The following is a 277,849-nucleotide window of genomic DNA, read 5'->3' as shown; positions in this document are numbered from 1 at the left end:
TATCATCAACGGCAATGGTCATTCTGCAATAAATCCATAAGAGTTCGTAGTGATTTTCTCTAATAAAAATACGATAATTGATGATAGCTGCTATGTTCAGGATGAGATCACCAGGAAAAAAAAACGAAGAGGAAGATGTGCATCGCTAGGAACAATCTTATCAGCAGAAAAAGAAGATGCAAATAATGCGCTGATAGTGACTATCGAACGGACACCAGGTCATGAACTCTGTACGTGCGGAGTAAATATTGTTCCGGTCGGTCCGAAATCCTCGATAGAAATGATCATAGGGAGTACGTGGAAATACGTACGAGTTAGAAGTTACAGGGGTCAGCAGAGCGCTGTAAAATATTGAGGGAGCGCTGCAGTTTTTTGTGTGAAGCTCTGTGAAACTTTAGTAATTTGATGGACATAAATCAAAGAGAAGTACCGAGAAAGTCCATAGAACTGTTGGAACACATTGATAAGGTAGCAATAGAAGGATGTTATCGATCAAAACAATAACGTGACCTTTTCGTGACCTGATAGCCGCGCAATTTGAACGACGGTACGCGTGTTCGGATCACATTTATTCATTTTGCTTTGCGCTCCACTTGAACTAAGCGAACTAGTTTGAAAACTTGGATTATTTATGATTATATGGTTGATGGAAAGGCAACAGTCAGCTGACACGTAAAAAAATACAAAAGAAGTAAGTAATAACTTCATTTCAGAAGTATTCTGATATCCTCTCGCACAAGTTCAGCTCTCGATGATCCCTTTTGAAAACAAGATGGCCGATCATCTTTATGTTTTAGATGCATGGGACAGAGCAATCAATACTAATCCAGAAAGAAATGTTTAGGACTCAGCATAGTCTATTTAGAAAGAGGGGTTAATTCTCTGCTATGAATAAGGTTAAGGTGTTTTTTTTTTCTTCAAAGAATCGAGATAAGATAAGATATTGAATCCTTAGATCCTAAGATATTGAATCCTTAGTCGTCAATCAAACGATGCTCAGGGTGCGTGGGTGGCTCACATTCGTCAGCGGAGGCAGGAATTGAATATTGGAATAATCATTTCCGAATGAAGGCACAAGATTTACGTAGTGAACATCTGTGAATAATAATCAGCTTTAAAGGAAGACAAATGTTTTTGATTATGCCAGAAAAATAATTAATAGAAAGAAAAAACATGAGAAAATATATTACTGAACTACATTTATTGAATTATTAAAAGGTCGAATATTCGAAGAAATGGCGAATGAAATCCATGATTTACTCCAGAATAATAAAGCGAGTTGATATACACAATCGATTTTGTAGAAAACCACAGTAAGGGGATGTTTCATGAAATTTGCAGAAGATTTCACAAATCAGAGGAATAGATTGCTGAAAATATTGAAGTAAAATGAAAACAGCGATACGAATAATAGAAAAAAAAATCCGTACAATGAGAAAATGTAGTAATTCATACTGCCAAAAAATAAAATAATGAATATGATATTATAGATGAGACTACTATCGAAAAAAATAGAATAAAATGTTCCGAACGATTTGAAATTATTCGAATTAAAAATAAGCTAGTAATTTTTGAATATAGAACCTTATTTCATAGTGATATAGGCTGGAAAGTCTATCAAAACCGCATATAAGAATACATCAAGATGTGGAGTGCTCGAACACTCAAACAAGTATTTCCTGACATTCGTTATTTTCTCAGGCAGTCATCATAAAATACCGGTTTTTAGGAGGACTAGTACAATGATTGTATGTGAAATTTGCTTCCTATCAGAATGATGTTAAGGGAACTGCTTTGCGAGTCTCGTAGTCGACGTTTAACGTTTTTCAAATCCTTAAATGTAAGCAAATTTGATTGTGAAGTGAAGTTTGATCATGTGAGGGCAAATGGAATACAATTCAGGAAGAGAGGAGACGAGCAACATTACATCAATGTGACACTATGTTGCTCGATTCGAAGACGTCAACCGACGTCCGAATTTTGATGTGCTGAAGTTCTCATCGTCCTCAACGTCGACACACACTCGACAAATCTCGTCCGAAACTCTAATTATTGACATAGGAACTCTAATGTGATTCGAGAAAAAAAAAAGAGGAAAGAGGAACGAACGCCAATGAATGTTAGTATGCTAAGAGAGGTGGAAGGGAGGGAGAGGGAGAGTGAGAGAGCAGAGCATGTTATACGTAATGTTTGCAATTGAACAGATCGCAAACCAGTAGAGAGGGTCGAATGGCAGTGAAAGCGATTAGGCTGGAACATACTGGTTACGCGTTAGCAAGCACTAGACTTCAGGTTTTCGATTATATAAACTTAAGGATTAGTCGTTGAACGTAAGAACAGCCATGTACTACGTAACGAGGAAGTCAACACCACTCCATCCAGTTGCTTACGATGAACTTTGTTTTCGTGCCAGGGAAATTGTAATCACGGATTAAGTTCCACCCACTTTATATCGACAAGTCAATGAACATCTGAAGAACTTTAACAAAATTTGTAACGAAATTCCTTCTAAAATAGGTAGTGAAATCAGAAGAGAAAATAGTTAGTTAGTTAGAGAGTTAGACGTTTTATTACTCTCGAGTAAATCATGGATTTCATTCGCCATTTCTTCGAATATTCGACCTTTTAGTGTAATTCACCAATAGATTTTCTCATGTTTTTTCTTTCTATTAATTATTTTTCTGTTTTTTTTAAATTTTATTCATTTGTTTTTTATTTTATTTTATTTTATTTCATTTTTTAGTTAGAAAATAGTTCAATATCAATGAAAAGAAGCGTTTATAACAATATCCCTACATCTTAACGACATTAAAAATGTAGAAATACAGATTTATTGAATAAGTATGTGAGGAAGCTTGAATCAAAGATTTATTTAAAAAAGGAAAGCTAAAACTGATAAATAAATAGATAAGAGTTATTGATTTCGTCCTACAATTTTTATATTTTAAAAAATCTTTACGAGTTAACTCAAAGAACGAGCCTTTTCTGGATCAATACGAAGTACGCTTCGAATACGTACAATAATCTATTCCAGGAATTGTTTTTTTTTTGTGGTTTATTGATGTTCCACTATGTAAGTACGCTATACACTTCATACATATAAAGAAAAGGAATGAAAAAAAATGAAGAAAAAAATGAACAATTTGAAATTTAGTTAATTTCTTAAGAGCTACTGTTTCTAAAACGTTCCAAATCTTAATATTTGTTTCATTTGAATATCTTTGTCAAATCTGAACGTCCACTAGCGGTGCTTTGAAAAAAATAAAAAAGTTGAAAAACTTTAAAACATACTTTAAAAAACTACTTAGTAACTTTCTGGAGTGTTCAGTAAGTCACATGAAAAGTAGGGAACCGACTTTTTTTCTATCGCAAGAACTACATATTGGGACTTCGTTATGTTTGTCGTCAATAGTGCGGCGGACCACTTTCACAAAAACATTTTCTTATTTTATGGGACCGTAGGTGTCTTGACGGATGAGAAAATCGCTTATTCTGTAGCCTCATTCTGTAATCATATCTATGGAATTCGATTTGGTTAAATGATTCCACGAAAGCACTTCTCTCTGTCTCTGACTCCGCGCGACGGATGGCAAACAGTGGAATTTGTTAGAGCATGAAATATTTGGATACGGAAAATCCTAGAAAAATTATATGATTTTTGAGAATGGAATGGATGGGAGGAGGTGAGAAGAATCACATTTTATGAACTTGCAATGAATTTCATGAATTAAATTAAAGATCATCACATCTAATTATATTGATTTACATGAGTGAAAAAAAAACAGTGAATTTTTTTTTGATTTTTTTCTAACAAAAAAAAACATCTTTTGAAGGAGAAATACCAACATGATGACTGGATGATTGAAAACATCTTCTAAAATAATAAGAATGATTTATTAAACCTGAAATACATATGTAGCACCAAATATTTAGTAACTTTTATGGGAAACAGAAAAAAGTCTGAATTTTAATGGTGAAATGTTCAGAATTACTTCAAACAAGAGTTTCATACACGCATATTCGCATATTCAGTCACCTAAAAGCTAAAGGTAGCTATCCGATGCGCATATTGAATGAAAATCGAATATTCAACGCGAAGAGTGAAGCGAAGATCGTGACGTCATTAACGGCTAAACATTTGCTGTGCCGTGCTATTAGGATTAATGTCCTCAAACATACACGATTAGGCCTCGACTCGAAATCATTGAGTTACACGAGATGCTAAGCGATGATCTATGGTGTTCATTACGGATGGTGATTACGATGTTTACATTTCGAATCGTTTCGTATCGTTTGAAATCGAATCCTGGCTCCTGGTTTCGTTTCAAATCGCATCCTGGCACCTGGTTTCGAACATTTTCTTTGTCGATCTTTGCGATGACGCTGTCAAATGTAATGTATAAACATATATGAGCAAGAATCGCATCGGAGAAAACGAAGCGACTAATGTTTTGCCAATCGCGCCGCGCCGCGCCACCATCGTCACCATCACCATTCTCGTTTTTTTTTTTCTGTCCTGCTTTGAACGAAGTGAAGTGAATCGAGAGATCGAGAAGTGAAGTGAATCGAGAGATCGAGACTGAAGACTTGCATGTGGAAAGAACCGGATCACGTTCATCACACATTTATTTGTGTGCAAATGTACAGGTGGTCGCGATTATCTGGTTGTCTATTTGTACTGGAAAGTACACAAATGTATACTAGTATAGTTACTCTATTAATTCTAGGTACGTACTAGTAGTATATGTACATATAATTGTATGTTCGGAGACATAAAAACAGAACCAATTCAATTAATGTGCGCTTTTTTTTCGTTGTTTTTATGTACGGTGTACATATGTATGTCAAAAAGGACCTCAACACTAATTCAATGTATGAATTCTTGAAATCCCTGCTAACTGGTTCCACTTTTCCTGAGAAAAGAACAAAATTCTAATCCGCTAAACAGAAAATATTCAAATATATGGGAAAAAATACCTATTGAACTTTCCTAAAACATCACACTCACCTTTGACGGTGGTAGTAGCAAGGAGGGTAATGAACTAAAAAATCTTACAATTTACAAAAAAAAAGAGAGCTACGAACGCCACATCCGTAAAAAAAAAACCCAAAATCTATCTTAGTAAAAATACTCTATTACAAGTAAGCCGCTCAAGTTCATTTTTACTCCAAGTAAAATTCCGTTAAAGAAGAAAATGAAAGCGTCAAAGAAGGTCCCGTGACTTCACAGGGAGGAACAAATGTTTGTGAAAACAATTCCGTTTCCAAGTATCGGAAAAATCTAGGAAAAGCTAAGGCTATTAAAGCTTATCTGACTATGGGGATAGAGGTGAAAGAAAAGCTGCTTCGTACTTTGCCAAATTGAAATTCGAGACAATCTACCCTCGTGATTGTAAGCAGCTCAACGCTTTTTCCCATTATTTTTTTTCCATCGCTCTTTGAAAGATCCGCTTATAATCCGGATTCCTTTCCCTGCCACATGCTTCTCATCAACTCGCACTTCTCTTTTCAAATGTTCACCTGGGGGATCTCTCCCTATTTTATCGCATTTAATTCTTTCGAAGTATCCAGAACAGTTATCGTTCCTCAATTCCAGACAGACAGCGTATCGTTTTCCTAGCGAGACCTAATCCAGATTATTCACTGTATGAAGATAAGTTGAGCAGAACCGTAGAACATGGTCAACACGAAAACTCGTCCTAAGTGTCATAGAACCGAACTGTTCTTTGAGCTCTGGTTACATTTGTATGTACTTTTTTGAAGTGACTCCAGAATCTTTCTGTACATTTTCTCGTATTGAAACGTGAACCAGTTGTCTCCACAGGACAATCACTTGTGCGAAGTTTACATGGACACAGGTTCACTCTTGTAGATCTATTGCCTTCAGACTAGTTTTAGGGAAGGAACTGGATCGAACAGCAACACATTGCAATGAGGTATCAAAGAAGAAGGATATGGACTGTAACCAGGAACAAAACGGGAGGTAAATCCGACCTTACTGGTTGTTTAGCGAAACATCGAAAACGATGAGCGTCCCCAAAGGAATTTTAGGAACAGAATACATGGAGATTCATACATGTTGAAAAATACAGTCTTCATGATTAATTCACATTGGCATTATCTCCATTTGAACTGACTAACATACTTCACAAAAACAATTGTCCTAAAACACAAAAAAGAGAATTCTTGAATAACAATAATAAGAAAAAATCCAAAAACATTATTTTTTAGCATCCAAATTCTTTTTCTTGTGCTCTTTTAATCAGGAAAAATTGAAGATGCCCTATTCGTTTTCAAGGGATTTGCTGTGTTGAAAATAAATAAATAAAAAAATAATTCAATCAAATGAATACTGTTACCGTTGCAACTTCGTTGAACACTCTTTTTTTTCCAGGAGAATGCTGATAATCAATAATCGTATACATCTACTGAGCTGTGGAACTATCAGGATTTGCCGCGCTTTTAATCCTAGCGTATACAAACACTATGGAAGTGTGAATTTCCAACATTGTTCGTATTCACCATAAATGGCAACTGAGCCTAGTATCAATTTCTCAGGATTTATTCGTTCGATGCACAAAAATCGAGTTACGGTAATCCAATATTTCGACATTTGTGAGTTGCATTCCTGAACTTTGAGCACCCAGACGCATATGAACATATCATAGAAGATTTAACTAACTATATTTCCAGAAAAATTTTATTTCATAAATTTTCTAGATATCAGATAACTTTTTTAACGTTAATTTTTGAGAATCAGAAAGAAGCAACATTTATAGGATCGCCTCGCAGTCTCCAAATGAGAATTTTAAAATCAGAATTCATCTTCTAAAAAAATGCTGCAGATATTAATTTCGGATTCGTATGTACTTACAATTAATCCAATAACAATGGTAATGAAAATAAATAACTGGAGGAGTTCACGTACACAATTGATTTTCTTCAATATCATTGAAATATGAGAAAATAGCGTAAGTAATTAGATCCATACGCATACCAAATCAACAATCGCAAAATACGCCAAGATTGAGTGCCGGCTGTTGTTGTTTTGTGTTAAAGCAGCGACGACGATTCCAAGATTAGAAACCATAGTCCAGTAAAGGATCTGTTTTTGATAAGGAAGTGAATTCTAGTGGATTTGATTCGTAAATATATCTAGTAGTGAAAGTCCTATAGGATATATATATATATATATATATATAAAATTTTATAGAGTAATTGCACTTTTTAAATTAGTAAAATCAAATTATGCTAATTTAAATCTAGTGTAAAGCGGAAATGTGATATTCAAAACATTGGCATTGATGTTTAGATTAAGGAAAATAAATGTTATTTAAGTGATTAATAACTGAAGGTGCTCAAAATATGTTTTCCTACGAATACGAATTAAATAACAACGAAAAAAGCGGATGAGAAAGTCGGAAATTGGATATTACGAGATATTATCACATTATATTATATTATATTATGTATACAATTATTATATTACTAACAATAATATTGCTGATGTTCAAAATTAAAAACAGGACCAGGGTCAAGTTTTCTACTATAAATTAAACTTAGAAGAATTGAATGAACATGAATATTAAATGAAAATGAATTCAAGCTAGATTGGAGGGAACGTATGTGGATATAATCCAGCAATAATCTGCTCGAACCAAAAAAAAACTCTCCATGTAAAATATCTCCTTTATAAGTGCAGAAAAGAAGTAAAGATATGGAATATTGATAGGAATGAGTATGCTGCTTTCACATGTTCGCATTGCTCACGTCGATTCCTGCATGTTTTTACTGGATTATACTCAAAGAACGATTATATCCGTAAAAATTTCAATGTGTTATCATATCTTTGCAAACTGTGTTATAGCGTTACATAAAAGGGTTTTTTTTTAAAGAAATAAACAACAGAAAATAATAAGATAATTCCATAATAATCTCTAATATTTTCGACAGATATCTCTATATCGAGAAAAGAATTGTAGAATTTGGAAATTTTTCCTTAACATAGAGTTAGAAAGTGTTCGCCACTTAAATATAACAAAATATCAATTTTCTAACGAACCTATGACTTATTCTAATATTCAGTAAATAACTAAGCCTAAATAAACAATTTGAATAAATTAAGTGCACAGAGGATAAAGGGAACCCCAAACAGCAGATGAACAAACAGTTTTTTTTCCTGCAAATCATATATGGTAGGAAACGATTCTATACTGTCAACATTTGGAAAAAGAAAGTGTGGAAAGAACTATCAATCAAGTCAAATGTAGCACTCATCTACCTCACTCATGTAGATTTTTAGTAAATGGAAGAGACTGAATGGATAGAACGTAAGCAAAATATGAACGTCTACATCCTTAAGCGTCATAGAACAACATGTATCAGGAACGTAAACAATACATAAAGTTATGTGGATCAAAACACATTCCACACACGTTCTCTCTCACTCCTTCTTTGTTCCTATTCAATTCGACATTCTCTATTCTTCGTATAGGATCAATGTTCATGAGATAGGAATTAGTAATTTGAAATGTGGCAAAGGAAATCTTCTGAGAATATCCGGAATAATTGGAAATCCGAACAAATAGAGAGACTGCCACGTTCAATGGGCGGGCGTTTTCGAATTTCACGCACGGGAGGAACGCGAACATCGCGGATCGAGGGGGAAAAGGCGCCAATTCATCCAGGGACGATGAACTTTGACGCGAGTAGAGTTTAGCACCATAATTCACGGATGAGTGATTGAAATAAGGTTACGAGTAATTGTAAGTAATTGTAGTGATTGTAATTTGAGGACATCACTTCTTATTCTTTTTTCTTCTTCTTATAATATGTTAGGCGTACTGAATTGGGAGAGTAGATGAGTAGACGTCATGAGAGGATTCTTCACTTTCTGAAGTGGGACGTGTTGTCCGCCACGAAAAGGACTGCGCCAGGCTCCATTGACAATGACTTTGCCGATTTTTTCTCGACTTGGACAAAAAAAAAAGACAAAAAAATGTGTTGGTTTTTTTTCTCTTTTGGTGCGTCATTCGTCTATGTGAATAAATAAATCAATAAGTAAATATAAGCTGCCTAGTGATCGTAGTGTACACAAATTCCTAAGAAGTAGAAGTTTTGGATGGCTAATGGAGGGAAAAGAGGTATAATAGTGGGCGGTACTATCGAAGAACTCAAAAAGTGCAAGCAAAACAACCATGTGACTAAGGGAATTAATCGATGGATAAGTTCAAAAATACATAAAGAACATCGTAAAATACTCGTCTCTTTGAACTATTCAGGAGAAAATCCATAATATTTGCATGTTGCTAGCACGAAAAAGTTCACACGAAAACGTGAACGAATGAATACGGACGTCCAAGGACACAATGATAATATTGTGTCAACAAACGTTTTTTTGGCTTTTATTGGAATCAAATGTGCGTAGAGAAATGAAGTAGGTGAAGTTAATTTGATGAAGTTTATGGAAGATTATGAGAAGGAAGACGAAGTATCATTGACGTCAATACAACGGATTATCGGATGAAACACTCATGGCGTCCTTAACCACGTAATTCGGGATTAACAACAGATTTAATCACACCGCCTTCAGTGTAATTACGTTTACGAACCTATAGATATGTTCACATAAGAATGTAATTGATAACTTCACAAGAAAAACATCGTCAAAATTTGTGGAAATCTCAGGTACATGGAAAGGTTTTATGGAAATCAGATCAGTTTATCGACGATCGATCTGGTTTTCTACGTGGATGATAGGTACCCCGGCCTGGTCCGATAGATCAGAACATTTACATCGGTAGTAAATTTATTTAAAGGCATCATTCCACGAATCTGGAGTGGTACGTATTTCAGGTGGAATATTTTTATACGGTATCGTAGATTATGGAAAGAAATGTGATTCCTTCCATTTCTTCCTAATTCCCGTAAAAAAGCGGTCCGGAAGATGCGGCGCGTGCACAAGGCTGTCACGCTCCAATCGAACTCGTTGTAGAAAATAGCGGGCCGGATCGGTCGAAGCCGTATCATCGGGACCGTTTTTTACGGCAATTAGGAAGAAATGGAAGGAATCACATTTCTTTCCATAATCTACGATACCGTATACGGATACTCCACCTGAAATCCGTACCACCTCAGATGTCTTTAAGGTATTTGACAATGGGAAATAAGGATATGAAGGAGCCTTGATCACCGCATACCTAAAGTAGCCTTAAAGAATCCAGGAAGAAAGTCATAAGATCCGAAACCGCGGCAATTATTATCAGACCCTGTCTTCTATAAACAATTATATAAGAAAAGCTAAAAATTGAAAATTGTAACGCTAAAAACGATAGTAAATGACAAAAGAAAAACTCGTAGTCAAACTGGTACGAAACAGAAAAAAACAATTACAATAAAAAATGGAGAGATGGAAAAGAAAAAAAACAACAATAGAAAACAAATTGGAAGAGTGATCAATTTCGGACCGATCCTCAATTAACATTGTTTACGCATCTTAGCGAGAATTTTACGAATACCTAGAAATCCTAAGTTTGTAGATTTTTTATTGAATCCAGATAAGAAAACAAGTTATAGGAAAGGGTGATAAAACTTAAAAAGAAACAAATAAAGTGTTTGTGCGTAGTTCTTTTCTGTACGGAACAGCCAGCGAGAAAAAAACGGTGTGAAGAACAATACAGAGAACTCCGTAACATCTCTCAGAAAGTCTTTGTAAGGAATTTTAAACTAATAAGCAAAAATTCATAATTTTTTAAACTAATGAAACCCTGAATAATGTAATCGAGAATGATCCATAGCAATGAGAACATCTGTTAGGAGAGCAATCGTCATATGACGATGCGATTGGCGTAACCTGTTTTGAACCGTTCCGATGTTGTTTTCAGTTTCATTTAATGTTTTGCAAAACAATTGTATCGTTCACTTTACAAAATAATCGTTATATTGTAAAGTTAGGAAAGAACAAGATTTTTAACATTGCCTATAACATACATTTTAGTGAAATCTCAAGTTTCAGTTGAAGGCATCACCCCACAAATCTGAGGTGGAACGGATTTCAGGTTGAGTATTCGTATACGGGATCGTAGATAATGGAGAAGGGGGTGATTCCGTCCATTTCTTCCTAATTGCCGTAAAAAACGGGCCGGAAGATACGGCTTCGAGCGTTCTGGCGCGCTATTTTCTACAATGAGTTCGATTGGAGCACGCCAGCCTTGTGCACGCGCCGCATCTGCCTGGCCGTTTTTTACGGCAATTAGGAAATCACCCCCTCCCATAATCTACTATCTCGTATACGAATACTCCACCTGAAATCCGTGCCACTTCAGATTCGTGGGGTGATACCTTTGACAAGGATTATTTTCTTTTGCGTTGAGATTCTTTGCCACTCGAACAATTGAAGATTATTTTTTTAGAAACAAATGAACACGTTTCTGTTGAAGAGAAGCATTGTCGCCTCATAAAATATGCTTATCGATTTTGCCCCATAAAAATAGTTATTTTTTTTTCGTGTCGCTGCTTCATCAGTTCGTGTATGACACATGATCAAATATGTATTTACTTCAATACAATAAACCAGAGAAATAAAATAAATGTGTTGTCGATGCGGAGTTTCAGGATTAACTTTGGAATCTGAGAATGTTCAGTAAGAAAAAAGAACACTGAACATTCGTATGTATCCGTGAATGACCGCTTTCACTGCAAATTAAGTTCCGAACGAGTTGAACTGGAACAACTCGTTCTTTCGAATGATTTTCATGCTCTACGCAAGCTATTTACCAGTAAATGTTCATTACTTGTTTCGCGATACTTGTAAGAGTAATTAAAAGTGAGACGGATTTAAGATGACCGGTCAGGGATAACATTAAAAGTAGCGGACTTTCTGGAAACAGGGGAAAAATTCCTGTTCAGCGAAGAAGAATAAAAGAAAGAAGTTAATATGTTAGAGGTTTTTGTATTTCTTCCCGATTTAGAGTCGATGACTCAGTTACTGGTTTTGAATGAGACCTTGATGAACCATGTTCATAACAACAGCTAAACGGATAGGCTACGTTTCTTGTGTAGATCAAAATTTTATTACTTAAAATTTTGTAAAGTAAAAAGAAAGTAGTATTTCTGCTATTTTTTCAAGGCTCATTTTATCAGCACGTTGCCGGTGAAGCCTTCCACAACATTTTTTTTATTTTCCACAAAACTCTTTATTGTTGTAATGATTTCCTATGTTTATGCTGTTTTTTTTTATAGTTAATCATTTTTATATTTAATGTAGATTCTATTGTTTTCTGCATCATTTTCTTTACTTATTTAGAAATCTCCTGCAAATATATGTGCCTTTCCTGATTGTCGGGAATAATCCATGTAGAAAGTAACTGTAGCGTAAGCCTCAGATGTCTCATGGAAAAAGTCTAGTAAGATGCACTATTTTGGTTTTATTGTCCTCTAAATTTGTTTTGATCATGCGGGGCCAAAAAAAACGCACTTTCCTGCTACAAACATAAAAAAGTGCATACTTACTGAATTTGTTTCTTGTGCCCAAAAGTGCACACACTTTGTTCCAGAGCGTCATCCTAAATACACATGCAGTGAATAGTGAATCGCTTTCCTAAAGAATTCCAAGCGAGCGTTCACTATTTCACCGAAGGGGCACACCGGCGGCTTTGTAGGGCCGCTTACATTGCGGATATTTAACGATTTTGTGAATTCCAAAGTGTAACCCTGGATTTAGAAAATTTTAACTCCTGTCCCAGCCAAGTAAAAAAAGAGAATGTAACATGATTCTTGTTTGGAAAAGTCTATTTAACTCATTAATGACAATGTCCAATGATGCCGTCGGACATTTTTTAGGTGCACCTGAAGATGTGAGTGGAAACTATCGCAAAAATACTTTTTTTTTGAGAAATTACTAATTATTTAATCATATAATCATCCTTTTTAGAACACCGCCCAAGGAAGAGTTGACTTAAAAAATATTCAAAAAATGTACGTAACAATAATATGTGAAAATGTAGCGCGTAAAAAATTTATTGGAAATTCTGTTCCGGGATATGTAAAAAAAATAACAACGGACATAAATAATAAAAACCGCCTGTTTGTTATCAATTTAAGAAATCTTGAGATTCATAGTTCTAAGAAGATAAATGGAAAATTTTCAATTTGAAAATAAAAATAAAAATAATTCTATAGTTCTATCAAGATAAATGGCCGTGTCGGTGACAGAGAATTTCCAGAAAATTAGAAATATTTAGAACAAATTTGTTCTGTGGTGTTATTGTGTCGATTTTAAAACAGATTAAACTTGCTCGATCCAGTATAGAAGTAGTAGAACATGCCCAGTTCCTGTGATGGTTTAATGCACGCGATTTTTTCTCTGTAACATAAAAGTGCAATTTACTTTAGGCAGTGATCAAATCTTGAAAGTACACCTTTTTTTATTAAATGCAATATTTGCGACAGACAAAATTGAATTTTGTCCTGTGTTTTCTGGTTTAATATGAAAAAAAAATAGTTGACAAATTCGGCTATTTATTTTCAATCAGCTGGAAATTAGCTGTAAACTTGTTCAACCTCTTTTTGGTAATGTTGAATTTTTTATCTGCTCTTTACAACATCTTCTTTACATAAATTCGCTGGGTCCACATCTATGCTTTGACAAAATTCCGGAAAAGAAGAAAAAATCAAAAAAGATTTTCTGTTATTTACGACCGGTATATACTACTTTAAATACTAAATATAATGTTACTTCCGTAGTCTGAGTCTCGTACAGATTTTTTGTAAGAAGAAATGTAACGCAAGGGTAACAGAAGCTTCCAGGTTACTGCTTTCGCTCCTTGTTCTTCTCTTATCCTTATTTTTATTGTGTCCAATTAGTCAGATAAAGTCATTGGCGTCTCAATCCACTTCGGATGCCCCAACGCGTTTTACTGGAATTCGTAATCGTTGAGGTTTTGGAACGCGTGTTGGCCTCTATAATGACTTGCGGGGGCTAGCCGATGATCAAGCCAGTGTTTTTATCCTCCCAGACAAGTCTGGTACCAATTTATCGACTCCGGAGGGATGAAAGGCTTGGTTTGCACTAGGGGGGTTTCGAGCCCTCGGCCGTGTGGCTACAACGGACCTCTAACCGACTGCGCCACACCCGCCTTGATCCTTAATAAATATAAATCAATAAAATTCAGTTATTTGCAATGTTACTAGTTGCCGAGGATATATATTGACAATTACTATTTTATTTCTATTTTACTAGTGTTTACAGTTACTATTTCTTGCCACTTAATTACTGCTTAGAATTACTATTTTATTTCTTTAATTTATTCATGGAGATGTAATTAATTACCAAGGAAATAAATGTGTAGCTTAGTGAATAAAAATTGTTTGCAACTGTAATAAAATTTCGAATAGGTTTCGAATCCTCGACCTTGTGGCTACAACGGACCTCTAACCGACTGCGCCACACCCGCCCTAATTACCAACGATTAATTGGCAGATCTGTTCAGGACAGTTGTGACACAATAGAAATATTGAAGGTTTTATTCATCTTGACAGAAAATTTCTGGATTATAACTTAATCTAACTTTATAGCACCTTATTCCGGAATCAAATATGCTGTTAAAACTGGATCACTTTGGGAACAATTTATCTGAATGATACAATTTTTTGTTAACATTCATTTAAAGTTACCGTAACACAGTTGAAAATTAGCAGAAAATTAACATTTGTTCAGATAAATTTCTATTCTTTTATCTTATCAAGGGCGCACTTCTCGTATACAAGTTAGGAAACTATTCCTAGAGGGTTGGCAGAGAATTCGATCATGGACAAGGAATGGTCCATTTCTCCGATATTCGAGGATTTCAATCCTTGTAAGCGACCATATGTGGCTCCTGCAGTTCCATTTGCATCTGACGCACGGAATTTTTTGAATAAAGATATAACGAGTGTTGTAAAGTTGCTATTTAAAAAAGAACTGCTTAATTACTACATGAACCTGAATATATAGATTACCCACCTCTCTCTAACGACAGAACGGTGTTATCTTCTCCTCATCTCCTCTGGATTGAATCCATGTATTCCAGAAAGTGTTGTGATTGTCAATAACACCACCAGACTAAGCTAATCTAAAAACTGAAGATAATTTAAATATGTTAAACAGAATTGAAAAATTATAATTTGACTTCATAATTTGAAATTTAAAATTTAGATAAGCTGAAGATAATTTAAAACGTCCTGAGATATAAATGTAAGGAAAAGAAAAGGGAAACTAAATCGAAATTTATGAAAGGATCCAGAAATTCGTTGGTCAGCTAATGAATAGCTGCAGAAAATAAAACAATCGTTGAGCAGCTCCTATTTTTGAAAATTTTCCGTCCCGTTTTTCTTCGTCCCACAATTAATGTCAACTTAACGAAACCTGAATGTGACCGAAAAAAGAAGTGGAACGTCAAGGATTCGAGTATCAACCGTACGAACAAGATTATCCGTTTTGTTGCAAGTGGTATTAGCTATGATACGTTGCTACAATGTAAATATTTGCTCTGGATTCGTTTGACAATCCTACCTGCTTTTGTTTTGAGCGAATAGGCTCGGAATGCATAACCGCATTGACTTTCGGCTCGTAATAGAAGGCGAAGATTTGAAAATTGTGGAGAAGAATATGGATTCTATGTTTTCAACGATAAAATTCAAATTATAAACAACAAAGAAAAACACCACGGAATCGAATAGAATAAATACAGAATTTAAATATAGAAAATAGAATAAATAAATAGAAATAAAACGATTTCCGTCTACAAGCTATGTTTGAGAAAAATCAACGTAAAAAGGAACATAGCCAAGAAAAATAATGAAGCTACAAATGTCCAAGCCTTATCCATAAATGCAATTTTTTTTCATTTGGATAAGTTAAAATTCTAACTGACATCATTAAAGGTATTGTGGAAACGGCTGACAAAAATGGTAACAGTTTTATACTAAATATTTTTTTTTGAAGAAACTCTAGCAAGAAAAAAAATTTTGAATGCTTTCTTTGAGTAGTAATTTTATAAGAGTGTGTATTTGCAATAACTGGTTTATCTATAAATTTATAATATTTCTAGTAATTATTTTATATTATATTTTATATTATTTTATATTTATTTTATGCAGTATCCACATATTCGTGAATTGTACCATCTATTATTGTATCTATGTATAATTGCATAACCGATATGTTTACCTGGGTGTTTATTTATGTGATTTGCTAATTATTTTATTCAAAAATTTGTTTCTAAGAGATTTTTTGGAGAGGAAAAATATGAAAAATAAAAATGTTAAATTACTGTAAGTATAAAAGTACTAATATACTGTCCAAAGCTAATTTTACTCTAGAAGTTCTTTTTTTTCTTATTAATATACTCGCCTTTTAATTTGTTCATTTATTTTCCAACTGAAACTTTGTTGTCAACTCTGAAACGCATTTTAAAAAGCTTAAGTTTTAGTTTTTTTAAGTTTTAAGAGTAGTTCGAAGGTAGTAGCTCTGAGAGAGGAAGTTGACCTTGTGCGTATCCAAAATATGTATTCGCGATTTTTTTCTTTATAAAAGCTATGATATTTATATATATGATTTGGAATTTCATTTAGAAATTCATTTACATGTTCAGGTTATAAATAAGTAAGTAAATAAATATATTTATATCTTTGAGGATGGAAACCAGGAGTTATATAATCGAGTAAGTTTACAAAAAAAACAGTTTTGGGCTTGCAAGTAATCATGTAAACGAGTGTGATGTTACTGCAGAAATAAGATCGTTACGCCTCTTTTGAGTACTATGGCTGGATATCTCTGAGTTCTCTACAATATTTACGTACGAACATCTTTTAGCGTTTTTTTCATTCATCGTGAAACATCCTACAAACATCGCGGATAAACGGTTTGACGTAGAACACTGGATTAACAGCAGAAAATCGTAGAGTACGTGATGTAACATGTTTCGTGGTTTGAGTACGTTTATTAGCGAACACAGCAAAGCTGAAGACAGTTGGAAAAAAAATCGAATGCAAATTGATTCTCATTGATTGCTGTCTGTGAGACAATATAAAAGCCTGGAACTAACAGCATGGACATCACATCACATTCGCAGCAATGCACTCATCGTTCCTCATTGAGCTGCTACTCTTAGCTGCATTGTCAGATCAAGTAAGAGTTTAGCGCAGTAGTATTACATCAGATAAAATTTTATTACAGTTGCAAACAATTTTTGTTCACTAAGCTACACATTTATTTCCTTGGTAATTAATTACATCTCCATGAATAAATTAAAGAATTAAAATAGTAATTCTAAGCAGTAATTACCTCGTGGTAGAAAGAATTTGCCTCTCTACAAGTAAAGGATTTTAGTAGACGGAGAACGGAGACGTCAAAAAAAAAAACTTTTGCGAAAAATCTATTCAAGGGAAAATTTTGTTCAGAATGATTCCATATTTGACTGGAAGTTTAACTGGTGATTTTTGTTTTGGAATAGCTGGTCTCTGGAAACATTCTAGTTTCAGGAAAAGTTTCGTATCAGAGTAAGGCACACGTGTCAATGTTCTACATTTGCACAGAATTGTTTTTCCTAACTATTCAAAAATTTAAAAAAAATTCAACGTTAGCCAATGAATTTATTTAACAAGCTTATGCACTACGTGTACAGCTTATCAAACTGGATACTGTATTCAAAAATTAAAAAAATGAAACAAAAAATAAAATAAAAAATAGTAAAGAAGCAAAAATAAAGTGATTTTTAAGGAAAAGAAGATTTTAATTTCAGACCTCACTCGCTCGCGATAAACGTCAATGTCCTTGTGCAGCACCGTTCGCCCCTTCCTGCAGCTGCTCACCATCTCCTGCACCTCAATGCGCCTGTAACGCGATCGTTCCTACTCCGTCTTGCGCTTGTGGAGCTGAGACTCAAATCACGGAATGTCGTTCATCATGCCAGCAAATCTGTCAACCAATGTGTTCACAGGTTATGCTTTCATCCGCATGCCCTTCATTCTGTACCGGTACGTGCACAAGAGCGTGCTATCCTCAACCGTACATTCAACCGTTGCGTGTGGTTATCCCAAGATTTACCCCGATCGGACAATGTCCAGTGGTTTGCCAACAATCTTGTCAAAAAGCATGCTCATCCTATACTATTTATCCCTCATGTATGCCGATGTGTGAGGAGACATGCGAGGAAAAATGTGTGCTAGCTTCTCCCATTCAAAAACAAGTCGTTCTGGCTCAATCCGTACCTCTATGCGGACCTCCTTGTGCTCCAACATGTGCTCCTCAATGTCTCCGAACACAACTTGCGTGCACGGATGCTTGCATGCCGAGTTGCGAACCAGGATGTGTTGCCGGACAACAGCTACGTGCCGACGATTCAGTTACAATGCCAGTTCTGAGTCCCGTACCAGAAAATCCAGGAACTACAGTCAACGTAAATGGTGGAGGACTATTGTCTGGTAATGATCAATCATGTCCCGAAGCATGTATGCCAAATTGTGATCCACAATGTCTTATAGATCTGTACATGGCTAGTCCACTACCGCCAAGAACTAAAGCATAGAAGAAAATCTTTCAGTTCTTTGAGTTCTGTTGCTTGTCTGCTCATATACGAACGTGAACGAAGCAAATAAATTTTTTATTTCACAAAAATTGTTTCGTACAAAAATAAACACCACATTCACACGTGTGTTTGTTATTGAAAACTCGATCAAAGCAAATGTTGATGGTAAACGAATCTCTGTCGCAGATTTTATTCAATAAACATCAAAACACTTTACACTTTTATAGTTATCGGTCGAAGTGATGAAAAAAAATCAGGAAGAGGCTCAGGCTGAAAATACGTAGCCTGCAAAAAAGTGATTTATCATGCTTGTACCTTTATTTTGGAAAGAAAAAACATTTTCTGGGATCTCGAGCCAATCCTATCTTCTGCTTCTGAAAAGGAGATGACCGTTACTACTAGCGCAACAGAATAGAATTCGAATTGATTACTTACTTAGATACTTAGATGGCCCGTCTTCACTCGACGTGCGGGCCCCAGCATCTCTTCCACTCGTTTCGTTCCCTCGCCATTGTCATCCAAGATGTTCTCAAGCTTCGTGAGTGACGTTGACGAGGTCCTTGAGCCGTATCCAGCTGAGCTCTCAGCTGGTCCATCCGTGCAGCGAACACGTCACCCCATCTCGTTGGCGGTCTCCTTCGGGGGCGTTTAGCGTCCCTTGGGATCCACTTTAGCGCTCTTTTAGTCCATCTATCGTCGATTCTTCTCATGATGTGACCGGCCCATCTATGTTTTGCTTTCGATACATATTCCGCTGGGTCGCGAAGACGGGACATTCCTCTTAAGTCGGAGCTACGAAGACCGGCAAGGTGTTGTGTGCGCCGGTTAAACTTCAGGAGACATCTCTCGCGGGCTCTGTGGGTAGTAAGTAGCTTCCAAGACGTGGCCGCGGTGTCTGCCCACGTCTCCGCTGCGTAACAGAGCGATGAAAGGACTGTCGAGTCGAACAAATGGGCACGAAGATCTTGGTCCGTCAGTTGGTCCGTAGCTTCCCTGACGGCTGCGAATGCTGCCCATGCTTCTCTCATTCTTCTATTCAGTTCTTCCTTCAAGTCGTTTTCCATGTTCATAGAACGTCCGAGGTATACGTATGACGGAGTTTCCACGATTTGGGAGCCTTCAAGTTGTACTCCTCTGTCCTCGCAGTGCGCGTTCTTCATGAACTGTGTCTTCTTTCTGTTTATTCGTAGTCCTATTCTCTTCCCTGCTTCGTTCAATTCGTTGAGCATCGTTTCTGCTTCATTGGTACTGCTCGAAAAGAGAACGATGTCGTCCGCTAAACGAAGGTTGGAAAGAAATCTTCCATCAACACGTATGCCCCTTTCTTCCCAAGATAGTGATTTCATTATCCATTGCAATGCAGCCGTGAACAGCTTCGGCGATATAGTATCGCCTCGTCGTACCTCCTTTCCAATGGGTATGGCGAGAGGGTGGTAGAAAAGCTGTATCCTAGTCGTGCATCGTTCGTAGCAATTGGCTAATGTCCTCACATACGACGCGTCCACACCTTGATCGACCAGCGCTGACAGTATTGCATTCGTTTCTACGCTGTCAAAGGCTTTCTCATAGTCGACGAAGGTTAGAACAAGAGGCAGACGGTATTCCCGGCAAACCTCTATGACCCTCGACACGGTCTGGATGTGGTCCAAGCAGCTGAACCCTTGACGGAATCCGGCTTGTTCTTGAGGCTGGGCTTCATCCAGCGTGTGAGGATGATCTTGGTGAATACTTTGTATAACACGCTCAGCAAGCATATCGGACGGTAGTTCCGAAGGTCCTCTCGGTCACCTTTCTTATGGATAAGAACGGTTCGCGAGGTCTTCCACTGGTCTGGGATCCTTTCTTTCTGAAGATAGGATGTCATGTGCGCTGCTAAGATTACATGAAGCGGATGGCCACCAGCCCGAAGAAAGTCTGCTGATATAAAATCAGGTCCGGGGGCTGTGCCAGGTTTCATGCTCTTGATAGCGACTCGTACTTCCGAAGGGAGAATCCGTGGTGGAGCCAGTGGGGATGATTGGGCTTGACACAGGAGTTGATGAACGGAAAAGGTTCGAGTAAAACCTCTCCGTAATGATTTCCATCTCACGACGAGAAGACGTGCGAGTCCCGTCTTCGCTCAGCAAGGTTGCTAGCGGAATATTATATTCGCGGAGATCCCTGCGGCACTTCTTTAGACTCGTTCTTCTTTGTGCTGCTTCTAGAATCTTCTTCTGCCTGTACTTCAAAAGATCCTCCTGCAACGCTTTTCTGCAGCTAGTGTTTGCTACTAACCGCTCAATGTGCGATGCATTCGGATCAAGCCTCAAAGCCCTTCTTCTTCCTAACAATTCCTTGGTCGTCTTCGAAATTCGATCCAAGTTTGTCGTGCGCGACTTCGAGGCACGTTCAGCACAGGCTCGTAATCCTCTGAGTAGCATCTCGTAGTCCACGTTTGGGTCCTCCTCGATGTGCCAGTCACTTTGGGACAGGGAGTCCTCGAGTACGCAATCGTCGTAGACGACTTCTTTTCTCCTTCGTTGCCGATAGCAGATGTTCTTTTCCATCGAGTGGCTAAGCCGTATTTTCGCACGAAGGAGACGGTGATCAGAATCACTACAAAAGGATGGTACTACTGAGACGTCAAGTAGACACCACCTCCGGTTGGTGAGTATGTGGTCGATCTCCGCACGAGTCGCGCTATTGGGCGATTCCCATGTCCACCGACGATGATCTTTTTTCATGAAAAGAGAGTTCCCATGAAAGAGGCGAGCGGCGGACAACAGCCCTGCGAGACGATTGCCATTTTCATTCCGGTCCCCTAGTCCAAATCTTCCAGTCCTGTATTCCTCTTCTGTGGCCTTTCCTAGTTTTGCGTTGAAGTCTCCGACAACGAATTTGTAAAAGGACTTCTCGTTGTGGACTACTTCCTCCAGCTCCTCGTAAAACGCGTCCAATTCGGAATCATCAGCTGGTGATGTTGGTGAATAGCAGTTGATGATACTGATGGATTTTTGCGCAGAGGGGAGGCGGAGGCGAAGAATGGCCAGACGAGGTGACAGGATCTCGTGAGAATCGACGAGATGGACGACAGATGGGTGCACAACGAAACCAACACCGCATACATTTCGCGACGGAACCTTCTCTCCACGAATGACGAGTGTACCGTCATGCATCTGTCGTACGTCGCTCCTTCTGCACTTGGTCTCCTGCAGAGCAATCACGTGAAATTTGATACGCTCTGCAGCTCCGAGAAGGGCATGCAGGTCGGCGTCTGTGGAAACTGTTCTCGCGTTGTAAGTACACAGTCTGAGACAGTCTCCATGGCGAGTCGTGCGTGTGTCGCCTTGGTCCAGAATCAATGACGTCCTGAGCAACCTGAGATTTGATCGCCTCTCACCGGTCGCCATACCGTCCGACGTCTGAGACGGCAGGGCCCAGTGTGCAGGGTACTGAGGCAGTGAATATGCTGGAGTGGCAAAAAGACTTTTCCCCAAACTAAGCAGCCATGCCACGGCGAGCTTAGCGTTCACCACAGGTCGTCGCCCAACCTATATGGATCAGGGAACCACCTTGCGGTATTTTGCCAAGACGGAGGTGAATCTTAGCAGTGGTTTACTCTTAGCTAGGCTTCCGATTCCGAGAAGTCGGAATGTCGGATGTGTCGAACTCCTTCTCAGCTTGGGAGACCCTGCCGGAGGACGAACCTCCGCTGTGCATCGCAGTTCGACGCCCAGTGTCACCTCCACGCCACTATGAGGCGATAAACCGTTGTGGAGGATTCGAATTGATTAGAAAAGTCAAATCAATAGCATAATATTTTTAAAAATAGACAAGAATGTATACAAATAATTTGAAGAAAATTTGAATGCAAAAAATTGTTTCTCAAGTAGTCGAATGGAAAAATGAAACGTAAGAGTTGAACAAACACCCGAAATCGGAGCAAGTCTACGGAAAAAGTCACGAAAACCTCAAATGGCAAGCTAGAATATTGATTTGATCTGGATATATGGACATATGAACTGTTCGATATATGGATATATGATATACGAGTGGCTGTATTCGATCAAAAAGAGGAAAGAAAAAGGAATCAAATCTAGAAATTTTACTCAATAGGAAACTCAAACACGAGTCTCATCCAATTCTAAAAATTCCAGGCTAGATGATACTGTAAGATTCAGAATAAAGGAGAAAGGAGAAAATCTGTGCCGTATCAATCCACTCGGGATGCGCCAACGCATTTTACTGGAATTCGTAATCGTTGGGATTTTGGAACGCGTGTTGGCCTATACAATGAATTGCAGGGACCAGTCGATGATCAAGTCAGTGTTTTGATCCTCCCAGACAGGTCTGGTATCAATTTATCGACTTCGGATAGATGAATGGATTAGTTGGCTCTAGTTCGGTTTCGAACCATCGACCGTATGGCTACAACGGACCTTTGACCGACTGCGCCATACTCCCCCTAGGTTAACGCGTTTTACTGGAATTCGTAATCGTTAGGATTTTGGAACACGTGTTGGCCTATACAATGACTCGTGGGGCCCAGCCCTCGTGGGTACTTATTTATCGGCTCGGCCTCGAAGGGATGAAAGGCCTAGTTGGCTTTAGGGTACCTTCGAACCATCGACAGCAAGACTACAACGGACTCTAACAGACTGCGCCATATTCGCTCTAGATTCAGAATAATATAAACTAAATAGTTTATATAATTTATTTATAGTTTATATTTATATTATTCGTTTATCCGGTAATTTGTATAATTTAAGATTCCAATAGCAAAGTAGGTGCATATTTAAAAATATGAATGGAATGAATGAAAGAAGCTGAGCTTCATGGGAAACTCTTAAATGCATACAATAGAAAAATGTTTATCAGATTTTACTTTAAGTAATAACTATTCGGAGCAAATTCGACTTCTGGTCGCATAATGGGGACTCAGAATTCCAAAAAAATATTCAGGATTTGTTATTTCTGGCATAATATCGTCTCAAAATGTATTGTTGTTGTTTCTGAATAAATTCTGAGAAAATGTTTCTGAATAAATAAATGAATGTTTCTAAATAATAGTGCAAATAACGAAATAGAGAGCAAAGCTGTAAGTTTGACAGTGAAAAAAGTAGGCATTTTCAAAGATAGAAACTTACAATTTGAACTATAGTAAACAACAAATTTTGATTTTTTTTGAGCAAACAATTTTTGAGCGGATTCTTTACAACTAGGAAAAAAATTTTAATTGATCTTCAATGGAACACTTTTGTATATTTCTGAAGAGAATGGGAATTTCGAACTCATGTATGATGTGGGGTACTAAAATACTCTAAATAATCTCCTGATTACAAATATAATGAATATTTCGTCTAATTTTGAGAAATTAGCGCAAACCCTACAAACATCTCTTCCTTCCACTGAGATGTAGCCGCGGGATATGCCAATGGCAGGATTGGGGAGTTGTGAAAAATTAAAAAGTTGTAGAATTTACGAAGTTTGCGAAAACTTTGCTTGTTTTCAGGACACGTGTTTGTCAAAACTAAATTATTGGAGTATATCTGAAATCAGCAGCTCATTTGCTTTCGAATAGGATTTTCAAATCTTAATTTTGCCTACTCCCAAGGATTCTGATGGTTTGCGACCGGATTCAGAAGAAAAATAAGGATAATTGGAAAATTTGGGTAGAAAATGTAAATTTTACCGATGCGAGTGCTTCAATTTGTTGTTGGATAAGTGTGAGAACAGTAGAAACAAGCGATAATCCAATAAGTAGAAGAAATCCAACAATTACTAAGTAACAATTTTTTACCAAGTAACACATCTCCAAATCCAATAGTTGTGAAAGAAATAAGTGTGAAATACAGTTAAGTACTTAAAATTGGAAATAACACTCATTATTATTATTTATTTATTTATTCATTATTTGTTTTACTTATTATTTCTCGTTCCTATTTTGTTATCCGTAATTTTATTATTTGGTTATTACCTATGCAGTATTAAAGAAACACTGACCATAGCTCTAATCATGCTATATAATAACGCGCTTAGTCCGTGTGTGTGTGTGTGTGTGTGTTTCTCTGTGTCACGAAAATACTCCATAATGATGCAAAACTCTGCACCGATGAGGTGCCGAACCATCGCCATTTAACTTATAGGCGAGCACGCTACCTTTTCACCATTTTCCCAAATCGTACAGATGTGTATGTTGGCTTTGATAATGCAAGTTAGTTTCTCTCATATTTTAGAGAAGGTAAATAAACTTTTATGTCAAAGTATACTTCCAAATTTGCTAGCTATTATGCTGTATAATAACGGGCTTATTCTGTCACGTGTTTGCATCTCTACATGTGTGTGTCTTAGTCAAGCAATTACAAAAAGAGGGGGAGACGAATACTATGAATACGAATATGCGCCGGTGCCAGGAAGCTATAGAGTGGGGAGGAACGGGTTCCACTGCGTCGTTTTGGTGCGCGAGAGCCCCAACGCGGTAGAATGTGTTTTTATGATCCTTTCGCATATCTGTTTCCCAGCATGTCTACTGATGCTGCTAGCACCCTTCAAAAAAAGGAAACACACATGCGAATGGCTGATCAAATGCAATCCATAGTAGCCGGTAGTAGCGATCCGACGTAGGACGTTATTTTTATCACTACGATAGTGATATTCACGTCATTCCATGTTAGCACATCATTCTATGCTAACAGTGGAGAAGAGGAGACTCATACTTCGAATGATGTCTTCAAATTGTGGAGGTTTGAGAGAAACATAGATGTAAAATTAAGCTGGATTGCTCCTCAAATATAGAACTAAGCGAGCGTTTAAGGAAAGACCATAAAATCTTTCATCTAGGTTTAAATTTTCGGGTAAGAAAGATTTAAGAAAGCGTTGATAGAAAAAAGCAATTATAATTCTCTAAAAAATATAAAAATACTGTTATTTCTGCTATTTCTTATTGATCGGTGAAGGCGAGCGAAGCGAACACCAAAATGAAGCACCAAAATAAGCCTGAAGTCCGGCTTTAGCCGGATGTTCAGGCTGGTGATATATAATAACGAGCTTGTCCGTGTGTGTGTGTGTGTGTGTGTGTGCGTGTGCGTGTGCGTGTGTGTGTGTGTGTGTGTGTGTGTGTGTGTGTGTGTGTGTGTGTGTGTGTGTGTGTGTGTTCGTGTGTGTGTGTGTGTGTTCGTGTGTGTGTGTGTGTGTGTCACGAAATTCGAAAAAGGGGGTGCGACGGGCCCACCCGGCGTCGGATTGGTGCGCTGGGGTCAGACTCCTATCGAAGGGGGTGCGACGGGTTCACCGGCGCCAGATACCTATAGAAACGTGTGCGACGGGTCCACCGGCGCCAGATACCTACAAAAGCGGGTGCGACGGGTCCACCGGCGCCAGATACCTACAGAAGCGGATGCGCCGGCGCCAGAGAGCTATGAAATGGGCTGCAACGGGTCCCACGGTGTCGAAATGGTGCGTAATAACTTCGTGTGCATGTCGCAAAAGATAAATGGTTAAAGCCGTGGTCACTGGGAGCGTTGCTTTTCACCTTCATGACTCCTCCGCATATCTATTTCCTTCTTCGTTCGCCTCAAGTTGGTATCATGCCGTTCTCAGAAAGTGGAAACGCGCATGAAAACAGCTGCTTAAATAGTAGCAGGATGTTTATGTGATCTAACGTGGAACGTTATCTTTATCAGCAGGATGATGTCTTTCACGTCATTTCATGCCAAAACGCCATTCTTTGATAACCGTATATAGGAAACATGAGAAAAACCCATATTTCACGTGATACTTTTAAATATTGTCTATAATATATTGATAAGGAGTGTTTGGAGCTGAAGCTCGAATGTTTTGCAAATGTAGAACTGACGCGTTTAAAAAGAAGACTATGAAATCTTCAATTATAATGTAAAAAAGGAAGGATTGCTGGAGATACACAAGTCCAATTTCATACAACTAATAACACTAATATTAATTTTCGTTTATCAGTGAAGGTGACAAAGCAAACACCACAGAAAGTCTGAAGTCCGGCTTTAGCCGGACGCTCAGGCTGGTCTTCAAATAATGTAAAAATCCATGCGCATACAAATACCCAAAGAATTGTAAGAAATATGAGGAATGAAATAGGAAACGATAAAAGATCCTCATCACCGAGGTTTGAGGATGATTGATCCATTTGTGGTTTTGCTTCATCACCAAAACCGACAGCTGCGCTTACCTGAAAGCGTAATTACCAGAATATTATGTTCAATATATGAAATTTAATTCGTCTCACCTTCTGTTCCAAATCTTTGCTAACAACTTTCGTGGATTTTATTAAAGTTTTCCAGACCACCTTACATAATCTAGCAAACATAGCACCAAGAGCAAAAAGTGTAAGAACAGCGATTGGGATCCCAATAAAAGCGTAGAGAATTGTTAGCACTCGACCGGCTGTTGTTACAGGTACAATATTACCGTAACCTCAAAAAAAACTCTTTTGTTTGTATTTCTCCAAATATTTTGATGACATTGGTATAAAGTGTAAACGCACCGATTGTTGTATAAACTGTCATACAGTAGAAAATTGCTCCCCAAAAATTCCATCGAGTCTCTTCTGGATTTACCTGCATTATATACGGTTTTCCTCATTTGTTTCGAAAAACAAATGAGGAAAACCAAATTGGCTCTATTCCAAGTTTTTCCTGGAACTTTAACAAATTCCTCCTTGTATGGTTGAGGGCTGCTAAAGGTTGCATAGCTCGGACATTGTTTAGTCGGATCACTGTATTCTGGAGAAAAAAAAATTGGATTTATTCAGAGTCTCAGTAATTAAATTTTAAAAAGTAATTGTTGATAACTTAGCTAAACACTTACCTCAAACAGTTCTTCCCTCTGTTTTTTGAGGAGTTCCAATTCGTATTGCTCGTTAGGACCCTCTAACTCGCTAAACAATAAGGCACCGAGCACAGTGTAAACAATAAGTCCGAGTAAAGGTAGAAGAGCTGGAAAAAACAATGCTCTCATATACTAGTAATTGACGCAACACTCAGTTCCCTCATTTTCCTCATTTTGTTACGCATAATTCTAAATTAAGCGATAACTAAAGGAATGGATAGACCACAAGTTTAGTGGAAAAGATATTCCGCTATTGATTTCAATTGAAAACAAAAATATAGCCCCCGTTAAACAAAAAGATTTAAAAACCAGGATTACAATCAGTTAGGATTGATGAAATTGATATGAACGATATGTTTAATGCTAGAAAAAGAGCTGATTTTGCTTAAAACATAGAACGAAGCAAAAAGGAAAATGAGCAATTTTTTCCTTTTCGATGAGTTACAATTCTAACTGACGTCATTAAATGTATTGTTGAAATAGCTGACGGATATAGTGACGGTTTTATTCTAAATAGTTTTTTTTTTTTTGAAGAAACTCTAGCAAGAAAAAATTTTTTTGAATACTTTCTTTGAGTAGTAGTTTTACAAGGAGGTGAATTTGCAATAGTTTTTTTTTTGGTTTATCTATAAATTTATAATACTTCTTATAATTATTTTATTTACGCAGTATCCATATATTCGTGAATTGTACCATCTATTATTGTATCTATGTATAATTGCATAACCGATATGTTTATCTGGGTATTTATTTATGTGCTTTGCTAATTATTTTATTCAAAAATTTGTTTCTAAGAGATTTTTTTGGGGAGGAAAAATATGAAAAATAAAAATGTTAAAGTACTGTGAGTATAAAAGTACTAATATACTGTCCAAAACTAATTTTACTCTAGAAGTTCTTTTTTTTCTTTCTATTATACTCGCCTTTTAATTTGTTCATTTATTTTCCAACTGGAACTTTGTTGTCAACTCTGAAACGCATTTAAAAAAGCTTAAGATTTAGTTTTTTTAAGTTTTAAGAGTAGCTCGAAGGTAGTCGCTCTATTCTCTCTGAGAGAGGAAGTTGACCTTGTGCGTATCCAAAATATGTATTCGCGATTTTTTTCTTTATAAAAGCTATGATATTTATATATATGATTTGGAATTTCATTTAGAAATTCATTTACATGTTCAGGTTATAAATAAGTAAGTAAATAAATATATTTATATCTTTGAGGATGGAAACCAGGAGTTATATAATCGAGTAAGTTTACAAAAAAAACAGTTTTGGGCTTGCAAGTAATCATGTAAACGAGTGTGATGTTACTGCAGAAATAAGATCGTTACGCCTCTTTTGAGTACTATGGCTGGATATCTCTGAGTTCTCTACAATATTTACGTACGAACATCTTTTAGCGTTTTTTTCATTCATCGTGAAACATCCTACAAACATCGCGGATAAACGGTTTGACGTAGAACACTGGATTAACAGCAGAAAATCGTAGAGTACGTGATGTAACATGTTTCGTGGTTTGAGTACGTTTATTAGCGAACACAGCAAAGCTGAAGACAGTTGGAAAAAAAATCGAATGCAAATTGATTCTCATTGATTGCTGTCTGTGAGACAATATAAAAGCCTGGAACTAACAGCATGGACATCACATCACATTCGCAGCAATGCACTCATCGTTCCTCATTGAGCTGCTACTCTTAGCTGCATTGTCAGATCAAGTAAGAGTTTAGCGCAGTAGTATTACATCAGATAAAATTTTATTACAGTTGCAAACAATTTTTATTCACTAAGCTACACATTTATTTCCTTGGTAATTAATTACATCTCCATGAATAAATTAAAGAAATAAAATAGCAATTCTAAGCAGTAATTAAGTGGCAAGAAATAGTAACTGTAAACACTGGTAAAATAGAAATAAAATGGTAATTGTCAATATATATCCTCGGCAACTAGTAAAATTGCAAATAACTGAATTTTATTGATTTATATTTATTAAGGATCAAGGCGGGTGTGGCGCAGTCGGTTAGAGGTCCGTTGTAGCCACACGGCCGAGGGCTCGAAACCACCCTAGTGCAAACCAAGCCTTTCATCCCTCCGGGGTCGATAAATTGGTACCAGACCTGTCAGGGAGGATAAAAACACTGACTTGATCACCGGCTGGTCCTTGCAATTCATTATGTAGGTCAACACGAGTTCCAGAACCACAACGATTACGAATTCCAGTAAAATGCGTTGGCGCATCCCAAGTGGATTGATACGCCAGTGACTTTATCCTTTATCCTTTTATTAAGGATCTAATTAGAGACTTAATTTCGAGACTACACGGACTTAAAAAATATGTTAGTAATTGTCTGAAGTTTTTAATTTAAAAAATATGAGACATATTTCTGCCACTACTTTGTTTTGCTGCAATATTACACTTGAGAAATTATTTTAAAAATTATTTTCTCGGAGTTCTAAAATTTAGAGAGCATAACGTTTCACCTATTGGTTGAGAGAATTTACTTCTCAACAAGTAAAGGATTTTGGTAGACGGAGAACTGGAGACGTCAAAGAAAACTTTTGCCAAAAATCCCGCGGAAAATCTATTTATTGGAAGATTTTGTTCAAGATGATTCCATATTTTGCCGGAAGTTTAACTGTTTATTTCTGCTTTGGCATATATGGTCTCTGGAGACCTTTTAGTTTCAGGAAAAGCTTAGTATCAGAGTGAGGCACACGTGTCAATGTTCTACATTTGCACAGAATTGTTTTTCCTAACTATTCAAAAATTTAAAAAAAATTCAACGTTAGCCAATGAATTTATTTAACAAGCTTATACACTACGTGTACAGCTTATCAAACTCGATACTGTATTCAAAAATTAAAAAAATGAAACAAAAAATAAAATAAAAAACAGTAAAGAAGCAAAAATAAAGTGATTTTTAAGGAAAAGAAGATTTTAATTTCAGACCTCACTCGCTCGCGATAAACGTCAATGTCCTTGTGCAGCACCGTTCGCCCCTTCCTGCAGCTGCTCACCATCTCCTGCACCTCAATGCGCCTGTAACGCGATCGTTCCTACTCCGTCTTGCGCTTGTGGAGCTGAGACTCAAATCACGGAATGTCGTTCATCATGCCAGCAAATCTGTCAACCAATGTGTTCACAGGTTATGCTTTCATCCGCATGCCCTTCATTCTGTACCGGTACGTGCACAAGAGCGTGCTATCCTCAACCGTACATTCAACCGTTGCGTGTGGTTATCCCAAGATTTACCCCGATCGGACAATGTCCAGTGGTTTGCCAACAATCTTGTCAAAAAGCATGCTCATCCTATACTATTTATCCCTCATGTATGCCGATGTGTGAGGAGACATGCGAGGAAAAATGTGTGCTAGCCTCTCCCATTCAAAAACAAGTCGTTCTGGCTCAATCCGTACCTCTATGCGGACCTCCTTGTGCTCCAACATGTGCTCCTCAATGTCTCCGAACACAACTTGCGTGCACGGATGCTTGCATGCCGAGTTGCGAACCAGGATGTGTTGCCGGACAACAGCTACGTGCCGACGATTCAGTTACAATGCCAGTTCTGAGTCCCGTACCAGAAAATCCAGCAACTACAGTCAACGTAAATGGTGGAGGACTATTGTCTGGTAATGATCAATCATGTCCCGAAGCATGTATGCCAAATTGTGATCCACAATGTCTTATAGATCTGTACATGGCTAGTCCACTACCGCCAAGAACTAAAGCATAGAAGAAAATCTTTCAGTTCTTTGAGTTCTGTTGCTTGTCTGCTCATATACGAACGTGAACGAAGCAAATAAATTTTTTATTTCACAAAAATTGTTTCGTACAAAAATAAACACCACATTCACATGTGTGTTTGTTATTGAAAACTCGATCAAAGCAAATGTTGATGGTAAACGAATCTCTGTCGCAGATTTTATTCAATAAACATCAAAACACTTTACACTTTTATAGTTATCGATCGAAGTGATGAAAAAAAAATCAGGAAGAGGCTCATGCTGAAAATACGTAGCCTGCAAAGAAGTGATTTATCATGCTTGTACCTTTATTTTGGAAAGAAAAAACATTTTCTGGGATCTCGAGCCAATCCTATTTTCTGATTCTGAAGAGGAGATGACCGTTAGTACTAGCGCAACAGAATAGAATTCGAATTGATTAGAAAAGTCAAATCAATAGCATAATATTTTTAAAAATAGACAAGAATGTATACAAATAATGGGAAGAAAAATTGAATGCAAAAAATTGTTTCACAAGTAAGAGTTGAACAGACACTCGAAATCGGTGCAGGTCAACGGAAAATGTCACGAAAACCTCAAAATTAATGACAAACTAGAGCATTGATTAGATCTGGATATATGGACATATGAACTGTTGGATATATGGATATATGATATATGAATTTATGGAATGTTTAGTCGCTATACTTCATCTTCACGAATTGTCGTCGTTCTTACGGTTGGTTGGTGTGGTGGCTCTTCAACAGATACTGGAACCACGTTACCAATACGAAATCCTGTAGCCGGTTTGCGAGTAGGAGATTCATTTCGTGACGGCAATTCGTTGTTTAATTCCATTTTAAGAATTTCTTCATGTATTAAAGCCTGAAAATGTGGTTGTATTCGATCAAAAAGAGGAAAGAAAAAGGAATCAAATCTAGAAATTTTACTCAATAAGAAACTCAAACACGAGTCTCCTCCAACTCTAAAAATTCCAGGCTAGATGTTACTGTAAGATTTAGAATAAAGGAGAAAGGATAAAATCTGTGCCGTATCAATCCACTCGGGATGCGCCAACGCATTTTACTGGAAATCGTAATGGTTATGGTTCTGGAACTCGTGTTGACCTACACAATGAATTGCAGGGACCAGCCGATGATCAAGTCAGTGTTTTTATCCTCCCAGACAGGTCTGGTACCAATTTATCGACCTCGGATAGATGAAAGGATTAGTTGGCTCTAGTTTGGTTTCGAACCATCGACCGTATGGCTACAACGGACCTCTAACCGACTGCGCCACACTCACCCTAGGTTCGCAATAATATAAGCTAAATAGTTTATATTTATGTTTATTTATAGTTTATTTTTATACTATTCGTTTATCCGGTAATTTGTATAATTTAAGATTCCAAGGGCAGAGTAGGTGCATATTTAAATATATCAATGAAAAGCTGAGCTTCATTGGAAACTCTTAAATGCATTCAAAAAAAATGTTTATCAGATTTTACTTTAAGTAATAGTTATTCGGCACAACTTCGAGTTTTGGTCGTAGAGTGTCCTGAATTCCGGATCTTATTAGAGATGAGGCTCACAAAACCTTCGAATTTCTAGTGAACAACTCCCCGTTGTTGAAATTTTTCCGCACTCTGAAACTTTTGCTTCAAATACAAGAATTCGTTCTATTTTTTCCTCTTCCTCGTTTCCCCCGTTCCCATTGGATTCCAACAATTGCTCGCATAACCATAGGTTAGGCGAAAATTTGGCGGGGACTAGTTCTCGCGCAATTATTGAATCACATTAGCTAGTTAGTTCCATTAATCTACCTGTAGTAGGGATTGATCCGTTTGCACTCCACGATTTTGTCGATGCATTTTCTGTTCAGATTGTTCGATAAGTCTTTTCTTTGAAGATGTAGGCATTACTTTATATAGTAACCTTTCTTTAAAAGGCATTCTCGAGATCACTGCATCCATGGATCGTGGATCAACTTCTGAAAACTGCACAAGATGTGAATAAGAATTTTATGAGGACGATTTGAAGAAAAATGAATGACCATGTTTCTGCGTGGATTCACTTCCTCCTTCTGTAAGTGCATTATCAATACTCATCTTCTTCAGATCCTTCTCGGATATCTCTCCCTCATTTGCAGCTTCAGCAAGTGCATTCATGTACTCCCGATCAATATTTGCTTGCATTCCCTGAAAATATTCTTTTTTTATGCGTTTTTTTATTAAACTGATTATACAGGGCTCAGAATTTCAAAAGAATACTCAGGATTTGCCATATCTAGCATAAAGTCGCATCAAAATGTATTATTAATGTTAGAATTCTGGAGGTGTAGTTTATTTCTCAAGAAAAAAGAAACTTTTGAAATCAGAAACAGAGTCGAAGCCGGATTCAGAAGAAAAATAAGGATAATTGGAAAATTTGGGTAGAAAATGTAAATTTTACCGATGCGAGTGCTTCAATTTGTTGTTGGATAAGTGTGAGAACAGTTGAAACAAGCGATAATCCGATAAGTAGAAGAAATCCAACAATTACTATGTAATCGTATTCAGATGGTAACACATCTCCGAATCCAATAGTTGTGAAAGAAATAAGCGTAAAATACAGTGATGTACCTAAAATTTGAAACAATATTTGCTTTATTTATTAAATCTTAGTCTTATTTTTTATTCATGATTTTACTATTTATTCTCTATAAAGTTATTACTTGTGTAGTACTAAAGTAACACTGACCATAACTCCAATCTTCAAATAATGTAAAAATCCATGCGCATACAAATACCCAAAGAATTGTAAGAAATATGAGGAATGAAATAGGGAACGATAAAAGATCCTCATCACCGAGGCTTGAGGATGACTGATCCATTTGTGGTTTTGTTTCATCACCAAAACCGACAGCTGCGCTTACCTGAAAGCGTTAAGGTGTAATTTCCAGAATATTATGTTCAATTTATGAAATTTAATATCTCGTACCTTCTGTTCCAGATCTTTGCTAACCACTTTCGTGGATTTTATTATAGTTTTCCAGACCACCTTACATAATCTAGCAAACATAGCACCAAGAGCAAAAAGTGTAAGAACAGCGATTGGGATCCCAATAAAAGCGTAGAGAATTGTTAGCACTCGACCGGCTGTTGTTACAGGTACAATATTACCGTATCCTCAAAAAAAACTCTTTTGTTTGTATTTCTCCAAATATTTTGATGACATTGGTATAAAGTGTAAACGCACCGATTGTTGTATAAACTGTCATACAGTAGAAAATTGCTCCCCAAAAATTCCATCGAGTCTCTTCTGGATTTACCTGCATTATATACGGTCTTACACTGTATTGTTTCGAAAAACAAATGAGGAAAACTAACTGGCTCTATTCCAAGTTTTTCCTGGAACTTTAACAAATTCCTCCTTGTATGGTTGAGGGCTGCTAAAGGTTGCATAGCTCGGACATTGTTTAGTCGGATCACTGTATTCTGGAGAAAAAAAAATTGGATTTATTCAGAGTCTCAGTGATTAGATGGTAAAAAGTAATTGTTGATAACTTAGCTAAACACTTACCTCAAACAGTTCTTCCCTCTGTTTTTTGAGGAGTTCCAATTCGTATTGCTCGTTAGGACCCTCTAACTCGCTAAACAATAAGGCACCGAGCACAGTGTAAACAATAAGTCCGAGTAAAGGTAGAAGAGCTGGAAAAAACAATGCTGTCATATACTAGTAATTGACGCAACACTCAGTTCCCTCATTTTTCTCATTTTGTTACGCATAATTCTAAGTTAAGCGATAACTAAAGGAATGGATAGACCACAAGTTTACAGGAAAAGATATTCCGCTATTGATTTCAATTGAAAATAAAAATATAGCCCCCGTTAAAAAAAGATTCAAAAACCAGGATTACAATCAATTAGGATTGATGAAAGTGATATAAACGATATGTTTAATGCTAGATGAAGAGCTGATTTTGCTTAAAACATAGAACAAAGCAAAAAGGAAAACTGAAATAAAGGAAAAATTGATAATCTTTTCTTTTTTTCTAGGATTTAAGTCTCGGATTTATTCTACTTTGATTTAGATAGCAAAAATCATTCACCGACTGCGGTCACGTTTAGAAACACACGGCTAGGATTGAGCACATGAAAAAAAAAACGTGATAAATGTGATGGAGGCATGTCGTTTGCATGTGTATAACAAAATTTTCTGAATTTTCTTACGTCTACAAAAATATGTAACAGTTACAAAAATATTGATGATTTAGTATTATCTAGTAGTTGGCGCGACTCTCCATCAACCTCAGTTCATTAGGTTCGGATATCTTGGAGTTGGCTAGGATTTTTTTCCCTACGTGGCCCTGTTGCTTTAGTATTATCGATCTCATAGGAAGGTCAAGCGCGAAGCGAATGAGTGATCGCGAATTTATTAGTAAGTTTACAATTTATTAATTCCAATACCGGAACATCAAATGGAAAATAAATCCAAAAAAGTCAAATATTCATTAAATGATAGGATATTGTGCGAGTGATAATTTCGAAACCATCATAAAATTTCGGGAACTTATTTCCGTATTAACCTCTGGAACAAAGTACTGTACAGTGAACAACGTGAATCAATAGAAATAGGAATTTATGCATATGTACAAATAAGTATGACCACATCTCTTCCAGAATATTAAGTAAAGTGTTAGAAAAAAAATGAGTTCGCTTTGAAATTAGAAAAAAAAAGTTTTGCTAAAAGAATGCACTCACCTTTGGCCTGATCTCGTAAATTACTGAGTACTCGTGCAGCGGTACGTGCAATCGGAGCTGACATGTTCAGCACGTGAAAAATATGATCCAAGCACGAATCGACGAAGTAAAGGCAGTCTCGTGCGGGAATTCTGGCGGATTCGTTGTTCTATATTTCGACGAACAAGAAAAAAAATCTTAATTAAAATTTTTGCAGTTACAATAGTATAGATGAGAGTGAAACAGAACAGCAGAGACGGATAATGAACAATATTCGGATATTTATGAGTAAATGACCCGTTCATCTTTCACTCTTATTGGAAAGGAATTTTAATTCCCTTTGACTGCTATTTTTTTCCAGGAATATGTTCCTTTTATATATGAATAATATTGTAATTGAGCAAGAACACGACAAGGATATAAATTTTTAAAAGGACCAATAACGGTCATTTGTGCTACGGTGAGGTTGTGCTGAGCATTCCCGCTACAAAGAATTAAAAAAAAAAACGATTTTGTAAAGATCTCTACAAAAATGAAGATTCCGGATTTTATACTGATAGTAGAAGGATGAAAACAGGACAACTATTAAGGTGATTTAACTTGTACAAAAAGAAAATTTACTGGTAATCAACGAACAAAAATCAACAGAACACCATTCCATCAAGAAAAATTACAATACTGTCAACACAACTCTATGCAATCCAGAAATCCACGTCTGCGACTTTAAAAAAAACCGTTAGCTGTAATTATTATGTTGATTTTCAGTAAATGAGAGAAAAAAATGAGCACTTCAGATCACTTTGTATTCCTAATCCGAACTATCCAGAATTTAGTACTGACTTATCTTCTTTTCTTGTTTTCTGGAATTATGGAATGAAAAATATTGATTTTTTAAATGTTGTACTTGTTTCATATTAAGCAGCTATAAAAAAAATGCTTTGGATTAGTCCTAAACAGTTGTTCCCCTCTCATAGAAAAAAATCCTTGAACCTTATGGATAGGTAACTTTTCATTGCTTACTTAGAAACATATACAGAAAGTGTTTAGTGTAAAATTTTTGAAGAACTGATTATTTGATTAGAATCAATGAATTGCTGGTGCGATTGAGATGTATAGGTCCGCATATTGCGACAGTTGGCACATAATCCAGAACAACCCGCATTCCACGAACGAAAGGCAACATTTGCTTTCGAGAAAAGTGAGAGAAAGTTATTAAATTCTGATGAACATGGACAAAAGATCGTTTCTTTTCCAAAAAAAAAAAAATCAGAAAGGAAAAGTTACAAGTTGATCAACTGAATCCGCAAATTTAATAAGAATTTTTTTTAGCAAAAAAGAATTCTAGGAGAAAGAAAGAGGAGAAAATTAAAACTGCTGAAGATCTTGTGCTACTATGTATCAATTTGCTAGTGGAATGGGTCCGGAGGACTATCGGATCCGTTCCTTCTGTTTAATCTCTTTTTGATCTAATTAAATTTTTGTTTCTAAGATTTGAATATGAGAAAAATGGGTACTTTGGGGAAAAAATTAAGAAAAATATAGTGCAGTGTCCGGGGACGGGTATACAAATCCGATTGTTAACTAAACGTGGTGGCTCCGCTTTCACTAAACACAATCAGGCATCTGAGTATTCGCGCTGGGAGCGCACGAGCTAAATAACCCACGCTGTTATATTTCAAAAGTTTTCTATATACCTCAAAAAGGTTCGGTCCTCTATAACTTTGCCTGAGCCCGTACCGTGGTGGATGAAATCCCTGAGGGAAATGTGGAATCTTTGAAAAGGAAACAAAAAAGTAGAAAAAATTATGGTGCAGTACCTAAACAACACTTCCAATCCGCTAAAATAGTCCCTTGAGGGCCTTATGAAATTTCCATGATAGAATTTCCATCTTATATCAAAGTGCATGGCATTTTGGATGATATTTCACAGTAAGAAATGATTGGAGCGGAATTCATTTACTGCTTTGTATTTAGATCTTTACTATTGAACTGAAAACAGTAAATACTGCTCTCGTTAAAGTTGTACTTCTCAGGATTTGCTTGTTTTTACGTGAGATTTCTCGTTGTACAGTAAAATTATTGAAAAAAAGTTTTTTTTTTTCAGAATAAAAAGGTTAGTCTGCGAAAATTTATTGTCAAAGATTTGAAAATCATTCATCAGAATAAAAAAATCGAAGGCTATTGGTAAAATCGGCGGGAGACTGAGTAAACAACATTAATCACTGTTGGAGGTTATCGCAATAATGTTTTTTTTTTCTTGGATGTCGAAATTTTTAAGTTTCTTCCTGAAACAATCATTTTCTCTTGAGAACTCTTCAACTAATGAGTAGTAACAAGTAGGAAGAGAACACTGACAACAAGGGGGATTCCGGAAGGGAAAAATTTAGGTGGAACGGAATGTGAAGTTACGGTAGTTGGGATATTTTATGTCATTCTACTTTCTCTTTAGTATTTGCTTAGAGTTTATTTACTAAGTAAATAATGAATAGTATATAAAAACAAAATAAGGTGTTTAGTTATAGTAGGAGACTATGAGATACAACCACGATGAAATCCACGGGACTAGGTAGCGATTCTTTTTTCCGATCCTAAAAAAAAAACTATTCGTAGGGAGAAATTGTGGAAATTATAACCGTATGGAATAAAAATAATTTTAAAATGAATGGAAAAGTGTGATTTAGCCCGTATGAGACCGATTGTAGCGCGCGATGTGCGTCCGTCGTTTGAGAAAATCGCGTCAGTTGTTACGACATGTCGACGATATAGTGATGTCAGGAAAAGATATAAATGAGAAATTGGAGGTCAGGCTTTAGTCATGTGCACATCACAAAAAAAAACTACCTAAATATCTGTAATTACACGAAGAACATTTTTTTCGCTCTGTAAAAATAGTTGGAAATAATTCGATTTGGAAATAACTGATGCTTACCGTACAAATGTAAGACTTGTATTATTGATCTCTCTAGGAGTCTAACTGCTTCGTGTGTCCAATAAAAACCATTCATTGAACAATTGGTGGTATCCAGAAAAAAAAAGGAAAATTGAATAGTGCTCCACATGTGCTCTTAGGAATAACATTTCTTCACCCAATTTCTATACTAAATAGTAAAATCCAAAGAAAACAGAACACAGCATGATTGTATTTTTTTTCATGGACACACCAGCTTCTGGACTAATTTCACAATTGTGAATTCGATGGAAATATTTGAAATTTGTGAAATGAAGACGTTCTGTGTGCCGCAAGAAAAGAAACGTAGTTTCTTATATCCCGAAAGAAAATTGTAATACATTAGCACAAAGAAAGAACAAAAATTTCCAATTCAACTAACACATGTAGAAGATTAAAAATAATTCGTATAAAAATTTTATTTAAAAAAAAATTGAAATATATTGATGTATGATATGCACTAGTCATTTTATATAATTTCCAAATTGCAGAATTCTCATACATCCTTAACAATTTTCATCTCCGTTTAGAATGAATTGGTCCCTGTGACGTTGGCTGGTTTCATCCAGAAATCATAGATTTACAGTAATATGATTTGGTAAATGTAGTTTATGAGCGTGTTTATCGTTTTCCCCAACGATCCTTGGAACTTCATTGGATTTAGTAGTAATCCAAAGACATTCGACAGGAAAAAAACATTCGTCTGCTTTAGGCCACAAAGAAGGATGTATTTTTCCAGAATACCATTAAGATATCTTCTTATTTTTTTGTAATTGTTAAAGTAAGACGACTTTTTCATAAATTCATTTCAGAATAAAAAATTTTATTGACTTTTTTTTAACATTACGAAGCTAATCTCAATTTTAAATTTAATAATAAAATGAAACATTTATATGCTTCTCTCCCTGTTCTGTGATTTAAATAATCCGAAAATTCTCCGTATTCTTCTCTTTATTTCAGGAAAAGAGAGAAGCTAACTACCCAAACCAGCTTAGATCGTACAGAGTTCCAACTTACTTTCTTCACCTTATCTCAAATCCATATTAATTTATTCTACCAAATCCACAAGACGCATTACATAGTTGTAGCACAACGCATTCCGTCTTTATCGCAAACGGTAAATTCCATAAATCAATCCATAAGTAATGTTCATGGAAAAGAATATGGTAGACAGTGTTTTGAGTTTTCAGAGAATTCTACATTTTTAGGATTTAGATGCGCCCAGCTGTTTTTTTCTGCATTTTTAAAATTCTTTTCCTTTGCAATGTATAAGGATGAGGATACGTACACATCATGTTTGATGAAATTTTATAAAACGGTTAATTTAGATTTATTATCGAAGACCTTCTTCCATAACGACATCCCGTTGTTTTTGGATAACGAATTCCGCTTTATTCATACTCCTTCACACATAACATTTTGTTTTTCTCTTTCTTATTCATTGTGGCCGTCTTTTAGAGGATTCCATACAGCCAATATATAATCGTGGAATTGTTTATTTTTCAGTGTTTACTCGATTTCAATACGCTTGGTGAAAATGAATTTCAAATAAATACACCGTTATGTGATTTCACAAAACATGGCTGGGATACGAATCCTTGGTTTTTTCTTTCATATCATATTCTCATGTTATTTCCTTATTATCGTTCTTTTGGTTTACCTCTAAAATTATTTTTCACAGTGGGGTGCAATTTTTGTCAAATTGAATTTTCACCAATCTAGCCGGTCTTATTGTTCGTATGAGTTGCCGAGAGTGGAATGAAATGCATCTGAGCAATTTCATAGAGGTATCCGATAAATTTATTTTATAAAATTTGTCCAATAAAAACGCGAAAAAAACTACAACAATTGTGAGATACCTTTACAGTGAATCCTACTTATTTATAAACAGGAATCTTTGATCGATCAAGTGCTCAACACTAAAACAACAAAAATCAAAGCAATTTCAGGATTAGAACACGCTTCAGCTAGCTAGCTATAACGATTTTGAACACGTATAATCTTTGAACAAATCTGAGTACCTGAACAATGTTTATTTTTGGATTATGCAACGTGTTTTGTGATCCTTAACTTGTAACGGATCCTGATAATCGAGTATTAACCTAGTCATTTATTTATTAACTTAGAACGTACTTTTCTCTGTTTCTTTAGGAATATAAGTTCTTAAAGAAGTTCTGCCCTACGTATGTTGGAGAGAGGAATTTTTTGCTGCAGCGTCCGGCTACTTGTTTCGTTTCCGTTAAATCGGTTACTTAACTCGTAAAAAGTGCAAAGGAAGGAAGATAGGAAGAAATATGAGTAAAGATGTCCTCATTAGTTCACGTCACATCTGCTTCCACCATCGAAATAAAATCGCTTGGAAACATTTTCCATACAAAATGTTTTTTTTAGTACAACAACGAATGAATGTACTCTTATAAGTCATTTCGCTGCACCCAGAACTCTTTTTCAGGAAGTTCCTCAAAAACCGTTTGCAAAGTCTTCACTCACTCACCCATCCTTGGATATGTTTGTGTAGAGAGTTTTTGTAATCCTTCGGAAGCGGATTAGAAAGAGCGCAGTTTTTTTGCAGTCTTCTAAAGATTCTTTTGGAAACTTTCAGAAGATCGAAAGTTTCCATGAAGAATCTCTGGAACTCAAGGATTACTATATGGTCACTACCAAATTGTTGTATTTAATTTCCAAAGCACATGCTGTTGCTTTTGCAATTTTCATGCTACTAGGTAGGATTTCCTTGTTTTTAATCCCTTCCGCAAAATTCACTTCCCACCTCCACATTTCTGGATGCATCAGCGCAAGTTAGACATTTTAGTTAATTTCCCAATTGCTGTAAACATTTGAAGTATTTTGACCTTACTCGAAATTTTTTGACTAATTTTCAGATTCTTTCGGAGAAAAAGCAAAGACAATAAAAATCTGAGCGTTCTGAAAACCTTTCGGAAATCTTCCAGACTTTGATGCTGTAGTGACGGGATATAACAAAGTTGAGAAGCTTTTCCATTAGTAAATAACTTAGTTACTAACAGCAATAACAGAAAAAGTAACAATAACAAAATAGTAATAAAGAGTAATAGTAGAATGTAAGTTAGATTATGTTTTTCTAAGTAGTTTTCGTATATAATCTCATTTTCTGCTTACTCTTTCCGAGATTTTGTCAAAATTCCATAAATTTAACGATATCTCATTCCATATGCAGTTAATGGAATGTGGGAATAGGTTCCTTTAAAAGAATTTTTTCTGAAGTTATCTTCCTTGTATTTATGTCGCTCTTCTCAAATATTTCAACTATAGTAGGAATCTGCTTAGGAATCCTTTGTAAATTGAAAAAAATCAAAATTAAAAAAAATAATAATTAATTGACTCTGTTGAATCTTTTCTTGTTTCTTTTGTCTGTTCGTGTCTGTTTCCAACAATAATCCGTTACTTGTTGTCAATTGCATTAGTCGAAAACAAGGAGTGCACCTAAGCATAAAATCCAGTCTATCTTCAATATAGTGGTAATGGTGAGTGTAGTGTAGCGGTTAGAGGTTTCGCTTGCTGCACGATCGATCGGAGGTTCGAGTCTGCCCTGGTGCTCACCAAGCTTTTCATCCCTCCGGGGTCGACAAATTTGTGCCAGACTTGTATGGGAGGATAAAAACACTGACTTGACACATCGGCTGGATCCCACAAGTCATTGTATAGGCCAGTTACACGTTCGTAAACCGCAAACGATTCTGAATTGAAGTGAACGTGGGGGCGCATCCCAAGCGGATTGATCAACGCCAGAAACTTTATCCCAATTTTATCTTCAATATATATATATATATATATATGTATAACAAACAACAACCTTCTAATATTCGACGACAAAATCTATTCGGTGCATTATTATAAGCCTATGTACATGAATTCATTAATAAATCCAGAAAAACGATGCCCACATCCGAACCTTTGCTTCTATCGTAGCATATAAACCAGATGAAGAGGACTTGTCTTTTGTTTTTAATATCGATTCACTAATTTTGTTCTGCTTCAACTACTACTACTAACTAACAACTACTTCTTCAAGTAGCACAAGGCCACATCATCAACATCATCATTGTGAGAATCCCCTGAAGACATTTTTCGAGAATTTTTGGGCATTATTGATGTGGATTTAAAACTGAAAAAAAAACCACTCCACCTTTCACTACTTATCAATTCTATATGGTGTTGTTATTTCAAACAAAAATTGTAGTTTCTTATAAACAAAGGCTCTTAGGTGTGCTTTATGATTAAAATTGAGATTATATTTTAAGATTAAGATTTGGATAAAGTGTTTATACTGTATTATGTTGGAACTTGTCTTCTACGCTTATACTAATGTTCATATACGTTGGCGCATACCATTTTTGTTCCTTTTTTCCTCTAGAAAAAGGGACAAGAATAGTATGTTGATTTCTGCTTTTTTTCCTGGTTTTTCGGTTACTTTGCTTCTCTTATCCAGAAAAGTGTCAAATTGCAATGATTTTTTCGATAGCAGATAACTAAATGTTCGTTTTCCCCAATTATATGCATGAATTGTTTCGGGATTGAGATGCCCATGTGCGAAACAACTAAAAAAAACTATTTTAGCTTGATGGAATTTTGGCAAAAAATTAATTAACAGTTTGTTAGAAAAATTGATGTAATTATTAAAGTCCGATTCGCCTAGTTCTATGTATTGTGATAGCTTAGTCTCTTAGTTTTAAAGAGAAAAAAACGAGTATTCAAATTTATTCGCTCATTTTAGTCTAACACTTTACTTCTACTATTGTTACTGTTTCAAAAATTCCTCAAGGTTCTGTGTGTTAGTCATTTTATCCATTTACAAATCTTCAATGAGTTATAATAAACGAGAAATGACAATAATTTTAACAATAAACAAAACTAGGAAGATAGCAGGAAAAACATGTCAGAAATTTTACTTCTGCTTTATTTTAAATATATTTTATTTTATATTATATATTGACATACATTTATATCCGTATTAAACAAACTTTTGTTATGGGTACATCTTTATTTTTTGAAATTCTTTGTAAAATTCAATGATATTTTTTGTATGTTTGTGAGAATTTCTGTGATTAATGAGTTAGTTGTTATCCGTTCATCCGCGAACATGTGAAAACAATAATTTTGAAGGGGTGCAAGTGTGGAGCGGCTATAGTGCAGTTGGTAGGAGATTCCGCTGCGATTAGACGGTCAGTGGATCAAAACCGCGCCAATCCCACCCAGACCTTTCATTGCTTTGGGGTGTTTGGGAGTCTAGGAGGATAAAAGCACTGGCTTGACTTTCATAAACCTCAAACGGTTCTGAATTGAAGTTGTTAACGGATCTTCATAGAAACTAATTGATCCCGTGCAGTTGATCCCTAATAATGCAGGATAACTGAAAAGTTTTGCGAGTTGTTAGACGTATAACAGCTGAAACGTACTTAGACGAAATATTGGCTAACAGTGTGTCCCGGCCGGAAACAAAATAAAGGTAATGATATTTTCCAGTAGGATTCCGCATGGTGCAAAACACACACACATTAGCCTTCGCGAACGTTCCACCGTTAATTTTGTAGTCCTTCGTTTTAAAAGTTGTGAAAAAAAAAAACTAACGCTGAACATTCTGCACAATTTTTCTTTGTCGAAAATATTAATTGTTATATTTGTTTCTTGAAATGAGAGATGTCAACAGGTAGCATATGTGTATTTATAAGAAAATAATGTTTCTGTTTACACGTCCATACTTCTTACACACTCTGTTTATCCCCTCATCGAACCGTTTAGCAATTTTATGGGTAATTTTATGAAATATGTATACGTTTTTCCCGTTACATTAGGTCATCCTACTCATAAAGTGGTTTTTTCAATGTTACTGAAGCAGTATTGCCATTTTCCAATTTTTACATTTATACATACTATTAAAGTTAAAGGATAAAGTTTCTGGCGTTAATCAATTCGCTTGGGATTCGTCCCCCACGTTCGCTTCAATTCAGAATCGTTTGAGGTTCACGAATGTGTAACTGGCCTATACAATGACTTGCGGGGGTTAGCAGATGGGTGAAGTCAGTGTTTTTATCCTCCCAGACAAGTCTGGAACCAATTTATCGACCACGGAGGTCGATGAAAGGCTTGGTGAGCACTAGGGCGGATTCGAACCTCCGATCGATCGTGCAGGAAATGGAACCTCTAACCGCTACACTACACCCACCCCTATACGTGACTATTACACCCGATAAATTTGTATCTATGATTTATTTAAATTTTTTTCCATGTTAACGAATTTTGGAAGGAGAGCATTGACATACTAATTTATGAATAAAAACGAGTAATGTTTAAAAATTCTCCCTCATATTCTGTTTTTTCGGGAACTTTCAAAATAAGATTTTTTTTTGTTTTTTTTTGGAAATTTAGTAATGTGAATTTGTAATAAAATTTTAACACCTCATCTATTGCTCAGAAGTATCCGTTGCTAGTAATCCATATGTCCGATAATATGTGTCCGAATTAATCATGAGGCCAAAGAGAGCTCATGTACCCCCTATCGTGCGTAGAATCGTGGATCTACACTTAGAAAACCGCTTCATCTACGCGATCATCTCTGTTTTCAGTTATATAAAAGTTTTTAGAGTTATAATTATTATTTATGCATCACATTTCTACAAATAAAAAAAACTATTCAAGCTATGTAATCGAATATTTTTTGGTTTTTGTAATTACATGAGAAATAAATAGTGAGTGATGTATTTTGAAATGTCTCCCTTCCAATTCTGCATACTTCTGAGCTTTACCCTTTGTTTTTTTTAATCATAAAATTGTAATGAAACAAAGTTACGCGAGAATATCTAGAAATACTGTAAAGTCAGGTTTCAAGTAAAACTATTCATATTCTTTTCTTTTCAAGAATCCTCATCCGGAGTTATACACTCACCCCTTGAGTACGAATTTACATCACCTTATTTGAGTCTTAGTGTATCCTCATGAGACTCACGAGCAAATGCAAACAGCAACGACATTTTGAAAAATTCCCTTGCACTTGTGAAATTAGTTAATTCAGTATTCCTTGGCGAACGTTACTCTTACAATACGTAAAGGAATTATTTTGACTTTTTCTTTAAAATATGTTATTAAAGCTTAACGTTCCAGAAGAAGTCACTTTTTTCGTTTAGAATATGAGAAAAATTTTGACGTCAACGTCTTTGAAAAAATCTAATCAGCTGATGGAATAAAACATTCGTAAGTTGTTTAGGACTGTTTTTAAAATTGATAAATTCCAAGAACACAGCGTCGTAACAATCTTTGACTCATTCATATCGTGTCACAATCCAAAAAAAATCAGTTAGGAGAATTTGTAAAATCCTTCGCATTTTCTATGGATCCCAACAATCCGTAACTATTGTTCCTTGCCAGCGTTCGCTCCTGGAAATTTGTTCATATTCCAGATTTGTCGCGTCACCTAAAATGGTTCATTGTAAGGCGTATTAAACTATTCCTTGAAGTTCTCACTTTGTTGCTCTCCAAAAATATTACTAAAAAAATTTTGCGCGCTAAATTGGCAAATTTTTGTTCGTTATTATCTTTACTTTATTTATTTCCTTATTTTCATAATCATATTTCACATTTATGTTTTCATAAATTTTCTGCCATCACTCTGTAGCCGTTACATTTTCATTACATTTTTCGTTGCCTTTATTAAAAATCTTCTGATGTTCAACAACATTTTCTTTTCCATGGGTGATGTGATTACGGTGTATATTAATTATGTTATTATATTTATATTTTGATACACATTTACATTTAAATGCAAGATATTTAGCTGTTAAATGCTCCACCTTTTCCTATTCCAAGTAACTAATAATGTTTCATTGGAATTTTTCGATGAATTTCACAATTCCTCTATATATGCTAGCAAAATTGTTTGTTTTCGAGCAATCTCTCTCGTCTCATAATGTTTTTGTCGCTTCAAATATCACAATTGCACCTCATGTGAAAATTCCCTGTTGCTTTTCCCGAAATTTTATCTTCAGTCGGCACAAATTGCAACTTTTAGACCGGAACTTTTCACATTCGCTACCACGTAACGTCAACAATTTGTCTATAGCATAAATGCAAAATTAAAAATGTTGAACAGAATTTCAAAATAAATTAAATACTTTTTTGCTCATTTCGGTATATTTTGTGGTGTTTTTTGTCCTTTAAATTTCAGAGATCAGTTCAATTCCTCGATAACATGATGAGGAAGTTTAATTATTAATGTGGATTACGTCTACATACGTCCATATTTCGGGATCTTTGGATATACACAGATTGTGCTTGAGTTGTTTTTCAGCAGCTCTGTTGCTCACGTTTGCGCTTCCAGTGCTAATCTGATAAAAGATATCCTATTGATTCTCCTTCTACTTCACGTACTGAAACGTGAATTTTTCCTCTACAGTAACAAATCGAGATCCTTTCGCCATCCTCTCTTTGAAATTTCTGGAAGTCCGGGTTCAAATGAGTTCGGAAGTTCGCTCATACTACGTTGATTTCTCACCTCTACCAATGTGTTACTACTACTTCGCATAGGAGTTATCATGGAATACATAGAAAACCGGAGTAATCTAGGGTTTCTTCGTAATTCCTGAAATTTTCTGGATTCTCCTAATTTAAATGAGATTCCCCTGAACACAAATGTTTCCTTCGCAACATTTTTCGTTTTCTTTTTCCTTCTTCACTCCAACGCTTTTCTCTGTTAGAATTTATTCTTTGAAATTAATTTTTTTATATTCATTGAACAAAGATTAGTAGATTAGCGAACGCTAGTGAAATTTGACCCAATTTTAAATCGCAAGAAAAAAAAATTGGATCAACACAGAGAAACAATCCTACCGTACATAAAAAGAAGATTATTGGCAGGATTCGGGAAGAAACTTCCTAGAAAGTGCCAAGCAATCAACAAATATTCGTATCCCCTCAATTTTAATTTTCATTCCAGAAAACATCACTTTTAATTTCGTTTATAAGTAAATACTTTGGTAACCTAGGAGTTTTTTTTCAAACAAATTATTCCAACATTTCGAGAACTCTCTAAAAATTTCCGTATAACAAAACGTTTTTCTTTTAAGTATTCGTTAAACTAATTTATTACTGTTACTTGATAAGAACTTCTCAACTACTCTCAAATACCACAAAAACGGCTTTAGAATTGGAATTAATTCTTATTGATATTATGTAGTAAGTGAAAAAATCTAATTCCAGTGATGGGAATTTCATTTTTTAGGCGCAAACCCTCATTTCGTTTTTGAACATTCTTTCAAAAAAAAAGAGTCACAAAGAAGTACATAGCTCAAGAGATGTTGCCGAAAACGCTTTTCGTAAGAATCCATCGAAGAACTAGCCAGATCCATATGCTATGGCTTCGCAGAATTTCCGATTTCTTCTTCTGGAAAAAAAGTGAACTTCTATTAAAGGATTCATGTAATCCTAATCATCCATACTTTTTGTTGCAGTTCATTTTTTGTGTAGTACTGACTTGTTATTAAAAACCAACCGCCACCGACGATGTCGAGATCTCACCACGAAAAGATATTGTACGATACGATATACAGCGTCAGCGATCTATTAGTTGTTCGCTCACTCAAAAAATTAACACGTTGTTAGGTGTCTCGTGGGAAAATTCGGTCGGTAAGGCCATTTCCATTTCACGTCATTTTCCAGGATAACTAAGGAGAATTGAGTGTGATCGCACTCATACCTCTAATCTGAACTTCTTCTATTTTTCGAGGATATCTCCTAACCTCGTCAATTACGAGGTAACTCTTTAATTTACTGCTTTTAATTTCAATCGTCGTAATCTCTAGTTAGATAGAATTCGCTAGGACTTTTCAACAATCAGGCTCATTAGGGTCTAATTTCACTCGCCTAGGAATGGGTTCCGGATGAGTTTCGCTGCGCAGCTCATTCTCACACACTCGCTAGTACTTTATGAGAAGATTGGATATAGCGATATTAGTATTAATGTTCAAACATCTATGACACATATTTTCCTTCATTGGGTTCTTTGAGATGTTATTTGAGTCTTTCTCTATTTGTTTATACTTCACGTGACGCGTTGTTTCTGTATTTTATATATGTTACTATTTAATGTTTAGTAATTTTACTATCATGATCAATTGTGAAAAAGAAGATGACAGATGTATGTGTCTTGCCATTGAATGTCCACGTGTCTATAACTATTCCGTGACTCTAAAGGAAGAATGCTGGATGGAAGAATGTTTCATCAGTAAAAGAGCCTTGAATCATTCTACACTTCTACAGGTGATTTTTTTTCCCTCATTTCTTCATGATTCACTTGTTATTGGCACTCATAGCTTTTTACTCATTTCGTAGTCTTTTTTTTAAACGTTTTAAAAATTTCTTGCCCGTGTTTTTTTTTTGAAATCTTTTCAACAAATTTTATCCTGAAATGTAAAGATGCGTTTGAAAAGTTGATTAAAATTGTTTCATTGGCAAGTGTGCGTCACTGGATTCATCCATGGTTAGCTAGACAGTTACAAAAAACTTTAAAAAAAACTAAAGGCATCACGAACCTGATGTAATATGGATTTCCGATGGTTAAAGACTATACGGGATCGTAGATTGCCGAAACAGCTGCGATCCTACTCATTTCTTCCTGATTTCGGTAAAAAACTCCCGGGAAGATGCGGCTTCGATCGTTCCGGGGGCGCTATTTTCCACAACGAGTTTGATTGGAGCGCGCCAACTTTGTGCACGTCCCGTATCTTCCAGGCTATTTCTTACGGCAATTAGGAAGAAATGAACGGAATCACCTTCTACCACCCAATATACGACCCCGTATAGGCACGACCCACCTGAAATCCGTACCACTCCAGATTTATGGGGTGATTCCTTTAACTTACGCATCATATAATTGATGCAGTTTTTTTCAGGTAGTTGAGTTCGTAGCAGAAAAGATGTCAATAAATAGTATGTTGGTTGTAATTTACGGCTGCAAACAATGTCATACTGATCAATAATGTAGATGATAAAATCGATAGTGCAGGATTCAATGCGATATGACCTAAATTGTACCACAGTTTAGTTATTTAGGACTTCTTATAGTTCTGAGTCACTTTTTTGACAAGATTTCATTTACGGCTTACATCCGTCTTTGGTTGTGCATTCATAAATTATTTTCGCAGTAACAGATAGGGAAGGAGACAACGATCCTCCTTTAGTGTGCGCAGATTTCCATTAAGTTTTTTACTAGTATTAATCAGTAATTGACTTGCAAAAATTGATCAAACCGAGTTCATGAATTTTTTCTCAGAAACTGTGTGTGACAAATCAGAAATACAGAGTTTGGAAGAAGAATGATAATCATTACGGTACATAATGATAACGTAGGACCCGTAGGGTACATCCTAATTTTCAAATTATGCTCGAAAAATGGAAAAAAAGTGAATTTGTCCATAGGTTTACTTAAAATACCAGTATAAACATCAGTATTTGTAAAAAGTTCAAACTAACAAACATATTCTTTGAAAAAAAAAACCATTACGGCCTCAGTTTCTGGACTTATCTCAGTTTGCTTCCAAATATTCGCTTCGCCTTACATCCAGTCACATCTAAATCTCTGGATCCATCTCATCAATTCTATTAATGTACTCTTTGAGGATATTTCTTTTATGATTTTTTTCTTCAGGTCACAGTTGGATATATTACAATTTTGATAGTTGGTTTGCTTGGAAATATTCTAGCAATTTCCGTACTTCGACGTCATCCTCTTATGAAAACTCATAGCAGGTGAATGTGATTCCTAGAAAACAATGGACAACTTTATTTTGTAGTAATTCGTATGGCGTAGTAATTCGCTTTTTTTTTATTATGTGGTGGGCGATGATTCTCTTTTCTTTTAGTGTGTACATTATAAATCTTGCCATAGCCGATCTAATCACGCTATGTGTCGGTCTTCCATTTGAGTTGATTATGAACTGGAGTCAGTATCCATGGCCATTCCCGGATATCTTCTGCAATCTGAAAGCATTAATTGCTGAGGCTACAAAGTGAATTTCATAGTTTTTTCTCCCTTTCATCAACTTTCGTGCTAATAAATTTAAACGTTTATTTTCAGTTATGCGTCCATAATGATAATTTTGTTGTTTTCTATTGAACGATATATTGCAGTGTGTCATCCTTTTTTATTTGTAAAAATCAAATCGATACGACAGAATGTAAGTTCACTGTGCAAAAAATAGGAGGATTTTAGACGTTAAAACACTTTTATTGATTAGATGGTTAAAAAGTGCATTTTAACGTACCAGTGACACGTGCTGGTGGCACGTGTGCTAATCACGTATGCAGCACGGAACACGTAGTTTTTTATGGTAGCTTTTATGGCAGATTAAAATATTTTGAATGAAGACAAACCAGAAACAGCGAAACAGTATAATCCTGAACTTTTATGGTAGATCAATTTATGATTTGACATTGAAGCCTTGCATATATGTAACAGTTTCTACTCAATAATTCCAAGTTTTTCATGCTAGTTCAAATTCGAACAGTAAGAGGACCGAAACTTGATCCGTATTTCAGAAAGATTGGCTAACTCTAAGCATTTTATACCATATCCTATAACGCAAATTTAGGTGAACATAGCTATATGCCTTGTATGGATCATCGCAGCATTATTTGCCTCACCATTCGGTTTTTATCATAGAGCCGATTATATCCTGAAAGATTGGCCAGGAACAGATAACAAAGTCCCGGTTAGCCATCGAATTCTTTTAGATCCTAGAATTCACGGAATAGTCAGCAAAAAAAGCTGTAATATTGCAGGTCTACTCTTCTAAGATGTGTATGGTTGCAGTTATATTTGATCGTACTTCTTTGCCGATGTACAGGGTAAGATATATTTACCATCAAATTATGGTTGAAATCCACAAAATTGTAACGATATTCCAGGTGATATTCCATTTTTCTGCGCTTATGTTCTTTGCCATTCCTATTTCAATTATTCTTGTGCTTCATATTTTGATTGCCATCCGCGTGAGTAGAATATTTTGTAGTACCGTATGTAAACGATGCATATCGAACGATCTCACATTTTTTTTTCTTTGAAATTTAGGTGAGATCATCTCGAAAAGACATCAACAGATCAGATAGTGCTGACGAAGGGAAATTGAGGTTAACAATAATTTTAAGTGAGTTTTATGAATTTTTTTTTGAACGTGGAAGCATCCATAAAATATTACGGATAATTGCTAATTTTTCAGCAAGTATCGTCTGTGCTTTGTTCGTATGTCATTTACCATTCCAATTTCAACGTTTGTTATTTTTTTATTTGGAAAATGAGGAAGCAGTTTCATCGCTGAATCAATACCTATTTTTCATATCAGGTACTTTAATTATCTTCAGCTTAAATTAATTAGGCTTTAATTGCATAGGAAATTCAACAACACGTCTTTACAAGTAATGTTATGCTAATTGACTCAAAAGCCATATATAGTAAAATTACCACAAGTATTTCTTCCTGTATAAATACGAAAATTCTCAGATATTTGAAAATATGGAATAATTCTAGGTTTTCTCTTTTATTTGGCACCTATAATTAATCCAATACTGTACAATGTGGTATCGTCACGATTCCGTAAAGCTTCTAAGGATATGCTTGTGGGAATATTTAGCCCGTCTAATTTACCTCAAAATTCAACAATGTACCGATATTCTTCAGCTAATAACGTCGCGTGGGTTCTATTTCGTTAAAAAAAAATCCTTTTTTTTGCAAATAGAACAATTTGACTTCAGATCAAATCGTGTTGATCTTCATCAATGTGTTGGTGTGACACGAAGTAATCAATTTGTGTAATCGACGGGGATACTCGACATCCAGGAAATGATCATGATCCACAGAAAATTTTGAATATTCTGCAGGCAACATCACGGGTTCGCTTCATTTTACACTGTTTTCGTCTAATTTTAGAGTTGATCACACTTAGAATCAACTTTTTTTCCTGTTTCACAAATTGCCGCGTATGTGTAATCGATTTTTGTCATATATGTACAATTGTTTAGTAGCTACTTATTTCCCGGATATCATACTAACATATTCTCATATTCTCAAACCTTGTCCTACTCATTTCACCATACCTTTATATCATTTTTTCCACTTCGCTCATCAAGAAATTGTACTTTAACCTTTTCTGGAATAAACTTCGGCGGATCGGATTATCCGCACATTCTCATCTGTTGCGTTAGACGATATTGAACATGTTCATTATTTCTAATGAATATTCTCTTAATAATGCCGTCACACGCAAAACTATACAGTCGAGATAGATCACTGATTGTGATAGAATTATATGGTACTGTTAGCGGATTTATGAAAGAATCCGCTAACTTGGATGCTTACTTAGATGCTTAGATGGACCGTCTTCACTAGACGTGCAGGTCGCAACACCTTTTCTAGTCATTTCGTCGTCATTCTCTCATCGTCAGCCAAGATGTTCTCAGGTTTCGTGAATGACGTTGACGAGATTCATGAACTGCATCCAGCTCAGCTCTCTCCTGGTTCATCAGTGTAGTGTAAACCCATCTTGCTGTTGGCTTCCGTCGAGGATTTAGGATTTATTGGGTATCCATGCTAGCCTTCTTTTAGTCCATCTATCGTTGACTCTTCTCACAATGTGGTCGGCCTTTCCATGCTTTTCTTTCGATATATATTCCGCTGGGTCCCGAAAACCGGACATCGCTCTCAAGTCGGAGCTGTGAAGACCGGGTAGGTGTTGTGTGCGCCGGTTAAACTTCAGAGGACATCTCTCAAGGGCTCTGTGGGTAGTAGGTAGCTTCCTAGACGTGGCAGCGTTGTCTGCCCACCGCTGCGTAACAGAGCACTGGAAGAACTGTCGAGTCAAACAGATGGGCACGGAAATCTTGGTCGGTCAGTTGGTTCGTATCTTCGCTGACGAGTGCAGCCCACGCTGCACTCATTCTTCTTCAGTTCTTCTTTCAAGTCGTTTTTCATATTCATGGAACGTCCGAAATATACGTTTGGCGAAGTTTCCACGATTTGGGAGCTTTCAAGTTGTACTCCTCCGTCCTGGCAGTAGACTTCATGAACTCTTCTTCATGAACTGTGTCTTCTTTCTGTTTATTTGCAGTCCTATTCTCTTCCCTGCTTCTTCTAGTTCCTTGAGTATCGTTTCTGCTTTATTGCTACTTCTTGAAAAGAGAACGATGCCGTCCGCAAAACGAAGGCTGGAGAGGAATCTTCTATCAACACGTGTGCCTTTTTCTTTCCACGTGTTGATGGAAGAAGAATATTGATTTCATTATTGATTGCAATGCAGCCGTGAACAGCTTCGGCGATATGGCATCGCCCTTATCGCTTCCCTTTCCAATGGGTATAGTGAGGGAGCGGTGGAAAAGCTGTATCTTAGTGGTGCATCGATCGTAGCAATTGGCTAATGTCCTCACATATGACACGTCCACACCTTGAGGCGTTGACAATATCGCATATTGCTACGCACAACATTGCTACGCTGTCGAAGGTTTTCTAATAGTCGACGAAGGTTAGGACAGGGGCAGACGGGGACAGCAATGGTCACTGAACAGGTGCCGAGGTAGTATGTATGCTGGATTGGCAAGAACTTTTCCACACACTATGAACCCGTGGCATGGATACCTTGACTTCGTCACAAGTTGTCGTCAACCTATGTAGATCACGGAGCTCAAATCTTAGCTATCAAGACTGCGGTATTTTGCTAGGACGGTGGTGAATCCTATGAACGATTTACTCTAATCTAGGCTTGCGACTCCCAGTAACTGGAATGCAGGAGAACTCCGCAACTTCAAAGACACTCTCAGAAGGCATACCTCCGGTGTGTATCGCTGTTTAACCAGAGTCACCTTCACGTCACTATGAGACGGTAAACTGTTGTGGAGGGAATCCGCTAACAGGATCAAAAAATTCTTCAACAGAAAAAGAAATGAATGAAAGGCAAATATTAACAATCAGAATTCTTCTGTTTAATAAAGATGATCTACGGATTAGAGATATTTTAACCCTTTGACGACATAGCGGCCCAAAAGTGAGGCTTATTTTTTTTTGCTCGCGGGAGGTAATGCACCTCATCGGTGAAACGCACATTTTTCAACGGTTATTTATCATTTTTCCTAAATTGTTTGAACGTTTTTTTTTGTGTTTAATGGGTTTAATGTCTTTTATTAGTATTACTTCCTTTTCCAATTACAGGTTGTAAAAGTTGGAAGGATTTGGCATCAAATATGCAAAACAGCGCGCTTTCGCTAATGGGATAAAGCAATAACCTTGTTAACTAAGCGGTAAACTTTAAAAAACTAGTAGGAACTATCCATTTAGAAGTTTATTGCATATTTGATCCCCATCCCCACTGCTTGCAGAATTGTTAACAGTACCATTGAGTAGTAAAGAAATTCACTTTTCAGAGCATACAGTTTACAATTTATAAATATACATAATTAAGGTGCACAGAAAAGAAGAAGAAGGAAGAAATGAAATTTCATACTTAAATTCTGCAATTTCTTTTGGATGATTCCAATTAATACAAGAAGACCATCTTTAACTTTAGATCAAAAATATGCTATTTACGTATTGAGATAATTTTCTAATAACATATATACAGTAAACAAGATAACAGAAAGTTAGGATTTCAGATCTAAAAAGAACCCCCAAGTGATCCACAATTAACGTTGTTTTAGTTTCAAAATGTTTGTGTTTCTAGTCTTTGTAGCAAATTTTCTGTGGTGAACAGTTTTTGACTTTTCTTTCGTGCAAATAATCCTGAGCTATTTTCGTTTCTTTTGTGTCAATACGAGAACCATGTCTATTTTTCAACAGGGTGTTCATTTCTTTTCGGTGATCTCGAAAAAAGGCAACCTAGGTATCAATAAGGTTTTTTAAAGTAATCCATGATATTAAACAGTGCGAAATTTACTATTAGTTAAAGTGCGTTTCCGTTCTGGTCAACTGTTCCTTCGTTAATTCTCAACAATCCCTGTTTGATCCTTGAATGCGATTTTTACGTTTTTTTTTTAGCATAAGGACTAAATTTCCCTACTTAACTGTTCAAAAGTGCTTTCTTATAATGAAATTAGAAAAAAGAAATCTAGCTGCTTGTCAAATTTCTTATGTCCTGCAATGGCCAACATTCAGGAAGAATTCACACTTTACTCCAAACATACGTTACGTTTGAGGAAAAAAACAATAGAAATAAAATGATGACACAATCTAAAATCTCTAAAACGTTTTTGACAGATCACATGAAGAATAAATTTTTCGATCACGCAAAGGTTGAACATCACGACAATTCTCTTTGACGCCAATGCGACGAAATTGACGCATCTGAAAGTTCGTCACAATCACATTGAAAGGGAAAATGGTCAAAATCTAAACTCAATTCGTAATCAACTTACATTTGTGTGAAATACTGGTTATACTTAGAACTGTGAGGATCAGGGAAAATCAGAGTACATGGTAATAAATAACCACATTTTAAAGCAGATGTTTAAAAACTGAATAAATAAAAATCTCAGAGATTATCCCAACTGATTTGGCTATACATAGCGTGGTTGTCGTGTCTCTATAGTTATTCAAAAAAAAATTCTTTATTTTAATGGCCGGGCACAGCGCAATTAACACGTTGTGACCGCACGATCAACCGATGGCTCGAAACCATCCTAGCGCCAACCAAGCGTTCAGAAATGATTAAACAAGTAAATTTTAGTTCTTAACGTGTTACATTCTCAAGTGGTCAACTTTTGTTCAAATTTTGTATGTGTAAAAATTAAGGCTAAGATTCAGTTCCAGAGTCTTCCATAGTGATTGGAAATTTAACTCAATGGACAAAATACAACCCATTTAAAAAGTTTTCTGTCCACAAAAGTTGTTTTAGTCATTTTAGTTGCTACTTATGGATAGCGATCAGATGTCAACCTTAAGCTGATCTCCTTATTTTACGGCATCCACCTTTTTCTGCAATATCTGGACCATTTTATTCAATTGAGGCGGTTGCAGCACCGTCGGTAAGAGGTCCACTGTGGCAGCACGGTCGATGGTTCAAATCCACCCAAGAGCGACGAAGCCTTTCATCGCTCCGGAGTCGATTAAATTGGTACCAGACTTGTCTGGGATCATAAAACCCTGACTAGACACATCGGCTGACCCCAGCAAGCCACTGTTTAGGACAGTTACACGTTTTTAAACCTCACAAAAGTTCTAAATTGAAGTGAAAGTGGCGGGGGATCCGAAGCGAATTGAATAAATAATAAGAATAAAATGAATAATTTAATAATAAAAACACTCTTAATCACTGTTATCACTGTTCGAGTAACTGTTATTAAGTTCCTTAATAGTGAGTTTATCATTTTTAAAGTTCACATTTGCAAGCATTAAACTCATTAAAGTGTTATAATTTTAAGTGATGTTAATAATAAGGCTTTGTTTAAGTGGAGCTAAATCCTCAGAAGCTCAAAATCCATTATTCCTGGAGGTTATTCTTCGATATGTTCGGTTACGTAAATCATAACTAACTCATACCAATTTCATCGCTCTGAATTTCAGCTTAAAAATTTTTGAATTTAAATAAAAAATTTTAAATCTGAGAAAAAAAGAAAAATTAATGTTATAAGAGTCCTTATATGTTCCTCATTGAGGGTATCATGAAGCCTAAGACATGAAATATTACTCATCTAAAGTCGTTGTTTCCATGATAGTTGTCAAATCATCAAACAGTTAATCATAGATCAAATATGTACTTTCACGAAATGCTCGCATAAACAATTAAGCCAAATAATTCTTTTGAAAAAAAAGCATCCAGAAATCCACCTGATTCACAGAAACCTCCACTGGCTTCAGCATAATCGTCCATAATACACATTCTGTGTATGGAGAAGTTGTAAGGGATCCTTCATAGAACAGATAATCCGATCCTAGAACAATGAACAAAATATTTGAAAAGTCATATTCTATAACAGATCTGAAGGGTTCTGAGGAATTTGTAACTCGAAAGAAAAAAAAACCCATCCCTAACGTGACGTAAAAGGAAAGATACAATTTTTCCCAGCACAAGATTAAAGTTACAGTATACAACTTCTTATTAGCGGTCGTCATTAAGAAATAAACTTTTTCCTTGATTGCCAAGAGTTACAATGTGAATTTCTTTTTCTTATTGATCATTTCCTGTACGTAGATGTAATAACACTAAACTACAGTAGGATATCGTGGATTTTGACCTTAAAGACTAGGATTGAGGAACGTTACCACCATAGTTTGCTATTAAAAAAAATCATAAAATCAGGATTTTCTCTCTTTTTTGTAGGAGACCTGAAATGTCGTTCTATGTGAAATATTTTGCTACTTTAACAATTTTACGATATAAGAATTCAAAAAATTATAGAGAACCAGAATATGGGCGTAATTAGGTGAAATTCCAAAGTTAAAAGTTTTTTTCTTTTTTTTAATTATGAAAAGTGCATTTTCTAAGTTATTTGCTTGATATTAATAGTTCAGTAGAAAAGTCAAAATTATTCCTATTTCATAGTGGACTTATTAAATCGCTATTCCATATTATTTCTGTAGCAATATGTAGGCGATCCACGATGTTATTCTTAAAGACTTTTTATAATTCAACACCGACAGTTTTTTTTTCATCTTCCTGAATGAATGTTTTAAATTCTTCAGAAAATCCAATAATAATAGCGAAATATATCTCTCATTCTACTTACAGGCATATTATACACATATATTATTTATATGCAATATTCACGTGAAAATCAGTTATATTCAGGCTCCTATACGCAATTTTTGGAGAAGCAGACATTCCAAGAATTCAATGAAGTGGTTTTGTTAAAAGAATAGTGATGAGGTAATATATGGAGTAAAGGAAGTTATTGCTTTATGTTTCATTTTTTTCCTGCTCTTCTGGTTTTTATATTCATCATCACATCGCTATTTAAAAATGAAATTATAAAAAAGCAAATGAATTTAGCTTATTTAGTTTTTTTTCATGTTTTTTCTTGTTTTTTGTTTTTTTTTGTTTTCAAACTACAATAGAGATGTGACGACAACTAAATTAAAAGTGGCTTCAGCGCTAATGAGCGAGGATACGCGGCAAATTTTTTTTAAATATGCAAAATTTCTACGAATTTTTTCTCAGCTCACCTAACTCTAGAGTTTTTTTAGTAATTTCATGCGAATGTTTTCTTACTGCTGCTGTCGTATTGATTTTTACCTTTAGGAATGAGTTTTGTCATGTCAAACTGCTTCGATATCGATACTGGGACATTAGTGTTTATCGCTTCCGAAATTACTCCAGTAATATGTCCATATTCTTGATTGTATTTGCTTTCCTGAAATTTACGTTTCAACTTTTGAATAATGACATCGAAAAAATCTCTTATAACACAACTATGAATACCGTGAGGAACACAGCTAGGACGGCCATCCCATCCGGATAATTGGAAGCATTTTCAACGTCATAGTTTGTATTCCAGAAAACGAAATGAACCTATAATCGAGTAAAAAGTTGAGGCACCCTTCAAAATTTTCGTCGTAATCTGAATAACGTTGCAAATTATACCTCGGCAGCGAATCGCTTATCGTCAATGCTATGCTCTGACCCACAATCCGAACTTGTTCCCCAATGTCCATGAATTTGCAGAAGACGAAACTCGGCTGGTAAATGTGAAGCAGAGAATGCTGAAGTTGAATCAGAATAATATTTTAGGACTTCCAGAAAATTCCTTTCTCTTACTTGTTTTACAGTCGCTGATTGTTTTTAGCATCCATGTTGTGGGCAAAGCAACCAACTCATGACAATCTCCTTCGTTGTAATGGAATTTAATGGAAGATCTCTAGGAAAGAATAGATCATATTTACATCTACTAAAAATTTTGTAGAGCAACATTATCGTACTTTACATTTTTCAGGATCATAAATTGTTTCCTTAGTGGAAATATTTATAGGTGACTGACGATTTTGTGGTTTTGTGGAAGCAAAGAGAGAACGATACATTCCTGAAATGTTGTCGTAGACATAAGAAATAAAATAGGGGATTGAAGCGAATTTTTGTTGGAAATTAAAATCCATAGTACATATTATACGACTCAAAACCAAATTCTTTTCACAATCGAAATGTTTCTGACGAAAGGTGATCGCTAAGCAAAGGAGGCAAAAGAAAGATGACGATATCTTGATAATAGAAAAAATAAGATAAGAAAATTTGCAAACAAAAGGAAAAGAATATGTCATGTGTGCATTATTTTAAATTGTACATTGAACCTACGACAAAATTACGTAAATCCGGCTAAAAAATAAACTGAGCTTTATAATTAAACCAATAATTTATTAGTGCAATAGGCTGTACTCATTTTTGAGGAACACGAAAAACTCCTTCAAGAATAAGTGCAATGGGTAAAAATTAATGCACCTAGCATGAAAGTGTTCGATGTCGGGACCCTGAAATTTTGTGATTTAGGAAAAAGCATCGTCTTCGATCGGTTAACCAAACTAGCTTTGAAAGGGATGGGCGGAGTTTTAAATGAATGCAGAATTGAAACCTAATGTGACACCCATATATTGTCAACAGGAATGTATTCCTGAATAAATTGATAAATGAGTGGATAGATAGATTTTCTAAAGCTTCAACAAAGAATAGGTCTTCACTGAAGAGCAAATCCTAAATTTCAAAGATTAGGATTAACTATAACCTAACTAACTACTAACCAGAGACTTCGAGTACAAAAACAAATGGTATATCTCATTCTACTCTTCTCATTGCTAGATTTTATGTTTTTTATTTGTATTCATTCTTTGTCTCTTACTCTGGGCACCCTTTGGAGAGTAGTAAATAAATAAATATATAAATAAAATATCTGTTTTAATCTGACACATTTTTATTAAGAAACATTGTAAATTAAATGAAATAGAGGTAAAGACACGTAAGAAATTACTTTGTTAATTTTTCATTGTGTTCACTGTCAAAAGATTGAATCTATTCAAAGTTTGCCAAGCGTTTAATTTTCCAAGAAATGTCAGGATGTGTACTATTTGAGCCGTGAAGGTCAGTAAAGATCTACATTAAACTTTATTATATTTATTAACTAATATCGTTAATATTTATTAACATATTATCATTAATATTTTTTTAACAAAACTTATTCGATCTCTGACTCTCTGGACGAGAATCCTTGTCGCACGTGGTTCGCGTAGATTTAGAAGGGAAGATTTTTTAAAGTTGTTTCTTTAGACTATTTAAGTGTTATTGGACGTTTTTCAACAGTATTTTTCAGAAAATTTTTGTTTTCAAGCAACATAGAAACTCTGTCCTAGAAATTCTAAAAGTGCGAAAAAGGCGCTATTAGCAACTTAATTAAAAATTCGTGGACATTTTTAGGAATTTAGAGTTGCAATTATTTTAGAGCTGTAGTCCACATCGAGTGGCGTCACAACTGCATTTATGAGAAGAGTTGTTTGAAGTCAAAACAAGAGATGAATTTTCTTATAAAAAATACTTTTATTCATGTGGAAAAGTCATAATTAATAGGATACCTTTTAAAATAAAAGTTATCTTATTGCCTGCTGTATTTTTTCCTCGCTTTTTGTACATTTTTTGCTTTTTTCACTGCCTCTGAAATAATCCTCGCTTAATGTGGGGAGGGTAGTCCAAGTATTAAAAAAGCATGCAAATTAATATTAATTATTTTAAAAGTTAGATGAACGAGGATTGTTTGATAAAGAGTACATGGTAAACAAATAAATGAATAAATTATATAGTTCAACAATAATATAATATAATATAAAGATGCACGCAAGTGTTCGCAAAAGAACATTGAATTATCCATAGGCTTCCCATGTATGTACTTGTTAGAAATCCATGAGAGAATCGATCTTATACCTCTGCAATCTAGTTGGAATGAAAAGCGGCCTAATTTGTTAACATACGAACACTAGTGGTTTCTAAGCAACTACATAATTTTTCTACTATTTTTATTGTTTTATCTTTTGATAGAGGTGTTTTAAAGATAACATGAAGCATTGAAAAAAACTTTTTTAACGGTCGAGAAAAATAATCCACGAAGAATCACGAGTAGTGAGTCAGCTAATGAGGTCTACATTCTTCAACGAAACCTTCATGAGCTTTTGATTTTTGATTAATGAGTTACGGCCGTTGATAATCTCAAATAAAAGGGGATTTGCAGATACGAACAGTCGTTTAATGAGCATAAATATTTTCACGAACAAAAAAGAAAACGTTTATGAAGTTTTCAATAAAATCAAAAAACATCTATCTCGTTAATGTAACTCAAACCTAAATAACAACCAAGCAAAATTTTCTACTGAAACTTTTTGAAACCTACCCGAATTAGGTCATAATTGTACATTACAACTTATGTATGACTCCACCTCCTTCCCTATGAGTCCTATAAATCCTTGAATCTAGACTGTCACACGTATACATACATAATAGAAGAGAATAAAACGAACATATATGAAATTTTCAAAAAAAATACAGGATTAGTGAGAATGGATGAATTTCTTTCCATCTTTCACACTAAGATTTTTGAGAGATTTTCGCACTGAGATTTTTTTCCTTAAGGAAATTTCCCCATACATTAACTTGATCAGAGAACGTGCAAGTTAATCAAAGATTCCGCTTTGAAATATTTATTGCAACGATGTAAAATTACATTAAAATACATTTTTTTTTCGAATAACTTGCACTTGAGCGCAAGAAGACACCGCCTAGTTTGGCTTAAAATGAATACTAGAAGGAAACAATAAAGAAGTGTTTTAAAAATGTAAAGTGTAAAATTTAAATAAACGAAATTTGAAGACAGTGCAGAAAAAAAAAGCCAAAAAAAGGAAATCAAGTGAAAACATTTTCCTCCTTCTTCAAGCGGAACCATTTTATTGTAAATTAATATTTAACCCATATCTTTAGTGTCCACTCTGAAGATAGTGTGATTTTACGTTGAATGGGGGAAAAAAATTATCATGGAAAATTCTTTGAAAATAAAACTACCCATTCATGTGAATCCATACGAATAACATTTCAATCACCTAATTATCGTCATTAACCAAAAATGTCGCTTGATTCCAGGATATTCACAACTGTCACGTAAGTTTTATTCATCTGTACGAATGAATTATAAGGTCTCATGAGCAAATGTCTACTTTGCGTGAAGTTCGAAGTCAGAGCAAAATCAGAAGAAAAATGCAATCGATTTTTTCCAGTAGGTAAACGGATTTTTTTTTATTTTTGAACGATGACGATGTATTGAAACGCTTGTAAAAATAGTTGCAGAGGTTTTCTTTAGAGAATTTTGGTTTACTACTTAGAAGACTAATCAAATATCCTAAGTATTCAATCAATAGCGTGGATAGAAAGAGCAGAACACAGAAAAATGTAATGAAAGAAACATGACCTCCAATTTTCAAGACGCTTTCTATAATATATAATAATATGTTAATGAAATTAGACGTGTGTAGTGTAGCGGCTAGAGGTTCCGCTACCTGCAAGATCGTTCGGAGGTTCGAATCCGCCCTAGTGCTCACAATCTTTTCTCTCCTCCAGAGAGATTGGTACCAGACTTGTCTGGGAGGATAAAAACACTGAGTTGACACATCGGCTAGCCACCGTAAGTCATTGTATAGGCCAGTTATACGTTCGTGAACCTCAAACTATTCTGGATTGAAGTGAACGTGTAATAAAATCACTGTGGAGCAACAATAATCCACATCAGTGAATAGCAAAACACTTAACATTTTATCAAGGTATATACGTTTCTCAGTTTTTTATGAAAATATTGCAGTAACTCGTTACCACTTTAGTTATGTACGCGAATACCATAAATCCAATTTCAAAAAAAAAAAAGGCAGAAGGTTTCCTACAGATGCTTACAATTTCTTCATACAAAATATTCTGTATCCTTAAAACAGCCATCGTTCACCTTTGGGAGTGTTTTCCTTCTCCCAGCAGCTGTTAAAGCTGATAACAAATTTTAAGACATTAAAACCTATAAGTTGAACTATTCTTTTTGTCACAATATAAGAGAATTCTCTTTTCTGGAAAAATCATAGAAAATAGCCGATGGATGCATATTGAAAAGTGCAACCGAAATAGTTATACACAAAATTAATTATTGACGTGGTGAGGAATCCACAGCGAAGTCGTGGATTTTGTGTAGCAGACTGCGGAACCCACCCTGGTTTAGTACGTCTTTACCTAATCATCGTTAGAAAAAACATGCGAAAGATGCCTATCTATTTATTATTTATTATTATTTCTTTTTGATTTTATTTGCCACGTGGCACGGTTGTTCACGCGCTGCATCCAAGTGCCAGCGGTCGCGCATCACTGATTTCTTTTCACAAGTCTATTCAAGTGAAATCAATGAATAGACTGCTGAGGGGACCTGAACGTATACATAGTGGCGCGTTCTAACAGAAATCGCGAATCGTTCCCATGTTAAAAGAGCGCTGTTCCTACGTCGTTTTCAGGACGACTAGGGGGAATTGAGCGGGGCTGCACTCAGTCTACATCCCGAACTTTCCACATTCCATAACATTTCCACACTACGTCAAAATCGTGATACGCCGCCTTTAAAGGCATCACCCCACGAATCTGGAGTGGTACGGATTTCCGGTGGAGTATTCGTATACGGGATAGTAGATTATGGAGAGGAGGGTGATCCCATCCATTTCTTCCTAATTGCCGTAAAAAACGGCCCGAAAGATACGGCTTCGAGCGTTCCTGCGCACTATTTTCCAAAAGGAGTTCGATTGAAGCGCGCTAGCCCTGTGCGGCGCCGCATCTTCCGGGCCGTTTTTTACGGCAATTAGTAAGAAATTTACGGAATTTCCCCCGATCTCCTTAATCTACGATCCCGTGTACGAATACTCCACCTGAAATCCGTACCACTTCAGATTCGTGGTGTGATGCCTTTAAACTCAAATAGTTACAGCATGAAATCGTAAACTCCAATAATGCAGAGCATCGATACCATTTCTGCATGGAACTAACACTGTACAACCTTAATAAATTATTTATTATAAAATATTCTCGTTTCTTTATTCTCACAGATGAAGTTTTATTTTTATTTTCTCATATTCACCAACCTACTACACAGTTTGTTCGTATATAAATAATCAAAAAGGCAAAATTTACCAGATAAAATCTTAAAAAATCTATCTAACTGCCACTGATATTTGTTTTCAAAGAATTAAATTTAAATGAATACTTAAAAACCTTTCTTGCTTAATTTTCATAACGACGTTGTTAACGTTTTTTTATGTTGTTGTTTTTTATTAATGAACTTTTCTTAGAAGGATACTTCATTTGTACTTTATGCTTTCAATTCAAGCGAATAACAAAACGACAGTTACATATTCATACCTTATTAATCAGGTGTAATAGAATAAAAAAGAATAAAGGATAAAGTCTGCGGCGCATTTATCCGCTTGGGATGCGCCATTATGTTTTACTGGAATTCGTAATCCTTGAGGTTTTGGAACACGTATTGGCCTATTCAATGACTTGCGGAGGTCAACCGATGATCAGCTCAAGTTTTTTATCCTCCCACGTAAATCTGCTACTAATTTGTCGACCCTGGAGAGATGAAAGGCTTCATCGGCACCAGGACAGTTTCGAACCATCCACTGTGCGGCCACAGCGAACCTCTTACCGGCGCTGTACGACGCTGCATCCGCCCTAATTGAATAAAAGGTTCCAGAAATTGCTGAGACAACTGGCTGCTGTAAAAGTAATGAGTCGTCTTGAGGTTGACCTCTGGTCGCTGTCCATAAATAACAACTACGAGGACTTTCATTTGTGGAACAAATTTTATGGAAAACTTAGATGGGCTGTTTTTTGCCCGTTGACTTAAATTTCCGATCACTATGGAAGACATTGGAACTCAATCTTAGCCTAACTTTTTACAGATACACAGAAGTTGAATAAAAGTTGAACACTTGAACATGTAGCACGTTAAGAACTGACACTAACTTGTGCAATTATTTCTTATTTATTGACAATCATTTCTGGAAAAAATTAACAGCCACATACAGTTCTAATTAGTCTAAGCGTCGTTGAATAGTAATAGTTCTATTATTCTCTACAGAAAAATTCTACTCATACTGGTTTTTTTTTGAGGAAATATATAGTATAAACCCAGGAAATAGATTTTTAAAAATATTTTCCAGTGATTATATATAAAAAATAATATATCCGTGAGATATAGAACACACTAAGGTTTACCTCTAAATTTATATCGTTCAAGTACAATGCTTTTAGTGATTGCACTAATTTTCTGCTTGAAAAACTCTAAATGTGAAGAAAAAAGTGTTTATCCATGTGTAAACGCGTTCCATTCCATGAAATGAACTCAATTTTTTTACATTTGTACATTCATGTGAATCAAAGCATAATTTTTTACATTTGAGAACAACTCCCTGTCGAATAAGTGCTTTGAAAGTCTCACTAAGAGTGAAAATTCGTCGAGAATAGAAATCTGAAAGTCAATAATTAATTCTAGCGTTTGGACTATTTAGGACTAAAAATTTGCAAAATAGTGATAAAAAATTGAAATCGTTTAGAATTTTTTGGGATTATACTTTTTTCAGGAATCAATAGGATTGATATTAGCACTGCTGAAATTTCTCTATTTCTTTCCAACGAAAAATTACAAATATTTTAATAAGAGCATTTTGATGGATGAGGAAGGAGACCTATGTATGTACGTCAGAGACGTACGATTTCCCCGTTTTTTTCCCTAGTACGTTTTCAGGTCTTCAATAAAAATTCTTGAAAATAATTGGTGACTATTTGATGATTGTCTACTATTAAAAAAATTAGAAAACATCTTTCAAAAATTACTTCAAAGATATTGAAGTGCTAAAGTTTGTTAATTGATGTTGAACACATTGGTGATTTGAACACTGACACTGTCGGCGTTTCTAATTCCTAAATAAGGAAAATGGGACAATTCGAAAAGTTATATTTATAGTTTTAAAGTTAGTCATAGTTTTCTGAGAGTTATTTACAGTTAACTGATGGTTTATTAACGTAGACCACAATGGGATTATTTTTATTATAAAATTTCTAATAATAAAACTACACTTCGTACCACCCAAAGCTCAAATGGGGAATTTTTTACGAAGGCACGGACGAACTTAAATGTATCGGAAAGACAAAAACATGTGAATCTCCCTCATCCCGACGCGAGTAGCACTAGGGGATCCCGAAGGTTGATTAGGATAGTCGGAAATCTCGTCATTACGTCAGCGAAGCTGAAGCTCCGTTCTTATTTTCATTTCATTATCCTCTCCTCATCCTTATCCTTGTCCTATTTGCTTTGTACTCTGATTAGAAACTGAAACACACTAGTAACTGGAATTTCCAGTCCAGTAAACATCTGAGAAATTCTGGAATAACGTTCACTGTCCTAGATTATTTATCACGTCTTCTTTTCCCCTCAACATCCCAAATTAATCTGACTAAAACAAAAAAAAAAGAAAATGGCCTCCTCTTCACGTAGGCTTCAAGAATAAATGGGCCATCAGAAATAATTTATTTATTCACATACAACAATGGTGCGCCAAAAGAAATGAAAAAAAGGGAAATACAGCCAGAATATTTTGTAAAAAAAAATCAGCTTTCAATATATTGTCAGTGAAATCTGGCGCGGTCCTTTTCGTGGCGGGAAACGCGTCAAACATGTCGTTCTCCTGAATTCTATTCTGACTCAAACAAATGTGTTTTCTTTCTCTCTTCTTTTTTTGGTGCACCATTGGTGTACGTGAATAAATAAATAAATAAATAAATAAATAAATAAATAAGTAAACAATTTCTAACGACCCTTCGATACTTGAAGGCAACGTGTGGAGGATGCGTTTTTCTATATATATATATATATTATTATTTATATTTACATTTTCTAAAATAGACGGTCTTTGTTTTCGAGCATCTTATCTTCGCCCCCTCAAATTTAATAAATCGTCATAAATCGCTACTGAATCTTATTCATCGCAGGACCTTATTGTGCAGTGATATTCCGCGCACTTTTTTAGCAGACATATACCCATCTTCTTCCCCATCCAGAAAGCTGTCGATCCGGTGGAGGTCATCGACCAACGGAGAAATTTGCAGCAAATCCACGTGGTACGAGAAAATCGCACTCTCTTATCCTTTACAGATTATACACTCACACTGTGACTGCAAACTCCGACCTCGAAAAGTACGACAATCACTGAAAAAAGACCAAATCTCTGGGTATCCATAGCAATGATCATGGATAAAGATAACGTGAACACCAATCGCTATGGAAACTGTTCCAAATTCCAGACACGTACTACAGAATTGCGAGAGGTGTGAAAGTAATTAACGGGGCTTGAGGAAACTTTGCCCGTTTTCAGGGCACACATTTGTCAAAATTCTCGAAGTATATTTGAAATTAGTAGCTCATTTACTTTCGAATGGTATTTTCAAAATTTAGTTTTGCTCAATTCCAAGAATTCCGACGGTTTGCGACGGATTTTGGGACACAAGTTAGTGGCGGTGTTGTATATGTACGAGAACAGAAACACTTGTCGCCGATCCACAGATCCTTCCTCGAGGTACAGAATTCGTCGAATCCCGACAGATTGGTTCGTAGGAGACTAAGAACGGTAAGAACGATGTGAAGCAGTTCACAGACAGTACATGCATCATTCGTTGAAAACAGGTAACGTCACATAATTTAGGAGGTGACAGCGAAGTTACGATCTTGCCATGAGGTAAATTATAACTCGTTTATCATCATGAACAGTGGAGAAAAGTTGTTTTCGACTATTATATCCTCCTCCGGTTCTATCTCACTGTGATTCACATAAAGTGCATACCAAAGCAGATTACACCGGAGTTTTAGAGGATCACGAGTATTTCTTGAGCATATTTCAAATACTTGGCTTGATTTGCTTTCTACACACCTAGAGATTTCCGAAGTTAAAACTGTACCCGGCTACCGTAAGACAGAAGTTATCTGCGTGAGAAATTAGGAGCTCTTTTAATTCAGAAAGCGTACGTGAAAGGTTTTCGTTCATCAAACTAAAATGAGTGAAGTTGGAATCAGAAAAACCACTATTACATTAGTATACTACCACGATAATATTTTTTAGTACTACTGCAATACTGGTATAGTATTATATTACTGTAATATGTAATACGGTAATTTAATGTTCACAACATAATACAATCATATAAGTATGGATTCATACACATGTACATACATAATGCTTATAGCTATAGCCGCTATAAAATAAAACACGTATGTATTCAAGTAATTATTTACTTATTTAGTTGTTTATTTACTTACTTATATACTAAGACTACTATGCTGGCGCAAATATTTAATGCGCAAAAATTCTGATGAAATAATCAGCTGATTTCTGTATTTTATTTGTGATCTCCACTGATCTCTATTTTTTTGGACAACTCATTCTTGTCGACAGTACTTGTATTTGTGAAGTACAACAGGATTAGAGATGATTGAAGAAGTTCAAGAAAATAAAGAAAGACGTCATATCAAATAAAGGATTGGGTAGTCGGATTATTTGATCTATCGATCCATTGATGGGAATAACAGAATCGCGGTGGTCTATCCGAGACAAGCAGTTCTTTTTTTTTAAGCTTTTGAATTATTGAGGTTTTTTTTTTCGTTTTTTCTTACTTCTTCTTCTGTTCTCAGCAGTTGTTCTTATCGTGTCCTAACTATTTTTTTTTCACGAATTTTTTTTTCAAATCTTTTTTCTTCATGAGGTATTGAGGTGCTTTTATGGAGTGATGCTGCTACACTTTTTTTTTGAAGAATTTCAAATAAGGTCACAAAGATTTGACACAGTAGATCATTTCAAATTATAACCGCATTGCTTTCATACATAACTTAAGAATTTCTCTGAAAATTCGTATATTATCTGTTCTGAACCGTATCTGTTGAATTTCAGCTGTAACATTAAAGAATATCACTCAGCTTCAAACAAATTTTAAGCACATCCGTCCAGAAAATCTTTTTTTGAACGATTTTTTATCAGCTTTTCTTTACATTTTCCGTAACAATTTCTGTTTCATCAAATTGAATTTTGCCAGCCGAAAGGGACACTGTACCCTAAAATGTATTATATAAACTTATCCTGTGGATGGATTTAGTTCAATTCGTATTGTATCAGAAAAAAAGAATTTCATTATGCACATGATCTTTTACGAAAGTGTTATTGAGGTGTTCGTCGAGTGCTCCTCGATTTCCCATCAAACCTTCTGAGTCATGTCGTTTCGATAATGTTTTTTATTTTATATCAGGGAGATGTTTTTCTTTAAAAAACAATTATTGCTTCAAGAACTTCTCTAAAAAAGTTTTTCTTTCCGTTGACTTACTCTAATTATCTTAAAAATTCAGATGGACCTGAAAAATTTATACTGTTCTTCCTTTAATCACAACTCTTCATTTTTAATCGCTTATAAGCAATATAATGCTATAACGGATAATAATTAACAACAATATAATAATATAACGAATAATCCAATGTGAAATGTTATTGTGTCATTTTGTTTCAAAATATTTTCAAATCATCTCTGTAACCCAAGGGAATATGTGAACAGACCGAAAGCATTTAGTAAATATTTGAATAAAAGTGATTTTATTTGCACACATTAAAAACCAGTAACCTAAAATCAAGTAATTTACGTAGCTACAACTAATCCTAGCAAACATATAAGATATCGCAACAAATCCTAACTACGCTTCCAAAATGTGGAACTTTACAAATTAAATTAATAAACTCCATGAATTTTAAAATTTATTGTAATATTTGAGTTTTTTGCTGCTTAAAACAGCTTTTCACTCTTAAAATCAGATTCGTTCACGCACATTTGTGCACTTGAGTGGTTTTTTCCTACATATTTTCAATTTTGGTATTATTTATTTTATAGCATAAAGAAATTTCGTAGGCAAACCTAAAAAAGCTCTGAATACTATGTAGTTAAAAATGTCTATCTCCGAAGAGAAGTCTGATGCCTTAAGCTTTTCAAATACACAAATTATCTTCTTGTTAAATATTTATCTCTTGGAACTTGTTCGCTTTTCTCTTTGTGATTTCTGGAAAAAAAGGTTGTTGCTTTCTCGTCGATTAGCTACAAGGATGCAAATTATGTTATGTACGCAGTCGTTTTCTACTTGCTTAGCAACGGAACATAGGGCAAAGTCCAAACATTTCCAGGAACATATTAGAATTATTTTTCAGAACAATAAAAAAGCATTCTACTTATATGTTTTATTCTCGTTATTCTCCAGAATAGTTAATTTTTAATCTTTCAGTTAATAGAATAATTTTTATTAAAGTTACTATGATTATTAGGATATAACATATAACATAACCCTTTCAATTTGTTAGTTTGTTCCTTTTCCTTCAAGGAAAGAAGAATGAAAAAAATAAAGCAATCCATATCCTGTCAGCTATAATACATCAAACGAAAAATATATCCATACATTCATATTCGTGTTGTTTGTTAGCCATATGTACGCAGTGATGTTTTCCACTTTCAATTTGCTATTTTATTGGCAACACGCCAAAGCTCAGACATTTCCCAGAAGCATTGCATAATCAGCTTTAGAGCGTAGGCATGGATTCTTGACGTACGTAAACATACGTGGTTGAAGGTTCTGTTGGTGGTTTTCATATAGAGTTCAGACATCTATATGTTACTTTGTTTTTGAACAATGCTTATGAAAATCCTGAGAAGAAAAAAAAAACGCTTTATTATTTCGTTACTTCAATGTGTTACAATCATTACATGGAGACAAATGTCTACGAAAAAAATATCTACACCAATTGATTAAGGCTACATATGTACTAATGGGCTAAATTCCCAATATTTTTTTTGTCTATTTACAAAAGAATGGTAACCGTTATTTTGAAGCGAAAAAGAGTTAAGAACTCTGAAAATATAGTATTTTGGCACACACACACACACAGACACAAAATTAGTCATGAATCACTGAGAATTACAATGATCAAATCCTCAAACTTTCACTCCTGAAGCTCTTACGGTACGTTCGCAAAGTTGCTGACATTCACGATAATTGGCGCCAACAATCTTACGTAGAATGTTGAGCTAAAAAGAAATTTTTATACAAAAACGTTCTAATTTTATAATTATTTGTCATAATTTCTGGAGAGTTCCTAACCTGTTCCTTTGACACCTCAACTGGAGTTGTGAGAACAGTCCAAATCACAGATTCCGAATATGGTGGTGTGGTGAGAGAACCAAGATAGGTGACGTAGTCACGTTGGCCTAGAAGAATAAAAAATATTTGAACACCAAAAAAAAAATCCAGAGAGAAAACGCAATCGTATCGACGATACATAATCCATCATATATGCGCATCCAGACATTCGAATTTTCTCAGTGAATCGAATTGCAGGAAGGGGTTTTTTTTTAATTTCCATGTTGTGTCAATCAATATGTTTTCATACGTGTGTATAATACATAGGTCAGTAGTAATCCATAAAATTGTATATAAAATTGTTCCAGTAGCATTTCAAAAGTAGAAGAACTTCGTTGATGCACTCCTATTCTTAAAGCTATGCTAATTATAACAATTAGCCCCCTTTCTGAAGCAGAATAACCTTTATTTACAAGGAAGTCTGGATATTATTTTATACTCGTCAACTGAATTCCCCGCTGAGAAGCAGAATCTTCTCAGCTGCAGACATCGAAGATTACCACAACTGCTTAATATTCCCTTTTAAGGAATATTTTGCTGCATGTTGGGAAAAACAAGTCAATCTTCCTTGATTTCTTATTATTTTCAAGAGAGTTTAAGTTTTTGTGATTAATCAATAATGTTTTTATCCCTTGTATCCCATCAAAACCAAATATTAAATATCGGTAATATCCGTGAATTGTTTTTTCTCAGACTTTTTCCATTGCTTGCATTTTAGGACAAAAATAGTGCAGGATATCGATCAGCAAATATATATCGATAGTAGAAGTAATGTAAAAATGATTCAGGAATAATCAATTCAGGAAGTATGGAAATAAACGAGCAACTGGTATGCCGAGAAGAAAAAAGTATATTTCTTCTTTTCTGACATGTAATTACATTGTATTGCCGGAAATCTGATTTTAAAAAATCAATCAAATAAAAAGTGAGGAAAAAGCGAGGAAAATGGAGGTCTTTGCAAGAGGCAAATTCGAAAACTCAATGGATATCTTATAATAGTAACAAACTTTGCTTGTAATTTGATATCGGAAGGATGGATTTAGCCAGAGCTGCAAGTGAAAGAAAGGATTTTTGACTCCTTACTCTCATTCTCTTTGCCCTTCTGTATACGTTTTTATTTGTGAATAAAAATGACTCAAAGTAGCGACTGAAAGTTCTTACGTGAACGGATATATATGTGTACTTTCTGGATTAGTTGTTTCCAACATCCAAATATTCCCTTCATTTCTTCAAAATCTCAGTAGTTTACCTTTTTCCAGCTCTTATAATCCTTGATCAGTTACTTTAAGTGTGTAACTTCTTTTCAACGTTGTTTTCCATTGATACCCTCATTCCCCTCAAATCCTCACGTAAATGCAGTGATTTCATTCATGCATGCATCAGTGAAGGCACATGTAATTGGAGAAAGAAACACAAAAAGCAAAAAGTTGCTGAAAATTATTCATCGAAGCGAGACGAGGGGCTCGTTAAAGAAGTCCTTTGTCAATGACGAAGAAAGAAACTTTTTTTAGTATTGTTTCTAGGATGTTTTGTGTTTCTCTTTTTCCTCATTTAACTACTGTAGGGACTCAGGCCTCTAATCAAATAGCAGCAAAGTGAAACTATTTCCATTTTCCCATTGCATTAACTGAAATTAACTGACAAAAACGTTCAATTTTTGCATTAGCAGATTAATTAATGGAAATTTCCCAGCAATTGCACTTGGATGCGTTTGGCTGAAGAGACAGCGAATCAACAAATTTTCGTTGATTTCCTATTGCTAACCGAGAATTATAAAAATCCATCTCCAAAATATTGATCAAAAAATTCATGAAGAAGTGGGTCCTAGAGGCACATCCCAGAACCATCCTTATATCTATTTTAAGGAATCGACTCTTATCATTTAAGGAATCCAGACAAAAATTACAGAGAAAAATGCAATTTATTTCAGCGTTGGACCTAAAATGGTCTGTGTAATGGTAGGAAGTTTCGAGACTAAATACTATTATTACTATGCTATTCTATTAACTGGTAATTTTACGAAAAAGCAGAATTTTCTACTGAGAACTTCATTTGCGTCAATACACCTCCTACATAGGTGTCGTATTTTCACCTCAAAGAAATAGATTAGCTCAGAACTCATTCTTGAGGCGAATCTTTTTTCAACAAAAAACAACTCAAAAACTGATTCATGTATTTTACAAAAGAAAATTACCTGGAGGAGGAAAGAGTTGATCGAGGACGAAATCTTTGGGCATTAGAGCCGGTGAAGTAGAACCAATAGCTTTGTGGATAACGTTGAAAAGTGGTTCATAGTTAGCCGAATGTGCTCCTTCCTGAATAAATAACAGCTGGCTTAGATGACATGTGCTTCTAGGGATTCCGTGTGAAAGTTTTGCTATCCAACGTCATTATCCTAGATTTAAGAGCGTAGTTGCAGAGGTTTCTTAAAACTAGTCAGCTAATCTCTCTCTGCTCTAGGATTTGCTCGAATTTTTCGTGAGCATGGATCTGTTGGGGTAACTGTTGAGCCGTGTGTTTGCTGGTTTCACTGACGTATCGGCCACCTGCTGAGTTGGTTTCTCAAGCGGCGATTGTTGGTTTTCAGTCAGCTAAGTCAAATAATCGTTCTTTTTATTTGTCGTTGTGATAAAAAAAAGAACAGGAAGAGAAGAATTAGAAGATTACCTTGATGAAAACTCCGACAACAGCTAAGCCATCCTCTTTCTCGGCAGCATCGCTGAACGTCCCATATTTAGTGTTCCAGAACACAAAATGGACCTAAATCGATATTATTATGTGCAAATAATCATATATCAAATTTTGTCATGGATACAAATTTCCCCCGGTGTAAATTTGAGTGCACAAATCAGTCAAATCGTTTGAATATGCAGATTTTCCTATTTGAATGTAGTCATTATTACCTCGCCGCTCATTGCTTTTCCATCCAAAAGATGTTCGGAACCACACGAACCATCCTTACTCCAATGTGCATGAAATTGTGCCAATTCAAATGTGCCCGGAAGATGACTGGCAGAAAGTGCTGAAAGTCGGATTTTGATGAGGTGCACTTATAAGGCTAATAATAAAAAGAATAGGATTTTTGATGAACTCACTTGTGGTGCATTTTCTTCCTACATTCACTTTAAATCCAGTCGCACTACAAACAACATCGTAACAATCACCAACGGTGTAGTTGATATTCAACGAATCCGGCTGAATTTATTAATTCATATTTATGTAAAGACGACGACTTGAAACCCAGTAAACATGTGAAGGATTATAGTGGATTTATGTTTGTGTTTGTGTATACGGTAACTTCTTTATCTGTTCATGATCAGAGAAACTGATCTGGTCTCTACTTCCTTGTTGTTGTTGTTTTTTTTTCGTCGAATAGCTTTTCCATAAAGAAATACCCAATGACGGCTAATAAATTACTATACGCCGGACCCGTGCGAACGCCCCAATTACGGAGTAATTGGATTCTTGTTGGAAACAAGGTTGTCTCAAAGCTATAGAAAGAATGTTGATTAACCTATTAAGAATTATTTTATCCACCTACCTTACAGTGTTCTGGATCATGACAAACAACATCACTTCGGATGTCGATTGGAGACTGACGTCGTTGCGTGATAGCTGAATACACGGAGTCACTTAATGAACACCAACTGAACACACCATTTTCACTCACGAAATTTACGGCGCCGAGTTTTGATCGCTTTCGAAACTTTTAGCGCCGCTTTTTTGGCTTGCAGTTTCCCCGCTACTTTTTTAATTTTGGCATCATTCGAGCGCTTTTGAAATTTTCCAGGACAACTGCTGCTGCCGGAGCTTCTACATAATCTTCGTGGTCTCTTGCTCGACGCCGACGGCGACATAGCTCTTCGGCGCCGGTCGATTTGCTGCTCTTCAGCTCACTTCCGCATTCAAATGACTTGAATTTGTCACAAATGAGAAAAACAGAGACCAACGTGCGAGAAGTAGTAGGGAAAAAATGAACAAAAGAAGATTGGCTACTCCTCTAACAATGAGTAGTAGTTTATAGACGAAGAAACGATTTTCAGCCGAGAATAAGCAGAGCGTGTTAGGATGGGGGGTGACGATGGCGTAAAGTGTCGCTGGCGGCATTTTTTTCTCCCTCACTCTCACCTCGTGCTCTGATCTGTACATGCGCACACGGCTGTCACGTATATGTGAATGGATTACGTGGAAATATGTAGCCGGACATCCTCGTTATGGCAAATTTTCCCATTTTCTTTTATGTGAGAAGTTTCTAAGTAACCAACAAGGTCGTAAAAATCCACTTACTCATTGCTTGATGTCGGTAGTGCACACCAAGTGGATAGAATCTGAAAAATAAATGGTTTTGTTGGTGGAAGGAAAAATCGCGTTCTGGATTTTATTTTCTTAAATTCTGCACATTACCAGACGAATAACACTTACATAAACATTTTTGCTAATAGATAATGTGATGATTAGGGATGAATGAAGATGAATATGGATAGAAGGATGGAATTCATAGTAAGCGACGTAGATGTACGTTGAAAATGCGGATATTTTTGAGTGGATAGCGCCATAATGGAAACGCCTTCTTCTAGGCCAAACAACATCCCCACGTCTCTCTGGGGTTCAGCCTCCAGATTTGCATCGCAGCTTTTGCGAAAACTTCAATCGCCGCCGAACGTCTTCATTTTGTACACAAAATAGCAAAAAAAAATCCATAGATTTGTCCAGAATTCATGCAGGGAAGGACAACGAAGAAAAGAGTTGAACGAAGGGAAATTTGAGCTTTGTGAGCATAAGGCTTTTTATAACTGGAGAAAATGATTTGGTTAACAAAATTATGGGAAATTACTTGAGAGAAGTAAGGATGGAGATAGAAGACATGATAAAATCCATGAAAAAAACACACACACAAACAGACAGCTGTCTAAAGAAGAAACACGAATACGAATAATTCCTGCTTGTCATTTATGATCCAGTTTTCAACCTCTGACTAAGTTTCAGTCGAGCAGCAACATGATGGATTTGGATTCACAGCCAATTTTCGATTACTTCATGGCTCCATTGATCTTATTCAATTACTCAAATATCTCCATCTGAATATATGTGCTTTAAAATATAAACAAATTCTCACAGATTTGAAATGAGGAGATTCAGTGGAAAGAGATTCCAGAATCACATATTTATTTTTCTATAAAATTGAGTAAATTGAAAAAAAGAAAATATGAAAATAAAAGACCTCTAAATATTGTGACAGCCAAATCTCTTTATTAACGTTTTTTTTTAAATTATTTGTTCTGAAAGTTTAGAAAGTGGAAGGCAGAGTTGGGGTTTTTAAGGACACCACTTTCTAATTATCCTTGAAAGTCATTTATTAAGTACGACCCTGAGAATGAATTAGAAATGGGGAGAACTGAAACAAGAAGCGCCCAACTTCATAAAAGGACTATTTTTACAAATTTTTCTCTATTGATTTAAATGTTTTGAGATCTTTGAATGTGTTGGATTTTGTTTACCTCCATGGATGATTGACGATATTATCAACGGCGCTGTACGGTTTATATTTCTCAGAGTTCTTTTTCTTTTTCTCTCTTTTTCTTTTTTCTTTTCTTCTTCTCAGAGTGAACTCAAAACTAAAAGTGACAAAAAATGTGGGAGAATCTTGTGAAATATTGAGCGAGATCTCCATTATTATAAAAAAATGCCTTTTTGTTACAATTAATCTGCATTTACTTATTAATCACCTTTATCTATGTATTCTGCATGTTACTGCTAAAGTTCTTCTATTCCCCTTCTGTCCTTGTTACCGTATCTCTTTGCTTTGCAAAAATATTTAACCAAGACATATTTTTAAAAAAATTTGATACTCTTCTGTTAAGCTTCTTTGAATAACAAGAACATTAGTCAAGATCCTGTTTGTGGGCTTTTGCTTACCATTCCACATATGGCAATATGAAGCCCTCATAACTCAGGTTTCCAGAGAAAAACAACCAACAGCGTGCCTCATCGCGACTTCTTATCTTGACGATAGACGAGAAAACAGTGTACATAGAATGCCAATTTTTAGCCGATTGAGCCGAAAAAAAAAATACAAAAATCTTCTCTCTTCGTTTTTTTTTGTGTTTGAGAGCACAAGATGTGAAAATTTAGACCGATTTTTGCCAATTATACATCAGAAACATTGTGTATTGAGCGAAAATTCAGAGAGAATTACCACACATAAATAACTCAATAATTACAACTATAAGTTCTAAAACAGAACAGATATTCTCGGATTTTCATGATTCCTGGATTCTAAAGCGAGAAATAATACTATTTCGTTCTAAGATTATATCCTTAAGAGATTTTTTTCTTTGAAAAATTGTCCTGAAATACATTTAGAAGAGGCCAAGTGTTGTTACGTGCTACTAATGGGAGCTTCTTGAGTTATTCGAGAATTTTGAACTAAAAAAAGGAATCAAATTGTCAAAAAATTTCGAAAATCTTAACTTTTTGAGATGAAAGATAAATTTTCGAAATCATAAATATTAATTGTAACTTCACATACTTACTTGGTCTTACCGATTAATTCAATAAGTCAAGCAATAATTTTTTTTGTAGTAAAAATATAGAAAATATCGAAAATATCTATATATAAGCTACAAATATTTAGTAAATACATTATTTTGTATGCGCTCGATACGACGTATTTACATATACTACTTGTGAACTCCAGTTGCAAGACTAAATTTGATTTTTAAATTTAATTTTTAAACTTGCCCCGTTTTCAAATTTTATGAAAGCAAAACACTTGTAGTTCTTGTAAAATCAAATCTATATAAACATTTTTTAGCTTAAATTAATGCTCAAAGATGTGAGAGAAAGGAAAATTATAATTTTATTACGAAAGCTTCTCCTTAGTAAATAGCACTTTAGTTTTTAGATTTTCAGCAGTATACAATTAAAAATTGCTGCTGTTGTTCCCAAGTTGTGTTATTTTGAAGCAAAATGTATGCAAATTTCGTAAAGTATGGAAAAAAGGAAGCTGGATGTGGCTTCAATTTTGCAATCGAAGTGTATTTTGTCTCGTATTTCATGCACTTTCCCTCTCATAGTTCTTCCTATGCTCAGGAGTTTTTTTTCTATTTCTTCGACATTCAATGCATCTATGTGTTCATTGTTAACAACAATGAATTTTTAAAAAGAAAAAAAAACCTCCACAAAGGAGACTTTTCATACGTATTCAATGTACATTGAAAGGAAAATACGTATGAAAAGTGAATGGAGAGAAAATACGTATGAAAAGTGAAAAGTATGGCGGTGCTATTCTGGATTATTTATCCTTTCAAGAACTTTTTTTTTCTAGAAACTTGCTATTATTTCTGTTCGCTCATTTCACAGACTCCGTGTTAATGATTTTCCCATCCTTCTAGGATTTTCTTCGAAAAAGCAACGAAATCCTATCCGATCATAATTTCTGCAGCTTGAAAATTGTCTCTCTCTCGATCCTAGTCGTTCATAGAATGTTCTCGTCGGTTTTTCAATCTTTGCATGTTGAGCCATGAAATTATTATATTGATTTCGTGGATTTTATGAAAACAGATGTGCGGTTGCAAAAAATTCTTTGCAAATTTGCAGCGACATCTGTGTTCATGATAATAATCGAGCATTTCTTTCACGAATCTATTATTTCAGTGTTAATAGAAATCCAGAATAATAGATTCAAGATAGTAGATAATGTTTGAAAGAAGTAGAGGGATGAAAAAATGGAGTTCATTGAAAATTTCATTAATTTAGGAGAAGCTCACTTGTTTATAATTTCTTCAGGATGGAAATATAATAAGTACAACAATGACAAGGAGAAAAGATTGTTCTACAGTTCTACCTGGAAAAACATTTATTTACGAAAAATAATTGACTATTTTTATAGGAAGTAAATAATATAGAAAAAAAATAGGTAGTTAACAATATTTTTGTTTGAGTGCATACATGTATTTGTTGGAATGTTGCTGTTCATCTCAGATGGAACAAATCAGCCTTAATGGATTTGTCCTCAATCCTTAATTACTATGCATCTCTGAATAGAGCGTAAATGTGAGGAAATGATAGCGTAGAGTAGCGAAAAATAGATAGTGGAACAAAGAACGAGGCGGTATGTGAGGAATCGCTGAGGGAAGCAACTGAACTAACTTAATGATTAATTAGTATGCTGATATTGCAAACATCGCCTGATATCTCATCGCGATACAATCCAGAGATAATCGAAAAGATAAAAACTCAATAAGTGAACGTTTACTGACGAACTTTTGATTTTGCGATTATTTTCCACATATTCGAACTGGCTGGGATGTAAAACGAATTGAGTTCGTGTTTTTAAAGAGTTTCTAAGTGAGGAAAGTCATTTTAGGCACTCGCCTATTACCACATAAAATGTTCTCAAAGCAAATAGAATGTTTTTGCTAGAAAACTCTTTACTTTTCAGCAAAAAGACATGTTCACAATTAACGAATCCAAATCGTAATTATCTATCTACATACATATTTTCATGGATACACATGGTAAAAGTTCGTCTTACACAAAATAAAAGGATAAAATCCAGGAACTTTTGCTACTCTTCTCGTAGAGAAATATTATTCTATATTGTATATTTTATAATTTACAATTTGTAATTAATATTTGTTTCACCCTGCAATCTACTGAATAGATCCTAATGGATGTAAGTATTCTGGATTCGATATGTTTTTTTTTCCTTTGAAAAAAAAAGTAACGCATTGTTAAACACTAACATTAATTATTAGTGGATCGAAGAGGAACACCTGAATCGCAGTAAACACGTTTCGACTACGAATTCCTTTCAATTGTATTGATCCTTTTCTTTAATAATACGGTAGTAATCCATACAGGTGGAAATATTCCGGTTTAAAGTTTACAAAAAACTCCTATGGAATTGCAGCAATTTTCTACATTATCTATTTTCTGGGTGAATGTTACAGTATGACGATGGATTATTCGAAATATTCCATGTATGTAGGATCTACAGGAAAAAAAAGACATCCTTATTGGATGAGAGCACCTGTTCGGAAAATCGTACAATTATTGTCGACACGTCAATTAACGTAATCTTTTCGTGCTAGATGTCGTTGACATTTAATTACAGTATGCATGTAGTATTTAGCACATTAATCTCTTAGAATTAGCTCTATGGGCGTCAAAGATTTGCTCTTTTCAATGAGTTACACTCGACATTTTCGCTCTGATTGAAAAATATATTAAATATAACAATAACTATTGATTAGCGCTGTAAAAAAAAATTTGTTTCATAACAATGGTTTTGTAGAAGAATGCGATTTTTTCCGGTTTACACTGAATGTACTTTGATAGATGAAATATGGAATTCTTGCATGTTCGATGTTTTCGTTGAAATTTTTTGTAGACAAGAATTATTTTTCCTTAACAAACTTCACATCTTACAATAGTTATAAGGTTAACCAGTGAGGAACGACTTCAACACGTCTTTTTCTTCTTAAAATTCTACTAATTATTACAATTAAAATACTAGTTAAGGTACCGTAATCGAAAGCAAACAGTGATCCATTTTTCTTCTGTAGTCCCATGTCTCACCCATACTGGTGCTAGTTCCATTTTTGATTACTTTGTTCTATACAGTAATTGAAAACAAAGGGATTTTTATGGAGCCATTTCTCTACTTGCTGATTCCGCTCCATTATCCATAGTTTTAATTTTTAGGATGACAATTATGATATAATTGTCAACACACAAAATTTTAAAATTTTCTAAAGTAGTAATTCCTCGAAGAGAGGAGAAATAGACGGAAAAATTTCTCAGAAAAGTCAGAAAATGTCAGTTGTCAAAAAATGAGTTGGTAATTCCTAGGAAAAATTAAGGATGTGAGAAAAAAAAAGTTATGCACCAGTAAGAGATGTTAGAACAAAATGAAAGCGATGACCACTATCGGGTCAAACACTCCAGCACCACAGCGTCAGTCAGCATTTCTTCGTTGACACGCTCTTTTATACGTATCTGCTATTGCGCAAAGATCACTTTTAGTGAAGAGTTTATGCAAATTATAGAGACGTAGACGACGAGTGATCACAATGCCATCGAAAGGCATTATCGTTGGAGCGGAGATCATGGAGTTCTAGACGAGACTATTCCGAGACCGACACCACCACCATCCTTAACACATTCACACCCATGAGACACCGTCGACAGAAGTGTACGATCTCTGATTTCCTGATCTTTTCGTACTATTTCCATACAATACGAATATGAATTAAACATTACAGTGGAAACGTTGGTAAACACATCGGGTTTCCACGAGGTATGATGCGGAACCTCCGATACGATTCAGCCACTTTACGTGAGAACTTCGATGTGGTGGATGAATGAGGAATGGATGAATAGACGAATAAATGAAAAGAGGGATGAGTGAATGAAAGAGCGGTGACTACATATTTCCTATTCAATAAAGAAAAAAAAAAGAGATTAGTGAGAATTCTTCTCATTTGTTATGTAAACGTAATTGAAAGAAGAGAATAGTCGTTGAACGGTCGGTCGACTGCGATTGCTTCACTCATCACTCCAGCTGGGACCGCTGCAGCTATCCACGACCAATCCAGCATTTTATAGGGTCGGCCAACTAATTTCCGTCTCTCGCCTCTCGAAAATAAGCTACGCCTCCTGCTGTCCATTTCGGCATTGCTCATTCTTATTCTTCGTTAGATTACGGTCAGAGAAAAAATAGAAAGAGAACCGCCCAAAATCCCGAACAAGATAGCGGCTATTACCAGAGCTTATTCCTTATAAATAAAAAATTAACGACACAATTTTTCCAGAAATTTCACAATGTTTCGTTATATCGATATAAAGTCACCCATTGATAACTTAGAAAGGAAAAACGTTTTCTCAGAAGAAAAAGTGTTCATTGATCTCGATCTCTCCCTTTCGGAATATGAAGTCAATTTTATCTGGACATTTTTCCCGGCATAGCCTTTATGTACATATCGCTATGTCAACATTTATGTTGCACTTGTTTCATGGAGAATATGATATTGAAATGTACTGCAATGAAATAAAATGTTATCTAAAGTTAGAGTCACGCCACGGAAAAAGAAACATGTTAATGTATTTGCGTTGACCTTTCCTGGATGAACACCAAGTACATACATCAACTGAAAGAACTCTGAGAATCAAAAATTCGACAATGAGGCAAAATTTGTAAGCAAATAAAGGTAAAAAATACGCTTGCTGTATAGATACAGTAGGCTAAGGTTATTCCGTTTACTTTTTTTATCCTTAGCCTCAACTTTATTGTCGTCCAGTGTAAATAATCCGTGTAGTCGCCTCCTCATCTGACATCAAAGAGGAGAGCAGCTCTATCCTGATTACCGTATTCCGAAGACACATCGATTAGAGAGTTGAGCGAAAGTCTAGGAATGTAAACATATACTTTTTCATAATAGGACTACTGTCGGTGTTGCTGGAGTGTTTTCACCTCATCACTGAGGTCATCATGAACGAAAGGAACGTCAGTTTATTGATCAGTTACACGAAAGCAGCTTTACACAAGAAGTATAGCCGAAACCTTTAAATAAGTACCTCACAGAGGTTGGTGAGGAAAAGTCAGAAAGGAATTTGGAAATTGAACTTGATGGTTTTGTGTGGAATTTTTTAAAAATAGAACTGAATTGTTCCAATCATTTCTTTTTAGCATTTTTGCATTTCTTTCTAAATTTTTTAAATTCACAAGAGAATATTCACAATTAGAATAAAATAAGAAAAATAAGAAAAGAAAAATAATAAGAGTATAACAGAGTCGATTTCTCTTACCGGCTACTAATCTTTTGGTAGTTAATTCATGGATAATCACTCAAACAGTTTATTAATCCACACATCCATTTACGTATCCACACGAACACACGAACATTCATCTAACCAGTCAATCATTCGTGCATTCACCCACTCTTTCATTCATTAACCTCGGAAAACCCCAAAGAACATCTCTTGTTCGATTTTTATTGAAGATATTTTGCTTAGTTATTGCTACTTCCTCGACAATTTTACAGTTCTTCCCTCTGGCCTGTTTCAATACATTTTCCAGGATGCTTCCACCTTGTTAGGGCTTCTCGCATACTTATGTACTGTATTCTTTGTCTATTTTTGCTTACATTTATTGAAATAGTAATTTGCTTATTTACTTTTTGAACATTATTTGCAAACTCTAGTTTACAATGTTTACTGTTGCAGGAGCTTACTGATTTTATTTTAAAATAAGATTTTAAAATATTAAAAAGATTTTAAAATAAGAACTTTGTTGGAATTAATTTCACCTACAATTCCCAAAGCAGAAGCAGAGAAGTTGTAAAGATTCACGATACGAATTATCGTTGGTCCCATTTAAACACCATATAAATACATAAATGAGCAAAATTTGAAGTAACTTGAATAAGATCCTGTTTTAATAAGTTAAGAGCTTCTAGATTAGATTATTCTGGATACTCCATACATAGTTCTCCGTTGTTTACGTCATCGCTCTTATCTTCGGCGAAAATGCTATCTGAAAGTTCAGCACGGCAAGGGAATTCAATTCGGGGAAAATATATGCGGGTCAATAAGCGTAGAAAGCTCGACGTGTCTGAGAACGAGGAAAAAAAAATATCGATACGGATCGGATTTACTGTGAATCCACTATCAATCCAACAAAACAATCCAATTCTTCCCTTCAGGATAGCAACATTGCGTGAATCTTCGTTGCATGTTCCTTTAACACTAAACTGGTATCGTTTACAATTGCAAACCTATCAAACATTACAGCAAAGCAACCGATTTCTCACGCTCCCCGTTCATTTTTAAACCAATATTTTCATGAATTTTCGAGAACATCACCAAGTTGTTGGACAAATGTTGTTGTTCATTAAAAATTTATTACAGCATATAGATTGACGAGCGAATGCACTATAAATGTAACAATTTAGTTCAACTATCGTTTTTATGTTCCTTTTCCGCAGCGATTGAGGTCACAATAGCTGTGTAATTGAGTTGCTAAGGCGACAACTTCCACGTATGCATGTACAGTAAGACTAGAATTATTTCTAGCAAAAATGGAAAAGTAAAAGTCTCAAAAAAAATGTACATTTCTCAATCAAATCGCAAAAGAGCTGTCAGCTGTAACAATTTCGTTATTCTGTTCAACCTCAAAAAAAAAGACTCAGAATTAAGGTAGCCTTACAATATGTTCAGTTGATGCATTTGCTTCGTGGTGTTAAGGTGTGCGTTGAATTATTCCTGACATAAGGACACCAGTTGCCGCTACTGATAACCTATGAGCGATCAGAAAGCGACCAGAGAGCATAAAATTCGCCTTGATGCTATTAATACCTCTTTTTTTATCATATGAGTAAGTTCTGGTCGAATAATATCGAAAATCGAAGAAGTGAATGAATCCGGGATCAGTTCGAAAAATTGAGGAATGCAAAATATGGACGCTCTAAGTGCGCAATAGGAACGAGCATTCTTGTGATGGTAACAGGTGTCAGGAAATAGTGTAATAATCCAGATGTCATAACATGATTAAAAACCAACCATTGTTAGAGTACATCGTAAAAATATTCACTCAATCTCATGACACCAACCAGTTCCCGATTTCATCAAGGACGAGATCGTTTAGGAGCTCTCACTCTCCTCTTTGAGAGATTTTTTTAAGCCCGACGGATGAGAAAAAACAAACTGAATCAGAGAACAAGATTACTGGTACACATCTGACAATTTTCACTAGCAAAAATAACATCAAAAGATACTGAAATTTAATATATTCGTTATTATTATTATATATAAAATTTAATATAGTATTCTTAGGTTTGAGGGAACGCCGCCGTACTTCTTCCGTCAAGAACCATTTATTTGAAAAATAAAATCCAGTAAAATCCAAAAAGAAACCAATCCATCGTTTCAAGAATAAAAAGAATGAAAAATAAAATCCATGAATGCATCAACTAAGGTATATTCGAAGTCATTTCCTCAACGAACAAGCAATCTTTACTTCAATATTCAATCAATCGATCTGATTTTCAATATTTTAGCTATTATGGAAAAATCCATCGTCGAAAACGTGTTGTCTGGATCGCATTAGATACACAACAATAATACGTCTGATGTTAGCTCTATAAGATACCAGCTGAACCTCCCTGGGAGTTTTTTTTTACGGAGTCGAGTTCTCTGAGGAACGTGTAAATATCAATTTCAGTACAGTTTACTATTTTTAATGCAGCTTCTTATAGTTTTCGATTCATATTATCGGTCAGTATCATTAAAATTAAATAAGTAAAATTAGTTTAAGTAGTCAGTAAGCATTTATTTATTGTGAGTATTGTTCGGCATTTACGGCTTATTTCAAATTTAACAGCTCGTGGAGGACATCACCATCCAAATTTCTCCGATTTATCGTAAGCAATTTCAATTCAATTGCAGATATCCATGTAACGAAAAAATATTACACTCGTTATTCGATTTTCGTGAGAAATCCACACAATCTCAGATGGAATGGGAGACATTTGTCACCGTCCGTGGAGCACCACAATTCGATGTCATCCATACATGGACAACCCCGGCTTTCAAATGACTCGGTTCTTATAGTGGACCGAAGAAAACCTCTTGAAGAAATATACGAAGAAAATTATGGTCCTTTTTGAAAATCAGTTCATTTTCTTATACTGGTCAGTGTGGGAACCTCTTTAAACTGAGCATGGCACCATATACCTGCCTAAACATTTTTTCGTGCAAAAACATTGGATATTTGAGGATAATTTCTCATCTACAAATCCTCATAATATAATATAATAATATAATGATAATATAATAATATAATAATCCTAATAATAATATAATATAATGTAATATATATTCTATAATATATAATAATATAATAATATAACAATAATCCTAATAAAGCATAATATAATTATAATCACTATAATTCCGCGCAAATCTTGACCATGGTAAGATTCACGTGAATCTTTCAATATCATCATTACTTACCTAAATAAATATCCACGTATACAGAATACGAGTAATGAGAAGATAATTTTCAATTTCTCCCAAAGCAATGCTTATTTTCCAATATTCCCAGCAAGAATTTGTTCCCTATTCCGGATACCTGATGATTTTAAGTGGACAATTGTTCTGATAGAGAAAGTAGCAATTTTCTTGACTATTTTAACGAACAAAGTTTTCAATTTCAAATTTTTGGGGAAGTGCTTGGGAAATAATCGAAAGAAAAACTGATGATTTAAGAGGACTCAGTACAAGTTCGGAATTTGAACAGAGATAAAGACTATTAAGGAAAAGTAACGAATAGATATTGGAAAATGAATCCATGGAACGAGCAACGAGTGTCACGCTGTGACGAAGAACGCATTGCAAAGTGCAATTGTTGTCTTTTCACCTGCAGCGCTCTCTCCATTTTTTTCCCCATACATTCCCAATCCTAGAAATAGCTATGGACACAAATTCTTGCCGAATACATTAGCCTTTTCAGAAGAAAAATACTCTTATTTTTATGGCTAAATTTCTTCCAGAATATTCATACCTACATATTTATACACGATAATTATCACATGATTATATTTATTCAGAGCACTGAGAAATTCTCAACACAGAAAAATACTACTCTAGAAACCCTTGGAAAAAAAATCGTAGAAGAAGTGAAAAAAAGTTCCTTGGAAAAAAATGGAAAAAATGCGTAAGAGTTTTGTTTTAACTTTATTTGATTAAGGATTCCACTGAAGGGATTCTCTTCTAGGAGTGAAATAATCTGTATAAAGAAAGCTGTACAGCGTGATAAACATGAAAGATGGTCAAGATCAAATCATAAATAATTATATAAAATATTATGAAGAAGTCTTTCAATAATGAACAAATATCACAGTGAAAGAAATCATAAATCAAACTCCACCCATCAGTCATTGTTTGAATAAAGGTGTGTCGCTGTGATAACTCGGCGCTCATTGTTGTTTGGTTTTGATGGTATTTACACGAGGGAACAATTTCAGGATCAAAAAAATGATGGAATAAACAAGTCTTAATGTTAATATTGCAACTAAAAGGGATACTACTAAAAATGGAACAATTATGTCTAACATATAATACTCAATGAAGGACTGATGAGGTGCGATATTTGTTAGAGTTTCACTTATGTTGTAGCGAATCGCATAATCCACATAACGTATTAAAACTTCTTCCGGAGAAAACGGTTTGTTCCGTAATTGTTCACTGAGACGTTTTGCTGCTTGTACATATCTGAAACATATTTATCCAAAATTATATATTCATTAAACTTGCTAAATATGTAATAACGTTATAACAAATTCAATCGAAAAAATCTGAACATGAATCATCATCTCAAGTCTATTTCCAAGTGCTCAGCGATTGAGTTCGTTTCGAGGAATTTGCTTACACTTTGGGAAGAGAAAAAAAAATGAAAGCAAACGGTACGACATCGATGTGAGAAACAGAACTTTTACGAATGAAATGGCACTGGATCCGGAATCTATTGAGTGCTAGTTTAAGACTGAAGATTCATGAAAATCTTTCATTCCATTACACTAATATTTTCCATGCCATAATTTAAAAAAAAAATTCGTATAAGAAAAATATGTATGCGATATATCGCCTTACGGCAATTAATTTATTTCATTCAAATTTATTTGGATGGAACATCTCTTAGTTTCCATTATGTTCACAAGACAAATCTGACAGAAGCGACTAAAACTGAAAGTATCCCTAAATTCGTGCTTTTTCAGGTTGACAGAGACATCATTCTTTGATGCGAAAAGATCGTAGAATTCATTTCTCATCTAACTGAGGAGCATTGTGTTTTCTTGATTTGTTACTTTTTATCGAGAAAAAAAAAGGATGGGTGTAGCGCAGTCGGTAAGAGGTTCCGCTGTGTCCGCACAATCGATCGGAGGTTCGAATCCGCCCTAGTACTCACCAAGCCTTTCATCCTTCCGTGGTCGATGAATCGGTATCAGACTTGTCTAGGAGGATAAAAATACTGACTTGACCCATCGGCTAGCCCCAGGAAGTACCATTATATAGGCCAGTTAGACGTTTGTAAACCTCAAACGATTCTAAACTGAAGTGAACGCGGGGCGCATCCCGAGCGGATTGGTTAACACCAGAAACTCTGTCCTTTATCCTTTATTTCTGCTGTTATATTTCTACAAATTCCATAAAATTTAGGTTTTTTTTTGTAAAATTTCTACAAATTCCATAAAGTTTTGGATAAATTGGTATCACACTAGTCTGGGAAGATAAAAACACTGACTTAACACATCGGCTTGCCCCCGAAAGTCATTGTATAGGCCAGTTACAGGTTCGTAAACAACCTACAAAGTCGGGAACCTGCACTTTCAGGGTAATTCAGATGAGCATATCCTTTACGGATGAAAACAAGCTGTGCAATAAATCAAATGCTGATGTATTGGCGGAATAGAACGTTCCTCACGAGGATATAAAAAACACAGCAGTAAAGACTTCGATGCCCTAGTGAGTGACAATCCTCCGCTGTACCATAAAATTACGCCAGCACATCTGATGAGAACTCATCGGTTGGCGCCAGCAAGTGATTGTAGAGGCCAACAGGGATACGTAAACCTCAAGCGATTCAGAATTGAAGTGGACGAGTTGGAGCATCCCAAGCGGATTGATTTACGCAAGCGACACTTTGTCCTTAATTTATTCGTCCCTGGATTCCACAGAGTTATTTCAGAACACAATAATGCATTATTGGACCAGATGGAAGAAAATTTCAAATTTGATTACTCGATATTTCGAACAATTTAATCTTTAGTTTCTTTCCTATCGGTCAACATTTCAAAAGAGCTAGAGAATAAATAGAGAGTAAATAATTTGTAGAATAAAGTAACCAGTATTTCAAACTCTCCAAATATCGATTAATTGAAAAGTCAGCCTCTCTTCTCTCAATTAATTCCAATTTACAATACGTACAAATTTTTTTTTCACGAAAAAAAAATCTAGAAATCTTTAATGTGCTGTCGCCATAAATTTTTTATGGAATTTGTAGACATACAACGGTAAAAATAGATAGGGAAATTTGCTTCCAGTTTTTGTAGTTTTCTTGCCATTGTAAATTTTTTTTTCAGTCCAATAAAAAACCTTTTCCCTCCCCCTTTCAATTTTTGTGACTAAACATCCCATCATCCACTGATTCCAAGTTTCCTTAATATAGGATTGCAGAAAATCTAAAATGGCTTAATGTGAATCCCAAACGTCATACCTTGGTTTCAAGATCTCCTCTATAGCTGTGATCAATCGATTCTCGGTGACGTCATCCTTATCGATTACGGTTCCCATTCCACGATATTCCATCATTCGAGCATTCCGTAATTGATCGGCAAACAACGGTATAGTTATAACCTTAACAGTACTCTTAGTAATACTTTAATATAAATTATTAGTAGACAACTACAATAACATTTAGAAAATACCTGATAATTTCATGCAAATTAAAAAAGGAGACTAAGAGAGGATAGAAAAAGTATTCTGAGTTTTCGTTTTCTGAACATTTGAAAGAAGTTTTTTTTCCTCGAAAAAAATCCTTCAAAAGTGAAATAATGCGTTTTACAGTTCGTTGTTTTCTTTTAAGTTACTTGCTGAAAAAAAAACTTCTTCCAACATCAAAATACACGATTGGCGATGAGAAGTTTCGAGGAAATATTCCAGAATTGCTCAAGTAGAGGAATTTAGTAAGCGCTTTCTTGGATTGAAAATCGAACTTTGAATGTTTATGAATGACCCAATAATGGTTAGTATTTACATAGAATATTTCTCTTCCTGTGTGTCCTGTATCCTTCCGCACTATTGATTTGCTGGAAATTTCGAAATATTTCCAGAGCTATCTTCAATATGCACTTTTCCGCCAACCTTTCAACTAGTTTTTATTTTCAATCCGTCTTGTTTTCAAAAGCCCCAAGCTATGCACTTCACTGCAACTCACCGGCACACCTGCACGTGCACTTTCGAACACACCACCCATTCCGCCATGAGTTATGAATGCGAGGGTACGTTCATCATCTGAAAACGTTCATTGCTGGATTACTGAAATTCACCTTTAAAATTTTCCACGTACTTAACATATCCACTTGAGGTAGCCAGTTATATAAAATAATATTGGATGCATCGGTGAAATGGTCACTGTTGTTCTCGTATCTCCAAATAAATGTAATATCCGGAAAAGCCTAAGCAGTAAAGGTAACTTACAAAATCATCTCTATTAAAGTAATAAATCTCGTAGAAATTTTAAACGAAAGAGATCCTAAGTGGAAAAAGTCCAATTCGAAAAAAAAAAGTGAAAAAAATCCAAGTCTTCCAATGTCAAAGATTTTATATTGAAGTGTGTATCCATTTTTATATCATGTTGTTATTTATTATTTTTTATTTTTATATCATCGTGGATAAATATACCTTGTTTAATTATACTATTTATTCACTATTTTTATATAATGGCAAATAAATCTACCTTAAAAGCTCTCACAAATGCGTCTCGACGTTGAATTCCCATTTCTGTACTTCTAGCCATTGTTCCAAAGGACATAAGGATTATTCCACGTTTTGCGGACGCAAACACCCTGTCCCATTCCTATAAACAAGAAGATATGTACATTCAATAAACTCAGACATGGACACGAACGTCCTTTTTCGCATCAATTCAAATAAAAAGTATGATTGTTATGTTCGAAATGAGAAGTCACACCTGATTTCATGTTAACGGTTCTAACTGAACATTGTTCAAATTAATAAAGTAATGATTTTTTCTTACGACTATGTTAACAAATGCAAAAAAAAAATGGATTAGAATAAAAACAATAATAATCACTGATAAAAAGACAAGAAATGCTGCTGAGATAAATATCTCTATAATTTTTCTCTCTTATTCACTATTTTTCCACTTCATGCGTTGAATACTGAAACACTCACCTGACACAATGGTTTCGGTTTAGGCATCCGTAATCCACCTAAAAAATAGTTGGATTTGGATTCGATGTAAAAAAGGAGTACGATAGAATATCATAAGCAGATAGAAGAAAGTTTCCTAGATTTTACTTACCTATATATTTAAATTTACTCGTTATGACTCGTGGAAAATCGATCATTTCATCGCTATTCACAAAAATATAAGAGAGAATGTCTGCTTGTTTCTGGAACACGATAGTTTTCGCATATCAAATCGTACTATAAAGCAAGCTGGATTGAATTCTTAAATTTTTGAGCTTTTTAAAAAGCGATTGTTAGACTCAAAATATGAGGAAGAACATTGCGTCTTTCCAAATATTTCTAGGAAAACATTTTGAACTAAACAAGTTTCAAACGTAGGGTGAGCGCGCTTTGTGTTTCGTTGCCCTTTTTTTCAAGATACTTGATTTTAAAAAATCTTTCTGATATGGATATGGATAAATAAATGATATTGAGATGACCCACTACATTTTTGGATTCTTTCACTAACTGAAACTGTGACCTACTTGAACCTTACGAACGAATTGGACAAGAAAAAACAACGAATTTGCTTGATTACGGTACATATTAGTTAAAGGCATCACCCCTCGAATCTGAAGTGGTGCGGATTTGCGGTGGAGTATTCTTATACGGGATAGTAGATTGGATGAAGAGGGGCTGATTCCGTCCTTTTCTTCCTAATTGCTGTAAGAAACGGTCCAGAAAATGCGGCGGGTGCACAAGGCTGGCGCGCTCCAATCGAATTCGTTGTAGGAAATAGCGCGCCGGATCGCTCGAAGCCGTGTCGTCCGGGCCGTTTTTTACGGAAATTAGGAAGAAATGGACGGAATCACCCTCCTCTGCATAATCTAATCTCGTTTACGAATACGAATACTCCACCTGAAATCCGTACCACCTCAGATTCGTGGGGTGATGCCTTTAAGGAAAAAATTGTGTATTCAAGAGACTTCGAACTTTCTGCCAAATACCACCTTACAAAGCTAAAATTCAGAATATTTAATTGCAAAACTCAATCTCTTTCGCTTTTTCACCTTCGTTTGAAATATCCATCAAAATCTTTCTAGGAATGTCAAAGAAAGAAAAAAAGAGAGCGATAGTGCTGCTATGGAAAAAGAACTATGTAAGTGCAATCACATTCGATTTTCTTCATAAACCTTTGAAAAAACCTTGCAAAGCATGTCGTTATAACTTGTCCTGTGCACTCACATCGTATTTTCATGACATGCACAAAAAATTGCGCTCACTTGAAATCCTAGTCATTACTTTTAAGCAGTCGAAAGCATTTAAGTACAGTTTTTAGATGGTTGGACGGATTTGCTCACAGCGGGATGAACGAAAACAGAGAAGGATGCTTAGCGTTCAGATCCTCTTTTCCATAAAAGGGGACGGCTTCACAATGAACACTCTTAGTGGACATTCCCTTAAATTTTATTAAGACCCAGTTATCTTAAATATTATATGTTATATGCCGTAAATATTGAGTGCTATATATCCTGAATGCAATAAGGAAGAAAAAGAAGAAAGATACCCGTCCTTGAATAGAAAGAATCCTTGAACTTATAGTTTTTGACCCGTTTTCAGAGAAGAATGTACATACTTCAAAGCAGTGGACTCAGTTTCTACCAATTCAAAATAACAAAATACGACCTATACTCTCTACTATTTTCCATGAATACCATTCTGAAAAAAAAATGAAACTTTCCAGTTTTACAAATTAATGACGTTTCCGATAATGTGGAAACTCGTGATAAGTCAGAAAATTTGTTTGTTTAAGAAGTGTACAACCGAATGAGAAATCCATGGTGAAATCATTTTAGGTGCAATTTTTCCAAAAACGCATACAAATAGTGTTTATCATATAATACATTTGGTGGATTTAATTGTTATTATGATGGGAACTGACGCCAGAAGTTCAATTCCTCTTTGCATGGATGACTGACTGATAGTGCGGAGTCACATCAATGATTCTGATGCATATAAGATGAGAGCATCCTTGTTCTCAGGATAGATATCAAAGTTATTCTCTTATTCATAGAAGGTGTTCATACGGACGACACTTTATGGAAAAATAACTCCAGAAAAATTCAGGATATACTAAGAACGACATCGTACTAAGCAATCACCGAATCTTATAAGCAACCTGACCAATATCTTTCCAAAATCAGGTTTTTTTTAACTGCACACTTAGAGTTTTATAGACAAATATTTTTCAGAGGGACATCTTTTTGAAATTACTTCATATGGTAATTAATACGTCTTTGAAATTCCTTGGAGGATTACCGATATTCCGGAATTCACTGTTCCTTTTATTTTACAGTTTTTCGTTCTATGCAAATTCATCCATGAAAGTATGCTACTAAAAATGAAATATGCCTTCTTCCACAGTACTTTTCGTAAAGAAACTGACTCACAAAAAAAAAGAATGATCAACTTCAAAGAATCAAAGAGAAAAAAGGCAATTTTTCGTACCTGTGTTGTCCATGAATTTCCAAATTTATCCGTCAATATCTGTTCGAACTCAGGAAAAAGGCTGTATCGTAGTATTAATTTTACAAATATTAATTCAAATAAATTTTGCGCCCTTTTAAAGTATGTCATTGGAACAGAAAAGCCTTTGTTGTTCACTGAAAAAAAAATGTTTTATTTATAAAGAACTAGAATAAGTAGTGAAGAGAAAATTCACTATCGTACAATAATGTCATACTTGGAACAAAACTTGGAGTATTTGGGACGCCGATGAAATCCATTATATACTCAAATGGAAGCGTGGATGCAGTGATTACATACCTATATCCATAAAAGATAAAATATCAGGAAGGTTTTGATATGCATATAAACGTATATTGTCTCATACTTTTCGATTCCACAAATGTGAAAAATTGAATCAAGAACCATGAAACCTTCCGATATAACCAGTTCGAAATGTTGTTCTCGAATCCAGGTGTGGAACTCGTTCGAGTAAGTGAGATCTAAATGAAAGGAAAGATTTATTATGAAAAATGTACCAGTAATTAGAAATGTGCAATTCTAACTAAGGTGAAGGTAAACCGAAGAAATAATTAAATTCCTAACAAACATACGCTTTATAAGTTTTCTCATAGGTCTCATTGTAATTTTTCCGAGCTCTATATAAGATACCATGTTGTTTTCCCATACATACCGTTGAGCTGACGATAAATCCAATGACAATCCCAACTCAACATTTATAACATGTGCTTTTGTTGGCATTGTCTTCACATCCGCAATGATATTCGGAGAGTACACAGTCTGAAAATGCTATTTATGTGTTTTTCTGTTTTTTTTTTTAAATTAGGAGTTAGTGTCTATAAAAATTAACCAGGAAGGTTTGCGATATTTTATGATGCTAACAGCTAAAAATGGTGTGTTTTTAACAGGCTTCCTCATAAAGTTCTCGTTTTCCCACAAAAAAATCAATCCAGAAAGAGGGCTGGAACCGCAATTATTTGAAGGTAAAATAATGTATGTACGGAGTGGTATTTGCGGAGACCCTTCCCATTAACATTAAAAAATTCCGTTTTATGTGATAAAGGAAAATGTTTTGCAAATTTTTGTGGAATGAAATCCTGCAACCAATTCTCTTGTGTGAGCAATCTTAAGATCTTCAAATCTTATCATAAAATTTAGAAGATGCAGTGGAAAAATGTGGAATATCTTTGTGACTACATACATACCTATGGTTTCTGATATGTAAGTGGAAATAAGTTCTCAACAAGAACTATCCTTAAGGATTGCTAGGAACTGTATCCTTGTAGATTACGAATTTTATCCATGTAATTTTGTTTTTGGTCAACAAACCTTCTAAAAATATGGATTTTATTATAGTACGCAAAAGTTTCAATTCTGGAGTTTATTTCAGAAATGAGCACAGTTCAACATAGGTCTAATTTTGTCTACTAAATCATGTAAGAATTCTTCCAGAGAAATAAATTTGTTTTATTCAGTTTAGGTAGCAATATTACTGTGGCAGTAATACTGTAATGTAGCTCAAGAAAAAAGAAAAAAATTCAAAAAAAAAACATAAACACATACCACGTTATGTCCTACTTCCACTAAAGTATCCGCGACTTTGGACATGAATTTTATGTGGCTAATTCCAATTTTCGGTGCAAATATTAAAATTTTAGAAGTGTTCACAACGAAGACGATATTAATTATGAATATAGCTATACATACGAATCTATGTTCCATAACGTACACGGTGTAGTAATTTTTTAAATAAATCTGGTCTTCTTATCTTTAGTGTAGTCGTATTTAAGGGAGTTCATTCATTGTTTTCTAGGCTGTTGAATTTTATTGTCACAATTGTTATCAGAAAGATCAAGCAACAACTGCTCAGCAGACTTTCAGTGATTTCTGATGTTTTATCTTCTTAATGAGAGAATTCTGGCTACAATGTACAGTGTACTTTCATTGTGTCATGAAAAAAAAAATGTGCCGAGAAAGGTGAAGTGTTTCTTGCTAGAAAAAATGTGTTTTTTTTTCTTGCAAAAGAAAAAATTCTTAATTTAAGCGGTGTGGTAACTCCGAAGAATTACAAGGTTGCTGCATTAGTAGAAGAGATAGATTTTGATTAATGGGGAATTTTCCTCATCGACATCATTCCCCGCCAAATTCAAATCTACAATATCCGGTGTACATCAATTTTTGATACTTTTCAGGAGGAAAATAAGTCTGTGATTTATGCGATAACGTAATCACATGGAATAGTGTTTTCTCTGCATTGACAGGACAATACAATTCCGATTAAGGTAGTATTTTTCCCGTTGACATCATTCCTGGAGTTTTTTTGTGGTACTCCTCTGCCGTCGCAATTGGATTCTTCATGAATTTTGCCTTTTTTCTATTTATTCGCAGTTTTATTCTTATCTTTTTTTTCAGTTAACCTCTTGACCAACGTCTCCGGCTCAGTGATGTTCCTCAAAATGAGAACGAAGCCGTTCGTGGAAGGATTGTTTTTTTGGTTTTTGTTTTAAACCTGTATTTAGTCCTTGCCACGAACAATCGGAAAGTAGAGAAAGTAAGTGGAGTTTGCTTATTCATTGCTAAAAAATCATTCGAGTTGGAGTTAAAAAATGGAAATTCGGACAGACACAGGATGTAATGGATATATCCATTTAACCATTGGAAGAATAGTAATTCTTGCTGGATTACGCGACTTCTCATTCATTTTTCTCCACGAACGCCGAATTTTTAACTGAACAGTACAATTTTGAAATAAACGTCAACTAACAGGAAAAATAATGAGCTCACCATAACGATATTGAATGGAAATTTTGTTCTCATAAGGGGTTCTATTGAAAAAGATTATAGGTACCAAATTGTAATGTGATGTAATGTTCGGTCTGTCATCATTTGAACAAAACCTTAATAAATAATGATTCTTGGCTAAAATGTAAAAAAAAAATTGTTTTATTCTATAACTTGAATAATACTCACTTGTAGCCCGTCAACCTTTGGTCCTCATTGGCCTTAACTTCCACGCCGCCATCATTGCAGTAAAGGTCGGTTTTGTTAAAGGAATTCTTTATGGCAGCAATTCTGATTTGGATTTTTGTGTTACGCGGTGACTGAAAAACAGAACCTTCAGATGATATGAGATAATATTTTAGGACAAGAAACATAGAATATTTCGAGGGATTAAAATTTAAAAAAGATTAAATGAGTTGTCATGATGGAATTGTTACTATAAACTTGAAAGGTTTGTAGAAATCGGAAAAATAAGATTTATAGAGAGTGGTTTGCCATAACAATTTTTTCAGCTAAAACAGGTTTGTGATATGAGATATTGAAGGATATTTTTATTTAAAAAGCGATTTTTGCAAACCTCGATCCAATAGGTACATCTTTTGTATCCGTCTAAATATCTATGAGGGTTATCATTCCTCAGATCTTCGGTCAACGCTCTCCAATGTGTAGTCGCATACTTTTTACTTCCGCATCCAGAAGGCTAAAGGTTAATTGATCTACATTGTCTCAAAGGTGTACTACTTAGAAAAAATACCCTTCGGCCGCATCTCGATCCACCGTAGCCACCGGGACAGATGCATCTGTCGCAGTCACGTGGATGTTGGAATCCTCCATTTTTGCACTCAATATGTTTTTTGCATGAACCTCAAAAAAGCGTTTGATACTCTTCAGGGTGATCATTTGGTATACATAGTTGTAGCTGTCAGGATTTGTTTATACTTTGATCATTTCACAAAAATCCACTTTAGCTTATTATTATTAATTATTTTTGTGCATATCAAGTGATACCTGAACAGTTGTAGTGGATATTCACTAGATACAGATCCGCAAATGAAATCGACTCCGAACGGAGGTTCTTCATGTAATTGCGATCAATTGAAGCTATAGTAGGCTTGCCATTAGATGAGCCGCTATAATTAAACAAATCAATTTAAGGATTTCTACCATTAGTTCAACAATATATCACCTTAATGACCCAATTTCCATGATACTTCCAAAGTCATAGTCTATTCCGTAATCCTTGTTAGTTTCCTGGGTTTGCTTGAATGCCATGTAGGTTTGATTCAACTGTAAGGTTTGGTCAGATGTTTCGGATAAGAGAGCACCATCCTATGTTTTGACGAACCTCCAGGTTTTCTATCACTATCCTTACGTATTTGTCACGATCTTCTCTACCTTCCTGATGAAGAAGACCCAAGGTATGACCGAGTTCGTGAGCAGCACTTCTGAAGGTCTCACAAAACTCGTTCAAAAATATCATTTGCGGAACTCCGGCTTTCCCGAGAAATGAAGCGCAGAATGGAGCGCTCGCAACAATGACACCATTTTCTGAAAGAAAGAATAAATCTGAAAAATTTCTCAGGAACCAAAAACCAGTTTACTTAGTTGTAGTTTAGTTTAGAGATACAGTTCCTTGGCCTGAATGTGCTCAAGAATAACGGAAACACCTCGTGGCAAATGGTTCTTCGGACCAATACAGCATCTCAATTATGTAAAACGACAATGCTCACCCTTAAGACCACTTTTGTCTTCAATGATATCCACGCATGTGTCCTTGGTCCAGGCGTTTGCAGCATTTCTGAAGACTTGCATCACTTTATCACCTGCAAACAAAAACTTAGAGGGTACGATCGCATTTTTGAAGACTCATGAGACACACTGGCACTCTTATGGAAAGAATAGTGTATCATTTTCTTCGGCCATTTATAAGAAACATCAGGATAGACACCCCGCGGCTTCCGTAAAGGTGCACCTCCCTCCAAGCGTTTGACATCTTCTATTAACGCATCTCCTTGCTCCCTTAAAATTATGGAGAGCTTTTTCTAGGATGACGTGCTACTGATAAGTGCACATACCTGGTCAGCATGATATCACCTTGAAGCGTGTAGTAAAATACGTTGCGCTTCATTAATATATCCTCAAGTTCTCCGCTTAATGGTGGGTCCCTCAGTTTCTGTAAACGTGTAATGATTTTTTTTTCACAACAACACCTACTTGCAGCAGTCTGTTACCTCGATTTTTTCCTTTAGTAATATTTTCTCCTCCTCAGTTATTTCCAATGAGTTTATGACCACATTCGTAAGATTTTTCAGCTTATTGTGGATATCGGCAAGAGTTGCAAAGTCGATTTTCTGGAAGGAAAAAAGTAATTTGCTCTTCAGTATTTTATGGATAGAATTCCAAAATGTTCATGTTCATAGTTGTCCTACCTTCAAAAGGTCGATAATATCATCAAGGCTGGGCTCAGATTTTGCGTTTGCGCATGTGCATGCGATTAGAAACAAGAATGCTAATACGAGCATTCTAAATTAAGATAATAATGATAGTTTAATAGAATAATAATATAAGTGTCAAAAATAATAAAACAAGAACAAAAAGAGCATTCCGAAAGTGGTTTCTGTTACTCTTCAGGACGACTGAGGTGACAAAGGACAAAGGATAAGGACTAAGGGATAAAGGGTAACGGATAAAGTACAAAGTGTCTGGCGTTAATCAGTCCACTAGGGATGCGCCACCACGTCATTACTCAAATTCAGGATCGTTTGAGGTTTACGAACGTGTAACTGGCCTATACAATGAGTTGCAGGGGCTAGCCGATGTGTCAAGTCCCAGACAAGTCTGGTACCAACCCCGGAGGGATGAAAGGCCTGGTGAGCATTAGGGCGGATTCGAACCTTCGATCGATGCAGATACAGTGGAACCTCGTCCCGACTGCGCTACAACTACCCAGTTTTTTCGGACTAAGGTGATGCTACCAATAAATTCTAAACTCTAGAATTCATAATTCGACTACGTGGTTATTGAGAAAAATTCGTAAGCAATAAGAGAGAAAATCGAAGTTTTTATTCACAAAAATGAATTATTCTGAAGACAGGAATTGAGTGAACAGAGGCGGGCGCTCTCAAACTACTATTCGGATATTTTATACGGGATTTCTCCATTTAGAGAATACTAGTTCTAGGATTAGTTAAAAGCAGGAATATCTAGTTCATCGCTTAAGCATTACACTTTTTTACAGTAAAATGTATCAGTCGATGCGCTACATATTTGGCTCTACAATGTCCAGTTACGATTTTAGATTCACAGTTGTATTCAGAGGTGAAGAACTATTTATATTTTTTAATATCAGGTTGATTCGCACCAGACAATTCAAACAGTTGTAAATTTGTTGTCAATAGATATCAATCAACAAAATGAATACTGTCATAATCCACCTCGTATCTCCAACAACTCACAAGACTATCAGTTCAAGAAGTTCAGAACTCCGGTGGCTACGAAACGAAGAAGCACAGAAATCTCATTTTTCAGCTCTTTCTGATAATCGATTGCTTCCCTTCGAATTCTTCTCTCCAAAATGCAGCTTCAGTGCCTGAAACAAATGGAAGTGAGACAGAGCGAATTCAGAATCAGAATAATCAGGATGCAGAAGAACGTTCCAACCAAGTGCGACAGTTTTCTGGAGTGAAGTTTCATGAAATTACCCCGTGTCTTCGTGAAAAACTATAGCTGCTTGAAAAAAAGTGTGAAATTTGGTACAAAACTTTCGGAAGAGCCTAAAATTCCCTACTACATACATTGCTCTTTTTGCCACTCCTATCCCGTCGATAAACAGCAGTTACAATTAAATCTTAAAATTTCACCAAAGCTTCCGATATATACAAAAATGCGCAGTGATTACCACTATTTTCAAGAAAATAAATAAAGGGATCCAAAAAAGCAGAAGTCAGGGAAAAACAAAACGAACGTCAAGTTCATTCTCTTGAAGAAACTGGATTGAAAGCGAGTAGCAGATTTAATCACTTCAAATTTTTGAATCTGAGCATTTCTTGAGTTGAAATGTGATAAACTTAGGGTCACAAGAAGTTTTATTATGTTTTTCTGTCCGACGTTTCGACGCCCATCTTTATGTCAGAAGTCTAAGAGTGCTGATATATCTTCAATTTAGAGGACCACCAATTATATTACCTCCTTCTGGATACTCTACTGACATCATCTCCAGTTGATTAAAGATTATCTTTCTAATGGAGAAGGGGTAACTATTTCTTGATTGTACCGTTTTGTTGCTGATAAAATTCGCAGCGAAGTTGGCACTAACTGCGAATGTCTGAGTTTCTACCGCGCCCTAGATGGTCTCAGGGAACGGTGTCACAAGTGATCTACACTTTAAATGGTGATACGAACGGAAAGATGTCGATAATACTCGTCAACCACACGTTTTCGTTGTTCATACTTGGATTTCTGGAAGAGAATGTGAACGCTTCTAATATTTAACAACTTTCTATGAACAAAGCGAAGATATTGAAATTCAATAACGAATAAATCACCGGAAAAAATATTGGCTGGCTTCAACTTACTCGTAAGTTGTCTTATGAATATTCTCCTTAAAAGAAATACGGGAACTCAGCAATTTATTTTAGTCATTAAGCTTACCATTGAGTCTAACGATCGTTTTCAATTTCGATCAGCTTGAGAAAGAAAGGTAGCGAGTAAGCCACAAATCCATTCGAATCTTAGGCATTATAAGCATTTTTCTTTCGCCTTAGAGGAGGTTTTCTTACCGCATCTAAAGAAGAATACAATACACATGTATGTACTGAAAAATGTTACAAAAAGGAATAGGGCAAGTGTCAGGAACCATCATAGCGACTTCAAATGATGGACCGAACATTAGGAACACCATCACTAATTTCTCGATTAAAATTTAACTGGATAAAAAATTCCTTCTCAAAGATGTTTTGAATATTTCAGAAAGCAACCGAACCGCACACGTTTTTTTCCAACTAAATTTAAGAAAGTTTTCCAAGAAAATTCTTAAAAACCAATGTTTTCAATCTATGGTCAGGGATTTTGTTGTTTTCATAATTTTTTTTCCTTTTTTTGGACATTTTTTTGGTGCAGAAGTACGGACTGCAATGAACGTTATATGAAGCTACCAGGCGGGTGTAGTGTAGCAGTTAGATGTTCCGCTTCTTGCACGATCGATCGGAGGTTCGAATCCGTTTTAGTGCTCACCAAGCCTTTCATCCCTCCGGGGTCGATAAGTTGGCACCAGACTTGTCTGGGAGGATATAAACACTTACTTCACAGATCGGCTAGCCACCGCAAGTCATCGTATAGGCCAGTTACCCATTCGTGAACCTCAAACGATTCTGAATTGAAGTGAACGTGGGGACACATCCCAAACGGGTTGATTAACGCCAGACACCTTACCTTTTATCCTTTGTGAAGTTATCAAAAACAACAAATTTTACCCCAGTAGTAATGTGATAAAACATACTCATGTTATATTACACGTCCCGATTGTTTTTTTCCCAGTAAACACATTTATTTTCTCAGTGCATCGCATCATCCGATTACTTTGGTTGTTTATCCAAAACCTATGGAAGTTGTTATTGTTAGTTAGCCTTGTAAGAAAAGGGTCGATCTTCGGAAGAGAAGAAATTCTGGAACTATTTTAAAATTTTAAGCACAACCATTTCTCCGCAGTTTCTTTGCTTAAACCAATCAAAAGGAGAGGAAACACGTCGTGACGAGAAGGTAACTCGGAGGAATGCCACCCTAATGAGGATGTGATCTTTATACAGTAAGATTAAGGTTCTTAACTGTAATGTGAATTGTATCTTCTGTTACAAGAATCAATGGGATCCTGTGTTTAGCACTAATAGTGGGTGCTGCTGGTGGGAAACTTCGTAACGTTTCTTAAAAGAGGCAGATGTCGTTGTTTGAAGACATATTCCCTTTGTTTCTTTTTTGATGCGTGCAAGGTTCATCTGTGAGCTAAAGATTACTTTTTTCTTTACTTATTATTATTTGCTTGTTTTGTTTCTTTTACTGGCTCGTTCAAGTTCGCTTATCATCTACCATGTATAAATATTTTGTAGTTTAGTTCTTATACTCACAATTATTCACGTACTCTAATTTTTTCACTTATTCTTTTTATTCACACTTACACCCATTTGTCGTCATATAAATACATAAATCTTCACTTTTATGCATTATGCTCTTAAATCTCTCTTATTCACTAATATTCATCAATTACCCCTTAACTGATGAGTTCTGGTTACTATTTGGGTCCAGATCGTCATCCTAGTTCTGCTGTAGCCTATATGACTCCGTCCTTCCTGGCGCTACCGTACCAGGCTTTCCCCCGGAATCAGGAGACTCTTTTCTATTACTGAGACACGCAAAGAAAAATTTAACACGCATGGGCAGGTTGCAAGCCTCTAGTCTCATGAGTTTTTGGGAGAACTTCCGTTCTCCCAGAGTGGATATGTGGAGCTTATTTGTTGGAGACAACTCCAAACCGCCTCCCTTGCACCTCCCAGTCACTTGATTGCAGACTTTTGGCCGGACCGACGTGCGGGATACAAGGTTGTCATGAGTCAGTCCTGGCTCAGCAGAAACAGGGAGTCCATCCCCTGAATCCACCTGTGTCTCTGGGCAAGCACAAGGTCGCTTTTGGTCCGCGATTAGCAGCCTATCCGCCACCCGAGGACGCGCCACGTAGCCTCGCAACTAACCGGCTGTGAACCCTCTAGTGAGGGAGATCCGTGGTCTGGTCACTATTTGTTGTTTAATTCATGGCATTAAGCTTATTCGAATCTGTTAGCTCGTCATCACTTAGTTCTTATATAAAGTTTAAAGGCAGCATACTACGAATCGGACGTGGTGAGAAATTCCAAGGCAAAAGCTAGAGATGGATTTGCAGATTGCGGGATCAGGAGTGGCTCCGCTCACCTCCTCCTAGTCGTCCTGAAAAGCTGCGTGAGAACCGATTCATTTCCTAGGAGGAACGTTAGAACGCCACTCTTTGTATAAGTTCTGTTCCCCACAGCAACCTTTTCATAGGTTTCACTTGAATAGGCATTCGAGGAGAAGTCACTGTCTTTCGACCGCTGCGCACCCGGATTCGGCGCGTCTACAGGTGTAGGGCGTTGTAACTGAAATTATCATAAAAAAACAGTCTTTTGCACCGTTTTTTTTAAAGCGATTCGGAAGAGGTGGGCGGAACCATCCCTGATCCCGCAATCTATGGCCCCGTTTAGAGTTTGTTCATCGGAAATCTAGACCACGTCAAATTCGTGGGGTGATGCCTTCAATTTACCCGAGTTTGAAGACCCTCCTTGTTTTTCGAGCTCGCGTGACAAACAACTTCGTCAGTGCGAACGACCAAACGCGTAGAAGAGTTAACGTCACATCTGTCCTGTAGCCAGAAATCCGTGAGTCACTGCGGCTAGTTGTGTATTCGATCACTTATCACCGAGCTGACGGCTTCTGAAAGTCTCACATCGCTCGTTTGAAGATCTCACAAAGATTTTCAATGCCGATCATTTGAAATTCTCACATTTTACACATTGCTAGTCGAAGCAACGCTATTTGAAGTAGCAAACACATGAATTCCTGGGTGCATATTAATATTGGGTGCTAGACAGAACCTTCTGCAAGGTACCAACCGAACATTTTTAAATTGCATTTTATAAATTTGACAATATTTCCTTTATTCATCATCGGTAGACTAGAGAAAGAACAAATTTTCTTCTCCTTTTTTACGTATGTTGCATTCACCACAAACATATTGAAAGCGGCACATGGAGTTCAGCAGCTGTTATTTCCCTTTCGAGTTATTATGCATTCACGTGCTTTACTAGTTTTAAAACAACCCTGTTAATACAAAAAGTGCATGAGAGTTGATGACAAAGGTGAATGGGTTGAAGAATGAAACCTTTTCAAAAGTGGATGTGGATATAATCTTCCTCGTAGGTGTTTTGCACATTGAACGATAAAAGTGACATCAAAGATCATAAATAAACCGCGAGATTCAAGGATACGGTAGCAAATGTAATTAGAATGTAAGTACGCAACAATAATTCCCCGAACTGTTCAAATATGTAGGCGGGGAATATTGGAGCAATGAACACTCAGTTGGAATTATCATACCCTTCATCTCTCCATTAAACCGCCATCACCCGTTTTTCCTGCTATCGGGATTTTCCATTAAAAAAAACTAAAACCGTACGCCAACACAGGTGCTGAGATATAATCGGGTCAAAACGACGTGAAGCACGGAGCAGCTGCGTAAGCGGCTGCGCTTGAAACGACAGGGTGGAGGGAGTGTTTGGAATCTAGGTGGGACCATCGCGAATCGCAACGATGAACGGTGGTGGCAAGGGTCCTCATTCAATCCTAACCGCAACGCTTCAAGCGCAACTGCTCACGTAACTGCAGCGTGCCTCATGTCGTTTTGACTCTACCATATGCTGCAAAGTTATGGGAAAAGAATTGTCTCCGCGAATATCACTGGAGACAAATTCAATGTCAGGGAAGAGCAGAATAGTGTAACATCATAAGGGTACTGTATTCCTCCAAATTACATTTTCATAACGATCTGCTTCTGGTTATGTCCAGACAAAGAAAATGCGGAGCAAAAGCTGTGTTCACAATTCGTAGAGAATTCCCAATTTTGTTCTTTTAGAATTCATTTCTGTAGCTGACGAGGTGCTTGAGAGGATGAATTACTGATAGTTTTGATAGATCTTCCTAAAGCTCTGACGAAGACGATAACACGTTGAAAACGTTAGCTGTTAATTAAAATCAGTGCAAATCCCTATAAAAGCAACGAATGTGAACTTGCCGTGGTTGAAAAGGCTCCATTCTGCGCTTTATTTCTTAAGGAAGTTAGAGTACCACAAATAATATAATCCTTGTGAGATCCTTCTGAGACCCTAAGAAGCGCTCAACTCGGTGATACCTTGGGTCTTTTTCGTCAGGGAAGCGGAGAAGTTTGTGACGATTACGGGAAATGGTGACCCGAAAATCTTGAGGTTTCTCAAGACGAATAATAATGATGTGAGTAGTGAGATCTAACAGAAACACACGGTTGAAGCAGACCAAAATGTCCTTCAAGCTAATAAAAAACACAAACAGGATCTGCGGAATAGGCTTTGAATTTTAAAGGCATCACCCCAAGAAGTGGGGTGAGATATGATTATGGTCGTAGATTACGGGGAAGAGGGTGAATCCTTCTAACTCTTCCTAATTGCCGTAAAAAACGGCCCGGAAGATGCGGCTTCGAGCGTTCCGGGGCGCTGTTTTTCACAACGAGTTCTATTGGAGCGAGCCAGCCTTGTACACGTGCCGCATCTTCCGTGCCGTTTTTTTTACGGCAATTGGGAAAAAATGGACGGAATCACCCTCTTCCCCATATTCTACGACCCCGTATAGGAACTCTCCACCTGAAATCCGCACCACCCCAGATTCTTGGGGTGATGCTTTTAAAGTAGCAATGAGGTGAACAAGATGATATATTGTTGCAATAATGTAGAAAATCCTAAATTTATTTTGCTTCATTCCCACGGCAAGTCTAATTGTCCCATAGCCTCCGTTGATTGACAGTGCATTAAAAAAAACCCTGTCTGGAGTCGACGTCATCTGCAGATTTATTTGCATTTGTTCAACAGGCAGTGCGAATGCATAGGAATCATTTGTTATACAGAATAACATAATTTTTGATTTCTACAGTTCATTTTGATGAAATAACTATGCTGTAAGCAATCATCCTTTTGAATTGTTGATCTAGTTTTTTTCACCCATCTGGATTTTTTTTTGTGAAAGGAATGCGAGTGGAACATTTAAATCACTGAACGAAAGAAATGTGCACTTACTTATTGTAATCTGAACTATGTGCAACAAAAGTTTTTTCTCTACAAAAATATTTTCGTGATTTGATTGGTAGCGAAAATAACGGTCTCATCGGAGCATGCGGAGATCCGACTGCAAAACCTCCCTTTACGTAGTTACACTACGATTCAGCTCGTTCGATCCTGAGAGTACGCTCTCACCTTGTGCAGCTGTCAGAGGTTATTTTTCTGGAAAGTATATTTTGTAAGAAAGCGTATGGAAAATGGAGAAAAGAGATAGTTTCAATACCACGATTTCCTGCCAGAACGATTTGAAACCTGATCGATGATAGCTCTATATTCACGTCCTCTTAGAACGTTCTTAATATTTCAAAACAAATAATTACTTACCACCTTGAACATACTCCAGGCTGTAGCAATGCTACAGTTGTTACCTTTTTTTGCAGACGAACATGGTTAAAGGATAAAGGATAAAGTGAACTGGAACATACAATGACTTGTCGGACTCGCCGATGTGTGAAGTCAGTGTTTCTATCAACCCAGAAAAGTCTAGTACCACTTTGTCGACCCAGGAGGGATGAAAGGCTTGGTGAGCACCAGAGCGGATTCGAACCTCCAATCGATCGTGCAGGCAGCGGAACCTCTAACCGACTGCCCTACACCCGCCCAAAGACCTTAGTTAAGAAGAAAAATTGCAACCACTTCTCCATTTTCACTTTAAAGTTATTGATAATAGTAGAAAATAAACAGTACTGAACATGAAATGAACACTCTTCGCGAAGTGCCAAATAGGAAAAAAAACAGTACACATGAACTACTGAATGTGATACATGTGTTCGTACTTGTTGCGCAGTTGAATCAGCTGCTTGCAAATATTTCATGGCACCGTTTGCGTCCTACGCCTACTTCAAATATTAAATAATCGATGCTCATGTACTGCACTTTGTTTGAACTGCGATTCTGGTACTGATTCATTTATAGGGATGTATCCGAAACTGTTTGGTAGAAATTGTAAATTTCGTAAAAATATATGCACATATCTGTTTCCATGGAGAGGTCTCAAGTTCGACAATTTCCTAAGTGCCCTAAATCCTTGATGTCCACAACAATTGACTTCAATGATCGATGAAGAACGGTTATGTGGTTGAAGGCTTCACCCCACGAATCTCGGGTGGTACCGATTTCAGGTGGAGTATTCGTATACGGGGTCGTAGATTATGGAGAGTGGGTGATGCCGTCCAGTGGAAACGGACAACCCCGGAACGCTGTTTCTTACGACGTCCTCAACTGCAGCGCGCCACCCCTGCGCCGCCCCTTGCCTGCGATTCGTCTGAATGGGTTTTCGTCGAATCGCAGGCGGGACAGGGTTGAGCGGAGCGCAAACGTTGCGCATTGCAACATAAACCGTCATAAGAAACAGCATTCCGGGGTCGTCCGTTTCCTTTGATAATGGGAGAAATGGACGGAATCACCCTTTTCCCCACCACCTACAACCCCATATATGCATAATCCACCTGAAGCCCCTACCACCCCAGATTCGTGGAGTGATGCATTTAAAAGGTTTTGCTTTTCGTAATGAGGATTCACACGAAGTTGCTTTCCGACACTGGGGAACATGGTATCATCAGAGATCTATTCGAATATTGGTTTCGGGTATCAATGGGCAAAATGATTGAACATCCTCATTCATTCTTAATAAGCAGGAAGAATTACTAACAGCAGGATAATTCGCCTCTCGCAGATCGATTACCCATTTCTTCCCCACGAAGTATCATCAGAGATCTATTCGAATATTCGAGAGGAGGAGTTATGGGTTACTGGCATTCATCAAGAACACCCTCTTACTTCATTTCCCTTATACTTCCCATTATAGGCACTGCAGCATGGTCGGACACCATCTATCTAAGGTTTCCAAATATGTGCTCTAATATAAAGCCACAAAATGTCTTAGAAGCTACCATAGCAGCATTAGAAGCAGCATAGAATATTCCTTTATAAGTCTGAAACAGTTAGATGCAATTGGAGGATTTATTTCATATTTCGATTCGTATTTCGAAATTCATAATTCATTTCTTCTCTCGTATGTGTGTAAACAATCGTTGAGCAATCGTCATACATGTAATAATCATAAAAATCACGAACTATATGAATTTAATAATCATAAATTATATGAATATTTGTATGTACCTCAAAATAGTTCGCTGTATGTGTACATTTAGTAGTTTATTCAGCAGTTCGTTTATTTCCATTACAGGTCTTCAAATACAAGCCACCTGCCAGCAACGTCTATACATTTACATTTTCAGTGAGGGTCCGTCCTTCATTCCATCGTTTACCTCTAACTTCAATTTAAGTGTAACTTCAACGCTTAGGTGACCTACTTTCCCTAATCGTCCTACCCCCAACATCGCTTCCATTCTTTTCTCTAATCATAATAAAAGAAGATCCTAAGATTGATCCCGTCACGGCCCTTGAGCCGTATCCAAGTGAACTCTCATCAGGTCCATCAGCGCCTCCAGTCGAGTTCGTTACCAGTATCCCTCGATAACGTTTCGCATCTCTAACGTCCTTTTAGCCAATCTATCGTCGATTACTCTCAGAATCTGAGCGACCCATCCACGCTCAGCCTTCGACACGTATTCGGATCAACACATTTTTCGTCAGTCGAGACTGCGAAGTCTACCTGAATAAAAAACTTTCGAGCGCTCTCTGGGTGATAACAAACTTTTTAAACGTAACAGGACCACATCCTTGCTGCGGACCATAGTGTTCGAGGGAAAAATGAGCACAAAGTGCTTCATTTGGTCCGTTGGATCCTCGATGGAGGCGAAGTTGAACAAACTCATTCTTCTGTTTAGCTCCTCCTTCAGCTAGTTCACCTTGTTCATAGAAGATCCTATGCATACATATTATGCAGTTTCGACATCTCGTTGCTCATCGCTCCCTTCATTTCCTCTTCTGAAATGAGTCTAACTGCGATTTAACAACTGCTGAAATTGGTGAACAGCGGTCGATAATGGTTGAGTGCAAAAATGAAGAAGAAGCAGATGTGGTGACAAGACATTGTGACAATCAGCGGCATGGACGATCCACAACAAAACAAGGATCCTTTAGAGTTTGTAACGGATGTTCTCCACAAGTTACGGATGAATTGTCATTCAACTGTCGAACGTTGCTCTTGGTCTTCTGAAGAGCAATCGATCACACGGAGTTTGAAGCATACTGCATTCAAACGAAGGGGATACGTCTGAAAATAGCGTTCTGACGTCTTCACACCGAGTCGTCTTAATTCAGGATTGAAAACATCCTGCACAACTTGAGATTAGATCGCTTCTCGTATAAAATAACAACGTCAAAGTCTAACATATTAGCGCACAATGTTCGGGCTATTTGGCCAGAAATCATGCTCTACGTCGAAAGTTATACTGTTTTGCTACTTAATTTTCTTTTGTTTTGATAACAATTTCTCCGCTGTAACTAAAAACCGTCGACAGCTCATTAGCGAATGCTCTTATCAGCTATGTTTCCTTCTTTCACAAACCCCTAAAGCATACAGAACCTGCCTTTTCTGCTTCCGGAGCTTTTGAATAGAGATAATTATCCACAATTTGAGTGAGGGATTTAATAAAACGAAAACGGATGCTATCTCATACTACTAGGTGCCAGCATGTGTGCAAAATTTAAATATTGTCCATATTAAATTTTATTTCATTTAAAAACTAATAAACGTTCTCTTCTAGCAATCGAATCGTCTGTAAATAAGCATACTGCACAATCTTCATACAGTACACATTTCAGATGAGAGTTTTACTCTTATCCATACTTCTCATCGCATGCATATGCGCCAAGAAGGACAATGTTAATGTTAGCAATGAGACGCTTCTGGAGGTGAAAATGCTACTTGGGAAAAACATGCCAACACAATATAGCAATATAAAAGTGTTTCAGAACCTAAATGTCGGGAGAATCGTACAAATCTACCAACAGTTCAAAGGTATGGCCAAAAAAATCATCACGACAATCGAACCAACTGTCGAGAAAAGAAAGAAATTAATAAAAACCTTCGAAGTGAGAAAGACAGCGCCTCAATCATAATGAGTGATCAAATGACCAACATGTACGTATTCGAGTACTTTCAGAATGTTACCGCCACGCTTTCCAAAAAATCTTCAAATCTAACTCTCGATCAGATAAAGGCGAACATGACTGGCCTATTCCTCTTTCAAGGAGACATCACACTCACCAAGTAAGTGCTAAATCAGAAAACATTCAACTCGAAAACATGGGATTAAATCGCAAAGGTCGCAAGCTGATGACATCCAGAAAGACATTGAAGCCCAGTACAAAAAATTGACGGAAGGGAAGAGTGGTCGCACGAAGCGCTTTGCGTACAGAGGCTCGAAATATCCTAAAAATAGGTGGAATAGAGGAGTACATTACTACTTCCACAACAGCACTAGTAAGAACAATATAGGTTGAGAAAGTGTTATTATTTTCCTAAGAGTTCGATTTGCAGCAAAACCGCAGCAGGAAGCCTTCAGAAGGGCAGTCAAAGCTTGGAGCAATAACACATGCGTCGACTTCTTCGAGGACGACAAAGGTAAGGATAGCTGTTGGATTTTTGAAACCTTCACGTGCACTGCGTAAACATAAAGAAGGATATTTCGATTGTGGTGCACCCCAGCCGTGAAAAATGTACTTCCTCCTGGATCACCAATAACAAAATGTCGAATCACCTACCTATTTCAGCAAAGAATCGAGTGGTGGTAGCACGAAGCTACTTTTGCTCCTCATTTGTCGGCAAAATAGGAGGAGAGCAAGCAATCTATCAAGCTCCTTACTGCGATCACTTCCGAGGTGCTGCTCACGCGCTCGGCCACGTTCTGGGGCTCCTTCATCCGATGAGCAGAGAGGACCGTGATAAACACATAACAGTGAAAGGAGAAAACATTTTGGTGCGTCAGAGGAAGTAGATGTCTCGATGATACAACACGGCCCATAACTTGCGTCTCAGGTCGAAAACAACACTGAAGACTTAAAGGCATCATCCCACGAATCTGAGGTGTCACGGATTTCAGGTGGAGTATTCGTATACGGGATTGTAGATTATGGAGAGAAGGGTGCTTCGTCAATTTCTTCCTAATTGGCGTAAAAAACGGCCTGCAAGATACGGCTTTGAGCGCTCCGTTGCGCTATTTTCTACAACAAGTTCGATTCGAGCGCGCCAGCCTTGTGCACGCGCCGTGGGGTGATGCCTTTAAGATGCTAGTTTAAGTATTTGTTCAAATTTCCACCTAAAATCGCTGCTCTAAAAAAGTGGTATCATGACAATGTACCACAAGACTGAAGTCGCATCAGTATTACAAGTTTGAGGCGGGTTACCCGTCAAAATCCAAATTTGCATTATTAAGAAATCAATTTCGCTTCTGCCACTAGTCATTTAAACCCGTTGCCTTTTCGACAGGTCCAAAATCGACACACAAAATCCACACGCGAAAATCCTGACAACTTCTGAGCGATTAATGCGTTGCAACATGAGACAAAAGTCAGAGGCTATGTTGTACATATCCTGAATATGGAAATTAGGAGCTATACTAAAAATGTTCAGCCGCCCATAATCTTCCAATTCCTGAAACAAACAAACAAGACGAACAACGACTATGGATTAGGTTACGATCTAGGAAGCATCATGCATAGTAGTCTTCAAAGGTACTTGTGATGTTACGCTGCAATAATACAATACAGAAAAATATGGGAGGTTTTGCAGTGGTGCCGTGAAGAACACTACAGTAACGCTTGACCCCGTGGACAAAAATTTCATGAAGACCGCACCGTCGGAGACGATATCGTTTAATGATCTACGTGCTGTCAATATTCACTACCAATGCGAAGGTTTGTCCCAGAAAAATTTTCATTTAAAAAAAATCTCCAAATTTTCCAGGAATAATTCCAACTAAATATTACTAGTCTCGTACCACGTCTAACATTTCACGAATACTGCATGTTTCTTTCAGAACGATGCAAAAATGTTACTCCTCCACCAAAGTGTCAAAACGGAGGATACCAACATCCTCGTGACTGTGGCAAATGTCTCTGTCCTAGCGGTTTTGCAGGAACACTCTGCAATGAAAGAGTACTCCATGAACCCCAAAAGAATAATTATACTTTCGAAATTATTTTTTTCTAGCCTCGTGGATGTGGGAATGAAAGGAATGCGACTGAGGAATGGCAACCGCTAATCGATGAGCTGAAAAATAATAAACCAGACCCCCTGGATGGATACTCACGCTGCAACTACTGGATTCGGGTCGGTTCGCATATAATTTAAAGATTTATTTAGCACACTAATTCTACAACTATTCTCTTGCTGAAATACGATGTTTCAAGCAAAATCTTCTACTTCACAACATTATGAAAGTTCTTGGAAAAAATCGTTAGTATTTTAATATTTACTTTTCTACTTAACATAAATTATTACATAATAGATACAGACAATTGTAATCCTTCAGTTGACATTTTCAGTCCCCTGATAAGACGAAAATCGAGATTGAAATCATTAGCTTTGACAACAAATCCAAAACCAAAGCAGTCTTTTGCAATGAAGCTGGAGTGGAAATTAAGACGAACAAGGACCCAGCACTTACTGGATACAGGTAATCCGTCTGCATTAGATAGCTGGTATGTAGCAGTGGTTACTGCGCAAATGCATGACCATTAAGGTTCTGCTCCAAAGAGGACGTACGCACCCTCAAATCCTCCTCCAATCTTGTACCTGTCATCACTTATAACAGACTCGCTGATGAAAGTAGAGTCGCCTTGAAATATCGTTACGGTTAGTTTAGTCTATTCTTTTTCCCTACAGCTGCCTGCCTTAAAAAAAATTTTCAGTGAAAGCTTAAGGCTCTGAGAAACCGTGACGAAATGGAAAAGGCGAGATGTCCTGCTCACTGAAAGAATCATTTGTGTCATCATTTGTGGTGTATGGGTGAATGAATGATTCTTGGATATCTTGATCAATACATATTCATATTCATTTCATTTCCGTGACATTGACGCATATGCGCTTTTATCTAAGAACAAAATGATCACCAAATTTCTTCAGTTGAATTATTGCATCCTATATGTTTGAGAGGATTTCAAATGAAGAACAGCTGAAACCATGTAGTCGTTGCCGACATCTAAATCTCATTTCCTTTTCATTATTTGATCGCAGTGGAGCTCCGAGGCCTTTCGGGGATATGCGCGTGCCCAAATGAAAAACATACAAAGTCACTAAACTTATCTAAGAAAAAATTGATCTTGTCGTTCAGGTTATGAGGTTAACCGCGGAGAGTAGCAATGGCCCCAAGGGCATAACATATTTGGAAAATGTCAACGTGGAGCCAGAAAGTGCTGTTAGGGACGGCTTTATCCTGCAATAGATCTGCAGTGATACGTACAGACATTGCTAACGGATGACCGCGAACTGGATTGTAATGTTAGAGGAGAAGTCAATGTTAGAAAGTGAACTGATGTATGAAAGGACAATCAGCTGGGCACACTCTGAAGGTTGTCGTCGGCGCTATGAAAATGGAAACGTTATGAAAATGTTATGGAAATTGCTACAATTTCGAGTTGTGATGTCGGGAAAAACGAGAAGAAAAACTGTAGGAAATACCCACTATCTCTTCAATTGAGTGCACCACCACGCTATTATACCAAACTAAAAAAACCCTGCACAGATGGAGTACTATGGGTGATACGTGCGTTCGTACGGGTCGTGCAGTTAAATGCAGGATACCACGAATCAGACATGGTGAAGGAATGTGCAGGAAAATCTCTAGTCAGGGTTGTAGATAGTGGGATCAAGTGGCTTTGCTCACCTCTCCCTGATCGTCGTAAGAAAGGGCGTGGAAGACGTCATCTATGCAGATGATTTCAGGTGCAAACCGCCGAATCCATGTACGATCGGTCGAACATCAGTGATGTCTTCTCATGAGCCTTTTCGAGTGAAATAAATGAGTAATTGGACCGAAACTTGTGCAGTGAGGAGCATTTTAACGTACCTCATAATACCAAAGTGGTTTCCATGCCGTTTCATACGACGATCAGGGAGAGATGAGCGGCACCAGCTCTGATCTTGTAATCTACAACCCTATCTCTAGCTCTTCCCACGGATTACCTCCATACGTCAGATTCGCGCTATGCTGCCTTTAAATCACCTGCGTGGTGTAGCTTTGTGGCACTATTTGCGTTCTGTACATTGCCGATTTCAATTATAAAAATTAATGCTCTTTTGCTGGACTTTACGTGAGCTGCGGTTCCGATGTTGCTTCGTTTTTAGGCACGTCTCCGGTACTATTCCACAGAAATTTTAAAATTTATGAGGAACAGTTTCGGAGACGTTTTTGAATATATATATATTTATTTATTTATTTATATAGTTCAGGATGAGGCCAAACGTTAGCCTTCTCGTGTTGCTCGCGTCACTGATCAGTAGCAACATAATTTTCTACCAGCGCTTTTTTCGCTTCTTTTATGAGAATTACAATAACTGGAAGTGTTAGGACTGCATCTGAAGAGTATTTAGATTTAAGTTTGCACCTTTTTTCTTCCGATACCGTCTACGACTAAGAAAAACAATTCGAAGCACTAACTGTTTTAATCGAACAGTTAACGTAGAATTATGTTCGAACATGAAAATCCGTGAACATCGTCATCAGATAGGGGAAGGCAAGGGCCCGTCGTTATGTCACGTAAACTGCTTCCTTCCATTTGAACACTTGCTTTCATGTGCATCGGCGGGTTCTGAGGAGGGGATCAGGCGAATGAATATGGGAACGCACAGAATTGCGAGCATAAAGAGATGAATATTGAGATGAAGCGCCACGCAAATAATTCTCATCCTTTAAAGGATTCTCATTTACCTTTCGTAAATATTCATCATGGAATTGTCTCAGTACGTTCTGACGCACCAACTCTGCGCCGGACCCCTTTCACCCCATTTTACCGCTTCCTTGGGGGTCGGCACCACATCAACGCTATGGGACCCGTCTTTTCCTTCGCCTTCACACCTGTCACGCCATTGGACCGGTCTCACTGCTTTCTGGAATTTTGAAATGTCTCCCTTTCCGTTGGAAACTATGTAGATTTCTCACAAAAGTTGAGAAGCGATTGTGTTTTTTTATTGTGAGTATTTTTCCGTTACATAGATATCGAAAATGGATTGGATTTGTCCACAATAAACCGGATAGATAGGGGCGGTACTGTTCTCTACGATCTATTAAATTCAAATGAACTGTCAACGCCGAATAATACCATTTATAAGAGAGCACGGCTCGATGTACGGTCATGACACTGAGATTGAAAGAACTCTTTGGAAGAAGCACCGTTCGTACTATTCATTTTCACCGATCGATACAACACGTTTTGGACGACACATAAAGGATGAAGTATAAAATGTCTGGCGTTAGTCAGTCTGCTTGGGATGCGCCCCCACGTTCACTTCAATTCAGAATTGGTTGAGGTTTACGATCGTGAAACTGGCCTATGCAATGACTTGCGGTGGTTAACCGATGTGTCAAGTCAGTGTTTTTATCCCAGACAAGTCTGATACCAATTCATCAGCCCCGGAGGGACGAAAGCGTTTTTTGAGCACTAGGGCAGATTCGAACTTCCGATCGATCGTGCAGACATAGTGGGACCTCGTCCTGACTGCGTTAAAACCACAAAAATGTTTCGGATTAAGTTGATACTGCCAATAAATTCTAAACTCTAGAATTCCGCTTCCTAGACGATCTCATCGATCGTCCAGGAAGCGGAACCTGTAACCGCTACACTACACCCGCCCCTGAGAGGGGGGAAGGGCACAGAATAGTAACGAAATATATGCCGTCCAAAGTTTTGTTTAGTTTAGACGGCACATATTTCGCTACTATTCTGTGCCCATCCCACTTTAGTTCAGTTCACTTTAGGATCACTTTAGTTCTTCAGTTTTTCTGACCTGACTATTTCTTCACGTTAAGATTGAACAAGATCAACATATGTAACTCTTAGCAAACTTAGCCCTATTGTTACTTCCTAGTTAATGGCTAGGTTCTTGATCCATATTTTACGCTGCGCTAATTATGCGCGTTTCTTAGTCCCTTCCTTTTCGTCTTTCTTTAGCTTTTGAGCATTGTTTCGGTTAGCCACTAATGCTAGTGATTTTGAGTTTTTCGTCCTTGTATTAACAAGCTTATAAATTTAAATGTACGTAGCATACCAAATTCCTCAATAATGGTAGATTTCAATGCTTGTGTAGTTTTGAGCTCATACCAAAGCCATTTCAGGCATTTCAGGCTCTCGGTTGCCTAAAAGAGAAAAAAGGCCCTCTTTTAGGTAACAGAGAGCAAGTGGAGCATGTCGAAATTAAAAATCGAGTGTAGTGCTTACCTCATCCACGGCAGATTCGGAGAGTCCGGAGAAAAGGTGTTTCCCCTTACATTTCACATATAAGTACTAATGGGGCGGGTGTAGTGTGGCAGTTAGATGTTCCGCTTCCTGCACGATCGATCAGAGGTTCGAATCCGCACTAGTGCTCACCAAGCCTTTCATTCTCCCGGGGTCGATAAATTGGTACCAGACATGTCTGGGAGGATAAAAGCACTGACTTGACACATCGGCTAGCCACCGCAAGTCATTGTTTAGGCCAGTTACACGTTCGTAAACCCCAAACGATTCTGAATTGAAGCGAACGTGGGGGCGCATCCCAAGCGGATTGAGTAACGCCAGGCACTTTATACTTCATCCTTTATGAGTACAAATGTTGTACAGAAAGTGCATTCTGAGCAAATTACTACATCGAAAATGTATCTTTTATCATTTATCCCCCCTCAGACTTTTTCGCGAGAGGAGATCAGTGCAAGTTTTCGAATCTAGCAACCTGCGTCCAATCTTTGAAAAAAATTTTAGAATACTAAAATAAAATGTTGCTTTTCATCATTCAACAAGAGCTAATTAAGCTGTGTATGGAGGAGAAATTCAACAGAGTATAAAAAGTATGGTACAGACACACATTGCGGTGGAAATGTTTATTTATGCAGTTAGAGCAATGTCTTTCCAGGTAGGTTCGACTCCTTCCCACCCACTGATTGGGGCCGAAGTGCTAAATTATGCAATTTCGATTCATGTTCTACTGCCAGGATGAGAAAAGCACTCACCAATGAGGAACTTGATGATGAATTGTGATTCTTCAATGGAAATGGTCTCCGGCAGAGGATCTCTGTTGAAAGCGATTATAGGAACGAGATTGGAGGGTGATGTAATGTTGTATCTATCACCATCTGAACAGAACCTTAACAATATGTAGTTATATTGCGCCGAAACACAGATTACTGTATCTGTGTATAAGTTGGAATGCGGTTACTTGTAGCCTGTGAGCCTTTGATCCTTGATTGCTTTAATTTCCACCCCAGCTTCATTGCAATAAAGGTCGTTGTCATCGAAGGGACTTTTGTAAGGTTCTACTTTCATCTCAATTCGGATATTATTCGGTGACTGAAACCCACTTTAAATTAAGCGTATAATTTTGTAACATGAAAATTTTGAGTTGTTAGATGTGCTAGAAATGGAGCGAAAGTGTCGGAATTCTAAAAGTGGAAATGTTTGCCGACACACTGTCTAACAGGACACAACACTGGAATGAAGCGGTTCCCCATAACAACAAACTTGATCCAGTAAGTGCATCTTTCCATCTAAATCCAATCGACCTTTATCATGCTTTAAGGGTACAAACGACACGCTCCAATACCCTGTCGCCTCGTCTTTTCTTTTCCACATCCAGGTGGCTGAAGTAATTTCATCTCCAATATAAGTGGACTGCAACTGATAAGAAATACTTTACGACCACACAGAGGTCCTGCGTATCCGCCAGGGCAAACGCAAATTTTGCAGTTACTGGGATGGCGGAATCCTCCATTTTTGCACCGATAAGATTTTGGACATAAATCTGGAACTCTCATGTGATCCTCCTCAAATGGTCTACATTGTGTTTTTGCAGAGTTTTCCGGTAATTTTTTGTCAAAATCAACTCTCTGAGTATAACAATTTTTGTGGAAAATACGAGATACCTCAGTAGTTGCAGCGCTTGTTGACCAAATTCAAATGTGCAAATGACATCGATTCCGAACGAAGATTTTTCCTGTATTTGGATCGATAGAATGTATCGTACGATCTTTATCATTGATAGAGCCGCTGAAACCAAATAAGTATGCAGATAAAAAAAAACAATTATAAGGATGTCGGCTGCATAACATCGCGTAGCCTCACCTTTTTGCGCCTGTTTGCATGATTTTCCAAAATCGTAGCCTATACCAGAAACGTTGTTCGTATATTGTGATTGATTAAAAGCCATGTGGAGTTGATTCGATTGTAAATTCACAGTTTCATCAACAACATCACAATTCTAGATTTTTTTCTTCTCAAACCTCAAGATTTTTGGACACTATTTTCACATAATTGTCACGATCATTTCTGCTCCTGGTGGAGAAACCCCAAAGTATAGCCGAGTTCGTGCGCAGCACTCCGGAAGGTCTCGCAAAAACCGCTCAGAAATATCATGTGTTTCTCTCCGCGTTTACCCAGATATGAAGCGCAGAATGGAGCACCCGCAACGACGACTCGATCTCCTGCAACAGGAAATTTCTATTATTTTGAAGCCGTCACGCTCTTTTTCTGTGTGAAAATTCTCAGAAGCTATAGAGCGCCAATCAACGAAAGGTGGATTGTAGAGAATCTAGCAGAAGTGTGCAGCGAAGCAGCGCTTACCACTCTCATTATCGTCTTCAGTGATGTTCACACATGTGTCCCTTTGCCAAGCCTCGGCTGCCCGCTTGAAGGCATCCCTCAGTTTTTTATCTGCAAATAGATTATTGGCGAACAAACAATTTCGTTTTGTTTTTTTTTTGCGAACTCTTCACACTTACTACCCTTTTGTGGAAGGAGTATTTTATTCCTTGTGACCACATAGGGGGGAGATAAGGAACTTCTTGCAAGCCTTGTATGTCCTTTTGCAATACGCCACCTTGCTCCCTAAAAAGTTTAGGAAACTTCTCTCAAGAACCCATAATTCTAACTGAAATGCTTACTTATTGAGGATGATATCTTCTTGGAGTACGCATCAGAATGCATCACATTTATTCTTTCCAATATCTTCTTGTGGTCTGTTCAGTAGCTCATCCTGCTTCTAAAAACCGACGTATGCATGATAGCACTTTTCCGTGGTGAAGATTTTTTCCTCTTCGCTTATATTAAGTGAATTAACGACTTCTCCCATTTTTCTTAGCTTAGTGTGGATTTCTGCAAGGGCTGTGAATTCAATTTCCTGAAGCAACAACAAGTGTATTACCTTGAATTATTCTGTACCTCGAAAACGCATTGCAATAACTCATATTTTCGAATCTGCTTACCTTCACAAGGTCGAAGGCGGGCAATTTTTCTAGACCTGCACGTGCACATGCAAATAAAATCAGGAACGGGAGCATAACCCACATTCTGATTTCAGATGATTAATTATTAGGTTGGTCCAAAAATAATACGTTTTTCGCTGCCTTATCTTCCTGACAAACTTTCATCGGTTCATATTTAATATTAGAAGCCGGCGTTTAGTAGCGCATTTCTTTGTGGTTATTAGTGCTGAAGTCATTTGAACGAGAATCAGTATTTTGTCATTACCAGGACTTAGAAAGTAATACGTCCAGACAAGATACTCACCAAATCTTTTTCTACGAGTTCAAGCTGGGCAGGTCTAACACTGTTTGGGGTGAGGGAATCATCACCGAATCCACGATAAAGCGTTTGTTTCAAAGGTTTCGTCCTGGCGACATGAGCCTCGAAGCTAAGGAAGGTCGCGCCCGCCCTTCTCAAGTTGACGACCACCTGCTGAAGGCAATCATCGAAGATGATCCGCTTAAAACGGCACAAGAGAGTCCCCAAAAACTAGATGTTAAACATTCAACAGTCGTTCGGCATTTGGAAAAAAAATTGAGAAGGATCTATAAGGAAGACGCTTCCAAGAAATTTCCGAGGCTGAAAGTGCACTATGGTGACTATGTGCTGGTGTGCTACAAGTGTAATCCACTACAGCTTCATGAAACTGGCGAGACCATCACCACAGAGAACTACTACAAAGAACTGGACGAAATGCACCGAAAACTCCAACTCCTTCTCCCTGCGTTAGTGAACAGAAAGGGCCTGATTCTACTACACGGCACTAGCGGCCACGCATTTCAAATGTGACGCTCTCGAAGTTGGACGAGTTAGGCTACGAGACTCTCCCTGACCCTCCATATTTGCAAGACCTTTCGCCAATCGACTATCAGTGATTCAAACATTTGGAAAGCTGCCTAAGAGGTCTTCCAAAAGCAAGGTCATACCTAAAACGACTTCCGAAAGTACGTGAACTCCAAAATCCGAGACCTTTATGCAGCGTGAACAAGCAAACTTGTGTTTCGATGGCAAAGACGCGTGGACTGCAATGGCTTTTAGTTCTGTTGATAAAGTTGATTTCGAGGAGAGTTTTAAGCGCTTCGAAGTGAATGTTTGAAGACGCTCATTATTTTTGCACCATCCTAATATGAAAGAAATCATTTCTCGGTTGTTTTTCTCACGCAAGACTACATGCAAGGTATCAGGCAGGAAAGCACCTGAGACGTGATGTAATTGAGTTGCTTTTGCGAACAAAATGGGCTAGAGGTATTTGCTTATCTCAGCAGCCCGAAAGGAGTAAGGGAGGGTCCCACCCCTAATGGATGCGCTTGCGCAGTTACACCACGCCTTAACCCATCTTGACTTGACAGCACGTACTCGTTTTATTTTATCAGAGTTAGTTCTTCTGATACTTTTTTCTTCTAAAAGAACATTCCAGGAATGGACGAGCCATATTATGCTAATGCTCTGATTTGCAAGTAAAGCGACCTGATTAGCTTTATTGGAAATTTCAGCTCATTAAATACGCTATAAGCCATACGCACAATGTAACTGTCTTTACACTTCGTGTCTTCTGATGATTAACCTTAATGTTCTTCTGGCAACACTACTTTCAGTGTATCGCACCCTATGGAGATGTCAGCGAATAAGGATCCTGGACAGGGTCAAGCGTATAGTTGAGAAAAATCCATCCTAAAAACGACCCTCCCCCTCGCCGACCCTCCCCCTCGCCGACCCTCCCAAAAACGACCCCCCTCATCTCGTTCCTACCAGTAACTGCCTACACAGCAATCAAAAGTTGGGTGAAATAAATAAATAATAAATAATAAAATAAATGAATAATAAAAAATAAATAATAATGAAAATAAATAATATAAAAGGAATTAAAAGACAAATAAACGCCTAATAAATAAATTAAATAACACATAAATTACAATAATTTAATTAATTGATGAATTTAAATTTTTATTAATAAATTAATAGTATAATAGATTATTTTAAAAATAGTAATGCTAAAAGTAAAACAAAATATATATTGTAATGCAGCGATATTAATAGAACAAATAACTAGAAAGTATATGTTAATGTTAATTGTATGTTTCAGATGCCGCGTGACGTGTGCCAGGTGGAAGAAGATCAACAATAATAATCGAGGTAGAAAAGCATTTAACAACTCGATGGACTGATCTAGACACGGTTAGAATATTGTGTTTGATTTTCTGTAGAATTTCTAAAATAATGTGTGTTCCAGGTAGCACGCATGAAGATGTGGAACAGTGCAGTGAGAAGACAACAGAAGAAGATGTTTATTGATTTTTACACATGCAAAAAAATTTAATAAATGATTTTAATCTTCTATTTCGAGCAGCAAAGTCCTCGAGCGGAGAGCTTGCTCGAGTAGCTCTTGGTGTTCCAGAAGTTCGCGTTCCCGGTTCCTTTGCCGTTTCACAGTGCTTCGTTTTACGACCCAAGTCTGAGCAGAAATAATGATAATAGCAGAAAACATTTTGAAACGAATTCCAAAAAAAATCACAGATAGACTGGAAAAAAAATGTTTGCAAAAAAAAACTCTTACCAGTAGCGCGATGATCGTGGCGAAAGCAAAAATTCCGAGTACAGCGAAGATAAATATGGAGGAGTGGTCAGTCGGTGTAGCTGTTGTCGTCGTAGTCTCAGGCTGAGAAGTGAGCCACGCTTTTCTCAACGCTTTCTTCTTTGCCAGCCACTCGGCTGAAGGCTTCGATCCGGAATTACCTTCTCTAAGACGCTTAAAAGCCTCTTCAGGAGAAAGGCTGACAATATCTTGGTACATCTGTAAATACTGGAATTAGTGTATAAATAGATCCAATAAATGATTATAATTGGGCGAGAAGATTTGAAGAAGTGCCAATATAATAAAGGAGGACTCAAGATAATAAAGGAAGGCTAACTAGAAGGCAGTCAGATTGCCAAATGATGCTACCGGTAGGCCGCGACCCATTCCACATTGGCTATCCACCAAAATAGATATATTTGCTCGGATTAGCACGAAGTAGACGTTGCTGCAAGAATTAGAAGTGAGTCAGTATGTATGTAGACATACAATTTAAAAAGATAAGTGAGCTCTAAATGTGTATTCGGTAACACTATTGTAGTGTTTGGCACTGATGAAGAAATGGTCGAAAGTTCGATCCCCGCTGGAGCCAATATTTTTGCAAAACAAAAAAACAGCTGGAAAAGAAGGAGAACACCTTTCAAAACAATTTTTACACTTTTTCCAATTATTAACAAACGATTTTACTCATCGACAATGGAACTGAACGGATGAGAGTTCGATCCCCGCCGGAATCTAGATTTTTGCAAAACCGAAAAAAATCACTGAGAAGAACACTTCACTGCCAGTTTTTTGAAACTGTATTCAGAACACGGCTTGCCACATATAAGTGTTATAAAGAGGTTATTTTAGCGATTAGAACGAGGCCTTAATTGGAAATTACCGCTGGACTGGTCGGATTTTGTTACCTTGAAATAAACATGAATAACTCACTAACAAAAAGGCGCAGGAGGACAGAGCTGGCAGCTTTGTGTAGAGGAAGATTTGCGCTACAAAACGGTTAAAAAATCTTTTTTAGGGACCCTCTGGTCTTTTTGAAACCTAGTTGAGAAAAAGTTGAGAAATTTGCCGTTTTTCTCAACTTTTTCTCAACTAGCTTTTTTAGAGATAAGAACAATTTGCAAAAAACCAAAAACGGATTGTAGTGGCAAAAATCTTCCTCTATAACATACTTTAAACCGATTTTGTTTTTATAAACTATGTGCTGAGTTATGGAAGTTTGTTTGAAATCACACAGATTTTGACGCATTGCCGAAAATCTGAGATTTCGCTCTTTTCCTCGTTGCGAGGATGCTGTAGCGCCGTTCAAAAATTCGATTCCATATTTGGATACAGCATCAGGGAAAACCCCCAAATGCAAATTTTGGCCTTTGTAGGTCTTCTGGTTCTCTCAAAAGCTAGTTGAGAAAAACTCAAAAATTTGAGGCAAAAATTGGGATTTTTCTCAACTAGGTTTCAAAAAGACTAGGAAGGCTAGAGGCACCAAACTTTGTAGAAATATAGAATAAATCTCCCTCTACACAAAGCTGCCAGCTTTATTGCACGAGAGTCACTTTGAGCCTAGATATTGAGAATCTAGTGGAGCCTACTTTGTACTAATTTTAACCCTAATTGCGTCTGTAGATGTCTTTTTTCCGTTTAGTAGGAGCATCAGAATTGCTTTTTCGACTGAAAGTAAGAAAGCCGTCGCTGTCAGAAGAGAAATCTGCTCTTTAAATTCTTTTACGTTAAGTGCAAAAATAGGACCTCTGGCAGGGATTGATCCCTGACCGTCACAATAAAAACAACGCGGCATCGCGCTGATCCTTCGAACCACGATAAGCTAATGCTGCATCAGCCGTTATTTCAACAGATGATGTAATGGCCAATTAACAGATATCATTATCGAAATATAATAATCGATCGATGGGGAAAGGTCACGCATAATGCACTTTATCTGCACAACACTTACCAACTTGTGTCAGCGTACATGCCTTTCATTGTAGCTATGCTTCTACATTTACTTAGTGCTCTTACACTTCTGTTAGCTTCTGAAGATCTCGTTTTTCATCCTTCCTAGGCGAATTTTCAATGCTACGTTTCCGTACAACTGCGGATCTTCAATATATCGAATTGGATGAAACGAAGAGTGCCAAAGCACTGTGCAAGCTATGTAGATTGACTCCTATGGTCTCTTAGTACTCAATACGAAGTCACCTCTGGTTACTTTCATTTCTTTCATAAAAATTAATAATAAACAATTTTGTAGTGCTTAGACTTGATGGGTTTGACAACAAGTCGATTTTTTGAAGATATCAAAACTTTTAGGTAGTTAATTGCATTTAAAATAATTGGTTTTCTATTTTATCACCTCCACAACATTATCACGTTATTTATTATGCATCACATTTATTCAAGATTTCAATTGTTTTGGTTTGTGCCACCGAAACGACTCCGACGTCATCAAGCATCAGTTAGAGCAGCAAAAAATGCTAAGTCGTCCATTTTCAAGACTGGCTCAAAAAGCGCAGTAGTTTCATTACCAGAATTATGAAGAATAAATTTTTAAAAAATCATTTTTTGGTTTGTGTACCCTCTTTTTATCCTAACTTTTTTGCTACAGTAGTCTTCCTCAACTGCAACCGCGAGACTTCTTCAATCGTTTATTCGAATATAAAAAAAAATATTTATTCTATATCATTTATTTTTATATTAAACAGAACTCAAGGACTGAATATGCATCATTGACGTTTTTTCTTCTTTGAGACAACTCTTCCATTTTTTAGTCGCAGATATCAGGACCTGAAAAAAAGCCTTAGAATACGTTTCAGTTGTGAATATCTTCTGATATGCGATAAAAACATGCCATTCACTGCTCATCATCCTTCAAGTTTCAGCACTACGTCTGAAAAGAAGCAGTTTTCACTCCTGTTTTTCTGCTGAATGTCGCATACCCAAATTACACTTCATTTTGTATACCTTAATATGTGTTTGTTTGAAAACGACAACCCCGTCTCCATTTTCTCTTTGCTCCTTTCATTTTTTCTGATTTTCCAACCCCTACTTAAATTTTTTTCTTAATTTTCCGACCCCCTCTTACGACCCCTCCCCCTGATCCGACACCCCTCTTACGACCCACTGTTGAGAAATTCTCAACACACGCTTGACTCTGATCCTGGATCTGTTGAAATCCAACACTGTACAATGAAAAAGATGTTGTCTAAAGGCAAGAAAGTCCGTCTATTCATTTTGAATCGCCCGCAGAAACCGAAGACTCTTTCTTATCCTTGAACGAGGTTTTGATGAGAAACACAGCTAAGAAGAGATTATGTAGATAGGGTTCCACTTTAGGTGGAGAGCTACTGTCGAAACTAGAAAGTGAAAATTATTGAGGATGAAAAGAACGCTCGATAAGAGGTTTATAAAGGGTTTGAAACCAGACACCTTTCCTTCTATGTTTGAATTTTTTTCGGAATGAATCTCCCACTGTTTAGTAGTCATTGGTAATTTAGACGTACAAGTTGTGCTGAACAAAGACAACTTATGCTACTAAATGGTTCATCATTGCACAAAATAGTTTCGACGTAAATAAGTGAGAATAAAATTTTGAAAACAAGTAACCATCCGACTACCCATTTGCTCTAATTTTGTAAAATTTATACTTTATTCCTCCATTCAGGAAGATCACAGATTCGTGTCTGTGCAGAATCCTTGACTTATTCCATGAAGCTGTATGGTTTGTGCTGGTTTTCAATCTATTTTCTCTGCCCGTCTTAAAATCAGTTTACCTCGTTTTTCCCAAAGCGTATAAAATCACACTACGAGACAACGGTCGACATTCTGCACACCTCATATTAATTAAAACCTGAAGAAGACATAAGTAACGAATCGCAACGTCAAGACCACTATAAAACATAGCAGAACTTCCTTCGAAGCATAGTATATTCCAGCTGAACACAAGAAATCCTCAGACTCGAAACGACAAAGGTCATAGAACATGCTACTCATTTACTTTGATTTCTTTTAAAGACTGAATAAAAATGAGATCAACGATTGCATTTTGTAAAATTTATCTATCAGAGGTAAGTAAGTAGAAAAGGAAAAATTATATCCTTTTCTACTTACCTACCTCTGATATTTTGTTCATTTCATTTATGAGAATGGTGGAAATTACTGATACTCTTTAGATATACTGGAATTTAATATAAATTTCCACGATTCAATTCTAACTGCTAGTTGTTGAAGGCCAGGGATAGAACCAGTCTGCGCTTAAAAATATGGCGACTTCTGAATAATTCCATGCGGCTGAACTCGCTACTAAAATCCAAACAGGACATAGTGGAAACAACTGATCCACTACAAATGCTTTTAGAAGAAAAAGACTAGCCTTTAGGCAATGACCTAAACATTCCTGTTTTTGATTCTGGAACTATCCCAAAACTAGAATTTGCTAAATAGAGAAATCTCGCATAAAACATCCTCACAGCAGTTTGAGAGTGATTCTGTTCTCTCAATTTCGGTCCTCAGATTAATTCATTTTTGTGAATGAAAACCTCAATTTTCTGTCTCATCGCTTACGAATTTTCCTCACTAACCACGCTGTCTTGATGGTGACTAACAACGACAGAGTTTAGGATTTACTGACAGTATCACCTTAATAGTCTTGAAAAAAAAGCAGCAATCACCATAAAAATATGAGGTTGCGGGAAACAAATTCTTTTTGTTCTATATTCAAAACCTCAACCAAAAAAAAAATCGGTCATTCTTGCAGTAGTCAAAGTTCCACGATTCAATTGTAACTGCTAGTTGTTGAAGGCTAAGAACTGGTAACATTGGTAGAACCATTCTGCGCTTAAAAATATTGCGGCTTCTGAATAATTTAATGCGGCTGAATTCGCTACTAAAATCTTAACAGGACATAGTGGAAGCAGTTGGTCCACTACAGATGCTTTTTAAAAGAAAAAGACTAAGACAGCCGGCCCCTGAATGGTGTTGTGTAAGATGCCTTCTATTGCAGCGCGCCACCTTTGCACGCGTAGCGTCCCTTTCTGCCTATTGGCGCAGTCCGCATTAATTTTCGACGAATAGCAGGGCGGAGGCGGCGCAAGGGATGGAGCGCTGCAATAGATGGCGTCGTACAAAACAGCATTCTGCAGGCTGCTGTTTGCAATCATGCAGAGAGAGATGTGCGGAACTACCCGGTCTCCAATCTCTAAGTCCTCTCTTCTTGAAACCTCGGCATTTGATAGTGTATTATGTTTTCTTGTTATGCCAACGAGGTTTAGGTGAAACTTTTTATTGGCCTGACGTTTCGACAAACTCGTCTTTCTCAAAGGCCTGAAAATGGTACGAGGTCTTTGATACTATGCATATCCCATCAAACTCCTCCTCTCTCCTCGCCAACCCTCGATATTGCTCCAAGTACACCACGCAAGACCTTAAAAGGAAAACAACTGACCAGTTTCACCGACTAGCGGGGTTGGTTAACCACCGCGTTCTTTAAGATTGTCCCCAAGGCGAATGAGATCTACGCACTGTGCAGTATCCTTAAGTACTGATGTGTGGATAACGTCAATGATCGAACGGCTAGAGTCACAGTAATTGGTGATACTCATGTTTCCGATAATGCTATGGACTTCCTAAGCCTAGGACCCTCATTTTCGATTGCTCAGAATGTCAATGGGGCGGTCTTTCGTAAAGTTGTAGGAGCCCTTCAAAGACTTAGAGACCAATTTAGGATCAAGGCCAAACATGAAAACACACCACAATCCACGTTTGTAAGCAGGAAGTTACTTCCACCTGTCCCGTTCCCCCGTACTTTTTATAAAGAACCTGAACCAGTTCGTGAAGCCGATGTAAAGTTTAGAATTGTATCAGCGAGAGTGTTAGCCGCTTTCAACCAACACCGAAATCAGCGGCATAGAAACTTAACAACGCATCAATGGCAAGGGTTTCGAGAAGTCCGAGAAGTAATATCTAACGGAACACTGTTTATCTCGGTGAGCGACAAGGGAGGAGAGTTTGTGGTTATGCCACAAACTCTAGATTGGGAAATAACGGAACGACATTTAATGGATCATAGTATTTATCGCCGAGTTACAGAAAAAGAGTTTGCTGCACAATACAAAGGTCTGAACCATGTTTGGATGAGCTTCGGTAAGGCTGCTGGGATTGACGAAAGATTCTTGAGCAGGTTAAAAGTAGAAACACCGAATTGCCCTGTTTTTTACAGCCTGATTAAAACGCATAAGCTTTCAAGTAACGACCTACGCTCAATGTCAGCGGAGACATATAAAATAAGGCCAATAATAAGCTGCGTAGGAGGACCAACAGATCGCATCTCTTGTTTTCTAAATAATTGTGAGTCAACTACTACCAAAAGTGTCTTCTCATCTATCAAGCAGTTCACAATTCCTTGAACGTCTTAAAAATGACAGATTCGAACAAAATTGTGTCATGGAGTCATTTGACGTGACCTCTTTGTACACAAACGTTCAAAACAAACAGGCGTTACAAGCGTTATCTGAATTGCTAGATAGACACGGTAGTAGTATAGAAACCTTTGATCTAAGCAAGCAACGCATAATGATCCCAATCAACGAATGCCTCCAGTGCAATGTTTTTAAATGGTCAGGAAAATATTTCTCTCAAATAAGAAAACTTGCTATGGGCCAAAGGCTTGCTCCAGTTCTTGCCGTTTGCTTTATGAGCAGAATAGAACAACCAGTGATAGGACGTCTTCCACAGATGTACTGCCGTTATATCGATGATTGCTTCATTATAACATCAACGCAATCCGAAATGGACGAATGCTATAGAATTCTGAATGAACGATCGCAGTACATAAAACTCACTCGAGAACAACCAAGAGATGGTTGGCTGCGTTATTTGAATGCTCAAATAAAACTAAATAATGGCATTGCAAGTGTGAAATGGTATCGCAAAGAAAGCTCGAAAAACATACCGATAAACGCAAAGTCAGCCCATCCTAATGGCACGAAAAAGGCAATTATCCGAAATATCCTCAAAACGGCAACAGCAATGTGCACAGAGGATAGAGGACGGGAGGAATCACTAAAACTAGCCACAAGCACAGGTAGTTCAATCGGTTTCTCGAGATTGAAATCTAACACCCAATCTCGAAGTACGAACAACACAGTGAGGGTCCCACGTGGAGGTAGAATTCCATTGTGCATCCCCTTCGTCTCTGACTCCTCAACTGCTGCTATACACCGGACTCTTCTGCGAGCACAGGTGCAAGATGATGTTGTGTTGGTGAACATCCCGAACGACAGCATCAAGTTAGTTCGCAATAGATTCTACGATAGGCAGTGCGTGTCAGAACGTTGCGTTGTTTGGCCATTCGGTAGCGCGAACATCGGAGTTATTTACCAAATAGAATGCCTAACGTTCAATGCCATTTACATTGGAGAAACTGGAAGGTTGCTGAACGTGCGTATCAAGGAACATTTGGCTGGTAAAAGGCGAGGGAGTTCGATGACACCGTTAGGGCACCACAAAAATGATAAGCATCATGGAAATGAGTTTGAAATGAAATGCACAATATTAGCGCACGAGAAAGAAATATCTGCTAGGAAGGCATTGGAAGCATTCTGGATTTCCGTCAGGAATCCGTCCATGCATAACAAAAATGAGTGCTTATCAATTACCAATGACTTATTGCCGTTCGTAACACTCTGTGAGCCATAAGATTGTCCCACATGCAGTTCCTTAACGTTATCCACACACCAGTAATTAAGGATACTGCACAGTGCGTAGATCTCATTCGCCTTGGGGACAATCTTAAAGAACGCGGTGGTTAACCAACCCCGCTAGTCGGTGAAACTGGTCAGTTGTTTTCCTTTTAAGGTCTTGCGTGGTGTACTTGGAACAATATCGAGGGTTGGCGAGGAGAGAGGAGGAGTTTGATGGGATATGCATAGTATCAAAGACCTCGTACCATTTTCAGGCCTTTGAGAAAGACGAATTTGTCGAAACGTCAGGCCAATAAAACGTTACACTTGAACATCGTTGGCATAACAAGAAAACATAAATACCCCGTCTCCACAATCTATGACCCTGTATCTGGATACTCCAGTTGAAATCCGTACCACCTCAGGTGTTTCTGGAATGCTGCCTTTAATCCAGGAGAAAATAAGGCAGCAACAGTGGGAGGTTTTACCACAACCGCTATATTCCCTAGACGTAGCACCATGAAGTTTGCATTTATTCCGATCAACGGAATATTGCCTATGGAACAAAAACTTTTAAAATACCGATGAAGTGCGCGGTCACTTAAAATCATATTTTTCTTCAAAGAGACGAAATTTTATGAATATTAGATTGAAATCACTGTACCAGTAAGATGGGAAAGGTCATGGATAACGGCGGAGATTACATAATCGACTAATGATAAGACTAAGTGTAAGTAAACTCGTTTTTTTTTTGTTGCCTCTGAAGTAATTGACTAATGTTAGCTGAGGTTATACTACAAGAATGACCGGTTTTTTTTGTTGAGGTTTTGAATCTAGAACGAAAGGAATTCGTTTTCCGCGACCTCATATTATTATGGTGGTTGCTGCTATTTTTCAAGACTATTCCACAATCCGTCCATAATCCATCCATAATCTATTTCGATCCATAATCCATAATCGATCCGTAATCTACGACCACGTATAGGGATACTCCACCTGAATCCGCACCACTCAGATTCGTGGTGTCGTATCTTCCGGCGTGCAGGCCGGCATTATCTTGCTCCAATCCATCTGGAACCAATTTTCGCTGCCTGTAAACCTTCCCAATTTCCTGAATATGTCTTGGAACTGTTGAGCAAGTAACATCAAGAAATTTCGTTATTTCCTGGATTCGCAGTTTGTGATCAGTTTCCACCAGTGATTTTAAATCGTCATTATCAAACTCAGCAGGGCGTCCATTTCGATCGCTTCGTGTCAAGTCAAAACTGCCGCTGGAAAATTTTCTAAACCAGCGTTGGTACTCATTGACCCCTCATGCACGTCCACACATATCACATACGCTCTTTGTGGCAACCTTCGCATTAACATCCGATCGAAAATGAAGCAGCATGCAATGGCGTAAATGTTCTTCAGTTGGTTTATTGGCCGCCATTTTACAAAGGTGCAATAAAACCGTTTCATGTGATATTTTCATGTGGCACACGTCAATTTCGAACGTATAAGTATACGCTTGGGCTTACTGGAGTGCTCATTCACTGCACTTCAGTGATCCCTCAAAACCACTAAGCAGAGATAATTGTTACAGTTACGAGGCTGTTTATATCCTTCGTTTTCACATCTTGATGCAACACAGCTTGACAATCATCTTCTTATGTAATATATTAAAAAGCTGCAATTTCATGGATTTTCAACTTTCATGAGATATCGCTAGGATATTGAAGGATCATTTATTCAAATTCCTGAATACAATCGTAAGTAGTGAACATAAACACAACACCAGACTTCATCACTCCAAGATTTCGGAGCAAATGAATTGTAACAAGCAGAAACAACAAGAATTCATGTGAGCAAATATCCGCCTGAAATAAATTCTTTGCAATAGAAAAATATCACTCAGGTTCTTGAGAAGAAGAGCTGACGTGGATTCGATATACTCTTGATATTGTGGACGCCCCTAAACACGCCAACATCTTCACAAGTAAAACTAAGTACCCATGTGTAGATTTCAGCTTACCCTAAGAAATCCTGCACAATGACGTTACGTCACCAGTAATTACGTATTTGTACTGATTTCACTGAAATTAATGTGATTGTGAATGCATAACGAGTAGAAATTTTATACAAGGTGATGTCATTATTTTAATTTATTAAATAAAGGCCTGAACATGGGTGGAAAATAAAGGTTGCAATCTCTTCAGTTTTTCCACACTGCAGTCAGAAGAATCGACTTTGAAGGCGTGAAATAGACTGCAAGAACAAAAGAACAGTTGACGAGCACAAACCATACACCTACATGAAAAAAAATCAAGGGTTCTTCACAAAAACGAATCTAAGACTTGAACAGAGAAACGAAAGACAGATTTCACGAAATTAGATCAAATGGAAAGTTCAATGGAACCACGTTTGGAGTACTGTCTTCTCATTTATTTGCAAAGAAACAATTCCCATACAGTGATGAAACAATTAGTAAGATAAGCTGTTTTTGTAAAGCACAACCTGTGTGTCTAAATTACCAATTATAACTAAACAGTGACAGATTCATTCCGAAAAAAATTCAAACATAGATGCAATGGTGTCTGGTTCCCAACCATTTATAAACCTCGCATTGAATATTCTTTTCATCCTCAACATTTTTCACTTTCTAATTTTGGTAATAGTTCTCCGCCAAACCCTATCTACATACACTCTTCTAAGCTGTGTTTCTCATGGAAAATTCATTCAAGGATAAGAGAAAATCCTAATAGGACAGAGTGGAAGCGATTAGTCCACGACAGATACATTTTAAAATAAAAACTGGTCATTATGCGATGACCTAAACATTCCTGTTTTCAATTCTGAATTTATCCTAGAACTAGAATCCCCTAAATACAGAAATCCTGCACAAAGTAACCACACAGCGTTAGGTTGTTAAGAAAGTTCTTGCTGTTTTTAACCTTCAATTTAAAGAAGCATATTTCAGCTTCACCAAAACTTTATTAATCGAAATGAAAACCATTAGAGTCAATGCATTTTTATTTATTTCATTATAGCAAAATCCTAGGCGCGGCAACGTCGTTAAAGGCCATTTCGCTATCTACTCGGTTCCCGAAGCATTTCTCGCGAGTGAAGTTTCGAGATACTCGAAAAAGTGGTAGTCTGTAGGCGAGAGGTCCGGCAGGTATGGTGAATGGAGGAGAGTCTTGTAGTCCAATCGTTCAACTTCTGTACTGTAGACTGTGAGGCGTGTGGGTGAGCGTTGTCGTCAAGCAGAATTGATCCCTTTCTCGTGACCAATCCCGAGCACATACGATGCAGTTTTCGGTATATTTCGTCGATTTGTTGTCACTAATTCTCCGCTGAAATTGTTTCGCCCGGATTTAGGAATTTATGGTAGATGAGACCTGGTGCAGACCACCAAACAGTCACCATATCCTTTTTTAGTGCAAATTTGGCTTTGGAAAGTGTTGTGGAGCTTCGTTACGGTCCAACCACTGAGTCGAAGGTCACCGATTGACGTTGGGGAGCAACTTCTCGTTGAACATCACAATTTGGTTCAGAAATGGGTCGTTTTTGTTCCGTAGGAGTGGAGACGACATCCCAAAACGATGATTTTTTCTTTTTGATTAATTCATTTCGTGTGGAACCCATTTATCGAGTTTTCTCGACCTCCCAATCTCCTGCAGGTGCTTGGAAATTGTCGTATTTAACAACTAATTCTTGAGCAAGTTCTCGAATAGGCATAGTTTCGACCAAGACTTTCAGTTGGTTGTTGCCAACATCGGATGGCCAACCACTGCGCTAGTCTTTTTCAAGGCTCTCGTCACCACTGCGAAATTTTTTGAACCACCATTGTGCCGCACGCTTTTTAATGGTTCCTGGGCCAAACGCATCATTGTCATGGTGAGCTGTCTCTGCAGCTTTTAGGCCAAGCTTTAACTGAAACAAGAAAATCGTGCGAATGTGCCTCTTTTTCCCTGCTCTTAACTCATTTGAAAGTAGTATATAGAGTCAAAGTACTATAACAAGTTTTTATTTGAAAATACGTCATTTAAAGAAAAAGTAACAAAAAACCGCAAGAACGTTCTTGACAACCTAATAGTTTGAGAGTGCCTCTGTTTACTCAATTCCTGTCTTCAGAATAATTCGTTTTTGTAAGAATAATCATAAAAACTTCACCCCTCAACCTTCTCACTTGCAAAGCTTTCTGCGTAACTGTGTAGTCTTGCTGGTCGCTGACATCGGCAGAATCTAGGATTTACCGGCAGTATATCGTTTAGAAAAATAGGAACAATCACCCTAAAAATATGAGGTCAGAGAGAACTATTTCTTTTTGTTTTAGACTCAAAAACTCAACAACAAAAATTGGGGATTTTTGCAGTATAACCTTAGGAAATTTTAGGGCTACCAATTAGTGGTCAATTACTTCAGTAGCAACAAAAAAGAGCGAACTCGCATGCATTTAATCTTATCTTTAGTCGATTATGTAATCTCCGGCGTTATCCAGGACCTTTCGCCATCTTAAAAGTAGAGCTTTGATACTTTGTTCGTAAATTTCGCTTCTTTTTAAAGAAAATACGATTCTAGGTGACCTCACACTCCATCGATACTTTTGAAGTTTTTATTTCCTAGGCAATTTTCCATCAACCGGAATAAACGAAAAGCACATGGTGCTACGTCTGGAGAGTGTGGGGGATTTGGTAGAACCTCCCAGCTTGGCTGCCTTATTTTTTCCCAGGTTAATCTGGCTGTTTTCGATCTGGTATCATTGTGCCGCAACAGATGTGGAACCCATATACCCTGTAAATCTTCCCAATTTTTTGAAGATGTCTTTGGACTATTGAGCAAGCAGCTTGAAGCAAACATATTTTTCAGTTGGTCTATCATTCGCAATTTACAACGATGTAATAAAACGTTTGGATTTGATTGTCACAAGTGGGGCCACGTGTTTGAATATTGCCATGCAAAGCACGTCTTCATGGATTCATGTCCCGAACTACTTTAAAGCAAATATTTCACACTAATAATAAATGATTACTTATCGGTATCTCTAGCATCGATCCACATCTTCTTATCCGCAGATGTCCGAATCGGGCCTCAAGTTTCTCGAAGAGTCGATGTTCTTTGCCATTCTCGTGCTGACAAGGATGCCAACTACGCCAACTCCTCTGCTGTCGCATATTTCTATGAAGAGTTCTTCTCCAGTTTCATATACGGCGTTCAGCAGTTCTCACCGACTCGTCTCGGTTAGTCCGATGAAGTCTTCCTGACTTTAGTCTTCCTGACTTGCATCATCAGATTTTCAATGGTCTTCAATTCTTCCGATGCGCACGTAAGTGTAGATACATATCGTCCTCCTTATCCTTTTCTGTTTCGGTAGCCTGAAAATATGACTCCTACATGACTCCTGCAAGTCTGTCCGTATTAGGTTGCCGTACAAGGGTTTCCTCCGGAATCAGGAAACTCTTTCTTTTTGCTGTATCGCACATTACATTTAAAACCCATGGGTAGGTTCCAGGCCTCTAGGCCAATGAGCTTCAGGAGAACGTCCTCTCCAGTTTCTTGACACCAGGCTTTTGGCCAAGCTGACGTGCGGGATACAAAAACGTTATGAATCATTACTGGCACAGCACAGCAGAAACAAGAAAAAAAGAAACCTGAATCCACCCAGGAAACCTCAATCCCACTCTCAGGACATGCATAAGATCGCTTTTGGTCGCGATTAGCCCCTAACTGCCACCTGATTACGCGTCGCGGACCCTCGCGACAAACTGGCTGTAATCCTTATAGGGAAGAAGATTCGTGGATTTCAACACTATGTAATTAATTTCAAAAAAATTGAATTCGCCATTGCATTTTGTGTAAATTATGTCATTTTCAAATTGATTCGAGCTCTTTTTTTGTAGACTCCGCGAACTGGTTATTTTCGCACTTAGGTCGGCGCTGGCTCACTGCATCATTGAAAATCACTGTTGGAAAGACAACAATACGTGGAGATATTTATGTTTAGAAGGACTTGTGAATTAGTTTTTTTTACTAGTATTATGCAATAAAAATGAAGATTGAGATTAATCGAATTCAAGTGAAGATGAAGTGTGGAATGTTGTTATTTAAGGTGGCCGCTTCAGATCATTTGACAGACAGTATCATGAGAATCAAACTTTCTTGTTTTTTTTTGTGTTGTGTATGTAACTCTATCAATAACTACCTTTTTTTTTGCTTGACCTTCCAAAATGTTGTTATAACATTTAGAAATTGTTTCTAACTACGAATACGTCACGTGAAAACCAGCTATTTAGGTGTCACTAATAAATCAAACAAGGAGGATGAACATCTATCATGTCAAAAGCTGTTTAATTTTTCTACTTCTCATAGATGTTTAGAATATTCAAGAAATATTAGTGCAAAAGTTGTTCAGAACATGAATTCACGACGTCCACGTAATTCCAGCCCTGGCTGACGAACGAAAATAGCTGGTTCTCGGAGTTTAGCAAAAGATAAAACATCTCGAATCGTTTTAAAAACGACTCCATTTATTCGAAATGCTGTGACGAATTCAATTTTTTGTAATTTAATTAGTATAGTACTGAAATAGCCGAGTGAAAATTTGGCCGAAGGCGCCACCGACAGGATAGCGACTTCAGAACGGATCATTGGTCAGCAACTGGGAAAACAGCCACCTATTCTTTATTTGTTTGCATATCACTGCAGAAACAAATGTTCTTAATATCTCAGCGCCTAGCTCTTCAGTATAATTCTATTTTCACCCAAGTTTGATACTAACGAGAGATGCGGCGCGTGCACAAGGCTGGCGCGCTCCAATCGAAGTCGTTGTAGGAAATAGCGCACCGGAACGCTCGAGGCCGTATCTTCCGTGCCGTTTTTTTTCACGGTAATTAGAAAGAAATGGACGGAATCACCCTTCTCTCCTTAATCTACGACTCCGCATTGGCATAACCCACCTGAAACCCGCACCACCCCAGATCCGTGGGGTGATGCCTTTAACATTATTTTGTGCACTAATATGCCAACTACGAGGAATTCGAATGATCCCCATTGTTATTCCCTTTTAAGTGGCTAAATATTAACTCCTTATTATACGCGCACCCGTTTTTTTATTCTCTTTCCTTTTCATCTCACCTTAGTTCTTAAATATTGCTTCATATAGCTAGTCTTTGTTACTGGCTGAGTTGTTACTGATTTTGAGTTCTTCCCTCCTCCTACTATCAAACTTTTAAATTTAAATGTTTGCAGCCTAAACAATTCATCAACAATGATGGGCTTTAACTCAGCATATTTTGTGGGAATTCCTGAAGCCATCCTTCGTTTTCTTTTAGAGAGCTGACAGGGAGTCGATCACATGGACATCAAAACAGAAGATTACCACACCCTCGAAGTTGCTGTGCGTATCACTTCCAAAACAGCTATGGAGGGTCATTTGCGAATAAAAGGTTCCCCTCCTAAACTTATTTCCCCCTCCTAAACTTATTTACAATTCATGAACAAATGTAATACAGAAAGTGCATTTGGAATAAACTACTCTATCGACTATCCTTTTTTTTTGTTTTGCGATTGTTTTTCCAGCTTCCATATATTTAGTACTTCTGAGAATTCTCTTGGGCAGAAGATCATACTAGGTTTTCAAGCAAAGCAAAGAGATTATTCGAAGAAGGACTACGTGTAGTCGAAAGATCTTGATTCTGATTGTTAAACAACAGATGAATTGTATTTGAAAATATGCCATAACTCAAATTTTCAATTCCTCTCTTTCAACTTCAATTCTTCAACTTCAACTTAAGTGTGACTTCTTAGATAACCTATTTTCCCTAATCGCCCTACCCCCACATCGCTTGCATTGTCCAAGATCGCTTCCATTCTTTTCTCTAATCATAATAAAAGAAGATCCTAAGATTGATCCTGTCACGGCCCTTGAGCCGTATCCAAATGAACTCTCATCAGGTCCATCAGCACCTTCAGCCGAGTTCGTTACTAATATCCCTCGAACACGTTTCGCATCTCTAACGTCCTTTTAGCCAATCTATCGTCGATTACTCTCAGAATCTGAGCGACCCATCTACGCTAAGCCTTCGATACGTATTCGGATTAACACATTTTTCGTCAGTCGAGACTGCGAAGTCTACCTGAATAAAAAACTTTCGAGCGCTCTCTGGGTGATAACAAACTTTTTGAACGTAACAGGACCACGTCTTTGCTGCAGGCCATAGTGTTCGAGGGAGAGGTGAGCACAAAGTGCTCCATTTAGTCCGTTGGTTCCTCGATGGATGCGAAGTTGCCCAAACTCATTCTTCTGTCTAGCTCCTCCTTCAAGTAGTTGACCTTGTTCATAGAGGATCTTATGCATATATATCATGCAGTTTCCAGTATTTAGGAACCTCCAAACTATTCTCTTTTGCCTCCTCCGTAGATGTTCTTCATGAACTGTCCGTTTTTCCTCCGTCCTTCTGCGATTCTGTTCTCTCTTATGTTTAATCCGCTATTTCTCGAGATGAGAAATTAGGCGAAAGCCACCGACCGCCCAATGTGTGTTGAATTCGGATCGAGCATCTTCCTTCTTGAAACAACTGCTTTCCGACTTCTGAAATTTTGCCCAACTATGTCGTTCGGAATTTTAAGGTACATCCAGCACAAGATCCAAATCCACTTTGTATCTTGTGGTCGGTCGTGATCAATGTTTGGATATTCTTCAACTTGGTAGTCTCATTGGAGTTCTCGAGGATATTATTGCCTAGTACAACTTTCTCTTTCGTTTGCAATAATACAAGTTCTTTTTCATGCTGTAGCTGAATCCTGTTTTTGCTGAAAGGAATGATGATCAGAAGCACTCCAGAAAGATCTTAGCTGTGAGACGTGAGGTAGAGATCTCAACACGAATCGTGCTGTTGAGCAATTCCCGAGGATGTTTATTTCTCATCGAAAGAAAATTCTTATTAAAGAGATATGTAGTAGACGAAATTCACCCCAGTGAGACGATGGTACTTCTAGGACTTGAAGTAGACTCCACTTTCAGAAAGTGACTAAGTGGTGAGACGACTGCCGTTCTAGTCCCCTAATCCAAACCTCCTAACTTTTAATTCCTCTTCTCTTGCTTTTCTTCCTAAATTGACGTTGATGTCACCGATAACGAACTTTTCTTCGTGATGCGACATCTCGTTGCTCTTCGCTCCCTTCATTTCCTCTCCTGAAATGAGTCTAACTGCGGTTTACCAGCTGCTGAAATTGGTGATCAGCGGTTGATAATGGTTGAGTGCAAAAGTGAAAAAGGTGCAGACATGGTGAGAAGATATTGTGACAATCAGCGGAATGGACGATCCACAACAAAACAAGAATCCTTTAGAGTTTGTAACGGAATGTTTTCCACAAATGATGGGTGAAATGTCATTGAAATGTCGAATGTTGCTTCTGAAGAGCAATCGATCACACGGAATCTGAAACTCTCTATATTCTAGCGAAGCGATGCGCATGAAAATAGCGTTCTAACGTCTCCACACCGAGTCGTCGCAGTTCAAGATTGAAAACATCCTTCACAACTCGAGATTGGATCGCTTCTCCTATAAGATAACATCGTCAAAGTCAAAAGATATTAGCGCCCAATGTTCAGGCTACTTAGCCAGAATTCGTGCTCTACGTCGAAACTTCAATACACTATTTATTTGCTATTAATTTTTTTTTGTTTTGATAACATTTCCTCCGCTATAACTAAAAACCGTCGACAGCTCATTAGCGAATGCTCTTATCAGCTGTTTCCCTCTTTCACAAACTCCTTAAGCATTCAGAGCCTGCCTTTTCTGCTTCCGAAGCTTTTGAATAGAGATAATTATAGACAACTTGTGTGAGGGATTTATCACAAAGAAAAGGGATGTTATCTGGGACTTGGTGCCAACATGTGTGCAAAATTTAAATATTGTCCATATTAGATTTTATTTCATTTAAAAACTAATAAACGTTCTCTTCTAGCAATCGAATCGTCTGTAAATAAGAATACTGCACAATCTTCATACAGTACACATTTCAGATGAGAGTTTTACTCTTATCCATACTTCTCATCGCATGCACATGCGCCAAGAAGGACAATGTTAATGTTAGCAATGAAACGCTTCTGGAGGTGAAAATGCTATCTGAAAAACATACCATAGCAGAACATTGCAATATAAAAGTGTTTCAGAACCTAAATGTCACGAGAATCCTAGAAATCTACAAACAGTTCAAAGGTATGGCCAAAAAAATCATCACGACAATCGAACCAACCGTCGAGAAAAGAAAGAAATTAATAAAAACCTTCGAAGTGAGAAAGACAGTGCCTCAATCATAATGAGTGATCAAATGACCAACATGTACGTATTCGAGTACTTTCAGAATGTTACCGCCATGCTTTCCAAAAAATCTTCAAATCTAACTCTCGATCAGATAAAGGCGAACATGACTGGCCTATTCCTCTTTCAAGGCGACATCACACTCACCAAGTAAGTGCTAAATCAGAAAACATTCAACTCGAAAACATGGGATTAAATCGCAAAGGTCGCAAGCTGATGACATCCAGAAAGACATTGAAGCCCAGTACAAAAATTTGAAGAAAGGGAAGAGTGGTCGCACGAAACGCTTTGCGTACAAAGGCTCGAAATATCCTGAAAATAGATGGGATGAGGGAGTATATTACTACTTCCATAACAGCACTAGTAAGAACAATAGAGCATAAGAAAGTATTATTATTTTCTTAAGAGTTCGATTTGCAGCAAAACCGCAGCAGGAAGCCTTCAGAAGGGCAGTCAAAGCTTGGAGCAATAACACATGCGTCGACTTCTTCGAGGACGACAAAGGTAAGGATAGCTGTTGAATTTTTGAAACCTTCACGTGCACTGCGTAAACATAAAGAAGGATCTTTCGATTGTGGTGCACCCCAGCCGTGAAAAATGTACTTCCTCCTGGATCACCAATAACAAAATGTCGAATCATCTACCTATTTCAGCAGAGGATCGAGTGGTGGTAGCACGAAGCTACTTTTGCTCCTCATTTGTCGGCAAAATAGGAGGAGAGCAAGCAATCTATCAAGCTCCTTACTGCGATCATTTCCGAGGTGCTGCTCACGCGCTCGGCCACGTTCTGGGGCTCCTTCATCCGATGAGCAGAGAGGACCGTGATGAACACATAACAGTGAAAGGAGAAAACATTTTGGTGCGTAAGAGCAAGTAGATATCTCAATGATACAACACGGCCCATAACTTGCGTCTCAGGTCGAAAACAACACCGAAGATTTAAAGGCATCATCCCACGAATCTGAGGTGTCACGGATTTCAGGTGGAGTATTCGTATACGGGAGTGTAGATTATGGAGAGGATGATTCCGTCCATTTCTTACTAATTGCTGTAAAAAGGGTCCAGAAGATACGGCTTCAGGCGTTCTAGCGCACTATTTTCTACAAGTTCGATTGGAGCACGCCAGCTTTTTGTACGCGCCGCACCTTCCGGACCGTCTTGTACGGCAATTAGGAAGAAATGGACGGAATCACCCCCAACTCAATTATCTACTATCCTTTGTACGAATACTCCACCTGAAATCCGCAGCACCTCAGACTCGTAGGGTGATGCCTTTAAGGTGCTAGTCTAAGTATTTGTTCAAACTTCCACCCAAAATCGCTGGTCTAAAAAAAGTGGTATCCTGGCAATGTACCACAAGACTGAAGTCGCATCAGTATTACAAGTTTGAGGCGAGCTACCCGTCAAAATCCAAATTTGCATTAGTAAGAAATCAATTTCGCTGCTGCCACTAGTCATTTAAACCCCCCTTTTCGATAGCTCTAAAGTCGACTTGGACCTCACGCGAAAATCCTGACAACTTCTGAATGATTAATGCGTTGCAACATGAGGCAAAAGTCAGAGGCTATGCTGTACATATCCTGAATATGGAAATTAGGAGCTATACTAAAAATGTTCAGCCGCCCATACTCTTCCAATTCCTGAAACAAACAAACCAGACGAACAACGACTATGGATTAGGTTACGATCTAGGAAGTATCATGCATAGTAGTCTTCAAAGGTACTTGTGATGTTACGTTGCTATAATACACAGAAAAGTATGGGAGGTTTTGCAGTGGTGCCGTGAACAACACTACAATAACGCTTGAACCCGTGGATAAAAATTTCACGAAGACCGCACCGTCGGAGACGATATCGTTTAATGATCTACGTGCTGTCAATATTCACTACCAATGCGAAGGTTTGTCCCAGAAAAATTTTCATTTTTGAAAAAATTTCCAGGTATGATTCCATTTAAATATTACTAGTCTCGTACCACGTCTAACATTTCAGGAATATTGCATGTTTCTTTCAGAACGATGCAAAAATGTTACTGCACCAAAATGCGAAAACGGAGGATACCAACATCCTCGTGACTGTGGCAAATGTCTCTGTCCTAGCGGTTTTGCAGGAACACTCTGCAATGAAAGAGTACTCCATAAACCCCAAAAGAATAATTATACTTTCGAAATTATTTTTTTCTAGCCTCGTGGATGTGGGAATGAAAGGAATGCGACTGAGGAATGGCAACCGCTAATCGATGAGCTGAAAAATAATAAACCAGACCCCCTGGATGGATACTCACGCTGCAACTACTGGATTCGGGTCGGTTCGCATATAATTTAAAGATTTATTTAGCACACTAATTCTACAACTATTCTCTTGCTGAAATACGATGTTTCAAGCAAAATCTTCTACTTCACAACATTATGAAAGTTCTTGGAAAAAAACCTTAGTATTTTAGTATTTACTTTTCTAATTAACATAAATTATTACATAATAGATACAGACAATTCTAATCCTTCAGCTGACATTTTCAGTCCCCCGAGGAGACGAAAATCGAGATTGAAATTATTAGTTTTGACAACAAATCCAAAACCAAAGCAGTCTTTTGCAATGAAGCTGGAGTGGAAATTAAGACGAACAAGGACCCAGCACTTACTGGATACAGGTAATCCGTCTCCATTACATAGCTGGTATGTAGCAGTGGTTACTGCGCAAATGCATGACCATTAAGGTTCTGCTCCAAAGAGGACGCACGCACCCTCAAATCCTCCTCCAATCTAGTACCTGTTATCACTTATAACAGACTTGCTGATAAAAGTACAGTCGCCTTGAAATATCGTTACGGTTAGTTTAGTCTATCCTTTTTCTCTACAGCTGCGTTAAAAACAAATCTTTTCAGTGAAAGCTTAAAGCTGTAAGAAAGCGTGACGAAATGGAAAAGGCAAAATGAGCTGCTGAGTGAAAGAAGTCATCATTTGTGGTGTATGGGTGAATGAATGATTCTTGGATATCTTGGTCAATACATATTCATATTGATTTCATTTCCGTGACCTTGGCGCATATGCGCTTTTATCTAAGAACAAAATGGTCATCAAATTTCTTCAGTTGGATTATTGCATCCTATATGTTTGAGAGGATTTCAAATGAAGAACAGCTGAAACCATGTAACACACACGGCATCTAAATCTCATCTCATTTTCATTATTTGGTAGCAGTGGAGCTCCGATGCCTTTATGCGGGGATATGCGCGTGCCCAAATGAAAAAATACAAAGCCACTAAACTTATCTAAGAAAAAATTGATCTTGTTCCTGCAGTGGGTCTCCAGGGAAACATACAGACATTGCTAATTTAGCACATTTTTCTTCCGATACCGTCTACGATTAAGAAAAACAATGCGAAGCACTTGGTGTTTTAATCAAACGGCTAACGTAGAATTATGTACAAACATAAAAATTCGTGAACATCATCATTAGATTGGGGAAGGCAAGGGCCCGTCGTTATGTTACATGAACTCATAGCTTCCACTTGAACAGCTTCCTTCATGTGCATATGCAGGTTCTGAGGAGGGGATCTGGCGAATGAATACAGAGATGTACATTGAGATGAAGTGCCAAGCAAATATTTGTCAAAGCCATGAAAGGATTCTCATTTACTTTCGGAGTCTCACTGCTTTTAATTTCTTCTACGGAGGCCCCACCTATTGTCATTCACCATGGAATTGTCCCAGTACTTTCTAATGCATATGAATTTACGACGTCCACGTAGTGCCAGCTCTGGCTGAGGAACGAAATTAGTCGGTTATCGGAGTCTAACATAAAATAAAGGATCTCGAATCGCTTTAAAAACGACTCCATTTATTAGAAATGTTGTGACGAATTCAATTTTTTGTAATTTAATTAGTATGGTATTGAAACAGTCGCATGGAAATCTGGCCGAAGGCGCCGCTTGCAGGATAGCAACTTCACAACGGATCACTGGTCTGCAACTGGGAAGACAGCCACCTATTTTTTTACTTGTTTGCATATAACTACAGAAATAAATGTTCTTAGTAACACTGCGCCTAGCTCTTCAGAATAGTTCTATTTTCACACAATTTTGATACTAAAGGAGTTTAATACTTTGCTCATTATTAACGAGGAATTAAAAATCAGTGAATCTTAAATCTGTTTGTAGGATAAGACATGAAAACTTCCTCCACCTACGTTTTTGCTAATAATCAAGGAGAAGAACAACGTTTGATTAACAAAATGTTATCAAAAGTGCTCGGATGATTCCATGCAGACGGTTCTGCCTAGGGCTCAATGCTAATATGCACCCAGATTTTCGCTCCTTGCTACCTCAGCTAACATTATTTTGTGCACTAATATGTTAACCATGAGGAATTCGAGTGAATACCTCTGTTATTCCTTTTTAAGTGGCTGGGTATTAATTCCATATTATACACACACCCGTTTTTTTTTATTCTCTTTCCTTTTCATCTCATATTAGTTCTTACGTATTGCTTCATATAGCTAGTCTTTGTTGCTGATTAACTGCGCTGTTAGTGATTTCGACTTCTTCCCTTCTCCTTCTATCAAACTTATAAATTTAAAAGTTTGTAGCCCAAACAATTCATCAACAATGATGGGATTTAACTCAGCATATTTTGTGCGAATTCCTGAAGCCATCCTTCGTTTTCTTTTAGAGAGCTGACAGGAAGACGATCACATGGACATCAAAACAGAAGATTACCACACCCTCGAAGTTGCTGTGCGTATCTCTTCCAAAGCAGCTATAGAGGGTCATTTGTGGACAGGGGTTCCCTCTTAAACTAATTTCCATTTCATGAACAAATGTAATACGGAAAGTGCATTTCGAGCAAACTACTCTATCTGTTATCTTTTTTTTTTGTTATGCGATTGTTTCTTCCAACTATATTTAGTACTTCTGAGAATTATCTTGGAAAGAAGATCATTCCACGTTTTCAAGCAAAGATTATTAGATTATTCGAAGAAAGACTACGCATACTTGAAGAGCCTTGATTCTGATTATTTAAGAACAGTTAGGGGAATCGTGTTTAAAAAAATGCCATGATTCAATGTTGAATAAAAATACGTATAGAAGCCAAATGCATGCGAATATATTTATTTATGCAATTAGTGCACGATATCCGCATTTACGTGCGATTCCTTCTCATCCTCTCTCAACACTCTAAATTACGCAATTTTAATGTATGTTCAATAGTCAGAATGAGGAACGCACTCACCGGTACCGATATCTGATGAGGAATTTTGATCCTGTAAAGGAAACTTTCTCCGGCAGAGGATCTCTGTTGAAAGCGATTATAGGAACGAGATTGGAATGCGATGTAATGTTGTATCTATCACCATTCGAACAGAACCTTAACAATATTAATTTGGTGCCAAAACATAAATTAAACATATGTGTGTAAGTTAGAATGGATTTACTTGTAGCCAGTGAGCCTTTGATCCTTGATTGCTTTAACTTCCACCCCTGCTTCATTGCAGTAAAGATCAGTGTCATTGAATGGGCTGTTTTGAGGTTCTATTTCCATCTCAATTCGGGTATCATTCGGTGACTGAAACGGACCTTCCATTTTGTGCATAACTTTGCCGCATAGAAATTCAGGAGATGATAAAGATACAAAAAGAGCGAATACGGTGGAATTCTTGCTACAAAATGGAAGTGTTTGTCGGAATGACAACATAACATTTATAATATGAAAAGCGGTTCACCAGAGCAACGTTGCGGTGAATGAAGACGAGTAAATCACATTTCTAGCGGTTGAGCGGATTCTCACAAACCTTGATCCAATAAGTGCATCGTTTGTATCCGTCCAAATCCGTACGACCTTTTTTAATCTTGAACTTTACAGTAAACGTTGTCTCTTCTACAGTCGCATTCAATACGCTACCGCATGCTGGTGGCTGAAGGATATTACGTTCAGTGTGAGTGGAGTGCGAGTGTGAGTATCACAAATAGGAAATACCTTATGACCACATAAAGGTCCCGCGTATCCGCTAGGGCAAAGGCATATGCTACAGTTACGGGGATGTTGGAACCCTCCATTTTTGCATTTGAGAAAGTTCGGGCATGATTCTGAAAGACTTACGTGATGCTCCTCAGAGGGACTACATTGTGTTGTTGCAGAGTTATACTGTAATTATTTTGTCAAAATCAACTCTCTGACTTTTATCATTCTAGTGAAAAATAACTGATACCTGAGCAGTTGTAGCGCTTGTTGACCAAATACAAATCTGCAAATGATATCGATTCCGAACGAAGATTTTTCCTGTACTTGGGATCAATGGAATCTATAGTACGATTCCTATTAATAGAGCCGCTGAAACCAAATAAATATAAGGATAAAAACAAGTAAGTATAATGATAAAGGCTGCTTAACATCACGTAGCCTCACCTTCTTGCGCCTGCTTGCATGATGCTTCCGAAGTCGTAACCTATACCAGAAACGTTGTTCGTATATTGTGATTGTTTAAAAGCCATGTAGACTTGATTCGGCTGTAAATTTACACTCTGATTAATATCACAATTCCACGTTTTTTCTCTTCAAACCTCAAGATTTTCGGTCACTATTTTCACATAATCGTCACGATCTTCTCTGCTCTCCTGCTGAAAAAGCCCCAAGGTATGACCGAGTTCGTGGGCAGCGCTTCGGAAGGTCTCGCAAAAACCGCTCAGAAATATCACTTGTTTTCCTCCGCGTTTTCCTAGATATGAAGCGCAAAATGGAGCACCCGCAACAACGACTCGATCTCCTGCAACAGAAAGTTTCTAGTATTTCGAAGCTGTCACGCTCTTTTTTTGTGTGAAAATTCTCAGAAACTATAGAGCGCCAATCGACGAAAGATGGATTGTAGAGAATCTAGCAGAAGTGTGCAGCGAAGCAGCGCTTACCACTCTCATTATCGTCTTCAGTGATGTTCACACATGTGTCCCTTTGCCAAGCCTCCGCTGCCCGCTTGAAGGCATCCCTCAGTTTTTTATCTGCAAATAGATTATTGGCGAACAAACAATTTCGTTTTGTTTTTTTTTTGCGAACTCTTCACACTTACTAGCCCTTTTGTGGAAGGAGTACTTTATTCCTTGTGACCACATAGGGGGGAGATAAGGAACTTCTTGCAAGCCTTGTATGTCCTTTTGCAATACGCCACCTTGCTCCCTAAAAAGTTTAGGAAACTTCTCTCAAGAACCCATAATTCTAACTGAAATGCTTACTTATTGAGGATGATATCTCCTTGAAATACGTATCGAAATATGTCACTTTTATTCTTTACTATATCTTGTAATAATCCGCTCAGTGGTTGATTCAGTATCTGAAAAGCGACGAATGCAAGCATGATAGCACTTATTCGTAGCGTGTTTGCTACCTTATGTTCTTTTTTCAGACGATCTTTTTCTTCAACGCTTATATTAAGTGATTCAATTACTTGTTCTCCCATTTTTCTTAGCTCCGTGTGAATATTTCCGAGAGCTGTGAAGTTAACTTCCTGGAATAAGAACAATTATGTTACTTTAAATTATCTTGTGCTTTGAAAACGCACAGCCATAACTAATATTGTTTAATTTGCCTTACATAAATAAGGCCGAGGGCTTGGAACTCATCTCCACCTGCGCGTGCACATGCGACTAAAAGTAGGAACTGGAGCAGAACCCACATTCTGAATTCAGGTGATAAACTATGAAAGAAATCGTCGTTCGGTTATTTTTCTGATACACAGGACAAAAAGTTAGGTACAGTCGCGTTAAGAAAGCACCTGGAACTTGATGTGATTGCGTTGCGGTTGCGCACGAAGTGGCGTAAAGGCATCTTTGCTCATCTTATTTAATGCTATCATTTGCAAGTAAAGCGATCCGAATGGTTTTATTCGAGATTCCAGCTAATTATATACAATGTAAGTCGTATACGCGATGAAGTTGTCTTTTACACTCTATTCGTGTCAGTACGATGTTTCCTAATATTCTTCTGTGATTAATTATGCACTTTTTTTACTATATTTCGACCGGAAGCGATGCCAGCGAACAACTATCCTGGATCTGTACAAATGCAACACAGTTTTTCAGAATGACAATTATATTGTCTGAAGGCAGGACAGTGCGTCTATTCATTTTGAATCGTCAGCAAAAAAACAGCGTGTCCTACTTATCCTTGAATGAATTTCTATGGAGAAACACAGCTAAGAAAAGGGTATGTAGATGCTATACTAAAGAAGAGGTTATGTATATAAGGTTCCACTTTCGGTGGAGAGCTATTGCTGAAACTAGAAAGTGAAAATTATTCAGGATGAAAAGAATACTCGATGCGAGGTTTATAAAGGGTTTGAAACCAAACACCACTCAATCAATGTTTGAAGATTATTTTTTTGGGATGAAACTTTCATTGTTCAGTTGTAGTTGTTAATTTAGACACACAGGTTGTACTGTACAAAGACAGCTTATCTTACTAATTGTTTCACCACTGCATGATAACTCTTTCAATGATCATGCAGTTATGAAATTAGTAGATCGTTTATGTGGAATCCTTTATTTATTTTGTGATTCTCTATGGTTTGTGATCTTCTCAGCAATTGTTCATTTGTTCTTGCAGTCTACTTCACCTGCTCCAAAGTCTCACTTTCTAACTATAGTGTGGAGTAGAAAAACTACAGAGATTGTAAGCTTTATTTTCCACTCGTGTGCAGGTATGTACGTAACAAATAAAAATATTAACGACACTTTTAGAAGACTTCTACACGTTACACACTTTTTCGTTCAAAGGGTTACGCAAGGGTTACCTAGTGGCTTCAATTCTCCTCAGGGAGACGAAGAACATCACACAATTCGTTAGAGGACTTTCAGACGGAATTCCGAGTAAGTGGTATTCCTGAAGGGGGTTTAATATCGCACGCTATCGCTGTCGCTCACGACCATAGTCCGGCTGTTCCTGTCGAAATGCATCGCATACTCGACCCCACTAATTTTACTGCCTTCCACTCAAGTTGCAGCGCCTCTGATCATTAATTCGCTTCGGGAAGAGCTTAAAATGCCCTCTTTCTCACTGCGCTGAATCCGAAAACTTCTAGCATCAGCCATTCGGAGGAGCATTCAAAGACGCTAAGCAGAATTTCATTTTTCTTGCCAGACACTTTGGTTTCTGAGGAATACGTCAGAAGCAGTAGCAGAAAAAACGTCGGTATTAAAGAAGGACGTGAACTAAAATTTCACAGGAATCAGCTGAATTACGTAACTGGAGACATGAAGTTACCGTGCAGGAGTTCTCATAAAAATGGATAAAGCCGAAATTCTCCTGAGAGTACTTAATTTTACTTGTGAAGACGTAGGCATTAAAAGTCGGGGAAATTGCTGCTTTTCCTAGCCATGTGGATATGAGAATGAAAGGAATGCGACTGAGGATTGGCAACCGTTAATCAATGAGTTGAAAAACGATAAGGCCCACGTCGTGGACAGGTACTCACGCTGCAACTACTGGATTCGAGTCGGTTCGCATATAATTTAAAGATATATTTAATGAGCTTATTTTCTAACTATATCTCTTGCTGAAACACTACCTTTCCAGCAAAATCTTCTACTTTATAATATTTGGAAAGTTCTCGCGAAAATATCTTTCGTAGTCTAAGATTTCCTCTTCCACTCACTTGACGAAAATTATTACAGAATGGGTAGCGAGAGATCTATATACTCCTCATCCTGACATTTTCAGTCCCCTGAGAAGACGAAAATCGAGTCTCAAACCATTAGCTTTGAAAATAAATCCTAAATCAGTCCACTTTTCTCCAATGAAGCTGTAGTGGAAATTTAGACGAGCCAAGACCCAGCACTTACTGAATACAGGTGGATAGATATGTTGATCAATACATATTCATATTCATATTCATTTCATTTTCGTGGCATTGGCGCATATGCGCTTTTATCTAAGAACAAAATAATCACCAAATTTCATCAGTATGATTATTACACCCTACATGTTTGAGAGGATTTCAAGTGAACGACAGCTGAAATAATGTAATCTTCTATCACATGACCTTCCATACCCACCCGTAGTACAATTTTTTTCTAATGTTTTATGCACACTGTTTCATTCGATAATGAAAACCAGCAGGGTTTTTTAGGTTATCCAACAAAAAAGGGGAATTCTCGCTTTGTACAGAAATAATCCGTTTGGACAGTAAAACACCGATTTCCCGGTTTTGCAGTACTAATTGTGTTCGTAAAAAAAAAATGTAGCCATTGCAACTGTTCTAAAAATATTGGTTGTAGTTGAATTTTCCAGTTTTCTCGTGTTGATGGAAAGGCAAACGACGAGTATACGTCTACTTTTTGACTTTCGGAACAGTTGTGTCTTGAATTCCTCGTTGGACAAAAAGGACCGTATTTAGAGGGACTCTTTGTTTAGAAGATGGAAAAAAACTCATCTCATCTGGCTTTGTTTATATGGCACAGAATTTGGGAATACAGCGGGGACAGAAAAGCAATTACCGCCTCCTTATGGTTCTTGATTTTTTTTTTCATAAAAAGAAAAGCTAACGTAGGAGCTAGTCGTTGAAAGTTAGCAAAGCCGCCTCCCTCTCTGTAATAAAGTCCAACCTTTGGAAACTAAAGTAAAAATTGTCTGGTTCACCTTAAAGTAAATTTGGTGTTATATGGGCTTCCATAAGGTTTGGTCCTCCCTTGAAGTCCGTTATAACCTGATTATTGAGAAAAGCGCTGACGTTGGTATAAGAAGAAGGGGCATCTGAAGACCCATGAACAAGCAACGAGCTGTGCTTTGCAAAAGAGCTCAGTGACCATGCTGATATTATGATGTGAGAGGGAAATTGCTTAAAGGCAGCATACCACGAATCTGGGTTGGTGCGGATTTCAGGTGGAGTATCCGTTTACGGGGTCGTAGATAATGGAGGCCGGGGTGGTTCCGCTCATCTCTCCCTGAATCACTGCAAGCAGCCGGCCCCTGAATGCTGCTTTGTACGATTGCCTTTTGCCTTCTATTGCAGCGCGCCACCTTTGCACGCATAACGTCCCTTACTGCCTATCGGTTCAGTCCGAATTGATTTTTGACGAATCTCAGGGCGGAGGCGGCGCAAGGGGTGGAGCGTTGCAGTAGATGGCATCGTACAAAACAGCATTCTGGAGGCGGCTGTTCACAGTGATGCAGGACGAGATGAGCGGAACTACCTCCGTCTCCATAATTTACGACCCTGTATACGGATATTCCACTTGAAATCCCCACCACTTCAGATTCGTGGTATATTGCCTTTGAAGAAAGGAGTAAACAAAATGTTTGAAGGCAGCGTTGTGAGAAATGTTCGATGTTAGTTCTTCCGGAGTAGCACTTTCTGGAAATTCCAAATCCATTGAATAAGGAGCTCCCGTTTCATCAGTTTGGCCTGCGAAGCAACTCTCAACACAATTATAATTGATGAAATAAAAGATAAGATGGTAACATTGATTTCAACGCTCCTACGAATAAAAAGATAACTTTATCTTTACTTTACTTTAATCTTACTTTAAAGAATAAAAAGATATCAACCAGAATCTTAAACTAATTTTAGCACAAACCTTTGATTCTTCTGTCTTTAAAGGCAACTACGTTATACTTATATTTTTCCGCTCGTACGGGTGTAAAGAGTCGTGTAGTAGGGTAAACTGATCAGTCTAGAGATCTAAACCTATTTGTTTCTCAGATCCATAGCGTTGTTTCGGATTTTCGTTGTGGTAACTGCGAACAGCTTTCGAATCTTTGTTTACTACCAAAGAGAAGCTAGTTAGAATTTCTTCTGAATCCCTCTAGAAGCGAAAGTCTTCAGGCACAGGGGTCACCAATTTTTTTTTCTTTAATCATAAGACCTACGTATCCGTGTTTAATTAGAGAAGAGGTTACTACGGTACGCATATGGTACTTGTTTCATAATTGAAAAGAAATACATCACAAACTTACTACAAAAACGGTTTCGATGGCTGGATCGTAAACTACCGTAACACATCGAAATTGTGTTCATTACCTGAAACTATCGTTACGTGATAGATATCCGTGATAGTGGGATTAATCGTTCATATACAAGAGAAATCAAAGTACATAAAAGCAACAATTATCCCACATCAGTTGGGTTTCGCAGGGATCCGAGCGCGTGCAGCGGAAAAGAAAGTTAATCCAAACTCATATAACCCAGCTATACAGCACACATACAGAAATTGAGTACATTTCTGTACGACAACTTTTCTAGTTTTTATAGGAAATTCACTAACGAAATTAAAAACAATCGAGTATTGGCAGAAATCTTTATCAGCCACGGTACCAGCTATTTTGTTCCACAAATCCTTAACCTACATTCGAGATATTGTTTTTGATTTTGATACGAAATACATAGATAGATATATCCATTGATCTTTTGTGTAGTAATACAATAATAAAAATACAATTATAGTTGTAATAATTGTTTAATAGTTTTGTACAATACATACATAATAACAATGTTCCTCAATCTTGATATTACATTGTTCCAAAAACATCCCAAAATTCTAGATAATAATTTTTACTTCGATAAATGAAAGCATCGGTGGGTAGAACATTGTAAAAGTTTTATACTCTACACACTTGGCTTGAGGATTATACTCTTATCCATAATCCTCATCGCATGCACGTACGCCAACAAGGCCAATGTTAGCAATGAGTAATGAGGATCTTTTGGAGGTGAAAATGCTAACTTTATTGAAAAAAAAAACATGTCAGAACAATACAGGAATTCCACTCACATTCAAAAACGAAATGTCAACCAAGTCGTAGAGATCTACGATGAGTTCAAAAACATGGCCTCGAAAATCATTGCGACAACTGAACGAGATAAGAAAAAAACCGTGAACCTAATAGAAAGTTATAAAGTAAGAATGGCTCTGTTTTGGTCAGCGGCAGCGGAGAGTGGCATTAAATTTTTAAGGGAACAGACTGAGGACATCCAGCAAGACATTGAAGCCCAGTACAAAAAATTGACTGAAGAGAAAAGTGTGGTGCGAAGCGCTTTACATACAAGAGAAAAAAATATGGCAGATTTTACAGTGGTGCCGTGACCAATACTACAATAACGCTTGACCCCGTGGGTAAATATTTCACGAAGACCGCCTCGTCGGAGACGATATCATTTGATTATTTACGTGCCGTCCATATTCGCTACAAATGTAAAAGTTGGTCCAAGAAAAATTTATTAGGATTAATTCCAACCAAATACTACTAGTCTGGTACGACATCTAACATTTCAGGAATATTGCGTGTTTCTTTCAGAATGATGCCGAGGTGTTGATACACCAAAATGCGAAAACGAAGGATACCAACAGCCTCGTAACTGCAACAAATGTCTCTGTCCTAGCGATTTTGCAGGAACACACTGCAGTGAAAGAGTACTTCATCCATTAAGCCCAAGCGTATGTTTAGATTTTCGAAACTGAGTTTTTTTCCTGGACAAGTGGATGTGGAATGAAAGGAATGCGATTGAGGATTGGCAACTGTTAATCGATGACTCGAAAAATGATAAGCAGGACGCTCTGGTCGGATACAGACGCTGCAACTACAGGATTTGGGTCTTTTCAGATACATTTTAAAGGCATCACCTCACGAATCTGGGGTTGTGCGGGATTCAGGCGGATAATACCTATATGAAGTCGTAGATTGTGGGAAAGAGGCTCACCTCTCCCTGTATCAGTGTAACGACGACCTAAACGCTGTTCCTTATGACGGCTTCCGTTGCAATGCACAACGTTTCCGCCCCGCCCCACCTGCGATTCGTTTAAATGGGTTTTCGACGAATCACAGAGGGGACGGGACGCAAACGCTATACATTGCCACAGGAGTCGTCGTATGAAGCAGCGTTCCGGTCGTCCGTTTACACTGATAGAGGGGGAAATGAACGGAATCACCCTCCTCCCTACAATCTACGACCCCATATAGACATTACCCGCTTGAAACCCGTACCAACCCAGATTCATGGGATGATGCCTTTAAGTATTTAATTAATAAGTTTTTTTCTGCAATTGTGTCTTTTGTTAACACACGATATTCGGAGCAAACTACTTCTGCTTTACAATATTTGGAAAGTTTCCAGAAAAAAAATCCTTTGTAGTATAACATCTTCTCTACTACTTGACATAAATTATCATAGAATGGGTGCCGTGCCGAGAGGTCCGTTCCTCAACCTGACATTTCCAGTAACCAGTCGAAAATCGAGATTCAAATCATTCGCTTTGACAACAACTCTAAAAGTAGTACAATTCACAGCTGCGTTAAGAACAAATCTTTTCAGTGAAAGCTTAAGGTTTGAAGAACCCTTGATCGAATAGAAAAGGGGAAATGTACTGCCGAGTAAAAGAAACCATCATTTGCGGTGTATGAATGAATAAATGATTCCTAGATTTTTTGATAAATCCGTTAAGGCTCTCTAGGAAATAACGAATTTATATCATACGTCGAGCATCTCAAATCCGGCGAATCTAACAGTGCTATAAAGGTGTGTGTTCCGTTTTTTGGTAGTACGACGGGTACGGATCCCGAGCAAAAAAAAAACTCTTCTTGACAGAAACTATCAAATTTATAATTGCACATTAAATTTTTCAATGTAGACAATATACACCGAAATTAACACCTAACACATATATAAAACAGCATGAAATTATGTGAAAGGTGACGGACGCGAAGGCAATCATCGCGTCAGCCTTTTACAAGCGCCGCGTTCGCGAGCGAGCGGACGAAAATCAATTAAGTCTCTTCAGCAGCCTATTCACGTAAAGCTAGCTTAATAGGCTGCTGAAGTAAACGGTGCGTGTACAAGGGCGGAGCGTGGGGTGTTCTAATGCACGTCGTAGGAACAAACGGTCGGAAAGCCCGTCTCCCTCGCCGTTTTTCAGCACAATTAGGGGGAGTCGAGCGCGATCCCGCTTGTCCTCATAATCTACTCCCCAAAATCTACATTTTCCCAACGATATCCCATATTCGTCAGATTTGAGGTATGTTGTCTTTAATTAGGTGCGTGGCCATACTTCTATATTTGTGTAAATTCCACTACCCAAGGAGTCACCTATGACCTGAAACGCTACATACTGATTCCTCTCACATTCATATTTACATTAATTTATCTCTGGAAAAACTGCTGAAAGAATATTTATTTGTTCACACTGACGGGTACAGTATCCTGTCCGACCTAAAATGTGGATTTTGCTCTGGCAATTCCGAAATTTTTTTATCTTCAAGTGTATCGACAGTTCGACATCTCTTTTTGGCCAAAGATTGAACACTGTTGCTATGTTCCTCGAAGTATTGTTAAGGTTTTTTTCGACAATAATAAACAATAGTTTACCCCTGAAAAGTTTACAGCAATAATCATTTTTTGACCGGTTAGATCATTAAATTCGTGAGTACTGCGCTTGAAATCACAGCTGCTGACACACGTCCGACTCGGCATTCTGTTCGAAACGACTCATAATGACATGTTCCCTACCTCTTTTATACAAATTTTTTTCAAGTCTAGTGACTCGTCCAGTATTTCTACATTTACAAATGCTATTTGCAGCATTTTTCTGATGATTTCAGGATTTACTGTAAGTTTCTCCTGAAAGTACTTTCCATGACAGTAAATTAGATTTTCTTCTCCACATACTACAAATAACTAAGGAAGACCTACATAGCACTCAGAGGGTTTTTGCGCTCGCGCAAGAACTTTTATGAAAGTATTTAAAATCTAAATCCGTCCTAGTTTGCTATGTGGGAGAATGGCGTTTAGCCTCCACAAAGGATATGCCGAGTCACTAGAATGAGTTAATGTTGAGGTGCTCACGTCTTCTTCTCACAACCTCAGATTACGTTGAACTCGACATATTTCATTGCTTCAGTTCTCTCTAACAATATAGGGACAAGAGCGGTCTGCATATGACATTTAGAACACTTTTTTTAAAATAAAGTAGTCATTCTGAACACCTTTGATCTCTTTGATGTTATAATTTTTAAGAATGTAGAATTCTGAGTGAGCCTTAGTAGAGCCTTAGTAGACCATCGACCTTCATCGGGTTCTTGTCCTCCCACACTCATTTATCTCTTCTGGCTACCAATAGAATTTTTTTCACATCGAAGTTTTTTCGTTACTCATTTCGCTCTGTCGTGTGCTAATATTTTCCTCGACTGGTTAGCTTTTTTTTTTTTTTTGAAAGAACTCATTTCCTGCTCCTTTCCTCTCGAGTTTGTAAATTTCTTACTTTTTTTATTTTACTTCACCTTCACATAAATGCACACTATGAACGCTATCTGAATAACTTCGTGAGCAAGGTTCCTACAATCACCAACAATTAGACCGACATTTGCCAGGGAAACATACAACGACAATAGGAAAAGAAAGAACAGGAAGTGTTATGTCGAAAGATTCCAGGAGAATAACATCCCAAAGCAAGACGTTATAGTGATTACACAAGTACTACTACATAGGGCTAGGTCATGCTAGTAATTTATATAGTAACAAATTTACCAGTAAGTACACCCGGCAATATTCTGACTTCACAAAAAGAACGCAAACACATAAAAATATCAAATTTGAATATCTTAGTATTGAAATGTACTCAAAATTTTAAACTCAAAGCTAGTGCTCGTTGTAGCAGGATTTGCTTCTGCTCCACATTCTCTATGACAGAACAACAGCCTGTAATAGTTATTGCATTACAATAAAAAGGAATTAACAACTATATAAATAGAAATGATTGGTAAAAAAAAAGCAAAATACCTATACAAAAAATCAAAATCATGAAATTTTCCGAAGAGCTCACCAAGGAAAACTTGTGGAAAGTCAGGTAATAATATCTCCTCCAAATGTTTGAGAAGCTCTGCGAAAGTGATTCCCCCAGTAGAGAATTGTTTCATCAAGACGGCTACATCCTTACATTTGTTGATTTTTGTTAGCTATGATAAAGAGTATAAGAAACCAAAGAAAGCATTTCGGAACTTTCAGGAATAACTTACAAGTTCAAAGAATTGTTTAGGAGTGATTGATGACGCCTGTTCGTAGCAGAATGGTAGTGACGAGGACTTTTTCTGTAGAATCGCATTCGACTCATCATAAGGATTGTTTAGAGTGCGCTAAAACAAGGAAATCCAACTTCGAATATCCCATTCCTTTACCAATACCACATTTACGATTAGAGTTCTTCATTTTTAGTTTTCATTCCATTTCCAGCCATTTTTATTTATTTCTAGGAAATTTTTCCTACAAATAAATAAAAACGGCTGAAAGGACTCGCACTTGGTCTTGAACTTGTATCGACTCCTATAGCTAAATGCAAACTCCACGGAGCTGAATGTTGTGTGAAAACTCAACAATTCTTTACCATTAAAAATTTTTTATTTTGATGTCATTCTCAACGTGGTTTCCTAATGAACCTTTTATACAACAACAAGTGCCTAAAACTGCGACCGATCTCCTTTGTTTACAGAAGACATCTACTCCAATCGCCAAAAAAAAGCACTTTAAAAGCGAATTTGACATCCTCGTGGAGCGTACACCTACTTGAGAATGAGTTAAAGGCATCAAACCACGAATCTGAGGTGGTACGGATTCCATGTATTCGTATACGGGATCGTAGACTATGGAGTGGGGGTGATTCCGTCCATTTCTTGTTAATTGCCGTAAAAAAACGGCCCGGAAGATGCGGCGCGTGCAGAAGGCTGGCGCGCTCCAATCGAACTCATTGTGGAAAATAGCGCGGCGGGACGCTCGAAGCCGTATCATCCGAGCCGTTTTTTACGGCAATTAGGAAGAAATGGACGGAATCACCTCTCTTCTTAATCTACGATCCCGTATATGAATACTGCACCGTATATGAAATCCGTACCACCTCAGACTCGTGGGGCCTTTAATGCGAAAAAAAAGGTTTAGCACTTTTGAGTCCATCTATGACAGAAACTTCAACGAAAGATGTCATATCTGACCACCTCGGATAAGTTGTTAATCGCAAGCCATCCTTTCCTCCACAGCAACCTCTCCCTTAATAGGACTGGTTCTTTGAACATCCTCTATGAGCTTTCACTCAAAATTATTAGGGTATTTCTTAAGAGAATTGATATACTTCCTATATTAGTAAATAATGAGATTATCAACATCCCAAAAACGGTTAATTCATTTTCATTATTTTTCATGCTGACTGATAGATGTTCTACAGCAAAAGTTCGACATAAAAAGATTAAATTTTAGAATATTAAGCTCCTATGCGCTGCTAAGAAACATCGAATAGATATGCAATAAACCCTGGAATCTCATTTCAAGTCTTAGAGAGAAGAAAAAAATATCATTCAAAGCTTTCATCACTGCAAATTACGAGTAGAAACAGCGATTCAAAGAAAGCAAATGTTCGCTCGTCTTACTTTTAATAACATGACAAACCGAAAATCCATAACCAATTATTTGTTGATATTTTTATTCAGTTTATCCTTTACAGACTAGCATAAGTAGCAGAAAAATGCTCAACAAATCTCATATAACTGTAGGACTGAGTTAATCAACCCCAACTTCCGGGATATAATTACAGGGATATTTTGCTCAGATGGCAACAGTGTTCATTATAGTCACTCTCAACAGAGTTCAATGCAAAACGTCTGACCCAATGTCGCTAAAAAAAATGAGCGCAATCTTTCCCAACCAAGCCAAGACTAGCCTGAAGTGTGGGTTTGGAAAAAGAAGCCTATTTATAAGGGACAAGAGAGAAGATTAATGGGAGAGCTTGATTCTAGATATCCTTTCTCGCAATGCAATTTCACTTTCGACAAAACTAGTTAGAGGGCATAGGGCGCAACGTCCACTTATGTATAATCTGGCGTAGAGTGGTGGTGGTTAACTCAAAAAACGCACGCTAACCTCATTGGAAACAATTTTAAGAGCGGCCGCTTCATGACGCTCAGGAGGCTAGCGCGAGGCTGGTGATCGATAGGCTGGAGGAGGACTGCGAATTCAACGAAAACGCAAAGAGCAGTGTCGCCACGCTGGCGTTACGCCCTCATCTCGCTCACACACTTCGTCGCAACCTTTTCGACGCCTGTAACAACTAAGCGTACCCTCATCAACGTGTCTGCCGCCTGAGTTCATTCATGTGGACGTCAGCATTCAACTTCTTGCTTGCTTTACTTATATTCGCATTCAATCTGTTAGTTCTCGTCGCAATCTCATCTGACAAACATTTGCACTCCACTACTCATCTACTTAGCTGTAATCTCTGGCTTTGCAACTGCATTTCAGCGATAGTTACTATTTTCTTCAGCCTTACACCCTCTTACCAGGATGTCGTCCATTGTTCAATCGACGGCATATACAATCTTGTGAGTAATATCTACAGACAGATATTCGTCTGTAGATGTACTGCGCTAACAACAGCTGTTTTGCCAGATGTCAGTGAACGGCGAGACAGTTCAACGACTACGTTCGTGGGGTGATGGCTGGAGTAGCGTGGAACAGTCTGGAGCTCATGCCGCCGCTGTGCTACTCAATTCAACTGTGAGCCTGCTTAGCCTACTCACTATTGGAGTTGTACATGCTCTTTCCAGACATAATTATCATCTCTCTAAGTGAGTTTGTGGACTTCTCTAACTGATCCTTCCAAATCATTGCTTAAATTTTATCTTGTTTTGCATTTCCTTAAACATAAAAAATGTTTTGATTTTGTGGTAATGAGCTTTTTTATTAACTATCTCCAAAGTCAATATCTCTAACACTTCAAAAAAAAAAAATCTCAAGTTCTGCATGTTGTATAGTTGTGGGAAAGGCGACGTGCGATTTTCCTGTTTACAACATTATCCTCGTGTCCAAGAAAACAAGTTAACCACATGTGTGTCTGTCTCTATGTGCATACGAAGGATTAGCGCTATCCTTGACATCTCAGAACTCCTCAAAATCCTCATATAATGTGAAATCAATCACGAACAATAACTTTAGTCAACCAAGACCTTTTTGACGCTGACGTTTACTCTGGGGAATATGCACGACTGCGACTTGTTCAGAAATCACATACACTCTCAACATTATATGGTTACTCTTCGCGCATAGAAGTCCGCATTCTCGTAACTGATGCTTAACGCTTACCCTCACAATTTTTTCTCGTTCGAACTTATATATATATATATATATATATATATATATATATCTTTAAAAAATGGTCTGTCATGAGTCAGATTGTGCTTTATAGTTACAAGCGATTTTTCTTCTAAAGATCCAGCACACACCGGATTATCAATTTGCTGAAGAAATGAGAGTGTAAAATCGCTACAAGCACCGTTTCTTTCAAAAATGGGGTACAAGCAGTAAATGTTCTGGCTGCAGACGTAAGAAAAAAGACTAACAATTTTAACAACATTAACAACAAAACCAAAATAAGGTTGTCTTAAAAATGTGCCAGTCAACAAAGTTCTAAACGGATGTTCATGAGATTTCCAAAACTCCAAATACTTAACATGACAATATATCTTCTATATTGCCAAAAAATACACAAATAAGCAACACGCAAAACTCCTTTTTCTTCTATTCTGCGAATAAATTCTATTCTATAGTGGCAGTACTGACGCTTTTTGTTGTGCACACACTAATTTTTGCAAGCCAGTCTAATTAGCAGTGAAAAGGAGACCTTAGATGAAAACTTGCACATTTCGGAGGATTTTGTCATGAACAGGGCAGCTATTCTCATTTAGGATTGAATATGACTTAATCCACTTTTCTAGAATGCAGGGAAGTGAATTTCAGCAACGCTGAAAGCTCTTTAATTTTGCAAAGTATGAAGCGCAAAGGGCAAATGAACATTCAAAGGTTCTTTTTCAACACTTAGATGGATTGAGGCATCCAAATCTCTCATCGACTCACTTGAAATATCAAGACCGAGTGAAAACCAGACAACAGGTTTTCCTTGTGGAGAAAAATGTTGCAAAACATAGGATACTCATATCATATCACATATCATCACCATAACATATCCACAAAAAATCACAATAAAAGCGTACTACGTTCATCCAGTGTTTCAGTAACAAAAATAACTTCATAAAACGGGAATTTCCATGTTTTGACAATATTTCTATAAGTTCATTTCCGCCATCACTACTCCTACTCCCTTGTCGCCTTTTTCATCGCATAGCCACTTTCATGAAGCCAATTACGGTTAGGAAATGATGCTCATTCATAGAAAGAAGCAAATGTCTTGTAGTTTAGAGAATTCGTCTCATAAATGATCTGATCTACGAACTACTTGCAGATGCCAATCGTCACGACTTCTTGCCAGCAGTTGGATCCTTGTCGCAATTTTACTTCTCGCAGATTTCCTACTCGTACGAACCTCACGATCGCTTATATTGGCCGTGCCGTTCCACCTGGCCCTACTTTCGGTCTTTTTGTTGCTCAACCTCATCGTTCATCCTTTGAATCTCCTCCTGTTGAGCAGAAGTCGCTTGCAATCTCAAGTGAGTTCCTTCCGTACACAACCATTTCTTAGTTCGGCGTTGTGCATCAAATGCAAATGCGACATTTCTTTGGCATTCCTACTAATTGCTGCGCTAAGCGGCTAACGAGGCTATGGATTTGCCCAGACTGAAAACATCTAACAAAGCTTTAGTATCCACAAAGTACAAGGCATGTTCATGTAAAATCGTCATGTACATGAAGAAATTCTTGCTACTGCCAGCTATTGCCAAGTAGAAATCAAATTCAGGAACCTGAGCGTGTACGGATGCTTGAAGAATCGGCGACAGCAGCACTTTGGTTGTTACTCAACAGCTTATCATTCATTATCATACTTATGATGGTTTTGTGGGAGTCGAAGAAAAGCAGCAAAGTAAACTTTAGACTTTTACAACTAATGCCAACTGAATGCTGAATTAACTTCCGAAATTCCCTTCAGGAAGTTGACTCGATCATGGGAATAGAAATGGCTGCTTACTCTGTACATTGCATCGCAAATCCACTTATAGCAGTCATCCGCGATAGAAGATTAGAGAGCACACTAGCACATATACTTATGCGGAATAAGCGGTGAGTAAGAACTCCTTCATTGTTCCACGAGTACGTCTGAGAAAATCTCACAACCTTTAGCCAAGTCACATTTTTCAAGTAGATTTCGCCCTATTAAATCTTACGACACGGAAATCCTCTGAATTCAATCATTCTCGTGCAATATCCAAATTGCTGGTACCATCTCTATATTAACAGCAACGATCTGCACGATCGTTGTTGCACTTTGTCTAAACATCCATCTCGTTTACTTAGTCACTTTCGGATTCGTCGTTCGAGTTGCGAATTTGCAGCGCTCGAAGAAACGGCAGGAAAAGTCTCACGAGTCACAATATGAGGGCTATGCAAATAGAATGGGTACACTTTCACTAGGTTGTACCCTCTCAGAACAACCTCATCCATCAAAACATTCCAATACCTCGTGGCAAACAAATGACTCTCAGTCAAACTACAAGTTACTCAACGAAATTCTCCTCATCACTATGTCAACTATCCGAATCATCTCAATTTCAGGAAACGTGACGAGATAAAGGGGCTTGTTTGAGTCAAATCACCCGTCTAGACGAGAAGTAATGTGAATCCATCAGTAGCACATTTGTTTTTTCAGACAGACTCCGGATGAGGAACTGATAGTGGCATTAATGAGAGATCCACCGCCACCGTATTCGACATGACGCTGCGGAGCATTAATATGCACCGTATTATAAACACTATTAACATTGTATTATATTGTAAAAATGGATCAGATTTCTATTAGCAACGAGTGAAGACGTGTAATTTGGAGGTGTACTTGGGAACTACCTTCAAAAGTGAACTAATAAAGCATTTTTTCTTCATTATCGTCGCAAAACACTTTGAAGAGTGTACAACTCCTCTAATAGTTCTAAAAAATGACATTATTCTCTAAAAATCACTCAGACCACAACGACCTTTTTCCTATCTGAATTTGTGAAGGACCTTTAGGAGCTCTGCCTGAATGCTCGAACTAAGTAACATAAATTACCACTGTTTCAAAAAACATTTAATGTAAACTTACCTTCAACTTTAACTTCTTCCTAATCGGTTGAGAACTACTGGACGGTTGATCCAACCCTGTGCTAACATCAAAATTGTCGACTAATGGAAGTGATTTGCTCCTACGAGGGACTTCATCATCCTAAATATTCGTGAACTCCATAAAAAAACTTAAAGTTGGAAATATTTCAAAGGAAGATCAAGAGATCATTTTTATATGCACGGAAAACTGTGATTACTTAGTTTCAAGGCATTTCTTGAAAATGAAAACTGATTGGTAGTATTTAGATGAAAGATGAGCAAAGCCAAACTGCAAAAAAAATCCTACACATATTGACAGCAGACTGCCAGATCCCGCAAGCGTTTTCTTGGTATTTGGTTCCTCCTTACGTATAGGCGCACATGAATAAATCCCATAGTCCAGAACATACCTGATGTTATAGCAACACATATTTATAATGTAATTCAAAAAAAAACAGAAAGCACCAGAAGAGTACAAACACACTCTTTATCAACCGCATCAGTTGTCAACATAGCGTTAGTCCGTTTCCTTATAGCACCTGCACCTCCACTCTCTTTTTTAGCATTGCGCATTAAGGTGACATAGGATTTCTAAGCGTGAAACTAATTATTCCACAATTTTTTTTAGAAAAGAAACTTCTACGAGAAAATTGACTTATATACCAACCTTTACCTCCATCTTCCGCTCAGCAAAAAATCGGTTCGTTGCCACTATCATATCGGATCCATCATTGAAAACTTTCATGGAGCCTCTTAGCCATGATGGGAAATATTCACGTCGTACTGTCGCAAATCTTAATTGAGCAGATTTTTCGAAGAAATACTAGCATATTCTAAGCTGTTTTTAAGTCACTTTTCTTTCTTCTTTTGAAGTCATGAACATCTGAAGTGATGCAAAGACGGGGACATAACTGCTTAGTTAATATCTCGAAATGATCATATTCCTGAACTCCAAGAGGTAAATGGAGAAATTAAATGGCTACAAGTAAAGGCTCTCACTCCGAATGTTCTTTTTTTATTGTTAAAGTATATTTAATGAACCCTGATAAATCTGATTCCACATCCCTACAAGGCTGTCTTGGGTTCCAAAAATGACGGGTTTCTCTCAATGTTGCAAAAATTAACAGTCTTCATTCAGAATATGCAGCTTTAGAATGAACATTCAGCCATCTTCAGTCCCTAAAGGGGACTAAGCAGGAAGCTTAAGTGATATCCTAAACGCAGATTCAAACACGGCTGGCAGCTGCGTCGAGTTTTAGCATTGTAACGAAACTGGATGATTTTCACAATAAAAAAGACCACTCAATCATCTCATAAATTACTGACACGGTTCCTCATTAAACTGACAGTTTTGAAGCACTCCGGAAGAAATCCTCTTTTGAAGAACTCACGTGGCTATTGCCTGGATTATGTTAGGGGAGACAGCGAAATGCGAACAGATTGAATAGCGAATATTTCTCTTTACCTTAGAAAGTACAAAGAGTTTTCGAAATGAATTGTATTCATTATTTATCTTTCTTCAAAAAAAAAACAGATTGTCGCTGGGGAACGCTAGATTACATTAAATAATATCATATATGTTGACATTTACCGGAATGCAATTTCTACCTCTCGTCTAACAACGCAACGACACCGAAATCATTCACATGTCTTAACACACGTCCAATAGCCTGATTAACAGCACGGTATCCTTCCGTCACATACCATTCGTCCGAACTTTGAGCCTGTAGAAGCAACATCAATAGTGAGCAGCGCACAAAACTCGTTTGAGGATGACATACACTTTTATCCATCGCTGCCAATTCATTTATGTACAGTCGTTTAAGGCAAATTTTAACATCCATCAACGGAGGAAATGGTATGCCAACTACACAGACAGCTCTAGAATCTGCATCAGAAAAATCGATTCCTTCGCTGACCTGAATGTTTACTCTCACAAAAAAAAGTACGTAGTCGCATAAAAATGACCTGAAGATGGTGCACTTCCATAAGCCTATGGAGTACACTTTCTTTACCTTTCTTGAATCTAGTTTTAACCACAACCACACCACCATAACAAAAATTCTTTCTTAGGAAAGGACGAACTGCTCTGTCACAACTCTTCTTACCCTTACCTTTCCTCTACAAACAGCAAAGAACATAGCACCATGACCATTTCGTACACCTTGAGTAAACTCGTGTCGTATTTGAGATAAGGTGTTCTGGAAATTGAAATATCCTAACCTTTCGATAAGAAAAAACACTTCGAATACAAAGAAATCAATTAACCTTTTGTTTGGGCTCTACCACAATAGACTTTGCTTCCAACATAGAATCATAGTAGCTTTTAGATGATCCTTTCCTACATTTCATTTCCTTGAACTTTGATATCAAGTGGTACATGAGGCTGTACGACGCGAAAAACACAAGTATACCTGCAAAATACAGACCTCGTTTGAAACTTTAGTGATTATTTTCTAGAAATAATCCATTAACCTTGGGGAACAGAACTCGCTAACGATAAAATAGACTCTGCAATACCTTGAGCATAGCTATTTCGATTCCTGTGCAACAAATTTGAAATTAAATAAAGAACTAGATTAAAATAAAGACGGAAGAAGTATTTCGGCAAAAAAAAATAAAAACTATATCCAGGACATTCATACCTTTGAGAAAAGCTACCGTTCAGAACACATCCAGTAACAGGTGATTTGCTGACAATTCCAGCGAGTACTTGGCTACTTTTTGCCGCGTGTCCATTCTCCAAAGTGCTCCCAAATTCACTAAGATGACAAACCACCACTTTGATTATTAGGTAAAAATACGGTGTGGTCAGGATGAAGGAAAACACTCACAGTCCAATATTTCTAGTGAAATTCTCCAAAGGAGACAATGTACCACTCGTAACAATAATTGTCCTTACACCATTCATTTTCAATGATCGCATTGCAATCGCCGATGTAAAACACCAGAATTTCAGAATTGTCTTAAAAAAAACACAGTAAAAGCTATAGGGCAGCGCATCAGGGTTGGACCACTATTTGTAACGTATTGAAAACTGATATTTCACTACAAAAATTGATGATAGTTGAGGATACCAGCCCTCAACCACCGTAACAGAATTATTGATCAGTTGCTATCAAATACCAAAAGGTTCCAGTTGCTTTCAGGATTACCTTCTCACCCTAAAAAAAGTTCGACAATTCAACTTACAGTAGCAGGCTTTGTTGATGTCCCTTCTTCTTTAACCATATAAAGTTTAAAATGCTGTCCAACTTGGTTAGTGTCCAAGCAAACTTTTTCACATTTTATGTCTCTGACGTGCTAAAAAGTATTCAAGATTTGCGGCACAGCGAAACCAATTGGTAATATTTCACCGTTTTATTCGTGATAGCTAAAGCAGATTCCTTAGAGATGCTGACGTAAACCACTGATATAAAGTTTCTAAGTAGTTCCAGATTTTTTCCCCGTTCAGCAGATAAAGGTTTCGAATCAGCTGATAATAAAAGCAAGGTTACAGAATTGTTTAAGATCCAAGTGAGTAATAGCTGAGAAACCTACTTTCCCTTTGAAAATAATCAACAACATTCATCAACAACTTGGTGAAAACTTCAGCTTTATCGAATGAAATTCCAGCATCCTCAAACGTCTTCAGAAGGCGACTGCCAGGAAATACCTGCAGAAAAAAAGAAGAAAAAAAAAGAAGCAGAAATATAACTGATTTAAAATCAGGAAGAAGCAAGAATTGTGGTCTATACCTTTCCAGGAATACCCTCCAAATTAAGCCCCATTTTATCGTTGAAAGTTTCCTCTATTTTCACTTCTAACTCAAAGAGTATACCTGAAAAATGACAGAAAATATAAGTGAGTTTTTCGAGATCGCTCTTGATTACATACTCAAAAGAACCGCTGCTTCGCTGATTTCAAACGGCGGCCCTTGTTTTTGTTTTCCTGCTTCGATCAAACCACTACTAAATGCTTGTGATGAGTTGTCCTGAAGAGAACTAAATAATTTTTGTAAGAAATCACGGTAAATTATCAGTGTACTGTAAACTTATCTACCAGCTGTGCTCTAAGCTCTTCAGTATCACTCTGCAGACAATGTATAGCTTCTTTCAATTCATCAATAGCTAAAGCTATGTTTATTGACGAAAATTCGACAGACACGACATCTTCGCAAACACTCTCCTGTAGATTTTCGGCTACTTCTAATTGAAAAATGGAATAAATATGAAAAGTACCAGGTTGTGGGCTTCGTCGAATATAACAATGCTCCCCGACAAGTCAACCCTATGAATTTTTCTCAGTTGAGGATCAATAATGTAGTTGTACGGTAGTAGCACCAATTCAGCTGTTTCTTGCATTTGCCGACACCGATAGAATGGGCATATGCTGAAAACGTTGATGTCGGAGATTTTGCCACCAATAAAGTGTATCAATTAACCATTTCAAAAAAAAAAAAGAAATTTTTCTGAATTCTGAACAAAACAAATCTATCGAGATCATCGCGGATCCTTGCGAATTATTTTAATGCAGATTAAATACGAAAAGTTATTCATTGTAGTGAAACAGGAGGAATAAAATAAGCACCGAATAAATAATAGATGAGAACGCGATCGTGTACGACCGAAACAGGTGAAAAGTCACCTATGTTTTTGTCCGATTGCGACCATATCCTCGATATCGGGAACTCCTCCTTCCACAGCAAAAATTCCATTAAGATAGTCCAGCGAAGCTCCTGCAAGGATTCTTTGCTGTGTACCAGCAAATAAGAAGGTATGTGAAACGATTTTCAACCATCCAAAACAAGTACCATACATGCGATTAAATGCAATAAAGGCATAAAACGGTAAAAAGAAAACAAAATCTAATATCAACATAAGGTAGACGAAGAGAGGATCATTAACTTACTATCCCAGGTATTGTAGTAATAGCAGGTGTGCTTCGAAACCAGGCTGCGACACATTGCTGTCTGGAGAAATCGCTAAACATTAGTGGAAACCGTCAAATATTCAATAGGGTTAACTCACTTTCAATCGACTATCTGGCTGTTTGCTGACTTTATCGTTTATGCAAAGCTGATCTCGTGAACCAAGAACTGTTGTCCGGATGCTGGAAAGAACCCCATAAATTCTTGAAGCTACCTAACAGAATCACAAATTTATAGCTCACTCTTTGTACATAGTTCGATTTAACTCTCGGACTACTTGGGCTAATTGACTGTGAGTTCTTGAGCAATAGTAAACTCGTGGAAGGAATGTAGATAGAGAAGGTATGGACCCTATAGAAGGACCTTAACTCCTTTCGTAAATGTAAGGACAACCACAGTATAGAATAGTAGAACACTTCTTTAAAAAAAATCGATAATGGGTCGATAATCTAGGGATGGAGTAGATTCAACACACCTGTTGCCATCTGGGTGGCAACATCCTGAAAAGTCACTTGAAGCATAAGCTTCTGTTTTTGAAGCCAAGCTAACGTTGAACAAAGCAACGACAATGTTTTTCCTGTTCCAGTCGGTGATTCTAGAGCTGTGTCGAATTTCTGGAATAAGTTTACAACAGAATAGCCGTCCGTTTAGATAAACAGAACAATACAACAGAATGCATAAATAAACACGAATTGTTCCTAGTTAAGGTAGACTTACCATATCAATCGCTTCAATGACCTTATTCATATACGCCAACTGACATTCATATGGAGAAAATGGGAACATCACGTCCACACCTCGAATGTTCACACTAACCATTATGTTAGATCATCCGTAATATTTCAACTATATCTGATTATCTGAAAGAAGCTTCGAAGAACGCAGTGTTCCGGAAATATCATCGAGAGGGAAAAATTTCATGTGAACATAAAAATATGAGTTGAGTCAATGACAATGATGTGATACTACAAATACTGACCGATTCGCATAATTCAGAACAAAATTCATTCGAAAATGGGAATGTGAAACTTCAAACGTTTCGAATTCCCGCGGAACACTGTGTGGCGCGAAATCACATGCATGTATCGATTTCAACGAATCGCTCGACAATCCTGCACAGCACTTCCCGGTGACGTATTAGAGTGTGTTTTGGTACTTGGAATATGACATGGTAGTGTTTCGCTTAGAAATTCCTGAACTATGCAAAGGATATGTTTTGCATCTTCCGATACTATCGTTGTCTCGTTCTGTTGCCTTATTATTGCGTATTAATCTTCGCTTTCCTTCTTTCTCTTTATCTTGGTCTTTGTTAGCGACGTCTTTTCGAATGCCCTAAATGTTACTGATATGGAGAAAGTAGGATAGTACTAGATGTGCACTGTGCATTGCACACCGTCCAAACCCATCCAGTATGTGCGCAGAGATCACGGACCTACTCGAATCTTGGGCTTTATAACAAAGGTGCTGTAAAAGGTAGTTGGAGGAGTACTAAACACTGCTCCCATCGAACTCCACTTAGCGTGCAAGAATCGCTTTTAGAGCACAAAGACTTCCTTAGGTGTCACATCCGGGACGCAAAAAGCCATTTCTCAGGCCATTTTCTCATTTATCGCTCAAGGTAGTACATGATAACACTTAGTTACTCACTTCCAGTAAGTCTGCTTGGATAATTTGGTGAAATTTAAGCATTAGTAAGTCCCATCTCTATCTTCGTTTTTCCTCCTTAGTACCTTTAGCCTACATGTCGCAGATCCTCTAAGACTAGTGCTTAGGTTTTAGGGCCCCGATTGATTCAGCTATTCACCTCCCTTGATGAACTCTCGATTGGTGAACTATCGGCTTTTCAAATGGGAAATCTATTTTGGTAGCTAAGAACGGCTTTTTTGCCCTAGAAGCCATCTTTGCGCTCTAGATGCGGGTCGATTAGAGCAGGGTTGAGTGCCCGTCCCCAAGTTCCATTTGCCCCGAAGCCATGAACACACGCTCCATTGCTTCCAGTTATTTTCTATATCTCAGCACGAGCCGGAAGTTTTGTCATGTACATAAATTTTACAGTTACCAATTGCTTTTTGAAAATTGCTAACTCATTCAATTGGACATTTATTCCGTTGTGCCGAAATTCCAGTATCCATCATCTGGTTGCAGAGCAATCACGAACTGTGGGGATTTATAGTCGGGTAAAAAAGACTTCAAACTCACTGCAGTTGCGTAAGTGATGCGCTAGAGCGGGATGTTGTGTGTGAGAGAGAGGGAGAGAGGGAGAGAGAGAGAGGAGAGAGAGAGATGGGACCGTCACTAACTACACACGGACTGCACCAATGACTTGTGGTAGCAAGGATCTCCCATCTATACCAACCGCTACGCTCCACCGCACCGCTTCGAGCGCAGCCGGCTACGGAATTGCGTCGAGATTCAGGTCGTTTTGACTCGACTATACACGTGGGGTTTACGTAGTGTATTCGTAAATTTGTTTGTGACATTTCAACGTCATCTCATTTATTTTACTTCTTTGATATTTACTGAACCGAATCACATTAATGACACGAACATGAAGACATTGTATATCGCTAGATTCTGAACAACAATAATACAAGACAACATTATATTCTGCCTACCATGTGATATAGTGGTGAGCTGAAATAATGGGTATTATGTTGTATTATGTTTATTTTACAGAAAGCTGTTTCGAATCGAATGAAAAATGCCAGTAGATACAATATTAGAATTAATGAGGACAAGTGCAACAATCTTGGCAAATTCTGTCTTCAAAATAAACAACAAAACGACACTAAAACATTGGACAATAATGATAAATGATGTCAAAAAAGTGAAAGAAATATAATAATCAACCAACTAAAATCGAATTTGCAAGAAATGGACCCGATTTCTCCACCCGTTTATTGGTTTGTTCATATTTTCCTCGCTACTTCTTCATAGCAATAAGAGCAAAATTCCTTGGTGAAATCCTAGGATCAAATAAAGGCACTACAGCAACTGAATGCCCAAATTCTTCCAAATATTGCACCCTATCTCTGATCATGATTTGCTCGATAATAGGAGCAAAAAGCAGACGTAAACAATGAACTACTAACAAATGCCGCCATTCCTTTTCAACGGAATTAATCAGCAATTCACTTTTCTCGTCGTATCTGGTCTGAAAGAGGAGATAGAGTTAATGAGTATTATATATAAGATAATATAAGATTATAATATCTTAGTTATTGGGAATTCATAAGGTTAACAGTATTACAGAAGGCATACCTGCTCTTCCAGTACTTTTGCTATATCTGGATATTTAACAAGGGCACTTCGCATGTATTCCACAAAACTCATTCCATTCTTACTGGTCACCGAGTGTACCACTAAAGATTCTCTTTGTCTGCATAGTTGTTCCTGTTGACTGTTCACTATTAACCATTCCAATACGGCACGATAACATTGCAGTCGGTAGGCAGAGTGCGGCTAAAATCATATATTTCATATCTGCACGCCCAATGTAATCTAACAGTTATTAATAGAAAATCAAACCTTCACCAGCAGCTGCTTTGCAAAGGATTCGTTTCCATGACAGGCCAAATCTCTTGCAGCATATGAGAGGTACTTTTCGCGATATTTTGAACTCATTGGGAAGCCACATTCTCCGGAGTCTAGCTGAAACCACAAAAAAAAAAAGAGTTTTTGTCTATCCACCAACGTCGAAATGGATATACGCACTTCTGAGCGTTCCCTCTTTTCTTCAACTGCGCTAACTTTATGATAACAACAGCCGAAAAGGATAGCTCTTTTCACTTCCGGCGACTTTGCAAATATTCTTAGTATTGAGACAGAGAGATCTCCACATGGATGAAGTCCAATTAGCAAAACCTTTTGTCCTAAATAGACATGTTCACGTTGATATATAGTTATTGCTGCAAAAATTTAAGTAGTTCAATCCTTCAACCCTTGAATATCACTGTAAGGAACAATCGAGATAATTAACGAATATGCAGTCGCATATGCAAATCAGATATGCAGGAAATCCTAGGGGTAGATCAACTAAGACCAGATAAAATATAAAGGTGTTTTTTTAGAGAAGAGAACAACTATGTGTTGAACAACATATAAACACCGGATTATTTTGTTCTTCTAAGATCCCTGGAGGGATGGTGTAATCTAGAGATCGTATTCATAAACTTAACCCGAATCTGAGGGTAAAATTAGAAGAAAAAATCTACCTAAAAAGAGGGAACTTTTCGATGCGTTCCATAGTCCTAATTTTAAATCTTAGAAATATTGACATGTTATGTAATTCAAACTAGATAGAAGTTATAAAGACAGGACTCAAGCGTTATTTTGTATTTCCAAACCTTTAGGAGTAAGATTCGGTAAAGTACATTAAGTATTCTACCTTGTTCCAGACTTCGCAGCACCGATCCGGAAAAACCTGCTTGCACTGACTCACAGTGATGTTCTGGTGCACGAAAATTCTCACTGATTCGTTGCAAGCGTTCATTTAGAAGAACAGATCTTTGAATCAGCCAAAATCGCATATTATTAATATAAGCAAAGTGAATTATCTGTTAACTATGACCTTACCTCTTCATTTTGTTCTACTGCATACACAACACATTCTGGAAGAGATACAGATAGTATCCGGGCGAGATGACCCATTCCAGCACCAATATCAATGACGGTGTTGAACATAGGCGCTGAAACAAGGCAGAAAGGAAGTACAGAGCGCCAAGTGGGAGCGAAGGATAGGGAAGACGTTGTCGAATAAATGGAATCAAGGAATGAAATGAATATTGTGTCAAACAGATTAATACATACTAGAATCGCATTCTCTGAGCAATTCAACTATTATCACAATGCGATCGATTTCATACTGTTTCTTCGGCTTCAGTTTGGTCCTCAAATTGTTCGCTGCTGTGATACTCGAAAAGTAATGCAACTAGAAAAAGGCAATACTCTCTACAGATGACAAGTTCTGAGAAAGCTACTTTACCTTAGTATTTGAGATTCCGCAAGCTTTTGCTACCTCGTCTGGAGATTTCACAGCTTCGCGAGAAGGCAGGCCGCTCGCAAGCAACTTGAGACAAATAATAGCGAGCGGTAGAACTCGATTCTTGCAAGGTGCTGAAGCATCAACAAGACACAGGCAATCCTCGGGCTGTAAAAGCAGCTGAATAGTTCCTCTTCTACAACTGGGCCCAGAATAAGGTTCACAGCAGAGAATGAAGCGGCGCAAACAGCGTTACTATTGGCGCAATGGATTCCTATTTGTATCGTTTTCTCACGGGCAGCATCTGCTGTTCATAGTAACGAAATCTTTTCACATCCCAGAAACTGCCGCCTCAAATTCCGCTAACAGCCTAACACACAACAAGGACTCTGAGTCAAGCAGGCAGAGTGCAGTGCAACCCGTCGTACTCTCTCAGTACAACGCAAGAGGCGAGGCATAGAAGATAACTGCTGAACATCTTGCAATCTCATATGCTCAAAGAATGTCTTTTCTAACCCTACTCTACTTCTGCTCTCCTTTTTATTGAATGACTATTAACTCAGAGAATATGCATCTAATCGAGTTCTTTATGATCCATTCTGTTCACTTCTTCTGCTTTGATTTCCGCAAGATCTCTCTGTAAGCTCACATCATCCAGCAAAGATATGGAAATACAACAAACCCAACATTTGTTCAAGAACTCAGTCATAAAAAGTCCAACGACATTACTAACCCAAAGATGGTGCTTAATAACATATCCAGATCATACGAACGAAATATATGGCGTTTAACATAGCCCAACATTGCGAAAGTGTATAAATGTACCGCTCCGTCTATTACCAGTTTCGTTACCCGTTCCCAAGGGCAACAACTTGTTCCTACACAAATTATGACCTCTACGACCAACGCTATGCCCAATACTAATACGAAGCACTGAGTAACTCTCAGCTACCTCCATATTTTCCAGTGCCAAGCGCCATGAAAAAGGAAGCTTGTTCCACAGATCCTTGATGAAGTATTCAATCATGTACGAATCAATTAACCACGAATATTTCTCCATAACAAAATCAAATAACCCGTCCATCTGAAATAATGGGAGTCTGTACTAACATCCTGACCAAAGACTAGATAAAACTTCATGGAAATAACATCTCACAGATTTGTTTAAATCAATAACAACTTTATCAACCAATCATAACAAAACAAACAACGTTTATATGATTCCAATTTTGTTGGCGCAATCTAACGCATCATAATCGGTTGTCAAACGTATGTACGCCTTCTTTTCCATAAGAGGGGTGATGAGTGTGTTAATCTGAAAGATATCCATGATTTGACAACGAAGATAGAAAGTCTAAAAAAAGTCTAACCTAAATAAAGCCCATGGCTAAAAGACACTTTTTGATTTAAAGAATAAATCGCAAGGAACATCTTTGATTATTACGCTGCAATCTGAGAAAAAAATGACACTTCCCAGAGAGAGTCTGACGGAAAAATCAAAAAAAAAAAAACAGAAAGGCAGCAAAACAGTCCTCAAATAGAGCCCAATTAAATAACAAATGGAGTACCAAAAAATTCCAAAAATCGCCTTTTTGTCAAAGGACCCAAAACACCCAGTATTACATAAGAAAACTTTACTGAAAACCACACCGCAGATTTTATGAGCGTTTATGAAAACTGTTATGTTATGTGATCTTGAAACACTCACCTTTTGCACCTCGATATTGTACAATTTTTTAACTGCGGCGCGAATCTGATGTTTGTTAGCTCGTACATCAACGATGAAGACGAGTGTGTTGTGATCCTCAATCTTCTTCATAGCTGACTCAGTCGTAAGTGGGTGCTTAATGATAGCGAAAGAATCAAGCTTGCATCGAGCTGGAGCAGACTTACGAGGATACCTAGAAAACTGGAGCTAAGCTTAGAAAAAAAAAAACCAGAACACCTTTCTCTTTCGTGAAGTACTCCTAATGCAGTATGACCGAAATGCACCTGGGAATTCTAGGAGTCTTCAAAGTCTTCGGCCTGCGAAAGTGTACAGAAGTGCGGATTTTCTTCTTGTGAACAGTATGCTGTCCTTTTACCACCTTCTTCTTTGCATCTAGTGCCTTGGAGACCTTACCCTTCTTGACGGTCTTTGGCGGTGCCATTATCCCTGCAATTAAATTTGTGGCTCACCACAGAACACGTTCTGTGAGCTAGAGTTAGCAAAGAAATAATGACGGTAATAAGCCGCTCACGAATGACATCCAACGAACACAAAACAGTAGTGAAACAGTGGAAGATTTAATTAAGCTCAGCCCAAAAAAAAAAAGAAGTGAAAGAACTAAGTGAATGCACAGATTAGATAAATACAATACAGGATAAGCTCATTGTGTACAGAAATGGGATATTTACACTATGTACAACAAAAAAAAAGACATTCGAAATATTGAAGACTCGTAGACATTAGATTGTAAAGCCCATCAGCACTTAGGTTATTCACCCCATCTTAAGCATTATAGATTGCTAACACGACGAATCTGAGATTCATGGATTGAGTTATTAGAGTTGAAATTGTCAATATGTTCAACCAAACGATGAGATTCTTTTATATCGTGCGGGTTTTGTGAACTTTCACAAACCTGATATGCAAAACCACCCGTCAAGACAATAAATAACAACAAAAACGCGACTACAATCGCCACAACCCACTGAAACACCATCAGTTGACGTCTAACGGACACCTCCGATGGTGGAAACGTTGTGGTCATATAGTTGACTAGAGCCGGAAGGTACTCGTTCCAGAATGCTACTTCCGTGTAAAGATAATCTCTTTCAAGTTTTCCGGGAATCGACATCTCAGACCAATGAGAGTAGTTGAAATTGATATACCAGTGTCGGCGAGGTTCCAAGGCAGACCAAGAGCCATCATACAGAAAATTCGGATTTCTGGAAAGAAAATTTCTAGTCCAACAGCGTTTGTGAAGAGTCAAACTAGATTTTCACAATAACCAAATCCATGTAATAAAGAATCGGGGCATGAAGTTCTATTATGCACTAGTCATAATGGCATAGTCCAGATTGAAACATTCAAATGTTGCTCGAGGTAATAAAAATTGAGAGGCACCTTAGACAGCGAGATGAAATACCAATTAAGATTAAAATAATAAGCAAAACGCTCTATTAACAGATGCATCGAGTGGAATCTTAGTGGCAGAAAAATAAGCTCTCTGATACAATGTCCGGAATAATGCAGTACTGGTAAATCTCCCAAACCAATAAACTCACTGGTGGTACACAAAGCGCCGAAAGATATTGGAAAACAGTTGACTGGCGTTTCTATCCATTTCAGTAAAATTAACACCTCGCAAGTGATACGGACGAAGATCGTCGGGCATATGTGGATAACCGAATAGAAGGTAGAGATCGCATTCCCGACATGATCCTGCAAACTTTTGTATAGCGACACGGAGAAGATAAACTAATATTGGACTCACCCATCCACCCTGGTATAAATCCGGTTCTCGACAGATTGTAGTTGTTCACGTACATAAAGGTGCGGGATCCAGCAGCCGAGTGTAGATGTGCAGACAGACTTATTGGCGCTGTGTAGTACGCATCAGTAGCGAATTGGATGAAACCGTTACGAACAGCCCATTCATCCGACGGATCAGGCCAGAAGGTGTAACGGTCGATAATCGCCTCCACAATCGCCTCTCGATTCATACTGTAGTTGTGGCGAAACGCATATTCCAATGCATAACTCCGCATGTATTCTTGGTCAACGTTATTGAAAGAGTTGAACTCGCCTAGAAGCCGATCTTCGAGTATCACCTAAAACAGAACGATATCGCGACGATGCAAAGAAATACAGGAGAAAACGGAAATCAAATCAAAATGCAAAGAAGCACTGCTGAGAAAATGTCAACAGAATACAGTTCTAAAAAGTACCCCAAAATAAAACAAGTTAAAGTTTAAAAACAATTCTTCTAGCCACTGCGATACTTCTGTGGAACTGAGTTAGAAAGACCAACCTCTGTGCCATCTTGTGCATTCATTCCAATCAGAAGTGGCACTGAGCTTGGAATAGCCGACAAGCCAGTAGGAGCATTATTTAAAATCCACAACGGATTTCCAGGGATATTCGTTCCATCCACAGCTGGCAGAAAAAGGTAGCGATTGTATCTAAAAATAGCACTAAATTGATGCATAATGTTATAACATATGCTCCCCACAGAATCTGGTAGTTTTCTATCACCGGTGAGAAATCACACTGGCGTTGAAAAAAAGAACGGTAGAGTAGCGCAACTCACTCAATAGGAATATCGGTTGTAGCTCGCACAATGTCATTTGTTGACCGCGAGAGGATACAATTCCAAACATCGTAAGCGACAGACTGTGTGCATCCTAGATATCTTCCTAACTTAATAGTGTTATTGAACGCCAGCGCTGGCTTCCCAATGTAGGAATGATATGAGACTTCCGCGCCAGACATCACTGCCGCTGATCGGAAGAGACCTGAAAACTTCAGTCGAAATTATGAAAAACGTGGGAAATAACAAGGCAAACAACCAAAACATACTTTTAGATAAAGGTGAGAGCATATGCATCCCAACAGAAACAGCTCCAGCATCATGTCCAGCCAGTGTCACCGCTTGCGGATCACCTCCAAACGATGATATATGATCGCGCACCCACTGCAAAGCTAATCGTTGGTCCATCAGACCATAGTTTCCAGTCGTCGAATCGCCAAGACTCATAAAGCCTAGAAAATTCTTAACGTTGCTTTCTGAGAAACAGGTAAGGATGTATGCTTGATATACTCAATAAATAATCTTGTCAGCACGTTAAATGACCACAAATACTACAGAGCACCGTGGGGGTAAGTCGTGCAACTTGATCTTGTCCTCATCTTGAAGACCCAATCCAATGAAAAAGGATCCATAAACCTGAGGACGTGCGAAGTACTGTTAAAATAGATTCTTACCTAGTGCACCGAGGCGATAATTCGCAGTCACAACGACCATACCACGCGACGCCAAACCATGAGCTGGCCAATCGTTTGCTGATCCTGTTTGGAAATTACCACCATGGAAGAAAACAAGTACAGGATAGACCATGCCAGACACCTTCGACACCTGGAAGAGAAGAAAACTCAGTCCCAGACACACAAATAGAATATTAGCGGCTGTAAATGCATGGATACAAAAACAAAACTATTGAGATTCAAATAAGTCCTATGAAATGAATGAAAACACCCTCGAAATGACAAGTTTCCTCAGAAAATAACGTCTCCGTTGCTCTACAACTACTGTTTAACCTTAACCACTGGTTAGTTCTTTCTCATAAATTCGCTAGTACGAACAATAATTTTTCAAGGAAAAACCTTTAGAAATGCGAATGACAGTAACTCACATCCGGAGTAAAAATGTTCAAGTAAAGGCAATCTTCATTGACAATAAACGGATAGGGATCGTTGACAAAAATTTGGGGACGATACTCTACATCCTGAGCACAGGTAGCTCCATACTGGAATGCCATGTACGGTTTCGACGGCAACTCCCGGATTAATTGAGGGGGCTGAATTAAAAGCAGTTAGGAAAGAAAAGAAGAAAATAGCAAACTGAAGCAATCTGTAGTGCGTACCAAACCATAGCACCTACAGAGGTGCTTTGGTAGAATGGAGAGTACAATTATTTCGTCCTTTTGACACTGACTCTAGACCCAGATCCAGAATCACAGTATAAGGACAAAACTGCAATATAAATTTGCCATTCACCTTCAAACGTCGTTGAGAAACTGGTGGTTCAGCATATGGAACTCCGAGAAAAGTATATATCGACACATTGTTTCTAGCCGGCAGTGGGTTTGGTTCGAAATGCGATCGCTGAGGCGGTAGTTGCTCTGAAGGGTCCTGAGCAGGTGTCCATGGCAAGTTTTGTAGCAAAATTTTCTTCCCAATTACGTCACCGATTGATAATCGCACTGCAGCTTCATCCGACAAAAGGCCCTAAATCGCTCTTTCATACATTGGAAAAGAAAACCATAAAACAGATATGTAGGAAAAAAAAACATTCAAATAGGATCCCAGTTTCAAAAAAATCAGCTTAAAAAGGATTGATACGCCTATATGAACCTTCTTGAAACAATAAACGACTAGAGATTGACTTCTCAGATTTAGATTCAACTTTGGCAGCCAAAAGAATGAAGGGAAAACGAGGATTAAGAGTTAAATTACACCAAGAAATCTTTTTCGCTAAAGAATTAAAGAAGCAAACAAGTAATAAAAAGCAAAATCAGTCGAGAAAGAAGGTTCAAACTCAAAATTAACTGAGGGGACACCTGAGATAAATCGCCAACAGGGCGAATGAGTGCCGTAATCTTTCTAAATTATTCAAAACATAACATAATAAGAGAGGTTGGACGGAATGGAATTGGATGAGAGAGAGGACACTCAGTGGCGCCTTCATGCCTGGAAGTAAACAACCAAATCAATCTAGCCCAGAAGGTCTATGCATTAGTCTTGGAGGATCTATGACATAAAAAGTAAAGTTACTAGGAGAAAAAAGTGAGAAAGAGAGTCGGGAAAAAAGGCGCCACTGATAGCTCTACCCGTCTCTAGTGAACGAATTTAAAAAAAGCATTTATCTGATACCTCTCCGGTATTTCATAGTACCACCGTAACTTCAAACTATGTGAACTTCTTAAACGTTAATAATAACAGTTAGGAGAAGAAAAAAGCTCATCTTATCCATCTTCGCAGAAAGACTTACTTGGTTTTTTGGACGAGGGGTTGAAGTTGGACCGAACGGGTTCCACAAATCAATTGGTCTCGTCGGTTCCGGAATAAGTTGGCCATGTATTGGAACGTAAGTAACCAGAAACACAGAAATAATCCTCATACTTTATTTTACAAATAAAACATCTGCAAAAGAAAACATCAACTGAGCAAAGTCTCCTGAACGGGAACGTCACTGTATTAAACCAAAGTATGCAACGGCAAACAGACTCAAAACAATAAAACTCAAGGAACAGGGAGACAAAACCCGACACGACAAAAAAAAAAGAAAAGGAAAGATTTAAATTGGGTAAATATCACCACGGAGAAGTTACGGTCAGCGGATTACGGTAGCTTCGACACACCGCTGTGTTGTAAAGGAAATCATTGCGGGACCTAAAGCGAAGGCTTGCTGTAGCCGAAGAATATTTTGAATAATTTAAGCGAAAAGGGATATTATTGGAAGAAAGCTCTGATGAATTTGAAAGCATATCTCATGGTTGTTCACGGAAAATTAGAGAAATGAGTGCATGTTCTGCCACTTCACTGTTTTGAATACTTCAAAGGACTTCTGGTCACCGTATATTATCGCAAGGTTACGACGTTTCGTTTGATGCTTAGGCGTAACAGTTCGCCTTCAATGATAACAATTTTGTAGGAAATGAGCTCCCAATCTTTTTGCACACATTGCACAAAAAGAATAAATATAAATAATAATAGTAATAATAACAATAATAATGATGATTATAATCAGAATAGTCAGAATCTGTGCTTCATATTGGAACATCTACTTCCTCACTTTGATTCCTCAGTTGCCAAGATAAGTGATGTCACTTTCTCCTATTGCTACGCGATGGTCCTGCCCAAAAACTTATAGTCCCATAAGCTGGGGTCAGCTCAGCTTAGAAACTAGTGGCACCATACTTATCCAGCCTAATCCATGTTTATCCAACATGCTTACACATGTATCCAAACCATTGGCGTCGTAAAGATTCTGTTGAAGAAAAAAAAGATGCTTAAATTAGGAAAACCACTTTCATGAACAAATCCGCTGGACGAAAAGCATAGGATCGTCCTCATGAAAGCATAGGATCGCCCCTTCCTCTTTACTCGCAACCGTTTCCATTCTCGGTTAACAAATTTTCCTTTCATTTTTTTTTCTTTCATTTTCAATATTCAAATATTTGCAGTGTCGTTAGAAAATATGAAGAAATGTCCTGCAAACTTTGATTATGTGCTAGCTAAGCTCTGAAATTGCTTTATTTCTATTATTGTGTGTCCGTTTTTTTTTTTTTGAGCAGTTAGACTTTACTTGAATAACTAATGGTTAGTGGCTGCCGTAGTTGATAATTTTGTAACCTCAACTGGAAAGGGTTGTTAACTTTACCAGCAAACGTGACTTCTGGTTAGAGAAGTTAAACTTTAGTAGAAAAAATTCAGATATTCGAATGTAGTTAGTCACTTAAGTGGAGAGGAAAATGTGGTTTTAAATATATAATGCAAAAGTAATTTTAAATCCCTCAGCGTTGATGAACTGGTGCCAGACTTGTTTAGGAGGTTCAAAGTACTGGCATGATATAGTAGGGTCAAAACCACATGCAGCATGGTGCAGTTACGTAAGCGGCTGGGCTTGAAGGGTAGCGGTTAAAGTCGAGAGAGGACCGTCGGTAGTACCGTACATCGCTGAAGTTCGCCATGGTCCCACCTCGATTCTCGCCGGTTGTGGCGCCCGCAAGTCATTCTATAGGCCAACACGCGTTCATAACTCTCAAAGGATTCTGAACTGATATGAAAACTGTATCTCAAAGCGATTGATCAACTTCGCGCGGTTTATCTTTTATTTTTATAAATGGATGAGCTAGTGTGGTGTTAGAGGTTCGCTTCCTGCACGATCGACCGGAGGTTCGAATCTGTCCTAGTGGTCACTAATCCTCTCATAACTCCGGGATCGATAAATTGGTGCTAGACTTGTCCGGAAGGATAAAAACACTGACTTGACCCATCGGCAAGCCACCGCAAGTCATTGTATAGGCCAGTTCTTAAATCCCAAACGATTCTGAATTGAAGTGAACGTGGGGGCGCATCCCAAGCGGATTGATTAACGCCAGCAACTTTATCCTTTACCTTTTTATTATGCATAGATGTTATCTGTACCAAAATTACCACATTTATTTCATCTAACAATCTATGAAAGGTTCAGAACAGTGTCTAAATGATTATGTAATGTAGAGAACGTTAGAGGTCTTTTATTGTGGAATCAGTAAATCCTTCAGTTTATTTAGCGCCGACTATTGAAACGTTTACAGGTTTCCGCTAATTGAAAATTGGACCCGATCATGCGTATATAAAGCTGCTTAATGTTCCCAGGAAGGAACAGTACATTGATTATTTTTTAATCTTTTTTTCGGGCTATTTACAGTTAATTTTGTAATGGAGTTGTTACTCTGTAATGCAAGTGAATCCATCTGGACAAACTTTGAATTGACGCAAATGCCTACGACGTTTTGTTGATTATTTCTGGCAAACTATTTTGAAACAAACCTTCCCACAAATAATAAAAACGTTAGCAAGAATTCCTCGAATGAATCCGGAGATTCAGTAAGGATACCTCTGACTAATCTTTGGAAATGTAACAACTCGATGCTATATCCTTTAGACTTTATCATACGGACATTAGACTTTATTACACTTCACATTAATACAAAAAATATACTTAGTCCGCTCATTTTACGTGAGGACGAGTAGTGAACCTCATAACCTCACACGACTATTCTATTATAGCTATAATCTTGATTACCACATAAAGACAAGATGACAGCACGCAAAGACAATTTAAAAGGCAGTCGACAAACGTTCTTGATCTGTTGCCGGATATTCTGGAACAATGGCAAACAAATGTCAACAGCACGGAAATCTACATAAATAAGAGGGAAAAAAACAAGATGAGTAGAGATCGAATCGAGTTCAATGTTCGGCGATCATTCACTCGATGGCATTGCAGCAATAAAAAGCTGAGCATCACAAAACTAACATTAAATCCATATTTTTCTTACAAAATCGGGCTCTGTTCCAGAGAAAAAAAATCGCGCGGAAACGAAAGAGAAATGAAGATGAAAGCATGCCCTTTATGTTAGCTAGATAATTAAACATACAGCCGAACCCTTATTACATACATACTATAAGTGTAAATAAAGTTTAATGTGAGGCGACAAGTACAACAATTTTAGCATTATGATGTAGCATGCAGTACGCGAACAGTAAAACTGAAAGCGTATCGAAAATCACTCGGGACCCGCAAAGACTGGTATGTTGGATGGGGAATTTGTGGAAAAAAAAGAAGGCTAATCGAGGTTTGCCATTATTTTTGAAGGACTTTCGGAGAATTCTCGCCATTTTCTACCCCTTCCACCAGATCTAAGTACAGCGGATCTTTAAGAAAACGACGATATGAATCCTTTGCCATCAGTTGTTCGATGCGGCTTTGTGCCAAACTGAAGGTATCAGTCTTACATCCACTCTCCATCGCTGCTTTTGTAGCTGCTCGAGTGTCGGAGTCAAGATTCACCTGAAACTATATGTTTTCGCTTAAAAACTACATTGTTATTTCTTACAACAATACAAGGAGCTAAACCGTCTACGTCTAAAAGATAAAAATAATTTTAAGTCATGACAAAAAAAAACTATTTAGGAAAAGAAGAGGAATTTCTGGAAGCTGTCGAGGAGCTACGTTTAAAAAGGCTGACGGTTGCGACTCTCCCATATGTAAATGGTAGAAGAAAAAAATAAGCAAGTTCGAAATATTCACGTCGACGTGTCTGGAGAACTTCTTCCTTTTTCGTTTTTTTTTTTCGATACAAGTAACATCCTCGATCTTTTAAACCCTAAGTTCTGGGGTGCAATCGTCATGTCAGTTTAGCTGACTGGGTGAGGACAACGAACGGATGTCATCCGCGATCAGAGTCGGAGCAGCAGGAAAATGGAGTAAGATGACATCAAGAGTATCATAGGCCGCGACTAGTAACTTAGTCAACTTACAAGGAAGAGGATTCTTGGATCAAAAATCTTTATTTTTACTACTTATTACTGTTACACATACAGTATGATGTAACTGATTATCAGTGCAATCTCTATGTCGCTTGTTTCTTTCCGTTAACGATATATACTCAACTACGTGCATACTAGCTACATAGTATAGTTTCAAGCAATTCTTAATGAACGTATTAATGATGATAGTATAAATCGGATGATTGTCTGATAGTCTCTATTTACGATGCGAGACTACCGTTTGACAGTATTTTTTACGTCCTCCAGCGGCTTATCCTCTTTTATTCATCCTCAATTTTCTCCAGTGAATATAGATGGAAAATACATAAAATCTCCAAATATGCCAACTCTATGAGTTAAAGTCTCGACATCAAATTCTGATTCAAAAACCAGAGAAAATTGTTGAAATTTCTAGAAACACTTCGAAGAAACATTCCCACACTTTTCTTCTCCCGTGGTTGAGAATCTTGGCTTTTACATCCAAAAAGCGCAAACATATTCACAGAATCAGTTATGCTCATGTTCACATGAGTTTCACATGCCCTTATCAAACAAAAAGGGTGCGATAAAACGTGAGAGCGCAAAGTCTATGGCAGAAGCACATATGAGAAAGAGTTTCAGTATAGCATGACGTCATTTCCTCAACGCACTTATTAGTTGACGCAATAACAAAAACACATCAAAAAGTGCCTGTAACCAACCTCTTTCGGTGCAGCTGCAGCCACATACTCCTTGAAGATCTCATGTGCTTTTTGAATGGTCGCTTTCTTTCCTTCCTTCATCTTTTTAAACTCTTCACATTCCAACCAGAAATCCACATTCTCATCTGAGAACTCTTTCTTGAGAAATTCACGGAACAGCGAGCAGCCGTCTGCAAATAAAATCATTAAATTATAAAATAGAACTGATATACAAATCAAATACAACCAATTGGTTTATTTATTCCCATCCGTTTACCTTGTGGATATCACAAAGTTTTTTTTTGCGTTTTTGAAAGAACATCTAGTTGAGCTTATGGTTAATGATAATCTTTCCTCAACGAGAAAAAAAACATGCAAGACAAAGAAAAATTATGATGAAAACAATTAGAAGAACTATTAGGAAAGTAGAGAAAGAAATTCGTTAGACGTTGATCTCGTGAAGGCAAACGAAATTAGGAAGGGTCGACTCAGATGATTCCGGAATAGCAGATAAACTTTAAAAAAGAAAAAGATAAGAATACAGAACCAACGCTGGTGCACGCAAGGATGGAAACAAGATGATTCTCATCAATTCTAAGAAAAAGTATTAAGGAGTAGGAAAGTAGTATTTTTTAAAAAATCTTCTGAAACAAAAATATCAAAGGCATATCTTACACTTATGATTGAGCAGCGACTCAAAACTGTGCCTCCATTGTCGAACCTCGTCTCGACTGGGATAAAGTGATGAGGTAGATAGCGCAACATCCAGCTTATTTCGAATCATACTGATCGTTTTCGAAATGGGGCCACTGAAGAACATTCATTAATGAATTATCACAATGAAATTTCGTAAAACCAAACCTGGAATGAGGTTCAAATGAATCATCATGAAGTATATGCAATGAGGTGGCAAGGTCCATCATAATATGATAAGCAACGGTAAACATTCTCCGAAAGAATATGTGCCCAACTACTTCCTATCAAACGAATCAAGAATTCGGGTGGGAAGTTATCGCTCAAGCAAAAATGCAGCGCACACATCATTTTGAGCTAGGCATTACAACCATTACCTTCTTTTACGACGCTCAGCAATACTCGGTGATAGTTATCAGCTACAAGCGTACATCCACGCAAATACTGTTCGTAGACGAAGGGTAAAACGTTACTATTACTAACTATTATGTTACTAAGAATGCAAAGAAATATTGTATGGACAGTTAACGAACAGAATCGTGACAATGGCAATCGGCTACAGCTACTAATGGGAAAATTACTCGCGGGTTTATCGAAGAGACATAGATGATGTGTGAGGATCGTAAAATCACTAATATGTGACCTAAGAAATGTGGCAATGGAGAGGCATAATCAAATCAAAGAAAACTGCGAAAATTCAACTAACAATGGCCCCAAAAGTCAGTGTATTGGCCGCATTGGTTTTCATTAAACTCTACTACTACTCTCAAATGAGAACGAACGCGTTAACGCATCCCAATAAAAGGAAATTTATCCTTTCCTGTCTTAAGTTCGAACCTACTCATACATACATCGCTTCGTTTTATAAAATAGCATGTTTGAGGATGTTGAGAATGGCACACGTTTTTACGATAATTCAATCGGAGATACTTTAACCTGCTTTCCCTTACTTCAAAACTTAGATAATTAAGCCATTCTGGACATCTCCGAGGAAGGTAAGCTCCCAAAAACTACAGTACTTTGAACACAAAACAACGTATCTACAAGTCGTTTTCGATTTATGTAGTGATTAGCTGCTCCCATGTTCTCCTACATTTACTACAAAAAAAAGATCCACATAAACAGGAATAACCATACAACCTATTTTAAACAATATTATTTAATCCCAGTGTTATGAGATCAAAATAATGAGAATTTGTAAAGAAAAAATCATGGAATGCGAAACATGTTCGAAAAAAAAAAACGAGTGAATAAAAACAGTGAAATTGAACTAAAATGTAGTAAACTAGAACATGCCAAGATAGAACCCAACTTATTTCAAGCGAGCGAGCGATACAAAAAAAAAATACCTTAGTTTCTTGTTGCTCTGTATGTTTCCTTATACTTATCGACTTTTTTAAATTTATCTGATCCCTAGTAAGTTTTCGGCTCGACGTATCCTTAGGGAAATGTTAATGTTGTAAGAGCGAAAACAAACAATGATTTCAAATTTTGAGTCCAGAAACTGTAAACACCTCAAAAATCAGCGTGAAACTTTCAGAACGCTGAGATGAAAGTATAGTTCTTTCAGCTATTCTTGTTTTATCATTGAGTTGCGGATATAGAGCAGTTGGTAAGTGGTTCGGCCGTGACTGCACGATCGATGGTTCGAAACCGAGTTCCAACCAAGCATTGCATTCCTCCGGGGACTATAAATTGGTACCAGACTTCTTTGGGAGGGTTAAAACACCGACTTGGCACATCGACTCGCCCCAGCTAGTCATTATAAGGCTGCACACGTGTTCATAAACTTAAAAGAATTCTGAATTCGAACGAAGTTGAACGAACGAAATTGAAGTCGAACGCGTAGGCGCATCCCCATAGGGATTCATCAACACCGTGCACTTTATCATTTTTATATGCGAGGGAAGTAAAACTAAGTGTTGTTGTCGACCACGATCCAAATTTCGTAACTTCAATGATTGAAGGAAGTACGAATTCTTCAGGTGAGTAAAAGCGCACAGCTAGGATCATCCTGTCGGTCAAGAAGCTCCGATATAGAGAGGTGGGAGTGACATATTTACTTAGTCTTGATATTGTTTCAGTTGGTATCCATATCACTGGTTTTGTTGCAATGTCAGAGTAGATCGCTTAGGTCCTCATTTGCATTACAGCAGCCACATCCAAACTTATGTCCCACCTGCACCAGATTACCTCTACCAATCGATTGTTTCAGCAGTAGACAACCTCTGATTCAGAGATAAATGGAGACAACAATTTTCACCAGTTTCAGCTCCATTAAAGTCGCTTCCTTTGAAATACTTTTAGTGAACTGTAACTGAACTACGCTTCTAAAAGGAGCCAGGTGAGAAGCTAGGCTAGTTTGTATAATGTAAATGGCTGTACTGCCAAATAAAGGAGATGGATGTTTCTCAACATTGTGCTTTCCAGCTAATTGATTAGTTAATATTTTCCGTTCAGAACTTCTTTTGCAAGCTTCCATTTGACTCATGATAACGTTGATCTGTTCGTCACGACAAGTTTCGCCTAATAAATGATTGATTGGCCTCATAAATAACTAACAACTGAGCTCCCATACACTACAGTATCTGATTGCGCATACACAGTATCCGTCTACCGTAACTGAAATCGCTCACCGACTAGCGCAGTCTGTCAACTTAAATCACTCGATCCTCGTCATGACATTAGAGGAGGAAACACTTCGTGATTCGTTGGTCCATGTAAACAGCCCATGAGAGGCGATAATTGGGAACACGAACACGACCAATTAGTAGGCTCAAACGCTAAAGGCAAAACATAGAATTGCAAATGACTAATGCGTCAGAGACTGAGGAAATATTCGAAATAAAAGTGTAGATTTAATGACAATTGACTGAATGACTGGCTAGATTCCGATAATTGCTAGATGATTTCTTATGTCTTAGTGATTTCAACAATGCACTACTTTATTTATTTTGCGCAGAACCAATCGAAGAAGACACCCTCATTTCCAGTATCAGGAAGCAAGAACGAGACCATAGAACGAAAACCACTAATGGATTTGGCCACTATCTCTCATGCACGTATATACATGCATTGAAAGTAGTAAATAAAGATTCGAGAAAGATGATAGATTGTGCGTTATTTCGTAGTAAAACCAACTCAACCACTTCTCGCATCAATAAAATATTCTACTAATTCTAAGCAGTAGCCGATAAAAGTCATCCCACAGAAAAACGAGATCTAGCTAGATTAGAAAGATGCTGCGAAAAAAAACCATATGACGGCAACCAAGATATCATTTACACTCCAACTGCCTGCGTCACATTGGGATACAATTCGAAGGATTCGGAGAGACAGACAGTTGCATATTAATGAGCAACTAAGGTAAAAGGAGAAGAGCTGTACGTCATTGTAAGAGCTCACTCGTAACAACACTTACGGACTGCTGGCGGCTGACGACGATGAATAGTCGCCCTCTCTTACAGAAGCCCATTTCTGTACTCGTCGATGAGGGTTCACTGCTAAAGGGACGCTGACCTTGCGACGAAGTTCCATGCTTACAGCATCGTTGGTTTGACGACGAGGAATCGACAAGGTAAGCAGTCCATAGTGAGTTTCTATGCGCGATTTCTAATGCGAGAATGTGGGCCCGCCCCTAGCTACATACAATTGCACCTCTAAGCGACGGGCGTTGAGTTTCCAACGAACAAAAAACGCTTGGACTAATGATTCAACGAACGGGGATAGGGTATGAACCATCTATCTCCCTACTCGGATACTTAAAGTACAGAGTTTTCCTTTCATTTCTTGTTGATCGAGGCAAAATAAAGCTAGCCTATCAAAGACATCAAATGAGCTTACAAGAGTTTCTTTTTGTCCTCACGCTCCTCTCGCTCTTGCGGGACAGTGACACGCCGGTTCGTTTTATCTGCGGCTCCTTTGGGAGAGAACGTGAAGGACGCTGCCCGACGGACTCCTTGATCTTTCTTCGGTTCCTAGATTAAAAAAAAAAAAACTTCCTCTTCAGTTCAAAACAGTTCCTAGAAAAAAAAACTTCCTCTTCAGTTCAAAACAGTTCCTAGAAAAAAAAAAACTTCCTCTTCAGTTCAAAACAATCTACGTGAAAAAAAAACGAATGACTATATAACATATGAGCAAAATGATACCTACCAGAGGACTGGAAGGGGTTGGACATTTCTTGCGACCATTATAAATAGCATCTGGGGTGAGACGATCTTGAGTAACTGTACATCGACGAGTATGGAACGCCGCTGCACTTCCTTCCGAAGTGTTTTCCGCTGAAAAAAATTCGATGTTCTGTAGGAAAAAAAAACGAACGAGATCAGTTGATGACATACAAAGATCATCTGATTCCACCTCATCAACCTCGCACAAACAACCTAAGGAGTTGGTAAGGGTTCGTGAAGAAACTGATGAATCGTTGCTGACAGACGAATTATCCAGAGGAACAGATGACACGCGATGTCGCCATGGTTCCACAACAACTGCTGCTACTTCCATAGACCGCGGAGCTAACTGTGCCCGATTCACTCAAAACATACCAAAAGATGAAGGCCCCACTGGCAGTTTCAAAACACGATGTACACAATAATATCGCATCCGACGAGCATGGAGATGTCAAAGACGTCTGTCACGTCGTTAAACACCGGCGACAAGAGCGTAGACAATGAGACCTACAAAATTTAGTACAAGAGTAGTATGAGAGCGGCTAGGAGGACTTTCCGGAATCGAAACCGTTATCTATGCTGCAGGTGACGTTTCGCGCAATTATAAAACCACATCATGTCGAAGGCGCTTATCAGGCGAATCACAGCACGTAAAAACGGTCTGCTGCCGAAGGAAGATCCCTCAGCGAATGGAAAAATTTGGATGTAACAACTGGTGCCACAACCTTCTGTGGCCGCATATGACGGAAGAATATGAGAGAATTCCCAGCGGGCAAGTCGTCGCAAAACCGTGAAGACCGACAACTAATGCTGAATAATCTAGGCAATCAGCGAGACGAAACGAGAACCACAACTGGTAGAACGAAAATGAAGTGCGAATCAGCAGGCCGGACGATGGCCCATAAACATTACTGAAAAAAGAAGGTTGAAAGTCTCACTTGTGGTCGAGAGGTCTGGCAAGGTGGCTCGTTGGGAGCGTCTGATGCCACCTCCAAGCGAGCCAAAAATTCCGCACGGGTTATCTTCATTTCGTTCGAAACGAATGCGGACGGTGTTCTTTCCAACATAGTCGCTATTATTTCGTTCGAATCTTGTTGGAAGGACGTTTGATCCCATATATTCTTCGACTTTGTGGTTTCTTTCAAATCGAACTGGGACGCTATTATTGTCCTCATAGCTATCCGCAGCATTTCTCTCCAAGCGAATAGCAACACCACTACATCCAGCATAATGGTCGACATCACTCGCTTCGAATCGAATGGGAGCATGATCTAAAAATTAACTAATCTTTTTGTGTTTCATGGATAACAAGTGGCGACAGCGTGGCTTAGATACAATGCATCGAAAACAAAGAGCAGTGCTGACCTGACTCACTCTTCTTTCTTCCTGACGCACTTGATCTCTGCGTTCGTGGAGGCATCTAAAGTGAATGAATATAACAAGGGATAAATGACATGCTCAAAACCTGTATAAAACCACTTCCATCACAATCAATGTGAAATATGCAGTTATCATGACGAATGTGGACATACGGAAGTAATTTCGCTGCTCAACTATACGGACACAAGTATGGAACGCGTTAGTGATGTTGTAAGACATAGAAAGAGTAATGGCAATCAGAAAAAGCCGTTGTCAACTTGGTTTTTTTTTTCATTCTATTGATCTTCCTTCTGCTCATTAATGGTACGTAATCTGCTACTGACAGAAGTAAAAAAGAACAATTCAAAAAACAGAGAGCATGCTGGTTTAGAAAAAAGCAACAACTGATTGAATTAAGTCACATTTATTATTCTGCTTACTAATTAATTGTAGTGAATGATGCTTACCATAGATGATGACATTGCAAATAAGTACAAGTCGAATATGACAAAACTCAAGCACGTGTAGCGACCTCGGCTGGGTTTTGTTGCGCAACTTAGGATGCGTTTGTTCACTGACAAAGCTGAACAAGCGAGCGCAAACTGGCGAGTAAATAAAATAGCATATGTGTCGGGCCTAATTAAGAAATCGCGATAATAGAATAATTTATTGTGGTGACGTCACTTCAATTGAAAGCGGACCACTAAGAAAAACACCCACTAAACGCAGGGCTATAGAGCTTCCACGCGAAGCTAAAAGCAAGAAAACCGCTAAAATAGAGGAGACAACCGATCGACTTATGACTATTATTGGAAATCCGGTGTAGTATAATGAGTCAAAACGTTGCCGAGGAAAAGAGAATGTCTACCCGAAAAGGTAGATTACCGATCTGAGCCTTGCTTATTTCAACAAGGATGAATAGTTAACAGAACATTTTGCAACAGCTAACAATAGTAGGACATTTAGAACGATTTAAATATTGTTCGACACATGTTCTACAAATATAACGCGACTAATTATCGGAAATATTCCGGAGATCCTCAATCCTACAGATTACTTCTAAATTATCACACATCTGATACATTTCCATTGAACCGTAACTCTTTCCGGACACTTGTAAAGTATTAAGAGCGTCAATCTTTTTTTTTGTACTGTTCTCGTATTTTTTGCAATTTTTGACGAAAAAGTGCACCTTATGTTGTTGCATACACTAGAAATTCTGTATGCTCAACTTTTTCACTCAAATACGAATTCTTCATGGACTTATACCCTTATTACCTACTATGATTTCCTTCTTGAAAAAAAAAACTGTAAGTGTGGACGCTCGCTGACTTAATTTGTCAGGATAATAATTTCAAAGTTTTCTTAGAGATTAGGTGATGGATGTTGCAGGTAGCTAATCCTGATGGAAATTGAATTTGTGACTGAAAATAATTCAGATTCGTAATTTAGGGCGAAGAGAGGACAAAAGACTTGGTCCTAATCTACAGTGAGAAAAAAATAACAATTTCATAGAGACTGGTAGCACACGTAACTGATGTTCGTAAACAAGAGGAAGTAGGAATGAATTCAGCCGCAGAAGGCGATGAAAAAAAAAAAGATGTCTAACTGCAATTCTTCCTATAACGTCAAGTGTACTTCGGATTGAATTGGAAAAATAAAGCTACGAAGCAACAGGTTGCCGTAAAAACAGATAAACCGATGGAAAAAAAACGTTAGCAAGACAAAAACTGCCAACGCAAAGCCCATGAATTTCTTCAAACAACAACTTATCATTAACAGCAAGTTGACCGTTTAAGAACCCTTTTCTATGAAAAGCAAACCAAACAGTTTTATCGAACGCGCGAATGGTTACTCATTGCAGTGGAACCTAGATCAACACAGAACTAGCGGAACGACAAAATATACGGTGTACACGTAATATAAGTTTCACCTCAGATGGGTTTGAGATGCAAGAACTCGACGTGGTCAAAACACCATCTCCGCTGAATGTTTTGTCGTTGTAGTAGGTTTTGATGCTGATCTGAAATCAAAAAAGAACGATGCTGAAAAATGCACTTAGACGGGTGAGACAACGAAATGTCTACAATATTCGCTCAAGAAAGAAAAATCAAACCTTGTTCTGCGGAAAGCTCTTTTTCTCCCCACGTTTCGGGCTTAACAGAAAGAATCCACCTTCGTTCACCTGAAAAACTGACCAACATAACATGAATTCATTTTCATCTCAAAATTATCTATAGTGTAGTGGAATCAATTCCAGGAGCTTAGTATAATGACCGAAAAACTCACGACAACTTCATCCATTGTCATGTTCTCGTCGATGTAATAGCCGTCGTTCTGGAATTTTTCATTTGTGGCCATTCTTGCGAACACAGTGAGATAATATAACAACGAGTGTAGGCAAGATTAGAAAATTTGCCGTCAGCATGTCGACTCGTACGCAATCCACACAAAACGCGCGAGAATAATGAGATTCAAGATGGCTACTGTAACTTACCGCTTCTCTTGCTTTTTTCATGAGGCGTTTCACAGGGAACGTCATGCATCCCAACATTCGCATCCTCCTGAAAATTTTGTATGTTTAGTCGTTTACGGCACTTCACTGATTTAGTGGTTGATTTCAAGTGATCAAACTTTGGACACTAATTTCTTATGTGGTGAGGATCTATTGAGGAAGGATAGGAAGATGTATTTCGTCTGGTCACAATTGGTTACTGATCAACTTACTGTTGATGGTTGTCCGCTTTCAATTTGTACACACTGATGGTTAGCAAATCCCGGAAGTAGTTGTCCTCATCGATATAACTGAATAGAATTGTTGGATAAAATTCTTTGAACAAACTTCTATTCACGTTAACATTGTCATTCATTTTCATATTTCTCTAATGATCTCCATCATACTAATAATGACTGGTCACTCACTCCTTCATAGAACCGAGTAAATGCTGTCTCACTCGTCAACCCGTGAGAAACAACAGCGACCTTTGGATTGCTAGTAAGGACTTAGCGATGGCGCCCAATGATAAGATTTGAAAACGCTGATGTTTTAGGTTGCGATGATCAAAGAGCAAAATATGGAGTATACTTTCACCTCTGAAGTCACTGGAAGTGTTGCAAAAAAAAAAGAAAATTAAAGGGGAATGAGTTCCATTTCATAGGAAGGAGTGAGAATCTATTTTGTGCTATCGACATCACATTAATGGCTATCTTCTTTCGAAAAAGTCGTAAAAAATGGCGATGGACTTAGTTTTAAATGTCTTTTTATGGGTTGGGATCCTTAGCAATAAAAAACAGGTCTGGAAGGTTACATGATTTAGTTAAAAGATTTTCAGAGAGTCAGAAGAGGTCCCCACAATGTGAACTTCTCATTGAACGCTGGCCGGTTTGTTGCCACCCAGTTACGAGTTTTGTACGACTGGATCTTTTCTCTGTAGTATCTTTTCCGACTGTTTCCACAACGACGACGCATTTCTACCTGAAATGTTGTGCATTTAACTTTAAATTTAAAAAAAGAATGAACAACAATTATTCTGGATTCTCGCCTAAACTCACTCTGACATATGAAGAAATCTGTGGCTGATATGGATCTTGAAAGTAAACAGCCTCATTGATAGTAACGTTTAGTTGATTCCCACAAAGTGTCATACTAAGAAAAATTATTCCTGAAATATGCTTCATAATCCTAAGCATTACCAGCGGAGCTCCTTCAGCCTCTCTATGAAATAGATGATCACCTTCGCTGCCAACATTTTTTGCAACCCCAGTCGGCAGCCCAAAATTTTCTGGACGGTAAAAAGTCGGCTTCACATTCTCTACATGAGATCGAGATGATGGAAATTCGCATGATTCCTGAAATTAAGATTAGTAGATTTGAATAGATCCGTATCATCCAGAACACATACTTCGCCATAATAGCTGCTTGGTCGAGATACTCCTTCAATAATCTGATTATAACTGTACATAGGAATCCGACTGGTGGTTGCTGTTCGTGGCGTGGAGCTGACAAATTTCGGACCATGATGGGGGTTAGTCTTTGGAAGAGTTGATACGAAAGGCTGAAAATACAGTAGAATTCGTTTCGGATAGGATTTGTTAGCATGGTAGAATGGAATTAATTATGTCAAGTGTGATGGAAACGTCTAAGTTATTTAATGGCCACAGCTTGGTTGAATCCCATGAAAAAAAAGCCTTCCTCTCTACCTGGAATGATGTTGTTGTCGATGTTTGCTGAGGTCGCCAGTCTCGTTGTAGCCTCAATGAGGGTACACTTGGTGGTTCATCTATAGAGCTGCTCATCACTGGTGAAAGTTCCTAGAACAGTGATATTAGCCTCACAATCTCATTTCTACCATATTCCTCATGTAAACTGACATGAGGTACAGCAAATGTGGGCGGTAGGCGATGTCGTTCTCCTTTCTGTACAGGAGTGTACAAATCCGAAAGATCATCCTCTTCATTTGTAGATTCCAAAAGTGAAGATATATTGGATTGGATGGTCGACAACGAACTGCTATCTGTAGGCTTAATATGTCCTCTTGACGATATTCCGTATGGTGTTTTTCGTAGAATTCTGAAAAAAAAAAAACTTATTGTAACTATTAAGACATAGTGTGAGGAAAGTAGTCAAAACAAAAAGAAAATCTACAGTTAGTTTCTGGTTAAGGTTTCTTCTTTTTTCCTCCAATCAGAAAGGGAAAATCGTCAGTATAGTGCTACTATGACCTAATTGATAACAACTCGTCTGAGGTAATATCGCTCATAGCCCTTCAGCCTTACACTCAATTCATCACTCGGTGCGCAATTGTTTGACTGGAGTAAGGCAGTTTCTCAGAGTTAGCGGCATAATGTTGCCATATAGCAGATCGAATCCAGGAATAGATGGCTACCTTTTGTCTCTCAGCCATTTCTCGTCCATTCTTGCCTTAGGTAATTGAAATGGTGGTAGAGAGGTCGATCCTTCGGAGCTACTGTCAGAGTCAGACTCTGGAAAAAAAAAGCGTAGATCCACATTTTCGTAGTCAGTAGGCATAAATTTGGAATATGTAGGTAATGCTGTTTACCTGTGTATGAATAACCTTCATATTCGTAGTCTACTTTATAGCGCTGGAAGCCCTCTGGACGGGCCATTCCAGAAACTGTGAACTAAAACGACAAGTCGTTAACTCTGAACAAAGCGATGCAGAAAATTTTCGGTGAATGAGGCAAAGCGAAGGAGAGTTCGAGCGTAATGAGCACATCCAATCAATCAACACACATCAAGTGGGTCAGTATGTGGAGGTGGGTGCGTTATTCTAACTCACCATGGGAGGTCTATACTCACAGTACCGTTACTTTGTAAGAGAATAGGGCATAACGGAATCAATAAAAATGAGATTGACAGGCATTTATTGTCCATTGAAATTCCTAGCAATCAATGGATTAATGCCACTCATAAATTCAAAAGGGCACAACGATAAAACTACTTCATCGATTAAGGAAGACCACCTCAACATAACAGAAACATTGCTCATATGGTAAGCGTTAAGTAATGCATATATGTAACGTAAGAAGTAGCGATGATGATATTGCGCAAGGATTTCGATTATCCACGATGATAATCTGTTCGCCAGTTGCCATAGGCAGTTATCAACGAAAATAGATGCGGTCATAAAAAACGCTTACAACATTGTTCGATCGTAAATTATTCATATTGGAACAGTAGTTAGGATAGGTTTATAGATTACCTACTTAATAAGGTCTTTTATTCTTAGCGAGATATATGTCAACAAAAGGAGCAATAAATAAGCAATAAACAGCGGGAAGCGACAATAATGAAGTCATGGATTTGAAGAGATTGAAAATGACACGGATAGTGCTATGAGCTAAAATATAGAATGTGGGTTATCTAGCGAACCATTTCGAATGGATTTGAAACAGTCGGGTGGCGCCGAATTACTGTCGAGCAACTAGAAAAGGGCAAGAAAAGAAAAAAAAAAACAGGCCACAGTTGTGCAGATCATTTCGAAGATAACCGAAGTCATACGAGAGAGGGAAAACGCTGAGGAGTTATCAAGAATTGAACATTAATTAGAGCTATGGACAGATCATGAACATGCAATCTCTTAACTCCATGTTTCACGAATATTTAAAGCGAAAATCCAGATATTTCAAGGAATTCATGGGTCAATATACTTAACACATTAGCTGGTAAAGCAAAGGTAATGTAAAGCAAAAACCAGAGATATTTTCACTCTGGCGAAAAATTTTACGTTATCGGAGATCTACCTAGCATGAATTCTATAAGAAATTACTATATAATAATTGTTGACTCCGAAAATTTTCTATGTAAAGTAACAAAAAGAAAAAAAGGGTAGATTAGATAAAATAAATACCTGCTGCTACGGTTTAGAGGACCACCGCTGTGATTGACTATAGGTCAAAGATCAGTCTGTAGACTTCAAGGGACTCAGGAAAAAAAAAGAATTCAATAAAGAAGAATATTCAAATGGTATCGATCAGATTTGTTTCGTTAGAAATTGAATATTATCGATGAAAAATCGATACAAAGTATTATTGTGAAGCATTATTGCATAGCTAAATACCCACAGTGCAGCAACCGTTCAATTCATTAGTATACAGGATCAGGATATAATTCAAGTCATTAAGCACCTACTTATCCCTTTTTGCTACGCCCATAGGATACGGTCACAGAGACATGATTACGATTTATGGAATCCTTAGAGGACGCAAAGATATCAGAAAGAGGAACAAAGAGGTTGGGAGGAATTAATGACGCTGTTGTTCGATTTGTAATCGATGTTCTTTAATGCAAATTAATTTGTCAAAACAAATTAGACTTTTAGGAATCAGCTACAAATTCTTGGAATGATCGACAGCATATTGTTAAATTGATCCAGCTCCACATACACATCCGTATGTGTGTGTGTGTGGTTGTTTCCTTTTACAAACATCTGGTCTAAATAACCTTCGCACGAAACGTCAGCTGATCAAACAGTACACGGTCTCGAAATAGGCAGAAAGGAAGGATAAAAGAGGGAAGAGTTCTCGGAACGCACTCATCAACAGCACGTCTATAAATATCGACCTTATTGCGAGGAAGGTGAGATGATCAAAGGAAATGCGCAACGAAGACAACCAACGTAGAGTTAAGATACGCAAGTTACGTAATGTTTTGCGTGACGTATCGTTATGATCTGGGCCGCAAAATGTTTGCATTGCATACAGGTAGGAGCTTACTTACGCGCATTAAACTGCGGAAATAGGAGCGATCCGTTTCCTTCACGAGTGTAGCTGTGATATAGGCAGCTACAATCATGAAGCTGATTTAGTCAAAAAATTGGTTGAGGATTTAACAGTTTGGACCACAATTTCAATTAAACAAGTATAGTACAGTTATTAAGGATGTAGCATTTATCATATGATGGCAGTTATCATCAAATACATTCAGGCGCCACAAAAAAGACAAGACGTGGGCTTTTAGTTTCTTATATTATTTTTCCATAAATGACTCTAGACTTCGACAGAAGCTATATATTTTCTATATAGCTATTTTCTTATTTTCTATATTTCTATAGCTATATATTTTGATAAAAAGTTTGTCAACATCCTACTTTATTTTTCTTTAAAACCAGACCATATGTTGATAGCTAGAGCTTTAACAACGAAGGATAATTAGAGGATACATAAGGAAAGAAATCCACAAAAATAAACTTTTTTTAAGATCATAGAAAAATCAAAAAAGTGACATCTCTCGAAATAGTCAGTTTTTGTTGATGAATGTGAGAATAAAAATAGAGTTCAGGTGAAGTCATTAAACTTGCTGAGTCTATAAAATTTGTGTGTAAAGAAACCAAGAATAGTTCAGATGAAAAATAAAATGGCGCATAAAGTGAAAAGAACTACACATTTGAGAGTGTGCAAAGTATTAATGTCAGTTACCAGGAAATACATAAATTATCAAAAGAATAATTACACATTATTATCTAGTACTGCCACCTACCATTGATAGTACAGTATGAAATGTGTTGATTAGTTCTAAGTCCCTCTATAAATACAAACTGAAGTGATTTTACTCATTTTAATAAGCTGAAAAAAGCACTTCCGCGCTACTTCTACAGCATAACGATGGATTGATTTAGCATGTGATTTACGACCAAGCTAGGCGACAAATGATACATTGTTCTGGATCAAGCCGAAGGATAAAAAAAACCGTAGAGAATGGCCGAAATTATAAAAGGAACCGTACACATTTGTATAAACTGATTGTTCTTAGTCAACAAGTGAAGTGCCGTTGTGGCGTAAGCTGACCTTTTCGAATAACGCTCAGGTAAAAAAAAACTACGGTACTCCGAGGATGAAGTGAGTCAAAGCAGGCAAATATTACAACATAACATTGCCACTAATGGTAGAAATGGCGAACGTCATTTGCACAGCATGACATCAAAGATAAACGAACAGTGAAAGCACCACCGAACCTCAGGACGTAAGCCGGCTTTATAGGTAAGATGATAATAAGAAGGCAACATAGATAAGATGCTACCAAGTAGTCGAAAGTAAAGTCGAGCGGAAAAATTCAAATTTGGAACGGGAGGCGAGGAAAGGCCCCACCGACACAATGAACGCAGACGATAGCGGGGCGTCGATGTGATTGACAGATGGTTAGAAGGCATATTCATCCTGTTATTACATTCCTACCACATTATTAACAATACTGGAGGATGCAGGATGACATGAGTGGAGATAATTTGAGGAAGTGTAAGGGAAAGCATCGTGCCTTGGGAAATGAGCACAAGGAGTAATGTCGTCGGATAGATGCTAACTGCCCCTAAAAACCACAAACGACCGCAAGGAAACCCCTAAAAACAGGTTACACATTTGAATTAATCCCCCTGAGGATTATCTGAGCAGTGAAGGTGAGACGATGAGGACAGCTTCCCGCCAACGGACCGATTCAAAAACAGATATATACCCATTTGGCGTAGTGGTCGTTGTTAGAGGTCAGTGAGAGAGTGTACGCGGCACGGAGACCGCAAAGATACCACCCAGCGAGGGAGCGTCGCATCCACGGAGGTCCAGGAGATTAGATCAACGCGTTCGTTAACGAACACACAAGCTGAATAACGATCACACGGTATTATCCAGTGTTGTTGGCATCGTTTGAATATATGCGGAACGTCGGAGTGCAGACAAAGGATAGAACTCTATGATTTTTTGGACATCTCTGGGAATGTCCGTGTCAGATGTGTTATCGTTTGGGATTATCGTGTTCTGCGTTTTGGTTTACCATGTTGACAGCTGACAAAATGTTGCTGACAGTTGTGACGCAATTCTTTCACCTCGTCCTGAAATTTTTGGCGCGTACTAGATAGAACCTGGAAACTAGTGATAATTTGCAAAACTGATGTGTAATTGAGATCTGACTATCCTATTCCCTATCCCACATTTCGGTGCGGAAGAATTTGTTCTGCTTAACTTTTAGTCAAATTTCCCTTAGAAACAGAGACTGATATAAGATATCAAAATATTTTCTCTATTTTTCTCTCTGAAGAACATTTTAGCAACTAGTGAGACCCTTTCATCGTATGTACAAATTGAATAATCCCGAAGCGAAGTACATCGCAGAAACCTCATTTAAGAGTAAATCTCAGTCCGTTCCATTGCTAACGCCACCTCAAATCATCATTTACTTTGCGAGAGTCTGCGAATAGCAATTATAGGACAGCACGGTCCTTTTCGCCGATCGCCATCTGTGAGACGTTCAAATCCGCGGGGTTTTTTTTTTTTTTTTTTTGTAAAGCCGGCTTTTTTCCTCCGCTTATGACTCATTACCATCCGTTACAGCAATTCCGTTAGTGCACAGAACAATTGCAGCATAACTCCCTGCTGTTTTTGATATTTACAGTGGCCTTAAAAGCGTCCATATTTACAAAGACATTTGCAGGGGATGTATGTAAACAGTAAAGGTGAGGATAATAGTAATCAGCACAACAGAGGATAACACCTCGGATTTGCACTTTTGGATTCGAGAAAAAATTCCTAATGCAGTAAAAATTGCATCATTTGAAAGATGGCCACTTTTGAATAAAAGCACCCCTCACTATAAGTTCACTGGATGATTTGACTTGCTCTATCTCAGTCCTTCAAACCTAAATCCCATAGAACTCCATCGATCCATAAATGATCAATATGATCCGAAGATGTGATATTCAAACAATGCGAGGAACATCAAATATAATAAATTTTTAACCAATATTATAACAAATTAAAATTTGAATTAGTGTAACCACTCGTTTTAGCACATAATGAGTCAAAAGACTAGATAAACTATATTTTTCTGAAAGATTTGCTGAGCAAAAGCGAATTTGGAATGAACTCACAAATTCGCTTCATAATAAAACGAAAACAATCTACAACAGGCACCAGATAGAGCGAAAGATTAGGATATATGGATGAGTTCTCCATTTAATGCACTAAAAAGATGGCTACCACATCTTACAAGTAGATGTGGTCAAACGACAAATGCTCTCAATAATGCATGCGGATTGAACGAGTAATCACAATAAAACAGTTACGCAGATGGTAAAAAAAGAGTTCTGGAAAGGCCACATGTGAAATCGATGTGAGCGATTTACTCCTGAAGAGCACGATCGAGAGCTGCCTGGATATTCGAGAATGCATCGCGACCCATAAAGTCTGGATGACCGGACTCCCAGGCGCGCAGCCTCTCTTCCTCACTTGGAGAAGGCGTCTGTAAATCATTTTTTGCTAACACTTAGCGAGGTATTATTATGGGCTCTAAATAATAAGGATTACTGATTCAAAAGATTATTACGACTTATTAAAGGTTCACAACACGAAATCATTCTCAAATCACAGCAAGCGTAGGGAAAATTCGTTCCTATTTTTATCTCAGCTGGATTCATTTTATCATCTCCTTGTACCCACCTTTTCTCGAACTGTTCCAGCTGAGAAACATGCTTGAGCCTGTAATCGCAGTCAGTTAGTATTAAAACACTGCAAACAGTCGTGGGCAATTACTTGTCATAGATAGATAGCACAACATGCATTTTTCGAGTGACAGCCCTCTAGCAGAACCCAAAAGTACTAAACTAGCATGAAATGAGCAACATATAACAAAACTGACATCAACGATTCGTTTTCGATTGCGTTTTGAAGTGATTTTCTTGTTATGCTTCATTAAGTATACCACACGAAAAATCCAGTAAAATGTCGTTAAAATTTCCATATTATTGCATATATTTCAAAGAGGTAAACACCATTACATTCATTACAAGGATTTTCAAAAAAAAAAAAAAAAACTTTTAAAGAATTGGTTTGTTAGGCGATGACAGCTTCAACTTTTTTTTTTTGTGAGAACTGCTGCTTAACATAATATCCCACCAACATACCTAAACACTATCGTCACCTTGCCTTTGCTAATTCGGCAGACTTCCAGGGACTATTGAACTGAGACCGAAAGTTCGAGATGCTTCAACATTTCAAGATAAAGCGAATATCCGATCGAGTTTGAACTCTTAGCACGTTAGGTATCGAAACAGAATTTTGGATGCGAAAATTTAAGCCTATACAGCGTTGATATATAAAAACAATTGTGACGAATCGCTGAAATGTCAGCAGATTTAGACCCAGAGAGCAGCAGAACTACGAGATGTTCCTGTGTTCCTGCACTTCCATCTTCGAGGCACACAGCAACATCTTCCAGACCCAACTTATAGTCAATAAGAAAGCGAACAAAAATCTCTACTAGATCTAATCTAGAAAAATCTATAGATGTTGACTATTTGAACGGATTCTGCCAGAAGATGCTCTCTAACGAAGAACAGTTAGCCGAACTTACAGTTATTGATGCCACCTCATCATCGGCTTGGTGGCATCTTTCACTATCTCCTCTGTGCATATGATCTACGGATGCATGCGATTCTACGGATATACACACTGCAGGTTCACAAACCAAATTGTTCGCTAAATTCTGCGTAACGTCTTCATAGCTCGGTTGTTCATGCTCGTACGACGGCTGCTGCTGATGATTATGATGTTGGTGATCATTATAATGTTGTGACGTGTCTACGTGAACATAACTAAGCGATGATGTGTCGCTAGATGGTGTTGACCAATGAGGAGGAGTTGGAGCAGCTGTCGGTGTCGGCGACGGTGGCGGCGGCGGTGGAGGAGGTGGCGGCGGCCGTTCAGGCGTCGTAGTCGTCTTCAAAATATGCTTCGCAACTAAATGTTATAAAAACCACAGCGCACCACAATCTACTACTATCACACTGCAGAACATGCATACAATAGGGCAGATTGAGGCGATTCGGTGGTCCGTTTTCGAAAGCCGCTGAAAAACAAATATGCGGGCGAATTTTCTTTGATGATGATGATTTGCCAAAAGTCCTAATGATTCTACCTACTTCGGGAATCATACGAAAATTTCGAGTGCAAGATAGATAGTCATTAAAAGTTACAGCAACATTTCAAAAACGGACCACACTGAACTGAAATGTTATGCAAGGAAGGAAATCACATAAGAAAGAAGTTGTGTTTAGAAAAATTGCGCATCATGATGACAGCTCACATGAGCCGCGACATTCGTCTGATGGATTTGTTTCCATTTCTCCAGGTGTTCACTCTGATGAGTGGACGCAGAGCCATGCCATGGCTTCTGACTTCCAATGAAGTGAACGATTTTCGTGGATGCACCGAACCTAAAAACATAGTCTATGCTCATTGATTAGTGACTTTAAATTACAATGACGAACAAATCAAACTAGATTTGCACGAGGACGTATCGGATTTCACATGTCACCACAGAACGCAAATAAGAAGAAACGAGATAGAACAGTTGCACACTCAAGACGCGAGTTCCATAGCACATGAGGGAGTATTTTCGTCTCAGTAATATTCTTATGAATTTACCTCCTATAGGCAGCTGCATACGAGTAGAATACACCAGCGGTCATGTTATAAATGAATGGTAGTCGATGAATAGCTGGAAGATCGCGCCATCCGGAGAAAAATTCATTGAGGAGGCCTTGGTCACCACCGTCGAATGAGCCATGCGATACGGCAAATGCCAACAAACGGCCTGAACACGATTATTTCATTATTGTCTATTGATCTCAGACAAAAAATCAAATTACGTTGTAATTCACTACGAAACCAGAATACGAAGCGCAAATTGCTGGAATTTAACTGTTCGTGAGGTCCCATGCATAGTTTTTTTAAAAGATATAACAATATCTCAAAAAGAAACTTTTGCTAACGAGTATTCATATGTTCGACAATTCAAAAGAATATCCACTTATTCGAGTCGAACCTACGTACTCCGCATGATACGATGCTTAAATATGATTGAACATTCAAGATCAAAACTAGTTGATAGTCGGAGAAACTATGAGGCTTGGAAGAGGCGAAAAACGAAAATAAATCCACTCCCTGTTCATGCGTGTTCACAAAGTTCGCGGATTCTAGCGCACAAATATCTTTGATTTCTAAAACGCTTGCGCGTCGAACTGCACGCGCGCCTGTCCCACAACCACATAACATTTGTCGGACGAAAAATGGGAACTTTGTGAACTTACGATAAGTTTCAAGGCTAGGTACATAGACGAAGACTCCACTGTTGAAACAATCGGGCCATCCAATGTCAGCTGCTGCGGAAAATTCTGGTCGCTCAAATAGCTCATCCGAATTTTGGAGCACCTAAAATTTTTCCGAGAATTTTCTCAAGATCATATTTCAAGCAAGCTGGTTTCAAAAGGATAAAGCGTTTTCCTTGACTAGGCATTAGTTGCTGATTTAATGAATATGTCCATGCCCAGAAAACCTGTACATTTTTAGGATCAGAGGAAGAAAAATGTGCAACACATTGTATCAAGAACAGAAGATAATGAGAAGTAAATTGATGGTCTATTTCGGAATAAATTATTGCTTTGCTCTAAAACAGTAAATAGGGAAAAAGACAAATTCTTTAACCAGAAAACAAATTCGAAAGTGTACCACATCAGTTTTAATTTATATTTTGTGTCGGACTTTTTGCAAAGAAATGCAGCTGTCTTCTATTAAACTCATCACTTTAAACCTGACCCCAGTACATACTTGTTATTTTCAGGTCCCATGCAAATTCATTGAACTTTTTTATTCGCTTTATTATGTTGCCGAAAACGACAACACAGCAGTTCTTTAATAGTATTTGCACTGCTTATCAACTTATCACGACACATCTCCCCGCCAATTAATCTCTGACCTTCCGTAAAAGACTAATGATGGATGCGATTAATTGAGTACAGATTCTTGTCTACAGTCGTTATCTGCGGTTCAAATAATAAAAAGTAAAAATAAGTTAGCGTAGATTGATGTGTATAAAAACTATGCACTTTGCAAAAGCGGTGTTTGAAATGTTTTGCTAATTTTGCAAGCACTTTAGTGAATTTTCAGCGCTCATGCCCGGAAATATGTCATAACAGTCAATCCTTCAGTGTATGCTAGGAACATGGTCAAATCTTTAAGAGAGGTTTTTTTTGCAAGGAGTTAAAAAGATCTGAGAAACGCTGAGATACGTTTTTGTTTCACTCTACACCCATATGGAAAGATATCTGGCTTGAACGTAAGGTAAATCTTAAAAGCATAAAATCACTACAGCTAACACTAGCGGATCGTCTATTGCGTTTGGAACTATTGCATTCCTCTCGTACAACTAGCAACCAAATCCTTTTTCATACCTGTTCTGCCAAAAGTGCACTGCAATGCAGACTGCAGCACATAAAAACGTTTTGCGACCGTTGACAATGAAAAAAGTAGCAAAAAAAGAGGAGAAGAGTCTCGCTCGCACAGCACGTTATCTCTAATGATATCTTCTACTGTCATCTCCGTACTCGTAAGTCATGGTATTAGTATGAGCTACTTACAACCCACCATTGTATCAGCATCCAGGAACACACATTTCGTGTATTGTGTCAGCCTCCAGCAGTGAAGTTTCGTGAATGTGACACCTAGGTCAGGCCGGTTGATTAGTGCGAGATTTTCCTAAAATCCACTAAAATCAATTGTTAGGGATCTTCTGCAGGGATCGTTTCAAAGAGAAGTAGCCGGTGCTTTAATTGAAAGTGCATGTGTTCTCAGTTATCATAGAATTCTATTACAGAGGTTGCAAAAGAGAAAAAAGAAAACAAAGAGCGCAAATATCTGAGTAGGGGACTATAACATAAAAAAAATAAAAGTTGTAGGTACCTGATCGTTACTGTCCAATACGTCCACATGGGATACCTCATCGAACTGTGCTTCCAATTCTGCGCGAAGTCGTGGAGAAACCTGAAAGGTGGGGGAGAAATCATCATACATGTGTCATCTGAGCACCGGAAATAAAACAGGTCGGACGCAATTAGTACCCATTACTACCCCTTTACCATGCTCAAATACTACCAAATTTTACAAATAAACTGAGGAATGAAGGAAAAGGAACCAAAACAAGAAAATATCCTTCTATTAGAAGAAGAAGAATACAAAGGTAGAGAGAACAATAAGGGGAAGAGGAAGGAAGTGAAACAGGAGGGATAAAACAAGGGACATGATGGGATGGCTGAGGGAAGGCGAAGATGAACTTACGTAGTTGGTCACCATACAGTGAAGCTTTTTTGAAGTTCCCGTGGCTTTGATTGAATGTGCTAGTACCAACGCTCCTTGAGCATAACCATCAGTGGTGGCGAGTGTGACCCAGGCCTCAGACATAGCGACTGAAAATAATGAGTTGAATTAGTTGAACAACCGACTCAAAGAGATGTATGACGATGACGCCACGAGTACCAGCTGAAGAAGAGGAGATCTTCTGAGTGATGAGATAAAACTATAGGGCACATTGTGGGCGGACTGGCATACGTAGAACACACCAACAGCAGCAGCAGCAACATTAGACGACAGGCGCGCTTTGCCCCCTCAGTGAACCCTTTTGTCTAGACTTTCACTTGGATAAAAGTAATCGCCCACGAAAAATTACGGTTATCATAACGACATGACCGAGAGGTAGTTATGGCAGTAGTCGTATTCGAATGTCCTCAAAGAGATCGTACGCTGACAAGGTCACGTCCAATTATGATTGCGTAGTGAAGATTACAATTATGACAAGCGCGATAACAAATACACGTTCTGCAAGCAACACGTGGGAGCTGAACCAGTGTGGTGACGTTAAGAGCTGGAACGAGGAGGAGCGTTTCGACTCGGATGAGTCATTGCGAGGAAGGTCAGCTTCATAACGATCGAGGGTTCAAGCGAAATGATGCGCCTGTTCGGTGAGGTACGAACAGGACGTTTTTCGAATACGTCGGGTGGGCCGCTAGGAAAAGCGCGCCACCCGCGCTGATGTTGGATCGATACTCTCGCCACCCACAGCTCTGGAACGGATAGATCAGGACCTCCTAGAGGAAGATCTCGACCGATTTTGCAGATTATCTGACAACGAAAACCTGGGCAAGAGTAGACCAGGGAGTCTGAATCCTTTTCATAATCGGACTAGGTTCATATTTTTAGGCGATCGCTGCTACTTGTGAATAAACTAGTGATAACGGTGTTTGTTTTTTCGGACTTGACTGATACATGAATGAAAGCGGCGACCAACTCGAAAACGTCAATACACAGAGGCTGCAGACAGCGCCAGTACACAACTTTATGGATTGTTAGCTGCAAAATCATTGCTTACTAATGTGTAACATTGAAGAGACGGCAGGAATTCATGCTACACATGATTCAAATCGCGTAATATTTGCGCTTGTTTGTCCGTAACATGAAATCGAACCATGACACGCGACAGCGATTTACATTTAGCTAGACAATTAATCCATCATAAGTAAAATATACTCCTCACAACAACGTAGGCAAAACAAGTATTGTTCGTCAGGCAACAACTAAATATGTTATTCTTCCCAAACAAAAATGGCAAAAACATCAACAATGATCTTTGATCACTGGAAGGCAGGTGAAGGTACGATCGGACAAAACCACCCGCTATGTTGCTGGATTTGGAATCTCGATTGGAATAGTTTATTATCGTCAAGAACCTCAAAAATAACTAGCCTTGTGAAAGTACTCTGCAAACAGCATATGGATTACAACAATGCTTCCGCTCACATCCATCCAACTGGCCCACATGTGTTCCGGCATAGATGTTTTGTACTGTTTGCAGAGGTATACGGTGGTTTGTTCATGTGATAAAATATGAGCATTTAACTCGACTTTTTTTATGTCGGAATGAAAAACTTAAGATTTTTGCTGCAGTTTGTTGTTTGTTTATGGCGTTGTGCGAAAATATCACGAAGGAGCACGCGTGAGAGATGTGGATATGTACAACATGGTGGAAGGAGGACGAATGTTTTTCGGATTCCTTTTTGTGCACACAGACAATCGTACGCGGTTCATTTGCGTGTTTACACTGACCATAAGAGACTGAGTGTAAATCTTCCGCACATTTCTAGTTCTGTATGGAACGTGTAGATAAAAAAGGAATGCGAATCCAAAAGAAAACCGCTATACGACGGAATTCCTAAATTTTTCTCGATATCGTAGTGAAGTAGTCTAGAGAAAGAGTGTTCCTACTCGAGTAGTGGCAACATTTGGAATCACTGTGAAATGGGGGTATAAACAAAGGCAAAAACGTTGATAGGAACGGAGGAACGGAGACTATTGGACAACATAGACATCGAGTTTAACTTGTTTGAGGGCGGGGGAATCGCTGCATCTTTTCTGAAAGAGCGAGAGAATCGAGGGAAAACAATTGTGGCTCACTACACGCGGACGCACTGAGGCTGCCAATTCAGATGAAATAGGATGGTACTCGTTAGATTGCACTTGAGGTTTAGCATAGTTTTTATTTGTTACAAAACTAAATTTCATATAAACTGAATGAACGAGGCGACGAGGTGAAAAGCGCTTATTCGAAGTTGAGAGGGACAAAAAAAATTCCCATCACATGCCCGCCACTAATCACCTAGTGCCACACGACGTGAGTGAGATGAGCGCGACGAGAGTATTGCGCTGATTTGTGGATGTTTAGTCTCGGTCCATGATTATTCGCAGAAACCAAGATCAGAAACAGAAAGAAGTAGTCAAGTGGTACAATTTTTATAGGGTAAAATGTTCATATTGTTGTCCTAACAAATTGAGAGAACCGGTATTTTCTTTGAACTTTTGACTACGTGATGTTTCAATCATACTTTATGTTTATTATTATTGTTTTAAACACAAAAGTTACATCTCATATGCGTTCTTAATATAGGTGTTGAAAAAACGAAAAGAATTCTTTTATCTTTTTTAAGTTCTCGCATTCATGGAGTTCTCGTGGAGTTTGTTTTTGATTTTAGCGAGGGTAACAACACTTTTTTTTTCCAAAATAACATTCTCCTGGATGGAAAAGAGATCAATTTTCAGGAAGCGAACGCTTAGCTCTGCAACTAATTCTAGTGCCAGTCGTTTTGCGGGTAATTCCCTGCTGTTGACTTCCATTCTCACAAAAAAGTGAGCAGACTCTACTAATCCGCTTGATTCTTCTCACGATGCTGACGGAAAAGAAATTTTTTTTCTGAAATTAAGAGCGAGTGCCGGAGTTAATCTCCGCTAGAATCTCTTGTAAACAAGACAAGTCCGTAAATTCTACATAAATCCAGTGTTTCTCCAATTTTAAACGTGGAAACGTTTATATCGTGAACCTCAAAAAAGACTAGTGCGACCGAATTAATCCACTACTCCATCTCTAGTTCAAAGGAGAAGAATTTGTTGAAATATCTATCGTGAAACACCTTGCAAATCGTCTTATAAAGAAATTAAGGTTGTTATTCCTCTGTGCTTTTACTAGTAGAATAATTGCTCTTGTGAAGAGAAGGTAAACGAAAATTTTAGGGATGGTCAGAAAGAGCTTTTATCATTTCAACTCTTTTATTTGCAACTGATGTTCTAATTTTCTTACTCATTTTGACTTCTCAGCGTTAAAGTATTAATGTAGGTGGCGTGAGCGCTTCTATAAGGAATATGAAAGTACAATATCATTCCAGGTTGGTTCACTGTGACTGTTCTACTCGAATGTGAGAGTAGATCCGTGCTAAAACGTATGTAACTCGTGCTCAATATCCCACGTGAATACCGATTCATTCCGGTTTCCAGATATTTTATTTAAAAGAATGAAACAGTGGTTTTTCAGTCATCATAGTGAATCATTAAGGTCCAATGAGAGCAAAAAGTAAACGTAGACAATGGAAAGCAATTTTCTGATTTTGAGTTATGATTTTCGCCCAATTACTAAGCTTAGTCTTTAAGATGTCTTCAACGAGTATTTGTTAATTGAGGTATCTTGTATTACCAAGTTATGTTTACAAATGTTGCAGTTTTATTTACATTTACTTTTTCTAATTACATTTCTCTAACTTTCTTAGCAAAAAAAAAGAGAGACGATTCAAAACGTTTAGAATAGTTTCTAAGAGTATTGCTTCTATAAATAAAAACGTTGCTTTCTTCGTTTCTTCCAATTTTTTTTTCCATAGATCTTCCTTTCTACATTTCGAACACTTAAAAGTAGCAGTTCGACATTCCAGCATTTAATTCTCTTTTCATTGCGCTATATTTCTTCCTCTCGATTCAAGGTTTCAAAGGTTTGCTTGATTTATGGGATTACTGGATAGGGTTTCTGAGAAAAAATAGTTTTAGTGAGCCAAATTCTAAATTCTCACATTTCTTAGCCACCATGAGAAAATAAAAGTTTGACTGTGTACAAAAGTCATTTATATTGAATAAAAAATTCGAAACGTTCTTTTGATGCGCTTTATGATATTGTTCCTACTGCTGAGACGTCGAAGCTATGGAAGAACGTTTTTGCACCCACTAAATTGTTCTGCAGAGAGCTCCTTTCACGAAAAAAAGATTAGGGAATAGCTTGCACTTACTGTGCAAAAAAAAAGAAGAAGAGAAAAATCCTATATTGTAAGAAATCGTGCTTCTTTTACATCTTTCGCATCTTTCTTCTCATTGTTTTTACTCTGCTGAAGACGCTGCAGTACGGAATTTAGGAGAAAAAAAGAGAAATTTGTAGACGGCAAAATTTATCTGGAGATAAAGTGTTCAGTGCTTGCTACATTCACTGGGAAAAGAAGAGTATCCCAAAAGACTTATGCTCCATCCGAACATCTCACACAATCTCATAAAAATTAGAAATAAAGTTCAACAAGAAGAAAAAAGAGTCGAGGTTGAAAATTTACATTTTTCGTCGATTTTCCACAATACCAGCTAAGGTATAGAAATCCAAGTTGTTATAAATTAATGCATGATTTAGTGGATATTCCTGTCTAAAATTTCTTTGCATCTATTTCGAGTCAATTCACAAGATATTGGAAAATTTCGCTCTGAACTTGTTACTATTTACTGTTTTTCTTTGAACGATTCCTATGTTTGTGTTTCCAACACTTCTTCAATTTGAGCTATTTTCATTCTTAATAATTTTCTACTCTTATTTTTTCAACAAATGACGGTGCTCCTAATTTTATGATCTTTTGATTCCTAAGTGTTTGCCTAGGATATGTCATCCGAGAATTTGTTGAGCTATCTTCTTTCGTAAATTTAGCTGCAATGTTTTTCGTACCATACGTACATAATCATGCTTTTTAACCTCCTAGTTTGAAACCTAGATGCGTCTCCGCACACTGTGGAAATAAAGGAGCAATTAAGTAAGTAATTGATTACTTGATAAAGAAAACTGCTCTCAAACATCTATTATAATGGGACTCTGAGCAACTTCTTACTAAAGTTATTGTTGAAGGCAAATGACAGTGTTCCTAAAAAAAGAATCGCATCCACTAAATGAAGTTCTGTTCGTTCTCTTTTCCAGAATGTTCAAATAGATATTTCATTGAAAATAAAAATTGATTGTAAAAGCGGTACTATGTCGACATATAGTTCATTCGTTAATCTAATTTTAATCAAATTTTTCTAAATTTTTGAGAAATAGGTAGAGTTCCAGATTGGCAATTTTTTTTAAAGACCTATCAATTGGTCAATGAAGACCATCAAACCAAGGGCATATAACAAAAAACATATCCATCAATTATCGAAATCTTTTCATGAAAATATGAAGGAATGAAAATGACGGAAATTCCTCTGAGTTTGAAACAAGCGCTGGGAAAAAAGAGTTCATCAACAAAAAGAAAAACAATAACGTTAAGGATTTAGAAACACATGTCTGAAACAGATCTTTAAACGAGAAAAAGGAAACAAGAACGCTAAACAAAACGTGTTATGCTCTTAGGAAAACAATAACCTAATGATCGATCGAACCTTATGGATGTCCTTTGAATATTTCGCACAAACTCAAGGTCCAGTTAACGGAAGATGAAGTTAGAACTTTAAAAATCATCGCATGAGAATTTCACAAATTTTCTGCCAAAGATCCAGATCAATCCCTGTATCACTTTCAACAATTCCATTTTCTTCCCAAATTTCGTAAAAAAAAATATAAAATTAGCATCGAGGTCTACAGGTACTAAATAAATGGCTACGTAATCAGTCATGAAGCAATAATAACCACTTAAGAATAACTCTTCGCTGTTATCCAGAAATGTTAGCGGTGTTATCCGAGATGTTCTGCCTCGGGCAAGATTTTTTTTTTGCGTGAGAATTGAGATTTTTGACTGCTTGAAATCCACTAGTCACTCTAAAATCCATCCACAGCACAGCAAAAATGAGAGGAACATAAAAATCTAGCCGAAAGACGTCATCAAAAATCACACGAAAATATCTGCTTCAAGACTTCGAATTCAATTTTTGATTTTTTGAAATTCTCCATAAAAATCTCTAAGTATCAGGTGACATCATAGAAAACATACCATGCGACATTCCTACCGTGATTTTTGTCACGAAAAAAGAAACCAAAGAAAATGTTGCATTGTCTAATGTCAAAATGTATTCCAGAAAAAAGTTGGACATGGATCACGGTCACGCTGTGCCGTATTTCTTGAAAATAAATCACATGGGGCTAACAAGTTTTCTTCCTGTTTTTTTCTAGTGAAACCGTTGACGTACAAACAACGCTAATTTCCGTATGTCGTTAAATTCCACGTATACTGTCAAAGAAAACGAGACTTTCAGCTATCTTTTCGGAGAAATGTGCTAGCGCTGACGTCATCGAATATAGCACGTAGTCGATAGCGGTTCTGTGCCTGGTACGACTACGGTAAAAAAACCTCATAGTCATTGTAAAAGGAGATTTGTTGGGATATGTATGTGCAAAATGCGCAAGAAAAACTTCCTGATACTTGTTCGACGAAAAAAAAGTTGCACAACGAGTGAACAGATGGTGAATTTGCATCGCAGCTGTCCACCACAAAAATTTATTCGTGGATGTGAATGCGTATAAAATCAGATAAGAACATCCGGAAGAAAAAGACATATTCATATCAATGTGTGTTGTTGTAAATCTACAAATTACTCTAGCTGAATACAGTTGGGACCCGAATTTCCAATCACAACTAATTCGTTAAATTTAGATTTTTTGATTTTTACGTTCTTACTGTACTTTGGTCAACCATAAGCTGAATTTCTGAATTTCGTTAATTCGTCAATCGGTTACAATAGTGAAAGGTGGAAAAGTTCCCGTCGGAGGATGACGCATTGGTGCGTCACATTACAATGTGAATTCCTGTACGACTGGCAAAATCTAGACAGGAACATGGAGAACATTCAGGATTTTATTCCTTATTTGTCACAGTCGAAGAACGAAGGGAGAGCATTCGTCCAATGACAACAATAAGTTGAAGAATGGATTGATAATGTTAGTTGTTAATCAATATATATATATATATATATAGTACCTTTAGACCCATAAACAACTACTGAAACAATGATATCACGTCTAAAAAAAGACAACTGACGCTTACTCGTTATTGAAGGCATCACTCCACGAATCTGAGGTGGTACGGATTTCAGGTGGAGTATTTGTATACGACAGAGTAGATTACGGGGAGGAGAGTGATCCCGTCCACTTCTTCCTAATTGCCGTAAAAAAACTGCCCGGAAGATAAGGCTTCGGGCATTCTGGCGCACTTATTTCTACAAGGAGTTCGACTGGAGCGCGCCAGTCTTGTGCTCCTTGCATCTTCCGTGCCGTTTTTTACTTCAATTAGGAAGAAATGGACGGAATCACCATCCTCTCCATAATCTACTATCTTTATAAGAATACTCCACCTAAAATCTGCAACACCTCAAATACGTGGGGTGATGTCTTTAATTGAAATGTTCTGATTAATGTAGTGTTGTGAGAGGAGAAAAAAGAACAGGAGCCTTTTTGTACTTCAGGTTTCATATAAGAATAGCAAACGGTAGACCGCTTAATGTTTTTCTATGGATAAAGCTGTCTATATAAGTGCATAAAAATAAATATTATAGACCGCCAACAATCGTAGATCAAGCAGATCAAGCAAAGGAGCACTTTGAAATTCAATACAATAAAATAATTATCTTTGGATATTCAAGGTAGTCAAGGGCCACAATAGAATACAGAACATAGAAAACAAATCAGTGGTGACGCAATAAAAATACATTTTATTTGCAAAGGTTGTATCATTCGGAGAAACACGGATTTTCATGGATTTGGAAGCAAATCCAATGAATTTCAATGAAAACCGCAATTTGTGATGTGATGCTTGTGATTGTGATCTCGTTTTCTGGATTCCTTTCTCCTATGTACACATAGCTCGACGAATATTTGAAAAAACATCCGGTTTCTCGTCAGCTAAGCTAATCGCATGAAACGCATGCAGCAAGGATTTTTGGATTGAATTCACTTAACAATGTTAAGAAATATAGACTTACTTTTCCTTTTTCTTCAACTGTTTTTGAAATCATTAAAACTCTTCGCTAAATAAATGCGCGCGACAGCTGTTACTTCTTTCGGGACGTTTCACCCTTTCAATAGTTCAATAATAATGAGGGAAATTTTGTCAGGGATTTTTTGTAAGCATGTGTTGAAGAAACTTCGAAGTCATGTACGGAATTAATCTTGAAGTGACAATTATTTTAATATTGAAAATTGAGGTTCACAGAGATTATGAGCAGTTTGATAATGTACCTGAAATAAATTGATAAAATATTCCAGAATTCCATTATACTGCTGGGAAACAGAGCCTGATTTGTATTTAGTGCCAGCATTCTAGCGAAAACTATTCTCACTAATTTCCTGATGTCCAATCAGGCTAACATTTACACCGTGTCCTGAAGTAGTAAGGAATCGTAGCCTTACACAAAAGTGCGGTTTATCTGGAGCACGATTAAAAATTAATGGTTAATAATGTTAAGTACTATATATTATATGTTGTAACCGATAAAGAAGAACACTATAAATACGAATACCATGGGTGTAATCATGTGTGAGATCTACTATTGATCTGCGCACACACATCACTGAAATTATCGATCGGGTTCTCAACTATCCAACAGCAACTCGTTAATTTGTCCATTTGCTATCATTTTTTCTTAGATATTGCACTCTAAATATTTTATATTACTAAATAGTTAATAATAACGCAACCATTCAAAACAATAGCTCATACGTTCTCCATTAGGCAATTTTCCATAAAATATCAAGGACAACAACTCAGTCTCTAAGTTCGACGTTGTGAATCGGAACAGTAGCGAATGAATAAGTCGCAAATTTACTCTAATCTATTTAATTCTGTTCATTTATTTTATTTATTTTATTCATCTGCAATTTTTCTCCTTTCGATATCTAATTTTTGGATTTTTTTAAAATATAATTCATCATCATTTAGTAGAAATTTTTGAAGTTCATCTCAATTATTCAATAGTAAAGAACTGTCGGAGGTTTTTTTTTTTTTGAATGCCTCTACGTCGACCAAACACTTTCTTTTTTGTATAAGGATTCCGCAAAAATCCCTCAAAAAGAACCTCTAAAACGAGCGCGAGCCTATCCAGAATAGTTAGTTGCCTTCACTAAATCTTCCAAGAGCCGAAATGTCCTTATCTTTCTCGATAAAATTGTCATTGTACAACATTGAGCCATTTATTGGATTATTTATTTATTCAATTGATTCATTGACTTATTCCGAGTTGAACTACAAGAAAAATTGAGAAACTGTGGTTGGATTCCACTGATTTCCTAGTAAGCCAAGACATGAATTTCCTATTGTTTCTGTTCTTCTTCTAACGGTTGGGAGCCGCTGTCTTTCGATAGAAGATGGACGTGGATTCACAAGGTATTGTCTCATGCTGATTTTAACAATAACTTTACAGCAAGTGACTAAGTAACTGATAACGAAAACTTTTTGCCGTTGAAGGCAGGATGTCATTGGGTTGCTCAATAAGTGTCTTTCCATTATCATCAACGTTTCTAGTTCACTGCCGCTTGATTTCTATGTTAAAAGAACGTACATTTACCCGATCGATCGATAAAGGTCATTAAGTATATTGATGACTACATCGCTGATTGCGGTATAGTCGGGTGAAAACGACATGAAGCTCGGTGCAGTTGCGTAAGCGGCTGCGCTCGAAGCGGTGCGGTTAGGATCTACTGGGGACATGCTAGCTCCACTCATCGCTGCAGTTTACGATGGTCCCACCTCGATCCCAACCACTAGCTTCACAACGGCACTTCGAAAGCAGTTGCTCACGCAAGTGAACCGCGCATCATATCGTTCTGACCTGACTGCATCTTTCTTGTTGTAAAAAAAAATAAAAGTGTTAAAAAGACATACGAAATGGGCTACATTTTCGTAGTTTCAACGCCTGAAGAGCTTCGTCATCCACAGAAGCCACCAATGTGAGATTTCGTGGGCACGAAAAAGAATTGTAGGAAATCATTTATTATTTTATATCGTTTCACAGCATTTCTGGTGATCTGGGGGGGCACATAGTGGCGCCCTTATTGTCCGAGTCTCTAACTTACTTTTCTCTCTTGGTAACTTTAGTTTACATGTCATAGATCCTCTAAGACTAATGCTTAGGCCTTAGGGCCCCGACTGATTTGATTATTTACTTCGAGAAATAAGGGCGCTATTGAGTGTCTTGTTCGCTTCTGTCTCTACCATAGTTTGGTCAGACATACCACCTAGGACCTATGCATCTCTTGAAACCTTCACCACTGCAGGAACTTTAAACCCCGCTCCTGATCCTTTTCCATCCTGTGAATTCATCTGAACGTCGCTGTTCTCAGCAGAATCCAGCCTCATAGGTTCGTTTGCTAAAGGTGCTAGTCTTCTACGCAAGTTCTTCTTTGATTCCAGCACATGTATTCTAATCTGAAGGAAAAAAACAAACGCATATTCCGCATATTCTTATTAATTGGAAATGATAACGCTTTACAGAGTAATCCCCCTAATCTAATCCAAGAGAATAGTTCTACACAACATCTCACGCTTCCTACAATTCAAAAGCTTGCAATTTGGTGAATCTTTGTCCACTGACATGTCGTTCACGTTTATTCGCTTCATACCGTGCATCTCGAATTCATGGATTTCTGAAGACTTCATGTAGGTGTTTTTGATTGTTTACTCTCTTTGCTTGGAAAAGGGTCTTTTCCATAGATGTCACGAAATTTAGGGCAAACAATGACTGTCCTGGGAGGTTTAAGAGCATCGCACCTCTTTGAGTCATCACAGCTTCTGAAGCTATGCAGTGTTGCTTCATCATCCACGACTTTTCAAGGTGTCGTTTTCTTCAAAAGTGCAGTTTGACTGGAGATTCTGGTATGACTGCGGCGTGATTTCTTATATTGATACTCTCTTTATTCAGTTTTTTCTCCGCCGATTGGGTTGCGTAGGAGCTACTGTTCCCCTCCGCAAAAACCTTCAAATATTCCCTCGAAAGAAACTCTATTTCGAGTGGATTGGTTGCTCGAACACGTTGTGAGTTGACTAGCCGTTCCTCATTCGATATTATCTCCTAACTCTTATTCTTACTTACACTTCTTACTTTCTTATTCAGACGCCTGGAATCCTGAAATCGAGGTTGAAGCCATTTTTTGACATTTGCTTAGAAGATGTTTCTTTCGAAGATAAACTTTACAACTACAAGCTTGCTCGAAAATCACAATTGCTCATGCATATTGCTAAGATAAGGTTATACTATCGTTACTTGTCGCCGTTCAATAAAGTAGAGGTTGGTTTTTCTTCTTTACGACATTGCTTCCCAAAAAATCGATATCGGGGCCGAGATTTGTTTTTCAGAGAATAGGTTCTTGTATTTATGAGAACGAGGATGTCATTGTTTTATTGTGGCGATTGAGTACGTTGGAGTCAAATTTCTGGACATATTTCCCTTCATTTATTACTAAAAAAGAGGTAAGGGTTCGAAATCTAGTATTGTTATTGTTGATTCCTCTCTTTGACAAATTTTTGCCATGTTTTCGATATTGCTCGATTCATTTTTCGTCCTTTTCGAATCGGTATCTTGACTCTAAAAGTTTCTATCTAGTCAGGATCGCTTTCAGTGGTATAATATTAATTCAATGTGCGACGTTTTGTATTCTTACACTAAAAGATGATAGTGGTGTTCTTTTCTACATATTATGTTTTTATAGCGAATTTTCTATTCTTATTTGAAGACCATTTGCTGACTAGTTGGTATCTGTGAATTTCAGCCTAAAGTAATAACAATTGAAGGGGCTCTGGATATCCATGTTAATAGTGAGGGTTTCATCTATAAGATTGTCAATAGAAAGGTTGGTTTACTAAATCTTCAAATTCATATTCTTCAAGTTCCACATTTCTTGCCAATTCCAAAATCTCATTTCATTTAGATAACGGCATCGGATCGTGAAGGAGCTAAGGTTATGGAAACTATTAAAGCAGAACAGGAAGAACTACGAAGTAAAGCTGAAGCGAAAGAACTCCGTCGTCTAGGAGAGCAGTTAGTTGAAGAGGAGAAGCAGCGAGGAACACTTTAGGGTTCATTTTAATGTTGTGCTTATAAGTAGTAAAGCTAATAAGAAGTAGTGAAGCTTATAAGTAGGTGTCATAGGAGATTTTTATCTTTATAGTATAACATGTTTGTCAGTAATCTTTGGTATTTTTGTTCACTGGAAGATTCTTTTCTAAAATCTGTTATTGTCAAGAATCGAATGAATCTTTGCTCTTGCATTTTCTCATTAGACCAGATTTTTAGGTGTATTACCGAGTATTATCTGCGTTTTCATTTTCCTTTAGTGATCATCGCATTTCTTTTTATTATGACTTACAGTTGACCTCGGTTGGTGAGGCGAATGCTGCGGCATTTCGCGCCATGTGTCCTGCGAGCCGCAGCAGAATGTTCGTATTCTCGTCGTGCTTTCTCTGTCGACATTGACCATTCTCATGAAAAACCAGCACCATTCCAATTGGAACATATACAAACGCGACTGATTGAAACTGTGAGTTTTCAGTTTAGCAGTATGTATTTTATGCGATCTAGAAAAGTCACTTTGACGAGGATCATGCTACGTTTCTTACCCGAGGCTCAGTTTTATGACGTTTTTTTTTGAAGCAATTTTTGCTGTTATATCGGTTCCTCATTTCAACTTATGTTCATAGTTTGACATCCCTGTAAAAATCTGAAGAAGTCATCTCCTGCAGTCTCTTGTACAACTTCGAAAATGCCCGTATAAGAGAAGAACTGATGCGTTTAGATTTCTTGGAAGAAAAACCACGAAGTGTGTGCCGTTTAGGTGCCATTAATGTTTAAGCAGCGCCTCGACTATACGTTCTACCGGAAGGATGTATTCTGTGATGATCAGATTTTCGGACTTAAAAAGCAGTAAGTGTCCACATATTTTCGTCGTACAACCTTCTTATAAACAAACAGAATGTCCAGCCGTTGAGCAACTATTCACACTATAGGTCCACTGTATTATTTCGGTCACTTTAATGTGTCTTAGCAAATCGGTGACAAATGTTATTTCCAGTGGTGTAGAGCAGCTGATGCAGCACTTTGGAACGATAAGCGTTTTAGCTCAATTGACACTGCCGCATGTACATATGGAGGTACTTGTAATTTTTTTTTTGGGAAGTGTTTTGTTAACGCGCAGATTATTCCAGACTGTGAGCGTAATACCGGTGATTGAAGATGGTACTGTGCGATGTCGTTGGCGTGTGAAATATATATCGTTTCCAAAACTCATTATGAATCCACGTCTCCTCAAATTTGACTATCGCATGAAAAATGTGAGTTTGAGGCTTGTCGTTTTTTATTTGAATCTCAGTTTTGTTTTATTTTAGCTTAGTTGGTACGATGGATATTCTGTTCTCACCGTTGATGGTAATGGCCTAGTTTTCAAGATAACATTGCAGAAGGTGTCTTTTTTTTTAAATTAAACCTTGTGTTGGTACTAACGCGCAAAAGTTTAACGTGGAAGCAGTCGTGATTACTCCTGTCACGCCCCATCTTTTTCAATCAACCGATGATCATGTGCTTTGTGCGAAAAGATTGTCACGAAACAGTGCTTCTGAAGACAATGAAAATCTAAACTTCATATGCTTTCATACCATTTTCCTGTAGTCTGCTTTACAGACTCAACGGGATGAAGGAATGTTGCTTGATGAAAAAAGTGCAAAGGATAAGTTAGCTGAGAAAATCGCAGTTTTTCGACCAGAACCAGCAGCGACGAACTTTGTGCCACAACGGGAACGTAAAAGCAGTTCTAGAGATAGATGATTAGGGTGGTGTGAAGTGTCTTAAGTTTGTTTTCTTTTTAGTGTAGGAAGTTAAGATAATGACGGAGTTAGTGTTGCTCAAAATTGGGAACGACTAGGGAATCTATGCTTTGTCGGTTCCTAATGGTCATCACTTCTACGTCTTTTTGCCGAGAAATTGATTAGCTCGTCAATCGTTATTAGTGCAGGTATTAGTAGACTAGTATCCTTGAGGCAAAGATGTGATTATCCTCAGCTACAATGTTCAACTCGATTATTGTTTGTTATTAGTCATTGTTAGGTTTGTGTCGAATAGTTTCCGGGTGATCCTTTTCTCGTTCGTCAATCAGTTTTGGATATTAACAGCAGTACGTCGAGAGTGTTGTATAGACTAGAATAATTATCCGTTAATTCTATGGATTGTTATTGTTTGTTTTTCTTTGCCGTGTGTATTTCTAAATACACGTTTGGAATTGGTCTACCGTTTTATCGAATAATCTGGTGGATACATCTAGTATATTGTGAGATTGTTTTGTACTGGTACTTTACTAGCTGTTTTTGATGGTAGTACTACTACCATCAAACTTACTATAATACTTGTTTTTGGATTGTCTGAAATAAAATTTAGGGTCCAAGACAGAACGATGCTGTCCCGTCAATCTGTTCGTTGTGCTCACGCTGCCGCTGCTCGTGCTTCTGCTAGCACGAAGGTGGTTTGACGTTTTGCTGATCTGATTTTTTCTTGGTTTTTGATCTTATCAGGTGTAAAAAGTTGTTTTAGGGCGAGCAAGTAACCAAATTGACGAGCGGACTCACCGTTGCTTCGGTGGATCATCATGGTCCCATTAGTCAGCTTGTGGGTTTTGATGGTTTCTTTGGATGTTTAATTGAAATGTTTTGGTGCTTGTGGGCATCTCAAATGCACGACGAATCAAATCCATGGAGATCATCTAGTATTGCTTCGGATGTATGTACTTTTATATGTGATTGGTCAGGTGCTCCTCTTCCGCGCTGGATCCCGTTATGAAGGACCAAACCAGCATGGTCTTGTGCACCATCTGCGTAACTCTGTGGGCACGGACTCTGCTCAGTATCCTGGTTTGAGTCTTATCTGGAGCTCAGCTGTCAGCGGAGGACACGTGGTACATATTATTTGGCTGGTTTCTTGATATTTCCCTTACATCTATCAAGTCATCAGATTTCTTTCTCAGAATGCCTTTTCGACACGTGACGTGTACGGTGTATCCCTGGCATTACCTCGTGATGAGACCTCCGTCGGGATTTCAATCCTTGGGCACATCGCTCAACCGGCTTTCAAGCCTTGGGAGGTTGAGGATATTACACCAACGTTGAAGGTTGACAGCGCCTACAGACAAGCTTATGATGTTGCATATGAAGACTTACACCGTGCCGCGTACCGTAATGGATCACTAGCACGATCCGTTTACGCACCTAGTACAACTATCGGCAAAATCAGTTACAAAGCCCTGGCTGACTTTGCTGTGAGTTCATCTTAAAATTGAGTATTTCTCTCCTTCTTTATTATTGCAAACTTTGGTTTGGAAGTTTTTCTGTATGTATTTTTTTAAATGTATTTTTCTGTTTTTCTGTTTCTGTGTAGATGTATTTTGAGGTTTTCGTACCTCGGTGGGAGCGGTGGCGAGATCTGATGTCATTATCCTTAAAGTCGACTCTATGAACGATTTTAACGAAGTTTCAGGCCAAGCACCTCACTACAGGACAAGCAGTTCTCTACGGTTTGAACATCGAGCATGATCGTATGGTGCAGTACGGCGAAAGTCATGCTCCACTCAACAATGGGCAGAAAGTAGACGCTACTCCCAGCCCATACAAGGTTGGAAATATTTTATGATTACTGGGATTTCTTTTTGACGAGTCTTATTTTCACCGTTCCTCCTCCATTTTTCTCCTGCTGTATAGAAGACAAGAATGGAGTCATTTCTTCAAATTAGCTCCTTTCTTCTTCAATAGTTTCCTGATTAGAAACGATGTCAACCATTCATTCCGATTTTTTGATCAACGTCTTTATTGAAGGGTGGTGAATGGCGACGTCCAAGTGGTGGATCATTGGCACATGTTTTACTCGCCGGTGAAGGCGCACCTTTGAGCAATGCGAAAGCGATGGCTGTCCAAGCAGTTTTGCTATCGGCTCTTGGAAGATCGTCGGCTGTCCAGTGAGTGCTCTGACCGAAGATGCCCACGAAACTTTTCTATGAACTAATGCTGTGCCACTTGTTCTAGGTTCTCTGGATCTCCCGGACACAGTGCTGTTTCAAAGGCTGTTGCTGGAAATGGAGCTGTGTCAGCTTTCCAAGCCTCCTATCATGATAGTGGACTTGCTGGTGTTTATCTTGTTGCCGATAGTACTCACATTGCGAAGGCTGTCAATTCTGCAGCTTCTGCTATTAAGAACTTCAAGTGTAGTGATCTCGAAGGTATAATATGGTTATTCCTGTTTAGAGTTCGCCATGAAATGTCAAGTTCTTTTTGCAGCCGCAAAGCGTTGTGCTACGAACGAACTGCTTCGTGCATCCGCCCATACGTACCCTACCGCCATTGAACGTGCCACGCAGATTCTTGCTGGATTGACGAGCGATGGAGCTATTGTTGAGGCTATCCAACAGGTTAGTGTTTTTCTCTTTCCGTTTGATGGATTTCTCTTGATATTCAAGTTCAATATGACCATTTATGATGTATGAACAAACTTGATTTTTGTAGGTAAGTGGGTCAAAACTATTCTCTTTGAGAAGCTCTATGAACTTATTACCGATTCTCACTTGTTTCTTCTCGGCCTCCTTATATCATTTTTCGCACGTTTGCTCTCACGTCGTCTGCTCCCTGTTGAAATTTGTTGTTAATTTTGGACATTGGTTTTTCGGCGGATTGTTTTACTTTGATCTGCCACCGGACCTTTTCTGGTCCGGGTTTATTCGCACAGAAATTTCATGAACTATTGCTAAGAGGAACCGTAGTGTGATTTTCTGGTTACAATGAATGAATCAGATCTATTGACAAACTTGCAGGTGACTGCTAGTGACGTCGAAGCGGCTGCGAAAAAAATCTCGAGCAAGTTCTCACTCTCCTGCTACGGAAACATCGATGAAGTCCCGTATGTGGACACCTTGTAGATCATTTAGCCCAGAGTTGTAATTGAATAAACCTCAAACGTCGGGGATTGTGTTCGATTCTGTTTGGCCTTTAGGCTGCTAGATAGAAAATTATTATCTTCTTTTCATTTACGGTGTCGAAGTCATTGTCGAAATAAATATTGTTTTGATGTGCAGTTTACTTTTTTGCAGAAGTTCCAACCTTTCTGAGGAGGTATCCATCCTTCTTGAGTACGTCAGCCTTGTTAATTAAGCGATGTTCACGTTTTTTCTTCATTATCAGCAGAGTCCGATAGTTTGCAATGAGTCAACGAGCCGATGATGAACAGTTGAAGTCTCTTGATCCAGCAACAGACGGAAATCCTCAAACAGAAGAGAAACCGCAAAGTCAAGGATTTGAGGTTTGTTTTAGATTACCCCAAGAGTAGTCAGATTTTTATACTTAAAAAATAGCTGCATATATCTAGGGTTTTTCATACAATGAGGATGTCTTGAAGTTCGAACTACCACCGTTGCCGGATCCATTGCCGAAATGTAAAGCAGCGCTTGAAAAATTTGTGGTTCCAAAAGAGGTTACTTATGCATTCAGCAAATTTTATAAAATCGCCTTGAAAACAAGTTTTACAGTTCAGCTCTTTCATCTGTAGAAGAATGGTCTTTCATAATCATTGTTGTCGCCATCTTTGATGCAGTGGAAATACTAAAAGTTGCTTTTACGTTTTCCTGTTGATGTGGTTTTTCTTTGAAGCCGCATCCGTCTCTTGTAGTTTTATGTATACACTAAGTTTACTTGCTTCACAAGAGGCGAGCCCTAATTGTGAATGTCCCTTGAAATCCCTGTACACAGATCGTACTTCCTTTTGGCCAGAAAGACGTCATTTTTCGCGAAAAGCTTTTGTACTGAATACTGAATGTGACCTGAATTTTGCAGAATGGAGTAATCCATCCTTATTTGTGATGAACTTTGCACTTAAGAAACTTTAGTTCTTCTGAACTTTAGTTCAAAATTTTCAGTCTGACTTGGTAAGACGGTCATTTATGCCCCTTCGGACGCATCCAGATCCATTGATTGAAGCGTATTTCGAGAATGTTACGGAAACAGGCAAATCACGCTTACCATGGGAACTAGTGCGTCCAGCGTTTTTGTGGAAAATCAAGGTGATCGCATCATGTTCTTAGTCGGCAAAATGTAATCAAATAGCTTCTGATTTTCTAGTCTTGCATGGATGAAATGGTGCGATGGCATCGGCAACGCGAAGGACCTGACTCTGTCGACCTCAGTGAAGGTTCAGAGAATAAACGGATGTATGATTTCATACTGGAGAAAGCTGCTAAATTTGAAGCTGCACCGTTTACATGGCAAAGGTGGATTATAAACTATAATGTAATTAGGGCTAGGTGGAATTATAAAACAATATTTTTTAGGATTTGTGAGCTGTTGCACTCACCATCGAGGCACTACCGAAAAGCAGACAAATACTTCCGAGCACTGGACAAAACTATTAATGTTGTCACGACGGTGTCAGAGGATGGTCGACGAATGACTGGAAATCCGCCATATTCTTCTGAAACGCCTGATGTGTACAGCATTGAACAACTGTTTTTTGGGGTTGGTTAATATTTCTGTTTTCTTATTGTTTATTTACAGCGAAGAAAGGGTAAGGGTGTGTTTCAACTCAGTTAATGTGATTTCACTTACGTGCACTCTCATTTCGTGTGGAATAACCCCTTCAGCTTGCTTTTGATTCATTCGTGCGAATAACCTTCTCGCAATCGCGCTGTGGAATAAAAGTCTGACGTAGCAGTGGGTAACTAACGGCGATCAGTACGCACTCATGCCAATGAATTGTATAATTCGCATTGTTTTGGACAAACAGAAAGATTTGAACCTCTTCTAACGGTTGGAGTTAGCATCTCCTACATTTTTGCTGTGTTCCTTTCAGGAAGAACGTGCTGATTGCGATTTTTGGGATCCAGATTTCGCCTACAATGCGGTACGTCTGCACTGTTTCATGATGGAAACACAACCAAACTTAGACCAAATTGACCTAACACTCAACTTAATAGGCGCTTTGAAGTTAAAGGTGCAGGCAATGCTTTTTCCACAACTCCACACAGCTAACCATTTCGTGCCCTTTTACTAGTTAGCTTAAAAAAAACTTTCGTTTCAAGCAGAAAGTAGCCGGAAGTCTAAACACGAAGGATCAAGTAGAGCCTCTGGATATGAGCAGAAAGAGAGCCTACTGCTCGGACGAAGAAATGCCGAAGAATGAGGAATCCGACGAGGAAATGGAGTTTTAGTTTCTCAAGAAGAGTCCATTCGACTCTTCTCTACAGCACGAGTCTTTCATCTTTATTTTTGCTTTATTGCATACTATTTATTTCGGAGCCAGCTTTTCCTACTTTCTTTTATTAATTGTACTTACCTTGTTTGGTTGTTGTTTTTGTTTGTTCTAATCTATTGCTTTGCATATTTTGTAGTAATACCACCTTTTTAGAATTTTTTCGAAGTCACTCAGATCGTTTTAGTAATACCCTGCTGTTGTAGCTGATCCTGTAAAAAAAACTCCTGTTACAATACGTCCTGTAAATCTCTACCCAGTATTTATGTTGCCAATAAGGATTCATTACCTGTTGTACGCCTGACCATCATTTTTTTCTCATATACACATCTTGCATTTTCTTGTTTAGATATACATCTCGTCTTTTGTCATAGAATGTTAACTTTTATGAGATCTCATTCGAAACTGCATCCGAACTCATAATCCTTACTCTTTCGAGGATCAAAAATCTCTTCTTTTCGTAATAAATAGAAGCATTTCAGGGGGACCTTTTTGAGTGAAAAAGTTCGGGAGCAGTTATCCTTCATCACTTGTTCAAAACTACAATATTTTCTGTACTTGCTCATTTGAAATTAAAAATTGAAGAAAGTGGATAGGTATTAGACGTTTTTTCCATGAGTTCCGAGGAAGTTTGTGTTCGTTGCTTTTTTAAGCAATTTGTCATAAAGATCACATTTTGGAAATGTTAGTTGATGCATACAAAAAGAAAGAGAATTTGCTTCACAACTGCTACTTTTGTTGCACTATCCATTTGAACGTGAATGTTCAGGAAACGGATAGGTAGACGGACAGCACAATGAAATTCTAGAAGACTAGAACCTGTTCCATCGTTTGTATTCTAGTCCAAGGCAGAGTAGAAAGCAACGGATCTAAATGTTTTACTTCGTTAAATGAGATGAAAATGAGGAAAAAGGGCAGAACGCGGATAACTTCTCATTCGATTCCAGTCCACCTGTAATACTCCATGTTCTGAAGGAGCAAAGATTGTCGAGATGCAGTAGGTGGTGTTGATCAGGCAGTACATAATAATCAGACAATGACTAATAAACGTTCCAGATACCAATGACAATGATAACTTAATGACATACGAAACAACGCACGCAAATGTTTAAGATTGAACTGCAACCGGAATGTACCTGCTGCTCATTTCTATTCATCTGTAAGTCATCTGCGAATACGGTACGTATTTAATAGGGTACTTGTATGATAAGTCGTAATTGCTGATAAATAAAGCAGCAGCTCACTTCATTCTTACTATGACCAATAGTTAAAGAATGCTTAAAGGCATCACCCCACGAATCTGAGGTGGTGCAGATTTCAGGTTGAGTATTCTTATAAGGGAAAGTAGATTATGGAGAGGAGGGTGATCCCGTCCATTTCTTCCCAATTGCCGTAAAAAAAAATGGCTCGGAAGATGAGGCTTCACACAAGGCTGGCGCGCTCCAGTCAAACTCCCTGTAGAAAATAGTGCGCCAGAACGCCTGAAGCCGTATCTCCCGGGCCGTTTTTACGGCAATTAGGAAGAAATGGACGGAATCACCCTCCTCCCCATAATCTACTATCCCTTATAAGAATACTCCACCTGAAATCCGTACCACCTCAGATTCGTCGAATGATGCCTTTAATGAAAAGTGAACGACTTTATCAAAAGTGTGTACCAAAGCAAGCTTCTATTCGAACAAAGCCCGAAACCCAGCGCCCCTATTTCCTATAAGTTCAACACTCTTTTTCATTCAAACTTCCTATATATGTAGTGCAATCAGTACTACCGGAGCACTATATATGGTAAAGGTGAGCATCGGACAATAAAATTATCATTTATAGTTGTTCCATTGCGTTGGAGTTCCTCTAGGGTCAGTCCCAGAAGAGAGACTTTCATCGAAATGAGGTGACATGTCATGTAGATTCTTAACGCTTTCTCGAGGACATTTTCATAATCTTATCCTTCTCCTAATTGACCATTTCTTGTTTTGTTTGATTGCAAAATACGGCACACTAATGAGAGATGTGATCACGCGATTTTCCACGAACAATTTTACAACCCCTACTCTTCCTCACCCTAAATGCCATCCAAAAGTTTTCAAAAAAACTTAGACGTTATATTGAGACATCAATACGGACCTCTTTTGTGTTGGGAACCAGTCGATGGCCTGTTCTACGTCTCTGGTTGTTCTGTAGATTTTGCACTTCTGTCCCTTCAGAGTATCGCATTTCCTTCTCATCATGTCTAAGCCCTTCAGTCGTAAAGAAGTTTGGAGATTAAAAAAGTTGTAGTGTCTTCAGAAAACATTGAAATGGGTGAAGAACTCAGCAAAATTGTTCTAATTTATCGAGAGTATTTTTGAACAGTTCTCCTTCGCTCTTGTACGCCACTGTAAGCCTAATTCTTAACTAATCCGGCCGAGATAAAAGGATTGGGAGCGACAGTGGGGAGACCAAAGCAAGTAGGAATTCCTCCACCAAAAATTGAAACTTGTTTTTTTTCGACTTAAGCTGATATATGTGAAACATCACATCATTTGTCTGTGGACAAGAAGATAACAACAAATATGCTTCATTTCACGCTCACGAGAACGAGTAAATGCAGATAGAGAACACATACATCTACGATATGGAAACAAAAAGAAAAACAGCATGAAAACACATATAATTCCAACCTAAGCGACAGGACAAGCGGATGCTAGCGAAAGAAATTCAGAAGGCAGTTGACTTATCACATTAGAGAACATGAAACCAGAAAGATTTTAATGACTTTCTACGGAGAAAAAAAATTAATAGTAGCGACAAGTGAAAATAACATATCAGAAGGATATTCTGGAGATATCCGCAACAAAATCAGAGAGAATGAATGACCTGTACTGAGGAGATCCAAAATTAATGTTGAACACAAATCGGATGTGATGAGAAAGGTGTGTGATGAAAGCTCCTTGCGCTGGCTGTTACAAGTGTTCACATTAGGGCAACCAGAATGATTTTTTTTTTCACTTAACCACCTTTCCATTCAGTTCACGCTCTGCTTCCGCACATGTAAAATAAGGAATGACTCAGGGAGATTTTTGAAATTTGAAAAGATGGTCATATTTCCAAAAGCTATCCTAATGAACTCCACTAAGAAGTAAAGATTGCCTCTAAGATAAGTATGCAAACAGCCAACGCATAACCTGTGGAAGAGTACCCTGTAAAGAATCTATCGAGTTAAAACGATTTGACTTGTGGTACAACTGTGTAAGTGGTTACGTTCAAAACTGCCGATTGGGACGTTTGATCAAGTCTGTTGTCCGATTGGAGCACAGCAAGCGTCCCAACGTGAACGCAACCGCAAACGTAATTACACCATAAGTTAGGTCGATTTAATCCGACTGTAGTTTGAATGAAACGCTAGAACACCGCTTGCCGCGTTAAGGTATGGAAAAAACATAGGCATTCAAGTGGAATGGTAGAAAGATTTGAATTGCGACGTTCAGTGACGTTCGCGAAGACGGTTCGTCCAGTTCCCCTCGATCTAAAATCATTACTAATTACGGAACTTCTTGAAGATATCGCGTTAGAGAACAAAGCAATTTTACGGATATCGCGTTAGGAAGTTAGCCAATGAAACTGTTTGCGCAATACAAGTTACCTTCACATGCTTCACCTTCTTCTTTTTGTTGTCTTTCTTAGTGTCCTTCTTGAGGATACTGGCGCTCGAGGAAGCTGCAAGAACCATGCTAGCACAGTTTAACGATAGATAATAAATTTTCCGTAAAACAATCAATATGCGTGGAGAAAGAGTAGTGAACGCTTATCATAACGGAATATGTGTACAGTACATTTGAAAAGACCAAGCTGACCCACCGCTTACGTCCGAAAAAACAGTAGCAGTTCTGCTACGCAAACGTCCGCTCCATGTATCATCATGAATGGGTCCATTACTCTAAATTTTTGTTTGATAGTTAAAAATGATAGCATTGCACTCCTATTGACTTAATATAATAGGGATATATATTCAAACATATTATAGCTGTGCGAAAAACCGAATATGGGAAAATAAAATACAACCTGTGTCGACTCGGTATCAGTTGGACTACTGCCAGTCTTGGTCTTGTGAGGATGAGGAGTAGCACGGCGGTGTTCTGGAAGCTTCTAGGTTTTAAATCCGCAAAGATAACTCATTGTTCAGATGATGAATTGAGATCATCATATAGTGAGGGATCATTTAATTAATGCAAGCGTTAGAACGTCCAATTTTTAGTTTAAAGGAGGTATTTACATTCAAAAATGTATACGCGTAGCTTTCGATTAAAAATTGCTAAAAATACCACTGATTTAGAGCTGATTGTTAGTGATGTTTACGAGCAATCCCTGTACTCTGGGAAAGGATCCGCTGAATGGAGTAAATAAACAAAATTTTAAATAGTATTACTCGAATAACAAGTAATTTTGACTCGATTCTTATCGCTGTTTGCTTTCATTTGATTATGAGAACAAAACTATCATTGTTGAAGAATACATATTTAAAATCGCGATTGCCGACACTAAATTGATGGCATGATATTAGAAACACTATTACTTTAAAAAATATTAGAATTATCGGATACACTTGTTAAAACGCTCAGTTTTACTCATAATTTACTTTACATAGGCTAAACCCTATAAAATAGTTCACCTGATCTCTTACTCTCCTCAAAAGAGTTCTGAAATCTGAAGAAAAATCAATTCGTTCCTGAAGCACCTATGAAAGTCCAACATTTAACGGTCTATTTCTGTGATTTACAGACATTTCCAGTCACTTGGCGTAGTATACAAGAAAGGAAGTCAGAGAAGTCGTCTAATGGATGCTGTAGAGTTAAGTGCACCGAGAATCCACTGTAATGATGAACATCTCCCCGAAAAAGTGTTCACGTAACCGTCTGCTTTTTTCCCAAAAGATTCTCCAAGTTTTCTTGTTCGCGTTCATGTCATGAGGAGAGAAAGGGCTTCAAAAGTGTATAAAATAGGTTCACCATATGTAAGATATCCCCCATAGTGGATTACCGAAAGAATCCTATACCTGTAGAACTAATGACAATATGCAACTCTAAAATGAGAAACGTACTTTTCTTGGCATAGTCCTTTTTGATAGAACGACGGACAGACGAAGCCTCCTGGATGTAAAAATAGGGCAAAAAAAGAAATGAAAAAAATGCTCAACAACTTATTAAAAAAAAAAACACCTTCGTAGAGCCGGCGAACTTCACGGATTTGTTTCCTTTCGTTCCTTTCGACTGAAACGTTTGGTGAAAACGCTGGTTAAGGTGTTATAGGAAACGATGTAGAACAAACCTCCGCACGGGCACGCAAATTGTATCGCGGCCCAGAACAATTGTTCTTAAGAATGCTTTTGTTCGAATCCGCTAGATCACGGTGGTTAACCTTAGCGGATGACATCGCTTGCCGAAGTATAGCCGTTGAGTATCAATCCTTGAACTTTGATTGAGAACAACAAGGTATGTGGGGTTTTGTAAAAGACATGTTACATGATGTGGGGCAGGACGATATAAACATAATATAGTTCCAGATGAACTTTTCAGTATGTGTGAATGGAACTATATTATTCTTATCTTATATTACAAGAAAAACAGGGGAAAGAATCACAGCAAAACTAGAGCGGTGTTAGCCTGTTACATGATGTGAGGCAGGACGATATAAGCATAATATAGTAAAGGTTAATACGAGCTGAATACACGAGGAATTTTCGGATTTTCAAAGGCCTAAGATGAGTTCCTAGAAAAAAAAAAGAAACTTAGAAATAGATCTGACATCTTCTGCACCAAAGGACAGAAGATTTAATATAATTCGGCCTAAATCGGAAATAATTCTTCCTGTAATGAAGGGAGTAAAAAAAAAACAGAAATGAACGATATGTGAAATCCCGTAAAGGTAAGAAAAGCAGAGATTTCAAGGCTAATACCTTGACAGGTCATGGATTTTGTTGAAGAAGAACAAAAATTTTACGATCATCAACAAAACAAGAAAATTACACTTACTGGGAAATTATTAACCAAAGGCAATGCATGATGAAAGATCAGACATTTAAAGTAATGAGACTTCAATAAATACTGCATTATATACTAGAAAATTCATCATGATACAGAGAATACACATGAATGCCGAAAAAACGTACTTTAACATAATTTACCAATAGTAGGAACCGTTCGGAAATCAACTACATATATAATATAATACAGAATTCTTCATCGTGTTTTACGTGTCCATCTGTGAGCAGCTGTAGGACCCTACTGTGTACCGATACCCTGCTCAGATAGACCGGTGGTCGCATTGATATTTGGGCCCATGGCCATCTTGAACGCAACTCTGGATCTAAACAAAAGCAGTTTTTATTCATGGGACCTCCTTAGATGATGACTTCACTCCATTACGTACCTGATATTACCAGCTGCAAACATCACCTGCAGATCGCGAAGGGTTACATGAACAATTGGAGCACGGGCAGAAGTGGATGGCTGGCTTGGATCAGCCATCTCGTCGTTGCCTCTAGGTGTGTGTCAGAAAAAATAAAAGATATAAACCAGATTTTGTGAGTACTTACGTGTTGTCCTCCCTAGAAGCGCTTAATGGCGCCACTGTAGCCGCCTTGGTATGCTCCGCCTTCAAGTCCTCAGTTTCGTCCTTCTGTAACTTTCTCTGATCGCCCTGACATCTGAGGATTAATAAAAACCAGATTTGCAAATTTGGTCGTCATCAGTAACGGGGTGTGAGCATAAAATCGTTCTTTTAGATTTGAAGACATGTAAATATATTCGTCAAATATAGAACAGTGTCGCTCTTTCTTAACATACCCTCTTCCACAACGGTTTACCGTCCCATAGTGGCACGGTTTGACTTCGTTGAGAAAGGATTTGAAATTTCCGGCTTCAACGGCTTTCCGGGAATCGAGAACTATAGTCGGGTCAAAAGGAAATGAAGCACGGTGCAGTTACGTAAGCGGTTGCGCTCGAGGCGGCGCGACGGAGATAGCGGTTGGAATCGAGGTGGACCATCGCAAACTACAGAACGGTGGTAGCAGAGGGTAAAAGTAAACCACTGCCAAGATTCCTCACTGAGTCATGTCTCAGTGTGGTTCCCTGAGCCATATGGGTTGGAGACGACCAGTAGTGAGAGCTAAGCTCGCACTGGAAAGCTTCCCTACATAAGTACGACCAGAATATACAAGCCGCTCCAGTACGCGAACTGCCTCAGTACCTACTCTGCACATTGAACTCTGTAGTCTTAGATGTCGCGCGGTACGGCGACTGGAAAGAGGCAGCTTACTCTTAATTTGCTCAGGACGTTTTTGATTCTGGACCAAAGCGATGCAACTGCAATTCGCCATGGAGACAGCTTAAGATTTTGCTTGAGCTACGCGAGAATAGTGTCTTCAGGAGCCGACTTACATCAAGCTTGTCGGAATTGGAAAAACATGAAATTCCACTTGATTGTTCTGTAAGAGACAAGAAGTGAAACGAGAAGGATGAATAAAAGTACAGTCGTTATTCACGGAGAAGCCCATTAGGAAATGTAGGAAAAATTCATCTCTTCGATTGTAAAGAGAATTTATCATTTCGTCTAATCGTTCTTCGCCTCTGCGCTAGGAAAAATCCTAAGCATCGTCGATAGAACACATCAGAGCAGAGGCTGATGAATCTGAAGTGGACATGTTCTGCGAGCTGGAGAAAGTGATCCGGAACGAGAGCTGCAATTTTGTTGTGAGGTTTTAACTTCAAACTATGAAGGGCTACAGAAGGAGAATACAGGATCGGAAGATTTGGGTCAGAGGATCAAAAGTGTCTACTGATGAGGTAAAATAGTCTTCAGCAAACGTAAATACAACGACTCGTGATCGATCACATACTGATCGGGGGTAGCATCTACTTTATGCTGCAGCACTACCATACTTATGCAGTGGTTCTCATCACTGTCTCCGCGAAGATATGATTCGCCACAGTATGGAAAAGATCATCTCTTTTGGAAGAGGAAGGTGGGAAGGAGTTGTATATGACGATTGCACGAATACAACATATATTTGGCGATTGGAGGCAAAAATCAGCCACAAAAAAGAACTGCGGGGGATCATTCCTAATACCGCAAGAAGGAAATTCTGGAGGCACCGCAAAGAAGGACAAGTCCAATGAAGTGACGCAGGGATCTTCAAGAATATAGTGTTTCAGCCTAGTTGAATGAAAATACAATTTGCTCTTCATCTCGTCGTGTGCTGGAAATAGTTACTAATAGGTCTGCTTGGACCTTACCTGTCCCTGAACTTCTTTGTCAAGCCTAAGCATCCCCGCCGGTGAAATTCCACCTCCCAATTGTTACTTTGGATGTACGAGTTGCGACGAAGAGCATGAAATCTGGCACAGCCTCTGGATCCGATTTTATATCGTCAGGCTTTTTTCGAGATGGTGGTCATCTCCATATAATTATACCGGCGGAAATGACGTCCTATCTTCATAAAGAAAGGATCGCAGACCACTGGAAGATCTCTCAAACTGTTCTCGTTAACTAGAAATATGACCGGGAGGGCCTTCGAAACTACCTTCCTATAAACTTGAACATCTTATACGAAGTGTTCACGAAGATTAATCTTACAACACATCAAGTACGCTGGATAAAGCCCAAGCTCAAGAACAAGCTGAATTCCGTAATTGTTTCAGCTGCATGGATCAAATGCAGTTCGTTTCGAGTGTAATGGAGGTTGCGAGGATGTTAACCAATTTCTGCGATTGATGCAACAGTACAAAGAGCTCTTTTACCGTTCGCTCATCGTTCCCACTGGAAAGGTGACACGACTAGGCGATACTTAATTGCCGAAGCTGTTCACGTTTGCATTACAATGGACAATGAAATCACTTGCTCGAGAAGAAAGGATCATACGTGTTGAGGTTGATTTCTCTCAAGCCTTCGTTTCGCAGGCACCATCGTTCTCTCCTCGATCAGTGAAGCAGAGACGATAACCAAAGAATTAAACAAAGCAGGGAAGAGGATAGAACTGCAAACAAACAAAGGAAGACACAAATCATGAAGATCCTCTACGGCAAAAACAGAAGAATGCAATTTTAAAGTTTCCAAGTTACGAACACTTGGTCACACATGTGCCTCTTATGTTTTACGGAGATAGAGAGCGACTTGAAGATCTGAAAAGAAGAATGAGACAGCGTTTCATGTGTCAGGAATAAGGAACAACTGACGGACCCAGACTTTCGGGCTCATCTGATCGAATAAAGTTCTTAAAGCGTTCTCTTGTGCAGCGAAAATATGGACAGATCTTCCTGTCATGTCTAAGAAGTTACCTGCCATCCACGAAGAATTGGAAAGGTGCCTTTTAAAACTTAATTAGCACATAGAACACCTGGACGAGTTTTGCAAGTCCATCTTAATGTAAAGTGTTCTCTCTTAGAGCTCAAAAGAATGCATAGAAGACTAAGCGTAAATGAATTGCTCAGATTCCTTAAAGAATTGACGCTTAATGGACTAAGAGAACTTAAGAATGGATCTCGAAAGATTGGAAATGCCCTCGAAAAAGAATGCCAAGAAGATGGGCCTATGTGTTACAGGACAAACAGACTAGTTGAGAGGGATACATCCCAAGAACCTTATCAAGATACGAAACGTAGGAACATCTTGGATGAGGATTGCTTGAGAAAAGAACGACTGGGAACGAACTGCGACCCGCACGATCAGTGAGGAAGAGGCACTGAAGTACCCTAATTGAGTAGGTATCACCGTCCTTTATCACCTTTTGAGAAATGCAAACTCTTCAAACAATTCCTAACAATTCTCTTGTTCCAGTTTTTCATTTCAAATTAAAGAAAAGTAGGTTGCACTTCAAACGTTTGTGACCACTAAAAAACACGCGCATCTCCGAGATAGTCGTCTCAGGAGGCATCGTACTCTAGTGCTGGCAATACAGTGGTTCATTATTCGCCTAAGCAGCGACTATATCTGCGTTTCAGAAAAATCAACTGTACCTCCGCATCTTGCTTAAGGTCTTCGCTTGCGTCTTCTCCTTGACTTTCACTTCCTATCGCATCCGTCTTGTCAGCTTCCTCAGCTTCCTTCTCTTCTCCGGTACAACTATCCGTTTCCTTTATCGACTCCTGTGCTGTTGGACTGTGGGCGGGCGATTCAAATGCAGAAAAGATTCCTGGGCTACAGTTAGTGGATGTTACGAACAGGAATAAGAATACTTACTGAGACGAACCTTTCCGGCATCATTCGATGTTCTGCAAAATCCCTGACTTTAATAATTACATCTTCAGTATAGTTCCTGGCCGCCTCTGATACTAGGAGAACAGCCTTGAAGAGAAAGAAAAAAGTAGTTAGAATTGCCATAGGGCGACGAATCTCACCTCGTCGGCGATTTGGGCATATTCACCCAATTTGCTCCAAAAAAGCTCTTTCACTTTCGCCGGATCAAGAAATGAATTATCGAGGATAGATCCAGTGAAGGGCCGACATGGCTCAAATAAGGATAAACTGCTTGACATTGATCAATCCGTTTGGAATATCCTTGCGCATTCAACTTTGATGCAGAATCGTTAAAATTTATGGACGCTATACAGCTACGCGTGGGAGAATGTGCGAAGTCAATTTTCTTGTCTTTTCATAAACATTTGTTGTTAATTAATCGATCCGGAAGGGATGAAATGCTTGGTTGGAGATGTGCAATTTCGATCAATCAACAGCGTAGACGTAGAATTGAATTATTGACATGCATACATGTTTTTCCAAACATTTGCAACATTACCTCCATCTCGAATAAACTATTCGTTTCTGGACTCGCAAATCCTTCGGCAAGTGCGGATTCCGAGTCGCTTTCAAAAACATTGGCTCTAGTTGGAGTGTGACTCGAGTACGGAGAAATCGGTGGCGCTTCACCATTCTGAATTGTGTTTGAAAAATCTCTTTTTGTATAAATCAGTAAGATATATTCTACGAGAGCTTCGATGTCAGTAGTAGATTTTTAGGTGTTTCTTCGGAGATTGGTTTTTCTTAGAAATCTAATGAGTTCAGCTTTGTTTGGTTGATCACAATGCAGCCATACTGTTACTGTCAAAATTTTCCTAATTATTCCATCAACAAGATAACCACCAGTTTTTCAGTCCCTCTACAACAATCCCTGTTAAGCAACTAACTCATTTCCAAGTAAAAACTTTCCAGATTTAGCGAAAAGCTTGTAAAATGTTGTTTTTAGATAGAACCTTCTTTTCAAGTTGGCAATTTCTCATATCAATTATCCCGCAAATTCTAGACATGGATTCGATTCGAATGTAGTTCGTGTGGTTCTATTACCTTTACAAGTCTATCGTAGTAACTACGGTAAACTCCCCATAAGAAGTGACCATCAAAAGGAATTCTCAGGACTTCGCGAGAGTACAAAGCTTGAAGAGGGACGAAAGGCTCAATGGCCACATCACCTGAAAATGGGAACAATTTTCACTACATATTGAGGTGATTAAAAATATCATACCTTTGAGAAAACGACGCGCAAGACGAGGAAAAGACGCCTTTAGAAAGGTGATGAAGTGTTGATCTTCCACTTGCACTTTAACTATGCTGTTTAAAGCACGAGCAAAATTCTCGGCACTCAAGTGCCCAGTGACAGTTCGCTGAAAAAAGTAATCGTGAGAACTAGACATGCAACAACGAATACAATACTGTAATTATAATTCTGGTGTGTTTGACGGCGATATTTCAAAACAGGAGGAAGGACTTTCGCTGTGCCTTAAGAATGGATAAGCACCGCTTATCTACAACACATTTTTGAAGGCACAACCTCATGTTTGTAACTGATGAGAATTTTACGTGCATAACTGCCACGTGGATAATTTTCGACCTCGTCTTCCTTAAAGACCTCGTGTTTGACAAATTCGAGGTCTTTAAGGATGTTTCGGTAAATTAGCGACAAATAATATCCCTTATCTTATCGGATCTTGTCGCTTTTGATGGACTCACTGAAAATAGATAAACATAAACAACCTCCAGCGTTGAGAACTAAACATCACGAGAAGTGTTGATCACTGGTTGAGTTATAACAGAGGTTGGCCTCTAAGGATGGTTGAAAGCAAAACGTGCGGAACGTTCATTTTTTGTATTGTTGACGATGGCTCTGTCACAGTAGGATCAATAAGAATTTGAGGAACACACTAATCCTTTGCACGCAGTGCTACGGAAACGCTGAGGCGAACCTAGATGAAAAAAGTGAATGAGGTTCATTCTCACCTCCGCCGCGCTTTGATTGAAAAATGTGGTACGGTGTAGGGTGATGGATCCCCTCGGCAAAAGAAATCCTGTCTGGAGAGAAAAAAAGAGCGATTCATGACGTCATCTCTATACTTCATTTCATTTTCTTTCATAGCGCATCAGATTTCTGAGGAGCAAATAGTACAACGAGGGATACAAAGTTGGGACCAGCATGCAAGAAGCATGCACGGCGATTCATAAATATCGCTTGTGAGATGTAATCCGTAAAGAAGAGTTCATCTGATATGACAAGAAGTCAAATAACTTCATTAGAACTCGGAGAATTCATCTTGCATTTTATGTATAGCTCCGTTGATGACATCCTCTGTGTTTTGGTAACGGATACATTCTACATCCTAGGGCATTTCACGTGAAGAAGCTACTCTTTGATTATTTTTTAGAGGTTATGTAGAAATCGAGAATAAACAGGGATGCCAGGACATTCGCAGCGGTTTGCAGCAGCTGCGTGTGCGGCCTCGACTACCATATTATCCGATTTGCCGGCATGTGCTCTCAACGTGTGAGCGCCCGAACAAAGTGCACTACCGTAGACCACGTCCGTGTTGCGGCTCCTCATTGGTCAGTCGATCATGGTCACACCTCACGCTGGAGGATAATGGGCGTTCGGAAGGCCCAAAAATTGCTTTGTAGGCGATAGTACCGCCAAAAGTTGTACTTGAGAGCTAAATATTAAAATACTTACCATGATGATTCTTTTCACAAATTCACTCAAACTGATCTTGATGCTGCGATGCTGCTTCGTATCCTCGGCTTCTGTCTTCCTTATAATGGATAGTAGATAATGTACCAAAGTTTTAACCTTCCTTCCACACTTCACACGAACAACTTCACCACCGAGAGGTCGTTTGGGGAATTGGACAGTTACATCGAAGCGTTCTCCAACGGGGGCAACCTGCTGGCGCGTAGATGAATTTGACCTGGAAGCCGCGAGAGCCCGGACAGCAGCATCGTAGCGTTCCCCATGATAAACAGTTGGCTGTCGCGTGAATGAGTCTGACATGGAAGCGGAGGAAATGCGACGCGACGGAGGAACACTTCCCGTCTGCGAGGTCAGGGAGTAAGAATCTGAAGACACTTCTCCGATAGGGTCACTCAGCTCCATGACCGTTTCTTCGAAGCTCTTTTGGTTCCCTGAAAACAAAACATGCCTAAAGCAAAAAGCGATCTGAATGGTTGAGTTTCACCTTCAGTCTCAGCTGGAGATGGAACAACATCGCAAACGGGCACGTACTCTTCGAAGTAGTCGTATGGGAACTCGTGTTCAGCCATAGCATCAAAGGTTGAGATTGATAAGCTGAAAAAAGTATCGTTACTGTAAGAAAAGAAGAAGTACTTGTTTAAAAAAACATTAAACAAGAAGAATAAGTGGAAGTTATGGAAGGGGACAGGCAGAAACAGTGAAGTTATGAAAAAACTTAGGTAGAAACAGATGTGAGTAGATTTTTCTTCCATACAGAGCAAAGGTTCCGACAAAGTAGGCGCAAACTGCGAGAAAATGAAAAATAAAGAACGCTGATTGCAAAAGTGAGCGAGCGATTATACCTACTACGCCCTCGCAGAGACCCCCAAACGATAGCGCGACCGCCCACGCGTGGCGCGCTACTACGTAGAGGATGACAGTAGGACAGAGATAGGGAAAGAAAAGAGAAAAGAAAACAGAAATACGAGCAAAATGGTGATGATAGACAAAGAAGCCTCAGAGAGGATGAAGCCGACCGCACAGAAAGAGTGAACATTTGAGACTGACCTCCGCCCTCGTTGGTCAAATGACCGTAGTGGTCGCGGCGGGACTAAAACACAATTCAAACCTCCGACTACGCCCACGCTCATTTGCAAATGGGATTTTTTGGTTTTAAGGCTAATTTCTTGTCTGACAGATGCGCAATTATGTAGGTAAGACTGGTAAAACTCAGGTGACAAGGAGATATCACCTTAGACGCCTTCCTGACGCTATCTGGAGCCATCTGTCAGTAGTACAGCCGCAGTACTTTGAGCTACTGACGAGCTCATTTCCGTTAGACAATTAAAATAAGAACAGCGTTTGAGTATAGGAGGTGAATTCACCATTATTCTAGAGTAAAGGAAGGGTCCAACTGTAAGAATTTTAAAAAAGTTAAAGTTTTAACCGGGATGTCACAATTGGAGTCGGTGAAAGACATGGATAGAAAAACAAGTGTAAACAGAAGCCAGAGACATACAAGAGTAATTTTGGGACCCTAAAGCGAACCGCACACAAAGAAAACAGCTGCGAAGGCCACAACTCCTGATGAAATGGCTAATTCAAAGCGAAAATGTCAAACTTTGACGCATAACAGCGAAAGGAGGAGTCGAAACGGAGAAGATGTTTGCCAGAAGTCCATAGTACAAACATAGGATCCCCCCCCACCCCATCGTAATCTATTCAGTGATAGAACAATCGAGAAAATCTCAGAAGCGCTATCTACCAGTCGCATGGCTGCTATCGTTCCAGGACCCGCTCCACTGTGACCACTGTGGCGCCATTTTGAACACCGTTTTTAGCGTTGCAATAACTTTTACTACAGATTTACATCTTTGAAGTTCATGCAGACACATATCTCATACTGTCAGTTCCCAAATAAAGAATTATCCTTGTACTAACTGTTTTAAAAGTTTCTTTTCGATTAGCCACACGCCCCCTCTTGTCATGTAATCGACAATGGGTGGTCGATTATAGGATATGAAGGATTTTCGAGGTGGAGAAGTACGACTCTTTTCTGTCCTATTAAAATGCCTGTATCTACAGATTTCACGTTGTTAGAACGAGCATCCATTGTGCTAAATGTATTACTATCCTTTTTATCACTAGCTACTATCATAGTACTTACTGTTAAAACAATTACCACAAGTATAACTCTGAATCGGAGGACCGATAATAGTATAAAATTTGCGCTCGGAATTAACAGCATTAACAGAACAGGATTTAACGATGTAAATCTGCAGAAGAAATAGTTGCAGCCATCATATATTCAATAGTGGATGGTCGTCCTAGGTAGGTGGAAGAGAAGATCTTTTCCTTTTCTTTAAAGGCATCACCCCACGAATCTGAGGTGGTACTAATTTCAGGTGGAGTAATCGTATACGAGATCGTAGATTATGGAGGGGGGGGGGGGGGGATGATTCCGTCCATTCCTTCCTAATTGCCATAAAAAACGGCCCGGAAGATGCGGCGCTGCAGAAGGCTGGCTCCAGTCGAACTCTCTGTAGAAAATAGTGCGCTAGAACGCCTGAAGCCGTATCTTCCGGACCGTTTTTTACGGCAGTTAGGAAGAAATGGACGGAATCACTCCTTCTCCATAGTCTCCCATCCCGTATACGAATACTCCACCTGAAATCCGTACCACCTCAGATTCGTGGGGTGATGCCTTTAAAATCCAAAGATCTGTATATTTTATCAGGGCGGCTCCTCAGTTATGTTTCACAATCTTTCTCATAAAGTATGCATTGGCACGGATTACAATTATGAGGTTTTCAGTGCTAATTTGAATATCTCACGAATAATCTCGTTCTCCAGGATTTCGTAGTCCTTTCTTCGTGATATCCACAATGTAATCTATTTTTCCATGTCCTCCACTGTTTATTGAAGGGCGTTGAATTTTCAAGATTTCCAAATATATAGCTTGAAAATTTGAAGTGACTTCTCCCCAATTACATACCTCCCGTAAAATTCCTTATGGATTGAAAACTTACCGAACTCGTGTGAAGTATGCGATGGTGCGGGTTATAATTGTAAGCTTTTCACCGACAGTTTAAACATTTCACTGAGAGTCTCGTTTCCCAGAAGTTCGTAGTCCTTTCCTCGTGATATTACTACCCATTTGAAACCTATAAAACACGGCTGGGAACTTCATGAGTTGCTCCCTTCAACTTCATTTTAGGTCATATCTGTGACTTCATAGAGACAAGTGGCACTCTGCGTTAATTTTGATCATATGGCTCTGTGTACAGAGTTTAAGAGGTCCTGACAATACATTTTCTTCTGAATAGAAGTAAGAAAAAAAGGAAATACTTATGAACTGTTATGGTGGCATCCGATTTTTCGGATGATGCTCCTTAGGAGTGTTATTTTTATAGACATGAAAATATAAGAGTGAATTCTCACTTCGTTTCTGTTTCTTGTACCGTATAGACTAGTAACAATAAAAAGAAGTTTAGTGTTTACAAGATTTCGCTTAGCATTTAGTGAATGCCCTCGCAGCTCTTCTCAACGGTACTAAGGAACGTTAATTGAAATTTAGTTTAAGTTGTCAAAATGTTTCTAGTTTATTGAAAAAAAACTATACAAGCACTATTTATAATGCTTGATTCACAACTACCCATCCATAAACACTTCATTTCCTGTAAATAGGTGTCATGAGAATGAAAATGAGATGTCAACGCACTCCATACAACATCTTATGAGCTATGTCATCTAGGATACATCAGCAACTGTCAGGAATCATCTACCAAAACATCTGACGCTCAGACACCTACAAATACAGAGAAGTGTACATACTTTAATCTCAGTATTTACTCTTTATTATTCACAAAAATTCAAAACCGAGGGATAAACACAAACTCGGACAAATAGAGAAAGAGCAACATTAAAAAAGGGAGAATAGACGGCCACATTACGGTAATAGCACGCACTGGCTACGTTCTGAATAATAGAACGCAATATAACGCAAAAGATAACTTTTATCAACACGCAGTCGTCTAGTGATTAGTAGGTTCTGCTCTTTACGAAAGGAAAAAAAAACGAAAAAAAGAAAAGAACGTGATGAAAGAACCGGAACTGGGAGACATAAGTGAACAGGATCTGATGTCAGAACTCAGAATTCAATCCCAGGAAAGGGAAATAAGCTAAGAAATACACGAGGAAAAAGTGCGACGTCCATAGCTGAACGGTTGATAGCGATCCGCGAGCTCCTTGGCGAGATCTTTCAAGAATCCAAGCAGATTGAAGATCTTGAACATGGATTTCTAAACGAGAGAGATCGCTCATTTCTTTCATCTACGTAAGTGGTGATCGATTAACATGGATTTTATTCGAACTTCAATTGAATTTCATTCACCATGCTGTCGATGCTACGACCAATCTCTTCGAATAATTCCTCGGTAGGATTCGTTTCTAGTTCAGAAATCGCTTCCATCACTTGAGTACATTCGGATTGTATCTTTTTCAGATATGCGAGCTCTGAGATTTCCCACAAAATTCAACGTACAGAAATGATTTTAAGAAGGGGTTAACGTAAAAAAGTAGATGCAACACAAAACATCCGTAGAAGATTACCTAGATCATAGAAGATTTCAATTTTTCGCAAGTAATGAATGTGTATTCTCATTTTCTCAGGATCATATCTCATTCTCGCAGGGTCGTACTTGATTGTCATGGTTCTGAAAGTGTTGGATAAACAAGAATGGTACCAAATAACTCCGAAATCAATACTCTTCGGATTTGACCTTACAGATCATAGTTTCAAAAAAAACTACCAACATCATAATTGCATATGAAATCCATCGAACAAAATCTACAACGGGTCCAATAAAAATACTGGGAAAGATCCAGGCATTGTATAGTCGGCTAAAAACGACATAATTCTTCCTCACGGTTCGGATAGAGGTTGGAATCGAAGTGGGACGATCGCTAATCGCAGCGATGAACGGTGTTAGCAAAGGCCCTCATTCAATCCTAACCGCTACGCTCCACCGCACCGCATCGAGCGCAACCGCCTACGCGCTTCATGTCGTTTTGACTCTACTCTAACTCCTGTGCCGAGGTTAAATTGATAAGAAATGGTCACTGAGAGCATGATATATCCTTGAAACTGTCAATATGGGCGGTAATACTTCCAAAACCACGGTAATGTTCGCGATTCCACCAGTGGAATTACTGGTAAGGATATATCCATGGAGTTGATTTTACAGTCGATTAGTAAACAGTCGTAATAGAGCGGCTGTGAAATACAATATTCCAAGATACTTTTAATTCGATAAAGTATTTAAATGACAAATATCAGTATTCAACTGAAGCAAACTCAAAAAAAAAACTTTATTCACAAGTAATCGGAAAGAGACAACGTCAAATCAGATGGGGGGAAGGGGGGAGGCACTCACTGACGCCCTTATTTCTCGACGTTTTAACTTTCTTTTTTCTCTTAGTAACTCTTAGTTTCTCTTACTCTATATGTCATAGATCCTCCAAGACTATTGCTTAGACCTTAGCCCGATTGACTCAATTATTTACTTCCAAAAATAAAGACGTCACTGTTTACTCCCTCGCCACTACATTTTACCCCAAGATTGCTAGGATATTTGCGTAGATAGCTCGAATGCGCCTTGAATCTCCCCTGCTTCCAGGAGACATCTCGCCCTGACCTGTTCTTTTCCGAGCTTCGTGCACGATCGTCACAATGTTACATAAAAATAATGATCTACAAAAGAATGAAATGATAATAATAATCGATTGCTGTTTATGTATATATGTTCAGGAAACGCGACTAAGAAAAGTGGAACTTTTGAGCTTTATTTCCGTTTCTATTCCGTAATGCTATGAAGAACTTCCTTTGTTAATTGTGTGATATCCAAAGAGACGATCCAAGAACTACAGCCATAAGAACAAGCCTTCCAGAAAATAAACAGCAGCACCTCCTGAGATGTGGTCAGATGCAAGATCGTAGGTCTGAAAATGAGCCAGCGCCTTTGGGCTTCCAATGACTGGCATTTTATGTGTTAGAAACTTAAGAAAGTCTTTTGCATCCTAGAACAAAATCATACATAGATTCTGATGAACATAATACGCTTACCTGTGGTCCTACAGGGAAAATCTCACACATTTGATGTTCGCTCCGATGTCCTACACTCTCTTCGCTGGATGAATTGGAAAGTTGATCCGATAGCTTATGAATTCATTTGGTAAAAACTAACATAAGAACATAAGAACGCACCAGTGTCCAGGACCAGAATGAAAGTTCTTGTAAAAGTGGTCCTACGTAGATTATACTGATTCGCCATTCATTTTCTGAACATGTATGTTTGTATTTGGGCGAAAAGTATGACATGAGGAATTTCGAAAAGAAAGCATTGAGATATTATAACGCAAATACGTCACAAACACTTGGAGATAATTGGAGGAACAGAATTTCTTCCACAAATACAATAACAGAACAACACTTTTACATCATATAAAAAAAGAAATTTACATACATATACATAGTCATATCGACTTAAAAGAACAGCAATAAAATCTGATTATAAACAACTATAAGGACGGATATAAGGCACGAATAAAAGGCTGAACAATGTTCAGTGAAACTCATCATAACGTCTCATCTAAAACTCTGCACCAAGACAAAACTCTGGCATACGGTGGGTGCAGAAATAATCAAAACTAAAATCGCCATATGGCGCTTGTTCGCCTCAAAAAAGAACCATAATTTACAGGAATCATTTACAGTACCCATACTTCTCTCTCTCTTCTCTTTCCAACTCAGTAATCGGTTGAAGGATCGTAAGTTGGATCCTGAAACTTTGAGAAAAAAAATAGAAGTAAACTTCGGAAAAGATATGCACATATGAAACAGTTACTATTCTCACATCATCATCATCATCATCATCATCATCACTATCACTATCACTATCATCACTATCATGATCATCTTTATCATCATCATGATCATCTGTCATGTTGGCTTTATTCAGTTCCTCAGCAACATCGTCGACATCCATGCTAGAATTGTGTTGACCATGATCAGGACTTGACATATTCCCATCATGCTGAAACAACAAAAAAATTCCTACCTAAATGCATACGAAAACTGTTACGGGTTTTAAATGAAATCCTAAAAACCGCTACACACAGTCATTGTGCAACAATGATCGATGGTTGGGTGGTTCAGTGCAAAAAATGTGTGACAGCACGACAAAGTATAAACGCATATATAACATCTCATAAGAGATAGAAGTAACAGTGTAATTTCTCGATTAGGAGGCTTCCAGATTTTTTAATATGCCTACATGCGTGAAGAACTTTTTTTTTTCAAAGACGTTTTGCGCTTTTTCAAATTCACATGAAAAAGGAAGTAAAAAAAGACGCTAAAACGTTTGCTGTCATATTTGCGAATAAGTAGGCACTTTACTAAACCATAGATACATAGTTGAGTTTTTTTTTTTTTTTTTTTTTTTTACGAGTGACTGAGTGTAATGAGTATTCTTCAACCATCTGTCGATATCCAGATTAATAGCACGAAGTGCTTGCAAAGTTTTCTGCTCGAAATTCGAAAAAAAAATGTTGATTAAATTAACACCACCTCAGATCCATCAATACTCTTCATATCCATTAATCCTTCTTTGATAGTGGATTCCGACGAATCACTATGTAAAATATCATAATGAGTAAGTGCAATAGCGACCTGTTGAGTGATAGGCGGTGCTTCACCATTCTAAAATCCCCGACAATTTGTTATGATAATCTTTTTGTACTCGTTTTTATTCTAAATTTGTAAACAATCTTACCCTAACTAACAGATCATAGTAATCACGCCATATCATCGACAGATAACAGATATCGAAAGGGACATCAACGAAAGGTTCCCTGTACATACCGGGACTAGGCAAAAAATGATCGATAAGCACATCTCCTGGTAAAGAAAAACTCTTTGAGAAAAAAGTCCAACTGTCAGAAAACTCCTGAACTCTTTCAAAAAAAGTTTGATTTTCAGAAAAAATAAGTAAAACTGTTTGACCTTTAATGAAAGCACGTGAGAGGTGAGGAATAGCTGTTTTCAGAAACTTGATAAAATCACTGTCAAACGGTCGGACTTTGACGACATCTTCAAGAACATGTGCAAACTCTTCGGCGCTCATATGGCCAGTTAATGCTTGCTGAAAGAAAAACACAACAAAACTATACGATATTAAAGTGTGATGCGAAGGTGAAACCTATCTGGTTGGAGGGACATCCGAGAAGAAAGCTGTAAGGTACTTACGAAATTTAATAAGAAAGGAATAGGTTGGAGATATGGTCAGGATATTCCTTTGTCCTTTTTTTATGACTAATTAAAAACCTAACTAATGTAAAACTGAGAAGGGACACCCGATTAGAGTCACATCAGTTTGTCGAGTTATTGAATGGTCAAACCTTTTCAGTGAGTGGATGCTTCGTACTATTCCTAACATTCCATGATCTATGGAAAGATTTCAGACAAGATGCATCCTACTTCGACCCACATATCGTTCCTTCTCCTCCGTGAACTCGTTCGTTAAGTATTGTGGGACTCAGTCTGCCCTAGTATCATTATGTAATTAAGAACCTCCTTAACATCATCAGTGAAATAGAAGGATGAGACAACTGGTATAAAAGAACCAAAACAACATGAAGCACGGTGCAGTGCGTAAGAGGTTGCGCTCGACGCGGTACGATGGAGAGCAGCAGTTAGGATCGTGGTGGAACCCTCGCCAGCACCACCCGTATCTGCGGTTCGGAATGATCCCACCTCAATTCCAACCGCTGTCTCAGCGCGTCCGCTTCCGCTTACGCAACTGCACCATGCCACATGTGGTTTTGATCGGATTGTACGTATGACACCGCAAATAACGCTCGAATAGATCCAGAGCATAGGAGCGGCGGGTTCACTTTGGTTCAGCTAAGAAAATTGTATGTTGAAAGTGTGCACAACGAAAGACAGGATTATGATTTCGTCAGTTTGTTTCCGCAGATGTAGAGGAACTCCTGGAACGCTACAACTATGTTGAACGCTACAATATGGTTGTAGCGTTCCAGGAATTCTCGGGACGTTTTGCGACGCTTCCCTTCAACGTCTCTTTGTCGGGAGCTCATCCAGGGCTTTGTCTCATTGACATAATCGTGGATTAGGCGGCGTACTCCTCGTACTCGACAAAGCGATGGAGACTAGAATCCAAAACTCCATGGACAACAGCGTCAAGTTCATCTCACTCGTTTATCCCTAGTTATGATAAGCATCCTTATCGCACATACATGGAATAAAATAATAATATGAAATAAAGGTCACATAGATCAAAACCCTGGCGATTTTGACTCACCGATGGGCAAAGTCCTTCACAAGAAGAGCGAGGCTTGCGATGAGCACGGTTGTCAGTAACCTCTTGGTTTAGTTACTGGTTTTTTATTGCCAGAAAAAAAAAAATGCTGTCTCTATAATTTCTTTCCCACCTACCATTTATTTACATTCACAAGTGGCGCATAAAGAAGAGAAAAACACTTTTACTGAGTCAGAACATTTTTAAAAAATCGGCATTCAATATATTGTCAGTGAAACTTGGCGTAGTCCTTTTCGTGGCGGATAAAACGTCAAGGATTTCGTTCTGCTACTATAGAAGATGAACAATCTTCTTATCACATCTGTTACCATTGGTTTCAGATGCGTACGATAATATCACCGTTTCAAAATGATGGAATAATATTGATTGCTTGTTGGTCAGATGTGTGTGTTACATAGGTGAACGACTATGAACTACCTAATAACAGTTAATATTTCGGGAACAATGAGATGAGCTCTCGATCGCTTAACCGTGGAAGAGTACATATCACAATACCTAGCATTATTTAGCATTATTATTTCTGGACTACAAACAAATCATAGTCTAGTTGTAGTCCTCCACTTTTTCATTGGTGTCATACAAAATTTTTTCCAATAGTTTATCATATTTTTATATCTATATTCCATTTTTTATCATTTCATTTTTAAGTTCTTTTACACTTCGTATTTCTCAATTTCTCAAGCCTAATTTAGACGATAGTATCTATAGGTCGGCGCCGATCTTCTTCACCTGGATAATAGTCCGTGAGTTTGATTGCCGGAGGTTAGGAGAAAATAAACTGTGTGTCGAACAGAGAAAATTTGAATGTTTCGATAAACTCACCGCTCCATTGCTCAAATAATTTCAACGTGGACTGTATGCTAAGGATCTACACAAACAATGAGCTGTGATCTAATTGTAATCTCATCCGTCAATCACGTATGGATGTCAAAGAGTTTCCATAACCTTCTGACGGTCTGATAGGGCGGCTCAACGGTGGTTACCGCTGGAAAATGCGGCTCCCCGCTGACCTCACGCTTTTCAACGATTATTTTTAAAGATTTCCTATTTTTTTAAGCTTTTTGTACTTACTGGATTTATTATCTTCGAATATAACACAAATATAGCTCGTAAAAGGCAATTAGCTTGTCACACACCTAATACGGAAAAAGCGGGATGTTATTAAAGAATTAAGTATGTAAGAAATTGCTACTGTAACAAGTACGAGTAAAATCTTTGTCTTTTGCGGTTTTACCACCTCCCCCATTTACTATCTTTCACCATCTGGCCAGTAGCTAAAGATGATCAGGATATTTGTGCAGATAACCCTCTTAAATCTTGTTTTTTTTTTCAAAAAATAAGAAGAGGAAGGAAGTTGGTAAATAAAAAAAAGGATACGAGATGTTGGCAGGATCCGATTCCTTGAAAAAGTTCTTCAAAACAACGTACCATTATGATTGACTTCACATGTTCTCGCAATGCTGTTCCAACAAAATAATTATCTCTGGCATCCATGGATTCAGCTCTGTTGATGATAGCCACAAGGTAATCGACCAGTAGTTGCACCTTCTTACTGCAGTCACCGCGAATTATTTGATCTATATGGGGCTTCCTTTCAAATCTGAGATTAACATCATATCGCTCCGGTGGAGCTGGATTCGAAAGACGTTCGGGAGATTTTGCTCGAGATGGTGAAGAAGTTTGAGAGGTATTGGAAGACACTTTTCCATCACTATCCTCTTTCATCTCCTTCACTTCAGCCGGTTCGTCATCGTCTTCTACCGTATCTTAAAGTAGAAGATCATCCACGGAGTACAATGTAAAAAGAGAAGTCAAAAAAGGATGTTTCCCACTTCCAGTGCTAGTAGGGGGCGTCAATGACAGCTGCATGGGACTGCTTGGCCGAGGATTGGGAGACCTTTGGTCGGAAGCTCGCTGCACCTCTCCGGCGTCACCTCCGTTCATCTCTGCAGGCTCTTCAGACTTTATCATCATAGCTTAAAATCGGAGATTGCAGAGGGATCGACCCAGAAGGAGGAAACAGAATTTTCTTACTCGCTGGTCTAGTCTGCATAAAGGACATCTGCATGGGTACATAAGCTCGAGGATCGAAAGTCATTTGGTAGGGAGTACGGTACATATCTCCAATGCCACCTCCGTTCATCATCGTTGCAGGATTCTCAACCTTTACCATCGCAGCTTAATATAGATAATCACCTAAGGAGCTCAATATAAAAAAGGGGACATTCAGACTCCCTACAGCCAGCCATGGGGGAAGACATCCAGGTCTGCATGGGGTAGTTTGCTTGAGGATTGAAAGTCATTTGGTAGGGAGTTCGGTACACATCTCCAATGCCACCGTAATTCATCTCCATAGTAGGTTCCTCTATCTTTGGGACCACAGCTTAAGATAGGAAATCATCCAAGGGGCCCGGTGCGAAAGGAGAAGTTCCTTACTTCCAGCTGTGTTGGGAGGTGCCAACGACACCTGCATGGGAGTGTTCGCTTGTGGATGGAAAAATGAATGGTAGGGAGATCGGTACACCTCCCCGTTGACGCCTCCAGTCATATCTGCAGTTCGCTGCTGATAGTTTTGGAACGAAGCTTAAGATGAGGAATTATCGAAAAAGTTCAGTATAAACGGAGAAAATTCTTACTTCCACCTGTGTTGGGAGTTACCAAAGGCATCTGCATGGGAGTGTTCGTTTGCGGATAGAAAGACATTTGGTAGGGAGTTCGGGCTACCTCACCAACGCCACTTGCATTCATCTCCGTGAGCCGTCCCTGGTTGTTTTGCATCGAAGCTTAAAAGAGCTTAATTTAAAAAAGAAAAGGCAGCCGTTTGGCTTTCTTACATCCAGCTCCGGCAAAAGGCATTTGACCCTGCATGGAAGCATTCGTTTGAGAATTGAAATACACTTGGTAAGGAGCTCGAAGCACCTGTCCACTACCACCTTCGTTCATACCTCCAGTGCGCACCTGATTGTTCTGCACCATAGCTAAAGATAAAAAATAGTTTAAAGAGCTCAATGTAAAGAAGTAACCAGGAACAGTGTTTCTTACATCCACCTCCAGGGGAAGATGTCCAGCTTTGCGTAGCAGTGTTCGGTTGAGAGTTGAAATACGCGTTGTAAGGAGCGCGAAGAACCTCCCTAGTGCCACCTTGGTTCATTCCCATCGTCGGTACTTGATCGTTTCGCATCGTGTCTTAAGAAGGAAGATCATCAAAGAAGCTGAAAAAAGAAAAAATATAAAAAAGCTTTGATTTCTTACAACCAACTCCAGCGCGGGTGTTCTGCGCTGCGGCGGGTACATATCCGTTGACAGTGCTGCTAGAAGAGAAAGGAGAATTCCAGTAGTAGTTATTTTCCATCGTGAACAACTTTGTTTTCCTTCGAATCAAAGTCGATTTCAACCGTATATGATAAACAACAGCAAGCAACTTCAAGGTGGCACTGGAGGGACTGAAAAGAACGCTCTTTATATCAAAAAATAGCGACTATAAAAAGAAGTATTATAGAGGATAGAAAGCGTAAAGGACCACACGCGATAGTCCGGACCATCAATGTTCACTGAAAAAGGAGATAAAAAGAGAAAAACAAAAAGAAAGAATGAAAAATACAAAAATACAGACATCATTGCAATGACGAAGACCTCCCGGGCAACACCGACCGCTCACGACCAATCCACCTCAAAGACTGAATCCAGGAAGTGGGACGATGACGACCCCGGTCAAGGGATCGCCTCGGGACCATTTCGGAAATGGAGGGAACTTTGAATTTTTGATCTCTGCTAAATTTATATTTGCTTCCTAGGTTTCATTAGGTATATGTTTCGCTCTTTTGAACATTTAAATAGTTAAAATTATCCGAAATGATGTAACCGACACCTTGATATTGGTTCGTACAGTATCTTCCCCAATTTGGCAGCACTAATTAAGTATATCCATGAACTTATTAGAGGTAATTAATTTATGAAGGGATGAATAAATTTGCATGAAACGTTTGAAAAAATAGTATCACATAAAGCCACTCTTGTAAAGTTTTTTTGAATTAAAGCTCTAGACCCGCTCATTTACAAAGTACACGAACGGAGAATACTGTTACTGTTTCTTCACTGTTACAGAAGAGTAAATGAATAGCACAAGGAAAAAATGAAGAGAACAGAATGAATAACAAATATACATAGAAGTAAACATAACAAACAACGAGAATAACACAACACAACAAGCATATATATATATACATACAAATAAATAATAATATGAGATATGCAGAGATCAACGAAAGTAAGCATAGGTGGACGTCATCCGATGGATTTGATGACCGACTCGAAATGAATTCCCAGGAAATAAAACAAAAACACAAAAAAAAAACAAGATGTCAAATAATGAAGGTTTCTAAACGTTCATAGAGATACTTAGTTAGTCGGATTTTCACCACCTATAACATCGAGGAGCGCATTCCTATGTTCACAACCGTGTCGGGACCAACTTTCTCATCGCTAACCTTTAATAATGCCACAGAATCCATAGCATTTGGGCTTGTAATTCAACGCAGTATTTCATTTGTATCTCAGTATCAATTCCTGCACATCGTTCTTCCATATTTTAGTATTCTCAGAAGAGTTTAACGTCCCTCCTCTTGTGGATAAGAATTTCTGGAGCCTATTTAGACCTGCTTCTTCAGGAGTAGAAATAGTTCTTTGGATACGTAGCATTTCTGTCCGCTGCTATTGTTTCTCAGATTATATTTTGCTCGTGGGTTCACTTCAGTAAGTGGACCTAGCGAGATGTTGTTCAACGGCATTTCACTATTGAACTTTTTTTGTATCTTTGAAGAAATGAATCCAACGATATTGCACACGAACATCCAGAACACCAGCACAGAAAGCGGTATTTGTTTTCATTGGGATCAGCCATTTGACTCGTGCAAGACCCAGGAATTTTAGAGATGTCGCAATATTACCATCATTAGTGACTTTTCAAAACGTATAGTTTGGACTCGTAAAGGAATGTGAAAACAAAGGACGCATTGAGGTTTGTTTGTTTGTTTGTTTTTCATCCATTTCATTCCAGAGATACATGTATCATATAAGTTTCAAGTTCGACCTTCTTTGAATCTAGGCATCGTAGAGTTTGATTGTGTACTACTTTTTAAGCAGAGCCAAGATTGTTATTGATCTTTATTCTTGTTGGCTAACGTTTCGGCGTCGTCGCCTTCTTCGGACCTGGAAAAATCAAAGACACGTGTAATCTACTCCCTCAAACGCCTCATCATCCCGCAAGATATGACTTAGCAAACTGATTATTTAATGTATCATATAGTTCTGCGTGGATTTTCACTTTCTCCATGGATATGCAAGATTACACGAGTTCTTTTGTCAGCTGTTTAGTTCCATTTTTAGAACATTTAACTTTTCCTCAACATTCAACAAGAGAATATGTGGGTATGTCTTAAGAGTTGCTGTCGAATTATAACGACCTGAAGCCGGTGGCAGCTGCATACACAGTGAAGCCAGCGGTCTGGATCAAGATGGGACCCTTGCCGTACCCAGTTATCGTTGCACTTCAAATGAAGCTAACGATAGTCCCACCTCGATCCCATCGCGTCGCTTCGAGCGCAGCAACTTAGCAAATGCGTCGAGCCGCAGGTCGTTTTGACTCGATTACACGTTTATTATCTTCAATCGTTGTGGTTGATTGATTTCATCTGAAGTATGAGGATTTGCTTGCAATTAAGAATAAGTGATGCGTAGACAAATTTTTCCATCTTTGCTTGCCATAACTCTTGACTATGTGGATTTTTGTGTTACTAACCTTCTCAAACAATTGACGTGTAAATACAGGAAACTAGGTCCACTTTCGAAGTCATTTGAATTGGGTACTGAGGTAACTTCGCTGAAGAACCTGATCGTTGCAGAAAAATGTGAGCATCTTGTTCCTCAGTGGTTAAGCTTTTGCTAACCTGTTTGTAATTTGCTTAGAGCCGAAAACTTTTCGCGAACACTGTATTTAAAAGCATCACCCCACGAATCTGAGGTGGTGCAGATTTCAGGTGGAGTATTCTTATAAGGCGTAGTAGATTATGGAGAGGAGGGTGATTCCGTCCATTTCTTCCTTATTAAAGTAAAAAAAAAACAGCACGGAAGATGTAGCGCCGTACAAAGCTGGCGCGCTCCAGTTGAACTCCCTGTAGAAAATAGTGCGCCAGAACGCTTGAAGCCGTATCTTCCGGGCCGTTTTTTACGGCAATTAGGAAGAAATGTACGGAATCACCCTTCTCTGTATAATCTACTATCCCTTATAAGAATACTCCACCTGAATTCCGTACCACCTCAGATTCGTGGAGTGATGCATTAAACGATGTACCATCAAGTCAGGGGAGGGGGCGTGGCGCTTTTATTTCTGGAAGTACATAACTAAACCTGCTACATAACTAACGTGCTCTAAGACCTAGGCATTAGTCTTAGAGCATCTATGAGAGCTAAAGTTACTGAAAGAATAGAGGAAGTTAGAGCCTCCAAAAATAAGTGTGCGACTGAATTCCCACCGAATTTTTATGTGTTTATCCTCTCAGACAGGTCTGATACCAGTTTGTCAACCCTGGAGGGAGGAAAGGCTTGGTTGGCACTGGGGCGGTTTCGAACCATCCATTGATCGTGTAGTGACAGTGGAACCTCCTGCACCTACTTTACTACATCCACCCTAGCAGCACGATATATGCCCTTTTTTGAGAAGGTATGCCAGTCATGTTGCCGGGAGAAGTGATGTCGTACAGACCGATGCCCTGGATTGGTCCTTGCTTATCAAATTTTTGGCTTCATGGGAGGAGTCTCGTAATAATTGTGGACTACGTCTCAGATCCCAGCTTCTTGAGAGACCTGGTAGAGATATTCCAACCTCAAAAATCTCCCCAGACGCTGCCTTAAAGGCATCACTCCACGAATCTGGGGTGGTACGGATTTCCTGTGGAGTATTCGTATACAGGATAGTAGATTATTAAGGGAAGGGTGATTGCGTCCATTTCTTCCTAAATTCCGTAGGAAACGGCCCGGAAGATACGGCTTCGAGCGTTCCGGCGCAATATTTTTTACAAGGAGTTCGATTGGAGCGCGCCAGTCTTGTGCACGCGCGCATTTTCCGGGCCGTTTTTTACGGCAATTAGGAAGAAGTGGACGGAATCACACCCCTCTCCATAATCTACTACCCGTGTACAAATACTCGATCTGGAATCCGTACCACCTCAGATTAGTGGTATGTTGCCTTTAAAGGTAGCGCGGCCTAGCACTGACATGTCTCTTATTTTTTTGACACTTTTTTTCCAACCATCATAAATTCTTTTGTTATTTAGAATTGCCACATTATTTAGAGTAAAATCATGGAAGAAACACCAAGTTGACCATAGGTGGTCGACTCCTTTGTGAACTTAAGGGTTGTCGGCCTCTCAGTGGACGGTTGGATAGTCGGCCGCTCTGAGAATGGTCGGATGGTCGACCCCACGTGAAGAGACTTGTGCTCGGTCCCACAGTGGCTGTTCAGGTGAACGGGGCCTAGGGATATGATCGGATATCGGGAATAGCAGAATCATTGGAGGTACAAGGTGGCCGAGGGAAATTTTGAATGTAGTGATGGCAACCACGAGGAATTGGTAGAAAGGTGAGAATGCCATCATTCAGTATACGGTTACGATTAGTTACGTATATAGTGGCATCAACTGCTTACCATTTACTAATCATGGACCCGTGGATCAGTTCACAACGTGCATTTACTGTAAAATAACTTTTCAAAAATGGTGATACTGCGGCTACTGCTCTACGGCTCAACCTTCGCATAACTTGTACTCGATCCTCTTTTTTTAGAACTGAACCCGTCTTCCCGAAATTCTTAATCTATGCATCGTTGATGGCGTGGAAAGCTGGAACACGAGCATGACGTCCTGGATTGTAATTACGTTGGGATTCCCCTTGAGCAGAAGACGCACTGTCATTGTTTTTGTAAAATGAGTTCACAGCAAATCCACGTTGTGAGCTGATCCACTGGTCCATGGTAAGTGAATGGCAAATGGCTGCACATTGAAGGATGCCACTCCCATCTGTCTACCAGCTTCTCAGGCCTGCCACCACTATAATCAATGTTTCCCGTTTCCATGGAATCTCCAGTACATGACTGGATCCGTTCTGTATCTCGGAAGACAAGCTAGCCGATATTTCTCACAAACATTTTGTGTTGAAATTATCAATTTTGAAACAAGAGAGAGAAATTATAATTTTATTAAACTTCTATGAAGGCTTTGAATCTTCGGTGAGAGGACATAAATATCACAATATCGAAAAGTATATTTCAAAAAAAAAAATCTACCATGACGTCAGGAATGTGAATGAAGTAGTTGCGGATCGTGGAATTTGGAAAGTCTATACATATACTCGAAAGAAACATGATCACGAGATATAATCGAAGCTCGTTGGACGAGTTTGTCGTTGCCACCTTTGGGCTTCACCTATGCAGTGGTCCCGTTGGCCACCAAGAGTCTACCGCGGTAACGTCGCAGTTGTGTCAGGCGAGTCACCGAACGAATCCTCGGACATTGGCGCCTTTCGACGCTCGTTGTACTGACGAAACATGGCAGCGATGATCTCACCAGCAAGCATGTCGCCGCCGTTGGTCTGGAGGAATGCAAGTTATTTGAATGTATTTGAAAATCTGCTGTTGTAGTTACCTGGATAAGTCGAAGGAGGAAAACGCCATCGGAAGTGAGATAGTTACGGACAAATCCGCCCACTTTCTCTTCTTCAATTCGAGATGGTGGCTCGTTAATCTCACCCATGCATCGAAGATATCTGGAAAAGGTTATCTGGACGATCGAAGGATCCACAATAAGCGCATAACTGACTTTGTTACAAAACCACGTTGAAAGTTGGTGCCGACTAAGGCGATCAGCCAGTAAATGAGAGAGATGACGGATAACACTCCAACTAAAATGAACCAGAACCTGAAATTACTTCATTGTTTACTCAATTATTCGATAAACAAAGGTACTCCTCTATTAGATTGAAGCTGTGTCTAACCAGAGGAAAACGTAGATCTTTTCGGTGAACATGTTTATCATTAGAACACATTGAACGGTCCAGCGATGAAGAGCGCCAAGTACGCGAACCTTAAACAAATCCAATTAACGACAGTAGCTACATCTACAAAAGTAGAATATCCTCTTACCGTAAAATCGCACATTGTTACTCTCGGGAAATGTCCAGTCACATTCCATTCACGTCCGCTCCAGATATCTCTGAAAATCTCCCATCCCCAGAAGGAGTTGTTAGTGCCGAGGAATGCAGAGAAGATACAGAACTGAAAAAAAAAACATAAACATCGTTGTATAAATCAATGTCATTTTCTGAAATAAGGTAAAAAACTGCAGGATTTGTTTAGTGTTTGTGGAAGCAGACCAATATTTCTATGTTTTTATACTTTCTTTGTTGTCAGATAAGACGTAGTTTTACAATTACAAGAAAGAACTAACTTGAGCAAAGATGTTGAAGACGTAGAGGAATTTCGTAAATACATAAACGGCCGACAAGTAAAATCCAGATTTTCGCATTTTTGACAGCATTCCAGCCTCTGGAAACACCTTTTATTGGTGACCTTGGTATCATTGCTTAATTCTTCATGGGTTTCCAATAATTTTTTTCCTTTTCGTGAACAAATAACAAGCTATTCTACTGTTATTTTCTCGGATCCTTAGCAATATCTAACCTGATTTTAGTTCTCTTTGCAGTTCAAGAGCTTCTTGTAGATGAGTAGCAGCTTTGGAAACCTTAAATATTTAATAGAATTGGAATAGAAAAGAAGAAATAAATAGAAAATAATTAATATTTTGTCATCCAGCTGTCAGTTTATTATGGAACTTTCTCTTACCTGATTTTCTCTTTCCTTAACAGTTACATTCTTCTTGACTTTGGCAGTATTTTCCAGGACATCTTTCACGTTGATACCTTAAAGAACGAGGAAACGATAATGTCTGGGAAGGAAAGAATTTGTCGATAGATTAATGAAGCAGCCAAATTACACCATAATAGAAACTAAAATATTAACCTGTGGAACAGTTCAGTGCTTTCCAAACAATACATGGAACATAGAATAAGAATGCCTGCAGAGCTAACATCAATGGCACCCATTGGTAGTAACCGATAACCTAAATTACAGGAAATTTGACGATTTTTGTCTTTTGCTGCAATTATTCCCCAATATCATAACAGAAATCATACCATTTCCTTATATTTTTCAGCTTTCTGATCTCCCCTTCAATTGTTCACCGGAGATTTTGAATACACTCATGAATTATTTCAAGTTCAGATTTTTTAATTTAATGAGTAAGTTGTGTTTTTCTTGTTATTGTAATTTTATGTGATTTGTAATCTTGTACCTTCTGAGTGTTTGTTGCTACAGTAACTCGACAATCTCTTGATTTTTCAGAAACTAAATTCACGTTCAATTGATAAAAGACCGGGGATTGTTGATTTATCGGAAATATTGATTGTCATGGACAAAATCCTGCTGTTGAATCACATGAAATTTCAAATTCTTATGTCAAACTGCAGTTTTAGTACGTGCGAGGTTGAAAATCAGAATGAATGTGTGGAAAGTCTGGAAGAAAACTCTGGAAGAAAATCTTGCAACATTCAGTGACATTTTGCAATAAGCACTAGTGATTCTTTCAGAAAGCAAGAAAAACGATATCAACATTCTGAGAAAGTTCAATGTAGCTTCTCCAGGCACGATCAAAAGTTGGCCTCTAACGCCTATGCTATTAGTTTATTGTTATTCGGTAGTGAACAATATGGCTACAGTGCTGATATTTTATAGATAAGGGATTCCAGTCATTGTAAAATGAATGTAAAGGAATTGCTTCATTATTAAACAAAATTTCTTTGTCAACTACAACTTAGTCAACTAAATACAGTGTCCAGGTGTTAATAGCCTCCAGCATAGACCGCGAGATATGTTCTGTAGTTGTAGTCCTGTAGTTAGTCGCTGAATTAAATCTCACGCGGTAATGAAAAGAACTTTCCAGGCTCAAAATTACAACTTACACTACAAAACTTTTTAAAAAGTCGGACCAAGTGTGATTTCTCCTTCCTTTTTTTTGCTGCAGTATTGGTGTATGTGAATTAACAAACAAATAAATAGATAAAATTACAGTTACAAAGAAGTTACATCCCACTAATGTGTGATGCTCGTTAGTGGATCTGGTAAAATTCTTAACAGAAATCATTGTTATTCTTAGATCAAGCGACTGTAGCTCATAAGGTGAGTCCTACAGAGAAACGGATCTTTCAAATCCATAAACTAATTATTCTCACTTACAGCATTATCTCTCTCAATGAAATCCTCATTGGGATGCTCGTCATCTGGTAAGAAGTACGATCCCTTGATGAAACAGTAGGTCTCCGCATATCTGAAAAGTGGAGTGTGGATAGATCCACATATCATTCAACATCAATTATGTATCATGGATTTATCTGTATAGTGACCTTTCTACAAATCAAATACGAAAAAAAAAAACTCACTTCTCCCAGGCTCCGGTGAACTGTGCAGGCACCCAACACTGAAAATTTAGACAATTTGAAAGGAGACATTAAGCTAGTGGCTTCCTGACTTTTCATTGTGCCCTGATCAGTGTTGTCTGGATAAGAACTAAGTGAATTTTTTTGTCATTGTTTATTTTTTTGCGTTCTACATTTCTCTTTCAATTCCTAAGAATAAGAACAAGAATGCATTCATTGAATTTCTTAGAGGTTAGAGGAATGATTGAGAAATCGAAGAATGTTGAGATAACGGGACATCAACGGAAGGCCAAAGATTCAACAAAGGACGATTTTGTTCGCTAAAATAGCTCCAATAATTGTCAAACAAATACAAGTAAAGTAAGATAAGTGAACAAGTGGAGCTATAAATTTACAAATAAAATAAATAGTTCTCTGATAAAATACCGTCTCTTTTTTTAGCTGGGAAAGCTAGTCTTCTAATCAACTTGAAATGTGCCTCTTCCGTCAAGTTCTGAAAATCTCAGAACTCTCAAACACACATATGAATGGGGAACCAAAATGTTCGTGAAAACGTCTACTTTACGGATATTTAACTGCAACTTCGCTTTTCTCGTATTTTGCCTGCACCGAATGTCCTCAAGGCACAATTATCTGAGAGCCAGGTTCCTTAATTAGTAGCCGCTGGTAATTTAGAAAATAACAGCTTAAGTAAAAGATTTTCAAAGTACAAAAATAAGACAAATAGAGATATCTCGTAATCAGGAATGGGTTGACATTTGTGTAGAGCAAAATGAACCAAGTTACGGAGTAAAAACCAAGAAAATCCTGGCACGGGTTTTTCCTTTGTTTTCTGTCGAAGAATTACGGTGGCTACTGTACATAGCTAGCGCTTCCATATCTCTTTAAGATAAAGATTGATTCAATAACGTATGTATGTATAACATATGTTGAGTCATTGTTTGTTTATTTATTCCTTTTTAAATCACCTAGTAATGCCATTCCAGAAGAGTGATGGATATTCATTAAAAAGTAGGATAGAAATGAGCTTTTGGTAGAATGTTTTATTTGGTATTAGTTCGATAGGACACATTAATTTTTTTTTTGCAAATTTCTGCCTACGATTTTCAAAAATGACTTATTTGGCAGTGATAATCGATGATCGCATATTCGAACAATTTAATATTTCAAACGTTCAAATCCTATTATAATTTGGATCTGATTACATAATATAAGCACGGATTCAGAACTTTAAAAAACGCAATAAAGGGAGACAAAAAGAAGGCATTGTGGAGAATGAAAACAATACTGAAGTCCTGAAAATTTAGAAACTATGTAGATATTATATAAAGTAGTATATAAAAAGAGGAAATTTCTTCAAAGAAACAAAGAGTTATAGACTGCTATAATTAAAAAATAAGCTTAGATATATGTGGATGTTACAGTATTCCAGATGGAGAAGAAATCACATGAAACTCTGTTAGATGTTTTTGATCAGTGTAATACACAACAGCAGAGAACTCACATCTTGTGGTTTGCTAAATCGATTCTTGTCAAGGAATAGTGCTTCCCTTACTTTATTTAATTCCACAAAAAAATGTTCGGATTCCATGGAAATATTCTCGATCATTCGTCAACAAAAATCACTTCCCTGTTACATTCTGCCCCGTTTTTGGCAACGATTCTTATATGTTCCCAATTTTTTCTCTCTGTGTTTCCACTTCCTCTCAATCTACTCAGTAATCTTATTGCATTCATTTTAGAATACCCTTAAAATAGCCCTTTAGTAATTTCTTAGTTTATGGGAGTGTTCGAGTTCGAAATAACCTGATCTGGAATCGTACAAAACTGACCCTCCTCTTTTTGTCCTGTTTTGATCTTGTTCTTTTTTTTCTACTCACTATGGATTCACTGTACTTGTTTCGTATTTGTCCTTCCCAAATCCTCTTTGCTAAGCCATAGGGGGTACAAAATAAATAAAACAAAAACAAAGAAACTCTGCAAGAGACAGAACAGTCTTTTTCGGTCACTTTTCATAGTCCTACTTCGTAGACAACCGGTTTTTCATACTGTCCATTCAAAATATAAAAAACCACTTGTCTAAGAAGTACAAATTTAGCACTTAAAATCGCCATTCTTCCCATTTCCTGCCTGTTTTTGCTTTTCGTACAGATGATGATACTCCATAGTACTGTAGACTAGTAATGGAAATAAAGTACAAACAATTATCAGACTATTACCACAAAATACAGTTACTTTCTCCGAGAAAGGTAACTAGAAAGGGAGAAAGGCAGGGTATAAATAAAATATAAATAAATATAAACAGAGCGAAAACATATAGGATGAAGTGGATAAAGGGCACAGCGTTATGATCTCCTGATTTAATGTCTTAATTCCTGTGGGGATGCGCCTATGACCACGACTTCAACAATTCAGGATTGTTTGAGGAACGCCCGTGCAGCCTTACAGTGATTTGCGGGGGTGAGTCGATGTGCCGACTCAGTGTCTTTCATCCATTCAAATGGGTTTTGTACCTATTTATCGACACCGGAGGGATGAAATGTTTGGTTGCACTAGAGCAGTTTCGAACCTCCGATCAATCGTACGGACACAGCGCACCACTTCTTGACTGCGGTACACCCGCTCTCAGTGAAGGATATATTGTTGTAAATTTACACACATAAAAAGAGCTCTATTTGGTTGGCCAAAAATTTTACAATTCTATACGTCCCTTTAGTTGACAGTCAGTAATTGTTGTCATATAACATTAGTTCTCACGAAATAATACGAATACGTGGCGTATATTTTTCAGGAATGAAAATTTTGCATCGAAGTTATAAAGAAGCACTCGTATGAAAACGACATGAACAACTTCATGCAAAGTAACTGAAATAAAACTTCAGTAAATCAAAATTAAGGTCAATCATGACTAATCCATGATACATCCATGCTATGAACATGAACAATGAAAGTTGCATCACTGACATATAACATAAACTCAGCCTTTCGTATTTTTCTTGAGTAGATAAATCGTTATGTAAAATATTTCAAATTATTACAAAGTGGATTGAAAAATTGAAGAAAGCTTTCAGTTCAATAAATAGAAATGTAGCCACAGAACTGGATAGGAGGTATTTCTTCCACTGGAAAGGGATGTTTCAATAAACAAGAAGTATTTTTTAGTTTAAAGCCATCACCTCCCTCTGCGGTGGTACGGATTTCAGGTGGAGTATTCGTATACGGGATAGTAGATTACGGAGAGGGGATGATTCCGTCCACTTTTCTCCTAATTGCCGTAAAAAACGGCCCGAAAGATGCGGCTTTGGGCGTTCCGGGGCGCTATTTCCTGCAACGAGTTCGATTGGAGCGCGCCAGTCTTGTGCACGCGCCGCATTTTCCGTGCCGTTTTTTACGGCAATTAAGAGGAAATGGACAGAATCACCCTCTTCCACACATTCTACGACCCCGTATAGGCGTTACCCACCTGAAACTCGTACCACCCCAGACTTGTGGGGTGATGCTTTTAAACAAGTTTAGAAAATGTGTCCGTAGTAAATGTGAGCAGTAATGCTAACTAGTCTCGTTCATGAGTAAATTCCAGTTTTCTTTTTTAGCATTGCATTACTAGGACCTGTATTTTGATCTACTTAGCAGCCCTTAGTAATTATTACTTGCTATTTGAGACTTGACACTGTGCATACCTGTATCGGCTTCCCTACATATTGAGTAGCAGCTAATGTAATAGCTCCAAGTGCGACCAACATAGCAGTATACTGGTAATTAAGTCGGTCGATAAGGTCGTTTGATTGATACGACCTGAAAATTACGGATTTTTCCTGATAGAATACTTAATTTCACCACAAATAATGTTTTGTAACAACAAAAAAAACATTTTGGAGGTAAATATGAGTCTCGTATACCTGAAAACCTGAACAGTCTTGTTCGTGAACTTTTAAATTAATCGAACTTAAATTGATCAATGCATTTAACCCCCAAAAAGACGGATATCAACGGTTTCCTACTCCCAAAACAAGTTCTTATGCACAAAAACCTATAAAATCTCCGCACCTGCGTATCTTACTGACATATGGGACGATCGCTCCGATCATCCTTGATCAGGAAGCCCTGAAAATGTGGAATGTTTCTATGTAAGGATGTAACTAATAAGATAACGTTACGTAAACATAGTATAAAAAATGAAAAAAAAAAGAGAAACATGCACATAAATGGTGCGACGGACATTCTCCCAACTGACGTCGGAAGAATAAGAATGAGTCGATCCAGACAAATCTGGAGAAATGATCGCAATGAGATTCGAGAAGAAACGAGCGGACATGAAATCATTCTTAGAATTAGATCAGGTAAAACGTGTTGGTTACGTGGGGTTTTTGATCCACAACGTCGTTAATGGATCTGTTCAGGACCCGTCAATGAGGTAGGATGGTGGGGCGGACAGTCAGACTGTGCTGGCGCGCAACTATACGCTCTACTCTGCCGCTGTCACATCATGTAATCGCATTAAAGATCACTACGATGGTGCGAAAAATCAATGAACATTAGCTAGATTAATGCAAAATATATTAACTATATTGATTTGTAATTATGATCAGTGAAGAAACACGACAACACGCTATTCCTAGCTGTATTTTCATGAGTAAGCTGCAGTCAAAATGACGCATATGCGTTTGTAGCGTCACTATACTATTCTAGGATCTGTTGTATGGATTGACCAAAACAGCTGCTAATTCCGTTTTTTGTTGGAATTTTTTCTACGTCTTCCATCCTGAATACGAGTGAAACGATAGAAAAAAAAGACGACGGAACGATAATTGGTGGCAATTAGGTGCAGCCTTCTTTGTACAGACTGAGAGCAGAATTTCTCGAGGAAAAAAGGAAGAAAAAAATTTGTAAGAAAAAGAAGAGGAAAAGGGAAAGTCTCAGGATATTAGTACAATATTCAGTGTCGAATAAGGAAAACGAGGCAAATATCGATTTCACGTAGCAATCAAATGACGAGAACCAGTTGTGACTGGCCACGGTACGTGAATCGCGTGTGTCGCTCCGTCGCGACTGCCTCCCCGTATATGCAAATTCATGATCGTGAGATAGTTGCTTATAGTTTATGCGAAGATTTCAGCACAGGACCGACCACCGTCCTCATCGGCCGACTTCATCGCATGGCTGTAGTCCAGCTGACTGACGGGGTAGCTCTATGCGGAGATTTTGTTATGTGATGTGTTCGATGATAAGTCTCGCGTCATTGTTTTGATATCTCGGAGTTTTTTTCTTTTTCTCACTCTTTCATAGTCTTCACGATTGATGAACGATAGCAATGACACTTCCTTTGCTACTGTGAACATATGCAAAAGAGAACGGAAAACACCACATCACATGACATCGCTGGCGAATTACTCGGAATTCCGAGAAATCCACACAGAGAACACCGTGAATTCATTAGTTACTGCCGTTACAAAAATTTGTAGATTATATCAGTAGGAAGCAGTCTGGTCCCGTATTAATTAATCTACGAAGTAAAACAGTCAAAAATTCGCCTAAAATTGATCAATTTTAACTTTTACATCAACTGGAATGGCTAACGAGAAGGGCACAAAGAACTCCTAGAACGGCCATCAGCTTGCTTATTTACATGGGATGTGATAAACATGAAATAGGTTTAGCTAACTATGGATTCTGGAAGTTCTGCTTGAATATAGAAAGTGATTCCAGTATCTAAGTTTTGGATTGATTCCAGTAATGCGTTAGAATTCTCTTCATTAAGAAGAAATATTGCTCTTTGACTTTGACAACAGCTAATAAGTTATTAGTTACTAAAAAGTTAGATAGTTATTTCCGACAATTTACCTTAAAACTCGTAAATAACGTTATAACAATATTGTACAATGAAACAATCAAGCTGGTGCTATTCTAAAATCGCCAAACCACCAATTAATCAGTGAATTTTACTTAAAATTAAGCAGTAACGATTCCATTGAGTTGGCGTGAGATCAATTGTGGTCTATGATTTCAGTTTAAAAAAAGAGGAAAATGCACAGGATTGGAGGGATTACCTAAAGCTACTATGCAGTAAAATATAATAAATTAGGCACATACGCATTGTGGCGAAAACAGCAGCGTTTGTGTCAGCCGATTCTCCGCATAAAGGTCGATTAAGAATGCGCCCACCCTCACGAAGGTCGACGAGGCGAACCGGCGATCGATTGGCAATGCGTGAGATCAGATATGATCTACTCGATGGTAGGTCTTGCGAGTAAGGTTGGTCAAAGTGCAAAACTTTTCACGGATTCCGGAAACAGTGTGTTTTGCGCAAGTGCATGTTTGTATTTGGCACAGTCAAACATCGACTCCATTGAAGTTAATGGCGTGAGAATGGCCGGATCGTGAGTGCGTGTAGAAATGGTTGGCAGCAAATATTAGTAAATGTATTATGTAGAATATTAATTTATGAGAAATGACAAACAAAAGAAAATTAAAATGACTAAAGTAAGTAATTCTCACATGTTGTCTAGAACCACTGGAAGAGACAAAAAAAAAACACGATTTTTCAACAATATTCCGTACGATATCGATGTAAGGGCGCTGTGACTGGGGAATACTCACGGACTTGCACATAGAAGATTATAGGACGGGGATCCTGGTATGTGACGGGAACTCACTCATCGAAGGTCGAACGGTACGCGTAATTGATGGTGTAGCAAGGCTGGTCGTGTGAAAAACCCGAACAAACACGGCAGCACCGATAAATTAAGGTTCAAAAGTTCAAAGTAGCTGGAATTTTTTTTTGCTATCAAGGTCCAAAAGTTCAAAGTAGCTGGAATTTTTTTTTGCTATCTAGGTCCAAAAGTTCAAAGTAACTGGATTTTTGTTTTTGCTATTAAGGTCCAAAAGTTCAAAGTAGCTGGAATTTTTTTTTTGCTATTAAGGTCCAAAAATTCAAAGTAGCTAGAATTTATTTTTTTGCTGAGTGCAGTTTAGACGTTAAGCGACTGTATGCTATGCAATAGAATTAGGTTGTGAGGCCTAACGGTTTAAGTGTGAGCGATTAACGTAATTTCGTTATAAGACATTCAAAAAGGGGAATTCGCTCACAGAAGCCGTCAGTCGAAATCAGAAAAAGATGATTCATTTGCAACAGAATGAGAGAAAATAGACCCTCTCCCTATGTGAATAGTGGTGGCTCATAAAAACATAACATGAAGGGAATTAAATGAGACAACATGCAGGAAGAAACAGCAAGCAAACTCTCCGAGCGGCGGGAAATTCAAATTTCTAGCAGAAACTCTTTCGAAGCATATTTTTGCTTCTTTCCAGCTTTTCGCGATGTTTACGACTAACGACAACAATGGCCACCATTTCGGCACATAGTGGGTAAACATGTTTCTATCCGAAGGGGTTTCCATCTCCCATCCTGCACTTCGGAAACTGAACGACAAAAAAGCGTTTTCATTCTTTACTTTTGCAATTTAATATTCTACACAGGAATTCCCCGCCGATAGAGAGGAAAAAAACAGGTTAAGATCTTCCTGAAACTAATACTGGCTGATCACGAAGCCTTTTTGGGAAGTGTTTAGATTTTTACACGTAGGAAATAATAATCTACATTAAATTGTATTTCTGCGAGATAGTAATAGCACTACTGGTAACATATTAACACATAGAATAGAAGAATAAAGGATAAACTCTCAGGTGTATTAATTCAGTTGGGATGCGCGAGCGGATTTTTCTGAAAATCGTAATCGTTGAGGTTTCGGAACGTGTGCTAGACCATACAATAACTTGCGGGTCTACCCGATAATCAATTCAGTGTTTTTTTTTATCCTCCCAGACAGGTCTGGTACCAATTTATCGACCCCGGAGGGATGAATGTCATGGTTGAGAAATGATATGTGATGTAAATATGTACATAAAATAAATAAATAAATAAATAAATAAACAAATAAATAAATAAATCGGTAGGAAATATATGTACGAAGCTGCTACCACTTAAATTTCTCCATATGGAGAGTCGATAAGCAAGAAGTCATCCGTTTCGTGGAAGTATTATCTGTTACATTTCTACCTGTCGGAATCTACTTCCAATTGTGGATAAAAAACGTTGACGTTAAAAGGCAATTCATTTCTCTTCTCTCAACACCCAACAATTTTATTCCTTTTACCTCTCTCCGATTATTCCCTGAATGTCGTGCTCTTGGTTTGTCATTATTATTATCTCTACACGGATCTTTCACACTGTTAAAACTATCCGAACCAGTCAGTCACGAGACCTTGTGGCAGAAAGTGCAGACAGAAAGTTTAAAAAGACGACCAAAAGCGCTTCTATGCTGTGCCTTGAGGAAGAAGCTGGTTCATTGGACGAATTCACTGTGATTACTGTCAGGATTGACTCATAGTTTTCGGGTGAGATGCATTCGTGGATGTGTTTGCGCTCATACACATTGAATTCTGCACGTCACTCTCAATAAAAACTTGCAATCAGATGACTGCAAGGTGCAAGAGAGGCGATTAGGGTCGCCTCCGAAGAAAAAGTTTTGGCTCTGTTCACTTCACTTCAAGCAGTGAATCACCAAGTAGACCACCTAGCATCATCCAGGAGGCTGAAGCTCAGGTTGCTGTTCATAGGTCTTCTCCCCGCTCACATTAATAACGAAGTGCTCCTGACCCTTTAGAAAAGGTCTGGTAGGGTCGCGCTTGAAAAGACACGGTTGCAAAGGTCATTCAGGTTGGGAAAAACATAACGGACTATGATGACGGTCTATAGAAGCAACCTGCATACATTTGCGCCACAGGCGACTGTTAAAGGAGTGATGATACGATCCAAGAAGTTGGGCAAAACGTTTCCGGATTGACGGAATAATAAGAAGAAATCGATCAATGGAAGCTCTCTATGAAGCTGGAGATGAGCTGTTCCCTGGGACATAAAAAATTGAACTTTAGTATGGCAAGAGTACAGTTCTGAGAAAATGTGGATCAAGCCCAGTTTTTACTATCTTCGCCGTTTATGTCCGTAACTGGGGCGGATGTAGCGCAGTAGGTAAGAAAGTGTCGCTGTGGCTGCACTAACGATCGGAGGTTCGAGTCCGCCCTAGTGCCAGCCAAGCGTTTCATCCCTTCGGAGTGGACAAATTGGTACCAAACTTGTCTGGGATTATAAAAACACTGATTTGATACATTGGCTAGTCCCATCAAGTCATTGTACAGGCCAGTTACACGTTCGTAAACCTCAAATGGTTCCCAGGTAAAGTTGAACGTATAGGAGCATCCCTATAAGGGTTGATCAACGCTGTGCACTTTATCCTCATAACTTATCTTGGAAGTCTCCTATTTTAGAAAGAAATGGAAGCCAAAACGCTCTACATATATAGATGTGGAGAAGTTCTGCAGAGAAGATTATACCTAGTACAAGGTCATTGCTGATGGCGCAAAGATTGTCATCAGAAGAACATCCGAAATAGTTCATATCGGGATCCACGTTCTGCTATGAAACGAATTTGTGAGGAGACTACAAAATTTGTCATGACAACCATTTCCATACATGAAAATCGCCCCATCGTTCCAAAAGTCGTCCTATCTACTTCGTGGTTTGATAGTCACTTAGCGAAGAGTTTCACTCAGTGAATAAACGGAATATTGGCGATGTTTTGACAGAGAAGAAAATTTTAAGGAGAGAAATGAAGTGGTATTGCTTGAAATTGCAAAAGGGGGATCAACTTTGCTTCCATTGTTCGTCGATTTGCTCGAGCTGCCAGCTTTAAAGGCGTCACCCCACGAATCTGAGGTGGTGCGGATTTCAGGTGGAATACTTGTACACGGGATGGGAGACTATGGAGAGGGGTGTGATTCCGTCCATTTCTTCCTAATTGCTGTAAAAAAACAGCCCAGAAGATGCGCGCGTGCGCAAGGCTGGTGCGCTCCTATCGAACTCCTTGTGGAAAATAGTGCGCTGGGACGCTCGAACCCGTATCTTCCGGGCCGTTTTCTACGGCAATTAGGAAGAAATGGACGGAATCACCATTCTCTCAATAGTCTACGATCCCGTATACGAATACTCCACCGGAAATACGTACCACTCCAGATTCTTGGTGTTATGCCTTCAAACTGTCCCGACCCCGTGAGTCGCCCAGTAGCCATTCCTTTCGCGAGGGACACAAAGTGCATGAAACTTTTCTTTAAAGGACATCGTGAAGAACTCTGAGCATCGCGTCCGCAGCCTTCTTGTAGTGCATTTAATATCGCGTAGAACTCAATTGCTCAGGGCAAAAGAAGGATGGATAGTTCCTAAGAAATGAGTGGCTTCTGGAAAGGGTTATCACGATGCTTAATGCTTCATCGCAAGAGTACTAGAATCTGCTGGATCTCATGTTTATCGACTCGAAGAAGATCCCCTTGGCTTGGCTGGGACAGAAGCGATTGCAGAAGTATTGGCTTATCAATACAGTCAGCACATGGAGATCAATTGTGAGTTATATAGCAACGTCAGGAACAAGTACTTGAAAATTCTACTACAAGGTCATACGCGTCCTCTCACATGAAGAGAACGAAAAAGGAAAATGAAAAGATACTTTCAAAAAAAAAAAAGAATAGTTTTGAAAAGGACGTAGCCTATTTCAGCAGTATAGAGTAATAGCTAATAAACGATATATTTGGTACCTTTCTCAGAAAACAATACGAAGGATGAAAAGCGATGACGTGAAGAAGAAAGTTGATGATCGGTCACTGAACAATCTTCTGCCTGATTGCATTGTCCTTATAACATCAGGAATCAGCCAGGGAAAAAGATTACTTGCCGATTCTGTTACAGTGAGTGGTAGGACCAATCTGTAACTTGGACAGGACAATGTTGTTGCCAAAATGGGCGGGACTTGTTTGCTTCGTTCACTGTCAAGTCACATTTCTTTACAAAATTATCTGAAGAAAATTGTGATGTTTTTTATGTCTTTAAGGAAACGAAAGGGAGCTGGGAGCTTTCGCACATGAATTTGGAAAAATAGAAAAAAGTAAAATAAAAATGAAATAGTAAAATAAAACAATAAATAATAGGCAATAAAATAAAAAAAAATAAGAATAAAATAATGAAATACAGGTGTTTCTAAAACAAATCAAAGATCAACAGGAGGTCAGATGACTAGTGGCAGAAGATGCTTAAATATGTTTATTTACAACTTCATTTAGTAATTCCTTAAGGGACGACACATTTTTTCCCGCATCGTTCTGAAGGGAAATTTTTTGTGGGGACTTCTGACAAGTATATTTACTATCATACTGTATAATTATGGGTTTAGTGTGTCTGTCGCTAAATTCCGTCATAAAAATGAATAGAACTTTGCATTGGCGGAAGAAGAACTCGGATAATCCGTGTGTTATGTTAACATTTTGCCTCATTCCTTCCTTTCATTCCTCAATCATTGTCAGTTTGATATCAGAATCCATATATTGGCTCACATCTCTGAAACATTAGTTCGAAAATCGCTGGACCCATTTTGGATCCACAACAAAGACCCTGAAATAAATTCCAGGAGTGAATACCTCTCGACTATGTGAACTATGTAAACAACTTTATAAACGTGTATGAAAGGCGTCATAGTAGAATTCAGATTCAGTCATATGTTCCAGAGAATTCATCATAGAAATTTCTGTCTATGATGAATTCTATGAAACAATATGACAATATAATATAATATAAATAACAAAAATAGGAACAAAGTGAAAAACCTAGTTCAGAGCTTTGAGTAAGCTAGAAGAATGATTCGGAAGAAATACTGCAAAGGTTGAAAACTTCAACCCTATTTTTGCGAAATTTTTCTTTCTTAATTACTAGGATACTAAGTTACTAGGATGAACGTACTTTAATGATTCCAGTGAGTGATGAAGACATACTATGTAATATCCGCCTTAGTATGTAAGTGTTTGTTTGTTTGTTTGTTTGCTCGTGTGTGTCACGAAATTACTCATAACTATAAAAAAGTAAATTCTACTATAACTGTTGAGAGTGAAGGATCGATTCTGTAGCGGGTATCGAAGAAAAAAAAAAGAAATGTAGAAATGTAAAGTCAAGGTTGAATATTCTTAAAGTGTAGTAATGACGCCTACAGTAAGAAGACCACAAAATCTTTCAACAATTCTCATATTTCTGAAAAGAGTGGAAGAACCGTTGTTAGGAACAACAACAGCTATGATTCTGTGGTAGAAATTTTTCAGGAAGCGAATTATTTTAAGTTTTTGTGAGTGAACACTGAAAGCGACCGAAGGGACCACTACAAGAAGTCTGAAACTCTGGCGTTAGCCGGACATCCAGGATGGGAATAAATGAAGAGGTAAGGATTTTTGCTTTCTTAGAATCTGCTCTGCACTTTGTGTTAAACACTTAACTTTGTTGGAAGAAGCACACCATTAACAAATAAAAATATGAAGAATATTATGTGAACTGTTGTGGTAGTTATATAATGATGTAAATGCAGTGGCAGGACGAAAAAACAAAAGAGAAGACAATATCATAATCATTTACAAAAGAAAAATACTTGAAAATACAACTGTTCGAGAATAACTGCAATCATAAGCGTACTACACATGAACACACAAAATATGCGTTACTTATTAAAAGTGACATATTTTTAGCTCATTAATCACGACATAATATGACTCGTTTGGATAGGAATACCAGGAACACTGGGACAATAAAAAAGAAAACTTCAATTAGTTGTACTAGAGAGAAAACAAAAAAAAAAGAGAGAAAAAAGAATTTTCGAGACAGATACGTGAAAATAGAGGCAGGGCAAGGACATTCTGGATAACGAAGACTTTCGAATAAAGGCAACGGTTTTTGACAATAAGATAATACACGCAATTACGCTTACAAATAAATAATACCAAGGCTCAAAAAACACAAAATCACTGTAGAAGTTGGATTGAAATTTATAGAAGAATTATTGCCTTCTTCTAGTTGCCGAATTTTCGCTTGACCTTCTTCAGTGTCACGAGCCATTTTATCGTAGGAATCCTAAAAATAAGGGTCAGAATTTTTGATTAAAACTTTTGTAAATTATATACGTCAAACCACTTGTACGATTGTTTTCTGCAATGTTAAGCTAGTCCTGAAAGCTCCGCTGTGCTTCGTAGTTACTAATAAACAACAACAATTTAGTACGATAAAAAAAAATAATAACACGCAAACATCTACAAAAGCTGTAAATACAACGTAACATCTAATTTTTTTTTTCATAAATGCGCGGACTTTTACAATTGAAATTAGTATATAATGAAAATAGATAAGTATAACTTCTTACAAATTAAAGGACAATTTCATTTTATGAAATCACTCTCATATGTTCGTGTTTATGTTTATTAATACAAAAACTTAAAATAATATCTGGTTTTTGATCCAATCCAAATAATATTTTTCGGAAACATTAAGAAATCGTTGAGGGGACACCTAGCTGCGCAGCTGTTTCCCTTTCACCTCCCTCATGCCATTAAAAAAAGCTTTTTTTAGAACACTATGTATTCTACGCCGATTGAGTATTTTACATTGCTTTTCGTGGAAGGTAAACCGAAATTTCTACAATCCTTCAGAAAGTTGAAAGGAATTTAAAGGGCTAATTTGCCGAACCCCTCGCTCAATATAAGAAGTAATTACTATTTAAAATAATTTTTGAATACTAATTACTAATAATAATAGTTTATATCCAATCAACATATGCAATTTTCTTTAGTCAATACTGGATGCCATTTGCTTTAAAGGTATCTTTTTCCAGAGCTAAGCAAGATTAGCGAGCGGTTATCCTTGATTAAAGGCAGCCGCCTGAAGAAAAAATGCGTAGCATTTTTCTCTTGTTGCATATGGGTAACCGGAGAAATGTTTCAAATTGCATTAGGATTAGAAGCCGTTGAAAAACCGCATCAAGATCTTCCGAAAACTGTTGCTCGTGTCATCGTTTCACTGCTCACGCGCTTGGTACGTGCATGCACGTAGTGGTACATTGCGGAAAGGAACGAGAGGATCACATCGTGCAACAAGCACCACTGAGCACTTTTCACAAGTGCACCTTTTTCATCTTTTCCTCATCGTCATTACAATTAGCAGAATTTCAGCCAAATTTTTTTTCCACACGCCGCTAAAAAACGTACAAAGAGAAAAGATTCGAATCATAGGTGCGCTAGAGAGGAGCCGGACCCTCCTCAAGTGAAGGGGGTCTAGCTGGGGTGCAGCATAAATGGTGAGGATCCCTTCGCCAACCGTACAAAAAAGAAGGGGTCCCTACGGCAACCAGTGAAAGAGGTCGGAGCACCGGGTCCGACTTTCGCATGTATGATTCGAATTTTGCCACAATAAGGCGCTTTTTCCAATTTTTAGAGAGGACCTTAGTCGAGTAGGCCGTAGTTTACTCCAATAAATCCAGGCGAGCGAAGTCCTGAGCAAATTTCTTATGCATGAAAGGTGAGCACACTTGCTAGCTTGCTTTTTTTTTGAGAATCTTTTTCTCTAGCCTTCGACATAACCCAGCTGTTTCAATTTAAGAAAAAAAAATCTCTTCTACATAGATAGTGCCCCAGTACAAGTGAGCAGGTGGCAATGTTCACCGCCCGAGGGCATAAAAACAAGGCTCCTGTTATTGTTGCAAATATTGCTGACACAGCTTTTTCCTTTTTTTCTTGCGATTTCGAGCAGATAACGTTTTCAGTTTCCCTAAAGAAAAAAGTGGCCTTTAGGACTGTAAATTGGAGGATTCATGGAACGATTGTTCTGGTGTGGAAAAGGTTAGTAGATTATAATTTGACTTAACATAACTGTAAAGGAATTGATAAGGTGGTAAGGACTTGAAACATTCTTGATCATTTCGTTCCATACCAAATAGGAATTTTTTTCAGCGAATAAACTGTGTTTCATTTTCAAAGAAAAGTTTAGCTTTGAGTTTATTAGGGACCTGTTCGTTAATGATTTGCTAAATAATACGACTCCATAAAACATCGAATTCCACACTACCATTGACTCCGATTACTAGTTCAATGCTGAACAAAAGCGCCTCAAGCAATGAGGAAAAAATGACTATGGTGGAAGAGAGGTAGTGATTTTCTTCAAGACTCCTATTATCACTAGGTTTAGAGTGCAACTACGTTTTGGCGCTAATCTCTCGGAAAAAAATTCGATTAAATTTAGTCGTGAAAAGACTCAGGATTTCCTAACAGTTCTCGTTTTATTGTAAACCTGCAATTGATGTTATCGTGGGAGGTGTTAGTTTTCAGCTTTATGATAACTACGAAATTCGATCCGATCGTTACGCTTTCGCAAGATATCTCTACTATTTCAACGAATTATAAAATCCAAACGACAAAGAATTAGTACTATGAACATTCCAGAGATCCTTCTTCCTCAAGAAATATTAATTGTAATTAATACATAGTTCTAAAAAAAGCCGAAGAAATTCTAAAAATTCTAAAAATACTTTTTAAAACATAACTTTTAAATAATACTGTAGAATATTGTGGATTTGCTGAATTAGTTAGTTTCAGATGTGGAAAATCCAATATTATACATGTTCCACAAGGGATTTACATACGTACGGAGTAAATAGGTTAGTGCTATAAAAAATCGAGGAAGCAAGAAATAATACGGAAAAGTACTCACCGATAGCATTTTTCCTATTCTCACAAGTCGTTCCTCACTTCCCTCCAATGCTTTACCGACTACTTCACTAATATTTCGAGTTTCAATCGGTACCCAAGCAACTCGTGGACGATCTAAATACGAAACGAAGAAAGCGATCAGTAAATGAATGAGGTGATCTCACACAGATTTTTTTCCCCTCAGAAAAAAAAGAGTTATAAATTTATTTCATCACTTTCATTGCAGATTAACACTTCCACTCTCCAGCTCTTTACTTTTCACTTTTTCGTTGGATCTTTATGGTGAAGTCCGCCTAAAATGTGTCGCTCCCGAGGGGCTTCAATAACTCGGCACTTGCGATAAATTCCATTCGGACGGAATTGCGGAGTAGTGACATGAATCTCATACATAGATAGATATTGACATGCCGTCAGTACTCGTTTTAGAGGAAACTTTTAGAGTTCCTCAGTGGAACATTGACCGTAATTCCGTGTATCGTTAATGAAAATTTCAGTGGAGAAGAACATTTACTGCTCATAACGCTTTAATTTTTTCTCTGCCATGTTCTATTCATTTGCTTCAATTTGGAACTTCCTTCGAGGACACTCATAGCTTTCACTCAATGGAATTCGAGAAGAGCGATTAAATTTACGAGCAGAAATGCTGCACGCTAACATTGCACAGAAAAAATGAAATCTTTGGTCGAAATATAAGTGTTCAAAAGGAAGGAAATTTCTTTTATGAGGTGGATGAATTCCATCTTACATAAGAAAAAAAAAACTCAAACAAAAACTTAATGTCATTAAAGCATATCCTGGTTCTCCTGGAAATTTTCTCCAGCAGCGTTATAAATGTAGATTCCAACGCATACTCCAACTATAATTAGCTCAATATTTTTGCAAATTCTCTTTCCTCTTCTGTTTGCTGTAGAACTGTGAACAAATTTTCGAAGAAATATGAGCAATGATAAAATGGTCCCCAAAACATTCGAAAAATAGACAATATACAATATTAATAGTACAGATTTGGAAGAATATCTCTGGATGAGTACCGTACTGTCAAGCTCATACCTTGATCATCTTGATCGCCAAGAACACCAATTGAAATAGTGATGAACACCAGTAGACATGTTAAGTGCATCGCTAGCAGCTGAAAAAAAGAAGAAAAAACGATTATGTCCGCAAATGCACAACTGTCAGGAATTCTCGAGAGTAAAATGCGGATAAATTAAAAATAATGCACCAATAGCTAGGCAGAGGTTTTTCTGAATAATGACGACAAAAATCAAACAGTTAATTCTCAATAGCTCTTTGTGCAATTGCGTACGCTCAACAGAAATTCCGCCATAGTCGTATGTTCGTAGACTACACGAAACAGAAACTATAT

The 277,849-nt window shown here is 37.9% G+C and overlaps 30 protein-coding genes across 51 annotated transcripts; 13 read left to right on the top strand and 17 right to left on the bottom strand.

The window, feature by feature from the left end:
* Window positions 1-17,113: 17,113 nt before the first annotated feature.
* On the top strand, window positions 17,114-18,566 carry RB195_021626 (uncharacterized protein; the record flags this gene model as incomplete). The annotated part of the gene is made up of 2 exons (XM_064208470.1): window positions 17,114-17,167; window positions 17,781-18,566. The coding sequence occupies 2 exons, from the start codon at window positions 17,114-17,116 to the stop codon at window positions 18,564-18,566; spliced, it is 840 nt and encodes a 279-aa protein (XP_064064351.1).
* Window positions 18,567-19,024: 458 nt separating this feature from the next.
* RB195_021625 (uncharacterized protein) lies at window positions 19,025-20,320 on the bottom strand (the record flags this gene model as incomplete). Its single annotated transcript, XM_064208469.1, has 1 exon — window positions 19,025-20,320. One exon carries the CDS (start codon window positions 20,318-20,320, stop codon window positions 19,025-19,027), a length of 1,296 nt encoding a protein of 431 aa, XP_064064350.1.
* Window positions 20,321-20,494: 174 nt separating this feature from the next.
* RB195_021624 (uncharacterized protein) lies at window positions 20,495-27,536 on the bottom strand (the record flags this gene model as incomplete). Of its 3 annotated transcripts, XM_064208466.1 has the most annotated exons (5): window positions 20,495-22,096; window positions 26,623-26,748; window positions 26,806-26,993; window positions 27,064-27,136; window positions 27,387-27,536. In XM_064208466.1, 5 exons carry the CDS (start codon window positions 27,534-27,536, stop codon window positions 20,495-20,497), a joined length of 2,139 nt encoding a protein of 712 aa, XP_064064347.1. The 3 variants fall into 3 exon arrangements, with proteins under 3 accessions (XP_064064347.1, XP_064064349.1, XP_064064348.1); XM_064208467.1 differs by lacking the exons at window positions 20,495-22,096; window positions 26,623-26,748; window positions 26,806-26,993; window positions 27,064-27,136 and adding an exon at window positions 27,158-27,301; XM_064208468.1 differs by lacking the exons at window positions 26,623-26,748; window positions 26,806-26,993; window positions 27,064-27,136; window positions 27,387-27,536 and having other exon boundaries at window positions 20,495-21,955.
* A 1,526-nt stretch (window positions 27,537-29,062) lies between these two features.
* RB195_021623 (uncharacterized protein) lies at window positions 29,063-31,135 on the top strand (the record flags this gene model as incomplete). Of its 2 annotated transcripts, XM_064208465.1 has the most annotated exons (3): window positions 29,063-29,116; window positions 30,350-31,031; window positions 31,092-31,135. In XM_064208465.1, 3 exons carry the CDS (start codon window positions 29,063-29,065, stop codon window positions 31,133-31,135), a joined length of 780 nt encoding a protein of 259 aa, XP_064064345.1. The 2 variants fall into 2 exon arrangements, with proteins under 2 accessions (XP_064064345.1, XP_064064346.1); XM_064208464.1 differs by having other exon boundaries at window positions 30,350-31,135.
* A 691-nt stretch (window positions 31,136-31,826) lies between these two features.
* On the bottom strand, window positions 31,827-35,929 carry RB195_021622 (uncharacterized protein; the record flags this gene model as incomplete). The annotated part of the gene is made up of 10 exons (XM_064208463.1): window positions 31,827-32,009; window positions 32,947-33,113; window positions 33,177-33,321; window positions 33,575-33,744; window positions 33,863-34,037; window positions 34,103-34,290; window positions 34,361-34,433; window positions 34,492-34,599; window positions 34,685-34,812; window positions 35,866-35,929. The coding sequence occupies 10 exons, from the start codon at window positions 35,927-35,929 to the stop codon at window positions 31,827-31,829; spliced, it is 1,401 nt and encodes a 466-aa protein (XP_064064344.1).
* A 12,996-nt stretch (window positions 35,930-48,925) lies between these two features.
* On the top strand, window positions 48,926-52,628 carry RB195_021621 (uncharacterized protein; the record flags this gene model as incomplete). Its single annotated transcript, XM_064208462.1, has 11 exons — window positions 48,926-49,078; window positions 50,466-50,566; window positions 50,680-50,826; window positions 50,895-50,994; window positions 51,409-51,528; window positions 51,599-51,664; window positions 51,725-51,808; window positions 51,888-51,963; window positions 52,036-52,158; window positions 52,344-52,506; window positions 52,568-52,628. 11 exons carry the CDS (start codon window positions 48,926-48,928, stop codon window positions 52,626-52,628), a joined length of 1,194 nt encoding a protein of 397 aa, XP_064064343.1.
* A 3,408-nt stretch (window positions 52,629-56,036) lies between these two features.
* On the bottom strand, window positions 56,037-59,810 carry RB195_021620 (uncharacterized protein; the record flags this gene model as incomplete). Its single annotated transcript, XM_013451913.2, has 7 exons — window positions 56,037-56,141; window positions 57,624-57,727; window positions 59,029-59,146; window positions 59,215-59,304; window positions 59,377-59,495; window positions 59,551-59,650; window positions 59,712-59,810. The coding sequence occupies 7 exons, from the start codon at window positions 59,808-59,810 to the stop codon at window positions 56,037-56,039; spliced, it is 735 nt and encodes a 244-aa protein (XP_013307367.2).
* Window positions 59,811-71,847: 12,037 nt separating this feature from the next.
* RB195_021619 (uncharacterized protein) lies at window positions 71,848-99,855 on the bottom strand (the record flags this gene model as incomplete). Of its 2 annotated transcripts, XM_064208460.1 has the most annotated exons (28): window positions 71,848-71,940; window positions 72,014-72,120; window positions 74,247-74,367; window positions 74,720-74,812; window positions 74,956-75,074; window positions 75,148-75,247; window positions 75,594-75,667; window positions 88,221-88,327; window positions 90,330-90,469; window positions 91,050-91,126; window positions 91,182-91,290; window positions 91,572-91,691; window positions 92,030-92,067; window positions 92,160-92,250; window positions 94,535-94,595; window positions 95,226-95,332; window positions 97,317-97,449; window positions 97,523-97,653; window positions 97,911-98,033; window positions 98,088-98,197; window positions 98,342-98,463; window positions 98,520-98,620; window positions 98,679-98,881; window positions 99,064-99,156; window positions 99,213-99,352; window positions 99,409-99,506; window positions 99,565-99,684; window positions 99,763-99,855. In XM_064208460.1, the coding sequence occupies 28 exons, from the start codon at window positions 99,853-99,855 to the stop codon at window positions 71,848-71,850; spliced, it is 3,024 nt and encodes a 1,007-aa protein (XP_064064341.1). The 2 variants fall into 2 exon arrangements, with proteins under 2 accessions (XP_064064341.1, XP_064064342.1); XM_064208461.1 differs by lacking the exons at window positions 92,030-92,067; window positions 92,160-92,250; window positions 94,535-94,595; window positions 97,317-97,449; window positions 97,523-97,653 and adding an exon at window positions 76,340-76,380 and having other exon boundaries at window positions 88,178-88,327; window positions 95,204-95,332; window positions 98,529-98,620.
* Window positions 99,856-110,988: 11,133 nt separating this feature from the next.
* RB195_021618 (uncharacterized protein) lies at window positions 110,989-114,089 on the top strand (the record flags this gene model as incomplete). Its single annotated transcript, XM_064208459.1, has 13 exons — window positions 110,989-111,078; window positions 111,139-111,258; window positions 111,330-111,436; window positions 111,492-111,649; window positions 111,707-111,790; window positions 111,940-112,145; window positions 112,799-112,899; window positions 112,958-113,082; window positions 113,205-113,323; window positions 113,378-113,497; window positions 113,713-113,843; window positions 113,910-114,022; window positions 114,079-114,089. 13 exons carry the CDS (start codon window positions 110,989-110,991, stop codon window positions 114,087-114,089), a joined length of 1,485 nt encoding a protein of 494 aa, XP_064064340.1.
* A 4,164-nt stretch (window positions 114,090-118,253) lies between these two features.
* Window positions 118,254-120,701, bottom strand: RB195_021617 (uncharacterized protein; the record flags this gene model as incomplete). Of its 2 annotated transcripts, XM_064208457.1 has the most annotated exons (7): window positions 118,254-118,315; window positions 118,371-118,504; window positions 119,280-119,403; window positions 119,977-120,066; window positions 120,135-120,240; window positions 120,407-120,532; window positions 120,618-120,692. In XM_064208457.1, 7 exons carry the CDS (start codon window positions 120,690-120,692, stop codon window positions 118,254-118,256), a joined length of 717 nt encoding a protein of 238 aa, XP_064064339.1. The 2 variants fall into 2 exon arrangements, with proteins under 2 accessions (XP_064064339.1, XP_064064338.1); XM_064208458.1 differs by lacking the exons at window positions 119,280-119,403; window positions 120,407-120,532 and having other exon boundaries at window positions 118,371-118,493; window positions 120,618-120,701.
* A 331-nt stretch (window positions 120,702-121,032) lies between these two features.
* RB195_021616 (uncharacterized protein) lies at window positions 121,033-121,446 on the top strand (the record flags this gene model as incomplete). The annotated part of the gene is made up of 1 exon (XM_064208456.1): window positions 121,033-121,446. The coding sequence occupies one exon, from the start codon at window positions 121,033-121,035 to the stop codon at window positions 121,444-121,446; it is 414 nt and encodes a 137-aa protein (XP_064064337.1).
* A 1,537-nt stretch (window positions 121,447-122,983) lies between these two features.
* Window positions 122,984-123,448, bottom strand: RB195_021615 (uncharacterized protein; the record flags this gene model as incomplete). The annotated part of the gene is made up of 2 exons (XM_064208455.1): window positions 122,984-123,109; window positions 123,212-123,448. 2 exons carry the CDS (start codon window positions 123,446-123,448, stop codon window positions 122,984-122,986), a joined length of 363 nt encoding a protein of 120 aa, XP_064064336.1.
* A 6,216-nt stretch (window positions 123,449-129,664) lies between these two features.
* Window positions 129,665-130,918, top strand: RB195_021614 (uncharacterized protein; the record flags this gene model as incomplete). 2 transcript variants are annotated; one of them, XM_064208453.1, is made up of 1 exon in its annotated part: window positions 129,665-130,918. In XM_064208453.1, one exon carries the CDS (start codon window positions 129,665-129,667, stop codon window positions 130,916-130,918), a length of 1,254 nt encoding a protein of 417 aa, XP_064064334.1. The 2 variants fall into 2 exon arrangements, with proteins under 2 accessions (XP_064064334.1, XP_064064335.1); XM_064208454.1 differs by having other exon boundaries at window positions 129,875-130,918.
* A 5,041-nt stretch (window positions 130,919-135,959) lies between these two features.
* Window positions 135,960-138,326, top strand: RB195_021613 (uncharacterized protein; the record flags this gene model as incomplete). The annotated part of the gene is made up of 2 exons (XM_064208452.1): window positions 135,960-136,124; window positions 138,216-138,326. The coding sequence occupies 2 exons, from the start codon at window positions 135,960-135,962 to the stop codon at window positions 138,324-138,326; spliced, it is 276 nt and encodes a 91-aa protein (XP_064064333.1).
* A 2,585-nt stretch (window positions 138,327-140,911) lies between these two features.
* Window positions 140,912-144,104, top strand: RB195_021612 (uncharacterized protein; the record flags this gene model as incomplete). The annotated part of the gene is made up of 13 exons (XM_064208451.1): window positions 140,912-141,001; window positions 141,062-141,181; window positions 141,253-141,359; window positions 141,415-141,572; window positions 141,630-141,713; window positions 141,863-142,068; window positions 142,829-142,929; window positions 142,985-143,109; window positions 143,224-143,339; window positions 143,394-143,513; window positions 143,729-143,859; window positions 143,926-144,038; window positions 144,094-144,104. 13 exons carry the CDS (start codon window positions 140,912-140,914, stop codon window positions 144,102-144,104), a joined length of 1,482 nt encoding a protein of 493 aa, XP_064064332.1.
* A 2,226-nt stretch (window positions 144,105-146,330) lies between these two features.
* RB195_021611 (uncharacterized protein) lies at window positions 146,331-148,873 on the bottom strand (the record flags this gene model as incomplete). Its single annotated transcript, XM_064208450.1, has 13 exons — window positions 146,331-146,385; window positions 146,441-146,575; window positions 146,643-146,773; window positions 147,000-147,122; window positions 147,185-147,294; window positions 147,417-147,538; window positions 147,614-147,714; window positions 147,769-147,971; window positions 148,111-148,200; window positions 148,269-148,375; window positions 148,432-148,529; window positions 148,584-148,703; window positions 148,790-148,873. 13 exons carry the CDS (start codon window positions 148,871-148,873, stop codon window positions 146,331-146,333), a joined length of 1,479 nt encoding a protein of 492 aa, XP_064064331.1.
* Window positions 148,874-157,800: 8,927 nt separating this feature from the next.
* RB195_021609 (uncharacterized protein) lies at window positions 157,801-169,974 on the bottom strand (the record flags this gene model as incomplete). 3 transcript variants are annotated; one of them, XM_064208449.1, is made up of 27 exons in its annotated part: window positions 157,801-157,880; window positions 158,005-158,137; window positions 158,198-158,314; window positions 164,248-164,367; window positions 164,554-164,656; window positions 164,731-164,837; window positions 164,914-165,040; window positions 165,855-165,970; window positions 166,028-166,165; window positions 166,361-166,447; window positions 166,515-166,660; window positions 166,722-166,789; window positions 166,892-167,008; window positions 167,081-167,211; window positions 167,439-167,549; window positions 167,603-167,721; window positions 167,787-167,901; window positions 167,984-168,066; window positions 168,123-168,219; window positions 168,288-168,413; window positions 168,467-168,617; window positions 168,873-168,963; window positions 169,137-169,197; window positions 169,256-169,337; window positions 169,398-169,506; window positions 169,631-169,769; window positions 169,873-169,974. In XM_064208449.1, 27 exons carry the CDS (start codon window positions 169,972-169,974, stop codon window positions 157,801-157,803), a joined length of 2,976 nt encoding a protein of 991 aa, XP_064064328.1. The 3 variants fall into 3 exon arrangements, with proteins under 3 accessions (XP_064064328.1, XP_064064330.1, XP_064064329.1); XM_064208447.1 differs by lacking the exons at window positions 157,801-157,880; window positions 158,005-158,137; window positions 158,198-158,314 and adding an exon at window positions 164,148-164,183; XM_064208448.1 differs by lacking the exons at window positions 164,248-164,367; window positions 164,554-164,656; window positions 164,731-164,837; ... (19 more) ...; window positions 169,631-169,769; window positions 169,873-169,974 and adding an exon at window positions 160,502-160,516.
* RB195_021610 (uncharacterized protein) lies at window positions 160,611-163,885 on the top strand (the record flags this gene model as incomplete). The annotated part of the gene is made up of 5 exons (XM_013435065.2): window positions 160,611-160,789; window positions 162,460-162,664; window positions 162,913-163,035; window positions 163,102-163,232; window positions 163,819-163,885. 5 exons carry the CDS (start codon window positions 160,611-160,613, stop codon window positions 163,883-163,885), a joined length of 705 nt encoding a protein of 234 aa, XP_013290519.1.
* Window positions 169,975-172,078: 2,104 nt separating the features above from the next.
* RB195_021608 (uncharacterized protein) lies at window positions 172,079-175,220 on the bottom strand (the record flags this gene model as incomplete). 2 transcript variants are annotated; one of them, XM_064208446.1, is made up of 9 exons in its annotated part: window positions 172,079-172,309; window positions 172,417-172,617; window positions 172,684-172,806; window positions 172,870-173,027; window positions 173,543-173,661; window positions 173,726-173,843; window positions 173,965-174,085; window positions 174,140-174,304; window positions 175,089-175,220. In XM_064208446.1, 9 exons carry the CDS (start codon window positions 175,218-175,220, stop codon window positions 172,079-172,081), a joined length of 1,368 nt encoding a protein of 455 aa, XP_064064327.1. The 2 variants fall into 2 exon arrangements, with proteins under 2 accessions (XP_064064327.1, XP_013290521.2); XM_013435067.2 differs by lacking the exons at window positions 172,870-173,027; window positions 173,543-173,661 and having other exon boundaries at window positions 173,731-173,843.
* A 129-nt stretch (window positions 175,221-175,349) lies between these two features.
* On the bottom strand, window positions 175,350-181,020 carry RB195_021607 (uncharacterized protein; the record flags this gene model as incomplete). Of its 3 annotated transcripts, XM_064208445.1 has the most annotated exons (13): window positions 175,350-175,451; window positions 175,845-176,037; window positions 176,129-176,291; window positions 176,778-177,067; window positions 177,407-177,563; window positions 177,616-177,952; window positions 178,153-178,303; window positions 178,432-178,636; window positions 178,701-178,883; window positions 179,106-179,256; window positions 179,534-179,698; window positions 179,898-180,128; window positions 180,892-181,020. In XM_064208445.1, 13 exons carry the CDS (start codon window positions 181,018-181,020, stop codon window positions 175,350-175,352), a joined length of 2,457 nt encoding a protein of 818 aa, XP_064064324.1. The 3 variants fall into 3 exon arrangements, with proteins under 3 accessions (XP_064064324.1, XP_064064326.1, XP_064064325.1); XM_064208443.1 differs by lacking the exons at window positions 175,350-175,451; window positions 175,845-176,037; window positions 176,129-176,291 and having other exon boundaries at window positions 176,635-177,067; XM_064208444.1 differs by lacking the exons at window positions 176,778-177,067; window positions 177,407-177,563; window positions 177,616-177,952; ... (5 more) ...; window positions 179,898-180,128; window positions 180,892-181,020 and having other exon boundaries at window positions 176,129-176,286.
* Window positions 181,021-184,254: 3,234 nt separating this feature from the next.
* On the bottom strand, window positions 184,255-196,968 carry RB195_021606 (uncharacterized protein; the record flags this gene model as incomplete). The annotated part of the gene is made up of 20 exons (XM_064208442.1): window positions 184,255-184,461; window positions 185,642-185,811; window positions 186,296-186,429; window positions 190,157-190,290; window positions 190,466-190,593; window positions 191,421-191,753; window positions 191,848-191,902; window positions 193,775-193,864; window positions 193,958-194,026; window positions 194,131-194,178; window positions 194,339-194,405; window positions 194,569-194,646; window positions 195,195-195,316; window positions 195,394-195,503; window positions 195,576-195,690; window positions 195,744-195,896; window positions 196,042-196,152; window positions 196,213-196,411; window positions 196,728-196,824; window positions 196,902-196,968. The coding sequence occupies 20 exons, from the start codon at window positions 196,966-196,968 to the stop codon at window positions 184,255-184,257; spliced, it is 2,487 nt and encodes an 828-aa protein (XP_064064323.1).
* Window positions 196,969-202,468: 5,500 nt separating this feature from the next.
* Window positions 202,469-214,773, bottom strand: RB195_021605 (uncharacterized protein; the record flags this gene model as incomplete). Of its 3 annotated transcripts, XM_064208440.1 has the most annotated exons (10): window positions 202,469-202,588; window positions 202,786-202,824; window positions 203,699-204,064; window positions 204,431-204,560; window positions 204,772-204,940; window positions 205,437-205,557; window positions 206,770-206,880; window positions 207,085-207,165; window positions 207,460-207,587; window positions 214,758-214,773. In XM_064208440.1, 10 exons carry the CDS (start codon window positions 214,771-214,773, stop codon window positions 202,469-202,471), a joined length of 1,281 nt encoding a protein of 426 aa, XP_064064320.1. The 3 variants fall into 3 exon arrangements, with proteins under 3 accessions (XP_064064320.1, XP_064064322.1, XP_064064321.1); XM_064208439.1 differs by lacking the exon at window positions 214,758-214,773 and having other exon boundaries at window positions 207,460-207,582; XM_064208441.1 differs by lacking the exons at window positions 202,786-202,824; window positions 203,699-204,064.
* A 3,525-nt stretch (window positions 214,774-218,298) lies between these two features.
* Window positions 218,299-219,778, top strand: RB195_021604 (uncharacterized protein; the record flags this gene model as incomplete). Of its 2 annotated transcripts, XM_064208438.1 has the most annotated exons (8): window positions 218,299-218,363; window positions 218,434-218,457; window positions 218,510-218,538; window positions 218,626-218,738; window positions 218,818-218,991; window positions 219,060-219,173; window positions 219,473-219,553; window positions 219,632-219,778. In XM_064208438.1, 8 exons carry the CDS (start codon window positions 218,299-218,301, stop codon window positions 219,776-219,778), a joined length of 747 nt encoding a protein of 248 aa, XP_064064318.1. The 2 variants fall into 2 exon arrangements, with proteins under 2 accessions (XP_064064318.1, XP_064064319.1); XM_064208437.1 differs by lacking the exon at window positions 218,299-218,363 and having other exon boundaries at window positions 218,442-218,538.
* Window positions 219,779-220,093: 315 nt separating this feature from the next.
* RB195_021603 (uncharacterized protein) lies at window positions 220,094-221,520 on the top strand (the record flags this gene model as incomplete). The annotated part of the gene is made up of 6 exons (XM_064208436.1): window positions 220,094-220,240; window positions 220,535-220,623; window positions 220,772-220,850; window positions 220,905-221,030; window positions 221,085-221,159; window positions 221,377-221,520. 6 exons carry the CDS (start codon window positions 220,094-220,096, stop codon window positions 221,518-221,520), a joined length of 660 nt encoding a protein of 219 aa, XP_064064317.1.
* A 622-nt stretch (window positions 221,521-222,142) lies between these two features.
* On the top strand, window positions 222,143-224,647 carry RB195_021602 (uncharacterized protein; the record flags this gene model as incomplete). The annotated part of the gene is made up of 9 exons (XM_064208435.1): window positions 222,143-222,208; window positions 222,280-222,354; window positions 222,494-222,640; window positions 222,710-223,000; window positions 223,219-223,353; window positions 223,554-223,693; window positions 223,761-223,954; window positions 224,013-224,143; window positions 224,543-224,647. 9 exons carry the CDS (start codon window positions 222,143-222,145, stop codon window positions 224,645-224,647), a joined length of 1,284 nt encoding a protein of 427 aa, XP_064064316.1.
* A 281-nt stretch (window positions 224,648-224,928) lies between these two features.
* Window positions 224,929-226,927, top strand: RB195_021601 (uncharacterized protein; the record flags this gene model as incomplete). Of its 2 annotated transcripts, none has more annotated exons than XM_064208433.1 (7): window positions 224,929-225,027; window positions 225,094-225,198; window positions 225,641-225,784; window positions 225,843-225,991; window positions 226,052-226,235; window positions 226,570-226,620; window positions 226,799-226,927. In XM_064208433.1, the coding sequence occupies 7 exons, from the start codon at window positions 224,929-224,931 to the stop codon at window positions 226,925-226,927; spliced, it is 861 nt and encodes a 286-aa protein (XP_064064314.1). The 2 variants fall into 2 exon arrangements, with proteins under 2 accessions (XP_064064314.1, XP_064064315.1); XM_064208434.1 differs by having other exon boundaries at window positions 226,570-226,710.
* A 3,501-nt stretch (window positions 226,928-230,428) lies between these two features.
* Window positions 230,429-232,374, bottom strand: RB195_021600 (uncharacterized protein; the record flags this gene model as incomplete). Its single annotated transcript, XM_064208432.1, has 7 exons — window positions 230,429-230,470; window positions 230,588-230,661; window positions 230,803-230,881; window positions 231,007-231,080; window positions 232,043-232,091; window positions 232,161-232,211; window positions 232,270-232,374. The coding sequence occupies 7 exons, from the start codon at window positions 232,372-232,374 to the stop codon at window positions 230,429-230,431; spliced, it is 474 nt and encodes a 157-aa protein (XP_064064313.1).
* Window positions 232,375-233,222: 848 nt separating this feature from the next.
* On the bottom strand, window positions 233,223-244,640 carry RB195_021599 (uncharacterized protein; the record flags this gene model as incomplete). Of its 3 annotated transcripts, XM_064208431.1 has the most annotated exons (14): window positions 233,223-233,307; window positions 233,371-233,481; window positions 233,537-233,619; window positions 236,955-237,135; window positions 237,188-237,282; window positions 237,336-237,446; window positions 237,734-237,868; window positions 238,279-238,403; window positions 238,457-238,595; window positions 239,933-240,381; window positions 240,435-240,544; window positions 244,154-244,230; window positions 244,323-244,444; window positions 244,541-244,640. In XM_064208431.1, the coding sequence occupies 14 exons, from the start codon at window positions 244,638-244,640 to the stop codon at window positions 233,223-233,225; spliced, it is 1,923 nt and encodes a 640-aa protein (XP_064064310.1). The 3 variants fall into 3 exon arrangements, with proteins under 3 accessions (XP_064064310.1, XP_064064312.1, XP_064064311.1); XM_064208430.1 differs by lacking the exons at window positions 244,154-244,230; window positions 244,323-244,444; window positions 244,541-244,640 and adding an exon at window positions 241,871-241,917; XM_064208429.1 differs by lacking the exons at window positions 233,223-233,307; window positions 233,371-233,481; window positions 233,537-233,619; ... (6 more) ...; window positions 239,933-240,381; window positions 240,435-240,544 and having other exon boundaries at window positions 244,111-244,230.
* Window positions 244,641-246,736: 2,096 nt separating this feature from the next.
* Window positions 246,737-264,956, bottom strand: RB195_021598 (uncharacterized protein; the record flags this gene model as incomplete). 5 transcript variants are annotated; one of them, XM_064208424.1, is made up of 27 exons in its annotated part: window positions 246,737-246,769; window positions 246,844-247,023; window positions 247,557-247,688; window positions 247,762-247,886; window positions 247,992-248,130; window positions 250,756-251,093; window positions 251,160-251,303; window positions 251,362-251,505; window positions 251,567-251,710; window positions 251,764-251,910; window positions 251,964-252,110; window positions 252,162-252,305; window positions 252,370-252,513; window positions 252,580-252,770; window positions 257,840-257,970; window positions 258,024-258,144; window positions 258,198-258,296; window positions 258,373-258,461; window positions 258,521-258,652; window positions 258,825-258,922; window positions 259,058-259,118; window positions 259,220-259,296; window positions 259,397-259,496; window positions 260,669-260,759; window positions 260,872-260,909; window positions 264,549-264,663; window positions 264,916-264,956. In XM_064208424.1, 27 exons carry the CDS (start codon window positions 264,954-264,956, stop codon window positions 246,737-246,739), a joined length of 3,345 nt encoding a protein of 1,114 aa, XP_064064305.1. The 5 variants fall into 5 exon arrangements, with proteins under 5 accessions (XP_064064305.1, XP_064064307.1, XP_064064308.1 ...); XM_064208428.1 differs by lacking the exons at window positions 257,840-257,970; window positions 258,024-258,144; window positions 258,198-258,296; ... (8 more) ...; window positions 264,549-264,663; window positions 264,916-264,956 and having other exon boundaries at window positions 252,580-252,679; XM_064208426.1 differs by lacking the exons at window positions 257,840-257,970; window positions 258,024-258,144; window positions 258,198-258,296; ... (8 more) ...; window positions 264,549-264,663; window positions 264,916-264,956 and having other exon boundaries at window positions 251,764-251,877; window positions 252,580-252,679.
* An 8,756-nt stretch (window positions 264,957-273,712) lies between these two features.
* RB195_021597 (uncharacterized protein) lies at window positions 273,713-277,603 on the bottom strand (the record flags this gene model as incomplete). Its single annotated transcript, XM_013435076.2, has 3 exons — window positions 273,713-273,859; window positions 276,485-276,597; window positions 277,534-277,603. The coding sequence occupies 3 exons, from the start codon at window positions 277,601-277,603 to the stop codon at window positions 273,713-273,715; spliced, it is 330 nt and encodes a 109-aa protein (XP_013290530.2).
* Between the last annotated feature and the right edge of the window lie 246 nt (window positions 277,604-277,849).

Source organism: Necator americanus, chromosome X, assembly GCF_031761385.1.
Source record: "Necator americanus strain Aroian chromosome X, whole genome shotgun sequence".
Classification (NCBI taxonomy): Eukaryota; Metazoa; Nematoda; class Chromadorea; order Rhabditida; family Ancylostomatidae; genus Necator; species Necator americanus.
This window is presented reverse-complemented; position numbering and strand designations above follow the sequence as displayed.